Here is a 288358-nt window from a genome sequence, read left to right on the forward strand (position 1 = left end):
AGGTGGCACATGTCCGGTGCAGGAAAATAGTTTCTTGATCGTGGCACGCCAGGAGTGATGCTAGTACAAAGACCACTGCAGCAGAAATAGAATCAGAGTTCCATATCTGAAGAAAGTTCGAGTCAGTGCTACCCTCAGGAAGAAGCCGATCATGGCTACAGTGTATGGGGGACAGCATGAGGCATGTCGGGATGAGGGCAACTGTCAGATGGTGGATGAGATGTCACGTTGCTGGGAATGAGACCTCGAGGACAACAACGCCCCAAGGGCGTCAGGTGTAGGCAACCAATGGGAGTATGGCATGATCCATGGCAGACCCTGGTGAAGGTGACACGAGATGGTCCAGTGAGGTAGGCAGATGGGGGCCAACTGTCATTAAGAGCTTTGAGAGGGTGGCCGTGGGTGCATCCCAAGCCTGCCTAGAATGGAATGGAATGGAAAGAGGAATGTGCTGTGATGTGGTTCTCATCACCAAAGAACTGGGAGAGAGTTCGGGAATGGCAGCAGTGATCAATGAGAAGGTGGAGGAACGCAGAGAACTGTAAGGGAGCTCAGGAAACATATAGACGGATCGATAGCTGACAGGGTGCGTGTGCACCATGGAAGAAGAAAGGGCACACGAGTAAGTGCATGTGCAGTTGTTTGCATTGGGGCACAGCAGTGCATTTTGGAGTGCATTATCGTGCGTGGGAGAGTATTTGCAGCCATTGGTGCATGTTGAGGGAAACAATGATAAACGGTGGTGCACTTTCGTGTGTATTAGAGCGGGCTGGTGCACGTTGGGGAGCTGGAGAAAAGCGAAGAAGAGGAAAACGACAGCGCAGTGCAGGAAAATAGCAAAGAGAGCTGTGGAGGATGGGAACAAGCGACGTAATAATGGAGGTTGCAGGAGGCTGGCGGTGGCTGGGCTGGGGTTGTGAGGGCCGACAGAACCGGTGGCGGAACAGCTTGTGACGCTGGAACCAGTGTCAGAAGGGTCGGTGGTGCAGAAGCCCTTGGGGCAGGAGCCAGTAGCGCATGGGCCAGTGGCACAGGAGCTGGTAGTGCGACTGAACGAGGGCCTGGCAGCGTCGGAAGCGGAGAAAGAGGCGTTTCCACAGGTGCCTGACACGACACCTGCGGGTAGGAAAAGGAGGGAAGTCGGCAGTCTGCCTGCGCAGCATCTGCAGTAGCGCTTGCTGTGAGGTCCGCAGTTGTTCCCAGCCTTGCCATGGTGATCACACAGATGGGAAGAGGGTCTATGAAAGATACGTCACACACATAAGAATGTTCCTTATTGCCACTTTTATAATTATGACTGCAAGGGGAACAACACACTAACTGAAATGCCACTGGTGGTGATGAACAATGCTTTTTTATGTCGCTGAACAAGGAACTCGAATGATCAGAAAATAAGAGCCATAATTGTTGGCAAGAAAATAAGTCCCTTCTTGACCACGAGGAATAAGATAAACACTGTACCTACCAATAAGAAGTTCATTCAGAATCTACACTACTGGCCATTAAAATTGCTACACCACGAAGATGACGTGCTACAGACGCGAAATTTAACCGACAGGAAGAAGTTGCTGTGATATGCAAATGATTAGCTTTTCAGAACATTCACACAACGTGCTCATATGAGAAAAGTTTCCAACTGATTTCTCATACCCAAACAGCATTTAACCGGCGTTCCCTGGTGAAACGTTGTTGTGATGCCTCGTGTAAGGAGGAGAAACGCGTACCATCACGTTTCCGACTTTGGTAAAGGTCGGATTGTAGCCTATCGCGATTGCGGTTTATCGTATCGCGACATTGCTGCTCGCGTTGGTCGAGATCCAATGACTGTTAGCAGAATATGGAATCGGTGGGTTCAGGAGGCGTGCTGGATCCCAACGGCCTCGTATCACTAGCAGTCGAGCTGACAGGCATCTTATCCGCATGGCTGTAATGGATGGTGCAGCCACGTCTCAATCCCTAAGTCAACAGATGGGGGCGTTTGCAAGACAACAACCATCTACACCAACAGTTCGACGACGTTTGCAGCAGCATGGACTATCAGCTCGGAGACCGTGGCTGCGATTACCCTTGACGCTGCATCAGAGACAGGAGCGCCTGCCTTGGTGTTCTCAACGACGAACCTGGGTGCACGAATGGCAAAACGTCATTTTTTCGGATGAATCCAGGCTCTGTTTACAGCATCATGATGGTCGCATCCGTGTTTGGCGACATCGCGGTGAACGCACAATGGAAGCGTGTATGCGCCATCGCCATACTGGCGTATCACCCGGCGTGTGCCATTGGTTACACGTCTCGGTCACCTCTTGTTCGCACTGACGGCACTTTGAACAGTGGACGTTACATTTCAGATGTGTTACGACCCGTGGCTCTACGCTTCATTCGATCCCTGCGAAACCCTACATTTCAGCAGGATAATGCACGACCGCATGTTGCAGGTCCTGTATGGGCCTTTCTGGATACGGAAAATGTTCGACTGCTGTCCTGGCCAGCACATTCTCCAGATCTCTCACCAATTGAAAACGTCTGGTCAATGGTGGCCGAGCAACTGGCTCGTCACAGTACGCCAGTCACTACTCTTGATGAACTGTGGTATCGTGTTGAAGCTGCATGGGCAGCTGTACATGTACACGCCATCCAAGCCTTGTTTGACTCAATGTGCAGGCGTATCAAGGCCGTTATTACGGCAGAGGTGGTTGTTCTGGGTACAGATTTCTCAGGATCTATGCACCCAAATTGCGTGAAAATGTAATCACATGTCAGTTCTAGTATAATATAGTTGTCCAATGAATACCCGTTTATCATCTGCATTTCTTCTTGGTGTAGCAATTTTAATGGCCAGTAGTGTATCTCATTGACCTCGTTCCTCTCGACGAAGTAAAAATATGAGGTGTCCCATTGTGTGTTTCACGCTTAGGAACGCTCCGCAGCTTGAAATTCCATGTTGTGACGTCACAAAACACGATCGGCTGGATACGCACGTCCACTTTTGCATCCCGTGTGAGGGCTGATTTAGCGTCCCAGGGCCTCTGCTATCAGTTCAGTTGTGACCTACGAGACTCGGGCCAGTCTCCACGTGGCAGGCTCTCCCGTCCCGCAGGCTACTTGTCGCGGGGCGACCACAACGTGTGGCTGGTGGACTGGCGGCCGCTGTCGGGGGCGCGCTACCGCTGCTCCGTGGTCGGCGTCCCTGACGCGGCCCGCCACGTGGCTGCCGCCATCCACAGCCTCGGCCTCCCCGAGCGGAAGATCCACCTCGTCGGCCACAGCATGGGCGCGCAGCTGGCCGCCACTGTCGGCAAGCTGTTCCAGGGACGCCTGCACAGGATCACAGGTGAGTCGGCTCCAGTGTTCGATTTGTGCTTTTACCAGTGGGGGGGATGTCTTAGGGGGTTAGTATAATTATATATGTTACTAGCTTGGACCGTGGCGTTACCCATGGTTAAACAGTTACTTATAAATAGATGTTAATGCCGAAACTCACTATTCACGCGTAAGCACTATCAGAAAAGCCATCCCTTGTTAGATCTTTAAAAGTACATTATAGGTAAAGCTTATTTACAAAATCATCTACATACAGATATAAGAGGGGAATTCAAAAAGTAAAGGCACATTTGTGAAAAGTTGTACTTATTCTGATGATAGAAAACTGAAACATGCGTTATTTTTCTACATAACCTCACTGCACTTCAATGCAGTTTTCCCGAAGTTTTACGAGTTTTTTTACTTCATCAGAAAATACGTTTATCGGCTGCATCTGTAACCAATTTTGCACCGCAGCAATGACGTCTTCATCACTTTCAAATCTTCTTCCCTGTAGTGCTTCCGTTAAGGGTCCAAACATGTGAAAATCGCTTGGAGCCAGGTCTGGACTGTATGGTGGATGTTCCAGCACCTCGAATCTCAACTCCTTTGTTGCGTCGGCTGTCCGTTTGGCAGAATGTGGGCGAGCGTTATCTTGCTGCAGGATGACACCTCTCCGCAGTTTTCCACGACGTTTGGATCTGATTGCAGGTTTTAGTTTCGTACGCAACACATCACATCCACCATACAATACATACCTGGCTCTAAAGCCTCGTTTACGCTGGGGCGACGTCTTGCAACATGGTGGCATGCTACGGAAATGTGCCGTGCGTCGTCTTGTCGTTTAGTTCTAAATGTTTCGCAATGCTTACCTACTACATAACACTTTTTCAAAATTAATAAGCATACATATTAATAGTATGACTGTATTAAAAACTTTCAGTGTTCGGCTCCACAAATTTAAATTATATGTGAAGTTTTACTCCAGTGTGTGGAAATAAACATCCCAGGTTGGGATGCATAAACTAAAACCAGTGGAGGCGATGGTCTGATGCAGAGGGGGGAAATCCCCCCCCCCCATCCCCCTCTGCAAATCGCACACTGGTCGGCTCGCTGTGCAACAGATAACGCTCCAGTCCTGTTCTCCAGCGTCTGGTGGCCTGGTCAGACTCTAAAGCAGGCCTGGCCCAACTGCGCTCCGTGAGCACGAGCGCTGCGGCCCCGCTCCTGCCCGTGCATTGGCGAGGGCGGCTGAGGGTTGAGGAGGAACAGGGCGATGAAGGCTGTAGCCGGACCTCACCAGGGCTGGGCGGTCGCCTTGTCAGCCGCCGAGCAGTTTGCCGATAGTACTACTTGTTTTAAACTAGATTTACGTTCTGCATTGGGAGCGCTATGGCATGTACGAACGTGGCTAAAACCGAAAAACTTGAGAAGCCACTTGAAATGACACATTACGACGCAGAGAGATACAATACTTTAAATTCTGCGCCAAAGATTAAATTGAGAGGAATGTAGAAAATAATCTCTGGAATGTCCATATTTGATTCACTCTTGTTTCGTACTCGAAGAAGGAGCTAAACTTTCGCTTGTTAGCTTGTATTAGAGTTGGGCAACACGATTCTTTTTCCCGATTCGATTCCTACGATTCAATCTCACATTGCGAATCGATTCCTACGATTCGTTCACGATTCATTATAGTTTGCGATGGCACGATTCTTACGGAATGCAAAAAGTTCTACATCTTATTCACAGATGGCAGGACAGGTCTAAAATTGTCAATGGGGTTAGAATCGAACTGATAAGATATGCCAGAAATAGTTTATTTATGAGTAAACATGCATATGACGTTACAAGTGTGATTCTCGATTTATACGTGTAATGCCTTAATTGTTGAAAGGTCACGTTTGATTTGATTGCATCTATTGTTTTATTTCAGTATGCCAGGAAAGAGGGGTCGATTTGTGCGGAAGGTGATGCAAAATTACGTGGTATGCCAGTTTGGTTGTGTGGCTTGAACGCGCCTAACTACAGACGTCTGTTTTATAATAACAAAATCTAGCAGTGAGGCAGACGTGGTTTGCCTCAGATCATTCTAAGTTTTTCTGTGCTAAGATGTCTTTCCAAGTCCACATCACCCTTGTAATTCATAACGCAGCTGACAGCCCTCTGTTTGTCTGAGAACTTGCCGCTGTCACTACTATTTACGTGAGAAGACGACATACTTCAAAACAATAGGATTCAATCCTATACGTCGACATTACTTCACTAAAATTTAATACGAATCTGAACAGGATAACATTCGAAAACTCGAACTGGAAATTATTAATTAAAAAGCTTTTGTTTAAAGACGGTATCACACGGGGACCCGCCAAGAAAGGTATTGGTTAGAGTGTCTACATTCTCTCTATATAGGCTCTGTAATATTGGTCTAGTGCGACAGCCATTAAGTGGCAGGACTGGTGGAACTAACAGAATTAGCAAATTAGCAGTGAAGTGATGTCGCTGTATACGATTGTATCCTACACTTTAGAAAAAAAATGGTTCAAATGGCTCTGGGCACTATGGGACTCAACTGCTGAGGTCATTAGTCCCCTAGAACTTAGAACTAGTTAAACCTAACTAACCTAAGGACATCACACACATCCATGCCCGAGGCAGGATTCGAACCTGCGACCGTAGCGGTCTCGCGGTTCCAGACTGCAGCGCCTAGAACCGCACGGCAACTTAGACCGGCTAAACTTTAGAAGTATGTCGTCTTCTCACATAAATAGTAGTGGCAGAAGCAACTTCTCAGACAAATTAAAAGCAAAATACCTATGCTTTGTATTTCGACGAAACAAAAGTTAAGCTAAATTTGCAGTGTGTGAGGGCTGACAGTTGCTTTATAGTGAAATATAAGGGGCTATGGAATTGGAAAGAGCACAGAAAAACGTAGGATGATACGAATCCGCGCATGTGCACTATCAGCTTGGTTTTCACGAGTAATATTACGGCCCACGAACTTCGTTTGTTCGTTCCGAGCTTCCTTTGTTCACAGGCATCCTCCACGTGACTGCCATCTGGCGGTCGTAATCATTCGGCACGACTCTGCATGATTCCGGAAGTTGCCTTCGAAGCATAGCGTACTAAGAATCGATGAATCGTTGGAACTTGGAATCGTCACGACTCGGAAACACGCAATCGTTCTTACGATTCTTTTGAACGACGATTCGTCCGTATCACGATTCGATTCTTACGATTCTTTATTTAGAGTCTGAACGAACGACTCATTCACGAATCGCCACAACTCTAGCTTGTGTGGGATGGACGTAATTTTTGGTGTGTGCTGAAAGGCAGCCATCTTGTTAGTATTTATGATTTGTGCGACGAACATAGCAAGTCGTATTGTATTGTGAATAAAAAAATAGTGAAAAGTATCCAAGTTTTATGAGAATTATTTAAAGCGACATAGCATTGTATTCCCTTGTTTCCACCGTCTTCGGTGAAGGAAACCGATGTCGACTTAGGAAGATGCGCATGGTCAACAAAGAGAAAAACATCGATGGCGACTAATGAATTAATATTGTGGCAGAAGGACTAATTCTACGTTTAAGGTGAGAACTCTGAATAAATCAACAATGACGTAGAATTCAAAAATATTATTAATCGGAATTGTAAATTATATTACAGGCAAATTTCACGCAGCACTGAATTTGTCCGCATTCAAGCCGGTCAATACAGTCCGTAAAAAAGACTTTCAAAAACCAGTTATTTTATCTCGACAACAAAAAATCCCAAAATTAAAATATTATTATTAATAATTTTTAAACTATTTTATTTCGCTGCACACTTGTTCAGTGCCGAATGGGAACTGCCACACTTTCGTACTTATGTACCTGCTTGCACAATAAGAAATTAGCCAAATAATTTTAAGACTGAAACAGAAAATATCTCCAGGATCTGACGGGATCTTTGCCGAAGTAATACAAGCGTTTTCTTACCAACTAAATATATTTATTTGTGCGATCTGTACAATGAGTGCCTCTAGCAAGGGAGAGTCCCTGCACCATAGAAGAACGCTGAAGTGGTAATAATTAATAAAGGACAAGACAAGGATCCAGTGATACCCAAATCCCACATACCAGTTTGACTTTTGAACGTCCTTGGCAAGATATTTGAAAAACTATTATGCAAAAGATTGCAATATCACGGGATGAGCCCTCACCAGTACAGTTTAGAAGTGGCAAGTCAACTGAAGACACAATTAATAAGGTGATCTCGCTAGCAATGGATACTCATTCTATGTATGCTGTAGTGATGATAACTGATATTGCTGGCACTTTGCATAACCTATGTTGGCCATCATAGAAAGGGATTTGGACTGTCCAGAAGCGCTGTGTCACTGCTAGAGAGATTAATGCCACAGGCGACATGCTTATTTAACATGCCCAGGAAAACAGTAACAAAAGTCTGTCCGCAGGGGTCAGTGCATGGTCCAAAGTTTTGGTATGTAGCACTGGAGCCCATACTACAGAAGTTACATGACAGCGGTAACACAAGCAGAGTGGTAGCATTTGCAGGTGACGTGCAGTTCGTTGTAAGTGGTGACATCAGAAGAACTATAGAAGACAAATACAACTCCGTGAACTTGAGGGCTGGTGTCGAAGTGTTAAGTTGTCACTAGCACCATGGGAAACAAGGTACCTCCTGCTGAAAGGGAACCTAATAAGAAATCGTAAAATAAGATTAAATGATGTGACGATTAGGAGAAGCGCAGTAACGAAATGACTAGGGGTACTTCCCGACGAACATCCTAACTTTGCGCATCATGTAGAAGAAGCAGGCAGAAAAGGTACAAATCTGATGAATAAAATTATAACCACTGCAAATAGGCAATTTCGGCGTACCTTGAAGACAATCAGAGTATCTCACCAATCTATATTAGCATTAGTCGTAAGATATGGTGCGTTCGTTTGGGCTCACAGATTGCAGTTAGTGCAGGCAGTCTCAGTAGTAACAAGATGTGTGTTACCCAGTTTAACGGGCGCCTATGGGACTACCCCGACTGATGCTTTGTTAGTAATTCTAGGAATATACCCACTGGACTTGGAAATTAGGAAAAGGGAAGCCTTTCAGTGGTTAAAGAAAGGTAATCAAATGGAAGTACGAAGCATGCTTGGAACTGAGGCCACTTCAACAAAGGCAACAAAAAATCGCATGTTACAACTTTGGCAAAGTGAACGGGACATTTCAGGCACAGCCAGGACTTCCTAACATCAGGGAGAGATTATAAACGAGATTTCTTAACCCATCGAGGGGGTTGATACATTACCTGAATGGCCATGGCCGTTATGCCTTTTATCTGTACAACATCAGAAGACAGATGAATGATAGCTGCACCTGCCGCAGTGTGGGCACATCGGAACACACACTGTGGGACTGCAAGCTCTTTGAAGATGCAGCGGGTAATGGCCGTCGGGTATTAAGGACTCTGGATCCAAAAGCAGCACTAAGGAGTGAGCCGACCTGACGCATCTTGTACGGTACTGCAGCCGCAGTATTCAGGAAGAGAAAGGAAGACTTCATGAGGCATTCAACCATTGGTCATAATGCTGCCATCCAGGCTAGACAACATTCTCTGCAGATGAAGATAACAGAAGTCTGCGGCCAGCGAATGAAATACTGTCCCAAGAATCTACATTGCGTTGGTGGAAGTTGTCATGGAATTGTGGACTTCAAGAAGCAACCGTGATGGATGGAATGACTTTCAATAGTGGAAACGCTGCTGTCGTGCAGCCTGACGCACAAGGAATCCAGCAGACTGTGACTGTTGAGCGGGGTGTTACGAGGGCGGATCCAGTAGTGGAGACAACTGTTTACAAGTTAAATGCGTCAAAATAAATGAAGAAACAGAGAACAAATTCTATAGTGTATGTAGTAGATTAGCAGTTGCTTAAAGGTTTAATGTAGTTTTGCAGTAGTAGAAGTAGTTGTAGTTACACACACACACACATATGGGTTCTCCATCTGAAGTTTCGGATGAGATAATCTCGAAAACTATACATCGGGTAAAAATGGTGGGTAAGACAAATTCGTAAGCTCAAAGGGAGACATCAGATGATACTACACGCGACCCCCAGTCCCCGCAACCTTGGGTGGGATGGGGGGCAACTTTTAAATCTTAAATGGAAACACCCATTTTTATTGCAGCAGATTCGGATTGTCCATAAAAAAAAGTAATCAAGTTTTGTCTGAAACATTTTTTAAACCATTGACAGATGGCGCTGAAATCGAGAAAAATTAAAACTGAGGATGAACTCCGATTTATTGAGAATGATCTAAGAAGGACGCATCAAATCGATACAAAATACGCACCAATTCTTTCATTACGCCAAATTAAGCTATTTTTTTTACAAAATGTATCCTACCCGCCACAGTTTTCGATGGAGGGATGCAGAATGGTATTAAAATCTCGTTAGAAAACTCTTCACAATTGCATTACTCACCTGACTGTGGCGCTACCGTGGCCAAACTGCGAACTATGGCTCAGTATAAAGGTCAATGCAATGCGATCAGATGCCATTTCACTTTCAGATTGTGAACTGTAAACATCAACTGACAAAAGTAAATTATTCTTTAGCGAAACATGGCTCACTATCCTCCTACAGAGGTTGTTGATATGACGTTAATTTTAGGTGAATGCCATAACAATTACGCTGCAGCTTCGCAATTGTATGCGGATCGCTTCTCAAACAGACGACATCCAAGGGAAAACATTATCCGAAACTGCACTCAACGAGCTCCAAATGGATACATGCACTGTGCACCTCGTCATCGGGAATACAATCAAAATGACGCTCGCACCCTTACCGTTCTCGCCTGTGTTCAGCTGGATCCCGAAATGAGTAGTCATATGATTCAGAGACACAGGGGGACACTGCAGGAGCCTCCACGAAGATTGCGTTCACCCTGGAAACGACCTAGTCGGCCAATCCTGCAAACACCGGAGCACCAAAACCAAAGATGACAAAACAACTCTCCGAAGAGACTCAAAAAAGGCCTTTATCAAGACCATCACTAGTGACAACTTCCTGCAATATTGAAGGCTTATCTGTAAATAAAGAAATTTTATTATCTGACATGTGCAAACGAAACAACTGTGATGTTTTAGTGTTACAAGAAACACACAGAGCACCAACTAGCCATAGACCGAAAATACAGGGCATGAAATTAGTTCTTGAGAGACCACACGAAAGGTACGGAAGTGCTATATTTGTGAAACCGAACTTAGACGTATGCTCCTGTGCTCTGACCTGCGAAGAAAATATAGAAATTTTAACTAATGAGCTACATTCATGTACTGTAACATCAGTGTACAAACCACCCAGTGCGAGGTTCAAATTTACGGAGCCTGGAAATTTCCATTCAAATAACATTACAGTTGTACTAGGAGATTTTAACTGTCACGGTCTCGCATGGGGTTATAAAGAGACAAATGCTGGAGATCTGGACAGACCAGGCTAAACTGAAATTGATACATGACCCAAAGTTGCCTGCATCATTTAACAGCGGAAGATGGAAACGAGGATAGAATCCAGATAACATCTTTGTCTCCGAAAAGGTATCCCTGCAAACTGTAAAGCAAATCGAGGACCCAATTCCAAGATCGCAACACAGAGCAATAACTTGCTGCATTACTGCAGTAATCAAATCAGATGTAATGCCCTTCAAGAGACGCTTTAATTTCAAAAAAGCTCATTGGGAACTTTTCACAGAGGACCTTGATAAGGAGATGTTGGAAATTAAACCAGAGATACAATCATATGAAACTTTTATAGACCTTGTCAAGAAAATCTCTCGACGGCGCATACCTAGAGGGTGCCGCACCCAGTATATCGCTGGACTCAATGGTAGCAGCAAGGAAGCTCTGAAAAAGTATGAAGATCTGTACAATAAGGACCCCCTCTCAGAGGAAACGATCCAGGCAGGTGAGGTACTGATGCCTGGTATCACCGAAGCGAGAAAGGAAAAGTGGTGTAACCTCCTACAAGAGACGGACATGAAGCACAGCAGTAGGAAGGCGTGGACACTGGTCAAAAGTCTCAACAACGACCCAACAGAACCACAACCAAATTACAGTGAAGTTACACCTGATCAGATAGCTCACCAACTACTCATGAACGGAAAAACTAAAAGGAAGATCAGGAATGGCAAAATTAAAAGAAAATTGAACGAGGAGATTAGCTTCCTAGCTCGCCCGTTCTTCATTCAGGAGCTACAAGATGCCATCAACGATTTGAAAAACAATAAGGCCGCTGGCCTCGACGATCTGAGATCCGAGCAAATTAAACATTTTGGACCGGGAGTACAAGCATGGATCCTAGAGCTAATGAATAACTGTATCACAACAATGCAAATTCCTAAACTGTGGAGGAAAGCTCGGGTTATTGCGTTATTAAAACCAGGGAAAGACCCAGCTGAAGCTAAAAATTTCCGGCCTGTCTCACTGCTTTGTCATTTATTTAAAGTGCTGGAGCGAATGATCCTCAAACGCATAGCTGATTATGTGGACAAAGCCCTCATTAACGAACAAGCTGGATTCCGACCAGGAAAATCATGCTGTGGCCAAATCCTTAATCTCACACAGTACATCGAAGACGGCTATCAGAGAGGAGAAGTAACTGGGGTCGCATTCCTGGATCTCAGTGCTGCATATGACACAGTTAACCATAAGTTGCTTACCCAGAAAGTGTATAATGTCACTAAGGACTACACCCTTTCTATGTTCGTGCAATGCATGCTACAGAACAGACGCTACTATGTAACCTTACAATCTAAAAACAGCCGATGGAGGACACATAAAAATGGACTTGCACAGGGTAGTGTCTTGGCTCCAATATTATTTAACATCTATACCAATGATCTTCCCATCAGCCACCAGACACGAATGTTCATATATGCTGATGATGCAGCAGTGGCCACTCAGGATAAAACCTTTGAACAAGTGGAGGAGAATCTCACAGGAGCCTTAACAGAACTTACTACCTATTACGACGGCAATAATCTCAAACCAAACCCTAGTAAATCTCAGGTATCCGCCTTCCATCTTAGGAACAAACAAGCCAAACGGAAACTCCGAGTCATGTGGCAAGGGGAAGAGCTGAAACATACAAACAGCCCAAAATACCTGGGAGTAACACTGGACAGAGCACTTACTTTTAAGCAGCACTGTCACAACACTAAAAAAAAGGTCTGTGCCAGGAACAACATACTGCGGAAGCTAACAGGTTCATCGTGGGGAGCTCAACCACACGTTTTGCGCACCACGGGTCTGGTGCTGAGTATCTCAGCAGCGGAATATGCGGCGCCAGTTTGGAGGAACCCTGCTCACACTAAGCAAGTTGACGTCGCCGTAAACGAAACTGTACGTATTGCCACAGGATGCCTCAAACCAACTCCCACAGACATCATTTATCCCATCGTAGGCATAGCACCACCCACCATCCGCAGACAAGTAGCCGCCGAGATCGAAAGATTAAAACAAAGGAATGATCCTCGACACCCGATGCATATGCACCGAAAACAACGTGTCCGGCTGAAATCCCGCAGGAGTTTCATTGAAACTACTGAAGAGATCGCCACCAAGCCCGTCGCAAGGCGGCTATCTCTTTGGGAAGAAACGGTGCCACACTCCACAATGGAACTACTTGAGGAGGGATCTGCAGGATTTCAACTACCTTTTACAACTTGGAGGTCATTAAACCGGCTGCGCACTGGAGTAACTGGGTGCAAATCAAACCTATTTAAATGGGGTTACAGTGATAGCGATAGGTGTGAATGCGGAGCAATACAGGACTTGGACCACCTACTGATTTGCCCAGATATGTCTATAACATGCACTAAAGATGATATTTTGAAAGTCAATGACAAAGCAAGCTACGTTGCTAAGTACTGGGAAGGGAAGATATAATTGGTGCATACGGATACGGAAGAAGAAGAAAATTCAGAGATAAGCTGGAATACCGAAATCAACTGTTTTGAGGATTTTGAAGGCACATAAATATCATGCGTATCATATCACACTGACACAGGCATTAACGCCGAGCCGGCCGCGGTGGCCGAGCGGTTCTAGGCGCTTCAGTCCGGAACCGCGCGACTGCTACGGTCGCAGGTTCAAATCCTGCCTCGGGCATGGATTTGTGTGATGTCCCTAGGTTAGTTAGGTTTAAGTAGTTCTAAGTTCTAGGGGACTGGTGACCTCAGATGTTAAGTCCCATAGTGCTCAGAGCCATTTGAACCATTAACGCCGAAAGATGTGCAAATACGAGTGCATTCTGCCAATGGGCCTTGGAAATGACAAGAGGTGACTATGATTTTTTAGATACGTTATGTTCACCTATGAAGCCACATTCAAAAACAATGGCGAATTAAATCGTCATGATTGTCATTATTGGTCCCCTGTCAATCCACACTGACACAGACCTGTTAACAATTAACACAAATGGTCGTTAATGGTCTGGTGTGGAATTTTAAACGGTCACTTGATAGGACCATATTTTTTTTGACCCCAATGGTACTGGGGAATCTTATTTACAGCCGGCCGCGGTGGTCTAGCGGTTCTAGGCGCTCAGTCCGGAACCGCGCGACTGCTACGGTCGCAGTTTCGAATCCTGCCTCGGGCATGGATGTGTGTGATGTCCTTAGGTTAGTTAGGTTTAAGTAGTTCTAAGTTCTAGGGGACTGACGACCACAGATGTTAAGTCCCATAGTGCTCAGAGCCATTTGAACCATCTTATTTACAACTTCTCCGTGATCATTTGTTGGAGCTAATGGAAGATGTTGATTTAGAAACTAGGCAACGAATGTGGTTCCAACAGGACGGAGCAGCTCCCCATTATGCTAAAATGTGTGGAACGTTTTAAATTTACGGGTCGATGGATAGGACGCGGTGGACCAATTCAGTGGCCTCCACGTTCACCAGACCTAACATATCCTGATTTTTTTCTTGTTGTGTTATTTGAAACATATTGTTTGTGACAGACAGCCCACAACCCGAAACGATATGGAGCAACGCATTCGAAGAGCTTGTGCAGCCATACCACGGGACGTGCTGTTCAAAAGTGTGGACAACTTTCGCAGACGATTGACTTTATGCATTGAAGCAAATTGGGATAATTCTGAACAATTCCTTCGTGGCTAATTTCATTAATTAAGTACCCCAAATTGTAAGAGGCAAGGGGGCTCACACTAATGAAGCACCCCAACATGAGAGAGGCAAGGGGACTCACACTAATGAAGCACCCCAACATGAGAGAGGCAAGGGGGGTCACACTAATGAAGCACCCCAATATGAGAGAGGCAAGGGGACTCACACTAATGAAGCACCCCAACATGAGAGAGGCAAGGGGACTCACACTAATGAAGCACCCCAACATGAGAGAGGCAAGGGGACTCACACTAATGAAGCACCCCAACATGAGAGAGGCAAGGGGACTCACACTAATGAAGCACCCCAACATGAGAGAGGCAAGGGGACTCACACTAATGAAGCACCCCAACATGAGAGAGGCAAGGGGACTCACACTAATGAAGCACCCCAACATGAGAGAGGCAAGGGGACTCACACTAATGAAGCACCCCAACATGAGAGAGGCAAGGGGACTCACACTAATGAAGCACCCCAACATGAGAGAGGCAAGGGGACTCACACTAATGAAGCACCCCAACATGAGAGAGGCAAGGGGGCTCACACTAATGAAGCACCCCAACATGAGAGAGGCAAGGGGACTCACACTAATGAAGCACCCCAACATGAGAGAGGCAAGGGGACTCACACTAATGAAGCACCCCAACATGAGAGAGGCAAGGGGACTCACACTAATGAAGCACCCCAACATGAGAGAGGCAAGGGGACTCACACTAATGAAGCACCCCAACATGAGAGAGGCAAGGGGACTCACACTAATGAAGCACCCCAACATGAGAGAGGCAAGGGGACTCACACTAATGAAGCACCCCAACATGAGAGAGGCAAGGGGACTCACACTAATGAAGCACCCCAACATGAGAGAGGCAAGGGGGCTCACACTAATGAAGCACCCCAACATGAGAGAGGCAAGGGGACTCACACTAATGAAGCACCCCAACATGAGAGAGGCAAGGGGACTCACACTAATGAAGCACCCCAACATGAGAGAGGCAAGGGGACTCACACTAATGAAGCAGCTCATGGGAACACCATTCTGCTACGCCCATGTCGTTGTTCCTGGGTAACGCTAAAAGTAGGATACAGTATATTTTTTACAAAAATAGCTTAATTTGGCGTAACGAAAGAATTGGTGCACATTTTTTTACCGATTTGATGCGTCTTTCTCGGACAATTCTAAATAAATCAGAGTTCTACCCCAATTTTACTTTTTTCTCGATTTCAGCGCCATCAGTCAATGGTTTAAAAAAATGTTTCAGACAAAACTTGATTACTTTTTTACGGAGAATCCGAATCTGCAATAAAAATGGGTGTTTCCATTTAAGATTTATAAGTTGCCTCCCGCCCCACCCAAGGGAGCAGGGGCTGGAGGTCACGTGTAGTATCATTTGATGTCCCCCTTTGAGCTTACGAACTTGTCTTACCCACTACGTTTACCTGATGCATAGTTTTCGAGATAATCTCATCCGAAACTTCAGATGGACCACCCTATTTTAGCTTTTCACCTAATAATGTGTACTTATGAAGAATATCGAAATAGACGACAGAGGGAGAGAGAAATAATTAAAATCGCTCAAAAGAGGAAAGGCCGCTGGACCTGATGGGATACCAGTTCGATTTTACACAGAGTACGCGAAGGAACTTGCCCCCTTCTTGCAGCGGTGTACCGTAGGTCTCTAGAAGAGCGTAGCGTTCCAAAGGATTGGAAAATGGGGTACAGGTCATACCCGTTTTCAAGAAGGGACGTCGAACAGATGTGCAGAACTATAGACCTATATCGCTAACGTAGATCAGTTGTAGAATTTTGGAACACGTATTATGTTCGAGTATAATGACTTTTCTGGAGACTAGAAATCTACTCTGTAGGAATCAGCATGGGTTTCGAAAAAGACGGTCGTGTGAAACCCAGCTCGCGCTATTCGTCCACGAGACTCAGAGGGCCATAGACACGGGTTCACAGGTAGATGCCGTGTTTCTTGACTTTCGCAAGGCGTTCGATACAGTTCCCCACAGTCGTTTAATGAACAAAGTAAGAGCATATGGACTATCAGACCAATTGTGTGATTGGATTGAAGAGTTCCTAGATAACAGAACGCAACATGTCATTCTCAATGGAGAGAAGTCTTCAGAAGTAAGAGTGGTTTCAGGTGTGCCGCAGGGGTGTGTCGTAGGACCGTTGCTATTCACAATATACATAAATGACCTTGTGGATGACATCGGAAGTTCACTGAGGCTTTTTGCGGATGATGCTGTGGCATGTCGAGAGGTTGTAACAATGGAAAATTGTACTGAAATGCAGGAGGATCTGCAGCAAATTGACGCATGGTGCACGGAATGGCAATTGAATCTCAAAGTAGAGAAGAGTAATGTGCTGCGAATACATAGAAAGAAAGATCCTTTATCATTTCGCTACAATTTAGCACGTCAGCAACTGGAAGCAGTTAATTCCATAAATTATCTGGGAGTACGCATTAGGAGTGATTTAAAATGGAATGATCATATAAAGTTGATCGTCGGTAAAGCAGATGCCAGACTGAGATTCATTGGTAGAATCCTAAGGAAATGCAATCCGAAAACAAAGGAATTAGGTTACAGTACGCTTGTTCGCCCGCTGCTTGAATACTGCTCAGCAGTGTGGGATCCGTACCAGATAGGGTTGATAGAAGAGATAGAGAAGATCCAACGGTGAGCAGCGCGCTTCGTTACAGGATCATTTAGTAATCGCGAAAGCGTTACGGAGATGATAGATAAACTCCAGCGGAAGACTCTGCAGGAGAGACGCTCATTAGCTCGGTACGGGCTTTTGTTAAAGTTTCGAGAACATACCTTCACCGAAGAGTCAAGCAATATATTGCTCCCTCCTACGTATATCTCGCGAAGAGACCATGAGGATAAAATCAGAGAGATTAGAGCCCACACAGAGGCATACCGACAAACCTTCTTTGCACGAACAATACGAGACTGGAATAGAGGAGAGAACCGATAGAGGTACTCAAGGTACCCTCCGCCACACACCGTCAGGTGGCTTGCGGAGTATGGATGTGGATGTAGATAAAAATAAATACCCTCAAGAATCTGAATAAACGACTTCAGCCACAAAAGTGCAAAACAACTTCTCCATGACAATGCGAGGCCCCACGTCAATTTTGCACACTCGACAGCAGCTCAGAAAACTCACTGGGATGTACTTCCTCACCCACTCTACAGCCCGGATTCGTACCTGTCTGTGGCCCAATGAAGAATGCACTCCGCAGGAAGCAGTACGTGGGTGATGGAGTGGTTGTTGATGTAGCCAGATGTTGGTTCAACGTCGACCGGTAGAGTGGTACCATGAGATCAAACAGGCCCTCTGAGTAAGATGGCGTAAGACCGTCGTACTGAACGGAGATTATGTTAAAAAAGCGGGTTTTGTAGCTAATAGAGTGAGGAATAAAAAAAGTATCACATTACTTATTGAACGCCCCTAGTATTATCTGCAAATACTCAGCCTGCACTGTGTAACAACATTAACACTACTGATTCAAACATTATTCAACTGAAACTTCCTGGCAGATTAAAACTGTGTGACGGACCGTACCTCGAACTCGGAACCTTTGCCCTTCACGGGCAAGAGCTCTACCATCTGAGCTACCCAAGCACGACTCACGCCCCGTCATCACAGCTTTACTTCTGCCAGTATCTCGTCTCCTACCTTCCAAAGCTGTGATGACGGGGTGTGAGTCGTTCTTGGGTAGCTCACATGTAAGAGCACGTACCCGCGAAAGGCAAAGGTAACGAGTTCGAGTCTCGGTCGGGCACACAGTTTTAATCTGCCAGGAAGTTTCATATCAGCGCACACTCCGCTGCAGAGTGAAAATCTCATTCTGGATTATTCAACTGATTTATAAATTTCGTCTTTGTAAACTCACCATTGACATATTCATGCAGGAGCTGGTATTGTACACTCCTGGAAATTGAAATAAGAACACCGTGAATTCATTGTCCCAGGAAGGGGAAACTTTATTGACACATTCCTGGGGTCAGATACATCACATGATCACACTGACAGAACCACAGGCACATAGACACAGGCAACAGAGCATGCACAATGTCGGCACTAGTACAGTGTATATCCACCTTTCGCAGCAATGCAGGCTGCTATTCTCCCATGGAGACGATCGTAGAGATGCTGGATGTAGTCCTGTGGAACGGCTTGCCATGCCATTTCCACCTGGCGCCTCAGTTGGACCAGCGTTCGTGCCGGACGTGCAGACCGCGTGAGACGACGCTTCATCCAGTCCCAAACATGCTCAATGGGGGACAGATCCGGAGATCTTGCTGGCCAGGGTAGTTGACTTACACCTTCTAGAGCACGTTGGGTGGCACGGGATACATGCGGACGTGCATTGTCCTGTTGGAACAGCAAGTTCCCTTGCCGGTCTAGGAATGGTAGAACGATGAGTTCGATGACGGTTTGGATGTACCGTGCACTATTCAGTGTCCCCTCGACGATCACCAGTGGTGTACGGCCAGTGTAGGAGATCGCTCCCCACACCATGATGCCGGGTGTTGGCCCTCTGTGCCTCGGTCGTATGCAGTCCTGATAGTGGCGCTCACCTGCACGGCGCCAAACACGCATACGACCATCATTGGCACCGAGGCAGAAGCGACTCTCATCGCTGAAGACGACACGTCTCCATTCGTCCCTCCATTCACGCCTGTCGCGATACCACTGGAGGCGGGCTGCACGATGTTGGGGCGTGAGCGGAAGACGGCCTAACGGTGTGCGGGACCGTAGCCCAGCTTCATGGAGACGGTTGCGAATGGTCCTCGCCGATACCCCAGGAGCAACAGTGTCCCTAATTTGCTGGGAAGTGGCGGTGCGGTCCCCTACGGCACTGCGTAGGATCCTACGGTCTTGGCGTGCATCCGTGCGTCGCTGCGGTCCGGTCCCAGGTCGACGGGCACGTGCACCTTCCGCCGACCACTGGCGACAACATCGATGTACTGTGGAGACCTCACGCCCCACGTGTTGAGCAATTCGGCGGTACGTCCACCCGGCCTCCCGCATGCCCACTATACGCCCTCGCTCAAAGTCCGTCAACTGCACATACGGTTCACGTCCACGCTGTCGCGGCATGCTACCAGTGTTAAAGACTGCGATGGAGCTCCGTATGCCACGGCAAACTGGCTGACACTGACGGCGGCGGTGCACAAATGCTGGGCAGCTAGCGCCATTCGACGGCCAACACCGCGGTTCCTGGTGTGTCCGCTGTGCCGTGCGTGTGATCATTGCTTCTACAGCCCTCTCGCAGTGTCCGGAGCAGGTATGGTGGGTCTGACACACCGGTGTCAATGTGTTCTTTTTTCCATTTCCAGGAGTGTATTTCAGGATAGTGTACTTTGGAACACATGATGTTCCCTCGTCGGTGTTTCAATCTAGTAATCGACTTTAGAATCACATGATGGAGTACACACTTCCATAAGCAGTTTCCGGCATTTTATACAGTTTTAGTTGATGTGAGACATGAAGTTGTATTTTGGGCAGCATTTGTAAATATCTTGACGTCTACACATTTACCTCCTTTATTTAGGACAGAATTTGTAAATATTTTGACTTCTACTTATTTAAGATGAGAATAATATAGTACAGCTATTTAGGAGATAAGAGTTAATTCATCGGTTACTGAATATTATGGTGAGTAAAATTCTATAGATTTTTAAAACTAGTGGACAGTTAAACCGTAATTCGTCGGTCATTTACCATCTTGTACGTTGGAAGAAGGCAGGTCTCCTACCTCAGAACTACATTTTACAAACTGAGTCTCTTTAATGTCTTAGAAAATTTACCTGCCTTTAAGATGGAAATCTGTGTTAGCTTCCAATAGCTTCTATTTCCAAACATGTTTAATCTGTTTTCGAAAATACATCTACTTAATTTGGTTCCGCTTAATTGATTATTGATGTCTAAAAGAGTAGTAATCTAACAGATAGTCTATTAAATACAGCACTGACAAGTCTCTCTCTGTTGCAACACTTTTAAATGGGGGATAGAATATGTGTTCCTACGTAGACGACCATGTTGTATCTTGGAACATTTTTGCACAGTTGAAGAAAACCTTAAATTTCTGGAGTAATTTATGCAATTTCGAGAAAAGACTGCAGTACGTAAAAAGTGAATGCTGTCATTTAAAAATAGAATAATAAAATACGCTGAGTTGACGAAAGTCATTGGACGCCGCCTACTATCGCGCTGGACTTTCTTTAGTTCGGCTTAGTACAGCAACTCGACGGGGCATCAACCCAACAAGTCGCTGGTAGCCGCCTGCAGAAATATTGAGCGATGCTGCCTCCTTAGCGGTCCATAATTACGAAAGTGTTGCCTTTTCGGAATTTTGTGAACGAACTGGGTTCGACTGGATTTATTTCAGGCGATCTGGGTGCCCAGATCATTCGCTCGAATTGTCCAGAATTTTCTTCAAACCAATCGCGAACGACTGTGGCTCAGTGAGTGGTTCATTGTCATTCATTAAAATTTCATTGTTGCTTGGGAAGATGAAGTCAATGAATGGCTACAAATGGCCTACAAATAGCCGAACATAACCATTTCCCGTCAGTGATCGGTTCAGTTGGACCAGAAGACACAGTTCATTCCAGTAAGCCCAACCCACACATTATGGAGCTACCACCAGCTTCTACAGTATCTTGTTGGCGATGAACATAAAGAAACAACTAGTCTTGGTTCCAGTGTTGAAATTCTTTTATTATTTCACAGTTGTTGGCAACTCGGATCCATGGCATCGTTGGGTCTGCACCACACTCGAACCCTCAACTCTTACCAACTTAAATCGGGACTCATCTGACGATGTCACGGTATTCCAGTCGTCCATGGTCCAATCGATATGGTCACAAGCCCGAGAGAGTCGCTGCAGCCAATGTCCTACTGTTAGCAAAGGCATTCGCGTCGGTCGTCTGCTGCCATAGACCATCAACACCAAATTTCGCCACACTGTCGACACGGATGTGTTGTCACATGTCCCGCATTGATTACTGAGGTTACTTCATGCAATGTTGCTTGTCTGTTAGCACTGACGACTCTACACGAAAGCTCTCGCTCGTTAACAGGCCATCGGCCACTGCGTTATCCGTGGTGTGAAGTAATGCCTGAAATTTTGTATTCTCGGCGCACTCTTGCACTGTAGATCTTGGAATATTGAATTCGAATGCGTTTAGCTCCGACAACATTCTGTTAATTCTCGTCTTGCAGCGATAATTACGTAGTAAACCTATTCACTTGACTAACCTAAGTACAAATGACAACTCCGCCAATACACTACCCTTTAATACCTTATTTATGCGATACTACCGCCATCTCTATATGTGCATATCGCTATTTCATGAGTTTTGTCACTCAGTGTATATTACGCTTCTATCATAGGTCTTGCTAGCAACGAAAATCTGAAAAGTGTTCTAATGTGCAACTCTCTCCCATTTCAGATTTTCGTTGCTAGCAAGACCTATGATAGAAGTTCAATATATATATATGGTGGTCCATTGATAGTGATCGGGTCAAATATCTCACGAAATAAACATCAAACGAAAAAATTACAAAGAACGAAACTCGTCTAGCTTGAAGGGGGAAAGCAGATGGCGCTATGGTTGGCCCGCTAGATGACGCTGCCATAGGTCAAACGGATGTCAACTGCGTTTTTTTAAATAGGAACCCTCATTTTTTATTACACATTCGTGTAGTACGTAAAGAAATATGAATGTTTTAGTTGGAGCACTTTTTTCACTTTGTGATAGATGGCGCTGTAATAGTCACAAACCCGTGTTAAAATGGACCGTTTACCAATTGCGGAAAAGGTCGATATTGCGCTGATGTATGGCTATTGTGATCAAAATGCCCAACGGGCGTGTGCTATGTATGCTGGTCGGTATCCTGGATGACATCATCCAAGTGTCCGGACCGTTCACCGGATAGTTACGTTATTTAAGGAAACAGGAAGTGTTCAGGCACATGTGAAACGTCAACCACGACCTGCAACAAATGATGATGCCCAAGTAGGTGTTTTAGCTGCTGTCGCGGCTAATCCGCACATCAGTAGCAGACAAACTGCGCGAGAATCGGGAATCTCAAAAACGTCGGTGTTGAGAATGCTACATCAACATCGACTGCACCCGTACCATATTTCTATGCACCAGGAATTGCATGGCGACGACTTTGAACGTCGTATACAGTTCTGCCACTGGGCACAAGAGAAATTACGGGACGATGACAGTTTTTTTGCACGCGTTCTATTTAGCGACGATGCGTCATTCACCAACAGCGATAAGGTAAACCGGCATAATATGCACTATTGGGCAACGGAAATTCCACGATGGCTGCGACAAGTGGAACATCAGCGACCTTGGCAGGTTAATGTATGGTGCGGCATTATGGAAGGAAGGATAATTGGCCCCCATTTTATCGATGGCAATCTAAATGGTGCAATGTTTGCTGATTTCCTACGTAATGTTCTACCGAAGTTACTAGAAGATGTTTCACTGCATGACAGAATGGCGATGCACTTCCAACATGATGGATGTCCGGCACATAGCTCGCGTGCAGTTGAAGCGGTATTGAATAGCATATTTCATGACAGGTGGATTGGTCGTCGAAGCACCATACCATGACCCGCACGTTCACCGGATCTGAAGTCCCCTGAATTCTTTCTATGGGGAAAGTTGAAGGATATTTGCTATCGTGATCCACCGACAACGCCTGCGAACATGCGTCAGCACATTGTCAGTGCATGTGCTAACATTACGGAAGGCGAACTACTCGCTGTAGAGAGGAATGTCGTTACACGTATTGCCAAATGAAGTGAGGTTGACGGACATCATTTTGAGCATTTATTACATTAATGTGGTATTTACAGGTAATCACGCTGTAACAGAATTCGTTCTCAGAAATGATAAGTTCACAAAGGTACATGTATCACTTTGGAACAACCAAAATAAAATGTTCGAACGTACCTACGTTCTGTATTTTAATTAAAAAACCTACCTGTTACCAACTGTTCGTCTAAAATTGTGAGCCATATGTTTGTGAATATTACAGCGCCATCTATCACAAAGTGAAAAAAGTGGTCCAACTAAAACATTCATATTTCTTTACGTCCTACACGAATACGTAATAAAAATGGGGGTTCCTATTTTGAAAAAACGCAGTTGATATCCGTTTGACCTATGGGAGCGCCATCTAGAGGGCCAACTATAGCGCCATCTGGTTTTCCCCTTCAAGCTAGACAAGTTTCGTTCTTTGTAGTTTTTTCGTTTGACGCTTATTTCGTGAGATATTTGGCCCGGTCACGATTAATGGACCACCCTATATATATGGCTTGAACTTTAAACTACACTCCACACAGACAGTTACCACTCAACTAGCATACACTGCGTGGGAAGGGGCCATTGTGGACGAAGGATGGTGACCTTTTCCAGTAAGGCGGTCTCTCAGCTAACAACGCCATACGACTCTTTTTTTTTTTTTTTTTTTTGCCGAATCATTCCAATCCAGTGTCAGCATGATAACATATGATCGACCATGCGTGGTACCTTCCCATTTATCACTGATCATGAAGCTTTGTGAAATGAAGTAAATTCAAATGCTCAATTTTTATTAGTATATCTGTTATTGGCATTGCATATTTCGGTATTTCATTCGATATTGCCATTGCCGATTATTTCTTTACCAGCTGGACTAATGTCCTGTCTTTAATAAACTCGACACAGTGGTAAGCTAAACTCTTTCTTGTTCACAGCGTTGGACCCCGCTCTGCCACTCTTCAGCATCCTGTCGCACGTCACTTCCATCAGCGCTGGAGATGCACAGAACGTTGACGTCATCCACACGGATGGTGGGATATATGGCATCATGGGCCCTGTGGGCACCGTGGACTTTTATCCCAACGCTGGCACTAGGAGGCAGCCGGGATGTTCACCAGAGTTGATCTTGATCAACGGTAGGTGCACCAAAGTGTATCAGTACTACAGCGATACCTGGAAAGAAATATAAATTTTGTTTATTGTTGTTGTCCTCTTCAGTCCAAAATTTGGTTTACTACAGCTTTCCACGTTAGCCTGTCCTCAGCAAGCTTCTAAATCCCCATATAACTATTGGAGTCTAAATTCATTTGACTTTTTTACTGTACAAAAACAGACATAATGTCTGATGGGATAACAGCAATCAGTGATTTTATAATGTTACTTATAATCCGTCTTGATTGTAAATTTTTTTATTCATATGACCGGTTTCGGTTCATTCAGAACCGTCTTCAGATCTGATATTGCAGTTACAGGAGTAACCCGTCCAAATCCAGCAGCTTTCACATCTCTTCAGGATTCTTCTGTAACATCATCTTTGAAAAGCTTGTATTATCTTTTTGTGTGAAATGTCTATTGTCCACGTTTCATTTCCACTAACGCTTCCAGAAAATACATTCTAACATTGAAATTTGTATTTGATTGTTTTTACAACTCAGTCACACGAGCATTTCACAATTCTGTAATTGGATGCGGCCAGCCAGTGGTCATCTTCTCACTAAAAGCACATGCTGCAAGCAGTTTCCATTGTCTTGTCGACTATACATGTCATTTTTTCCTAATTTAAATTTATATTCTAGATCAAAACACTTATCTTTGCCATTGCTATTCAGCATTTTACATCCTCTTTACTTTTTGCTGTCATCTGTTATTTTGCTATAATTACATCTGCTTAAAAGGAAATCCCTCTAACTAAAGAATCTCCTTCAGAGGAGATCGGGTGTCCAAATAGAGAAGGAATTAGTATATTTCATCAAAATGTAAGAGGTATTAGAGATAAAGTTAGTGAACTGCTTATAGATGTTCACTCTGACATTATTGGTATATCGGAGCACCGCTTAAATAATTTGACAATTCAGAGGCCTCCTTTACCAGGATACAGATTAGCTGGCTGTTTCTCAAGGAATTCCTTGCAGAGTGGCCATGCTCGTAAAAAGCAGTATTCCATTTGATTCCATAGATGTATCACGGCACTGCACTGAACAGACATTAGAATGTTGTGCGGGGGCAGTTGAATTTAGTGAAACTTAAGTTCTCATTGTTGTTTATGGGTCCCCTAACTCTGATTTCAGATCATGTCTGCTCAAGTTAGAGAGGGTTCTTGGTTCATTTTATAGGAAGTACCAAAAATTAATTACATTTGGTGACTTCAATATTAATTTTGTATATGATTGTGCAAGAAAAAGGATGTTGGTAGATCTCCTAAACTTACATGATCTGATGCAGACTGTGTTTTTTTCCAACAAGGGTGCAGGGGAACAGTAGCACACCCATAGACAACATTTTTATTCATTCTTAATTATTATACGGGCATTCCGTTAGTAAAAGGTTGAATGGCCTTTCAGACCATGATGCACAAATTTTGACACTAAAAGGCTTTTGTACTCAAACGAATGTCATATATAATTAGAAACTATGTAGAAAGCTAATCCAACGGCAATAGAGAGTTTTTTAAACCTCTTTAAGGAACAAGAGTTCTTTTTCCATTTGTATTGTTGTTGGTATTTATTTGTTATGTCAAGTTGGAGTTAGTATTATTCTGCCTGCTTCACAACTAGAAAATTATGTACACCGTTTACTTATTTATGGTATTTCTCGCAATTATTTTGCCCAAGTAGCTGTTTTTATACCAAAAGACACCACCATCACACAATTATCCAGATACACAACTGTATAATTAATAATTAGCAAAACTTGTCGTAGTTGTCGATGTGCCCAGTAGTTAGCTGCTTACACACCACGATTTATTTTAATTTATTTAAGATTATATTAAGAATTTTTTTTGCGGTTAGCCGGAGCCCTCTTTTAAAAAAAAATTGTAGAAAAAATAAAAAAAATAATTTGTTTTACTTTTGTGAAACTGCAGTGCTGAGGAGAGTCTCGTAATTCTCGTTAAGTGGGGATCGCCGGCCGTGGAGGCCGAGCGGTTCTCGGCGCTACAGTCTGGAACCGCGCGACCGCTATGGACGCAGGTTCGAATCCTGCCTCGGGCATGGATGTGTGTGATGTCCTTAGGTTAGTTAGGTTTAAGTAGTTCTAAGTTCTAGGGGACTGATGACCTCAGAAGTTGAGTCCCATAGTGCTCAGAGCCATTTTTGAAGTGGGGATCAAAAAAATTTACCGAAATCACGTTGTATGAATGTGGTTCAATATTAGTAAAACTGACTACTATTGCTGCTTAAAAAGAAGAACCGCTAACAAAAGAAATCTCCTACGTTTACATTTATTGTTATTATTTGTCAAAATTAGCAAATATTAAAATATTCATTACTACTCTGGGCCGTTATCATTTAGAACAATGGCGTTGACCTCTCCACCAATGTTCCTCTATAAAATTTACATAAATTATTCAAGCCACTTGCGTCTTGAGTATAGGATCTGTTACAGTAAAATATTAGCAGCACTTTTAAGTAATATTTGATTATATTCAGACTAAATATTACATGAAATTACACGTTTTCGTGCCTCGTCACAAAATGGCTTCGTACACAACCAAGAAACAAAAGGTAAGTGTTCGTGATCCTTTATTAAAAGGATCAGATATTATAATAACAGCCACAGATTATATTAGTTGATTACATAGTCTATTCGATTTTTCTGCGATAATATTTATTTCGTTACGACGCCAGTTCTGTTAAATTTGCGAAATTCTTCAATATTATTTTTTCACGTTATGTGGCGTGCCGCCACATGGGTCCCGTAGTCAGGATGTACCCAAATATTTTCAACGTTGGGTCTCACTCACTACCAGACCCGATCATTTCACATGATTTTTAAAGTATTCAGTCACACTTGTCACTGCGCTTTAACTTAACATCTACAGTATTTGTTTACAATGTGTTTTCAGCTTTACTATTATTTTGTTAGGGCTTGTTTCTAACTTACTCTTTGCCTTGTGTCTGCCAGTTCGGAATAATTTATGACGCGATAAAAGGCTTACACTCCACAATTCGGGTTACACTCATATGGGGAAAAACGGGTCGAAAACAACCCCGCTCAGAGTCTTCGAACTGTTTACTTTTCTGTGATATTTAATCATTTTTCGAATGATAGACATTTAAACATACATATATACAATTATGATAAAACAATATTTACATCAACACAAAAGAAAAAATAGTTCATTTAGAAGTTGGTTAAAATGCAAATTATTTTAGAAAGTTTTTCGTATTTGCTGGTTAAGAATGTCCGTGACATGTTTTGTTACGTAAGGTTCAAGTCTGTAACAAGTTATACTAGTTTCACATATAATGCAAAAGTCTTTGTCAGTTTAGCAATTTTGCTTTAACACATCAAGCTCATTGGACTTTACACTCATGAGCAAAATGTTCCATGTTTTCTGAAGTGTTCTTGACAAATCGTCGCGACGGCTGTTGACAACGGTGTCGGCGAGTATTCAACGTAGAGCACCGGCATAAGCAGGAACAAGGCGCTGGGAAAGCAGGTTCGCTGCCCGTGTATGACATCAGCGAACAAGTGAGCGTCGCCCGGCGCGATCATCTGACCGGCCCAGTACTGCTGCGCGCCCGCTCGCCACTCGAGCGACGTGAAAAGTAACCCTCCGAGCATTATATTTCTCACCAATAGTACTACAAAATACACTGGCTGTAAGGGAAACGTTATTAGGACATACGCTCCACTGTCACACGTGTTTTGTAAGTGTCTGTAGTGCGTTGGTCGAGAACAGACAATAACAGTACTTCACTTGGGATTTTGGCTTTTTCAGGTCACTCTCACTTTACGTAAGTAGTGATTCGTACCACACGTGTTCACTATGGTTTTCCTGTACGTCACTCTGGTGGGCATCCATACAAGTTCTATCGTTGTGACACTTCCACACTGTTCCGCTAACACTTGTGCCGCTGAAAGGGTTCACTTGTGATTTTAGCTCGCGGCTGGCTGTTTCTTAACCACACAGTTTTATTCGCGATGTATAGGTTCACTGTCTTGCAATAAACACAACTGTTTCTTCCTATGCACAGTTAAGTGAAACTATAACAACCTTATAGCACTTTACTTATTACAGTTGTGCCCTATGTCACGGGCATTTCCGTTTACTTCATTACTGCTGCTCTATGGTACAGTTTGTCAGTGTTTTGTCTAGCTATAACACGTACAGTCTGTTTCACTCTTACTTTGTTTAAAGTTCGTACCGTGTGATTGGCTTCTTTCCTCATGTCACTGAGTGTCCGGAAAAGTACTTCACATTAAAGGCACATTGAGCACAATTTTATCCTTTTCCTTAAAAGTATATACCTAAAAACTTGTACATTTGATGTTAAATTTTTCGTCGGTTTTACCGACAGTGATTTAATCAGTACTATGGTTTGTCTATTACAAAATTATCACGTTCTTTGCCAAATCCTCTTATTCATGAAGTGTCGGCCATTTGGCCACTCTGATATACTGAGTTCAGTAAATTTTGTACATAATATCATTCAACACAGAATCATTCGCTTAACGTAGATTGCGCGCTTATTGCTGCCTTGGGTGTGAGAGTGCAACCACAAGTACTTCTAGCTGGTATTCGCGCTAAAGCCATAAAGCTGTACTGTAGTTGAAATGAGAAATACAAACGATTCAATGAGGACAAATTTTCGGGCGCACGCACTGTGCTCACTGTTAGTATGTCATTTAAGGACACATACGTCCGATTCATTTGCTAATATTTTAGTTCATGTACCTACACGATGCCCACATTCAATTCAACTCACTCAAAAATACACATACTTACACACTAAACAAGACAAGAAAATGTGTGCACAAAAATGAACAACGCACACATAAATCACAAAAAGTCATGTTCAAACTAACCTAAATTTGTTCAAAGTATGCTTGCTTATCAAGTACGAATCTATTTACAATTTTTCACCGACCAGGGGATGGAATAGGTGGCGCGGCAGAGTGTATCGTGTGTTCGGGCTTGCGTATTGTACTCACACCATGTGATTACACCGGGTCTTTCGGCAAATACCTCGGCAAATTGGTTAAGCAATTGTGTCAGTTCACTTTGTTGCTGGTCAAAAAATTATTCCATCTTTATTCTTTTAAACTCTGTTGACTGAACAGCAGAGCATTGCTCCACTGCCTGTCTACCGTCAGTCCACTGGGACGATGGAATGAAATGACAATAAACAAAAAAACGTCAGTTTCTCATTGATAAATCATATTTGAACATTCTTGTTTGTGAGAAGACCGTGTTCAATCGAATTTTTTATATTGCTGTTTGTTTGTGGGAAGACCATGTTATGCATCGTGTAAGGAGAAACGTCTCCCACGACATGTCACACACTGATTCTGGCAGCACCGACACCTATCGAGACTACAGTTTATCATTCTATCATATTATTGCTCGAGTTGGTCAAGGTCCAATGACTGTCATGCAAATATGGAACTGATGGATCCAGGAAGGCCATACTAGAAGCCAGGGGTGACCAAGATTTTGGCTCGTGGGCCATGCCCTGGCATGCGTGCCATAGCGCTCAGCCCCGCTGCACATTTCCCCCGCCATCTCCCCATGCTGTCTGAGCACTTGGAGAGGGCAGAGGAGAGAATTGCAGTGCAGTCTCATGGCATACAACTTGGATTTATATTTCAAATTTTTCAACAATATAGATCACAAACAAAACAAATTTGCAGTATTAGTTATTTTTGGCGCGCCGAAGACATAAGACGCGGGTTGAATAACAGATAATGATACTGCATGTTTCCTGTAGCTGCTGTGATTGTTTCCTGTCCGTGCGATGAAGACTGCAAAAGAGAGGCTTTTTATCTGTAATGTCCATAGACTGGTGCGCTCTCGTATCGATAGGTTGGTAGTAACGCTATGTTTTGTGACCCGTCTTTGCATGTTGCGTGCCAAACAATGGGGTGCAGCAAAATTCTGTGTTGCTTCAGACCGTGCAGTATCTGAAACTTAACGAAACTCTGCAGCAAGCCTTAGGTGAAGATGCACTGCTTAGTGTAACAATGTTCGGTTGGTTCAATGACTTCGAAGAAGACTGACTTGTGAGTGTTAAACAAAGTGGATCTAATGTTTCGGCTTCCACTGTGACCGAAGTCATCAACACAGCTGCTGTGATCGTTCGTTAGAGTCGGCGGATAACATTACACAACGTCAGTCAAGTGTTGAGGTTTTCATATGAGAGTTTTATGATAATGCCTGGTCACCTCCTTGCGACCCGTGTTTACACCAGCTTCGTGTCACGTCTGTTAGTACGCGAAAAAAGGATGTGCAAATGCAGACAAGCCGTGAGGTGCTGCGTCTCTTTGTTGATGGAGGGGATGTTTCTGCAATCGATTATCACCGGTGATGAGTCACGGCTGCGTCATCATCCTGAAGGTTCTCCAACACTAAAAAAGCCCATATTTACGAAAATTACTAAAGTTTCTGCTCACAGTTATCACCATAACTAAAACAGCCAGAACTTTTACCTTCCTAAATTCCGAAACCAATTACTTGTAACACAGTCAATGATCGGCCAATTACTTCTGCACACGATATTCAGTGGTTGTCTTTAGTTAAAGTTAATGCTCGCCATAAAATACTCAGTAAGAATATACTCAGTACCGCCACGCTATATAATTCAAAGTTCACTCGCCAATTTCGCCGGAACGAATTATCACAACACTCTAAAGTTTTCATAAACAGTTTCTGGTCACTACCAGATACCATTAACACTGGACCATAACGCGGAAGTCATCCCAAGACTTCATCTTACACATAATGCGAAACGTCACATCCAGCATAACCGCCTCCAGTCAAAGCTAGCTCGCGACGCTCCTCTCACTCTCAAAATTATATCTCCTCGCTAGGCGGCCAACCGTCTCGCTTCTCATTGGCTGTCAGCACTTACGACCAATGAGAACTCACTTCTATGGCGCGGCTCGCGCCAAAATCTAGCAAGCACCAACCACTTCTCTAGGCTCATTGACGTCATCAAATTAAGTAACACAAAACTCTCTAATTAAATAAACAAAACAAAATGAACTATAAGCTTTACTATATACTTGAAATTTATTATGTAGTCGCGAATGTTCTGGTTGTCTTATACATAAGCTTACATACTTGGACATCCGACATTCACTAGTAGGGGAACCACTAGTGGATTCGTTCCCACGTTACAGAGTTGGAACACTTGCCAGTTCCTGCAGAGAATTACATGAATGATTTTTAATAACGCCGAACGTCCCACATACTCTCACGCACGCATTCTCATTCACACGCACCCTAACACACAATACACATATTTACTTAGAATTCTTGAAATTATTATTATAGAAAAGTCACAGAGGTTTTCTGAAACTAAAAACTTTCCAAATTTATATATGAACACTGAAAGTGTTATCAGATCATCGTACATAGTCACTGAAGGTGAACTATTACATCACTGTATTTATTTAAATTCTTGACTGTCGGAAAATTACGTTTTTTTTTTTTTTGGAATTTTACTAACTTCCAAAATACAACTATTTTTGATCTCACACTTTGACATATTGTTTGTTTTCACAACAGAAGGTTGTACATCAAATATGACGTTCCTCAGGTTATTCCTTTATTAGTTATCAATATTTTTAGTTTCGTATAATGTAAGTGGCCTGCCAGCGCTACTCCACTGCTTTCACACAACAGCTGCAACAGATGGTCGTGACGTCAGTCTGCAGGACACAACTCGTATGTTACTGACCGTATAATACTCTACCGGCTTACATTGCAGCCCACATACATTCTGAAGTAAAGCTTTTAATAGACAAATGGGCAATCGCACACTAGTTGCGACGCCACAGACCCCTGTTCACGAGTCTGAGTATTTTGACATTGGCCTCTCAATATATATATATTCCTTACTATCATTTCTTGTTAACAATATTTGTTTATTCCCAAGAATAAGCAGCTTTCGCTCAGTTAATACTCGGCAGAAATCAAACCTGCATTTGGTTCGGACTTCCTCAACTCTTGTGCAAAAAGGTGTGCAGTATACTGCTGCATCCATTTTCAATAAGCAACCACAAGAATTCAAAAATCTTAGCAGTAATCCACGCGCTTTCAAATCGAAACTGAAGAGTTTCCTCATGGGTCACTCCTATTCTGTCGAGGAGTTCTTTGAAAAATTAAGCTGATTCTTATTGTATTGTTGACTGCGTTTACTTTAACTTTTGGATTGACTTTTTTGGGTTCATAAACATTTATTTTTCTGTTATTACTTTTATGTTGTTATTTCATGTGCCGGCACGTTCCATAACCTTGGAGATTTGCTCCTTAATTTGGTCCCACAGAACTTGACGTGTAAATAAAAAATAAAATTGCCTTTCGACATCGCCATACAGGCCCAGCACCTGGGCTGATGTTATGGAATGCCACTGGATACAAAAGAAAGTGGCCTCTGGTTTGCATAGCTGGTGACTTGGAAAGCAGCTGTCACATATCTGATGTGTCACGGCTAGTGTCTGTGCCCTGTCTTCGAAGTCTGTGACATTACCTTTCAACAAGGTAATGCAGGACTGTATGTTGTCCATACGGTCCTGATGTACCTCGTTGTTGCAGCGCACACTGTTGAGCTGGGCAGCACGTTCTCTAGCTCTCTCAACCATTGAAAACCTCTGGCCACCTGTTGTTTTGTCTGCGTGGCCGAACGAATAACATATCTCTCTGTAGGCAAACGCTTGAGACCATAGCGTCGAGTAAGGCCGTTAGAACCCCTCGATTCTATAATCTCGTATCAGTCATGAAATTTCGATCTGCACGAGCGACAATATCACGGAACAATAAACTGAAGCCTCAATAGGCCACGATCATGCCGCTGCTGAAACGCATCACATGCTGGTAGACTTTTGTCCTTACATGGGAGCTGACAAAATCTCCTCACAAACAACTAACATTCAAACTCGATTTCTGAATGAGAAACCTACTGCGTAACCTTTCTCTATATTTAGATTGTAGACAGCGTTACTCACACCTATTTCTGTGGTTGCTCTGAAATACTAAGTCTTTCGCACATCCATGTTTGTAATAAACTCCATGCCAGTTTGAGGTTTATGGCATGTCGTCTTCATGGTGTTGTGATTTTATTAGTTAGCAGTGTGCATAACTGGAGGTATATTTTTAGGATATCGAATGTGCGACACTGGCTCACAAGTGCGAGACCAACTAAGTGCTCTGTGTTCTCCCATAAACCAGCCACACCCACAGCTATGACACTGTTGTCCTTTGTGGTCAGATCTATGCAGCCACCATCGATCCTTCATGATGTATGCAGAGTCCCTGATGAGGCCAATGGCATTCCCCGCCGTCTGGTGCACATCCTGGAAAGAGTTTACGAGCGGAAACTGCAACAACACTCAGACTGCCTATATGGGGATCCTTGCGACAACCGAAAGGTAAGCATTTCAAACATCTCTGATGAGATCTTTTCCACTACCACAATGACGCTCCATAGGGGGTAACCATACTCCCTTGCCGTTACACGGCCTCATGTCTGTGGTTAACCCGTTACTTATCACAGAGAAATTCTTGTCTATAAATAAATAAATAGTCTATAAATAAACAGTCATTTACAAACAAGTGTTTGGCCAACAGCATTTACACATACACTCCTGGAAATGGAAAAAAGAACACATTGACACCGGTGTGTCAGACCCACCATACTTGCTCCGGACACTGCGAGAGGGCTGTACAAGCAATGATCACACGCACGGCACAGCGGACACACCAGGAACCGCGGTGTTGGCCGTCGAATGGCGCTAGCTGCGCAGCATTTGTGCACCGCCGCCGTCAGTGTCAGCCAGTTTGCCGTGGCATACGGAGCTCCATCGCAGTCTTTAACACTGGTAGCATGCCGCGACAGCGTGGACGTGAACCGTATGTGCAGTTGACGGACTTTGAGCGAGGGCGTATAGTGGGCATGCGGGAGGCCGGGTGGACGTACCGCCGAATTGCTCAACACGTGGGGCGTGAGGTCTCCACAGTACATCGGTGTTGTCGCCAGTGGTCGACGGAAGGTGCACGTGCCCGTCGACCTGGGACCGGACCGCAGCGACGCACGGATGCACGCCAAGACCGTAGGATCCTACGCAGTGCCGTAGGGGACCGCACCGCCACTTCCCAGCAAATTAGGGACACTGTTGCTCCTGGGGTATCGGCGAGGACCATTAGCAACCGTCTCCATGAAGCTGGACTACGGTCCCGCACACCGTTAGGCCGTCTTCCGCTCACGCCCCAACATCGTGCAGCCCGCCTCCAGTGGTGTCGCGACAGGCGTGAATGGAGGGACGAATGGAGACGTGTCGTCTTCAGCGATGAGAGTCGCTTCTGCCTTGGTGCCAATGATGGTCGTATGCGTGTTTGGCGCCGTGCAGGTGAGCGCCACAATCAGGACTGCATACGACCGAGGCACACAGGGCCAACACCCGGCATCATGGTGTGGGGAGCGATCTCCTACACTGGCCGTACACCACTGGTGATCGTCGAGGGGACACTGAATAGTGCACGGTACATCCAAACCGTCATCGAACCCATCGTTCTACCATTCCTGGACCGGCAAGGGAACTTGCTGTTCCAACAGGACAATGCACGTCCGCATGTATCCCGTGCCACCCAACGTGCTCTAGAAGGTGTAAGTCAACTACCCTGGCCAGCAAGATCTCCGGATCTGTCCCCCATTGAGCATGTTTGGGACTGAATGAAGCGTCGTCTCACGCGGTCTGCACGTCCAGCACGAACGCTGGTCCAACTGAGGCGCCAGGTGGAAATGGCATGGCAAGCCGTTCCACAGGACTACATCCAGCATCTCTACGATCGTCTCCATGGGAGAATAGCAGCCTGCATTGCTGCGAAAGGTGGATATACACTGTACTAGTGCCGACATTGTGCATGCTCTGTTGCCTGTGTCTATGTGCCTGTGGTTCTGTCAGTGTGATCATGTGATGTATCTGACCCCAGGAATGTGTCAATAAAGTTTCCCCTTCCTGGGACAATGAATTCACGGTGTTCTTATTTCAATTTCCAGGAGTGTATAACCGTTTACTTTTTCCGTTCCTAAACCTTCGTTCAAGTAACACGCTTCACATCATAGCTTTATCATGAATATGATGTGCAGAATATGATAATAATTAAATAAATAATTAACCGATTATATATGATCAGTTGAACGGAATGGACAGTGTCTTGAAAGGAGGGTATAAGATGAACATCAACAAAAGCAAAACGAGGATAATGGAATGTACTCGAGTTAACTCGGGTGATGGAGAGGGAATTAGATTAGGAAATGATACACTTAAAGTAGTAAATGAGTTTTGCTGTTTGGGGGGCAAAATAACTAATGATGGCCGAAGTAGAGAGGATATAAAATGTAGATTGGCAATGGCAAGGAAAGCGTTTCTGAAGAAGAGAAATTTGTTAACATCGAGTATAGATTTAAGTGTCAGGAAGTCGTTTCTGAAAGTATTTGTATAGAGTGTAGCCATGTATGGAAGTGAAACATGGACGATAAATAGTTTGGACAAGAAGAGGATAGAAGCTTTCGAAATGTGGTGCTACAGAAGAATGCAGAAGATTAGATGGGCAGATCACATAACTAATGTGGAGGTACTGAATAGAATTGGGGAGAAGAGAAGTTTGTGGCACAACTTGACTAGAAGAAGGAATCGGTTGGTAGGACATGTTCTGAGGCATCAAGGGATCGCCATTTTGGTATTGGAGGGCAGCGTGGAGGGTAAAAGTTGTAGAGAGACGCTAAGAGCTGAATACACTAAGCAGATTCAGAAGGATGTAGGTTGCAGTAGGTACTGGGAGATGAAGAATCTTCCACAAGATAGAATAGCATGGACAGCTGCATCGAACCAGGTTCTGGACTGAAGACCACGACAACAACAATCAGTTTGTCCAGGAATCCTACACTGACTAAAATGAAAAGAGTTAAACTATGGAAACCGTGACTGAACGCTGCCAAACTGATACTCCAGTGTTTCCATGCCCTGACATACAGATTATCCAGTCACATTAATATGCCCACCTGTCAAAAACCGGAATAACTACCTTTCGAAGTGAAGACCGCTGCAAAAAGTGCAGGGATAGAGGTTCTGGAAGGTACTCACAGGGATGTGGAGCCATACTGACTCCAGTGTTGTTGTTAATGAGGATTCATGGTTGAACAAACTGTTCGAGATGGTCCCACAGAGTCTCGACTGGGTTTTAGTCCGGGGAGTTTGGTGGCCAATCCTGGTGATCTCCAAACCACATACGTACACTGCAAGCTGTTTGGAACGTTGCATTGTCCTGCTGGAATTGCCATATCGCCGATGAAAAGCAAACTGCATGTAGGGGTGGACATGGTCCCCAAGGATAGGTGCATACTGTGTTGATCCACTGTGACTTCCAGAATGGTGAGATCACCCAGGGAATGCCACAAAACATTCCCCAAACCACAACACTCCCTCTTTCGGTATCCTTCCAACGATTGTGACTGTGTGTTTGCTTTCAGACGTTTCACACCATAGATGCCAATGGCATCTGTCATCTGAGAAGGCCACCTGTCTCCACTCAGTGGACGTCCCGTTATGGTACTGGCCTGTGAAATCCAGCATTCCTCATCGACGAACATCAGTCAGCGTGAGTGCATGAACCAGGTGCCAGCTGCAGAGGTTCATACGCAGCAACTTTCGCTAAATGATCATTGAGGAGACACTATCGATAGCCCCTTGGTTCATCTAGATGGTTCGTCGCTCAACTGTTGCACATCTATTGGCCCGTAGACATTTCCGCAGCCATTGTTCACACCTGTCATCTAAGGCCCATGGTGCACTATGGTTACCTCAGCATCAGTACTGCATAGTGCCATTTTGCCACACATGGTATACTTTTACCATGTCATCACGTGAACAGTTTACAAACTTAGCCATTTTGAAAATGCTTCTACCTGTGTTCCAAAAGTCAATGATCATGCCCTTTTGGACATTGGATAAATTGACACCATTCCACAGTCAGCAGAGATTCGCATGATGTAAAGCCAGAGTCAGTTGAGATGTAGAGTAACATTCTGTGGGATTCTGTCATGAATCTCATTTGTATTTGTAGCAGTCAGATTGACACCAACATCCTGCTAATGATATGGTGAAAAATCATTGGAATCCTGGTGTGTGGAGCTTACTGGATTGAGAACAGGACTTATCTGGTAACTGCCGAAAGAAGGCTGAATGTTCGTCAGTATATGGTTATGATCATGGAATGGAATATTCCAGTTGGGTAATGCAAGAATCCACATGCCAGGTCATACTACAAATGCTCAGAGGAATACACGGATCTTTGACTGGCCTTCCTGGTCCCCTGATTTGACACTCATGAAAAAGTCTGAGATGTGATGGCAAGACATATACTTTCATATCAATAGATTCAGCCAGCAACCTTCATGAAGTGACACAGAATGTTTTTCAGGTATTACAAGAAATTCCTCAGTATGACATTTGGGGGTTGTTTTCTTCCATACCACAACGAATACAACATTGTATTTCTGCTCATATGGTCACATCCGATATGAGTGGACATCAGCTGATCGTTATGTGATGAATACCAAAAAATTTGATAATATCGAAGTGGTACTTAAAGATATAATACTTTCCATTTATGTCAGTGTAGTTTCACAGCATGTTTCAAATTTGGATAGGAACAGTGAAGAACCATTGATATCTGCATCTACATATGCATCTATTCTTTGCAAATCACTGTGAAATTCATGGAACAATATTTGTCCCTTTGTACCACATATTAGAGTTTCTACCCATTCCATTCACATATGAAGAATAAGGAAGACTGACTGCTTAAAAGCCTCTGTGCATGCTGTAATTGATCTAATACTGTCTTTATGGTTTCTGTGGAAGTGATACATAAAGGGCCATAATATTTTCCTCACTTAACGCTTTTCTTGAAACTTTGTAGATAGGAGTAGTGTAGCTAAGGGGCTTCCAGCCCATTTTGTTTACATTTGTGACATCACACATGGATTTAGTACTACCCCCATGATGTCACAAGCCTCACCCCCTTCTATAATGTTATGGCATATTTGGGTTGCCTACATGCAGGGGACAAGATGCTGTGTCAGCTGTAGTCTAAAACAGAGTGTCATCAGCAAAAATTCTGCCTCACCAGTAAATTTCACCTCTCACTACCTCAGACACCCTCATACGTATTAAAATTCACCAGTCCCAGCCCATTTCTTTACTAGTCATTAAAACAAAATAGGCAGTCCCTATCTTCATTCTCTGTACCTCCCATTTGTCAGCAGACATATTTGATCTTTGTACCACATTTGGTGCTAGGCACGATGGACAATAAAATAACATAATACCACACTAAAATATCTGTGTTACTTATCACAATAATTGCTGGTTAAATTTACAGGTTAAGCTGCACTTGTCAATGAACATAATTCGATCTTTATTCCACACTTAGTGCAAGGCGCAATGGAAACTAAATTAAATATTCCCATGTGTAAATTATCTGTAATATTTACCAAAATACTACTGTTGATCAAATGTACAGCTTAAGCTGCATTTCTCAATGGACATCTTTCTATCATACTTAGTGTAAGGTACAATGGACTCTCAGATTAAATACCTCTGCATCTAAATTGTCTGTATTATTGTTGCAAAACTGTACAAAACATATATTAGCTAAAATAATATGCTTGTCAAGTCTCATAATGTTAATTACACATCTACAAAAATAAGTACACTTCATCAGCAAAACGATGTTTATGTCAATGTAATTTATTAATGTGTGTCAAAAATATGTGATCTTCATCAGCTACACAATATTTATGACAATGTTATTTCCACACCTAAAAACGTCTGTATTATGTTCCATACAATGCATGTTAGCTAAAATAATGTGGCATCTACTGGAAGAGTGAAATTATTATGCAACAAACACTTGATGGCTAAAACATGGCTGTGAACTCTCGGATTAATTTCCACAACGCTATTTTCACAAGTAAATTGTTCTATAACAGTACAAAACACATAAGGCTAAAACAACAGCCAGCAGTAATAGTTAACATTTCATCTTAGGCCTAAATAAGGCTTTGTTACAAAAACAAACCTGCCCAAACACCTTTTATGAAAGGAAGTAGATAATGCATCAAGAAAAATGTAAGTAATGTTATTGACTGGGTAAAATAGCTTTTTTCATTACTTTTGATCGAGAAGCGTACTAAAGTGATGAATTTTGACGAGATCTTCACCCATTGTATCACTTACTCTGCTATATGCAACTGCAAACAGAATCAAATATGAAATGTAAACACAAGAGAGTCAAAGGCAATGTTGGCCAAGGTGCCACACAGAGAGAAAAGTTCGATATTTCAAAAATACGATGTTTGCACCAAAATAAAATTGTCTGTATTATTTATCAAAATAGATATTGATGTTGAGTGCAAAACACACGTCACTACTGTCATAACTTAATTGTTCTATAACAGTGAAAAAAATATATGAAGTTCGCATTTTGGCACAGCTGATGTAACTTACAGATTAAGCAGCACTTCAAGGTGAACATGATTTGACCCTGTACCACACATTAAAGAAATCAAAAACTGCATGGACTATTTATCAAAACTTGAAATATGTGTTCTTTAAGATCACAAAATACACATGGTCCTACTGCTGATCTAACTTAAAGGTTAATGTGCGCTTGTCGATGACAACAGTATCACACTTAAAGAGTCAAGAATTGTGTGTATTATTTATCGAAACACACATGACTTGCTTATTTGTACTACTTATCTAACTTACAGATTAAAGTGCACAGCACTGACTTAACGCTGTCACGTAGATGAAACTACATGACATATCAAAGAAATAGCATACTGAAGAGTGATAATAAGCTTATACATAGATGCCGATCAAAAAGTTTACTTTCCAAGGTCGTACAGTCCAGAATCTGTATGCCAATCAGGTAAAATCTCTGTGACTATTGAGGCAATCATCTCACCACCACACCAGGTTGAAGGTACCCATGGGTAATGAAACGTTGAGTCCTGCTATGTGAAGAAGTCCATTCGACAGGAATCATCGACACTTCAAGGCCTTTTTTAAGGGACTGAAGGCATGATAATCACATGGGGAGTGATCAGGACTACACGGAAAGTGCCTGAACGTCTCCCACTTCTGCATCCTGACACGCATTATCATGAAGCAGCAGAACCCCTTGTTGCACCATTCCACAATGGTGGTTTTTGGCAGACATGCTGCCTCATATACATTCTTCATTCCCCAATGGATGTCTACCAGATTTTGTCCTGTGGCAGCCAAGAAAAGAATAAGAGCATGTTGGTCCTGCATGTACGTGTTTGGTAATAGTGTCACCATAGTTCACATTTCCCCATTTACCGCATGCACATTGGAAGACGCAAAATACCGCACTATACACGCTGGCAGATGACGTTCACCGGGCATTCACCATACCCACACCCTGCCATCGGATCGCCACATTGTGTACCGTGATTCGTCACTCCACACTAAGTTTTTCCACTGTTCAATCGTCCAATGCTTACGCTCCTTACACCAAGCGAGGCGTCGTTTGGCATTTACCAGCGTGATGTGTGGCTTACGAGCAGCCACTCGACCATGAAATCCAAGTTTTCGCACCTCAAGCCTAACTGTCATAGTACTTGCAGTGATTCCTGACGCAGTTTGGAATTCCTGTGTGATGGTCTGGATAGATATCTGCCTATTACACATTACGACCCTCTTCAACTCTCGGAGGTTTCTGTCAGCCAACAGATGAAGTCGGCCTGTATGCTTTTGTGCTGTACGTATCCGTTCACGTTTCCATTTCATAATCACATCAGAAACAGTTGACCTACGGATGTTTAGGGGTGCGGAAATCTCGCGTACAGATGTATGACACAAATGACACCCAATCACCTGACCACGTCCGACGTCCGTGATTTCCGTGGAATGCCCCATTCTGCTCTCTCACACTGTCTAATGACTACTGAGGTCGCTGATATGGAGTACCTGGGAGTAGGTGGCAGCACAGTGCACCTAATATGAAAAATGTATGTTTTTGTGGGTGTCCAGATAATTTTGATAACATAGTGTATTCTGAAGTCGAATATAAAAAGTTTCCTTGAGACCAAAAAGCTTCTGTCCACAAATCAGCACGGATTTAGAAAGCATCGCTCATATAAAACTCAGCTTGCCCTTTTCCCAAATTATAGCTTACAAACAACGGTTGGCGAGCAACAGACAGATTTCGTGTTCCTAGATTTCCGGAAAGCATTTGATGTGGTGTCCTATTGCAGACTTTGACAAAGGAGCGAGCACACGGCTTAGATTCCCAGGTATGTGAGTGGTTTGAAGACTTTTTTAGTAACAGAAGATAGGTATGTTGTCCTCGACAGCGAGTGTTCTTCAGAGTCAAGGGCACCATCAGGAGCGGCTCAGGAATAGCTGATAGGAAAACTCTTATTCTCTGTATACATAAATGATCTGACAGACAGGGTGATCATGACTGTAGGAGTATACAAGATGACTTAGAATTTGTAGTTGGTGTGATGAATTGCAGCCTTCTCTAAATATAGGAAAATATAAGTTAATGCGGACGAGTGCGAGAAACAGCTCTGTAACTTTCGAATATAGCTTTAGTAGGGTGCTGCATGACACAATCACGTCGATTAAATATCTAAGCGCAATGCTGCAAAGTGATGTGTAATGGAATGAGCGTGTCAAGTTGGTAGTAGGGAAGACGAATACTCGACTTCGTTTCTTTGGGAGAATTTTGGAAAATTGTAACTCATCCATAAAGAAAACAGTGTATAGAACAGTAGCGTGATTCGTTCTTGAGTACTGTTCCAATGTTTGGGATCCTAACGAGGTCGGATTTAAGGAAGACGCTGAAGCAATACGGAGGCAGGCTGCCAGATTTGTCACTAGTAGATTCGAACAGAACACAAGTACAGGGTGTACATCAAGTCTGGGAACACTTTCAATTATCCATTGCACAAGATCTAAACATTGTACAGATGTCATACATATTGCATTTTGAAGAAAAACTCTGAAAGTTTTTTTTTTTTTTACAAACATTCGATATGCAAACCATGAGTGACCCGGCAGACGTCAATACGGTAATCGAATGCTTGCCGTACCCGTCTCAGCATGACATCGTCGACTGTGACAGTCGCTTCCCATATTCTCTCCCGGAGCTCTGCTACCTCACGTGGTAGAGGCGGTACATACACCAGATCTTTAATGTCTCCCCACAGAAAAAAGTCACACAGAGTGAGATCTGGTGATCACGGAGGCCATTTTATGAAACAGCTGTCCCCGATCCATCAATGTGGCAGTTCCGTGCTCAGGTACCCATGAACTTCACGATGAAAATGTGGTGGAGCCCCATTCTGCTGAAAGATGAACAGAGAGTCCGATTGCATTTGAGGCATCAGCCATTGCTGCAACATGTCCAAACAGGAATATCCAGTGACAGTGCTCTCGGCGAAGAAGAATGGCCCGTACAGTTTTCGACGTGACAAGGCGCAGAAAACAATTACCTTTGGGGAATCACGGTCAAATTCAGTGCATTTGTGTGGATGCCTTGTACCCCAGATTCGACAATTACGCCTATTCATTTTCCCATTAGTGTGAAAAGCGGTTTCGTCGCGAAAAATTAAGCGATCAACAATGCCATCCCCATCCTCATTCAGTTGTTGCAACTGCGAACAAAACTCAAAACGCTTGTCTTTGTCGTCGTCATTGAGCTTCTGCACTAGCTCCAATTTGGATGGTTTCATAGACAGTTTCAGTCGCAGGACTTTCCACACTGTCATTGGAGCCATTTCCAGTTCAAAGGATGCTCGACGCACCGATTTCTTTGGACTCAGTACACGGAAAGCTCGCTCCGCACCTGAACTCGCCATGTTTGCGACTAGCGCTGACTATCGGCAAATTACCAAACTACACTGTAGCGGAGTACATGGAAAAAAAACTTCCAGGGTTTCTCACGAAAATTACATATGTATGATATCTGTACAATGTTTGGTTCTTGTGCCATAAATAATAGAAAGTGTCCTGGGACTTTATGTCCACCCTGTATTACAGAGACGCTTCGTGAACGCAATTGGGAATCCCTAGAGGTAAGACGATGCTCTTTTCGTGAGGGGCTAATTTACAGAACCAGCATTCAAGGCTGGCTGCAGAACAATTCCGTTGTCACCAACACACTTTTCGTCTAAGGACCACGAAGATATGATACAAAAAATTAAGGCTCGTACAATGACTTTTCGACAGTCGCTTCTCCCTCACTCTATTTGCTAGTGGTACATGAAAAGAAATCACTATTATCCATTTCATAAAGATTGACTCCTGACTTAGAGCTCTTATTATGGAAACATCGTATGATGAACATAGATGTGTTATAACGTGTCGGAATTGTGGAAATGTCTACTTATATTTAGTGTATGAATATTACAATTTAGTTGAAAATGGGTCGACATACGTGGTAATATTTAAGAGAAAGCGTGCTTTTCCGACCATTTTTTGGCGAGTGTCAGATTTGAGGAGTCATAGAAGTCAGACTGCAATTAGGAGAAAAATTTCCTCTGCACAATTTAATGATACAAGCACACTCAATTTCCAGACGAATTGTCGTTGCTTTCCAGTTAGTCATTTTGTACTGATAATGGAGGGCGTATTTTGGTGCAGTTCGCCTAGTTGTGATACGTACTAACAATACGAAAAGTGTAAATGCAAGATTTGTTATTGCCTTGCAGAGCTGTTATGTTTTTATCCACGTTTATCCGTATAAAGGGCTAATATCACATCTTTAATTTATTTGCTTTTCCATTTCCATGCGCCGCGTGCTCGCGTGTGCTATGTCGCCAGACCTCTGAACAGTATTTCCACTTCATTGTTGCGGCGTTACATCGCGGCTAAACCGTCAGACAGGAAAAAATCGTGCTTCCATTGGTTGTCGTGTATTCGTGTGAGACAGCGCTCGTAACATAATTTGTTGCCTTGCACTTATGTAGAACAATGCATCATTTACGGAGCTGTAAAAAGTCTGTGGTGATCAGTGTGTGTGCTTACTTTGAGGCCGAAAAAAGAACAGGGCGCGAGCAGTTCCGTACCACAGCCAATAAAGAGTGCTTCTGAATATCTCGGTATTAGTGAAAGTACAGTGAAGTGAATTTCGAGAGAGAATATAGAGAAAATTCGTGTCTTGCGTCACCAAGAAAGCGTTCTCACAGGCGACAGAAGTTTGTGTTGAGCGAGTTAAACAGGGAGCCGTAAGAAGAATAATGCAGTTTCCAACAGTGGCAGCCGAATTTGAAAATTTGAAGATTTAAGTGGAAGACTTTCCTGATATGACAAACAATCCGTTGGCGTGTTATTCGAAAATTGGGTTTCAGATACAAAAAGTTCAACAAAAAAACCTGTGCTGGTGGAAAACAAACATATGTCAAAAAAGAGACGAGTTCTTGCGACAGATAAGACACTTGCGCTATGCTGGATGGACTATTCATTACACTGATGAGAGCTGGTGTGGTGTAAATCATTCCAGAAAGTTTGGTTAGCAGGAACAAAAAATGCCTTATGCATCAGAATGAATGAATGAATGAATTATCACATAAGAAGTGTTCGGGAGTGAAATGGCTGGAAAGGAGGAATTCAAACACCGCCCGGTTCTGGAAATAAGGATTATAATGTGCCGCTTAGGGAACTGCTGGCTTGTTTTCTATTGGGCAAAAAGAAGGTGCAGATTATCATTCTGAAATGAATGTCAAACACTACGCAGAGTGGTTTAGGAGCGTTCTCGAAAAATTACCAAACAGATCTGCGCGATGATAAATCCAGTATCACGATATCCATCCACGAAATGGAGAAAGCATTCTACTCTTGAATGGATGGGAAGCAATAATGTAGGGCTCCCATCCGTCACATCATACGAGGAACTTAGTAAAGCTGGCCTACTGGAACAGTGCGACCCCACTTCAGGCCACAGGAATACCTTTTGGAAAGTATATTATGATCAGTGGAAAAGGAAATTAAACTTCTGTGGCGCACTGTGAATTGAACGCCATTGAATTAGTTTGGGCAATTGTCAAGAACAAGGTAGCAAAGGAGGACAAGAATTTTAAAATGAATGAAACTTTACAGTTGTGTCGCTCCCCTCTGGAAAGTGTTCCCCAAAGTGCCTGGAGGAATTCAGTGAATCATGTACACAAACTTGAAAACAGTTACGCACAAAGAGTCCACTGTCTTGACATAGGAATAGCACCATGGCTGATCCAGGTAGACGACTGACTGCAATAGCAGCAGCGAGATCGCAGTCAGGAGCAATAAGATTTACTGTTGACATGTACTATACCGACGTTCTTTATTGTGAGCTGCTTGCATATCCAGCATTTGTTTGTAATTTCCCACATTATTTCTTTCTACTCGCAATAAAAACCGAACGCGGCAATGCTGTACTGGAACGCGACTACGAAGTTACCGTTCTTCGCTGATGAACACTGCAACAGAAGCGGCGCGTTAGTTTGACAACTACAGCCTCCCATATATTGCAGCTACTCACACAATGGCTTTACTAACTCTTAACTAACAAACGCGAGGAGTACTCATTAACAAACACATATGACGCAACCAAAAAAAATTCAAGCTTAAACTTGTATCTTCATCGTCGCAATAGTTACAACGGTAATGTCAATAGCAGCGTTTTGCGTTTAATATTACAGCGATGAAACGAGTGATGAGAAAATAACGAAAATCGACATGTAAATAGAACAAAATTGTGCAAAGGAATTTTTTTTCCTAATTAAGATATGATTTTCATACGTCCTTGAAGTTAACATGGCCGAAAAAAAGCTAGAAAACGCACGGTTTCTCTTAAATATTACAGCGTACGTCGCCCCCATTTGAACAAAGATGTAGATTAGATTAGATTAATACTTGTTCCATAGATCATGAATACGACACTTCGTAATGATGTGGAATGTGTCTTTTTTTCCCCCCTTAATTTATATCTAAAAATTCAGCCAATGAGTAGAAGGAGTTGTCATCTAGAAATTCTTTTAACTTATTTTTAAATGTTAGTTGGCTGGCTGTCAGGCTTTTGATGCTGTTTGGTAGGTGACCAAAGACTTTTGTGGCAGCATAATTTACCCCTTTCTGTGCCAAAGTCAGATTTAACCCTGCATAGTGAAGATCATCCTTTCTCCTGGTGTTATAGCTATGCACACTGCTATTACTTTTGAACTGGGCTGGATTATTAACAACAAATTTCATAAGTGAATATATATACTGTGAGGATCCCTAGATCCTTAAATAGATGTCTGCAGGATGATCGTGGGTGGGCTCCAGCAATTATTCTGATTACACGTTTTTGAGCAATGAATACTTTTCTACTCAACGATGAATTACCCCAGAATATGATGCCATACGAAAGCAGTGAATAAAAGTAGGCATAGTAAGCTAATTTACTGAGATTCTTATCACCAAAATTTGCAATAACCCTAATAGCATACGTAGCTGAACTCAGACGTTTCAGCAGACCATCAATGTGTTGCTTCCAGTTTAACCTCTCATCAATGGACACACCTAGAAATTTTGAAAATTCTACCTTAGCTACAGACTTCTGTTCAAAGTCTATATTTATTACTGGAGTTGTGCCATTTACTGTACGGAACTGTATATACTGTGTTTTATCAAAATTTAAAGAGAGTCCGTTTGCTGAGAACCACTGAATAATTTTGTGAAAAACATCATTTACAATTACATCACTTAGTTCTTGGTTTTTGGATGTTATTACTATACTTGTATCATCAGCAAAAACAACTAACTTTGCATCTTCGTCAATGTGGAATGGTAAGTCATTAATGTATATCGAGAACAGTAAAGGACCTAAGACCGAACCCTGTGGGACCCCGTACTTGATAGCCCCCCAGTTTGAGGAATCAGCTGTTGTTTTAACATTACATGACCCACTTATTTCAACTTTCTGCATTCTTCCAGTTAAGTATGAATTAAACCATTTGTGCACTGCCCCCCTCAAACCATAATGATTTAGCTTATCTAAAAGAATTCCATGATTTACACAATCAAAGGCCTTTGAGAGATCACAAAAAATACCAATGGGTGATGTCCGGTTATTCAGAGCTAATATTTGATCAGTGAAAGCGTATATAGCATTTTCTGTTGAAAAGCCTTTCTGAAAACCGAACTGACATTTTGTTAGTACTTTATTTTTACAAATATGGGAGGCTACTCTTGTGAACATTACTTTCTCAAAAATTTTTGATAGAGCTGTCAGAAGAGAGATTGGGCAGTAGTTGTTCACATCCGACGTATCCCCCTTTTTATGCAATGGTTTTACAATGGCATATTTCAGTCTATCGGGGAAAACACCCTGCTCCAAAGAGCTATTACATACGTGGCTGAGAATCCTACTTATCTGTGGGGAACTCGCTTTAAGTACCTTGCTGGAAATGCCATCAATTCCGTAAGAGCTTTTACTTTTCAATGAGTTTATTATTTTACTGATTTCAGAGGGAGAGGTTGGTGGAATTACAGTTGTTTCAAACTGCACAGGTATGGCCTCTTCTATTAGTAGCCTTGCCTCTTCTAGTGAAGATCTAGATCCTATTTTCTCCACAACATTTAAAAAATGATTATTGAAAATATTTTCAATTTCTGATTGTTTGTTAGTGCACTTGTCATTCAGTTTTATGGCACTAAAGTCTTCCTGTGCTCTTGGTTGCCCTGTTTCCCTTTCAATAATATTCCAAATTGCTTTAATTTTATTATCAGAGTTACTGATCTCAGACATGATACACATGCTTCTGCACTTTTTAATAACTTTTCTTAGTACCGCACAATAGTTTTTATAATATTGAACAATTTCGGGGTCAGTACTCCCTCTTGCTGTTAGATACAGTTCTCTTTTACGGTTGCAAGATATTCTTATTCCTTTAGTTAGCCATGGTTTTTTATATGTTTTCTTGGAATTATGTTTAACTATTTTCTTGGGAAAACAATTTTCAAATACCCTTAAAAATGTATCGTGAAATAAGTTATATTTCAAGTTTGCATCAGATTCCTTATACACTTCATCCCAGTCTAGTTGCTGTAGGCTTTCCCTAAAGTTTGCAATATTTATATTGTTAACTGAACGCACTGCTTTGAAAGTCTGATTTGATATACTGCATGGAGCTCTGTCATGTACTGTAACTAGCTGTGCACCATGATCTGAAAGACCATTCTCAACAGGATAAGCATTTATGTCCTTAAACTTATCTTGGTCTATAAAAAAGTTATCTATTACTGTACTGCTGTTCTTTGTTATCCGAGTAGGAAGATCAATGACAGAGCTCAAATTGAAAGAACTGAGTAATACTACAAGGTCATTCTTTTATTACACTCTTTCAGGGAGTCAACATTGAAATCTCCACAAACGATAATTTGCTTCCCCCTGTCTGACAGATAGCACAACAAAGCATCCAAGTTTTCTAGAAATAGCTGGAAGTTCCCTGAGGGGGACCTATACACTGTTACAATTATGAAAGTGCCATCATTTAGTTTAAGTTCAGTGGCACATGCTTCCATATGTTGCTCTACACAAAATTTTTTAGTTTCTAAATTTTTTACACTGTGGAAGCTTTTGACATATATGGCAACTCCTCCTCTCATCATATTATCTCTACTTACATGTGCAGCTAATTTGTACCCATTGATGCTAACCTTTTGCATATCAGTGACAATGTGATGCTCAGACAGGCATAGTACATCTATTACATTCTCAGTTTCTATATCTTCTAAACAAAGCAGAAGCTCATCAATTTTATTCTTCAATCCCCCAATATTTTGATGAAATATACTAACATTATTTTTTACTTTACTTTTGTGAGTATCATGAACTTTTTTTACATCTTTATTACTTGCCTGGCTGAGTTTCCCACTGGACACTGATCTTACACTAAAAAAGAGTATTCATATACTAAACAAAAGTAGACATTTACACGATTCCGACAAGTTAAAATATCAGTGTTCGTAATACAGTCTGACCAGAAAGTCAGGGGTCAATCATTATGAAATGGATAATAGTAGTGGTATGTGATACACTCCGCCATCCACTATATGCGGAATATGTATTGTAAACGTAGATGTTTGACCAGTGGAGCGCTGTGGATCGATCGTTATTTTGCTTTAGATAAATAAACGTTCTTGTATTATTCCATCCTACGCTAACCCTTTCAGACCCTCTGGCATGGTGTACACCAACTTTTACTGTATCATGGTTGCGATAGAAGTATTTTTTCCCATTGGAAATCAGGGTACACATTTGTGAATGTTCAACCTTTCCATCATGCGCAAGTGCTGCCAACTGTTAGGCATCACTATGAAAATATCAGCGGTGCGCAGCGCCTCATGAGCACCAGAATACACAGATGTGGGTAGTTCGCTATATTCCACTGTATAACTCGATATTGTTATTGTTATTTTGTTATTTTGCACGGTGGTTATTGAATGATCAGTTTACTATTTATTGCAATAGAGAATATTTCGTAATTAGTTATTTTAGTCCATAAAATGGAGACACGTACACAAAATATGTTTTGTAAATGGGTACATGTTTTTGTATAAATATTGCATCTAAAATCATTGAAAAATCACCTAAGGACATTACCACATAAAAAATGTTTCTTCCTCCAGCAAAAAAAGGTCTTAAAGAGAAACCCACACAACAGTGATCAGTGATTGGTTAAAAATTAAATTCCCATAGTTATGATTATATACATGCGTCTTTGGATAACGATCTTGAAAAGTAGTTGACTGACATTGAAGGAAGTAGGTGGAAATGGCTAGTTGAATGACCTTGAGAAATAGTTGACACTAGGTAATTGGAAGTATAGCACCCCGTGTTTCGCACTTACATAACGTCATAGGGTGTGCGGTTTTTAACACACCTAACGATGAACTTCGTATGCACCTAATCGATGTTAAGTATTTATTCCCCAGACCCTAGTAATCTGTCAGTTGTTTCAAAATGTAAATTGTTCAAATAATGCACTGTGTTATTTGTTAAACCTTTATTTATGATCTCTGAAATGTATCTTTTTCGAAAAATCTGCCAAATTCTAACAAAAAGCTCCAAAACTGTAGATAGTAGTGGAAGAAGATGGTCATATGTTGCAGAAATGCCATTGGGAATAATACTCTGCTGCAAAAAGCCCAAAATTGCGTAAGGGTTTAAGGCATATGACTGAACATGAGTGAGGAATCTGTCTGATTGTTAGTCATGACCTTCCACTATGGTGTAAAAGTGTCTAATCAGTCAGATGGTTAGTAAGACCAAGGGACTGGTTGGGTCTTTTTGGACTGGTTGTTGAAAATCATTATTTTTAGGTAATAAATTATTATAAAGCACTGCGTCTTCAGGCCACAAGTGGCCCATCGGGACCATCCGACCGCCGTGTCATTCTCAGCTGAGGATGTGGATAGGAGGGTCATGTGGTCAGCACACCACTCTCCTGGTCGCTATGATGGTTTTCTGTGACCGGAGATGCTACTATTCGGTCGAGTAGCTCCTCAATTGGCATCACGAGGCTGAGTTTACCCCAAAAAATGGCAACAGCACATGGCGTCGTGGATGGTCACCCTTCCAAGTGCTGGCCACGCCCGACAGCGCTTAACTTTGGTGATCTGACGGGAACTGGTGTATCCACTGCGGTAAGGCCATTGCCCAATAAATCATTATAATCATATATTAAATAATGATGATGAAAGCAACATGTCATTAATAAGAATGATGAAAGTGATATTTCATTATGACAGGTCATTAATAAAAGTGATAAGGGTAACAGACTGACTTGTAGAGAACAATAGACCCTTTGCCACAGGTAGGACTTTTACCCGTGATCTAGAAGGAGGGCAACTTTGTCAGGACATTGATCCTTTGAGGAGATCTGGCAACAAGTAACACTGACCCTGAGACACCTGACAGCAATGCAAGCTGTCCTGAAGTGTACTTTGCTCCACTACTTATGTTTGATAGTAATAGACTCCTTTCAGTCAAATGCATACTCTTGGCCTGTGCTACTCTGCTTTTTATGCCCTGCTTCCTTCATCCATCACAGGATACTTTGCTTCCAAGGCAGCATAATTCCTTAATTTTGTCTACTTTGTGATCACCAATTTTGATGTTTAGCTTCTTACTGTTATTATTTTTGCTACTTCTATTTACTCTAAACTTTCTATGGTTTACCTTCAATCCATATACTGTAGTCATTAGACTACTCATTCTATTTAATAGATTCTTCTTCACCTTCTTTGAGGGTAGCAGTGCCATCATCGTATCTTACCATCGATATCCCTATGCTCTGAATTTTAATTCTATTCTTCAGTCTTTCTTTTATTTTTCTCATTGCTTTTGTGTGTGTAGAATAAACAGTGGGGCCAGAAGATAGCATCCCTGTCTTACATCCCTTTTAATCCGAGCACTTAGTTCTTGGTCTTTCAATCTTATTTTCCCCCTCTGGCTCTTGTACGAGGGCATGCTGAAAAGTAATGCTCCCGATATAGCCCCCTGCCACTTTTCCATTCATCTGTGTATTGTTTTTGTTAGCAACTTAGATGCATGAGCTGTTAAGCTGAATGTACGATAGTTCTTGCAGTTATATGCTCACGCTACCTGCAGAATTGTGTGGATGATATTTTTCCGTAAGTCTGACGGTATGTTTCCTGTCTTATAGATCCCACATACAAGCTTGAACAGTCATTTGGTTGTGATTTCCCCAAGCAATTTTTAGAAACTCTGATTAAATGCTATCTATCCCTTCCACCTTATGTGATTTAAGTCTTCCAGAGCTCTTTTAAATTCTGACTCTAATACTAGATCCTCTGTCTCTTCCATATCAACTCCAGTTTCTTCTTCTATTGCATCATCAGACAATTCCTCTCCCTCACATAGGCCTTTGGTGTACTCTTTCCATACATCCACTCTTTCCTCTGAATTTAACAGCAGGATTCCCATTACACTCTTAATGTTACCAACCTTACTTGTAATTTCACCAAAGTTTGTTTTGACTTCTCTATACGCTGAAATGATGATCAATTCTCTTTTGATTTCTTCACACTTTTCCTGTAGCCATTTTGCCTAGGCATTTACTATTTATTTCATTTGTAAGTGATTTATGTTTCTGTATTCTGTCTTTCTCTGAACATCTTTGTACTTCCTTCATCCATCAATTGAAGCATTTCTACTGTTACCCAAGTTTCTTCACAGTCATCTTCCTGGTGCCTAAATTTGTCTGCCCAACTTATGTGATTGCTTTTTTTAGGGACCTCAACTCCTCTTCAACTGAACTGCTGCTCTGGTATTCGCTACTGCAATATCCACATCTTTAGCAAACTTCAAAGGTGTTTCATCATTCCTCAGCATACAATTTGCTTCCACAATTGTTCTTCCAGGTGATTCTCTTAAATTTCAATTCACTCTTCATCATTATTAAACTGTGGTCTGACTCTACATCTACTCCTGGGTATGCCTTACAAACCAATATCTAATTTCGGAATCTGATGTACTCCTACTGGAATCACCCAGTGCCTCCAGAGCTTTTCCGTGTACACCCCATCCTCTTGTGATGTCTGAACAGGAGTATTCTCTATTACCAGCTGACATTTATTGCAGAACTCATTTAGTCTTTCTGTCCTCTCATTCCTACTACTATGCCCATATTCTCCCATAACTATTTCTTCTAATCCTTCCCCTGCAACTGCATTCCAGCGTTCCATGACTATTACATTGTAATTTTCTTTTACCTACTGAATTACCCATTCAGTATCCTCATACGTAAACTATTGATGACAGTGTTGGAATGCTGTCAAATCTGATGAGAACTACCCAGTTACAATAAATCCTACCTCCATTATACCATTTTCTGCTGCTGTTGATATTACCCTAAATTCTTCTGATGAGAAATCCTTATCTTCTTTCCAGTTCATTTCATTGACACCCGATATAACTAGATTAAGGCTGTGTTTCCCTTTTCAGATTTTCTAGCTTCCATACCACATTAAAACTTCTGCCATTCACAGTCCAAGTCATCAAGTGTTACCTTTTTATTTGTTATTCCATCTTTTTCTCATGGTCATCTTCCTCTTGCTAATCCCCTCTCAGAGATCTGAATGGAGGCCAGTCCAGAATGTTTTGCCAATGGATAGATCATCATGACAGTTTTTCAGTTACAATGCACATAGCCTGTGAATACACGTTATCTGCCTTTAATACAGTGGTTTCCATTGTCTTATGCATCCTCTTTTCATTGATTACTGTTAATTCTTCCACCTTTTAGGAGTGTCCTGAATCCATGTCCACACCTCTGCTATCTTTGACAAGGCCACTGGAAGTCGATGATGACTTCCTACACCAGAAGTCTTTGCACACCATTGCTGATGATTATTAATCAAAATTTAAGCAGTAGCTAGGTTCGAACGTTGAACCCACGGCGTTTTGATTACTAGTCAAAGATGCTACCCCTAGACCATCAGGGGCTTCTGCCTTGAAGCTGTGCTGCTTTGATGTGAAGAATATTCAGTATGTTTGAACACAAATTGTTGTAGGTATTCCAGTTCCTTTGCAAGGCTGTATCTCTCAGACACAACATGTGCCCCACGTACCAACATTTGAAGGACATCTGTAGTATACGATGGATGATGACTACTAGACGCCTGCAAATATAGGGCCATATGTGTGGACTTATAGTAAACGGACAGTAGACAGCTGTCTTTTTCCATAAATCTGATATTCTCATCGATTGAATTCAGATGCTGCAAAAACATGATTGCTCTTCTTCCTGGTGTGTCAGCACTACAAAAGCATCATCACTGTGTCACCAGAAAGGCCTTTGGCTTAAGTTCCACTGATTCAAGTGTCCTGTCCCCAAAGTATTCCATAAAAATGTTACTTACCATCAGGTAGGGAGGATTATCTTTAGCAACACCAACAGTCAATTCAAAATATTCACTGTTGAATAAAGAGTAAGCTGAGAGAAGGTGTGATGGAAGAGTGCTGCTGTATCAGCTTCAAACTTACACCAATGAGTGACAACAGTTCCATGAGAGAAACCCTAGTGAAGAATGAGATGACAAACTTACTAACAAGTCCAATTCATTGAGTCATACTGAGCTCAATCTATTAATGAAGTCAGCAGAGCTGTGAACACGATGGAAGCATTTTCCCACAAAAAGTCTCCGCAACAAAGTGGCATGTCTAGCTAGTCACACTTTCCTGGGCTGATATTACACACAGTAGGACACAATGGTACATCTTCTTTGTGAATTTTTAGAAGACCACATAAACTTGGTCGAACAGAGCTTGAGGTCTTAATCTTTTCACAGCTTCTTGCCAAAGAGGAGAATAATTCAACACCGCTTACATTATTTCTTTCTACTCTCCGTGTAGTGCCTTTATCAATTTTCCGGTGTACTTTGTTCACTCAGCAGACTGTAAATCTTCTAGTCAAAGACCTACATCACAACAGTACAGTGGTGTTTCACTTATTCATTGGAAGGCAGTGTGTGGGGATCTCATCATAATTTGAGTGGTGCAGCCCTTTCCATGAAAGAAACATTACTTTCCTGAGAAGGAACCCTCATAAGTGCACCACATATTTCATACCTTATTTCTTCTGCTGCACGACTGGGAAGGGTTTTTTAACAGCTTTTCAATAGTACTAATAATACTAGTTAAACACTAGGTTCTAGGCTTAGGAGCAAAGTTCAAGCCATTCCCAAACATTGGCAGCTTCACATTATCCAAACCCATATCTGAGAAATTGACCATGAAGTGCTGAAAAGTAACTTCTTGTGGTTATGATCCTGACATGTGGAAGAAGTTTGAAGATTGTTTTGAAGAAGACTCCTTATGAACCCAGTCTGACTTGCTCAGGTTATACCATCGACAGATTACTCACTCCCAACCACTGATACACTACACCCAGTGTACACATGTTAATTCATAATTCATGCGCTATCAGCTGTCACAAGACCATAGCAACAACGTTCTGTTAGTATGGTAATTGTAGAAGCTTGTTTTGTAGCTCTTTGGATCTTCAATGAAATTTCCAGTCTTTGGATCTTCAGCCACTAAATTTGGATCTTTCAGTCACAAAATTTATTTCACCTATTGTTTTGATATTCATCGTCAGACTGGATGTCTAATGTGCCTCATCAGAAATTCATTTTTCTCCATCTTTTTGGTCCATAGACTGCATTCCAAACAGAAAACTTTAAGTATCTTGTGAATTGTCCAATATCCATTGTAAGGTGTAACAAAAGCCTTGATAATTCCCTCCACAAGGCTAAGGAAGAATGTTGGTCTCTTCGTGTAAGAAATGTTGCTATGTTGCATAGTGCTGTGGAAAGGTTATATGATATTCGCTGAAGTGAACGAGCTCACGTTCTCTGTCACTGGTTGTTTTTCAGTGTGACTACTGCTTAAAGAATTAGAATTGTAATGCAGATTTCTGGTCTTCAGTGAATCTGTTATGTTTTACCTTATCTCTCTGGAATATAGCCTAGAGTGTACTGTTCAGTTGAACATAGTTTTCTACATAGTAAATTATAATCAGCAGGATTCTGACCTTTGGTTGGGCTTCCAGCACAGTATTTGCCATAAATGTAATTATGATGTTTGTAGTCAAAGCAGACATTCACTCTTCATGTTCTTTATCCTAGGGCACAATGAGTCATTATCTGTTTGATATATTGACCTCCGCCCGATGACCATCTTGTTGTGGGCTCAAGACTGGTGTCTGTACACTGGGCATTCTGTCATTATGATATATGCCTAGGTCTTCAATTATTACTTTATTAATTTGGTCTCTCCGAAGATAGAGGAACCAGAGAAGCAATATTTGCTCTAAAACTAATAATAGAGAAACGACTAGATAAGAACCTGAAAACATACTAGCTTTCATAGATGTAGAGAAAGCCTTTGATAATGTTAAATGGGATAAGATGTTTGAGGTACTCAAAAAAGTAGGAATAGACCATAAAGATAGAAAAATGATATGGAACCTGTACAAAAACGAGACAGCAGTTATCCGAGGACGGACAAAACAAGAAGAGGTGCAGATACGGAAAGGTGTCCGACAAGGTTGCGCACTATCCCCTGTTATCTTTAACGTATACATTGAAGATGTGTTAAAAAAAGTAAGGGAAAATTCACAGACAGGTGTAGTAATTCATGGCCAACGAATAGATATGATAAGATATGCCGATGATATAGCTGCCCTGGCTGAAAGTGAAGAAGATCTTTCAGTCCTACTGAATAGAATGGATAAAGTTATGGGTGAAGAATATAATATGAGAATTAATAAAGCAAAAACAAAAGTATGGCATGCGACAAAGAAGATCAAGTGAAAGTCCAAATTCATGTAGGCAATGAACTGCTTGAACAAGTTGATAAATTTACTTATCTGGGCAGTAATATTACCAGGGATGGAAGGAGCAAGGCAGAAGTGAGAAGTAGAATTGCTCAAGCAAAGGCTGCTTTTAACAAGAAGAAAAACATATTAACATCTAAGAGCATCAGCCTTGAAATCAGGAAAAGATTTTTGAAATCATATGTGTGGAGTGTGGCATGCTATGGGTGTGAAACATGGACTCTCAGGACAGAGGAAGACCAGAAGCTAAATTCTTTTGAAATGTGGTGCTATAGACGCATGCTCAAAATAAAATGGATCGACAAGGCCACAAACGAAGTGGTTCTGGAAAGAGCAGGTGAGAAGAGAAGCTTCTGGAGTTGAATTGTTAAAAGAAGAGTGCAATTTACAGGCCATTTATTAACACATAAACGACTCCTGAACACAATCATGGAGGGATATGTCGAGGGAAAAAGACCAAGAGGAAGACCACGACTGAGGTACATGGATCAAATTGTGAAAGATGTGGGATGTAACACCTATAAAGAAATGAAGAGAAAAGCTGAAAGACGCACAGAATGGAGACAAGCTGCCATTGTAGCTGTTGCAAACCAATCCTTGGATTGACCACTACAGAAGAGTTTGGTCTGATGTGGCCACAGTTTGTTGCTGAACAGTAGGTTCACTTCGTTGCTGTTTGTGCCAGCCTCACACTGTTAACTGACATTTTTCTTGCCTGGGATGGTCTCCCTAGTCTTCGGTTTTGGCCTCACTTTTACCAGAAGAACACATGCTTGCTCTGTGGGTAGGACCCTGTTTCCTCAGTGTCTCTTACTCTGTCTATCCCAACAATTCCCGATCACGTTTCTTGCTGCCAGTCTGCCCTATTGGTGATTCAAAAAAACCATGATAAAATTGTGTATCTTGTTTAGTGCTTCGAGAGTTTTGAGGTAAATTCTAGAAACACTTGGCTCTCCACCATCCCGATATTTTAATGATGATGGTGAGAGAGCCTTTTTACTGCGCCACACATATCTGTGTGTGCAGGGGGGACAGCTGTCACAAGAAGCTAGGACCTGCATCAGACGAGCGGCCCCAGCAAGTGGTTACCAGCAGTGCCTTGAGATGTATATCAGAAAGTCAAAGAGTGTTTGTATAATGTTCCATGATTTATGGTGTCATGAGGATTGTTAAAGAGACAAATTAAGTGTGTATTGTATAGAGACTCTTACTTCATGTCCTGGCTCTGCATGAGGCAGCACATATGTAATTGTATGGGTATTTTGTTGATTGTGACATTTATCTTGGAACCAGTTGGCTTACTGGAGCTTGTACAGAATAATTGTTACTTTGGGGATGAGAGTTGAAAATATATTGTTGTTGAACTGCAAAGATTCTACGAGTACATGATTTATTTCAAGAATAGAGAGTTGTTTAATATTATTCCATTTCACCTGATACAGTCTTCAGAGAAGAATGAAATGGTGAGAGTGACATAGCTGATGAACCTAAGAAGAGGATCGGCTGCATGCACAATGTATGAGTCAACTGGTAGAGACATGTGAGTCATGCAACCCAAAACAGCACTGTCTCTTGTTGTCCAAGAAAGCGTTAGACTTGTGCAGCATCACCAACTCTTTGTAACATAGAAACTACTCACCTATTGTCATTTTCAGGTCTCAAACCTGAATATTCATCTCGTTTGCCTATCTTCATGCACCCTCACTATTTTTAGCAAGCTTGCAACTGCATCCCAGCTACTACATGAAAAACCTGATATAATCCAGGACCTCATTGGGTTGCAGTTTTGTTTGAGATTTTTCTACTGCATATGTTAGTCTTCACATCTTTATTGGACTGTATTTACCCTGGCAACTGGAGTTGTTCTTGCAGATAATCTTCCTTACATCACTTGCCTTCCTCTGTGTGGAAGTGTTCAGCTTTTGTGTTACAGTTTTTATTTTTTCTGTTGTCTTGACTCAGGTAGAAAGCTGTTATGCTTTATAGATCTTTCTAGTTTTATTACTTGATATATACACTTCATGACTGGTTTTTGTTTTTTTGTTTTTATTACCTCCATGTGCACATGATACCAGCATGAACTGCAGATGGGCTAGCTGTCAGAACAGTTAGCACAGGGCTGTGAAGATGAATATGATATTCATGGCTCATAAACATGTCTCAGTCTGTGAACTGCCATTGATTTATTTTAGTTGTATATTTCTTATGTGAACGTAGTCTCCATTTCTTCTAAACTCAAACTTTTTCCAAGCCTGCAGTTTTCTCCTTTTTTGGCTTTATAATAGATGAAAGAATGGAACACAGCTGTGCAAATGCTGTATTGTCTTTCTGTCCAACTGCAATAAACAGAATGTATTTGGCATGATACACTTTTTGATTTCTCTAATATTGTTCTGTCAAAGTATGACATCTGACCTTTTCCATTTCAGCAATACACGTGGTTCTTACTTCCTTCGTACTAGTACATCCTTTCCTTTCGGCCTGGGGAAAGAAGGCATCTATGTTCCACAACTTCCAACTACAGCAAGCCCTCTGCCAGAGAATGAAATCAGAGGGCACAGTGGTTGACTTCAACAGTTACATGAGGTGAAAAATACTAAGCAATGTATCAATGCCGCTAACTCATTATAATGCTAGATGTGAGGACTTTTGTGTAAACATAAATGAGACTGTTGATAATAAGCTACATAAAAATTTTCTTATGTATTATTTGGTTATTTAAGATGTTTCAATAAAAATATTAAAGGAGTGAGTAAAAGTTTCCTTTCAAGAGCTGCAAAAGTCAGGTACATGACTGGTTACAACATAAATACTTATCTATTTAAAGTATTTTCCTTTTTCTTCTTATTTGATGATTTGGTCGTAGAAGATATGTGACAAGACACTAGGAATGCTTCTCCCCTCACAGTCTGATTTACCTCAACTAGCCTTCTAATCAGCTTTCAGGTATAACTACTGCTTACAGGTAAAGTATTGCCAACAGGTGAAAGTAATTTGTTGAAAAATTGTTCAAGGTGAAAAGTCAGTGCCATTTCTAGGTATTGAATTTCAATGAGAATGTTCTGAAGAGGAACTTCTTTCCTGTCTTCACATATATATGTTAATAACAAATGAAAAGTTAATATACAGAAAATATTTTACTGGTGAAAATGTGTATTAGATGTTACATAAGTGTGCAAATAACTGTAATGCTCTTGAATTTATCAGTTTGAGATTCTGTGCAAAACATACTAATTACACTCCAGATAATTTACACTGGTGAAGTACATCTGTAAGATAAATGCATGCTATTCTGAACAATTTTATCTGTATTTATGTATTATACAATAGATGGAAACTTTAGTGCAACCAAACCAAAAATATGTATATTTATTTCTGATAATGGTAATATAGACTGGCAATGGCAAGGAAAGCGTTTCTGAAGAAGAGAAATTTGTTGACATCAAGTATAGATTTAAGTGTCAGGAAGTCGTTTCTGAAAGTATTTATATGGAGTGTAGCCTTGTATGGGAGTGAAACATGGATGATAACTAGTTTAGACAAGAGAACAGAAGTTTTTGAAATGTGGTGCTACAGAAGAATGCTGAAGATTGGATGGGTAGGTCACATAACTAATTAGGAGGTACTGATTAGAATTGGGGAGAAGAGAAATTTGTGGCACAACTTGACTAGAAGAAGGGATTGGTTGGTAGGACATGTTCTGAAGCATCAAGGTGTCACCAATTTAGTATTGGAGGGCAGTGTGGAGGGTAAAAATTGTAGAGGGAGACCAAGAGATGAATACACTGAACAGATTCACAAGGATGTAGGTTGCAGTAGGTACTGGGAGATGAAGAAGCTTGCACAGGATAGCATGGAGAGATGCATCAAACCAGTCTCTGGGCTGAAGACCACAACAACAACACTGGCAATACCAATAAAATTGTTTAGTTGTCCTTGCTAATGTACAACCACAATTTTATCCTACTCCTTAAACAGCTATAATGTTTAGGGTAAACAACATCAGTTTCTGACATTATGAAACAGTAGCAAATTTCCATTACCACATCTGCATTATTAGCAATGTGCAGCTACTCACAGGGGTCCAGTGTTGGTTGTAATTATTGCATGGCAATAAAACTTTGTACATATGCTAATGTGTTAATGTGGAACTGATTCACACTAGAAAAAATAGTACCAATTTTGGTCACCATGTACAAATCTGGCACTGTAGAGCATCTCGTCGACATCTCTGTTGCTCATATTGAACAAATTGTGGAAATGGTGGTTAACAGCAACATATATCTTTCTCAGTTGTTTCACCTTTTCTACACACATCCTGTTCCTAATCCATTACATTTGGAGACGTTTCTGGACTGCTTTCCTGCATTCACAGTGCTAGATTTGCACCTGGTGGCCAAAATTGGAACTAATTTGTTTTCCAGTGTACATTGGTTCTGCATTAATGCATTAAGAATATTTACAGGTTTTGCTGCCATGATAATTATAGCCCACACTGGACCTCTGTTAGTTGCTGCACTTTGATTATAACCAACCAGTGTGAGTCATATACCTCTACATCTACATCAATGTTGATTCTCTGCAATCCACCTACGGCGCGTGGTGGAGGGTATCCCGTGCCACTACTAGTCATTTGCTTTCCTGTTCCACTCAAGAATAGAACGAGGCAAAAACAAATATCTACATGCCTCCATATGAGCCCTAATTTCTCATATTTTATCTTAGTGTTCCTTACACACAATGTATGTTGGAGGCAACAGAACCATTCTGCAGTCTGCTTCAAATGCTGGTTCTCTAAATTTTCTCAGTAGTTTTCCTTGACAAGAATGCCACTTTCCCTCCAGGGATTCCCATTTGAGCTCCCAAAGCGTCTCTGTAACACTAGTGTGTTGTTCAAACCTACCAGTAACAAATCTAGCAGCCCGCCTCTGAATATCTGCAATGTCTTCCTTTAATCTGACCTGAGGGTATCATCTGGAGTGCCCCAGGGAAGTGTGGTAGGTCCGCTGTTGTTTTCTATCTACATAAATGATCTTTTGGATAGGGTAGATAGCAATGTGCGGCTGTTTGCTGATGATGCTGTGGTGTACGGGAAGGTGTCGTCGTTGAGTGACTATAGGAGGATACAAGATGACTTGGACAGGATTTGTAATTGGTGTAAAGAATGGCAGCTAACTCTAAATCTAGATAAATGTAAATTAATGCAGATGAATAGGAAAAAGAATCCCGTAATGCTTGAATACTCCATCAGTAGTGTAGCGCTTGACACAGTCACGTTGATTAAATATTTAAGCATAACATTGCAGAGCGATATGAAGTGGGACAAGCATGTAATGGCAGTTGTGGGGAAAGTGGGTAGTCGTCTTTGGTTCATTGTTAGAATTTTGGAAAGATGTGGTTCATCTGTAAAGGAGACCGCTTATAAAATACTAATACGACCTATTCTTGAGTACTGCTCAAGCGTTTGGGATCCCTATCAGGTCGGATTGAGGGAGGACATAGAAGCAATTCAGAGGCGGGCTGCTAGATTTGTTACTGGTAGGTTTGATCATCATGCGAGTGTTATGGAAATGCTTCAGGAACTCGGGTAGGAGTCTGGAGGAAGTGAGACGTTCTTTTCATGAATCGCTACTGAGGAAATTTGGAGAACCAGCATTTGAGGCTGACTGCAGTAAAATTTTACTGCCACCAACTTTTATTTCGCGGAAAAACCACAAAGATAAGATAAGAGAGATTAGGGCTCGTACAGAGGCATATAGGCAGTCATTTTTCCCTCGTTCTGTTTGGGAGTGGAACAGGGAGAGAAGATGCTAGTTGTGGTACGAGGTACCCTCCGCCACGCACCGTATGGTGGATTACGGAGTATGTATGTAGATGTAGATGTACAGATCCCAAACACTCATGAACAGGTTGCACTAACGTCCTATATGTGGTCTCCTTTACAGATGAACCACACTTTCCTAGAATTCTCTCAATACACTGAAGTCAACCATTCACCTTTCATACCACAAACCTCACATGCTCGTTCCATTTCATATCGCTTTGCAATGTTATGTCAGATATTTAAATGATGTGACTGTGTCACTCTGAATGCTGTATCCGAATGTTGCAGGTGTGTTTTTCCTACTCATCCACATTAACTTATATTTTTTTACATTTAAAGCTAGTAGCCGTTCATCACACAAACTATAAATTTTATCTAAATCATCTTGTATCCTCCTATAGTCACTCAACTTGGATATCTTACCATACGCCACATCATCATCAGTGAACAACCACAGAATGTTCCCCACCCTGTCTGCCAAATCATTTATGTATATAGAAAATAATAGCAGTCCTATCACACTTCTCTGGGCTTCTCTTGATGAACCCTTGTCTCTGATGAACACTCACCATTGAGGACAACATACTGGGTTCTGTAACTTAGGAAGTCTCCCCTAAGTTCACACCATCGTTAACAGTGTGGCACCTTGTCAAACACTTTCCCGAAATCTAGTAATACAGAATCTGGCTGTAGCCCTTCATCCGTAGTTTGCAGTGTATCTTGTGAGAAAGGGGCAAGCTGAGTTTCGCCTGAGAGATGCTTTCTAAAGTTGTGCTGATTTATCAGCATAAGCTTCCCACTCTCAAGAAAATTTATCATATTCGAACTCAAAATATGTTCAAGGATTCTGCAGCTAACTGATGTTAGGGACATTGGTTTGTAAATTTGCAGGTCCATTCTTGTGTCCTTTTTGTAAACAAAAGTCACCTGCTCTTTTTTCCCATCATTTGGGACTTTGCACTGGGCTAGAGATTCACAATAAATGCAAGCTAAGTAAGAGGCCAATGCCGCAGAATACTGTTTGAAAAACTGAATTGGTATTCCATGTGGACCTGATGACTCATTTTAGCTGTGAGGATTTCTTTCTTGATATTTCTATTATCTCTCTGCTAATACAAGTAACATGTATTAATTGAAGGATTCATTGAATGGCATTTTGGTTCTCTCCAATCGGATGATATTCACAAGCTGTGTGAAATATTTATCAACTGCATTATAAGATGAAAGAATTGTTAGATATATTATATCTTTGGACCATTTATCAAAAACAGCAATGAACAGTAAACTAACCATTCCAAAAGATATATGATAACCCGTATCATGAAAAGAAAATCTTGAATAAAAATTATTACTAGCAGATACAGAATAATAATACACTGCACTGTTTCCCTTAATCGAAGTCAATGGAATCATTATTTTCCAACATACATATGTAGTTGCAGATAATAGTTTTCGAAGCACTTTCCTTTGTGTGGAGTCACTAGCATTTTGTACTAGCTTCACTTTCCTTTTTTTCTGTTTGAAAGAGAGAGAAGATGTTGCTCATTTTGTGGTATATTCTTTAGGACTCTGATTTTATCTCTAGCACTTCCATGTATCTAGGATGAACTCGGCTCCAGATGGAGTGACTGATAAGAAGAATACAATGTTCTTGGCACAGGGGATCACTGTTACAGTTCCAACAAGTTGTTCAGCACTTACATGTCTATAATGGTGACAATTCATAAATTTAGATGGCCCTACTGTAGTATCACTTATAGAAAATAAATAACAATTTTAATAACAATTACAGTAGTTTTGACAAATGTTTCAGTATATTATGAATTAATTTTCAGTCTGATTTTTGCTGGCCAGAGTTCATGAAGATGGCTCCTGGTGGGTTATGAACAGCAAATAAAGTGTTTGTTTAGCAGTATTTCTGTCTGCAGAATGACATTTTCTTGTAGTATAAGTGTACCTACATATGTACTCTGCAAACCACTACGAGCTGCATGGCAGAGGGCACATCCCACTGTACCAGTTATTAGGGTTTCTTCATGTTCCATTCTTGCATGGAATGTGAGAAGAACGATTGTTTGAATGTCTCTGTACATGCAGTAATTATTCTAATCTTATCCTATCCTGCTTCTCGCAGACAAGGGCTCCAACATTACCATTTTCTTCATGTTCTGCAGTGACTATGTGGTTTAGTATTTCTACCAGCTTTCTGACACATCTTCTTACAGTCTTTACCACAATGAATCCATCTCCTATAACTATTTAAAACTTTAGGTCGATCGCAGCTGAATTCACCTCCCTCCTCACAACAAGAGATCTCTGTACACCCACCTTTTACTTGCTCCCAAAGCCCTAAAAATCCAACTCCACTCATATCCCAATTAGTTGCGCTATTGTGTCTCCTTACAATGCTTTCTCCATTGGAAGTTCCTCTGACCTGGTCAACCAGCATCCCTAAATAATTAGTTGCAGCCTCCTTACCTCTACTCAAACACTTATCACTCTAAATCCCTTGTCTAGTTCAGATTATTGATAATATTTTTAGAGTTTAACCGATGGCAAGAGAACCTCTGTTCTACATCTACATCTATACTCTGCAAACCACTGTGATTTACATGGCAGAGGGTACATCCCATTGTACTACTTTATTAATGTTCTTCCCATTCCATTCACATATGGAGTGCTAGAAGAATGACAGATCAAATGCCTCTGTGTGAATACCTCTAGATACCTATGTGAGTGATATGTAGGGGACTGTAATATATTCATAGAGTTATCATTTAAAGCTAGTTCTTGAAGCTTTGTTAACGGACTTTCTTGAGGCAGTTTATGTCTGTCTTCAAGGGTCTGCCAGTTCAGTTCCTTCAGTGTTTCTGTAACACTCTCCCATGCATTAAGCAAACCTGTGACCATTCGTGCTGTGCCCTTCTCTGTATACTTTCAGTATCTCCTGTTAGTCCTATTTGGTACAGCTCTCATAACTTCAGCAATATTCTAGGATAGGTTGCAAGAGCGATTTGTAAGAAATCTTCTTTGTAGACTGATTGCACTTCCTCAGTATTCCACCAATAAACTGCAGCCTACCAGCTGCTTTACCCACAATTGAGCCTATGTGACCATTCCTCCAAAAGCCCAACGTCTAATCCCATATCAGTTTTATCCAATCCTCAGTTCAATGAATTATCTTCCTGGGCAACTCCTGGATGGCAATGTTACCTACGTTAATCCACATTTTGCAACATCTTTCGAGAATTGTCATCTGTCCTTTATCTCCAAATACTTCTATCTACTCCTTGCCCTGCACATCTTTATGACATTGTCATCTCAGAGATGTGCATATGAATATGTGCTTTCTTTCCCACTGTGGAATTTCATTATCATAATTAACTAATAATAACCTCTTGAACAGACATGGATTCCGTACTAAGAGTTTTCATCGACAATGTTCTCATTCAATATGTCATATGTGATGTGATACAGAAGACATAAGAATGTTGTGTAACATTTCATTAATAATAAATTTTAATAACTGAAATTTTGGGGCAAACTCTCAAGTTCAAAATATGTACTACCTTCCCACCTCTAAACTCATGTTATATAACTACAGACACAGCATGTCAAATGAATTCTCCATTTCCTCCAACTTCCTGCATTTCTCCATTTTCTCCAACTTCCTGCATGACAAGTATTTATCTTCCAAAATGTGACTTAGTTGAACATAAGTATCTGCTGGTTTCCCAACAAATAATGAAGATTTTGTGCTACTTCACATCCGTTAGAGCTTTTTCACACTGATTGTAATTTATGACTGCACAAAACACTTCCACTATTGGTGTCAGCAAAGTGGCATCTGCCAGTTTAAATATCGTGTCTACATTAATAATAGCATACATCAGAATGCAATTCAGTTATTAGTGCTTGTAGTGCAGTTTCACTGCTATCAGCAATTCTTATTATCTTCCAATATCAACAACAAATATCACAGTATTGTTGCTAATGGAATAAACATTACACATTAAGGTGCAATATAGAGCACTTTCCAAAAAATTACATAATTATGTTTAAGTTAATGACTGAAATGCATTTATCAACTACAAGAGGAAGAGAAACTACACTGAGGCCAAAAGTTTATGGATATCCATTGCTGTTAAAAAAAAAAAGGAGGGGGGGGGGGGAGAGGGACTGATATGGTGGGCATTCTGTGCTAATACTATCATCAGGGAATTCAGTTTGGCACACCAAAGGCGTAACTTATTTTTATTCTTTCTGAAACATAGTGAATAAAGGTGTAAGGTTCATGGGAGACTTTATCTGGTACACAATCGACAATTAAACTCACAAAAAAAGTTTTGATGAGGTTCAGGTTGAGGCTTTAAATGAGCCAATCCAGTAAATTCATCCAACTTTCTCTTCTGTATGCCTATGCAGTGAGACTTGTTTTGTTAACAATAGCATCTCACACACGTTTGACAAGAGAACACAGCCCCAGATCACTGCACTACCACTACTGAATTGTCGTTACAAAAATCTCAGTCAAATGCTAATCGCCAGGCATCTGCCAGGTTCACACACGTTAATCAGTGTCACATGATACACAATGACTTAAAGATCCTGGAAACCTCATATTCATCCATGGATCAGGGGCAGTATTATTTCAACCAATTATGTGGTGGTTATTTCATTCTTGTGACTAGTGGTTTCTAGTCATTAGTGATCTACAAAAAGGGTCTTCTTGTCTTTTCCTCTGACCTGTAGGGAAGGTCCTCTGCAACAGACTGCAAAGATGTTGTACAGTTGTTTCCCATAGTACTGCTACAGTTCAGCAGTGCAGGTAGATTTCATTGACCTCTATCAGTTACTATTTTTGGTTTAGTATTTCCTTTTCTTTGCCATAACTGTCAGTCTTGTCCCCCCTCCCACCCCCAATTATGATGCTCTCTTCAGACTCTCATTGATTTACTCTAACAGAGAATATGTTTATACTTTTGACACTCAGTGTCTGCACTTGGGTAACTTTGACTGCACGCTGGCCATCACAAACAGCATGTTCAATGGAGTATCCCTAGACTTTTGACCACACAGTGTATGTGGGGCACAGTAGACAGAATTATACAGTCTTAAAGGAGAAAGGAAATTTAAATAAGACAACAGTTCATCTGTGTAATAATACATTTTTTGCAGAGATACATCTACACTGGAAACTATGTACAATACTGAAGTTAAACATGACTTCACTGTGCATATGGCACAGCGTACAAAGGAAGACCTACCTACAACTAGCTGGCGTTGTTTCGAGCCGCTAAACGGCAGTACAGTGAAATGCTACACCTATACTCTCAAGCCCGAAGCTGGCAACAACACAACTGCTTGGTCCAAATACAATTCTTCATGTGAAGCAGTTAAAAAATATGAGTTCCACAGGTGCAAGAGATTGAGTGCAGGAGTGAGAAAAAACTATTCTGGAGGGGGATTTTTATGTACCACGTGCTGGGAAAAAGTTTCTGTTCTTTACTTTCTTTTACCAAAATTTTGAGTATCTTTCTCACAATACACATTTTAAAGTATTTGAGAAACAAGAATATTTCATATGTTTTTAATATTGCCAAATTCTAGTGGTCCATCTGAAATTCAACATTTGATATGTGCATTAATTAATACAAAAAATAAATAAAAATGTTGCTTTGGAAAGAAGAAAATCTGAACAGGAAAAAAATTTTTCATTTGTGAATACCTATCCCCATTATTGATTGTTTTAACAATGATACAGTTTGAAATCTTCCTGTTTTAAAAAAGCTGTGCACTACTTAGGGGAATTCTATCTTCTAAGGACTTGATTTTTGCAAATGTGACAGCCAGACTAAGACAATCTGGTTTATGAATGATCTGACTTTTGCATTCCCGTGAAAGTCAGAGATGAGTCTGCCTCAACATGAATGCAAATAATTTTGTGAAAAGAAGAAAGGAAGAAGGAAACAATGGCGTGGCACTTAAATAGTGAACTTAAAAATTTTAAGAAGACTATCAGAGGTCAGTATCTTAGTAGTTTGTTATTAAACATAAGTCTTCACATTCCTCTGATATTTTATCACTGTCACAATTTTTCTAAATAGAATACCAATTTATTGCCATCGTCAGTTATGAAGTACATAAAATGACAGCTTCAAAGGAACATATATGCTTGGTGGTATTTGTATACTTTTCTTCTCAGATACTTCTCAATGTAAAATGAAGACAAAAAGAAAAAAATGGGAGGGGAAAATTGATAATTGTGTTTCGTCATCCTTATAAACGATCATCTAATCCCTACAAAGCAAGTTTTTTGAATTGCATGAGAAATTTATATATTGGCAGTATGGTCTTCTAGCAGGTTTCTTATTTAACTCCTTTTAGTTTATTCAAAAATGTTAAGGTCCTTAGATGACAGAAAACATTTTTTCCATAGCAACATACTTTCCTTTTTGCCACTCTCGCTTATATTTTCTCTTTACACAAGTTTCAGAAGAAAGCTTTCAATCATATTACATTCACATTTTAAGTACAAAATAATTTGGCATTCTCAATAACAACATTTTAAAAAGAAGACAGGAAAAGCAAGAATTCTCTCAGTCCACAAACTGGAGCTGCTCAAATAGGAACTGCTTCTGAAACTTGTGCATCACACAGCAGCACATCATTTCCCACACAATTACACAAAATAGTTCCTAAAACAATCTTCATTACATAGTGTCAACTCACATCAGCTTGTTTTTATTTTGCTGCCACAACTGCTTTGTCAAAAAGTTTCCATTTTAACCATAGCTATTAAATATTTACTTTGACATTGTCTTTAATATCTTGTTTTAAAAGTTTTCTGTACTTGTTATACTGCTCATCTACAATTACAATTTTTGTGCTTCTCACAATTAATACTTTAAGGGAAGCTGTACACTAAGAATGCAATATGCAGTCATTCGAGATTTGTCACAGGATACATTTACACACGAAAATGTTTCACGTACACATCCTCACACACTTGGTTCTTGTTTTGGGTAAAATATTTCACTCTCTCCTTGTGTGTTCATATTTTAAAACCATCACACACAAATAATTAACTCACAAATTAAAGGGGCATTACGAGTCACCTGCCACAGCATGGCCACAATGGTCCATGGCTGCCTGAACTAAACTGCTGTAGCAAAATACAGTAAACGAGGAAACACAGTAATTGAAAATCATATTTATGTATGAACAATCAGAACAATTAAAAGGTCATATTATGCAGAAATATGTTCGTAACATCCCTGCACATAACCAGGGGATGTCAGGAAAGCATAAAACTAATGCAACCACTAAACACAAATAATCTTATTTCCAAAAGAGCTGAAACTAAATTTTAAAAAAGGAAAAGACAGAAATAGAGAGAGACATATTACATCATTTCTTACAAAATTTCTCATATTTACAGTAAACCCACAATTTTTCTCGGGTTTAAGAGTTCTTGTTAGAATATTATTTGCTTTCTTGAAGTATTTTAATACACTTCTCATCACTATTTTAGGTCCAGTGCTGTGGCAGGCCAGCCCAGAAATTTTAATTATCAAGGTTCACTGAACTGAAACACTATCTGCTAGACTGGCCAACAATCAATCTACTTCAAATTCACCTTCAGTACATTCGATTATGTACAATAAATTACACAATATCACACATTTGCACACGTACAGCAAACACAGCACACTTTGTTGCATGTTCATTCAAACAAAGCAAGAATATCGTCACTTGTGGTGGCACCACCAGGAGTTCCACCGCCAGCTCCACCATTGCTGCTCGCACCACTCGATGGCGGAGTTGCCAGGTCCGGCGGTTCCAGGTACGACAACAGCTCTATAGGATCCACACCGTTGTCAGGAAGCAACTGAGGGAAGAACAATCCAAATATAGAAATATATTTATAAACCAACATAGATACATATATCAATATGGTGGAAAGCAAAGTTGGTACTCACCATATAGTGGAGGTGCTGAGTTGCAGATAGGCACAACAAAAAGACTGTTACAAATATAGCTTTCAGCCAGTAAGGCCTTCGTCAAAATTAGGTTACAAACACACATGTACACACACACACACACACACAAACACAACCCACACACACAAATGACTGCAGTCTCAGGCAACTGGGGCCTCAGTTGCCTAAGACTGCAGTCGTGTGTGTGTGTGTTACTTTTGCATGAGTACATATGTGTGTGTTTGTCATCTAATTTTGACGAAGACCTTACTGGCTGAAAGCTGTATTTGTGACAGTCTTTTTGTTGTGCCTATCTACGACTCAACATCTCCACTATACAATGAGTAGCAACTTTCCTTTTCACAACACTGTTACATTCCATCGTGGATTTTCCATTGTTTGGTAGATACATATATTTCATACATGAAAAATATAATACACCAATATTTACAATATTATGAAAAGGATAGATTGCTACTCACCATAAAGATGACACACTGAGTTGCAGACAGGCACAAAGAAAAGGCTGTTACCTATTGAGCTTTCGTCCAAAGACTTCTTCAGAAAAGAAAAAAAAACACGCACATTCATACAAGCAAGCATACCTCATACACACATGAAAGCTATCTTTGGCTGCTGGCAGCCAGATGTAGTGATTATGTGTGCATGAAGTGTGCTTGCTTAGTGAATGTGTGTGAACTTTCTTTTCTGAAGAAGGCTTTTGCCAAAAGATAAGTGTGTAAAAGCCTTTTCATTGTGTGTGCCTGCAACTCAATGTGTCATCTTTGGGGTGAACAGCAATCTATCTTTGTATAATATTGCTGATATTCCAACCTGGAATTTCCATTGTTCATTAATCCAATAATTTAGACTTTCTGCTTTTTCTAATAACAATTACAGAAAAAAACTGTTCATGAAAATTTTATGTCTAGAATACAAACACTGATGAGCCAAAAAATTATTCTAGACTCAATACAAAATCCACTGACATAAGCAGTTTGACAAAGGGCAGATTGTTGCTGCCCACCACCTGGGAATGGTGGACGGTGAAACCATGAGTAGGTGACAAGGTATCGGACATCCACACCTCATCACAGAATGAGGTGGTTCGAGGCTTGCCCACTCTGTAAAGCAGCATAGGGTGCGATCTGTAGCAGATATGACGACAGGGTGCAGTGCTGGTGCAGGAACAAGGATTCAGAGCACGCTGTTCAGCACACATTGTTGAACATGGGGCAGACAATCTCTATGTTTCTATGCTGACCCAAGGACATCTTCAGTTACGATAGCAATGAGCACAGGATCATCAAGACTGAACTGTAAACCATTGGAAACAGGTCACCTGGTTGGATGAATCATGTTTGTTATTACACTAGGTCAATGGTTATGTCTGGATACACAGTCGTTCGGGCAACGGATGCTCAAAATATACACTACATGACAGACGCAGGCCAGTAGAGACAATATTGTGCTATGGGGGCATTCACCTGGGCTTTTTTGCAACCTATGGTAGTAATGTAGGCACCATGATGGCTGTCAACTGCATGAACATTACTGCAGACACGTACACCCCTTCATGAACGACATCTTCCCTTACGTCAATGGCTTTTTCCAGCAGCATAACTGTCGGTTTCGCAGGGACAGAACCGTCTTACAATGGCTTGAAGAGTCAACTCACATTGCTGTCTTGGCTTGCCTGATCCGAACCTGACAGAACACATCTACGACACCATTAGACATCAGCTTCACACTCATAAATCACCAACCTGAAACCTATGGGAAATATGTGCATGTGCCACATACTTCTGGAAATCTAACCAAGGTCTTGTCAAATCCAAGCCATACACAATAATTATTGTATTGCATTCCAAAGTAGACCAAGATGCTATTAACATGTTGAGTGTTGTGTGGCCACCACTGGCCACAGCAGTCGTATGCGTGACGCCATTTGCCTGGCCTGGCGGTGAAGCATCATTACACTTGAGGCAGTCAACACATGTTAACCAGATGGTCATAATTTCCTGTCTCATTAATGTATAATTAGAGGTACATATGGAAAACAGAAATGCTGTCCACATCTACAAGTTTTTTACAGCATGGGCAGGTACTGAAATTTTGGAAATCACTTTTATGCATTTGGCACACTGTAGCTCTGACAGTAGGCTTGCCCATGGCCTGAATTTGCGTGTGCTGAAATGGAACCCCATAAGTTACATTCCATTGACTAAAGATGTAGAGGCTGATCACAGCCACATTTTAATTCAACACAGCCTGTCACATTCTTGATATGTTCCATAAGCTACGATTTCCTGACAAAATTACTGCAACCAATTATCAACAAAAAATTATGGACATTCTGAGGTGTTATATTTTGCATTTAAGAAATGTAAATTCTGAACTGCAGAAATTGCAACATGTTCCAAACGATAAAACAAGAAAGTCGCAGAATGGGAAGTTAGAGAGTTATGAGAAGTGAAAGGAAATGCCAAACAAGTGTCAACCTTAGAAAATGAAATTAAATATAAAAAAACAGGTACAGCGTCCTGTGGACAAGTAGTGATGATTGTGGTGATTGTGGGAAGGATAATGAACTTTGTGAACAGCATGTGAATAGAAAAACAGAATGGTCCATTAAATAAGAATACAACAGAAACTGATCTCCAGTGACTAAAAGTAGTGGACAGAGAAAGGAAAGAGGAGGAAATGAGAAGAGAAAGGGGGCAGCAGCAGATGGACAGAGAGAGAGGGGCAAGAGGAGATGACCTCAAAGTGGGAGGTGGAAGTGGTCGACAGAGAGAAGGGGCACAAAGAAGTGGACAGATAGGGGGGAGTTGGGGGGAAGGAGGAGATGGACTAATAGAATTGAAATAAGTACAGATCAATGCAATGCCAGGTGCTTGCAAGTTAAGAATAAATACCTCACTGTATATGCACTACTACCCAAGAAGTACAACTATTACAGACAAAGAACCAAATTAAAGGTAAAAGATAACAGTTCATGTATCAGTGGCTCAGTGTGGTACAACAAATTGCCAGAATCCATAGCAGCAAATACCGAGGATCCATTTGAAACAAAAACTAAAATCTTTCCTGTAAATAAATATCTGTACTCACTGAAATACTTCTAAGTTTTATATATTATATATGAAACACTGTAGATGAATATTTTCCTTCTGTGGATATTGTTACGTATTTCATATGATTTTGGCCAGAGTGGTTGGAGACAGTGGCCACATATGTGTGAGGTGTGCTGTCTTTTGTGAATGTGCGTGGATATGTGTGTGTGTGTGTGTGTGTGTGTGTGTGTGTGTGTGTGTGTGTGTGATAGAGAGAGAGAGAGAGAGAGAGAGAGAGAGAGAGAGAGAGAGAGATTTCTTTTCTGAAGAAGGCTCTGGCCAAAAGCTAAATGTCTAACCATCTTTTGGTTATGCCTGTCTGCAACTCAACATGTCGTCTTTACAGTGAGTAGCAATCTATCCTTTTTATAATATTGTTGAAAAACCTATCTGGACTTTGTTACGTATTAAACCTTTGTATACAAATATGATATGTACTACAATTTTGTAAACAATATGATTTTTACCAAAGTCATCATGTGATGACTACAAGCATACAGAAAAGTAAATAAATGTTAATTTTTCTGTGGAACATTTCTGCAACACTAAGAAGTCATTACCAGTTGTCACCACATATTGTATGCTGTTTGTGATGTAATTAATTTATCAAATGTACATTAATTCCCCATAATATTAAATCATGTTTTGCTACATTTCTCAATTTACTATGTGCTGCAGTGTGTAACTGTACACGTATTTAATTCAAAAGTTGAGAGGTTCACTAATTTTATAGCAAATATTATTTCTGCTGTATATGGAACATACATTCCCATAACCCTCCTGGCCTCAACCTTCAGTAGTCACTGACCTCACCCATCCAGCCCCCTCCCTGTTCTCATTCCAGCACTACATAGCCGTCATTTCACCGCCACACCCGGACTTTTAATTTATTTTTATTTCTCTCCTTTCCACTACTTACCCCTCCCCCCTCTGCACCTTCTCTCCTATCCTCTGTCTAAACTGCAACACGATGCTGTCCGCCACTCCCACCATACTATCCCTCCCCATCTCCATTCCAGCCTCTTCCTTACCCCCACCCAGTCCCCACTCCCATCATGCATTGGTGCTGCTGCTCGCAGTGTGGTTTCAGTTCTCTGAGACTGTAGATGTGTGTGCAAGTTGCGTTTGCACGAGTGTGTGTGTGTGTGTGTGTGTGTGTGTGTGTGTGTGTGTGTGTGTGTGGTGTGTGTGTGTGTACTGCTGACAAAGGCCTTAATGGCCGAAAGCTATAATTGTGTGAATCTTTTTGTTGTGCCTATCGCGACTCAGCATCTCCGCTATATGGTGAGTAGCAACTTTCCTTCTCAGAAATAAATAGGTTTTACACAAGAAATAATTACAGAGCTAACTGTTGACTTGTGAGATATACTGTCATTTGAAACATTTTGTTTACTCATTTTATTCTGTGCCTTAATATCAAGACTACAGTACTACAAATAGTTTTCTTGAGCACTCCCAAATTTAACACACTTCTCAAAAAACAAGGAAGATTATGGTTTCATGTTTTGATGATTACAAGGTCATTAGTGACACAACACAAGCTTGGATTGTTAAATGAAACTGGCGATGTCCTTTTCAAACGAATCAACCCAACACTTGCCTTAAATAATTTGGGGAAACTTAAATTTGTGTAGCCAGACAGGGACTTCAACTGCCATCCATATAAAAGGGAATTCAGTCTCACCACTACTCTCATCACTTGGTACATTTCCACATAATATGAAAAGCTGGGTTGTAGTTCAATTTCAGAACTTCCCCCCCCCCATCTTATATCATACCTGAGATTTCCTTTCTTCCAATGACTGGAACTGTGTCCTCATAATCTATTTCATGTCTCCAACTTGTGAGTACACAACGTTTACATGATTTGCTTGCCTGTGTTCCATTTCCTGAATGCTTTGTCTAAGGTATTTCTCAGAGATACTTTTTCTTAAATAAATATCCAACTCATTTTACCTCAACACAATATGCCACATTTCACCTCATCTAAAGATGATTCAAGAACACTTAGTTTCACTTACATTCAAAGCCTCTTGGCCTTGTCCTTCACCATCTATGACAGCAGCTGGATCAAAGTTGAGGTCAGATGGTATGTCTGCTGCAGACGGTGCAGCCGAAGACGCCGATGTCGTGTCAGCTGTTCCCGGTACAGCACCCGCACTCGCACTCACAGTTGCCGACGTCACTGATGTCGCAGTTCCCGACCCTGAGGTTGCTCCCGAAGTGTCAGCTGGTGGTACACTGGGCGGTCCCGAGTTTCCACCACCTGCACCTCCTGGGGTATGTGGCGTGTGAGGAGTATGTGGCGTATGTGGCATCTGTAACAGGATTACTTAATAATGCTAAATGGGTCTCACTTTAGTAATATTAAATATCTTTGAAGAAAATGATACACTACTATTTCACTTTCTTTTTATTTGTTTTTTAGTACTATTGTCTGTTCTGTTTATAAAAAGGTCATTCAGATGATTTTGTCTTCCTGCCCTGTCCTATTGTTCTGTTGTTCTAGTTCTGTCTCTATTATTGCCATAAGCTAAGAAGAGAAACAATTAGGACATCTCTCCAGTTATTAGTCTTTTAAAAGTGTGACTGGTATCTCACTGGGTATGAGTTCCAGAGTGTGACTAATACTTTGACCGGGTACGAGATTCAGAGAGTGACAATACTTTCTAAATGGAGAAATGTATTATCTACCACTGGTGGTGAAGCAATGAAACCAGTGGAAGTTTGTGGTGCTTTCAAATGACCATTGTTTTACTTCTTTTAACAAAAATTTCTTAACTTTACGGATACGAAACACAATTTACCCACATGTGTAAAACCAGAGTTGCGAGTGGTGCTTTGTTCGATATACTGAATTATGATCTGTTATGCCTCTATAATGTCAAATACATTGATTAGCTGTAACAGTTCTGATCACATTACTGCTATAAATTTAACTGGTGGTAGCCACGCTAACATTATCATCTCTTCAGTAACAATTTACCTTATTTATCAGGACACTCATACAAACTGTGCATAATTTTTACCACTTTAAACTGTCCCTAGAGCTAAGAAAATTATATCTAAACGATGTCTCAAAAGGATTTCCATTATCACATAGAAAGTAGTTGCCTATCAACGTACCTGTTCACTTAACGTCTTCTCCACAGAGTTAAGTGGGTCTAAGGAGTTGACAGAATCACTGAGGTGAGTCAGAGGTCCTGTCCCGGCAGCATAATCACCCGTTGCCCCCACTCCTGCTCCTGGCACTTGCGTGCCAACAGGCCCATTGCTTCCAAAGTCAAACGGGCTAGGCCGCGCTCCTGCTGTTCCTGGTGTTGTGCCTCCGTACGGAGGAGGGCCACCACCCATCATCGAGCCACTTGCAATACCTAAAGGAAGTTCAAACATCTTAAAGTCTCCATAACACTACAAAAACATAGTAATTTTACTTTAGAAACTATGCTCTCTTAATTTATCGCTATCAGTTTTTGTTTCTGTGGTCAACACATTTTCACAATTATTGTCTACGTATATCTTAACACAATGAAAAAAAGTAAATTTAACATTCAATGTACACAGACAAAATTATGAGAACAAAGCTGAGACACAAAAGGGAATAACACATACCCCCTCCCCGAATTCATAAACTGTACACGCATATGTAATTCACTGCATCTCCACAGAATAAAAATAAACATTTCAAAATTTTTGATTTCTTACTCTGTTAATATTTACTGTTTTCTTTTTCCATTTGCACCACCATTCTCTCTCATTTTTCACATTCAGAATACTGAAAGAACTGATTATGCAGTGCAGAACAGCACAATCAAAACATAACCATTTTTCCAAATCGGCTCAATACTTAAAAATATTTTGTCAATTGCAATTAAAGTACAATCTTTTCCCACAGAATGCAAGCTGAAGTGTCACAATAGCTCTTCTCTTCAACTCTAATTTTTAGTATGAATATAATGTACTAAGCTCACATTAAGTACAACTTTTGACTTACTGTTCATATCTGGAGGAATGTAAGGAGACATCGCATGGTTGACATCCCAACTATTCATAGTTGGTAGTGTCATGCTACCTGGAGACATTGCTTTCCCAAGGCGTTTAGCACCACACGTTTCATTCTCCTCCTCCGTCTGAAAGAAAATGAAAAATAAAAATTTCTCGAACATAATTTCTAATTAAACATGTATCTTATATAAATTGCAGATGGAGAGGGGAGACAGGAAAGGGAAGGGATGGAACTGATGATATCAGCTGCATTAAGATTATGCGGAATCAGCAGCGACAAGTGAAAATGTGTGCCGGACTTGGACTCAAACCCGAGATTGCTTATCATCAGGACACAGTGTTTATCACAAATGCACGGACTCTTGGCTAACTCCCACGCCAACCTAGTGCCACCTATTCACAGTCCCCAACCGTGTCCACTGATTTTAGATTACCACCAGAGGCTAAAAAAAATTGTGTACCCACACGGAAGGTTGTGGATTCATAGCCCGTTGACGCAAATAATAAAAGGAGATGCAAGAACAGACATCACATATTCATATAAACAGCTATCTGCTGGAGTTAAAGACTCATAATTCCTTTGGTGTTATATCTTTTAACAGTTTCTCATTATTCATTTAAAAACAGTACAATTTCTTTTCAACATTACTTACTTCATTTACAATTCTGTCACATAAAAATATAAATGCACATGAGACACACATTTTCATCCAAGTGTGACTGGTTCAACAACTTTCATATACATATGTTTCTTTACAACTCTTTTTTTCAATCCCACAACAGCTACTCAGCTTTAATACAAAGTGCTGGATGGCATAAGGTTAATTCTGATCTGCCCACTCAACTACTATTTACATTCCAGTTTTGGTTTTGGTTGTGCTAAAATCACACTTTTTGAACAATCCAACCTGTTTAATGTCAGCAGTTGACATTTGTCACTGCTGTCCTTTGAAACACAATGTGTAAGACCTGCTAGTTCATTTATGCCTGGTTTTTAATTAACTTGTACCCCACTGACCTTTATTCCTGGTACACTTTTGGCCGGTTTCCAGTTAGCAGCAGAATCAATGGTGACTTCCTCCATGTCACTATTACTGATTGTGTTCAGAATTCCCCACATGTACTGATCCACCTCAAGTCCTTCAAGCTGTGCAGGTTTGCTGTAACACAATACATGGCTCTTTTAGTGTGGCACAATAAATTTTTCCTGCCTCTCTACATCTCATTACATTACACATACCACAAATTAATTAATCATTACTATTTATATAATGCAGACTGTTGGCTTCTTGAAGAATTATTAGATACAAACATTTAAATAGCAGCTGGATCGGATGAGAGTGTTAAGAAGGAAAACGTTCTTGCTAGTGTCTGTAAAGCTCTACAAGGAATTTGTAGCTGAATTATTTCTCTTATTGATGATTATTTACTGGAAGCAGATGTTTGTGCTGAGTGACAAAAAGAACTCAAGTTTGTAACTATCTGTCAGACGTCCAACAAAATGTAATGCAAAACTGCCACCCTATATTGTAAGAGCTTCCTGTTGCAGAATCTATACAAACTTAGATACAATTTGCTTTCTTCAGTATACTTGTACTCTCATGGCAATCAGCATGAATCCATAAACATTGATCATGTAAAACTAATGCTTATGCTACTGACACATAATGCCTTAAAAGCTATGAATTAACTGTGTTTCTTGTTTTAGGTAACACTGCTAACGCATTAACACCCAACTATAAATCAAGGCAATCCTGGAAGTTTTGCAGATCTTGAATTTCCAAAGTTCTTTTAACTGGTACTACCGTCTGATAAATAAAATGTGTTCAGATGGAATTAGTGACTGGGTTGACAATGCAGTATATATTATCCCAGACAGAGTTCAAAGACAGATGTATATATAGCTTCAGATATAAAACACCAGATGGACTAACAACAATATGAAAATGATAAATTGTTACTCATCACATAGAGGAGATGCTGAGTCACAGACTGGCACAATTGTGTCTGTATGCAACTCAACACCTATTCTATTTGTAACTGAAGGTTTGCATCGGGTAACTGCAGTAATGGAGATGGTCACACACAAGAGGTAACAAGGTTCAACAAAGAAGAAAACCATTGATGGTCATAAGTATTGTTTGATTCACACAAGATTGTTATCAACTATTGAAAACTCTGAATAGTAAAACTTCGCATATGTTTCCTTTTCTTGCTCTCCATAGAATCAGCCACATACACTCTATTTTATTTGCTTCCATTTATCATTTTACCAATTATGGCCACAATTTATTTTTAAAAATAGACTCCGGTATTTCAGTACAATTTTTACTATTGTATTTAACATTCTGTGAATTTAAAAAATAAAATTCCTGCTAAATATACTACAATTTAGAAGATGGAGAAATTATTATGACAGTTTACTACAGTGTACTGTATTGTAATATATCACATTACAATTTTTACACTGATCAATTAAAAAATAATAAAATCACCAAGCAGCTAACACATATTACAAATTAAGATGCTTTGCATTTAAACACCAAAAAACGAAATGGATCTTTCGTAGTAAATAATTACTCACTTGCAGACAGGGCATCGCCAAGAACCCCGCTCACAGTTCAACTGTAGGTAAGATTCCAGATCAAAGCACTGGATATGCTTGCAGTCGTGACCGCGGGCGGGTAAGGTGATACGTTTAAAGGTTATGGGGCATTTCAAGGAGACCTGAAATAAAAGTGAACTGTATTAGAACTGAAATGATATACAGTCTTATTCACTCTGTTATTAGTATAGAGATGGAGTTCCACAATAGCTCTACAGGCAAAAGAGCTATCTAAAGAAACTGTTAAATATATCTAAACTGTTAAATATCTAAACTGTTAAATATATATTTTACATTATTTCATACAATACACATTTGAGATGACATCCTCCCACTAGATGTATTCAGTAGTAAATTTAAAATGCATGAATGTGGACTTTACGTCTCATTAAAAGCATGAGGGCTCTTTGAATTTTTCTTGGGAGTAGGATTGGCTAAATTATTATTTTTGTGGATTGTGTACATAGTATAAGTCATTAGATAGTAAAAAATATCTCAGCAAAAGTGACAAGGGGAGCTACACATGCTTAGTACATTACACCTGAAAACCAATGTTATATGCCTTTCTTATTTATTTCAGTTTTTTTCCTCCTTTTTTAATTCTCACAACTATTACTTCATTCTCTGTTACTGTAACAGCTTGTCCTATGATGTCCATATTTTTCAGTTCATTCAGTACCGTTGAGGTCTTGTGCTCTTCACCGGTTTGACTCCAAAATTAAATCGCTTGAAGAGTGTGCACAAAATAACTTGGCCCAAAGTGGCAGAGACAGTGTTTTGTGTGTGTGTGTGTGTGTGTGTGTGTGTGTGTGTGTGTGTGTGTGTGTGTGTGTGTGCACGGGGGGGGGGGGGGGGGGGCAATGATTGTGTTGGGGACTTCATTGTGAAAGAGCACTATAGGGTGGAGCAGTTCGGCAGCTGCGGCCTGCACACAAATTTATGCAAGATATAACTTGTAAACTAATCTAGTGAGTCTATAAATCACTAGATTTCAAGGTTATGTCAGTACAATAAAAAATTCAACAAATATAGACATTTGAAGTCAATAAGTACTACTAAAGTCCTGATGAAAACTGGACAAACAAATAATCCATCAAAGCAAAACAAGATCAAAGTGTACTGCCAGAAGGAAATTCCATAAAACAAAAAGGGTTAACACATACAGCCTAAAAGACAGCGTTGCTTACTATGATACTGACAAAGTAAAACAAAGAACATGTCTCACATGGAAATTATGTTTCAGTTCCCTGATAATAAAATGTTCTTCTCCTTCTACCAAGTCATTCCACAGTAGTGAAGCTTTGGGAATTTCCTGTAGCTGTGCTTCCTCCCAGCTTTATTCTGTTTATTCAGTGACTGGAATAACTATCTATTTCTGTAACTCTCTGAAATATAGTTCTGAATGAGATTTTTGCTTCCTCATTTGCCCCACCTGACAACAATTTAATGGTATTGTAGGACCTAAATAGGAAATAACTTTCCCTGCACCTGCACTTATGATGCACGAAGACTGTGGTATCTATTAAAGAGACAGCAACAAGAAAGCTTGAATTGTGCATGTCGACAGGCTACAGCTGACTGAAGTGGACGCTCCTTCGGAACGACGGGATGGAATCCCCCAGCACTCAAGACGCTATTGTGTTTCTATGCCATTCCCACATGATTTTTGAAAGATTTACATGATACAGATGTTTTAAATCAATGTATTCAACTTGGCAATACTCAGTAACAACAGAGAAGAAGTGCAAGAAGCCCTGGAATATTTAAATGAAGTCTCTGCTAAAAGAGGTTACAGATAGCATACAAGAAAACACAATATATAGAAAGAAAGAACAATAATACACAATTCATGAACACAAAATATGGATTGGTCAACAGAGTGGAAAAATTCAAGAACCTTGGAGGATACATACAAATAGGAGGCTCAAACAAGGCATCCACTACAGAACGAACAGAAAAACTTCAGAAAGCGTACAAACTTACATGGATTCACTACAATAAAAGAAGCATCTCAAGACAAGCGAAACTCAGGCACTACAATACAGTTGGACTACCAGGAGCCCTCTATGCATCAGAAACAACCACATCAGGCATCACAAAGACAGAAAAGATAGAACATAAATCCTTCCAAAAAAAATTTGGAGCAATATATAGAGATGGTGTATGGATGAAGAGGCCAACCAAAGAACTGTCTGAACACACAGACAGACTCACAGACATAATGAGAAAACATTGGTTAACATTCTTTGGGCACATACACAGAATGAGCAACACCAGACTCAGGGGGGGGGGGGGGGGGAAGAGAGAGAGAGAGAGAGAGAGAGAGAGAGAGAGAGACAAGACATGACAAATTCAGAAACAAAATTATGAACATGAAATTTGAAGTAAAATAAAGAAAGAGACCAGGAAAAATATAAACAGAACAAAGGAAATATGAACACAGTCAAAGAATGAAGAGATTCGGGAAGAGAAAAAGAAGAAAACATAAAAAGGGGAAAATTGAATAATCATGTAATATTCAAGTTTAGTTACTGTCTTAAGGGCAAAAATGTACAATAATAATGTATTCCCAGAGATACAGTTTTATATGCTCACATTCTAAAAGCAGCTTTATGAACTGTAAATACCTTCAGTGCTGTCTGCTCAACACCATCACGATCACGGTCTCCTCCTAAACCTCCACCTGCTGAAGCAGTACTGCTGAAATTGCGCTTAATTTTGGATATGCAATGTTCAGCAGTCAGCAATCGTTTTCTCAGGAGACCCTGGAGCACACTGCGCACACTGGGACGATGCACCAATTGCAACACAAACAAGTGAGACTGGAATAAAGAAACATACAAGAAATGTAACTCATGCATGGAGCCATGATACTGTAGGAAACTTAGTTCAAATCAATACTTTGCTGAAATTATAAAATTGCACAGTTATTTTAGAAATTATAAAAATGTACAGCTATTTCTGAAATGATAACATTACACTTTGCAGTAACAGTTGTTGCAATTTCAGGCCATCACTTTAGTATTTAATTAGATTTAATGAAGAAACTAATTTTAAAGCGTTCTAGACAATTTCCTAAAATGGAACAATAATAAATAACATACTGAGAGGGTAAAGCCTTTGGTAAGAATGGTACAGCAATGTCTTCTCAACAAAAAAGCTGAACCAGCTCTTGTGACTTGGGATTGTGTGGGTTTCCATTTTTAATCACATAACATAAATTCTCATAGTTATAGATTACTGACAACAGCTATAGTGTAGTGATCAAGGTTTCCATCTGCATCATCTCTTTTGTGTGCAACCTTCTTGTATGGCAAAATAGTACACAGTAACACATTATTCTTATAAAGTGACAGTTCTGCCCACACGTAAAGCTTCTCTGAAATTGCTTTTCTAACATGATATTTTCCTTCTGTGTTGTGTTATATGTAGATATTTTTCCACAGCATGAGAGGATTGTATTTCGTGTACCAGCCTGGCTCAATATTGCAACATGTGAAATTAAGTAATTCGGGCAGATGATACCTAGCCTTTACAGAAATAGGTTTATAAAATTAATATTTCAACAACATATCATAAGTTCCCCCCCATGAACCATGGACCTTGCCGTTGGTGGGGAGGCTTGCGTGCCTCAGCGATACAGATAGCCGTACCGTAGGTGCAACCGCAACGGAGGGGTATCTGTTGAGAGGCCAGACAAACGTGTGGTTCCTGAAGAGGGGCAGCAGCCTTTTCAGTAGTTGCAGGGGCAACAGTCTGGATGATTGACTGATCTTGCCTTGTAACACTAACTGAAACGGCCTTGCTGTGCTAGTACTGCGAACGGCTGAAAGCAAGGGGAAACTACAGCCGTAATTTTTCCCGAGGGCATGCAGCTTTACTGTATGGTTAAATGATGATGGTGTCCTCTTGGGTAAAATATTCCGGAGGTAAAATAGTCCCCCATTCGGATCTCCGGGCGGGGACTACTCAGGAGGACGTCGTTATCAGGAGAAAGAAAACTGGCGTTCTATGGATCGGAGCGTGGAATGTCAGATCCCTTAATCGGGCAGGTAGGTTAGAAAATTTAAAAAGGGAAATGGATAGGTTAAAGTTAGATATAGTGGGAATTAGTGAAGTTCGGTGGCAGGAGGAACAAGACTTTTGGTCAGGCGAATACAGGGTTATAAATACAAAATCAAAACGGGGGAATGCAGGAGTAGGTTTAATAATGAATAAAAAAATAGGAGTGCAGGTAAGCTACTACAAACAGCATAGTGAACGCATTATTGTGGCCAAGATAGACACGAAGCCCACGCCTACCACAGTAGTAGAAGTTTATATGCCAACTAGCTCTGCAGATGACGAAGAAATTGAAGAAGTGTATGATGAAATAAAAGAAATTATTCAGATAGTGAAGGGAGACGGAAATTTAATAGTCATGGGTGACTGGAATTCGGTAGTAGGAAAAGGAAGAGAAGGAAACGTAGTAGGTGAATATGGATTGGGGGGAAGAAATGAAAGAGGAAGCCGCCTGGTAGAATTTTGCACAGAGCACAACATAATCATAGCTAACACTTGGTTCAAGAATCATAAAAGAAGGTTGTATACATGGAAGAAGCATGGAGATACTGACAGGTTTCAGATAGATTATATAATGGTAAGACAGAGATTTAGGAACCAGGTATTAAATTGTAAGACGTTTCCAGGAGCAGATGTGGACTCTGACCACAATCTATTGGTTATGAACTGTAGATTAAAACTGACGAAACTGCAAAAAGGTGGGAATTTAAGGAGATGGGACCTGGATAAACTGAAAGAACCAGAGGTTGTACAGAGTTTCAAGGAGAGCATAAGGGAACAATTGACAGGAATGGGGGAAAGAAATACAGTAGAAGAAGAATGGGTAGCTTTGAGGGATGAAGTAGTGAAGGCAGCAGAGGATAAAGTAGGTAAAAAGGCGAGGGCTAGTAGAAATCCTTGGGTAACAGAAGAAATATTGAACTTAATTGATCAAAGGAGAAAATATAAAAATGCAGTAAATGAAGCAGGCAAAAAGGAATACAAACGTCTCAAAAATGAGATCGACAGGAAGTGCAAAATGGCTAAGCAGGGATGGCTAGAGGACAAATGTAAGGATGTAGAGGCCTATCTCACTAGGGATAAGATAGATACTGCATACAGGAAAATTAAAGAGACCTTTGGAGAAAAGAGAACCACTTGTATGAATATCAAGAGCTCAGATGGAAACCCAGTTCTAAGCAAAGAAGGGAAAGCAGAAAGGTGGAAGGAGTATATAGAGGGTCTATACAAGGGCAATGTACTTGAGGACAATATTATGGAAATGGAAGAGGATGTAGATGAAGATGAAATGGGAGATACGATACTGCGTGAAGAGTTTGACAGAGCACTGAGAGACCTAAGTCGAAACAAGGTCCCGGGAGTAGACAACATTCCATTAGAACTACTGATGGCCTTGGGAGAGCCAGTCCTGACAAAACTCTACCATCTGGTGAGAAAGATATATGAGACAGGTGAAATACCCTCAGACTTCAAGAAGAATATAATAATTCCAATCCCAAAGAAAGCAGTTGTTGACAGATGTGAAAATTACCGAACTATCAGTTTAATAAGTCATGGCTGCAAAATACTAACACGAATTCTTTTGAGACGAATGGAAAAACTAGTAGAAGCCGACCTCGGGGAAGATCAGTTTGGATTCCGTAGAAATACTGCAACACGTGAGGCAATATTGACCCTACGACTTACCTTAGAAGCTAGATTAAGGAAAGGCAAACCTACGTTTCTAGCATTTGTGGACTTAGAGAAAGCTTTTGACAATGTTGACTGGAATACTCTCTTTCAAATTCTGAAGGTGGCAGGGGTAAAATACAGGGAGCGAAAGGCTATTTACAATTTGTACAGAAACCAGATGGCAGTTATACGAGTCGAGGGACATGAAAGGAAAGCAGTGATTGGGAAGGGAGTGAGACAGGGTTGTAGCCTCTCCCCGATGTTATTCAATCTGTATATTGAGCAAGCAGTGAAGGAAACAAAAGAAAAATTCGGAGTAGGTATTAAAATCCATGGAGAAGAAATAAAGACGTTGAGGTTTGCCGATGACATTGTAATTCTGGCAGAGACAGCAAAGGACTTGGAAGAGCAGTTGAACGGAATGGATAGTGTCTTGAAAGGAGGATATAAGATGAACATCAACAAAAGTAAAACGAGGATAATGGAATGTAGTCGAATTAAGTCGGGTGATGCTGAGGGAATTAGATTACGAAATGAGACACTTAAAGTAGTGAAGGAGTTTTGCTATTTGGGGAGCAAAATAACTGATGATGGTCGAAGTAGAGAGGATATAAAATGTAGACTGGCAATGGCAAGGAAAGCGTTTCTGAAGAAGAGAAATTTGTTAACATCGAGTATAGATTTAAATGTCAGGAAGTCGTTTCTGAAAGTATTTGTATGGAGTGTAGCCATGTATGGAAGTGAAACATGGACGATAAATAGTTTGGACAAGAAGAGAATAGAAGCTTTTGAAATGTGGTGCTACAGAAGAATGCTGAAGATTAGATGGGTAGATCACATAACTAATTAGGAGGAATAGGATTGGGGAGAGGAGAAATTTTTGGCACAACTTGACTAGTAGAAGGGATCGGTTGGTAGGACATGTTCTGAGGCATCAAGGGATCACCAATTTAGTATTGGAGGGCAGCGTGGAGGGTAAAAATCGTAGAGGGAGACCAAGAGATGAATACACTAAGCAGATTCAGCAGGTTGCAGTAGTTACTGGGAGATGAAGCAGCTTGCACAGGATAGAGTAGCATGGGGAGCTGCATCAAACCAGTCTCAGGACTGAAGACCACAACAACAAAAACATAAGTTATTATTCATTTCATAGGGGAGTGTACGTATGTTAACAACTAGCAGTCCTTTATGCCTAAGAGGATGCTTAATTATTCAGTAACGGAGTGACAAACTCAAATCTAATGAAAATATACGGTTTGACAGAGCTTATCAAGCGTCAAACATTTATGGTGTATATATGCAGTCTGAAGTGATGAATGAAAATTTGTACGAAGGCCAGGATTCAAACCTAGGTCTCCTACTAGCAGGCAGATGCACTAACCATTATACCACCCTGGCACATTGACTTTGTACAACTGTACAGACTACCCTAACACACTTCCCTCCCTACCTGGTCTATACAGTCATTCCTCACTGTTGTTGCCAAACATCAACTGTATTGCAGAATGGCACCATCCCTAGGAGGGAGGTACTAAATCGCATTTAATCGTTGTCATAAATATTTGATATTTTAATGCTTTTTGACAAGTACACAAAGGAGATTTCTGGAAGCAAATTAATTACAGTAAGCATTGTTATTCCCCAAGTAACCATTCTTGAAAACGCATTTAAAAAATCTATTCTATGCATAGTGGACCGAAAGTCCTACCTCAAATGCTTCTAAGCAGCCTTAAAGACAGAAATTCAAAAGTATTACTACACTTTGCTGTGCAGTTCTACACTATCTGATCCACAGCTTAAAAAAATGTACACGAACACATTCATTTCCAGTAAAGCCATCAGCTATTTGACCCAAGAAGTAAATAAGTACTTGGACAAAATCAGTAAACATTCGCCTTGGGAGAAGGTCAGAACAACTGCAAACCCTCTTTGGCCATCACGTGACCAGCCAAGAGTGAGCTAGTGGAGCCTGAAATTTTGTTTCCTAGTGAAATACAGCTTTACTTTCAGTGCTCTTTACACCCCAGAAGCAGTGTTACTCCCATTTTTTGGGAGCTAAGTAGAAGGCTTATCATTTGTAGACTAAAAAATATTTATCTTTGGTAGGAAGTTCTGTGGCTTACAAAAGCTTAATATCACCCTTGATATTGTTTTTGACAAAAGGACTCACAGATTAACTAATACATTGAGTATTTATGAATAAATATTGGCCAATAAATTAATCCAGTATTGAAATTTTAGCTATTGTCTCATAATTGTTCCTTGTACATGTTATATTCTGCCATGTTTCTAAATTGTTAATTAGAATTTTTTGAAAGCATATTTTTATTTTCATCAGCAAAAGACTTCCGTAGGCCTATTCAAATTCCTGTTCAAAAGTAAATAAATATGACTACAAAACAGGTTTAGTAATAATTAAAGAATAAACAAGGCTACAAATTTTACATGAAAGCTTATTATTTCTCTATCATTTCTACAATATAAGTAATGAGAAAGGAAATTATGGCAACAGTAATAAATAAAACTTTAACAATTCATTCAAAGTTAATAATAAAAATTGGAAGTAATTGATCTGCTGTCTGCATCCACATAATGTTACTTTATATGCTTGTAACCCTCGAAAACTGGCAACATAACATGAAAGATAGAGCCCCCAACCACAATTTTCACTCTTTGCCACTGAATAATTTCAAAGCCCAAATAGTAGTATGATCCTCAATTACAGCACGAATTTTGAGCAGAGCTTCAAAAAATTAGAACCAGTAGGAGAATACTGGCAATTTTTTGCTGTATTCATCCCCTCGTTATTTTTCCAGAAAAGCAGTGATCAGACTAAGTTTTCTTTGAACTAACTGTTTTGCTTGAAATTTTGATTCTACATGTCTTCAAAAGTATAGTGTAAACGTCCATGGAAGTCTTAGAATTTTTCAGTCTTTGATCGACGTCCTTGTTTATTACTGGAAAAACCAGCAACACAAAACTGAAAATGAGTTATTTTGATCAGTTTTTACAGTCAGGTTAAATTGGCAATGAAAAAAAAAGAATGGTAAACAGAAAACCAGTTTGTCCCTACTTAGAAATGTTCTTCAGTTCATCCTTTAACTAACTTAAAAATTACATTAGCACCCCTCCATTTTAAATAAACATGGTAATTAACTTTTGAGCCAGAAAAATACTTACACAGCAACAGGCAGAGACAGTGATTTGTATTGTGTTCCTTCCTGGCTGGCAAACTTCTTTTAGGTAAAGTGGCTTGTGCGAGGTTTTATTTTCCCCACGGTCGATGCTCAGTGGGGTTGCATTCACTGAAACCTGCACACTTGCAGGCCAATTGGTATTCATTTGTCTATCTTCATGGTGGAAGCACTTGAGCTGCAACTCCAAATCTGACCTGTACAATAAAAAAAATGAATGTAAGAACACTAAACTGATTTTAGCTTGCTGTAAATATTACGTAGAAATTTAGCCACTGAGTCAGAATTTTGAATGAATAAATTTGGTAAGAAATGGTATCATCTCTTACAGTGGTACCATAATATTACCAGCAAACTTGAATGTACAAAACATTTTATAAAACTTGTAAATATTTTCCATGTTCTTGCTTTTTGTATGTTAGAGAGTGAGGCTAAAATTTCTTTGCCTGGCAGTGAAAAACTGCTTTACAGAACAAAAACAGTCTTGGTTGCAAGATTATTTAGTGTCAATTATATGTTTCACCCTTTTGGGACATCATCAGATTGTGTAAAAGTAGAAGGATATGTGGTCCATCAGTCATGAAACTACAAATAACGTAAAATAGACACCAAGGTAACTGGATATATAATCCATCCACCATGAAACATCTAAACCCTGCAGTGGACCTTGAGCACACCAGCCGGTTCCACTACGACAGAACAAGATAGGGCCACGCTTACAAAACCATGGTACAATTCGCACATGGCACAATGTCTGTATTGGTGTGCACACAAACGTTACTGCGACTGCTCTTTTTCTGAAACACTTTTAAACCGGTTGCTATAACAGCCTGCCACTGTGGAATGGTAAAATTTTTAAAATTGTTTTAGTTCAAAGATCTACTTTTTTGGTGTAGTCCTGTGGACAGGTTATGTACCACAAACGTGATTCTGGATGGTCTGAAAAATACCCATCAATACATCTTCACTGGTCTCTAAACATTTTCCAATGCAAATTTCTGTAAGTATGGGAATAGGTGGAAGCTACATGGAGACTACTCTAGTTAAAAGTTGGGTGTTCCAAATCCTCAGTCTTCTAATCGCTCAAGTGCAGTACCCTGAAGAATTTTTTTCCCATCTAATAGTCAGGCCTTCTCTCAAGATTATTTCACCAGGAATACTTTCACAGAATTTGCATGCTATTTTTTTATCCTTTTAAACATAATTAAGAAGAAGAAGAATAATCATTTCTGCATGCCTGAAAATACTGGCCAAAGCAATTTGTAGATCATAACAAAATATATTAACTTCAAGCAATACTGCACATACACCAATTTAACAAGTAATTGGACACTTCTCTTCTGTCTTAGTATAAGAATTGCTTTTTACTTTTATTTGTAATTTAAAAAAATATTGTTGTGTTGACAATTTCACATTGTTTTATTCCAGGTACAACCAAATGCAAATAGAAAAAACTTTACTTATCAGACAGCAATGGAGACAAGCACAAGAATAAAACAATAAACATACTGGATTTCAGAGCTGGAAAGCCCTTTGTCTAATAAAGAAAAAGAGTGTTGCAGACTTAGCATGACGTATACAGTTTGTTTATTCACCTCTCATAGTAGCCCACTGTCTCTCTCAGACATGCATTACTTTATGTCCTTCTTAATTAATCTTGGTTCTTCCAACCTTTCTTTCTGGTTTCAAAAGCTACCAGCTTTGTGACTTCCTGCTCAAGGCTGTCTCCGTTGCAGCTTAGTAAGTAAAATTTTTTCAACCTGTGCCATTTTGTAGCAATTCTCATTGCAGATGATTAAACTAAACATAATGTTTCTATTTCTTACCGCCACATGAGTGTCTGATGGACAGTTGGTTTGAGTTGGAAGACATGGTTGCTGACAGCCAGGTTGTGCTCAAGCCGGAATGGAGGCAAGATGATGCCATCTCTAACAGGAAATGTCAGCCTTAATTCATCATCCTCTGCAAAGAACAAAAATTAAAACTACATAAGATTTTTGTTTATTAGCATAAATATTTGAAAGCAGTGAAACAGACTCACTCAAAAGCTCATTGCACAACTTGTGCTTTCTTTTGGCATTGATTTTAGACGCAAAAGAAGAGAAGTTGGTCCATTTCATGCAAAATTAACATTTTCTTTAAGCCATTAGCCTAGTTACATCCAAATGACTCATTTCAATTCAAATTATTTCATTTATATAGTAGCACAAATAAAATGAGCTGTTGGAAATGCTTGGAAATTTGACTTTGTACATGACAGGTTCCCCTTCCAGTTTCTTTCATCAGAAAACAGGCAAACATTTTGTAAAAGAAAGCAATGATAAAAGCACAAACCCTCCAGCACTTCTGTAGATTATTTTGGGTTATTTAAAACAAAGAGTTGGAATGCAAAACATATAGCTTCAGGCAGAAATGAAAACTAACACCAAATTGAAATATCTATACTCAACTTTTTTTTTCATGTGAAGAACAAATTATCATGGTTGTTATTTATTGAAATATGCTCAGTGATAATAATGTTCCTCTATTTCTGCTTTACAGAATACATTTCATGAAAACTACAGTCTGTTAAAAGCTTTTTTCTTTACTTCCTCAGTATTTTATCTACTTTTTTCAGGTGCTTACACAGTGTTTTTCAGCATTACAAATTCACTGCACATAGAGAGACAGAATTTCAGCACAAGAAGAAATGACTCATTAATCCCAAAAGAAACAGGTAAAATTTTGAAGAAAACAAGTGTAATCCTAAATTTGTGTGTGTCTTTCATCAGCTATCAGTATGAGCAACATGAACCAAGAAGTTATGCCAAAAAATAGTTATTTTAAGGTCATGAATCAGACGTTAAAACTGCTTTCAGAAGAAGAAAAAATGGAAATACAAAACTTAAGTCTTTTTGCCTCCAGGACAAAATACTATCTTCACTTTAACCTTCATTTCTGCTGTGTTCTGTAATTAATTTTTTGGAATTTAAGATTTATTCACTGAATCTTTGTTCTTTTTCCTTTCTATTTATTTTCACTAATTTGATGGTGGAAATTTGAATCTGTCCTGACAACTGAGTACAACATTTAGAATTGCACATGCAGTGTACAGACCACAAATACACACAGAAGCTGTTGTACACACCATACTTAAAAAGTGAACGCAGATACAAAACGTGTCACAATTAAAATGTGTCACTTACGCAAAAATTTGGACACCTTGTCACATGAGTGATGAAACACTGGTTGCTCACACCAGCACGGCTGGTTTGTCATGTAGGCAGCTGAAAGGGACATTAAAAAGAAAACATAACCTTTACTAACACAAAAATTAACCGATTTCTTCAAATTACAAAAAAATCATAAAATGAAACAATGTTCCTGTTATGCAGGCAGCACACACTGTATTTATTTATTTTTGCCAAGAAACAGTTGCTGCCAAAATTGTCTTTGTTATTTTCAGTACGTACTATGGCGTGAGAAAATAATTATTTTGATTAGCCGTGCTTATGGGTATTTCTCATTTCCATGAATGACTGAGCAGTGTTGAACAGTACACACATGTAAGTGTGTATTTCAGTTTGAGCAACCAAGCAGCTTTTTCACATATGTATGAAATGAGATAAAAACTGCAACTGGATCTTTAAAGATGTAAAAAAGTAGGTAGTATATTCTGCAAGTCTGATTTCAAATCTACTTCTTAAGAGATTCAAAATGAAAGTCTTACGTCATCATTCTCAATTTTACAGCATACTTCCCTGGACAGTTGGTGTAATAAGCTGCAGATCACTTTATAGATAATTCTGGGCTGGGTGCTACATCTTTCAATATGAGATACTATACTTTTTTTATAAAAATATAGACAAAGAATACTTTGGTCCATATTGTTTTATACCAAATGAAAAGAATAACTAGTTGGACAACAGTAAAATATAGATCCCTCACTCTTTAACCTGACTGTTCACAAATAAAATATCACTCTGTGATTCAGATATACCATAGCAACAACTAAGTTTCAATACCAACTGAATACTATTACTGAAACAGAAAATAGGCTGAATACTACTACTGAAACAGAAAATAGTAGGCAGAAGAAAAGATTTTGTTTAGAATAGCACCATTAACTAACAGTAAAATATTTGACTTTATAGTAAATAATAATGCAAAATAAACCTCATTATGTAAAGAGAATAATTTTTCTACATAAAATAAAACTATAATATGTATTGCTTTTCTGTTGAGCACTATGTGAATTAGTTCAAGTATTTTAATTAATTAATTTAACCAGTCAAGAAACATTAGTAATGGCAAACCAAGTTTCAACCCACATGAGCCAACAAAACAAATCTCTACAATATAACTTATCATGACACCTGACCCCTAAACTTTTGTCACTAAAAAAATACTCATCAACTGAAGACATTTCACATATTCACTATCAATGTTATGACAAAACTATATAGTTCAGATAGAAACCATTAAATATTTATACACAGTGGCCATTCACTGGTTTCTTGTGTTTATTAGATCAAGTATTAACGAATCACACACTATTCAATTCAGTTCCATTTTACAAGAAGTTACCTATTGGTACTGAATTTCTTAAATGTACTTAACACAACCTATTACTACAGAATACAATTATGGTAATGAAAAGCAGAAAGGTTAAGTCTGTCAGAAGTGCAGCATCAGTGTTCTTCCAAACTGCAGACATAAAAAAGCTTATTCTTTTCTGTCTTTAAACACCACTTGTTCTTAAAATAGTCTTCTATACTACTCCTTCCCAGTCATTCCTGAAAATTTCCCAAATGAGGGCCAACAAGGTTTCAAAGTTTATGTTTTATAGTGAATATGAACTCTGTTATACGAATATAGCCATCAAATGCCACATTTGCAATGAGACTTTTGGGATATCACTCATGCTGCACCACTGACAGCCAGCCACTGTGTTACTTCACTCACTCTGCAACGGCATCGGCGGTCTGACGTCTGGGAAGCTGGGCTTCACGTCAGCTCCGGAACCGGGCGAAGCGTAAGGTGGAGCACTGGCTGCTGGTGTGAGAGGTGGTGTGGGGTTGCCAGGTACAGGGCTGTGCTGGTAAGCACCTGTACCAGCCCCGTAACTCGGCGAAAAGGGTGCGCCAACTCCACAGAAGAACGGCCCGCCTCCCGGACCGGCAGCCCCTCCGGCCCCAGGCATCGGAGAAGCATACGGCGGAGTGGGCTGGCGTGCAGCACCCCGCACGGTACCGAATTGGCTGGCTCCGACACCAACTTGTTGCTGTTGCTGCTGCTGGTGTTGGTGCTGCTGCTGTTGTTGTTGCTGTTGCTGCTGCTGCTGTTGGTGCTGCTGTTGCTGCTGCTGCTGGGTTTGTGGGGGGCCATACTGCTGGAATCCCGGCACGGGGCCAGGACCGGGGCCGGGTCCAGCCCGACCTCCGTAAGCCCCGCCACTCCCGTACTGCGTGAAACAGATTATGGTGTCACTTACGTATTCACCATACAATGTGCTCGAATGGGAGCATGTTTGTGAGCTTCCCCAACTGTGAACTCAGCCTTTATAAAACAAAATTATATCTATTCAAAATGAAAATAAAGAATGAACAGTATTTACAGCCAGCATCCACTTAGAACACACTGAAACAGGAACAACTGAATCTTGACTGATAGGCGTGCAATTTTAAAAATACAATTTAGTTTAGAATTTATCAAAGCATTTTATAAAAACCAACAAAAATGAAAGGATACGTGTAGAGATTCTGAAATGAAAGGAAGGTGACTGAAAACCTTTGATCAGAAAAATTTGATGAACAGTTCATAAAACTCAAGTACTGTTGAAAATATGGAGCTCTGAATCTTAGTCCAGTGTGATTTATTCATTTACTATGCACTGTCTCTCCCCTCTCCAGGGTTTTGAGTCACTGTTCTTCCAGCTGGCATCTGTCTATATACACATTCATTTCTGTTTTTGTAATCCTGATGAAACTTAGCAGAGTGTGCAATGATTATTAAATACTATTATTTAAAACAAACATGAAAGTTACTCAGAACTGCAGGGTTAAGAGGGACATTCCAATACGATGGGAAAGAAAATGTAATCAGTTCTGAAAAAAGAAATTGAGTGTGGCCATTGCTTCTATCAATTTGGAATGTTGCTGCATGCCTATCTCCTACCTCCATCACCCCCCCCCCCTCCCCCAATCCTGTCCACCCTCCACACACACACACACACACACACACACACACTTCAGGCAGCACCTGTAACACAATTTCTTTCCTTCACTGCATCTTTAAATGAAAGGCAGACAGAGAGTGATTTTTCATTGCATTTGGTTCTGCTACTGCTACACTCCAAATTTTTTTCTAGGATGTAATTAGTTGATGTTTCATTAATTAAAAAATATTGAATATAACTAAAACATAACAAGCCTATATGCAGTAAAAAAGATTCTTAAATTACGAGGGGCATTCAATAAGTAATTTAACACATTTTTTTTATGGAAGCAGGTTGGTTTTATTCAGGATTCCTATACACCACATTATTCCTCACCCTTTTGGCTACAAAACCCTATTTTTCAACATGATCTCCAATGATATTAGGTGTTGCCCATGACAATGATGGGGCTACAAAACACTATTTTTTAAAAAGATCTCCAATGATACTAGGTGTTGTCCATGACAATGATGGAACCTTCTTCACATAAATTCAAAAAACTGGTTTCAAACTAATTTTTGAACTTAGTTATGTTCATTTCTGAATGATAATCTTCTGATTTGTTTGTTCTGCTACATCTGTGTTAAGGCCCCCTTCCCAACAGGTTCTGTAAGGCTCCTATTGGTTCAAATTCTGTCAGATCTACTTTATTGAATGGTTATGAGTAACCAAAGTTTCATCCAGATAGAATATAGGTCAAATATCACCTGAAGTACAGAGTACGTCATTGTCCACAAAAATTTACACTATATCAGTACATCCAAGTAAAAATTGTCTACCATCATGCTAATGCTTGTATTTAGATCCTGCACTGTTTAATATGCATCTCACAGATCTAGCAGATGGAGTAAAATTTATTTTTCACCGCTATCATAACACTCAGACAACATCTTTATCAAAGTTGTTTAGTTTGGTTAAACAACTGTGTTTTCTACTATTTCTCCTGGCAGATTCAAATGTTGTGGACCTTCCCTCGCGGTACACATGCTGGATAGTTCTCAAATCACTGCCACAAGCTGCAGCACAAATAGCCTGTACACCAGCGAGGTTTTCTCTTACAATGGTTGGTTTTTTTCAGTCACATATTACTGCATTCCTTGATACAATAGCTATTGATTACGTCTACCTTCTGGAAATTTTTCTTAACGAGTGTGCATACAGATGCTACTACTTCACCATAATCCTCTACAAGATGTATTTCTATACATTGTGGATTATGCATTTGCTCCAGTGCCAAAACTCGACTGTCTTTTTCAGCCACATTGTTCTTGCTGTGTTGTCTTGTTGGAGTTGTATGTATACCCAATCTACATTGTAAAGGGGAAATTTCACTTCCTTCCTGCTTTCCTATTTTCATCTTACAAACAACACATTCACTCATCAAATAAATTGCACGAAAAATACCACAAAATGCACTTTTTTACTGCAACTCAAATTGCTGAAACTAATAACTAAATAAGGAATGGAAAACAAGAACTGTGTGGAAATCTACACACTACTCTCTACTGACACTTGATCTATGTGGCTAAGAATGCCAAGCATTGTCAATTTCTCATTTTCGAAATGTTAAAGGGGGGGGGGGGGGGAGGGGAAGAGGGAGGGAGATAGATAGATAATAGATAGATAGATAGAGAGAGAGAGAGAGAGAGGGAGAGAGAGAGAGAGAGGGGGGGGGGGGGCTGTGGGAGACCAGGGCACAAGTGTGGCATCAGCATGCTAGCAGACACCCACTAGTACACCTGATCAAAGCTCTAGTAACTGGATTATAATAATGACTCTTTTTAACAATTACATAAACAATACAATTTCTAGTCACTAATCATGATCTTCCTCCCTCATGTTCAATTTTGACAATTTTTGTTTGTTCCTTATTATTTTCATTTGTTTTTGTTAGTTTCTTAAAATGTGTTTCCTTCGCTTACAATTTGATATTTCCTTCCACAGTAACACTACAGTGTCTGCAATGGGAGGAGGGGGGAGGGAAGGGTCCACAGGGAACTAGAATAAGCAGTAAGTACTCTTTGACCTGAAGCTGGAAAAAAATCTGGAAACACTAGACAAACAGATATGTATGTGGGCATCGGGGTCAGTTGAAGTCATCAGAACACATGTCTTATTATTATACAGTGGGCATAATTGGGGTGTTGGATTCTATAAACATCGAGCTGCCATGTCTGAACCAACTTTCTGTGATCATGATCACAGTTATTCATAATTTTATTTAACCTATATAGTAGCATATTACTCTTGTGCAACAGTTCATAAACAAGTGCTGCAAGAGGGGAGACTTACCAGGTTTTCAAAGAGGGCAGATTGTTGGTGCACGTTTAGTTGGACCATCTGGAACAAAGACTGCCACTTTAATAGATGTAAAGAGGGTAACCTGGTTCTAAGGTTATGATGAAACACAAATATCATGGAAAGACATCATCCGTTATGAGGTGTAATGATTTGATAGCAGCTCAGAGAGAAAAGAGAGAGAGAGAGAGAGAGAGAGAGAGATTGGGAAGACAGAGAGAGAAAGAATGAGAAATAGTTCCTTCACTTCAGACAAACTTCTCGAAAGCCTGAACAGTTAACAAAAGAAATGACAGAAGAAATCAGCAGCGAAAACCTCAGAGGCTATCCCTTAATACTAATGAGAAGATGATGAAACCTTCTTGAGCAAAAGAAGGACATATGGGAGAGCAAAAGATGATTTTGCAAGTCACCTTCCCTATTAACAATAGCTCAAATTTGTATACGCAGAATGAAAACTGCGGATATTTTGTTTGAACATCTAATTTCCAATGCAAATATTTCTGTCATGATGAAGTGCCTTTTTCTTAGTTTTTGTAGTATGATTAAACAAAAATTTAGTTGCAAAGTTATTTCAGAGAATAAAGAGCATACTTTGTCATAGATTACGCCATATAAGAAGGGTGATGTGACAAAACACACAAATTATTTAGTACGTAATGAGGAAAATGTTGAATTCATTATCTACACAGGCCATGCAGTAATGAATATTAGAGAATATCTGATAAATTGCAGAAACTACAGAAGAAACAGATGTTCTCCTTCCATCTGAAAAACAAACAGATGACACTTCATGTACAAGCGTGAAAGACCTGTCTAAGCTAATTCAAATATTGTGCAAATCCATTTTGTAACAAATTTTGTATTGAAGGCAATCATAATAAGTCTGAAAGATGGTCCAGTGCCTTTATGTATCTTTTTCTCCAATGTTTCCAGTTTTTGTCCAGGCCATACATTTGAGCATGATACAAATGAAATGTAATTCATTAAGGTACAATATTTGTGGGTAATGTTCCAAATGTGTTTACTGTAAAGGAGCAGAGCATAACAATGTATTTTGGATACTGAGTCCACAGTTTTCTTGACAAAGTTAATATAAAATTTATAGACTTATTAAAACTAAGTGTAGGGCATGAATTGAAACCTGGACCTTGCAGGCAAGGCTGAGATCTGGGTTTGTGTCCTGGTCTGGTACACAGCTTTAACTTGTGTGTAGGTTTCACAAGAGCACACACTCCACTTAGAAAGATCTTCTTATCAACTGAAATACACTTTTTCTCCTTTTGTTAAAAAGCACATGACCAATGCTGTTAATCTGTTATTACTCATTTCTGATTTGTATAAAGTAGAGATTCTTTCACACTGGCACAAATGAATTTGAGCATACTTATTTTATTGTACGCTCTGCTCTGGCGACATTCTCTGTTTCCCTACCATTTGTTTGATTACTTGATGTCAGATGGCATTTAACGTTTTCACTTATGCACAGTAATTGTTAACTGACCTGTGGTGCAGTAGTGCTAGCAGGAGAAAATGCAGGTGAAACGGGCTGCGCTTGCTGCTGTGTGAAATGTGGCTGCCGTTTGTGAGCAGCGTGCATTGTAGGGCTCGGGTAAGGAGCCACCCTCCGTGGGTACATCTGACCTTGTCCCTGCAAACACATTGCTCTCACTCTCTACATAGTTTCATTGTTCTTAATATGGTTTTACGGCTAAAGAAATTAGCTAAAAACTGTTTTAAAATTCCACAATATGGGTTTATATAAAGCACAGTCAATACATACTTATTATCACTATTATTTTCATCTTTCTTTTTGCCTTTTTAACTTTATCTGAAATTGGTAAAATGCACAATTTTGATAGCAATACGTGACATACCTGCACTGTTGCCATCTTGCCAACTGGTACACCTCCCATCATTTGGGTCGCGTGCTGACCCATGACTCCCATACCTCCCATGGGACCAACTCCCGGACCCATACCCATGCTGGCTGGTGGTGCTCCCCCCATTGTCATAGGTGCATGCCCCCTCTGCCCTCCCTGACTTGCATAACCATACTGCTGAGGCATTCCCTGCATCTGAAAGAGGATGCAAAATTTGGTACATGAACCAGTCGCAGGACAATTCAAAACAATAAAATTATTGTCTTGTGAAACTTCATTAACATCTAATTATATTAAGCACTGCAGTGACAGTTTACACTACATTAAAATTCAGTGTTACATATTTCTTCATTTACTAGAATAATGAGGGCATGCTGAAACACAATGCCTATAATTTTTTATGTGTAAACATTAAAGCTTTTTAAATAAAACTAACTTTATTAACATTCTACATCTTTATTTCTCAACACAGTCACCCTAGCGATGAACACATTTCTCCCATCGAGAGACCAGTTTGTCGATACCGTGACTGTAGAATGTCTGATGTTGGCAGAGCCACCAACTCACCTCTGCTTGCACTGCTTCATCAATAACAAACCGAAGTTCTTGAAGGTGTTCTTTGATTATTGGTAACAGATGAAAAACGGGCGGGGCCAAGTTCAGACTGTACGGAGAATGATTGATGACGGTGAACCTAAGGTGGCAGATTGTTGCACATGTTGCAGTGCTTGTGTAAGGTCTGGCATGTCCTGCTGAAGGAGAAGGTGCTCCATTTGTAGATGAACTCTCCATATTTGAAACTCAATTACAGCACACTGTTTCTCATGCACTGACATAGTTGTGTTAAGGACTGTTATATTACACTATACAATTCAGAGCCTTCCAACAGGAGAGGGTTGAAACTTGTGTCAGCTAAGTGGGGCAGAATGCATGACATATAATACCACAGTCCATATTGAGAACAGAATAAAAACTTGAGGCATTACTTTTCAGCACACCCTTTTATATTGTATAAATCAAATGATGTAGAGAACATGATGATGATGATGATGATGATGATGATGATGATAGGGAGGCAGAAGAGGAGAGTAGAATGTGGGAAAGAATTTGGTATCTATGTTCAATGTACTAAATGGAGAGCTACTGTTAGCCACAACAATCATGTACAAATGATTATGATGATGCTGTCACTAGAAGCAGGTACCTTAGGATGAGAAAACTGTGTGTACCTGCGGTGGAAACTGCCCCTGGGCGGCAGCAGCAGCCTGTTCGTGCAGAGCGACGACACTGGCGGTGGCAGTCGCTGTGGCTGTGGCAGCAGCCACCATCGCAGCTGCACTCAGCGCACTCGCACCGCCTCCGCCGTGGAACTGCGCGTGACTGGCCTCCTGGACGGGCCCCCCTGCTGTCCCGTAAGCAGTCCTGAGGACAAATGGTGGATTCGGCCTTCCTGTTCTGTGTCTCACACAAACACAGAAACCAGAGCAGCAAATGCATTGGCAACAACTGGATTAATATGCCGAGTGGACCATTCGTCCCAAAAAGGGTTACCAACTGTTTGGCTTTTTCCATATATGTCTGGTTTTTCAATGTCATTTTTTTAGAAAATGTCTGGCTATTTGGTAATGGAAGTTGCATTTCATCATCCAACAGATTTCACTGCAGTATAACTGGAATGAACTATAAACTGCACACACCTGGCTATATAGTCTTCAAAGTATCGCAACCAATGGTTTAATTGTTTGGAGAAATGTTGAATTTATAGTTGACATATACAATATCTCTGAAACGAAATATTAGTTAATCATATGAAGTTTGTGTTTTCGTATGTTATTGTGTTTAGAGGTGGTGGTTCATTAAAAATTTTAGTGAAGTACTGTCACTTTATACATTTGCATTCTACTAATTACTTGTGTGTTGTCAACTAATGAGAAAAGTAGAGACAGCAGAAAAAAGCAGAGCAAGTTCCCATACAAAATACTCCTTCAAAAGAAACACTCTTGGAAAAGACTAAAAATTTCTTCAAGATAATTGCATTGTATATCTAAGAAGTAAATACCATTGTTTAATAATATAGCAAATTAATTATATATTGTTTTCTGTTCATACTGAGATTAGAGCAAGTTTATTATCCCACTGAGTACAATACAAACAATTTATTGACTCTAAAACAAATTGCCAGGATTTTTAAAATAATGTCCTCCATTTTTTGAAGCACTGTCTTGCTTTTGGCAATTCTGAATTGTCCTGTTGTGTACTCGCCATGCTCATGGAACAGCATCATCTATGGCAACATCCAGAAAGTTTCTCAGTCCTGACTAGAACTTTACTCTAGCATTAAATCACTAAGTAGCTGCCTGGTAATCTCAACACACTGAAGCTTAGGTAAAAACTACTAAAAGGACCAGATCAAAATTTATAATTTTCTGTATGGAAGTGGTGACAATAAGGGAAAAGGCAAGTAAAATGGAGTTAACCTTGCTGGATTATTTTCCAAAAAAGTGTATGTTTACTATTTTCCATATGAAAGGTTTGTATACATTGTGGAAGGTTTTGCCTAGCAGGCTAAAATATACGATAATGGAAGCAACAAAGAACGTACAACAAGCAGTTGCAGATTCTGTGGAGATGTTTTGCATTCACTGATCTCATCCAGTAGATGTAAAATTGCACATCCATTCCAGTAGTTGAATGTTCTGTGTTATGAAAAATGTTGGGACTGCGTCTTGGAAAATTAATTACCTGTCTTGGATGTGTGTCATCATTGAATCATCACTAGATCAATGTAATTTGTTAATTTCCACTTTTAGTCTCGGTAAGCAACTGCTTCAGTTGTTCTATAATGAATACACTCAAGTAACAATGATTTGTAATGCTAGTGTTGTCATCTAAAGTGCAGTGTGAGCACTTTTTCTCAATCAAATGTAGAGGGCAGGGATAGCTCTGCCCACCCACAAAGGCTGCCTTGGGGAGGGGAATGACGTGCGGAGGGTTAACTTCACCTTCTTCATGTAGTTAAATAGCAAGATAAATATTATTTAAGGTTTGTGTTTGACACAGAGCACCACCCAAAAAAGTAAAAGTGACAAGAAGAGATGTAAAAACCAAATTGTGAGGTTTAATCAAAACTAAAATTGGATTATATATTCTTGTATTGAATTATAGTTTATACTGCTGCATTGACGGGGGATGGGTTTGTGTGTGTGTGTGTGGGGGGGGGGGGGGGGGGGGAATTGGCAGCATGACTACCATTAAAGTCTTCGAACTTCTTCCGATGGAGGATCAGATGCCATGTGGTCATGAAGAAGTCTGCTTACTGTAAGCTGTCAAAAATTACATTACACTAATTCGACCAACACATGGGACAGAGTGAAGTGTCACATTGGTAAAACTGCTGAGTTTGCATTTGGTAGGGCTGATGTGCAAAACCCTGACCACTCACCCAGTATTAGGTTACAGCTACAGTAAATGCCACAATGCCGCCTTTGAAAAGGATTCCTTCTCCGATCTGTGCTTGTGTTCTGTCTCTAATACTCCTGTTGTCTTAAGAGAAATTGTTAAAGAATATTCCAGCACATTCGTATGTGATGCCGCTGAATGCAGTGATGCACCACGCAATCTGTGGCCAGCTCTTAAAACTGCTGGTGACAGCTCAGACTGTTGCCTGAGGCTGGCCAGACCCAGTCTGTAATGGGCAAGCTGCTCTTTGCCTGCTGAATTATTGGAGGAAGTTATTACTCCAGACGTGACCTAAATACGGTTGCTCACACGGAGAACTGGAGAGAAGGAAAAAGCGAGGGGGATAAAAAGAAAAAAAGTGGGTGAAAAATGGTTGGACAGCAGACATGTGGACAGTCTCAGTCCAAGGCTGTGCTCTGCTAATATTCACACTTGGCCTTCAAAGGACTGCATGCTTGAAAATAGCCAGACACTAAGAGTTGCAAGTTACAGAAGCAGCTTAGGGCACCCAAGAGTGAGTTACATCATTTGGAATCGTGGTCTCTAAAATTTCCAGATGAGTGCGTGGCTGGTTCTACCAATAAGTATACAGCCAACTCACTGCCCTATCCTTCTCCAACAGAGTGAGTGCTTCAGTCTGTAAATAACTCAATAATAACAAGTGTTTGCAACTCTTTAACAATAAAGTTAGTATTTATGCAACAGAAATACGGAATTTTGTATTGATAGATGTTGCCATGTCAGAGCCTCTTCAGTTCCAACTCTCTCTCTCCCCCTCCCCCCCTCTCCTCATTCTCATGTATATAATCAGTGGTATAGGGTGGGGCAAATAAAAGTGGCCTCGACATTTTGAAAGCATTTCTGAAGGACCTACAGTTACTTCCAACAGGAAGGAGCAACTGCCCAAACATCCAGCCAAACTTTGGAGCACATTTACACAATCATCACTCCTGACAGAGTTGTTAGCAGACGTCACAGTCTGTTCGTGGCCCCAGCTGACAACCCAAGTCACCTGATCTGTCAGTGTGCAATTGTTTTGTGTGGGAAGCCTCAAGCCTAATGTGTATCGCAGAAAACCTAATAGTCTTCAAAAACTAGAGCAGAACATTTCAGATGAGACAGCAGCAATTCGAGCAGTCCAGCTTCAGCAACTTGCTGACCAGAGCCCAAAAGTGCAAAGAGATGAATGTTGGTCACTTTCACCAACTGCTACAGTCAGGTTAGTACTGTATTTCCTTCCCTCTGCTGTGTTTGTTTGTGCCCTGGAACTCTGTTGTCCAAAGCACTTTCATTTGCCGTGGATATGCCTCTGCACTGGACTCTGTATCTAGGCACGCTGGAGTAAGTCCAGCATGAAATTGGCTAGAGAGAGAGAGAGAGAGAGAGAATTTTCCCCTCATGCTAATCAAGAGTGGAATAGTCAAGAAATAGTCTGCAAGTGGTTTGATGTACCCTCTGACAAACACTTAAGTGTGAATTTCAGGTGAAGATGTAGAATGATGGGAAATAGCTTACAACATTGTAGTGCAACATTTTCTTGTCTGGAGTACTGCACAATTTGAGGTTAATTTGGAATACAGAGGTGTTTGATTAGATCTGTAAGATGTTTCTTCAATTGGTGCAAGTGTCCTAAAGAGAGGCTCGTGGAATTTACACATAGAGCTCCAGAAGAAAGACTGCACTGTTTGTGCGAAACACTACTGTGCAATTTTTAAGGATGAGTATTCGAAATAGACTGTACCATAATTACATGACTGCTTGGTACATATTGCTGAAAGACAATATGAAATGGCTCTGAGCACTATGGGACTTAACAGCTATGGTCATCAGTTCCCTAGAACTTAGAACTACTTAAACCTAACTAACCTAAGGACATCACACAACACCCAGTCATCACGAGGCAGAGAAAATCCCTGACCCCGCCGGGAATCGAACCCGGGAACCCGGGCGTGGGAAGCGAGAACGCTACCGCACGACCACGAGCTGCGGACAAAGACAATATGAACCAAATAGATGATTACTATTGGGTTCGGGAGGCTTGTTCGTCAGCTCCTATACTTATCAGTTCCCTGAATGTAGACATCTGCATGACTGACATTCTGAATCATTTCATTTTCCATATTTATGTAGAAAACAACACACAAAGAAATGCTGTGTTTAAAACCTCCGCCCATTTTCCAAGAGTATAGTTTTACCAGGACAACGTCTTAAAGCATAGGTCAGCATAACCGATTAGGTTGCCAAAGAGTCATTCATTCCCAAATGATACAGTAAAGGGGGACCATATAACTGTACGAAGCGTTTCTGTTGTGCCCCTTATATCGCTCACCGCTCACTAGCAATGTATATCTGCAGAGAGAGAGAGAGAGAGAGAGAGAGAGAGAGAGAGGTGGTGGTGGTGGTGAAGGTGGTGGTGGAAGGGGGAGAGGGCTAATGGAAAAACTGCGAACTACACTGAAACCACGTTGAGGGTACACACACTCACACACACACACACACACACACACACACACACACACACACACACTACGCGAACAAAAAAGCACGTAAGTGCATGCTCCAGAGAGCGAAGCAACGAAGAAATCAGCTGCGGAGTGGTTGGAAGTTTGGTGTATAGACTGGCAGTAATCTTCTAAACGAAATGCGGGGATCAGCGACGCCATATTCCCCTTTCAGCTTACTAAAGCATCATCAAACCTGGGATATGGCTGGCTTTCGGAAGCACAGAAGGATCCTTTATAACGAACAGATTAGTGAAGCTTCCCTGTGTGGCAAGGCCTCCCGCCCCGTGTGCTACCGCTAGCGGCGCCGTCTCAAGGAACCGAAGGCAGGACTTCCGGAATGCAAGGACGCGGCTGTGCCGCTCACACGCTCGCCACACGGTCAAGTTCGCCGGCCTCGCACAGGTACCGGGGCCTGCACTTCCGCGTTGGGCTCAGCCAGCAATGACTCGTTTTTCATGTAAAGTGCCAAAAAATGTACCAACAGAAACAGCAGAAGATACCGATCAGAACGCTCCCGTTAATAGCCTTCAACTTTACCACCTAAGATCCCAGGCAAGGCAAACGTACCGTAACCTCAGAGGACGGTTACAGAACACAATGGTGCAATGGATAAGGTATGGGTCCAAGTGAAAGTAACGATGTAGTCCAGTATACATGTAAAACACCGTGAAAAACCGCCGAAAAATTACAACCAATCTAGTCGTTGAAGCTGACCAGTTATGGCAAAATACGAGTCTTGATACCACCCTGTCCCTCCGGCCAGAGAGGCCGAGCGGTTCTAGGCGCTACAGTCTAGAACCGCGCGACCGGTACGGTCGCAGGTTCGAATCCTGCCTCAGGCATGGATGTGTGTGATGTCCTTAGGTTAATTAGGTTTAAGTAGTTCTAAGTCTAGGGGACTGATAACCTCAGAAGTTGAGTCCCACAGTGCTCAGAGCCATTTGAACCATTTTTTGAACCACCCTGTCCCGGCTTATATCCCCGTCTTTAAGCAAGAATTTGAACGCCCCCCCCCCCCCCCCACACACACACACCTACAGTCTGAAAGCACCTCAATGTAAAAACTTGGGTCCACAAGCAAATCGCCTTAAGTTACGAACGAAAAGGGTCAGCTTCTGTCATGGCATGACTATAAACCTGTTACAGGACACCCCAGGCGGAGGCAGCAGCAAGTTGGGGCTCTATCTGCTGACAGACGCCGTCAAACTGTAACTGCAGAGCACTTACAAAATCCTCCGCAAATCATTTATATAATGTCATTTCTCTTATTACTGCTTCCGTTTAGTCGACATCATTAAACGCATTCTACGCTGAATACCACACAGAGTAGAGTATCTTCTTATGTGATTAGCTCAACTGATATTTGACTAATAGGGCCCAGTACGTACTGGACGGCGAATGTTGTATAGAAATTAGAGAAACATCGGGTATGCCCGAAGTAACCGTAAGAGAATCTCTAAAGTTCGCAATATACAATTTTTATCAGACAGGGTCAGCAGAACAATTAGATTTTTCTCTAATGGTGATGTACTGTATACGAAAGCACTGTAGTTGCATGAAAAGCAACTCGTGGCTTGGAAATCCGTGATTGTTTTCTTCACAGCAACGCTTGTCACAGGACCTTCACGCATTCGAATAGCCTTCTTCTAGAGGTAGGCTCATAAAGCTGGAAAAGCGGGTCCTCCTTACTGAAGGCTTCACTTACGGTGTCTTTTCTGATGAAGTCAACATGCCGTGATTACCGAAGCGTCTCAATCCATCTCTCACTCCAGCCCATTTTGTGCGTGATTCTGCCCGCAGCTCGTGGTCGTGCAGTAGCGTTCTCGCTTCCCACGCCCGGGTTCCCGGGTTCGATTCCCGGCGGGGTCAGGGATTTTCTCTGCCTCGTGATGGCTGGGTGTTGTGTGATGTCCTTAGGTTAGTTAGGTTTAAGTAGTTCTAAGTTCTAGGGGACTGATGACCACAGACGTTGAGTCCCACAGTGCTCAGAGCCATTTGAACCATTTTTTTTATGCGTGATTCTCGTACGCCGTCACTGACGTGTTGCTGTCCAACGCCATACGTTGGCCGGTTTTTGTACTTCTTTTTGGTTTCAATAAAATCCCACGTCATTTCAGGCATATGTGTCAAGTTTCACCTCTGTCTATATTATCCGTGAATTAGTGCATTCCCAAATGTTAACGGACTTTTGGGTCACCCTGTAGTAACTGAACGTGTCCATAATGTCATATGGTATAATATTTTGGGGTAACTCTTCAAGTCAAACAAAAGTTTTCAGAGTCCAAAAGCGTGTAATACGTATTATTTGTGGAGTAAATTCACGGACGTCCTGTAGAAACCTCTTCAAAGAACTAGGTATACTAACTACTGCCTCTCAGTATATTTACTCATTAATGAAATTTGCCCTAAATAATATATCTCTTTTTCCAACAAACAGCTCAGTTCATACATACAATACCAGGAACAAAAATGATCTGCACAAGGACTTAAAAGCACTTACTTTAGTTCAAAAAGGGGTCCACTACTCAGGAACACTCATCTTCAATAATTTGCCAGTAAACATAAAAAAATTAGTTACAAATAAAGATCAGTTTAAACGGAGCCTGAAAGACTTACTAGTGGCCAACTCCTTCTACTCCATTGACGAATTTTTTAATAGAAACAAATGATGTATTGTATATATTCATACTATTAGTATTGTTATTTCAGCCTAAAAAAAAAAAAGAGACATGTTCCACATCCACGAGGATCTCCTCAGCACGGATCTATGGAACGAAAACTAATCTAATCTAATCTAACGTACATGGAGCTGGTAAACAAATCTTCATCAGCCTCCTACGCCGGCCGTTGGGGCCGTGCGGTTCTAGCCGCTTCAGTCTGGAACCGCGAGACCGCTACGGTCGCAGGTTCGAATCCTGCCTCGGGCATGGATGTGTGTGATGTCCTTAGGTTAGTTAGGTTTAAGTAGTTCTAAGTTCAAGGGGACTGATGACCACAGATGTTAAGTCACATAGAGCTCAGAGCCGTTTGAACCATTTGAACCTCCTTTCTTTTGTGTGCGCCCTCGTACATGATGATATTCTCCGACTGAGCTTTAAAACACGTCTGTATGAACTACGTGTCCACTGCCACTAAGTTGGTCGATTCTTAATTAAACTTGCTACAGCGAAAAGACGCACTCCAGAGCCGACAAACAGTCGCACGATAATATTAATGCAACAAGTAGGGCCGTTTCTTGGTGTCGACGCAATGACCGGATGCCTGTTACCTGCTGCTCACTTGGTAATTAAGACGCAGTTCGAACAGCAGTGGTCTCCGTGTAGTGCCGCGAGGTAGCGCAGCAGCAGAACAGCGAGTACGGCGCGCGCGTTATGGAAACTAGTCGCTGAGGCTAGGCCAAGGTTGGCGGGCGCTCTCCTTGCAGTATTAATCCACAGCTGCACAATACCGTGGCCTGGTGGCGGTACCATTCCGGTAGGCACGCAGCAAGGGACAGTCCTGCCGACTCAACGCAAGGCTGGCTGGCGAAACGGAAACTAGGTTAGAATTCAGCGTCTCGTCGACGTCGATGTCATTCGACACTGAGTGCTAGAGTGGAGAAAGACACCACCCATGGTCTCGCGAAGTATTAACCACGTGATTTACAGAAACTTCAATAATTTTTAGGTGTCATTACTGAAGTTCTGCCATGAGAAGCTCGGTTCACAGTGGAGGAGATAAAAAAGGCTTCTAAATAAAACATTGTGACACAGTGTTAGGAGTTTTCGTGGGACACTTCGAAATATTCCTTACACAGTGTAATACGCAGGAACGCCTGTCTGTAGAAGAGACAAAAGAAACTATGCACAAATTACAGATCTGAATCTGAGGACTTCGTGCATATATAAGGACACCACCACTCCGTCTACAGGCCACAAGTGGCCCATCGGGACCATCCGACCGCCGTGTCATCCTCCGAGGAGGATGCGGATAGGAGGTGCATGGGGTCAGCACACCGCTCTCCCGGCCGGTATGATGGTATTCTTGACCGAAGCCGCTACTATTCGGTCGAGCAGCTCCTCAATTGGCATCACGAGGCTGAGTGCACCCCGAAAAATGGCAACAGCGCATGGCAGCCTGGATGGTCACCCATCCAAGTGCCGACCACGCCCGACAGCGCTTAACTTCGGTGATCTCAAGGGAACCGGTGTATCCACTGTGGCAAGGCCGTTGACCATCTTTCCTTATTCAGATAAATAAATACAAAGGTGACAAAAGTCAGGGGATAGCGATAGGCACATATACAGATGGCGGTAGTATCACGTACGCAAGGCATAAAAGGGCGAACCTGTCCTTTGTTCTTACGTGATTCATGTGAAAAGATTTCCGACGTGATTACGATCGAACGATGGACTCTGAACACGGAATGGCAGTTGGAGGCAGACGCTTGGGACTTTCCATTTCGGAAATCGTTAGTGAATTCAATATTCTGCGAGCCACAGTGTGCCGAGAATATCAAGTTTCAGGTATTACCTCTCACCGTGGACAAGGCAGTGGCCTACGGCCTTCATTCAGCGACCGAGAGCATCGATTTTCTCGAGTTGTCAGTCCTGACAGACAAGCGAAACCGCATAATTCAATGTGCGACGTACTACGAACGGATCCGTTAGGACAGTGCGACGATCTTGGCGGTAATGGGTTGTGGCAGTAAACGACCTATGCGAGTGCCTTTGCTGACAGCACGACATCACCTGCAGCGCCTCTCCTGGGCTCGTGACCATGTAGGTTGGGCCCTGGACGACTGGAAAACTGTGGCCTTGTCAGCTGAGTCCCGAACTGGTACGGACTGATGTCAGGATTCGATTGTGGCGTAGACCCCACGAAGCCATGGAGCCAAGTCGTCAAAAAAACGTGTGTGAAATCTTACGGGACTTAACTGCTAAGGTCATCAGTCCCTAAGCTTACACACTACTTAACCCAAAGTATCCTAAGGACAAACACACACACCCAGGCCCGAGGGAGGACTCGAACCTCCGCCGGGACCAGCCGCACAGTCCATGACTGCAGCGCCAATTTGTCGACAAGGCACTGTGCAAGCTGTTGGTGGCTCCCACAATGCTGCGGGCTGTGTCGAGATGGAATCGACCGGGTCCTCTGGTCCAACTGGACCGATCACTGGCTGGAAATGGTTGTGTTCGGCTACTTTCAGACCATTTGCAACCATTCATGGATTACATACTCCGGGCCAGCCAGTGTGGCCGTGCGGTTCTAGGCGCTTCAGTCTGGAACCGCGTGACCGCTACGGTCGCAGGTTCGAATCCTGCCTGGGGCATGGATGTGTGTGATGTCCTTAGGTTAGTTAGGTTTAAGTAGTTCTAAGTTCTAGAGGACTGATGACCACGGATGTTAAGTCCCATAGTGCTCAGAGCCATTTGATTACATACTCCTTTGACAACGTCACATGTCACTGGACCACAACTGGCTCTGAGCACTATGGGACTCAACTGCTGAGGTCATTAGTCCCCTAGAACTTAGAACTAGTTAAACCTAACTAACCTAAGGACATCACAAACATCCATGCCCGAGGCAGGATTCGAACCTGCGACCGTAGCGGTCTTGCGGTTCCAGACTGCAGCGCCTTTAACCGCACGGCCACTTCGGCCGGCGGACCACAACTGTTCGCGATTGGTTTGAAGCACATTCTGCACAATTCGAGTGAACGATGTGGCCACCCGGATCACCCGACATGAATCTCGCTGAACAATTATGGGACGTAATTGACAGGTCAGTTCGTGCAGAACATCCTGCGCTAGCAACACTTCCGCCGTTATGGACGGCCATAAAGTGAGCAAGGCTCAGTATGTGTACAGCGGACTTGCAACGACTTGTTGATTACATGCCACGTCGAGTTACAAAAGGAGGTCCTACGCGACATTTGGAGGTATCCCATGGCTTCTGCCTGTCACCTCGGTGCAAAAAACATAGCTCTCCCTTTTCATTCGGGTAATTTGGAAACCACGGACAATGACGAATGAATAAATGTGGCATCCAAGATTTCTGAAGATTCTCTAGCACATAAGGAAGACCTTTCATTCTGTGTCGTCAGCTCGTCCGCAGTGTTCGCTAATGATGCAGTAATCAAGTGGAATGTGCCGTCCTGATAAAACCTCTTTCATCGTTATCGGTAACAGAAACGTAACATTAAACAATAACATAATAACAGCGCACAGACACTCTCCATACGTAATTAAGAAAAAACACTCGTGCTCTTGAAGGAAAAATGGGTATGTGCCCGAAGAAAGATAACCATTCGAATTACGCCGTCTTCCCCAGCCAAAAATGCCATTTGACTTTAATAACGAAGTTTTAGCACGAATTAGACGTGTGAAGTAAATTGCAGCTCCTTTTAAGAGTCGAATTGTGTAACACAGTCGCCCTCACGGGAGAGGAAACAATTACACGCATTTTAAGACAGTACTCGTGATAAACGCCTCTAAACAAATGGCTGTCACGTGAGACATATGCTTATTAAAGACCTCTATTCATGTGTACTAGTCATAACAGTCTGCACAGAATAAACCTGGAGCAACTAAATAAAAGTTTCAACAATATGTTGTACCTATTTCTCACAACGGTGCACCGTAGATGAGCTTTACAGAACTCACTGTCCTCGTAGCGTGTTGGGCAATATGTGCAAAACTATAGAGGCATCTGCTCCAGAAAATGTGCTGAAATTAACAGTAGATATGGAGCGCATGGAACGGCGCACTCACATTATTATCAGATCAGCGTTTTATTCAGTATACTCAGTGCTTCACTGATTGATCGGTGACTTCCCACTTGGGCTAGTCGCAGAAAAAAGTGGATCGCTAAATGTGAAATAACTATTCCGTATTCTCGAACACGGAACTGCCAACAGAGATGCTTCTGTAAGTTCATGTTTCAAGATGTGACAGGTTGATTTTAGAGCTAAACAGTTCATAATAATGTAGGAATGTCTTCCCAGCGCCACGTACAGTGCGAAACAAAAGCCGTGCGAGGTGCCTAAACATGCCCCTGTAGTTTGTGGTTCAAATGGTTCAAATGGCTCTGAGCACTATGGGACTCAACTGCTTTGGTCATTAGTCCCCTAGAACTTAGAACTACTTAAACCTAACTAACCTAAGGACATCACACACATCCATGCCCGAGGCAGGATTCGAACCTGCGACCGTAGCAGTCGCACGGTTCCGGACTGCGCGCCTAGAACGGCGAGACCACCGCGGCCGGCTGTAGTTTGTGCAATTCTCGAAACAGTAACTTGGGTGTACATCGCAAAGGTTTGTCATAATAAGGATTTTGAATGTGCAGTTAGTATCGTGGACTGTGCCAAACTAAAATAACGCTCACTGTGATTATAGGAACAGAAAATGAACAGTGTTATCTCTTATAGTTACTTACTGTGGTTCAAAATGGTTCAAATGGCTCTGAGCACTATGGGACTCAACTGCTGTGGTCATAAGTCCCCTAGAACTTAGAACTACTTAAACCTAACTAACCTAAGGACAGCACACAACACCCAGCCATCACGAGGCAGAGAAAATCCCTGACCCCGCCGGGAATCGAACCCGGGAACCCGGGCGTGGGAAGCGAGAACGCTACCGCACGACCACGAGATGCGGGCTTACTTACTGTGCACATCGTTACATCATTTTCGATATGATTGATAGATTTCAAGGACAGTGTTTTAAACAAGTCATTCAGTGACTGTGTTAAATATATATGTTTGGCACACATGAATTTTTGTAAAGAGTTACGTCTATGTTAGGCTACTGCACTCGAACAATCATTCTAATATGAAAACAACACAATGGCGAGTTTAAAGCTAAAGAATTTCTGTTCGAAAAACAGGATCATTATACGAGAATAGATATTTTGACAGTATTCACGCCGTATTTTTCGACGTTGTGTACGATCTCATGCGTAAGGCCTCTGCCCTTTTCACCTCATACGTGAATACAATGCGTTAATGCACAATTGATGCGTTTGCTCTGCTCAAGAGACGGGCAAAGTATTCAACAAAATTTGTCCAATTTTGCGACCGTGTTGTTGCGTTGTTGTATCGAAACAGGTTTCGACCATGTGAAACAGTAGCCACAAAGTTGCTTACACGTCAACATCATGGCGTGGGCACATACTGAGGATGACAACGGTTTAGGAAAAATACGTTCGCACATACATAAAGTTTGTTGTCTAGATGAATACATTCGGGACAAATTGCTCGAACGGATGCCACGAAATATCATAAAATATTACCAGACATTTACTTCTCATAAATGATATTTGTGGAGCTTCTAAAGAGCCTGCAGACGTGTGTACAAACCAACACAATCATCATCATCATCATGTACGCATTTCAACTCCTCGAAATGACGGACAATTTTGTGGCTTAGTGCGTAATTTTGCTGATTATTTGCTCAAGTAATTCCTCATTCGGCCTCATTAGTTGAAATGAATGGAGTTACAGAGCTTCCAGCTACAGAAAATAATTTGGATTCGAATCTGGGGCTTCGACATAAGTAGCCAGTAACGCTAAGCCTTACACGACGCAGACGGTTCCGTAAATGGCTAATCTCTCAACTAATAAAATCTTTTAAACACGCCTACGGATACTTTTCATCTACGTAGTTTCACAAGGTAGTAAATGGTTACACTTAAGAGGAGAGTACTCGAAGAAGGGCAAAATACAAGGATACTGACAATAATGGATTCGCCGTGCTCTCGAGTGCGAGCATTTAGTACGGGGAACGGGATCTCGAGCGGGCAGCGGGGTCAGATTATCCGTGGAAAGTGCGGCGTTGCGAGAGTCAAGTTTTCTTGCGCCAACAGGTCTGCCCCCACCCCTCCTCTCATTCCATCTGACTGTAGAGGGGAGGGGCACGGAGGGGCGGGAGGGGAGGGGAGGCGGCTAGTGGGCGCCGTGGGAACACTCGCCTTTTGTTCATGCCAAGCTTGCTAAACCGAGCGCGTCTGCCGCCGCCGTTTGTCCGCGGCTGACCGCTATGCGCCGCCGTCGCTAACGAGTTGCCGCGCGCTGCAGCGGCAGGTAGAAGTCGCCCGGTGTGCCCCTAACAGACAGGGAAATAAAGCGAGCGAGCCGAGTCACCCCAGCGCCCGGCTTTTCTGACTCAGTTCTCGCAACGTCTACCAGCTATCGGATTCGGCGCAGATTTAACCCCACGAGTTTCGCTTGGAACGGAGCTAAGTCTCCAACACGCTCCATGACTGAGTAAATTTTGGTTCGCGAGTGTTTTTCTTGGTCTAACATCCAGTGACTGGCACAGCCTTCACACACATGGTTGCGTGTAAACTGAATGAAGGGCTGTACACTGTAACAAAACAGGATGATTCATTCCTCCTTCGAAGTTTTATTCTCTGTTGTTACAAATATCATCGACATGATTACTTATATGGTATGTGCAACAGAACCAAAAACCTTGGATATTAACTCTGGCCTTGATCAATTTAACTTTATTACCCCTTGCATTCATTTAGTTAATTAGAAACCACTGGTGTGACTAGTTTACCTAAAAACTGCAGTCACCAGTAATTTTAGAATTTCGTTATCATTTGAACTTAATGTCAGATTAAAACTGTGTGACAGACAGACTTGAACTTGGGACCTTTGCCTTTTGCGGGCAACTGCTACATGTCTGAGCAATATTCTTTCTTACAGGAGTGCTCCTCTTGCAAGGTTCGCAGGAAAACTGTGAAGTTGGGAGGTAGGAGACGAGATACTGCCCGAAGTACAGCTGTGAGGAGGGGTCGTGAGTCGTGCTTGGATAGCCCAGTCGATAGAACATTTGTCCGCGAAAGGCAAAAGTTACGAGTTCGAGTCTCTGTCTGGCACTCAGTTTTATTCTGCCCGGCACTCAGTTTTATTCTGCCAGGAAGTTTCACATCAGCACTCACTCTGTTGCAGAGTGAATATTTCATTCTATTGATTAAAATTCTTCATATGTAATCAGATACCCAATAACTAACTACCTGATAAAGTAGATGAAAAACATATATTAATGTGTGACGTATCCGTACAGCTGCTGTTAAAATACGTTAGCACATCTTCCACTTATTTAATTCTGGAGTAATTAGCGTTCTGGGTTAAAACATTGATAGTGAAACTGAGACCCATATTTAGGCAACAAGCACGCGCAACTCAATAGAAATGATTGTTATAGCTTTGTACTGTAATTTTACAAACTTATAAAAGAGGGTCCTCAGAAGCCACTGGTTGGCAGTCTGCAGAAAGTTATGAAGCAAGTAAGTTCTGTGTCCAAAAATATACCGCAAAAGAGTTTGCACAAATCACGAGTCGTAAAATATGCCGAGTTTAATCTAAACTTCACATCCGGGAAATCGTTCTGCAATTTTTTGCCTCTTTGAAATAGATTGGACAGTGAATGTGTGATTAGTGTCGTGGAATGTGGCAACTACAATATTGCTCACTGTGATAACAGGAACGGAATATGAACTGTATTACTTCCTGTAGTTACTGACTGTGCACATCGTTTTCGTATTGATATGACTGACAGGTTTCAACGACGGTGTTTAAAAAATTTCACAGAGTGACTGTGTTAATTACATATGTTTGCCACAAGTGAACTTTTGTGAACATTTACGTCTAATTTAGGTTACTGCACTCGAACAATCATATTATAGGACATCAATCGAGTGTAGTATGTGCCTAACAATTCATTCGTGCATAAATTATGATAGATCAGACACGATCTGTCTGTGAACAGTAGGTTACCCAACATCAAAGTGCAATTAAAGTGAACTGCAAACCTAGTGTAGACTACACTATATAAAACAGCCTTCTTTCGACGATCACTTATCAGTAAGTTCGACGGAGGCGCTGCTACTGGGGGCATATTGGCACAGGTAAATGCGTTTACGTTATAAAGTCATACATCGTAGATATTTTCTTTAGTGTGATAGACGCCAACGATTTTCGGGGAGAGGGTTACCAGGTCCAAAAATAGAAAGCCGGTTCTTTTGCCTTACAAGTAGGGCTACTATTTTAAACAGAAATCGAGTCGTTTGGATATTTTCAATCGTTTATTAATAATCAGTCAGGTTTTTGCGAAATAAATCTTATACTAAAAAAATCAGTAACAGCCTTAAAATTTGTCATTTATGATAGCAACTGAGAGCTCAGTCATCTTAATTGCTCAGTCTTCTTCTGAAGATATTGCTATCACAAAATACACTAAAAGTTCTTCACCGAACAAAATAAACCGCTACGGTCGCAGGTTCGAATCCTGTCTCGGCACGGATGTGTGTGACGTCTTTAGGTTAGTTAGGTTTAAGTAGTTCTAAGTTCTAGGGGACTGATGACCTCAGAAGTTAAGTCCCATAGTGCTCAGAGCCATTTGAACAAAATAAAGAGTTATTTGGTTTTCTGGGAGGGAGACGAAAAGATATTGAAAACTTGGCTTATTTCTTTTAGAGTTATTGAGAAACAACAATAATCTCCTGTTACTTATCAACATTTCTAATTTGATCCCTCCTTATCAAAAACACTCTTAAAAATCATGTCGTGAACTTTCTACAGGAAAACTTTAAATTACACATCATCATCATCACTACCATCACCACCACCAGCATCTTAGTTATCGTGTCGGTTTGCAATTTATTGATTTCATTGTCCATTGGGCGTTTATGACGGATACCATGCTTTCAACGTTGGCTTTATGGGCAGGAACTGCAAAGTAATATTCTGGCAATTTCAACAGCGTGTGCGACACGCTTTCCTAGCGACGGAGCAGTGCAGACACTAGTCTCGTTAGCACACACGTGTCTCAACAGGAGTAGTAGCGAGGCGCAAGAGTGGCAGGGGGGAGGGAGGAGGGACGTGCTGGCACCGACTGATGGCACATACTACTTTGCCTCGCATGCTCTGCGAGTAGTGTGCTTATAACATTTGACTGTTACGCTCTCTTTGCTTGTAACATTGATACTCACTTAGCCTACGACAAAAAAAATACGGACAAAGACATAAGAATAGTACTGGTTGGCGTATCTGCATGTCCTTATGGGTTGTTCCCCTCCTCGCGCTTGTGTCTTCAGCTTGGATCGGGCTTTACTTGTGTGTTCGCTGTATCACCGCTACAAAGCCTGACAAAGGACGGACAGCGCTGACTAAGCCTTCATAAAATACGTGAAATGTATTTGCAGTTGCGAGTATGGACAACCATCAGCTGTGTAATGGAGCGACGACAATGAAAATTTGTGCCTCATTGGGACTCGAATCCGCATTTCCCGCACCTTACACTCAGGTTATCCGAGCACGCTTCACGGTCATACCCAGCCCTCCACATGCCGTCAACCATGTGTCTACAACCGGCACCGCATGTTCGTTGCAATTCCGACGCTCAGTCCGACCCCTGGGGTAATGGTTGCCACCGTTAACTCGCCTGTCTTCAATAATGAGGGCATCCACCTGCTGGTCAACGGTATCGGTAATGCGGTATGTCGTTCCAGATGGCGTTTCGTCGGCCAACGGCATCTGTCATTCCTTCATTCGCTTTTGCCAAGCATCGTCTCTCGCACTGCACATGCAATATAGGCTTCGTGCAATCTTTGATGAGTTTCCTTTACCGCACTCCTCCCGTTGTATGGAAACATAGTACACTCCTATGCTCTTCGTTTGAATCCTCCGTTTCTGTGTTCACCACGAGTGGGTGCAGTAACGGTCGAAGTGTGCACCCTGTCGTGAAGTGAGTGTGCACCCGTGTTCGTCTAGCGGCGAGTTTGGAACCTCGGCGCTCTTACAGGGACCACCCCTTCTTCCGTAGGCAATGGAATTACGAGCCCTTCAACTGTTTTCATTTTACAACCGCTGGCTCACAACTACACTCCTGGAAATGGAAAAAAGAACACATTGACACCGGTGTGTCAGACCCACCATACTTGCTCCGGACACTGCGAGAGGGCTCTACAAGCAATGATCACACGCACGGCACAGCGGACACACCAGGAACCGCGGTGTTGGCCGTCGAATGGCGCTAGCTGCGCAGCATTTGTGCACCGCCGCCGTCAGTGTCAGCCAGTTTGCCGTGGCATACGGAGCTCCATCGCAGTCTTTAACACTGGTAGCATGCCGCGACAGCGTGGACGTGAACCGTATCTGCAGTTGACGGACTTTGAGCGAGGGCGTATAGTGGGCATGCGGGAGGCCGGGTGGACGTACCGCCGAATTGCTCAACACGTGGGGCGTGAGGTCTCCACAGTACATCGATGTTGTCGCCAGTGGTCGGCGGAAGGTGCACGTGCCCGTCGACCTGGGACCGGACCGCAGCGACGCACGGATGCACGCCAAGACCGTAGGATCCTACGCAGTGCCGTAGGGGACCGCACCGCCACTTCCCAGCAAATTAGGGACACTGTTGCTCCTGGGGTATCGGCGAGGACCATTCGCAACCGTCTCCATGAAGCTGGGCTACGGTCCCGCACACCGTTAGGCCGTCTTCCGCTCACGCCCCAACATCGTGCAGCCCGCCTCCAGTGGTGTCGCGACAGGCGTGAATGGAGGGACGAATGGAGACGTGTCGTCTTCAGCGATGAGAGTCGCTTCTGCCTTGGTGCCAATGATGGTCGTATGCGTGTTTGGCGCCGTGCAGGTGAGCGCCACAATCAGGACTGCATACGACCGAGGCACACAGGGCCAACACCCGGCATCATGGTGTGGGGAGCGATCTCCTACACTGGCCGTACACCACTGGTGATCGTCGAGGGGACACTGAATAGTGCACGGCACATCCAAACCGTCATCGAACCCATCGTTCTACCATTCCTAGACCGGCAAGGGAACTTGCTGTTCCAACAGGACAATGCACGTCCGCATGTATCCCGTGCCACCCAACGTGCTCTAGAAGGTGTAAGTCAACTACCCTGGCCAGCAAGATCTCCGGATCTGTCCCCCATTGAGCATGTTTGGGACTGGATGAAGCGTCGTCTCACGCGGTCTGCACGTCCAGCACGAACGCTGGTCCAACTGAGGCGCCAGGTGGAAATGGCATGGCAAGCCGTTCCACAGGACTACATCCAGCATCTCTACGATCGTCTCCATGGGAGAAAAGCAGCCTGCATTGCTGCGAAAGGTGGATATACACTGTACTAGTGCCGACATTGTGCATGCTCTGTTGCCTGTGTCTATGTGCCTGTGGTTCTGTCAGTGTGATCATGTGATGTATCTGACCCCAGGAATGTGTCAATAAAGTTGCCCCTTCCTGGGACAATGAATTCACGGTGTTCTTATTTCAATTTCCAGGAGTGTATTTGAATGTACCTTATATACGCGAATCCCAGATTTTTTTACGTAATTACTGTACATTTTACAAGAGATTTTCTAAACCCAGGAGAGACCGCTATGGTAGGTGCCCGCAGAGACATATGTCGCGACAGCATTGCAACATTGGACCTTGAAGTCAGATGCCAGCTAATTTAAATCAGACACTAATGAAGAAGTAACCGCGGCCCTGCGGCAGCGCCTGGAATGTATACCTGCCTGCAGGTAACTGCCGTCTCCTCTCTTCCAGCCGCCGCCAATGGAGAAGGTTGGTGCGGGGAGCATGTAGCAGGCGCTCTTCATCATATCGCTCCCCATCCCATTCCAGCGCCGGCTAGCGCTTCTCTTCCCTTCGGAATTTGACCTCTGTGTGCGCCGCGCCGCGCCCACACACACACACACACACACACACACACAACGCCTGTCTCCGCTCTCTTAACACGTGGCTCCAACACTTGGACGCAGCACACTACTCGCTCTTACGTACAGTATGTTTATTGATACGCGTTCATGTTACGTGGTGTGAACAAACATCAGCACAACCATGTTGCGTAGTCTGAACGAACATCAGAAACACTGTATGACAGGTAACTGTTCACCGGATTAGGGGGCGGCTCTATTTACCTATAGTCTTAATTACACCAAACAGTGATTAAGCTAACGTGATGACGAGCAGCCGATTTAGTGCAATGCATTCCAAGTACCTAAGTAATGCCACAAGGGTTCCCAATGAAAGGATACGTTTGTGGCAGCTGTTCTGTCCTAGAAATCTAATTCGGTTCGTAATGTTTATCGAGAACAATGATGGCACAACGCACAGTACGGCAGTGAAGCTGACCGTCCGCCGCGAAGCAGCAGTCGCGGGACAACTGGGAAGTGCAAACGCGTTTTGAACGCCACTTGCCGTCAGCCTGCCACGGATGCAGCCGGTCTGCACGTGGCATTTTTAATTGAAGATGTGAAGAAATAAGCTGAAATACGGCACTAATCTCGCAGGGAGGACCATGATAATATTAAAAAGAGAGCCGCATGGTTTGAAGGCTGTAAATTGTTTTGTGAGGGTCTTGCTGCTAAGCCAGATCAGGAGAAAAATGATACACACAAATATAAATTAAAATATTATGTTTTTGTATTGTAGTGGGGCGTTTAAATACCAATAAATAGGTTACGCTTTAATGCCTCACTCAATGGCGAGAGCTCTTTCTTCCTGCCCGCATCTCGTGGTCGTGCGGTAGCGTTCTCGCTTCCCACGCCCGGGTTCCCGGGTTCGATTCCCGGCGGGGTCAGGGATTTTCTCTGCCTCGTGATGGCTGGGTGTTGTGTGCTGTCCTTAGGTTAGTTAGGTTTAAGTAGTTCTAAGTTCTAGGGGACTTATGACCACAGCAGTTGAGTCCCATAGTGCTCAGAGCCATTTGAACCAAGCTCTTTCTTCCGAATGTCCGAATCTCCAGAGAATAACAACAAATTAAAACATATTCTCAGAATGAAATTTTCACTCTGCATCGGGGTGTGCGCTGTTATGAAACTTCATGGCAGATTGAAACCGCGTGCCAGACCGAGACTCCAACTGTGGACCTTTGCCTTTCGCTGGCAAGTGCTCTAACGACTAAGCTACCCAAGCACAACTGGTGACCCGTTCACGCAGATTTACTTCTCCTACCTTCCAAACTGCACAGAAGCTCTCCTGCGAAACTTGCAAGACTTAGCACTCCTACACGAAAGGATACTGCGGGGACATGGCTTAGCAACAGTCTGGGGGATGTTGCCAGAGTGAAATTTTTACTCTGCATCGGAGCGTGCGTGCACTGTTATGAAACTTCCAGGCAGATTAAAACTGTGTGCCTGAACGAGACTCGAACTCGGGATCTTTTTAAAACATACTCTGTTATTTCTGCAGGTTCAGTGTAACGACTGCTTTATGATACAAGAGCCACACTGCCTGAGTTGTTATTGTCTACACAGATACTACTGGTCGCATTCCAACCTAGTACGGCTCCGCGATTGTCACCGTATGAACTGAAACGATTGTCGGCGCTGCGAGCACGCGAGGCTGTTATCGCTCGAGTGTATTGATCGTAACGGAAGTCACAGACTTTGGGAGCGAAAAAAGAGAATTTGTCGTTCGATACTGGATCGAGTACGAGGGTAGATGGCGAACCTTTTGTCAATAATGATATAGTGACACCACCACTTGAATGAGTCTGCAATGACACCGAACACTGAAGACCGGTAGGTTCCTTACAAAAATCGGGATGGCGATAGATGTGACGACAAGGGAATTGGTTACATTAAAATTTTCCACTAAATGCAGTCCAATTTTTTTCGTAGCCTGAAGGGCAACATTATAGACGACGCCACTCTTTGACTGACATCTGCTCGTGGCCACTCGAATCGATCGCGGAAGGTGGCTAAAGCGTCACGGAGACGGCTGCCCGTCTGACCCCGCTCGCACGCACTGCCGGCTTCCTTCCCACTGCGACGGCGCGGCTGGAGGTGTTTCCCATCAGCGACTGGGAACGCATTTCAGCGTTCGGGGAAGCGGCGCAGCCCGCTGGTGGTCCCGTTTGAGCGGCGGGGCGGACAGAAGTGGAACAGATAACAGGCCAGCAGCGCCGGCCGCTATGCTTCTCCGCAGCCGCCTCGCCGCTGCACGAGAACAACATTACTGGGCGGTGTGACGCACATCGGGAGCCTTCCAGTTCGATTCCCCGTCCGGCCACCCATATTAGGCTTTCCGTTGATGCCCCACATCGCTTAACGTTGGATTCCCCAGATCGCTTATGGTGAATACCGGGATGCTTGCTCTGAAAAGTACACGATCGATTTCCTAACCCATCCCTGTCCCGTTTGATCTTGTGTTACTTCCCTAATTACCTTGTCGTCAATGGGACGTTAATTCCCAATTATCTGAATGGAGTCCTTTCTAGTCCAGACATCCACGTTGGCAAATATTTACTATCAAAAACAGTCTTGATCACAATTTATTTATTACGGTGACCGATTTCGACCACTACTGTGGTCATCTTCAGACCAATGAGTAAGGACCTCCTTCTGCTGGAGAATCACTACTAGTAAATATTTGTAACACTTTGATCACTGTTCAGTCCCACAATGTATTCAAAAGTAATTAATCCGCTTTGGCGTTTTCCAAATGTTTAATTTATTCCAGGGACGTTGTTAATTTCTTCTTCCGGTTATGACACACAATTTATATTGATAGTCAGTCACTGTAAACTCGTATTGAAGATCTCGTTTCCATTTAGCTAGACCAGCTCTTATAACTGTTCATCCACAAGCGAAATAAAAAATGTACGTATCTAGCAATTATTATTTCGTTACCAGGGGGAAGTTAACCAGCACGACCGCCTTTCTTGCAACTTTATTCATTACGGAGTCATGATGTTTATTTTCATTTTTATTTATTTATTTATTTGCAACATGTTGCACTACAATATTTGTAATACTACATGTGCGTGAGGTTTGGTATTTAAACCAGGACATTGATGCGAAGTCTGGTGTTGAGGAACTTTACGCCACCACTTCTCTTCCCCTCGCAGGGCAAATAGCGGCAGGTGAAGATACGAAGTGGCGTGCAGCATATTAAAATAGTATCCTATATGTCTTACTCGGTAATTAACTTGCTCTACTCAAGACCTATTCATAAACTTATCACAGTGTACTATTCGCGTAAAGGTAACATACTAAAAACAGAACGCCAAACTGATTTACTCTCGCCGGCCGGGGTGGCCGAGCGGTTCTAGGCGCTACAGTCTGGAACCGCGCGACCGCTACGGTCGCAGGTTCGAATCCTGTCTCGGGCATGGATGTGTGTGATGTCCTTATGTTCGTTAGGTTTAAGTAGTGCTAGCTTCTAGGGGACTGATGACCTCAGCTGTTAAGTCCCATACTGCTCAGAGCCATTTGAACCATTTGAGAGAAGCTAGGAAAACTTTGAGTGATAATAGATGCAAGATAGCCCATGCACACAAAGTTCATCTCTTAGACAAATTGTTTTAGTAATGAAAGTATCATACATAAATACTATTCCTAATACTTCTTTACCTAATGCCACTGAGTGCTGAAATAAAACCTCAATGCTCAAAGTGGTATAGCACAAGAGTAATACTCTAGTGCGATGAAAATGCTACTTGTTGAAGTCCAGGTCCCCATGTGATTGGAACGAAATTCATACCAAAGTGATCACAACACAACGGAAATATCTCTTTCCATATTTAAAATGTTCGCCTTTTGGCTCTCGAAGTCGCGACACTCAGCAAGAACCTCGATGCTAACCTTAGCGCGCCGTCTTCCGCAGTGAAGGTCCTGATCCGTACCGAATTTTAGTTTCCTGGGGTGTTTCAAGAAACCTCGAAGATTGAGAAGTTAATTATCCGGATTGGGGGTCTCGCCATTTCCTTGTCAACACTGTGCTGGAGCTGCTGAGACTCGCCTGGCGCGTCGTTAAGGTCGCCCACGGGCCGCTTCATTCAGGAGGTGCCCGCGCAGGGCCAGGTGGCAGGGACACGGTGTGGCGGGCGCAGGCAGAGACAAAGGAGGGCGCCGCCGGGTTGACGACCAGCGGCGCATCTCGCCTTACTAACTGTACCGCCACAGCCGCCGCCAACGTCAGAGAACCCGGCCGTCCCCCGTCAGGCCGCTAAATGGGGACTCCGCGTCGCCGCACTCGCCAAACCACGCACACGCACGCACACACACACACACACACACACACACACACACACACACACACACTGGGCTGCATCTCGCCTCTCCATATCACACAACGCGGCGAGTCTTCTAATACCAGAAACCACCGTGCGTGGGTACCGCGATATTCCTAGAAACGGCGGGAAGTATTGAAAAAACCATCTCCGGAGCTGAGCGGTCAACTTCGTGGGACTGCTACGCGGAGAATGCGGGTCCGATTCACCGTGCAGCGGGCAGTGAATTCATTCACTGGTGATTCCTGGAGCGACATGGAGGTTTGTTGACACAAGTAGTAATAGTAGTAGTGGCCCCGGTTTGGGAAAGATGCAGCTGGTCCCGGCGGAGGTTCGAGTCCTCCCTCGGGCATGGGTGTGTGTGTGTTTGTCCTTAGGATAATTTAGGTTAAGTAGTGTGTAAGCTTAGGGACTGATGACCTTAGCAGTTAAGTCCCATAAGATTTCACACACGTTTGAACATTTTTGGGGGGAAAGATGACGTTAATGGCAGGAAGACTACTGTGCTTAACAGAATATGTACAGTAAAGGGAACCAAGGAAAAATTTGGACAAGAAATTGAAACGTTGAGGTTTGATGATGACATTGTAATTCTGTTGGAAGAACAGTTGAACGAAACAGATGGTACCCTGAAAACAGATTCTAAGAAGAACATAAACGGAAGTAAAACAAGCGTTACGAGATTTAGTCGGATTAAATAAGACGATTCTGAGGGAATTGGATTAGGAAATGAGAAACTAGAAGTAATAGATGAGTTTTACTGTTTTGGGCAGCAAAATAACTACTGACGCAGAAGTATGGAGGATATGAAATGCAGAAAGGCTTAGCAAGAAATGTGTTTATGAAAAAGAAGTTTGTTAACCTCTACTATAAGCTTTAAGTGTTAGCAGACCCCCAGCCAGGGTGGCCGAGCGGTTCTAGGCGCTACAGTCTGGAACCGCGCGACCGCTACGATTGCAGGTTCGAATCCTGCCTCGGGCATGGATGTGTGTGATGTCATTAGGTTAGTTAGGTTTCGGTAGTTCTAAGTTCTAGGGGACTGATGACCTCAGATGTTAAGTCCCTTAGTGCTCGGGGCCATTTGAACCATTTTTGCTCAACAGAATTGGGGAAAAAAGAAATTTACGGCACAACCCGACTAAAAGAAGGGATCGGTTGATAGAGCACTTCCTGTGGCATCAAAGTATCGTAGTTTTGGTAATAGGGGGAATAACTGTGTGTGGTGCAGGGGGGAGAAGAAACTGCAGAAGGAGACCAAGTCTCAAATTAAGCAATCGGTTTGGATAGCTGCATCAAACCAGTCTTTGGACAGCAAACAAAAACAACAACAACAAACGCCCGTCCATAGTGCCGACAATGACAGCTCTGCGACTCCTGAAACGTACGCACTTGCTACCACTATATCGACATAAAAGAAGCGGTACTATTCCAGTAACTAAGGGACTAGTTACTCTGCGGTACTAGTGCAACAATGCTTTTCGAACTTGAATTATCCTTACGCCGTGGCGACTTCCAATCGATGATTGTGTTACGTCTCTATTGCTGTCGTCGCCGATGGGACGTTAAACCTAATTTACTTTCCTTTTAAGAAGAATATTAATGCTATCTACAGTCGACGCATGATCACTACCGTCGCTATATAACTGTCGCCCAACTGCTTATGAACTTAGTGGCACTGGACAAGCAGTTTACTTGAGACGTGTTCTTAGGCTCTGCCGAAGACAGGCAAAGCGTAACGGAAAACGACATCCACAAATATCGTCAGCAATAGAATGAATATATGCAAATTGTGTGTACTGAAATGACAACCACTAAATAAAGGCTTTGGTAAGTACATAAACTTGCAACAAGAGCATCGTTTTATTATCTGACCTCAAAGAATTACATTTTCGCCGAAGCGTAACAATATGTCTATTGTGAATTAAGGTAAACTGTAATTCAGATGATTTACTGAGATGAAACTAGTCGCTGCACAAGGACACACGTCCGGATCGACAACCAGTTGCGTACTAAACCGCCACGAGTAATAGTTAGCTCGAAAAGCAAGCAGTCATTTTTTGTGTTGACGTAGCAGCGTTACTATGCCAACAGTGAATGTAACGTTCTGAGAGTAGTTGACACCTCCAACAAACTCGTTTGGTGGTGTTGCGAACGCTACTACGCTTTACACGGAATCGTCTTGTTGCGTTCATCGGGCACAACTCCCAGGGTCGTCTCCCCTCCTCCCCTCCCTCCAACAATCCCGCGCCCTCCACCCCCCTCTCTCTCTCTCACTCTCTGTCTCAAAATTCTTTTTGACTGGGCAACCATGCAACCTGACTACAGTGTTTCGCGAAGTCGCATATGTCATGTTTCCGTCGTTGCTTCAGTAGAGAGGTACAACCACAGCAACTGTATATTTACAACCCACACTCAAGTCCGGGGTGATATTCGAGATGGTCATCTTCAAATTAGGATCCATTTGATTTCATTTGCCTCTAGATTTATTCATCGTAATGCTTAAAACATTCCTGTGTTATTTTTCGTGAAGCTACGCAGATGCTCCATCTATAGCTGGGGCGCAACAACACATCCGTATTGAACTGCTTGTTCGGTGTCACTCAGATTACCCAGTAGCTTGAAGCTTTTGCTTTACGAGCGATGTCACATTACGTCCACGCTGGTTAGCCACAATTTGTCGCGAGTCGACAGCCTACAGTCCATCAGGACGTGCAAATCACCGTGCGACGAATATGTTTCAACATCAGACCATATTGCGAGAGGAGGAATTCGCTGTAATTGCCAGTCAAAATATCTACTCAGTCGAACCTCCGAACCTGCATCTCACCTGGCTGTCATTTATCCAGCTGATCTACAGTGCAGTTTGGAAGTGTCTCATTTCCCAGCCACACTACACACCTAGCGTACTCGCATAGCTATTACAATCGGGCGTATACAAACATGGTCCCTTCGCCTTTTACTCCGTCGTACAGAGTACGTATTATTGTATAACAGCGGCCGTGGACGAGAGCGCGCCAAGGCGCTACGTCACCACTCGCGGTGCAAGCTACGACGGAGTCCAATTCTGCACGTGCATCCCTGCCCGCCGGGCTATTTATAGCGCAGGCGACGCGTCAGAATAGCTTCGAGGTGACGCATGGCCATCTGGCGTGGGAAATCACGCCAAAACCCCGCTGCGACCCTAGTCCCTGCGCACCGGCCAGCACGAGTGTTTTCCTGGCCGACTATTCCGTGCAAACAGGGTTATTGTGCGGTTCGGCCCCCAATGCCGCCCCCCCCCCCTTACCGCCGCGAACGTCTCATACCAGACGAATGTAACCCCAAATGCTTGCATGGTAAGAGTAATGATGGTGTATGCGTACATGGAGACAGTGTTTGCGCAACCGACATAGTGTAACTGAGACGAAATAAGGGGAACCAGCCCGCATTCGCCGAGATAGATGGAAAACAGCCTTTAAGGCTGTCCGGCACACCGGACCTCGACACTAATGCACCGGGCGGATTCGTGCTAGGGGCCGGCACGCCTTCCTACTCGGGAAGCAGCGCGTTAGTCCGCACGGCTAACCGGGCGGGCTACTTGTATTTGTTGGGCTCGTACTGTGTGGCGTAGTACGTGGGCTACTTGGAAAGTAAAGTCTGATCGGTCGCGAAATGGAAACTATAAATCATAAACGTTGTATTTGCAAAAGTTAGCTACATATTCCAACTACTTCTCTACATGGTCGCCGATCCGACTGCGATATTTGTCGTAGCATTGTACTGACTTTCAAATACCCTCGTCATAGAAGGGAGCTGCTTGTACTTTCTGCCAATTTTCTACGCTGATCTGCAGCTTGTTGTCGGTGCCAAATTGTTGTCTTCTCAGCGAGGAGAGATGAAAATCAGAGGGAGACACATCCGGGCTGTGTGGTGGGTGATCAAACACTTCCCATCGCAAACGCTGCAGGACGTCCTCATTTTTCCTGCAGTGTGCGGCCGAGAATTGTCACGAACAAGGAAATGCTTGACAATTCCGTTGTGTGGGCTGCATGGAATCAGGGGCGAATCTCTCACAGGTACTCACACTTGGCGGGAGACAGTATCTTCTAAGCATCTTTACGTGCTCACTGTGCGCTCAGAATTGGAATGAACGACGTGACGCGCTCGACGGGCGTACTAGACACTGTCCAACATACACGCTAAGCTTCACCGGTATTCCACTGTGGTTTCCATTTCAATGTCGATCGGACCTTACTTTCCGAATAGCTATCGTATCTTTACAGATACTGTTAAGTTTCTCTTGAGGAGTTGTAACAGCAACTTTTGTTTGAGAGCAAGGAAAACGATTATTATTATAAACGCTTAGCTCCTACAATACGCTCGCAAGGACGGAAGATCAGGTTATAACGACGAGGTTTTTAAATACAAGCACAAGCTCTGACTGGACAAGGAGGGGAAAGGAACCAGTAATGTCATGCATAGGAACCATCCCGGGATTCGCCTTAAAGAGGTTTGGGTAATCAGCTCGGTTCTGGAGGGAATTCGAGCAATGTTCAGCGTTCTAGCATGTAAAAAAGTACACACCAAAAGGAAGGAGGGGGGGGGGGGAGTTAAATTATGTCCTGCTCAACCTATCCAATGTTTACCAGAGTCCACGCTGAATGGAGAGCGTCAAAAGTAAACAACTTAGGTTTACGTGCAGAACTAAATAAAATGCCGTGTGGCTAGGGCCTCCGTCGGGTAGACAGTTCGCCTGGTGCAAGTCTTTTGAGTTGACGCCACTTCGGCGACTTGCGTGTCGATGGGGATGAAATGATAATGATGATGATAAGGACAACACCCAGTCCCTGAGCGGAGAAAATCTCCGAACCAGCCGGGAATCGACCCGTGGTCGTTAGGCATGACATTCCGTCGCGATGACCACTTTTTTTTTTTTAAATCTCATTTTGTTCGATATCGTTCGTCGCATTTGTTCGGGGCGGACGTCCTATGACACCCGTTCAAGTTCACTATTGATCCTTTCACTCAGTTTTTTTTTTTAATTACAGACGGCAGCTAACTCTCTGACAGAACACGGTGAGCTACCTTGCCGGCACCACTCAACTACCAGGGGCGGACACCTGCAGAAGTATCAGCTCTCTGTCTATGGTTCGATGCGTTCACCAAGACCAATCACGGCACTTACGAGCAACACTGAAACGACGGGTTAAGACGGATACGTTTCTTTAACAGCAACAAGAAGTTTGCCACTGAGGTCTCGTACACCATGTTTTTTTTCTCCTACGTGTAGTTCTACATCGGTCCTTTAAAGCGGCACGTACTTGCCATTCTTTCACAGTTAGAACTGAGCTGCAGCAGCAGTAGCAAGTGCTATGTAGATGTTTCAGGTAGAAAACTACAAAAAGGGTCAACGTTTCGTCGATCTACGACGCATAAGCTGCGAGCTGCAACAGTTGCAGGCGAGCAGTCTTTCTGCAGCGGCTACGAGAAACCTAGTCCCGTCCAAACGGAACTACTGCGACTGGGTTGCGAAACGGTAGGCAGGGAACCTTCAGCAGCCCGCGAGGCGGCCCGAGCTGTGCTGTGCTGACGCACACGAGTTGCTGTGCGCACGTCAGCTGAATCGCCTCGCACCATCTCCGGCGCAAACAAGTGTGCCGTCGTCGACGCCTTTATGCACGATCCGGGAACGAATCAAGGCGCGGCTCTGCCTTGTTGGAGGTTTACGCTCTTTGGCCAATTCACACAACAGGTGTAGAGTAGGTGGGTCATGGAATTGGATGGAATTTCATACAGATGGTCGTCGTTGAAAATAATATCGACATCTGTTTCCGATTCTGGTTCAACATGTCGTAGTTTTTTTAGAAAAATTTCCTATGATAACATAATTAGTTGGTTAGATGGTTTAGTGTGCGACTGGTCACAGACTCGACATAGTATTTCGGTGCCAGATCTGCACACCACTGTCACGTATTAACATACGGCGTGTCACTGCATAACATTAGTTCAGAACAACTAGACTGTTCGTACAGCTCAGTGTTCAGCGCGCTAGCTTCCGAGACATGGAAACGAGACAGACGGATCGAATCTTTGCTCCGGTTAACTCCCAACGTGAATGTGGATTTTACAAGGTTTTCCACGCTCGTCTGGCTAAAACTTAAACATAACTAACCTAAGGACGTCACACACAGCAAAGACATCCGGTCACAAAGTTAACACGAATCTGCCAAATCAGGAGAAACATCGGCCTCCGTACGACAGGGTAGACGCTGTGACAGAGATTCGTTAAAGCAACTACAGTCTTACTTCCAACATCATCAACAGTCATTTGGAATTCGCTGTTTGGTAAAGGTCGGCTCGACGTCTTGCAGTATGCGCTTCAGCGACATCCGACAACAACGAGAAAATCTAAGAAACTAAGAGGCTAATACAGAAACCTACTGACAGTCACTCTTCCCAAGCGCCATTTCCGAACGGAACACGGAAGGAGGGATGAGTACCCGAAGTACCCTCCGCCATCAGGTGGCTTGCGGAGTATTGATGTGCACTACGTGATCAAAAGTATCCGGACACCACCAAAAACATATGTTTTCCATATTAGGTGGATTGTGCTCCCACCTACTGGCAGATACTCCATATCAGTGACCTTAGTAGTCATTAGACATCGTGAGAGAGCAGAATGGAACACTCCGCGAAACTCACGGACTTTGAACGTGTCACTGGTGTCATACGTCTGTACGCGAGAGTTCCACACTCCTAAACATCCCTAGGTCCACTGTTGCCGATGTGATAGTGAAGTGGAAACGTGGAGGGAAACGTACAGCACAAAAGAGTGCAGGCCGACCTCGTCTGTTGACAGACAGAGACCGCCGACAGCTGAAGAGGGTCGTAATGTGTAATAGGCAGACATCTATCGAGACCATCACACAGGAAATCCAAACTGCATCAGGAACCACTGCAAGTACTGCGACAGTTAGACGGGAGGTGAGAAAGCTTGGATTTCATGGTCGAGCGGCTGCTCATAAGCCACACATCACGCCGGTAAATGCCAAACGACGCCTCGCTTGGTGTAAGGAGCGTGAACATTGGACGATTGAACAGTGGAAAACGTTGTGTGGAGTGACGAATCACGGTACACAATGTGGCGATCCGATGGCAGGGTGTGGGTATGGCGAATGCCCGGTGAACGTCATCTGCCCGCGTGTATAGTGCCAACAGTAAAATTCGGAGGCGGTGGTGTCATGATGTGGTCGTGTTTTTCATGGAGGGGGCTAGCATCCCTTGTTACTTTGCGTTGCACTATCTCACCACAGCCTTACATTGATGTTTTAAGCACCTTCTTGCTTCCCATTGTTGAAGAGCAATTCGGGGATGGCGATTGCGTCTTACAACACGATCGAGCACCTATTCATAATGCATTGCCTTTGGCGGAGTGGTTACACGAGAATATCATCGCTGTAATGGACTGGCCTGCACAGAGTCCTGACCTGAATTCTATAAAACACCTTTGGGACGTTTTGGAACGCCGACTTCGTGTCAGGCCTCGCCGACCTACATCGATACCTCTCCTCAGTGCAGCACTCCGTGAAGAATGGACTGCCATTCCTCAAGAAAGCTTCCAGCACCTGATTGAACGTATGCCTGAGAGAGTGGAAGCTGTCATCAAGGCTAAGTGTGGGCCAGCACCATATTGAATTCCGATGGAGGGCGCCACGAAGTTGTAAGTCATTTTCAGGCAGGTGTCCGGATACTTTCGATGACGTAGTGTAGATGTAGCAACCGCACAGTAGACGGCTCTCGCACCACACGCAGTTTTGGCGCCATAGTGTACAGACAGGCGAGCTCGGCAGGGGAACAAAACGCCAGGGGCTGCTTGGACTTACTTGTGACGAGTAGGCGACCGAGACAAGGGAGTCGGTAGGGAAGGAGGGCGCGGCGCCGAGCTGCTTTCCTGGCTGCGGAATGTTCCAGATGCGCGCACGGGCCGTCGCTTCCGCGTCCGCTCTCACCGCACGCACGCACACGGCAGACCTATCTGCCAGCAGGCCGCGGCAGTGCCAGTGGCAAAGACGACGGAGTTGCATTGGGGAGAACTGGGGTCAAACTGCAGTCCAGCCATCCGCGGTTTCCCTAAATCGCTTAAGGCGAATTCTGGGATGCTTCTTTCCGAAGGGACGCGGCACGTGTAATCCATTGTTGACTTTTCAAGCTGGTGTTCCGTGTCTTACGTTCCTGGTCGTAGACGGACGTCGGACCGAAATCTTCCTTTGCATCCCTCCCTTTGCTAATCTCATTTCCAAATTAGCAGCAATTACAGCGGTGACTGAGTGTGTTAGGTACTACTGTGCCCAACGGCGAAAACTTATTTTAAAATGTTACCGGCGCTTTTATGTTCCAAAGCCTAGAAGAGTTCGCGGTGCATTCTTTGATATCGAGGAGAGGTTAAAACTGAAACGCTTTATCCCAGGTCAGGCCATGGCACGTATCACTAGCGATACTCAGAAACGGCACTCACGAATGTGTAATGTTGGACACGTCCACACTACTTGGTTTGTCCGCTCATGGAATATGTTAGGGCTTACGTTTCTTCCGAAGATTTGTACAGCCTTTTAAGAGATGCAGAACATGTCCGTCAGAGGACAACTGCACACAGTTTCGAAGACACGGCTCCATAACTTGCTTGCTTGACTCCTTGCCAGTAATGTTAGGTTAATTTCTATTTAAACATTTACCGGTACGCGTTTGGTAGTTCTGAACAGCTTTATAGAAGCAGAATTGGAATTAGCAGTATTGCAATTAGAACAGTGGTAACCTGCAAGATATCAACAAAGGCCAGGAGATACAACAGCCGGCCGGATGCCAAGAAGATATGTTAAGATGCACGAAAAGGGATTTGTAAAAGTCGAACTCTCTCCGAGTCAGTCATGAAGCCTTAACCGTGTGCAGAATAGGAACAAAATAGCCGTGCATAGATGGGTTTAGTTTTTAGTTCATGATCGTTTCGTACCATTTTCATTGTATTGTACTCATTCAACATGTGAAATGTTTTGTTTTGCTACAAATAACCTTATGATTGTAATATGAAAGATAATGGATTGAATTTTAGTGCCACTTGCGTGTCAAATGAACTGCAATAAATAAGTAAAATGTAGTGTTGTGACGAACTGGAGGTGACTTGCTGCACAGTGATACGTTCTTTCCTTTGGTAAAAAACACGAGTTAGTGGATTTCCAGAACTACGAAACTTGATCCTGGCGACACCAGTGTATTTTACAAGACACTAGTCTTTCAAGATGGAAGGAAGGGAAAAGACTGGAGTTTAACGTACCGTCGACAGCGAGATCATGAGGGACGGGAGCACAAGCTCGGATTACATCAGAGGAACCATCCCGGCATTTGCCTGGAACGATTTAGGGAAATCACGCAAAACGTTACTGTGGCCAGCCGAACCGGGATCTGAATCGTCATCCTGCCGAATTCGAGTCCAGTGTGTTAACCAGTGCGCCGCCTCGCTCGCTCGCTCGTCCCAAGATTGCCCCTGCCACAGTGGAAGCCCAGACAGAGAGGGGATGACCTGTGTGCCGATAATCTGGCCACGATCGAGCTCCTGGTACATCACGAATCGTGTGCATGACTGTCCCACTGAGAGCCAAAACAAACAAAATCTTACTTCATGTCCACGTGGACCTATTCCAACTCAGCCACGTCACAAAGACGTTGTCTCTTGAAGATGGCCGATGTAAGACAGGGACTGACGGCCCTAATCAGATCGCGTTAAAAAGAATATTGCTCCAGTTCACTTCCTCGTCACTTTATTAGATTCGAATGCTGTCAAGAGTATTTCATTCGAGTTACCATGAAGCTGAGCTTCCGTGCTGTTACGAATCCGGCGAACCGTCTGCTCAGACAGCAGTTGTCCTCGCCTGTTGGTCGCAACCTTGGATTTTGGAAATTCCGATCACGGCACGGAGCAGCTCGCGAATCTTTTTTCCCGCGCAGCAGCAGCTTGGCCCGCACCTTCCCCCACCCCACCACCCCTCCTCCGCCACCACCTCCGCCCAACCGACAGAACACGTGCGCAGCCACTACACACGGACTCACCGGCCGTCGTGGCCTGATTGCTCTTCATCGTCCTCCCACATTCGCGGGGCTTTCGCCATCTTATTCCACCCCTCTTCGGCCACGTGCGACTATAGCTGGCACATTCCAAGAAACGGCCAAATGCTCTGGGTGGTACTCCAACTTTATAGAACTGCCCTGCAAGGTTGCTCTGTGTTCGAGACACTCATGCGACGTACTTTGGGAGGAGTGGTGTTGAAATATCCGGACAGCCATCTAATTTACGTTGTTCGGGATTTCCGTTACTTCTATAAGCTTGCACGAAGTCCCAACATATCAACAATAAAACCCGGTCAAGAGTTCATCCCTCGTTTTGCGGTGTGACACGGAAATTAAGTCAAATTCACGTTAGTGGGAAACATTTTGCTTGATAAAGCACTTCCTTGTTCACTCTTGTCCCACAGTGCCGTTTTTAACGACGGCCAAATCGGCAAATATTAGGTTATAATCCAATTTTCTTGCTGTTCTTTTCTGATCGCTGAACGCCAGTGAGTCAGTTCAGACTCATTCATAAACGCTGTTTCACGGTGCCTCACGTCTCATCAACAAGCTCTCCCTATTTGAAGAAAGAATGGTCATTACCATAGCACATGTTCGTTAATGATGTAAATTCTTAGGAATTACTTCACTAAAGTCTGTCTCCGTCGTTTAAGTGTTGGACTAAAGATCCAGAGGCCCGAGGTGCAAATCTCAGTCAGTCCCAAGATTTTTCTCACTTATCGTACCTTTCAACTCTGGCTTTGGCTGGGTAAATCAGCTCGAAGTTGGGAAGGAAATCAAGGGTTTACTATCTGCAGTAATGATTCCGTGTCACTCTAAAACGGCCTGGTGCAGTGTTGCAATTGGACGTTGCTTCGGTCACTTGTACCTCCCTAACGTACCCAGGCGATCCTGCCGGGGAAAGTGGACCTACAGTTTAATCTGTCGTTCCTGAGGAGCTTGACACCTCTAATTGGTGAATAATAGGTTAAAGGCAGAGTAAAATATTGCATGGCCCGACAATGATTCGATCCTGCAACTTTTCGGTTTACAAGCACTGGGTACCGCTAGACCAAAAGCAGGGACTACGGTCACTAACATGACCATGGCTAGTATACTGTTGCGGTGCTCTATAACCAACCTCTGCTTTGAAGACAGCCTTAAAAGAAACAGAATAATTTCACTCGTTGCATGAAATACGTGAAAGAGACAGGAGGTACAGAAGCCTGTGTACGTACAAACATCGGAATGTGTCGGCATTAAGTGTATGCATCGTATGTCATGATGAGTAACTGGTATGGTGTTATCGCCCACTTACACCTTTAGGCCTGAACTTTTTTTTAATAGGAAGGAACACTTATTGATGTGGTAATGTTCTTAGGTGATTTTTAATGCTTTTACATGCAATATTTATACAAAAATATGTACCTATTTTCAAAAATTACTTCGTACACTTGGTTTCAGTTTATGGACTAAAATAACGAAGTACGAATAATTATCGTAGAAAATAACAATAATGTTATTCAGTTATACAGTGGAATATAGTGAACCAACCAGATTCGTGTATTCTGGTGGTCGCAAGTTCCTGCGCGCTGCTACACTGACTTGCTGATATTGTCGTAGTGATGCCCAACAGTTGGCAGCACTTGCTATGATGATAAAGCTGAACATTCACAAATAATTCCTCAGGTCTTCATTAGGAAGAAATACATCTATATACTAAGATGGTATCTGTTCTTTCGGACGTGTCCGAAAGAACGGATACCATCTTAGTGTATAAATATAGTTAAGGCTCACCGGGGGGGGGGGGGGGGGGGGGCACTACGAATGTGGTGCGGGACAATATGTTGAGAATGTGGGTTTCGCGGGAGGCGTGCCAGAGATAAATCCTGCAGTCGGGCTAACCTGTGTCCTCGGTGGCACAGATGGATGCCGGCACGGTAGCTCAGCGTGTTCGGTCAGAGAGCCGGTTGGCCTCTGTAATAAAAAAAACTGAGTGGAAGGATCAACCACCGAACTTGAACAGGATGTCTTGCGACGTCCCCAACGACCAAACACAACGATCAGTACAATATAAAAAAAAAATAAAAAAAGATGGATAGAGCGTCTGCCATGTAAGCAGGAGATCCCGGGTTCGAGTCCCGGTCGGGGCACACATTTTCATCTGTCCCCGTTAACGTATGTCAACGCCTGTAAGCAGCTAAGGGTGTTAATTTCATTGTAAAAATACATCTGTTGCAGCTAAGACACAGTAAAATTTAATGTATACAATTGTAGCCAGAAAGTCTGAAGGCGTTAAATAAATGGTTTAAAGAAAGTAATATGGGACTGTTGCTGCCTGCCTTTTTTTCTCCCTGTACTAGTCATACGAGCAATCTGGTAAGACTGTTGAAATGAGTCCATTGTGCACGAGCACGACTCCCTCCCTCTCAGAGGAGGGGCTGGGGGCGGGCCTGTCGACTGCGACGCAGCTCGGGCCGCGCGCCCCATTCATTCGGCGGCGGTGCGACACCCTCGCCGCGCGCTGCGGCTGCGGCGCGGTCTATTTCTAACCCCCTCCTCGCTCCGGATCGCCCCGTGGCTGTGGCCGCGGGCAGACGGGCGCGTATCGGTCATTGGAACGACGCGGCGGAGCGGACGTGGCAACGCCGGGCGGCGGCCGGCTGGGCGCATGCGCGCGGCGCTCGGCTGCGCTCGGCAGGCGTCGGCGCTCACCGGCCGGCCTTGGCGCGCGGCCGCGCAGCCGGACACGGCACGACGCCACTCACCAACACATAAACCACCTCTCCTCTCCTCATACCGCAGAGGCGCGCCACCACCTCGGCTCGCGTTTTGCGGGCGGCTTTCAGCTGCGGAGAACCGGATTTGTGGACGAGCGATCGCTGACCGGATGCCACCGTGCGCGCGCCGCTGCAAATGGCGCAGTCTTCCCCACACCGACCGCGCGGCCAATTTAGTGTTCTGGCGCAGAGCGCATCCAGCTCGTCGGATGGGGCGGGAGAGGATAAACAAAAACTCTAAGCTGCCAATTCCGTAACATTAGAAAGTGACAGACCAAAGAGAAATTTTTAGAATAAATACTGCTCTGTAATACCATCCTCAACGAAACTTACCATTTCCCGTACAGCCCCGTAGTGGCTTAAGAAATGGTGTTGCATTCGAGAGAACCACGTTCTGGCTACACACATTCAGGTTCCCCCTGGTTTTCCTACGGAGCTTAAGGTGAATGGCAGGTTGGTTTCATTCAGAAGACCACTGCCAATATGCCTCCTCCACTTGTCCTGTGCGCGCCTGTTTGTCTTCAATGACATTGCTGTCGATGAGCAGTTTAACCCCAATGTTTCCTGTGATAGTACCAGCAGCAACATAATTTCCTGGCATCAAATAAGGAATATGCAAATTAGTCGCCACCCAATACATATGTGTAACATTAAAATAATTTTTATGCCACAGCCGGCCGGAGTGGCCGTGCGGTTAAAGGCGCTGCAGTCTGGAACCGCAAGACCGCTACGGTCGCAGGTTCGAATCCTGCCTCGGGCATGGATGTTTGTGATGTCCTTAGGTTAGTTAGGTTTAACTAGTTCTAAGTTCTAGGGGACTAATAACCTCAGCAGTTGAGTCCCATAGTGCTCAGAGCCATTTGAACCATTTTTTATGCCACGCTCATAACTTACACAAAAAAGATTGGAGCAGCATATGATTTTACAATTTCAGTCGAATAAGACAATGGCAATAAAGGATACCATCGACTAAAAACAATATTAAGACTAAGTGATGAAGAAAGTGAAGTATTTTGGGATAAAAAGCTGAACAAATTTATTACAGGTATATGCGGAAGAATTTGGGACATGGGACGCGACAGAATTTTTTCCCAAAGCAGATATCGTCCCAGTTCCTACGTATAGAAGCGAAGTTAGACTAGACACAAAAAACCCGACCTAGGACGGCAGAAATTTATTTTTATGAGGCATTTTGTTATGCATGAAGATAAGTTTTTATATTAACAAAAAAATTGGGGAACCCGACACCTATGGCAGCATAGGTGTCTGGAAAATACATAAGCGACAGTAACCATTATTTATGCCCTAGGAGAAGAAGTGGGAATCAGAACAGCCTTTGTTCTAGCCTAACCCTTATAGAGAGGGTGCCATGATGAGTTTCGCATTTTCGTCAAGACCTGCTCAAAGAACTTTCGTATGCGTTTAAGGGACGCGTCAGTTAATAAAATAAATTTATGCTTCCAACAGATAAAGGAAGGGAAGGAGTGGAGAGTGTTGTTGGGGAGAGGAGAGGAGGGGATTAGAAAATTCATCTCGGCCACGAGAGAAATGAAATTCGCGTTTAGACTCTCACACTGATCATTTCTCACCTACCTCACGCAATCGGGGTTGAAATTGCCTCGTTTGGCATTCACATGCGAGATGGCTCTGCGGTAAAACAACGAACACGTTTTCGGGAGCATGGCTCGAACCCGCATCCGGCGATCTAGATTTTGAGGTGTCTGTGATTTCTGTTAACTGTTTAAGACAAATTCCGGGATGATTCATCTCAAAGAAGAAGGCCGACTGCCTTCTCCGTTTCATGAATTCGTAATCGACGGGTCGTTCCAATCTAAATTTCCCCTCCTTCCTTCCTTTCGTTTAGCGTTGTTGGTTGTGAGACCGATGAGGGGGGGGGGGGTTTCACCCGCAATGATGCCTTTTTCTTCGTGGAGTGTGTGTGTTATGTCTTAAGCGCCTGTGAATAATGAGCTGGTGTCGAGTTCTGCGTCATCTCTGTGTTGTGCATTAAGATGGGAAGAGGACGAAACCCAGTACCGACACGTAGACCCGAGACCGCTCCTCTTGAACAACACGAAGCCTCCGCGTTTAACGTCCAGATTCGACGGATCGATCATCATCGTCATCAATCAGTGGTGGCACACGCCTTCACTGCATGGGACAAGACGGAGAGGTACTGCAAGAGATACTGAAACTGTTTGGTAATGTAATATATCCAGGAATGCGGACCCTGTATAACCTGTAAAACACACGAATATACGTTCGTTCATTCGAGTGCAGTGGTTCGAAAGATTGGATTTACAGTTTCTATTAGCATATGACTGTAACCACATCTATATCTATACTCCGCAAGTCACTTCGCACAGTTTCGCGGAGAGCACTTTGTGTATTATTGGAATTTCCCCGCGTAGGCTCGAATCTCTCCAAGGCCCGTGTTATACTATCAAATTTCTTTGTTCAGTATCTTTGTCAAATATCTTTCTCAAAGAAATTTGATGGTGTAATAGGGAACTTTGTCAAATGTCGTCAAATATTTGATCAAATCTAGGGCCTCGCTGTAGAGTTGATCAAACAAGTCGCTTGTCTTCTGTTCACTGCAATGTGACATGTTACCACGTGGAGCGCCAGCATCGCTGCAGCGTTCTGTCGTCTGCAGTGATTTTATAAACATTGCCGGTAAATACAATTGGTGTGTGCCGACAACTACAAAATTAATAGAGACGTATGAAGCTGATGAGGCGCTTTACAACGCGAGGCACCCTGAATACAAAAACAGATTACGAAGATTGGAGACCAGACGTCACCTAACCTAAGTTACAGTGAACTTGTCTTCTGCAGATATAGCAGTTCTTAAGTGAGTATTGTGCTTTGTGACAGGATACACTTCACTGAGCACATACAGAAATGTATGCTCATCCGTTCTTAAGTAATTCATGTACGACTTGACGTCCTCAACTATAAACTCACGTAACGAGTTTTGTTGAATGCTTGTATCGTGTCGTCGTAAACCCCACGGCTTCACCCAGGTAAGTTTCCTTTTTTTCCCTCGCTTCTCTTCCGCATATGCACACAGTGTAATTGAGATACATACAACTGCTGCGGTTAATAACAAGTTGTTGTTGTTAGCCATCTTGAAATCTGACGAAAAATATGACGACAGTGTAATGCACCTTTTTAGCGCCACGTCAAAGATCTTTGCAAATACATTTGACGAATATTTGATAACATCTTTGATCAAATCTTTGACAAAGAAATTTGATAGTGTAATACCGGCCTTTGCGCGAAATTCACGTAGGAAGAATCAATATACACTACTGGCCATTAAAATTGCTACACCACGAAGATGAGGTGCTACAGACGCGAAATTTAACCGACAGGAAGAAGATGCTGTGATATGCAAATGATTAGCCTTTCAGAGCATTCATACAAGGTTGGCGCCGGTGGCGACACCTACAACGTGCTGACATGAGGAAAGTTTCCAACCGATTTCTCATATACAAACAGCGGTTGACCGGCGTTGCCTGGTGAAACGTTGTTGTGATGCTTCATGTAAGGAGGAGAAATGCGTACGATCACGTTTACGACTTTGATATAGGTCGGATTGTAGCCTATCGCGATTGCGGTTTATCGTATCGCGACATTGCTGCTCGCGTTGGTCGAGATCCAATGACTGTTAGCAGAATATGGAATCGGTGGGTTCAGGAGGGTAATACGGAACGCCGTGCTGGATCCCAACGGCCTCGTATCACTAGCAGTCGAGATGATAGGCATCTTATCCGCATGGCTGTAACGGATCGTGCAGCCACGTCTCGATCCCTGAGTCAACAGATGGGGACGTTTGCAAGACAACAACCATCTGCACGAACAGTTCGACGACGTCTGCAACAGCATGGACTATCAGACCATGGCTGCGGTTACCCTTGACGCTGCATCTCAGACAGGAGCGCCTGCGATGGTGTACTCAACGATGACCCTGGGTGCACGAATGGCAAAACGTCGAGTTTTCGGATGAATCCAGGTTCTGTTTACAGCATCATGATGGTCGCATCCGTGTTTGGCGACATCGCGGTGAACGCATTTTGCACGTTGGAAGCGTGTATTCGTCATCGTCATACTGGCTTATCAACCGGCGTGATGGTATGGGATGCCATTGGTTACACGTCTCGGTCACCTCTTGTTCGCACTGACGGGCACTTTGAACAGTGGACGTTACATTTCAGACGTGTTACGACCCGTAGCTCTACCCTTCATTCGATCCCTGCGAAACACTACATTTCAGCAGGATAATGCACGACCTCATGTTGCAAGTCATGTACGGGCCTTTCTGGATACAGAAAATGTTCGACTGCTGCCATGGCCAGCACATTCTCCAGATCTCTCACCAATTGAAAACGTCTAGTCAATGGTGGCCGAGCAACTGGCTCGTCACAATACGCCAGTCACTACTCTTGATGAACTGTAGTATCGTGTTGAAGCTACCTGTACACGCCATCCAAGCTCTGTTTGACTCAATGCCCAGGCGTATCAAGGGCGTTATTACGGCCAGAGGTGGTTGTTCTGGGTACTTATATCTCAGGATCTATGCACCCAAATTGCGTGAAAATGTAATCACATGTCAGTTCTAGTATAATATATTTGTCCAATGGATACCCGTTTATCATCTGCATTTCTTCTTGGTGTAGTAATTTTAATGGCCAGTAGTGTATTTGTTGACTCTTAAAAGGAACGTACGCTCGGAACTTCAGTAGTAAACCACACCGTGATGCGAAACGCCTAGGTTAGGTTAGGTTGGGTTAGGTCTTGCAGCGTCTGCCGCTGGAGTTAGTTGCTCATCTCCGTGACGCGCACGTGGTTTCTAGGCGAACCTGTAACGAAACGCGCTGCTCTTCTTTGGACCGCAAGCCACAGTGCATCTGTGTGTGTGTTTTTTTTAAGTTCAACTCCGCTCTGCGTGAAGAACAACAAAATCGCGGAGGGCTGGCTGTAGCGAAGATTTGCCTCACATCGACATTTTCTCACGCGGCTGTCAGGAGGCCGGGGAAGGAAGGACGACCCGAGCCGGAGACAAAGAGGGGAGCGGGAAGGCAAGGCGCAGGCGGCGGCCGCAGCTCCCATTGTGTGCGGGCCTCCGCCTCTGTCCGTGCCGGAGGTCGCTTCGGTCCCACGGGCGGGTCGCGCCCCGAACGCGCTGCTTCCGCTTTGGCCACAACCAGTAGCGAAGCCTCGGTCTTCAGCTTCAGTCGAATGCGAGGTATTTATGGGCAGATGCGCATGCAGAGAGAGGAGGTGGGCGTATAACACACCCTACCCTACCCCCAAATAAATCACTTTAGCAGAAGCGTGTATACAGGGTGAGTCAGGAGGTTGGTTGGTTGGTTTTGGGGAAGGAGACCAGACAGCGTGGTCATCGGTCTCATTGGATTAGGGAAGGACGGGGAAGGAAGTCGGCCGTGCCCTTTCAGAGGAACCATCCCGGCATTTGCCTGGAGTGATTTAGGGAAATCACGGAAAACCTAAATCAGGATGGCCGGACGCGGGATTGAACCGTCGTCCTCCCGAATGCGAGTCCAGTGTCTTACCACTGCGCCACCTCGCTCGGTGAGTCAGGAGGAAAGGCACACACTTTGAAGGGTGGTAGTATTAGTGACTCTGAACAAAAAAAACTTCATATGGACGTATGCTCTATTCCGAATGGTTTCCGAGATACAACACATTTAATATCACTTTTATAATTTTTTTCTTGACTAGCTCGAAAACCGCACCCTCCAGCTAAAACGTGTCGCAGTACAAAATTAATCCATATTAAATTTGCTACAAAAAAGGTCCTATTCATTTTTTCTCTAGAACTATTGGTTTGTGCGAAGACAGAGCGAGAATGATAAAAAACTCGCTCGACGCGCATGCGCTGTAGCTTGCGTAGTTTTTGTAGGCCAATTTGAGGTCGTTTCCCGACTTGATAGACCACAAGGATCCCGCATCAAACTGTTCGTCTCAACTTGCTACCTCAACTTGCTACCTCAAATTGGCCTGCAAAAACTAAGTAAGCTACAAAGCATGCGCGTCGAGCGAGTTTTTCATCATTCTCGCGCTGTCTTCGCACAAACGAATAGTTCTAGAGAAAAAATGAATAGGACCTTTTTTCTAGCAAATTTAATATAGTTAATGTTGTACTGCGACACGTTTTCCCTGGAGGGTGCGGTTTTCGAGTTATTCAAGAAAAACGTACAAAAGTGATATTAAGTGTGTTCTATCTCTGAAACCATTCGGAATAGGGCATACGTCCATATGAAGTTTTTTGTTCAGAATCACTAATACTACCACCTCTAGCATGTACCTTTCCTCCTGATTTACCCTGTATTTATGAATATACATCAATTTCCATATTTCACAGTCAACTTTCAGAGCATGAAGTAGCATCAAAACCATGACTCTCGAAAATAGCACGCTACGTTTAAAGCAGGGTGACTTCCACTCGTTTCCGTTGCCCTTCGCACATGGATGGTCTGGCGGCCTGACACGTAACATTCCGACCAGGTACAGGCGTATACTCAAAAGCTATCTACATGACTATTCTGAAATTCACATTCAGGTGCCTAGCAGAGGGTTCATACAACCACTTTCTGACTAATTCTCGACCGCTCCACTCTGTAATAGCACGTGCGACAAATGAACATCTAATTTATCACGATTCTCATTTCTCATTGCGTAGGTGGCACTCACATTCGGAGCAGAAAGTTAGCGATTGATTCCCACCGCAACGGAAAACGCCTTTGTTTTAATGACCGGCACCCCCAACTCGCATATTGCAACCGTGACACTCTCTCCCCTGCTTAAAGACAATACAAAACTAGCTACCCTTCTGTGAACCTTTTCAATATCCTTCGACAATCCTATCTGGTAACGATTCCATAACGCGCCGCAGTACTCTAGAACAGGACGGACATGTGTAGAGTTGGCAGTCTCTTCACTATAAATTTCTCACGTCTTCTAAGTATTCTGTGAATAAAACGCAGTCTTTGCTTCGCCTTCTGCACACCATTTTCTACGTGATAGTTCCAATTTAACTTGTCAACAAGAAATGCGACACAGTGTTATAAACAGGCGCCCCTACCGATGTGTTATGCAACCCACAATGCCTTCAAATACCACGTGCAAGATTTTCATATTCTCCCGTGCGCGGACCTTTTTCTAGGAAATTTAATGCAGTTAAATTTTGTATCGGGATACGTATTCGCCAGAGGCTGTAGCTGTCGAATTATTCAAGAAAAACGTACAAAAGTGACCCTCAAAGGCGTTTTTCTTGAATAACTCGAAAACCGTGGCCTCCAGTGACAGCTTGCCACAGAACGAAATTTAATTACATTAAATGTCTTACAAAAAGGTCCTGTATATACGAAAAATTTCGCGTGTGAATTTTGAAGGCGTTGCGGGTTGCATAAAACCTATTAGTAGGGGCGCAGAATATATATATATATATATATATATATATATATATATATATATATAGAGAGAGAGAGAGAGAGAGAGAGAGAGAGAGAGAGAGAGAAATTAGGTTTCGCGACGTGCCCATACAGCCATCCCAACAGGAATATTCTTCAGGGTCAAGCTGTACCGCAGTACGAATTTATTTTTTCGATGTGATAGACTACCTTTCGCTTATGGCAACTAATATAAAATTAAATTTGAATGGGCGGACGAGATTCGAACTTGACCGTCCCGAATACGCAGCCAGTACTCGAACCACTGCATCACTTCACGCCACTCTGAGACGTGCGAAGGGAAGTACACCGCCTCCCTCGGCGTCCCGCCGCTTTCCTCCCCAACCACAGAGGTTTCAGGTATTTGCTTGTCGAAATTTGTTAGAATTTACACCTCGGCAGAGGTACGGCAAATATTTGTCTTTTTCTCCCATACCGGTCGAAACCTTATCATCTGAAGCGGCTTCGCGGAGTCGTGTGTCAAGTGTCACTGTTTGTGTAACTCAACAGCTGAATGGCCCCAGGGAGATCAAAGAGAGGTCTCCGCGAATCGAACCCAGGACCACGTTGTCCGTAGCCAGAAATGTGGAGACGGTCTGTTCGTAGGTTGGAATTATTTCCAGGTTTAATTTGTTTATTTAATCTAATCTACAGACTTCATACAACCAGAAAAAATGACAACCATTTTTAAAGTAATTGTTTTGTTGTGTGAGAGAGTGGTATCTCTGCTTCTAGCCTGATCGATGCAATCCTTAAGTATTAATTGTCGGATTGACAGAATCCGAAAATATGGAAAATAGTGCGCAGCTAATGATTGAATTCCTTAGCTCGAGTAAGAGTTATAAAGAAACGAGAGCTTGTCCTCCGCTAGGATTCTGAACAGAAATCTAGGAGCACACGCAGAATGAGCAGATAAAATTATTTTCTTGTACTTCATTAATTTTTATAGATGGAATAAGAAGGAAAACAATCTTTCGCGATTAGGTTTAAATGTAACACAACTGGATGCTGAATTATCTGGAGCATAAATCAGCCATTTTCAGCGATTAGTGCGCGACAGTTGGTAACATGCGATGAGCGCTGGTGAGATCAGCTGTTCATTAAGGCCGTGAATAACCCAGTTCATGACGTCACCTATTCCTTAGGACTGTGTGTGGCACTGTTCCTGTCGCGACGCGTGGTCATTACGAAGAAGCGCTGACTTCGCAGTAGTCGAAACTAGGAAGCAGGAAGCGCGAGGCGCCATGGCAACGTCATCGCGGGCGCTGATTGGTGCAGCCCCTAAACGATGCGGGGCGGCCGGCTTCTTCCCCGACGTGCAACGTTTTACTGGAAATCTGCGGACGCGAAATGTCAACATTCGCCACACTTCAAGGATTCCTGCGTATTCACACCAGTTGCCGCGCGGGATTAGCCGAGCGGTATCACCCGCTGCAGTCATGGACTGTGCGGCTGGTCCCGGCGGAGGTTCGAGTCCTCCCTCGGGCATGGGTGTGTGTGTTTGTCCTTAGGATAATTTAGGTTAAGTAGTGTGTAAGCTTAGGGACTGATGACCTTAGCAGTAAAGTCCCATAAGATTTCACACACATTTGAAGAATTTTTTTTTCACACCAGTACAGAAGGAAACAACGGAATGACCCTCCCAAAAGCGTGCACACCACAGACGCGCAGAGTGCGGCGAGATGGGAATGAAATAATATCAGGTAGACTCCCCAATATGAACCACAGTCTCAGCATTTTATTATAGTTAAAACAATAGCAGTGGTGTTATCTTGGATTTCGTTATCCATAGTTATAACAGATACGACATAAATATTTAAAATCTTTTACGGGCGTACACGACTGGGATGCTAACCTGAAATTCCTAGACAGACCCAAGCCGGCCGCGGTGGCCGAGCGGTTCTAGGTGCTTCAGCCCGGAACCGCGCAACTGCTACGGTCGCAGGTTCGAATCCTGCCTCGGGCATGGATGTGTGTGATGTCCTTAGGTTAGTTAGGTTTAAGTAGTTCTAAGTTCTAGGCGACTGATGACCTCAGATGTTTAATCTCATAGTGCTCAGAGCCATCTGAACCATTTGACAGACCCAAATTCCCAGTGTCACCCTAGCTCCGTTCCCAGAGGGCAGTGATGCTATTCCCGTGGTTTGAGAGCCCCCACGTATAAGTCTTCGGCAGTATAGAAAGAAATGTCTCACTAAAAACGAGATGTACGTTCCGCAACGACTGTGGCAGCTCACGTCTAATGAACACAAGATAACATGCACCCTTCGAATGAGATACCGCCAAACAACGAACTATTACTTGATGTTTTACAACCAGGAAAAAAATTAGTAAGGGACGATGATGATGATGATGATGATGATGATGATGTCCCATACTCCAAGGAGCGTAGGGGATAGTTACTGTTAAATAAATATCGAGTGAGTTCCAGCATAGTGCAAGCCTATCAGACGCCACTTCGGTGTCTAGCGTTTCAATTTCGCTGATAATTTCATCAAATGACTTCTCATTTGGCCTCATGAGGATGATTGGACCCACTCCAGTACAGACCTTTTCACCAGAGGAGAAGCCGAGGTAATCACCGAGAATCAAACCCGGGACACTCGTGTTAACAAAAAATGGCTCTGAGCACTGTGGGACTTAATATCTGAGGTTATCAGTCCCCCAGGGTTTAGAACTACTTAAACCTAACTAACCTAAGGAGATCACACACATCCATGCCCGAGGCAGGATTCGAACCTGCGACCGTTGCGGTCGCGCGGTTCCAGACTGAAGCGCCTAGAACCGCTCGGCCACACCGGCCGGCCCGGGACACTGTATAGCAGCGGAAGCCTACGTTCGCATATGGTCGTGTCATTCCTAAATTAAACTAGAGCACAATGTTTCAACAAGTTAGGTTCCACAAAGCGGTGTTGTAGGGTCAATTGATAAGGAAACAGAAGGGGACGGAGAAGGCGTATTCGGCGCATGCGACCTGAAGAGACGTACAGAAATGTCAGGACAAACTTTCGCCGTTCATTGGGATACGACAGCGGGCACGGGCAGCACGACTGTAATATTCCGCTCGCCGTTTTACTGGCTCAAGGATGTTTCCCAATAAACTGTTGTGCCGGGGCGTTACGAAAGCCGCACAGCTCGGCGTGCCGGTTTCCCGAAACGGCGGAATCCGTCTAATAACTGTATCGCTCGGCGAACGTCGGCTGTGAAAGTGAAAGCGTCAGTGGTACTCGCCGTTTCTTGTGGCTAGAGGTGCCTACAGCCGCTCGCTAGCTCTGCTGTCCAGCAACGAGTCTGTCAGGGTGAGCGACACGGCATCGCTCAACTTACGGGCCACTATAGACGCCAGCTACCGGTAGTACATCTGGCGCGTAAGCTGCCCAACAGGAGCGCATGTTGGCCTGTTTTGACCCTGAAATGCTACCCAGATGTTCTCTGACCTGTTCGTGTAGCTTAGCTTAACGCGCAGACCGCTATTAGAGAGGTACGTCGGGCTCTAATAGAACCCGACCGGCGCACCAGCCAGCCAATGTGTGATTGTTCGCTCGCTCGCTTAGGAAAATGCTTAGCTCGTCCACAATTTTCGGCTCTTAAAATATAACTCTCACAACAAAGTTTACACGGTTCACAGGCATAAGACGTATCGACTTCCTTCCCTTCACCTGACGTCTACAAAGTCAAAATAAAAGAAAAAAGATCCACTTCCCTGAGTATCCCCTACAATCGTTCACTCTTACGCGCATGGTGTACAAACGTTTTCGCAGGAAGCACGAGAGAGCGAGGTTAAAATTGAGCACTGCACTAGCAAACAACATTTGGTGTGCTTATTCAGTACTTAACAAGTTAATATAGAACCCCAGATATTAACTATGGTCCATCTGGATGAAAGATCTCTCCCCCTTTCGCTTACCACTGTAAGAAGTCAAATCAGTACTTACATTTTACCGCGAAGTGACCTCTTTGTGACGTTCGGTAATTCAGATGGTGAAGTATCAGCTGAATATTGTGTGTTCGGTCATCAGTTCCTATGATGTCATGTGCACCGATACTTTCAAATGGTTACAGTGTATTTGAGAACGGATTCCGAGATCCAACTATTAGTTACACCCCGTCTTGAAAGGGGACACTGGAGGCAGAGTACAAATTCGAATTGGTGGAAGGAAATCGGGCGTGTTCTTTTCGAAGAAACCATTCTAGAACTTGCCTAAGCGATTTAGGAAAACCATGGAAACCATAAATCTGGATGGTAAGACGGGGAATGGCACCGCCATGAACTCGAAAGCGAGTCCAGTGTACTAACCATTGCGCCCAACTCGTTCGCTTGCACTCAGTTATACGCACTCATAATTATCTATTAAAAAAATCTGACCATTCTGTCAGCTGATTTCATCGAATACAGACTTCCTCGGAGAACTGCAGTAACGAATTCCTCTCTTCTCTTCTCAAGAAGTGAAAATGACAAGTAAGAAACTTGTCGGACATATTACTCTAGTGATTTCTCTAGAGGAATTGCACTGACAATCGTTGGGCCCGAAGCAGAGACACAAAGTTTCGAGAAAAATATTATTAATGTTCATTCACAAAATTTCTGTATATAGGCAAGTTACATAGTGTCTTTTGACATATGTAAAGTTTGTAATTATTGTGAAACTGGAACCGGATCCGATACTAAATGCACCAGACACACAGTTATAACCTATGTTCCTCGTTATTATAATACTCATTAAGCACATTCTGTGGCCTGAGGTTCACATAGGACTGTCGAGTCGCGCGGGGTGGCCGCGAGGTCTTAGGCGCCTTGCCACGGTTCGCACGGCTCCCTCCGTCGGAGATTCGAGTCCTCCCTCGGGCATGGGTGTGTGTGTTTTCCTTAGTGTAATTTAGTTTAAGTTACATTAAGTAGTGTATACGCCTAGGGACCAATGACCTCAGGAGTTTGGTCCCATAGTACCTTACCACAAATTTCCAATTTCCAAAAACTGTCGACATATCCCCGACTACGAATTACTACTATTACGCACGTGATGTAGGCGTTAAATTATGTTCCCAACCGTAGATAACAACTGAGCAGTGTAGAGAGACATACGCACGTGATGTAGGCGTTAAATTATGTTCCCAACCGTAGGTGACAACTGAGCAGTGTAGAGAGACAAAATGTCTCTCTGCTCTAGGCCCGTGTGGAAATGAATATTCGAGAAATCGCCGCGCGATCTGAGGCGCCTTTCACGGTTCGCGCGGCTCCTCCTGTCGGAGGTTCGTCTCCTCTCTCGGGCATGGGTGTGTGTGTTGTCCTTAGTGCAAGTTAGATTATGTAGTGTGTAAGCTTAGGGACCGATGACTTCAGCAGTTTTGTCCCACAGAACTTACAAAAAAAATTTTATCCGAGGAATAGATGAGACAGTTTTTCAAGGATGTTCACTTATACAGTGTGGCCCTACAGATAGAGATATAGCTGGTTCACCATAACATCAACGGATGTCAGTAGAACGCACATGCCAAAATCTCAAAATCGATGACGCTTTGCGGTAGGCAATAATGGTTCTCAGCGCCTCAATTCATCATCATTTATTTACTGAAAGAATAGTGGTGATGCTAGTGGTAAACTGGTGTTTTAACTTTAATAGCTTAATCTGTACATCACAAAATCCATCGTATAACGAGATCATGTGTCGCAATATCGCTCCAGAAAAAATAGCATACTTTTGATAGTATTTACTCTCCCTCCCCCCCAAATAGTCTTATTGTATTGTTGTGCCCTTAGTATAACGTATTACTATGTTTGTTATCAGCTACTACATGCTCTGTTCGAACCACATGTACCACTTTTGTGAAATACGGTGGCTTCATGGTATATATGCCTTCCGTCGACTTTTCTTTTTATTTTAAAGTCAGAAGCAAAATTTGTTAAACTTTCAGTATGACTAGATGCCATCGACAAATTTCAAAGGCAGATGACACAACCATGGCAGGCATGTTCGCGCACAAATGATGAGGAGTCACTAGCATGTTTGGGCAAAGGCGTGTTCGATAGCCCATCAGCACAGAGTTCATTACTGGCATAATCCAAAAAATAGGGTTCAAGTGAAGTCGTCTATTTCAACAAATGTTATCTTCAGGTTGTCAGAACGCGAGAAGAATCGAGTGGAACATGCGAAGGCTTGCAGACATTGCTTCTGCCAATATGATTGCTCCGGTACAAAGTCTCCCCGTTCGCGATGCGCATCTCTGGAAAGTGCGGGTGTGCACTGTGCAGGCCCCGAATGCAGCCAAGGATGCAGGCGCAGCGCAGCCAAGTGCGACTGAGCTGACATTCTGGCGGATTGGAAAGCAGAGCGGCAGCTGGTGAGGTGAAATCACGACGCGACGCCGCTACCACGCAGGCATTTCACTCCAATCTGCCCGTACCCAGACTCCGTTGCAAAAGACACCCTGTCACTCACCACGAATTAACACGTCTCGGACCGCTGCAGGAGCACGGCTAGACACGTCAACTTGTTTGAGTGAAAACTACGTACTTCAAAAGTAAGTACCGTAAACAATGGAAACTATTGGAGACAGTTGGATATTTATTTTAAGTTTATAGCGGAGCGCGCTTGTTATCGTCGCAGTAGCCGTTAACGTACTATACAACTCTTCCTAATACGTACCAGTATCACTATATCAGTACAGCTGGCTGAAGGGATGGGAATCAAACCTGGAACCGTCGAACTGGCCGATTACGTAGGCGATGTGAACATAATATCACTGCGGACGAAAGCCTCCTGTGGAGTGAAGCCCAAAAGCATGACCCATCAGAAGAACTGATAAAGTGGCAGTAAGATCGTATACATCAATCTGTCATATTGTTTACCCACTCTTCTACTTAATGGCACACCTAAACACCCCACGCAAGTTACGAATTTGGTATTAACATTAGCAAAGAAGTGTTCAGATAAACGCCAAAGCATTAGTATTATCGTGATGATAAATGTTTAATACGTTGCGAGAGATCAACATTACCACAGTGCTTTTTAATATGGTTTCGTGCAGTATGTGGTCACAAACTGTCAATCTCCCTGTATCTCAATTACAAATAACGTGACGCTATTAAGGATGAATCATGCCGGAAACAGACAAGTACCTTTGCATTACAAGCTGCATCTACCAAAAATCCTTTTACAGAACATAAAACACTGAGTCCAGAACTTCAGCTTGCAGCTAAATCGCGTCTGCACATAGCACGCAACTCTGCCAGGAAATCACTGCACTTCAAGTCTCACACTAACCAATGTTACATTAGATTTTTTTTGCGAACATTTCGGTTCCGCTGGGAAATAATCTCAGGTGTCCAGTTCTTCCGAGGATGAAATACTCGAAAAGTGAGTGGGTCTGTTAACATATCAACAAACCGAAATTGCAATACGATATCTTCAGCCTCCTCAATTAGTCGCAAAGGTAATAATTGTTTAGTAAAGTGTAGGAAAAGACGTTATTTATAGTGAAAGAAGTTTATGCTTCCACTCAACCAATGTACCTCCCATTCTTCCAAGATACACTTTTATGGTAAAATAATTTAACGTTATAGAATGTTACTACACCGAGTAATTGGTGTGTTGAAAATATTGAACGTTTTAATTAACAGCGCACAATTTTTTAACACAGGTAAACATACGCATACACTTACAAAACTGACGATTTTGCTCAGAATCTGTAATTAACAAGAAATGACTTGTGACAATACCTGCATTGAGTGCACCAATTTGAGAAACCTTCAGAGATACTGTTGGCTATGTTCAACATTCTTTGGTGTGCAATTCCTGCACACAATCTTTGGCATGTTGTGTATAACTGAAGTTCCTTATGCGTGCGATCCGTCGTGTCTACTAACTCTATTGTAAGTACACGTATTTGTTCAGTACGTTAATTAAAACAGTTCGCTCTCTTCAAAAATCATTCATTCATTGTCGTAATAACAATATTTTTGATGTGGTATTTGCAAGCGCAGTTTCAAACGTCGATCTTCCGGTTCAGTGGCCTGCGAACGTTGATAAAATGGCGTCTTGAACTATTGCAGTTAACAACGAAATTATGTTTAATTTCGTCCGACAGCCCCTAATCACAATCGGTAAGAAATACAGTTCGTGGTGCATCTTACTTACGCACGAGTTTTTTTATGTTTAATTTCGTCCTACAGCCCGTAATCACAATCGGTAAGAAATACAGTTCGAGGTGCATCTTACTTACGCACGAGTTTTTTGTTGTTTAAAGAAATATTTCAGCAATGCACGTACAAAAAAAGGTTTAAAGCCTTAACAGTTCTAGCGTCTCGCTACGCTGTTAGTGTTTAACAATGAGCGAGAAATCAGTCGTAACCTTTCGAACGTGTGCTGACTACAGTCCGCAACGTGCTGCCATCTATCGGCGACGCTAGCAACTTGCAACAGGCGCACAGCCACAATAATTTGCCCGGTCCGTGTTTGCTTCCTATGGGATGGGAATTATTTGATGGTATTATGCGTATACACACACTGGAACGCGCAGTCCAACGCTCTGTGTTGTAAATAATTTCTGACTGTAAAATGCACTTCGAGTCATTCGCGGAGAAGCTTCCCAGCTTCAAGTAGGCCCCTATGTTCCACGTGAACAAACGATTGTTCAAGCTATTTTCTATCTATAGTTATTTGTTGCGTTTCGTGTTCTGCATTGCTTTGTATTTCTGCGCAACATACAGTTGGGCGAATACATTATTCTCATCTACATCGTTGTTTAATGTCTATAGTGGATATATTTGGAGGTTGCGTTGTATTAATGCATTCTTCTGTGGTATGCTGGAATAGTGTACGAATCTGCAGACATAATTGGGTTTATATTCCATACCTTGCACTAATTAATGTTATTAGAACCCAAATGTGTGGAAATTCAAGAACTTACCTTCACATAATTACGTTCAGAGCCCAGGCGTTCAGCATTTTGCAATACAAGCGCGCTTACATACCAACAAAGTTTGTCAAATATAACCTTACTTTTGAAGGAACTGTAGTGAAGTGTTACAAAATGGCTACCAATGCAGAAAATGCATTTCGTGCGTTGACTATAGCACTGTATAAAGAAGAGAAAGGAAACAAGATGCTGGTCCACAGAATCGTTGCAAGTGAGAGAAAAATATACCCATGAAAATCTAATGAACCGGAGACTTACTTCCTCTAGTGCACTCATGCTTGTATGTTGGGCTTAGAATGTTGATGACTTCTTACGTCTTCCTGCGTAATACATGACTCGGAAAGACGCAACAGCTCTACGATTTTGGTGCCGCACAGTTTCAAGTATTTGACAAAACTATTGAAATTTGACAAACTGCGCTTACAGGAGCCTTTACACTTCATTCAGAATCATTAATTTGCTGAACTCTTAATTTCTTGTATTTCAGTATGCACTGTAAATAGCCACAGATCATGATACATGAATAAGACACATCCTGTCGTCACTGTGGCGAATACAAAAAATTCGAAGTTTTGAATCAGAAGATCGTTCTTCACTAAGATTCGCAATTCAGTGGTTTCAGTTCTAGCGAGCTGGTTGCTACTATAATCCGCCATCTGAAACATAAAATTAGAAATTTAGCAGTGAACCATTCATATATTCAAAGGCCTGTCTATGGAAAATGTATTTCGTATGAACATCACCAGTATTCTGCCTATATGCGCGTTACGGAGGGTATTATACAACCTTATCCATCAGTAACCTATTGAAATGAGATGAGCCCGACGTACGAATTTAATGCTTTAGTGAAAATTCTTATGATTTCCATTCGGATGCTGTTTCAAAATAAAACACTGAAACATACAGTTCTCCTCAGTCTAATAATTGTAATCGTAAAGATACCTGTGATAATCTGATGGTAAAAAATTACACTTGTCGAAATGAACTCTCCGAAGCATTGCAGTGTGCTGCATTTTATTTCCAAGTCAAATGAGAGTAGCTACTTGTATCGATCTGTGGTCTGCCGATTCATTTTTGGAGTAATTCCGAAAAGTTACATAATTTCCTTTGTCACAGCCCGTGAAGGTTAGGCTGTTAGCCTGAAGGCCACTGCCATGCAACTATATAACCAGCTCCCAATTAGCTTGCCCCTGAAAGCAGAGATCATGGAACAGCCATCACGTATATTGCGTCATTTTTAACGTATGAAATGCATTGAGCATACTGACAAACTTCTGTGGGTGGACAGTATTTATCGAGTAACACGTAAGAACGTCACACATTTAAGAGCGTTGTATGTAACGTATTCGAGGTACAGCAATTTAGTGATTTGTGAAAGGTGTTCCATACGCAACAATGCATAATAATTTTCGGGTTAATTTGTTGGAAATGGAAGGTCTTATAATCGTTATAAATAAACTCGAAGCCTCTACTATGGCGATATATGTTAATGAGTAGGCTAACGACTTTATGTACAGTGTGTAGGACATCCGTGGCGTGTCTAAGGTGCGGTGGCGCTATTCCGCATTGATTGACTGAGTCCTGGAGCTGACAAAAAAATATTGTTAAGATTTGATTAACGAGAAAAAAATGAAGGGTTTCATAACATTATCGTTTCCCTGATCACCATCACCTTTCGTTAAATATTACACATTTCCGATTTGTTTTACGCAGTGATGACAACTGCTGAAAATTCCGGACACCATGGTGCACCGCTTCACTATCGTGCGTTTGCGGCCTAAGAAAAAAAGAATTAATCTCAATACTGACGAGTGGTTTGTTACAGTCACTTTCGCTGAAATATGCCCTTTTTATACCAACCAGTTTCAGTGGTAAACATGTCATCACAGGGAAGCAAAGTAGTTACTTAGTGGTCGTGTGTCAGCCTGAATCAAGCAGAGGTTCGTTGCCAAATGAAGTACAGCATTTAAAAATAAAAAGGCTTACAAACGTCTAGCAAGATTAACAGCAGATTCAGCGCGTCAAGATTCTAGGTACGACGATGCTGCATGTAGCTAATATGATATCGTCAAATGTTCGTGAGCGCGGTTATGGCGAATCGAGAGAATGGGAAGAAAGGCGAGGGGGCAGTGCGCGAGAGGCGAATGTTTGTCTTTGCGCGACCGGAGCGCTGCGGAGCGGTTGAATTGTGAAGCGCGGGCTGCTACATTTCACGCGGCCAACTTGCTTACTTGAGCGCGGGCCATTACGACGAAGCGCGCCTGTCTTCCCTGAGCGCCACGCCGTTCGCGAGGAAACAGCGAAATGCTACTGAAACAGATTTAGGTTCGGCTATTTCTGAGGATATGCTCTGCCCAGGGCAGAGGATGTGACGGCCCGTGAACGCTTGTCTAAGAATAGGCCCGCGAATTCCACAAACCAGTTGCTCCTCGGCCGACCGTGCGAGGTGGTTTTATCGTAATAAACAGGCGCAAAAGTAGCGCCAGTTTAGATTTCGGCAGCTGTGCGCATGCTGGGCGGGCGCTCTTGAAGGATGACCGACAACGCTCCTCACTACGTCTGCTCATTTGCCATGTTCCAGTTTGTAGACGTCTTTGAACTGGTTCTCTGATTCATTTGTTTCCTATTTAAAGACTGATAGCCAATGAACCGCGACTTCAGCAACGTTCCGCTGAAGAATATCCTCTTCTAAGTAATACTCATTCCAATGGCGTGTGCAAAATGCACCTCATCAGTAAATGGGCTCGATTCGTTCTGAACATTTCCGTTTGCCACATTGAACTTTTATGGATGGCATCGTTGTAGTGATTACACCGTTAAGAGGTATATCACACTACGTTATTGTTACCACTTAACTATCATACGGGGTAGAGTTTGGCATAGACTTTTTCATACATGAACTAGACAAATAAACGTCTGTGTTTAAACTGTTTCCGTGTGTATATGTACCAAAAGCAAAAAACCGTTTTTTTTTCTTTTATAAAAAAAGGATTGGCTGATTTAGAAGAGATTTTGCTTTTGATTACGTAGCTTGGTGACTTTAGGGGCACATTTGATTTTACAAGCCTAGTGCTTCTGTAAGATTCTAATCTCTGTCACGCTAGTTCTGCCTTTAACAATATCTTACCAACGCTTCTTGTCGACTCTTTTCCGAGCTAGCTGTCTCCTTGTAAAGGAGAGAGGTGTTCTAACCAACCTTCGGCTTCAAGACAGCTTTACTTCGAATTCTCAGCGATATTTGGTTCACAAAGTACTAACTCAGTATGATATGAGGAAAGGAATCATTCGTAGACTTGCTGTATGAAGTGACCTGGCCTTCACACGATGTGATCGTGGTAAGCAATGTAACCATTAATCGGCCGTCCCCATCCGTTTCCCTCGCTAGAAGGTGAACGGAGACGACATGCTTTCTGCCTAAATTAGAAAGGAAACTGTCACCCGACGAGGCGCTCCAGTAACTGGAGAGGGGCAGTTTTTTCCTCGCTTGGCGGAAGGTTCGACCAGCGCGCCGAGTCGTTCGGACACTGGAGATGAACGTAACGCTTCAGGGATATAGGGCAGTGCTAATTACATGCAAGGCTTCTGGGAAGCCGACTCGCTGCCTTTTCCCCTTTTAGGGGCAAGTCGTAGCTAAAAGCTCAACCGGCGCAGCAAAACGAGGCACGGTGAACGTACTCGAAGGCTTTCGAAATTCTTACCGTCTTGTGTAAAAAGGCCACAGACGGCAAAAGCGAGCTGATTTGTCCAATATTTTCATTTACCATGTGTCTTTGCTAATTGAAACGATAAGAGTTTCTACATACATACTCTGCTAGCGAATGTATAAACGAATGGCGGAAGATAACTTGTGCTACTTTGACAGATAAGGGATCCACACATTTTGATTACCGTGAGCATTGTCACCTATCATTAACTGTATTTTTGAGATTCTTTCGAACATCTGACGCACTAAAAACAGCGAGTTCGTCACAAACGGATAATATTCTCGATCGACACGCCTGTAAACATGTAAAATTGTACCGTGTACGCTCCGTTAGCCGTCCTTATTACAGCAGGCAACAAGTCGGCATCTCGAGCCTTCTGGTGTCTTACCTTAGTAACGATAAATATTTGTGATACTATGGAAAGGCTGAAAATAATCGTACCTGATAGCGCTGTTCTATGTGAAGGAAATATCTGCATTAGTCTCAACAATCGAAGTATCTCTAGGGTCAAACTAGGTATAAAATCCATCCATGACGACGGATTATTGGGTCTTTTAATAAGGCGTCCAAGTGTCCATCCCATACTGTCTCTTACCTATGAACGATCAATTCGCACATGTCACAGGCGTGGATTTTGGTATTCCCTGACGTTCGGGTGCCAGCGTGGTACTTCACAGGAGAAAACCACTTCCAAACTGCCATAGTGGCAGTCGTTTCCTAAGAACACTACACTACTATCGCCACCAAAAGCAACAGCCCACTATGTAGTACAAGAAATGATAAGACAACGTTAAGATCTTTGAAATTGCAATTATCAGCAGCCATGTGACGTCAACTGATAGTAAAGGACTCCACTAGACTACCCATATGTAAAGCTTTTCAGCTACACGCACGAACGCTGCTTCGGCGTACTTTCAAACGTCGTATGCCAACTTTCCTTTAGGTCGTCTTTTGGTCTTTTCCTATTCCGTCGCATCCATCTACATCTACATGATTACTCTGCAATTCACATTTAAGTGCTTGGCAGAGGGTTCATCGATCCACAATCATACTATCTCCCTACCATTCCACTCCCGAACAGCGCGCGGGAAAAACGAACACCTAAACCTTTCTGTTCGAGCTCTGATTTCTCTTATTTTATTTTGATGATCATTCCTGCCTATGTAGGTTGGGCTCAACAAAATATTTTCGCATTCGGAAGAGAAAGTTGGTGACTGAAATTTCGTAAACAGATCTCGCCGCGACGAAAAACGTCTTTGCTTTAATGACTTCCATCCCAAGTCGTGTATCATATCTGCCACACACTCTCCCCTATTACGTGATAATACAAAACGAGCTGCCCTTTTTTGCACCCTTTCGATGTCCTCCGTCAATCCCACCTGGTAAGGATCCCACACCGCGCAGCAATATTCTAACAGAGGACGAACGAGTGTATTGTAAGCTGTCTCTTTATTGGACTTGTTGCATCTTGTAAGTGTCCTGCCAATGAAACGCAACCTTTGGCTCGCCTTCCCCACAATATTATCTATGTGGTCTTTCCAACTGAAGTTGTTCGTAATTTTAACTCCCAGGTACTTAGTTGAATTGACAGCCTTGAGAATTGTACTATTTATCGAGTAATCGAATTCCAACGGATTTCTTTTGGAACTCATGTGGATCACCTCACAATTTTCGTTATATAGGGTCAACTGCCATCTGCCACACCATACAGCAATCTTTTCTAAATCGCTTTGCAACTGATACTGGTCTTCGGATGACCTTAGTAGACGGTAAATTACAGCATCATCTGCGAACAACCTAAGAGAACTGCTCAGATTGTCACCCAGGTCATTTATATAGATCAGGAACAGCAGAGGTCCCAGGACGCTTCCCTGGGGAAGATTTCCATTCGACCGCTACATGTTGCTCAGTCTGCATTTAATTTTCCTTGCAGATATCATACTCTTTCCCCTCAAGGCCTCGGTAACAAGAGTTCTCTTGGCCATTCTCTTCTCTTTATTTTCTTTTGCTGTCCATCAACTTTTCGTCTTCGACTGCCCCAAAAGCAAAAACCTGTTCTGTGACTTCATTGTTAATTTGAGTAATTTTATTTTCCCTGTGCTCATTAAACCTTTTTTTCCTTACTGTGATTGCATGTGTGGTATAGTGAAGGTATGAATCAGTGAAATGTTATTGGGAATCCAATTGCGGTAAGTGAATAAATATCCGTGAGACACCCCCACAGTTCTCCTTAGAACCTGCCATAACGCCTGCCACAGAACTACGTGGCCACTAACTGGTGAACATTTAACTGCCTTCCGTAACATTTACAAACGTTATCACGTATATGGCTTGCGTGAACGCAGGTGTAGGACAGCAATGTCTCAGATATAACTGGCAGGTCAGGGAACTCTGCGCAGGCACGCAGGCGACGTGCGCGCGTGCTTCAGAGAGCGGTGGGCGTGTGCAGACAGCCAGCGGGAGAAATCACCCGGTTACGCCGCGCGGACTGCATCCTTCTCGCTAACCCACTTTTCCGGACGAAAGGCAGCCTTATGTCATTGTTTCCCGACGTGCCGGCCCTCCTCCAGCTTTCGAAACCGTTACTGCTATGTTAATGAGACTTTGTAATGGCACTGCTTCACAAAAGGAAGCGACGGCGATTCCCACGCACGAAATTTTTCGAAGCACCGCTATTCGAAAGGCCGAGATCCCAGCTTCCGATTACCTTCGTATACAGCTTGTAACAGTACCACCTGCATTCATTTTTTAAAGGTGTAAGATGCAAGTAACGTAGTCCATCAACGTGAAGTAATTCGAGTGCGACCGAAATTTCGTACAAGTTTTTGAAATAGGACAGTGAACGTAGTCACGAAATTTGGAGGAAAGAGGAATGTATACAAATCAATTAATGTGTCACGGCAGATAGACAGCCTGGTACAATGGTTGGGTAACTGTCACAAGAGAACTAATAATCCCAGTTTCTGTGTTAACCAAGGTATCTCGAACAGGATTCGAACCGAGGGAAGTGGTGCAGTGTTCAGCTCGCTGGGAGTGCATTCGGCAAAAACGTGATTCGCTTCCCGTCCGGCCACCTGGGTGACTCCGGCTTCTGTGATTTCCCTAAATCGGCCACTGCGAATGGTGGGATGGTCCATTCGGCGATCTGAATTTTTGCTCCGCCTCTAATGAACTCGTCGTTGGAAACCTAATCTCACTTCCTGATTTTCAACAGATGTACGTCTCATTGCAAACAGTTGGACTCACAATGGTGGTGGAGACCGATCGCTATCAAATTCCTTCAGTTCGTCTATCTGTTGTACACAGGTGAAAACTGCTGTTATGCCTAAAGATTAGCTTGTGGCCATAGTACCCAGATGCAGCAACGTGTGTCTGCTCTGGACAGACAAGGTTTGTGCATCTCTAGGGAGCGTTCAAATAGAAGATTAAGTTTCTCATGGAGCATAATGTCGTTATTTCTTGTATGAGTTACAGTTGGTTGCACCCAGGATGGTTTGCAAAGAAGCCAGTGAATGTTGGTGGAGCCAAGAGGTGATCCTTAGAAACGCAAATTTATCTATTTACTACGTATGGCCCCGAACGATTCAAGGAGGAAAAACATCCTAGCTAGCTGGGTGCCGGCGCAAGAGAGAACTTGCGTCTCCGGCCGACGTTTTTTGCTGACAGCCAGCTTCCGCTACGTTGCCCATTGACCATACAAGTTGAGCACATACAGGATAGATCCGTTGTCAGCAGCTCAGGAAAACGAACAACCCCTGCCGAGGTGACCAAGTTACTTTGCACGGGGGCCACAGTGAATCATGAGATAATATAAGGGGCGATCAAAAAGTTTCCGTTTGAAGGCCGTATAGTTCAGCATCGGTATGCTAATCGGGCACTGTCTTGAACGCTGGAGCAATCAGCCCACTGACGCACCAGGTTGATAGGTTGATATTACCCGTTCGATATAACACCGTGTCCTCCTGCGTGAAGAATCCGTAACTGCCTGACGCACATCCTCGTTCGACAGGAATCGTCGACAATTCAAGACTTTTTTAAGGAACTGAAGGCGTGATAATCGCAGGGAAGAGATCAGGATTACACAATGGGCGCTAGGTTGTTTCCCACTTGAGTTGGCGCAACTTCTGCGTTACAACATTGACCGGCGTCTTGTATCAAATAGCGACCAGCGTAGATCTTGGCGCACCATTCCTCAACCGTGGTATTCAACAGACATGGTGCCACATACAAGTTGTTGTTCTCCGATGGATGTCTTCCGGAGTTCGACCATCGGCAGCCAAGGTCTTGTTTGGATGCTTTTGGTAATAATTTAACTCCTAGGTTACGTTTACGCTTTTACCGCACGCAGATACAAATGCCACACTAATCCCTTGCCTGTTTGTCGGTGCTTATATACCCGCATTGGAGTCGCGCTGCGTTGCATATGTGTTGCACCATGACCCTCAAAAGGAAACTTTTTGGTCGCCCCTTTATTTCTAAAGGAAAATTCGAGATAATAATTATATTGATTGGGAGGCTAGTGCAATAGCACCGTGTTCAACATGTCTCCGAGGTCTTTTCAGTTTATATCTTTGTAGCAGTCCGAGATTAGGGGACGGGTTTGGTATAGAAGAAAGTGTGTGTGTGTGTGTGTGTGTGTGTGTGTGTGTGTGTGTGTGTGTGAAAGAGAGAGAGAGAGAGAGAGTGAGAGGGGAGAAGGAGAGAGAGATCAAGCCTGTTGGTAGAGGCAAGAAGAGAAGAGAAGAGCCCTCACGCAACGTGTGACGCACCGCCACCGCCGCTTCATTTAAGACTGGTTGCGGCAGTAGGGGGCGGGCTTTTGTTTCTGCGGCGCAACATCCGCCCAGCCACGCCATTGATCACTCCCGCGAGCGGCAACAAAAGCTGCCAGCACAAAGACGCCGGTCAGCTGCGAGGGGAGGAAATGGCCGGCAATAGCGCAAGAGGAAGCCACGGGGAGGTGACGAGAGACAGGAGAACTGTGGCCCACGCCAGACACGTCGTAAGCTCTCCTCTGTGTTTCAGGGCAAATACCAATAGGATCAAATAGCGAATGTCCAGCCTGGTTGCAGATTAAATTTTCCTACACTGTATTTGGACTCACCTTATCGGCTTTTACGGTTGGAGACAAAGTAATGATAACGTCTAGTAGCGTTGTACGAAGCAGTAGAGTCACGGGTAGAAGAATGAACTTATCAACGTTTATAGATTCCTGGTGTCCACCGATCACACTAGTAGATCTCAGGAGCCTTTTGGTACCTTGAGCGTGACGAGCAAAAGCGCGATTCCATTCACAAAGCATTCGAGGTGGCACAGTAATTAATGCATTTCCTGTGCTGTAGGACTGCAGATTATGCGATTGAAAATTAATCCCTGAAAACAGTCTAATGTCGGGAGCGACTGTAAGTTCAGTATACGTGGATGTTGTTGTAGGAAAAGTAGAGTCCATGCATAAGAAGCTCTCGGTTTACTCGCGTATCAAATTCGGATAAAATTCCAAGGTTTCGATGATTGCCTTCAGCATCATCATCAGGGTCTAAAACTGACTGTCATCAACTGGCGAGACTCCTTCTTTTATACACGCAGGAAGGCGTCTGATTGGCTGCATTACGCGCGTACTGACGTGACATCCTCTATGTCATAGATTGCGTTTGTGCTCTATCCAGCGTTGCTTCCAGCGGCGTCCCTCGCATCAGGAGGTAACTACGACAAGTCTTCATCTGTGCCTTTTGTTTGTCAATTGCTTGCTTCCGTGCATTCGTAAATGCATAGGCAGTGTCTCTATTGAAGTTTAATTTCAACTGCTTCCCTGATCACATAGTCCCAATAGGTAGATGCGTGAGCAAGTATCCTCCTTAGTTAAAATAAAATCTTGTTCTTATTTAACAGGCTGTGCTGTGCAACCGCCGATTTATCCAAATACCCGTATTTACGGTGACGCCGATGCTCGACACAGCTGCACCGCAACATTCCTACCCTCCTAACCAGCCAACCTTTTCCTCTTCATCTACTGACTCCCCGTCACATGGCAGGACCTTCAAGTTTCTTGTGACAGGAAAGTGCTTCTTTTAATTATCAGTGTTTCGGCAACATGATTTTAAAATGTGCACTAATTGTGTTTCATTTTACCTTTTATTATTACTGTTTTAAACTACCATTGCAAGAGGTCATGAGTCATACATCTGAAACCTTCCATTTTATTTTTCACCTTTATATTCAATATAAATATCTCCACTCTGTCTCTCACATGTATGGGCGCGACACAGCGATCGGCAGCGGTCCGTACAGACTGGCCCACATAACTTTTTCCCCGGTCGTAAAGAATGTTATAAATTCCCGGCACTCTCAGGCCTAGATTATTCTTGACTAGTCGTAACATTTCTTAAATTTTTCTGGGTGGAAGACTGGTCTGATTCCTTGCCAATTCAGGACTCTGCCTATCATGCTAGTTGTTGCAACGCAGCATGAAGCCGCGCTATGTGTTGGTCCCCTTGGCTTGTTTCAACGGACAGAACACCCGTTGCTTCTGAATACCGTCGTCAAATGATTGATCTCGAAGCACGTGTGGTCGTCATTTACTAAATGCGAGCGCGTTACGGAAGCGCTCTTCGGACTCTAGTGCCAGACGCTTGAGGAGAGGCATTGTGCACCACGGAGATGCTTATATTGGAGAACGTATGTTCCAAGAGAAATGTTTTAATCGGAAATGTGGGTGGTCAGTAATGCCTGAAATACCACGGTGAGGATTATATTCTAGAGCGCCTGTTCTCTCAGAAGATGCTTTTTCAGATCAGAAGATGGTCAATATGGACCGAAATCGATATTCTTACGACGGTTTGTTCGCGATAATTAACTGGGATTGAAATTCTCCTACGTCCTGGATTACTGTCTTTATTCCCTACTACCTCACAGCCTGCAAAACTAACTGATGTACATTGTGTGTATCAGGAAAGTGCCTCGGCAATCTAAAAGAAATGAAAATTCTTCCGAAACTCTTCGATGTCACAGAGTTGATATTTACAGGACGGAAGGAGTTCCTCGAATTTGGAGGACGCTGTAGGAGTTGAAGCACTGCCGCTCGCAGGTCACGCTATCCAGTCCGAAACCTTAAAATCGACCGCGGTACCCTCGTCGATGTAGGATTTCCCATCATGGGCGCTACAATCGATTCCGGCGCGCACGCAACTCTCGCCGGCTCGTCCCTGTGTGCTCGCTGGCCGCCGCCTCTTGTGTAATACTCAGGCGTTACATAAAAATTACGCCGCCTGCTCGTGACAGCGCGGGCATTACACTTCCGAGGAACCCCCATTCTCTATCTTTTCCCCACCAAGCCCATTTCAAGTGAATTTTTCCACAACAAAATGCTCGTTTCCAGAAGAAACAGAGCAGTAAAATTTCTGTTCCCCACTACAGTTTTCCGGAAATTATTTTAACAGCCCATTAAATTCGTAAGAAGAGAGCTTGTGATAACGACCCCCAGTTTTACCTTCGGATCGGGAACCACCAAATCTGTAAATTTGACTTACATGAAATGTTCCGTCAAATTTTCCGGACGCTTCCTTTTGCCGTTGGTTTTATTTAAGTGAAGCAAGCCAGTGTGCCCTATTGTGTGGACGGGAAGTTGTTAATGTGGCGAGACGAAACCAACCTGACAGCTGGCCGTCGTGGCCGAGCGGTTCTAGGCGCTCAGTCCGGAACCGCGCTACTGCTACGGTCGCAGGTTCGAATCCTGCCTCGGGATGGATGTGTGTGATGTCCTTAGGTTAGTTAGGTTTAAGTAGTTCTAAGTGCTAGGGGACTGATGACCACAGATGATAAGTCCCATAGTGCTCAGAGCCATTTGAACCCAACCTGACATCGATACCATGACAGTGAAATATAGGACAGTAAGTGGAATACTCAGCGCCATTTGTGCACGCGAAATGGTTCAAATGGTTCTGAGCACTATGGGACTCAACTGCTGAGGTCATTAGTCCCCTAGAACTTAGAACTAGTTAAACCTAACTAACCTAAGGACATCACAAACATCCATGCCCGAGGCAGGATTCGAACCTGCGACGGTAGCGGTCTTGCGGTTCCAGACTGCAGCGCCTTTAACCGCACGGCCACTTCGGCCGGCTGCACGCGAAAACAGTGGCGACAGCTGAAAGGGGAAGGGAATAAATGAAGAGCAACTTGAAAGCTGGTTTACCACCACTGTAGTGACTTCTGTTCTGAAATGAGGACCAGCTCCATTTGCTAGTGTTTCTACGCCTTCCAAGTAGCTCTCTGCTTGGTGCAAGAGAGCTTGTAAAGACCTATTTCCTTTCAGCGTGAGAAAAAACCAGTACTGGGGTGTCACCCTTCCAAGTCCACTTGCGCACGGAGTTTAACATCCCCCATTTGACGGGCGAATCGCCAGCAACTGTGTGTCACGTGCCATTGCTTCCAATGGTTCAAATGGCTCTAAGCACTATGGGACTTAACATCTGAGGTCATCAGTCCCCTAGAACTTAGAATTACTTAAACCTAACCAACCTAAGGATGTCACACACATCCATGCCCAAGGCAGGATTCGAACCTGCGACCGTAGCAGCAGCGCGGTTCCGGACTGAAGCGCCTAGAACCGCTCGGCCACAAGGTCGGCTGTGCCATTGCTCCTTTAGATACTGGAGACATTTTAATATAGTACATATCTGCAAAGACTGGTGATCCGGTACCACCTGACCTTCCCTTGCCAGTGAAGGTTATGAAAATTTTTCCACAACCAGAATCGAAATGGACTACCTACGAGTTGAATGTCATGAAATTTTTAAGGGATTACAACGATGTTGCGACTTGGCATTTTTTTTTTTCATACTGAAAGTCTGGTAGAATCGCGTCACAGTTCTACGATTAACAATCTAGTACATTACTGAGCTACCATGCCATAAGTATGAGGGGGATAGAGTTTAGATGACTCATGGAAATGACAAGAGACGTCTCTGCGTATCTCTAAGTGAATTTATGCGATTTTCGAAACTCATTACACACTCCGCAACAGAATTAAAGGATCACTTTTTCGAAACTCCCTAATTGTGCCCCAGGACTATTTCGCAGTTTTTTTTCGTAAAGACCCATTTTTAAAATACTCAGTAAACGTGAGCATGTGCCAGCGAGTGTTCGTCGAACTGGGGATCTTAGAGGCACCTTTTGGAGTTTAATTCACACATGTCTATTCGCACCCTTCCGTGGTCGCGCCACAGGAGCACTGTAAAAACATAAGGAACTTTTGCTGCTTCGGATCGTATTTAGATTTCATCGAAAGTTCCACACCGTACGCCAGAGCAAAAATGATTGTCGCACTGCACTCGAAAGGGATCTTGTTCATCTGGGTTGCAACCTCATGATGTCCGTCGAGAAGGGTTGAATTCCCCAGAAGTTGTCAACAGTGCCAAAGGATCTCAAGAACGTCGTACTTTCGCTCTCCGCACTGGGAGATGCCATTTTGGACCGCGAAATGTGTGGGAATCAACGTCCCAAAGAAAGAGGAATTTTCTTTGACGCCTTTGTGCCACCTCCTGAGGCATTTTCGTTTCGATTCTAAGAGGCTTTGTGTCTAAACTGTTTCCCTGGGCCATTCATAAGCAAACTGCGTGATTTCAACGCTGGACGTCGCATTTCTGACCCCCATAGCAAAGGCATTAAAAGAAGGGGTGAAATGTGGGTAAATGCTATCGTGTGACTCGTAGACGGTGGCGTTGGGCAGAACTGTGGTGAAATTTGGCGTCCATGTGACACCGTTAACCCACTTCACAATTCACATGAAATTCGGAGCTGTGGCCTTTACCCCAGGTGTATCGACACTTTGCTGTCTGAAGCGTCGACGTCGCAGTGCGCCATGGTTTTGCACCATTACAGCGGAAGGTGGGAGGTACTTTCGAGTCAAATTTCAAACTTATACGTTGGAATGGGAGAGAGTTATTGGTTTTCGAAATAGAGATCCTTCAATTCTGTTGCAGAGGGTAGAAGAATGCTGAGCTGGCGTGCATGATTTCTTGTTCTACGCTTACGACCCCCCAAGTATAATTCTATTTTCTAGGGGCTAAATATATTTTTTCAACATATGATAACGCTGCTTTTCTGTCACAGGCATAGGAGCACAGGCTATTGAAGGAATTTTAATCTCTTCTTATAGAGATTAAAACGGAAAATGAAATCGGTCTCTAACGTGGCGTGAAACCTGTATTCGGGACATCGAGTATGATCCGCAAAGTGAAAAACAGTAATTTCACGCACAAGCTTCGCATCTCTGAAAGTCATGAACGTATCGGGGGTCACGCAGCAACCTGCTGAACGTCGATACTGCGATACTGGCTCGGCTCTCATTAAGGTTCAGCAAGTGGTCGATTACCCGCGGCGACGTTGGCGGCTGCGCGTAACCTCAAAGCGCTAGCATTACAGGTTGTTATTTTCATTTCCTTTCCTTTGTTTCGTGCTTTTTTTTACACTCACAGTGTAAGGACGGCTCTACCAGCGAGCAACCAATTGTTTAAAGAATCCTTCCATAAAATATTTACTAGGTTCTATTGTTCCTTCTTCCTGTGTTTGAGTTTATATTTGTACTTATTACCGCTAAAGGTGACCTGCAGGCAATAAGGAAGGATTGTCACCATGTCAGCAGCGATTGAGAGGACGCCGTCACACGGAAAACATTTCGGATGTCAGTGTTACACGAGCAACAGGATCGCTGATGGGCAAAAATCGAATATCGCCTGAAACAGATAAGCTGGTGATCAAAAGAGTATCATTCACACCGACTAATTTTCGACGGTCAGATACTCTTTTTCACAGCAGCAAATCAAGACTGCAATTACAACATATCCACAGATAAAGACTTTAGAAGTTCCGACAGCGAAAGCAATAACTAATACGGGGTCAGTGAGAGGCTGGCCTTCGTAGCAAAATGTACTCTTACCCAGTAATTAAATGTCACTAAAACCAGAGGTGGAAGGTTGAAATCCTGGTGGTGACGGAAACCGGCATAGCCAGAATCTTCGTACTTTCCTTATTCAACGGGTAGATGTTTCCACAAGCGAAAGTAGCGCTGGGTGTGCCTAAAAAGAAGTGTAACGGGAACTACATTCACAAAATGTATATAAACGACCTCTTAGAGACTGCACTTTTGAGGCTATTCGGAGACGATACAAAGATGACGTTATTGCAAAATTGTGTGAAATGCAGGAAGATTTGGAGATTGTTAGCGCCCAGTACACTGAGTGGCAACTGATCATCAAATAGAGAAATTATTTATTGTAATGGACGTAGACGGGCGAGAAAAAAGCAACATTCTTTGATTACAATTACTGGGATCACTATAAGATATCCAGATGATGCTCTCAGTGCAAATTAAAGTACGAAAATTAAACGTGGTATAAACTATTCTTGACGTTCTTCTCATGTCAAATTAGATTAAAAATTCGACCATTCGATGGTAACTCCCATGGAATCGTCAAGAAAAACTGCCGGTCTCTGTTGCTGCTCTGAAGATCTTATAATCGCCGCGTGATTGTTCCATTACGTCTCCCTGATGTCATTCTGAAGTGGATGTTCCAAAATGAATCTAATAGGAGATGCCCCAATCACAGGAAGATTCCTAAGGAAGGTCACTGGCCATAGAGGTCGCACACGGCCGGTTTTTTAGTTTTGCAGTTCTGTCTGGAACGCTTGCCAAGGTGGGTTAACGAAAGTTACAGGTAAATTTGAAGAAAATCTACACGATTTGTTACATCAGTGGGAAAGCACCCATGAAACACTCAACCAGCGCTGGTGGAAGGCGGTACAAGAAACTCGTTACCATTAAGGCACACTGCAGACGAGAAAGTAAGAGAATTTCATAATTACAAAAAGGAGCTTTCTCCAAATACCATCCGTAGATGGAACAGAAAGGTGGGAAATGAGACTGGTAGAATACATTTGGTGTAGATGGTGCTACTGCGGCTCGTAAAAATTTGAAGAAAGTAATATTTACCAAGCGCTACTGGTAAACAACTCTATTATTTGGAATGTTAACTGTTTCGATGGAAACTAGTAGCTCACAACTATTATTAGCTGTTCTTGGTGTTATATTGCTTTCTTTAGATACTACTACACTTTTTACCCGCCAGCATACACCGTATTGTAAGCGCATATGTAACAAAGACACTGCTTTACGTTACATATAGATTAATAACGTTATCGCGATACAGTTACAGATTTTGGACAAGTTTCGTACGTCGATGAAGTCAATTGACGGCTGCCGCCGCCGCAGCAACCACCATCAATACCACGTTGAAGCAGAAAAGAATGCGAGACTTCCTTATTATTCACACACGTCTTTAGTGAGAATGGGATCGCCTGTGGTGACCCAATTGTTTCGCTCCGATTTATCAATAACTTTCTTCAATAAGTAGGTGCTTAGTGATTATGGTGGGTATTTAGTTTAGTGGTTGTATTGTTAAGATTCTAAAGGAATCAAAGAAATGATGAGGAGGAAACACTGTTCCAAACCATATCGTCGTCCTCACTGTGATGGGCTATTAACACGTTGGAAAATGATAAACAGCATTTTAAGACTTCACACGATATTACGAAAATCTAAAGACAAGAGGGCTGTACTCTTCTTTTGCCAAATTCAGGCTTCCTATAACTCAATGGACAAGCGCTTTTAGGGCAGAATGCGGACGTGAATGTGCACCGCCTGCTTGCGTGCAGGATCTACAATTTATACGTCGGTTCAGTTAGCATCGAGAGAAATCTGCGGCGGTGTGTATCTAAGATTACAACAGAGACGTAAGGAACAATATTTTCCTGTTTCAAGGAATTTACACATAATTTTATACAATAACTTGGTGACAAGTCTATTGCTGAGTCTGGAGTGAGCTGGTGTTGGTTGACACTGAAATGGTACGGGCTGCAGGTGCGATCCGTGACACTGAAATGGTACGGGCTGCAGGAGCGATCCGATTTGAAACCTTATTAGTACTTGCTGAAATATCAGAGTAAATATCGTTTCCTGGCACATTATTAGCAACAACATACTGATTACAACAATCCTTCAAATTAACACTGCACTGACTGCGTATTGCATTACAGTTCAGATGTGACACGTCGATCCGCATAACTTTTACAGGCAATATATAATGCATACATCTCTTTGCTCGTGACCACCCTGGGTAAAGATATGTCTTTCCGAGTCAACACGCTGTGGAGACAGCGTATATGGAATATCAGCCGCATCACTACGGACGACAGCCCTGTGCGTGGGCGCTGACTTGGATTCCCGGAAGCGAGCTGATTACCGGAAGCAGGTAATAAGTAGCTGCAATTATGCATGCCAAACGGACCACTGCCAACTATGAACCCTCTCCGCTCTCATCTGTTCCCAGTGTCTACATTTGTCGGCCACTCCACACGACGATCGCGTGTAGTAGGTCTTATTATCCAGCGTATGCCCAGTATTCTTTCTGTACTGAAGCAACTAAGATCGCTTCTGGGTTCCTGATATCGGTTCGAGAGCGAACTGCTTCGAGAGCATACACGTTTGGTTTACTGTTAACTGCGTGCCAGGAAAATTTATGTAAGATCTGCACTTAAGTTCGAGATGGGTAGATCTACATCTACGTCGGTACTAGGCAAACCATATTACGATGTGTGGCGAAGGGTACTATCTTTCCCCGCCTTCACTGTTCCATTCGCGAATGGTTCGTAGGAAGAACGATTGTTGATAAATCTCCTTATGAGCTCTAAGTGCCCTGATTTTCTCATCGTGATCACTTCGCGAAACATATGTGGGAGGAACTAATGCAGTGCCCGCCCCTTCCTGGAAAACACGTTTTTGAAATTTTAACAGTAAATCTCTCCCCGATGAACAACGCCTGTAGCAGCGTCCGCAACTGTAGTTTGTTGTGCATTAACGCTCTAGACCCGACTAAACGGTCACGTGACGGAACGCCCCGCTCTTCGTTGAATATTCTCTCTCCCTCTTTTCTATTAATCCAACCTGGTAAGTCTTCCAAACTAATCAACAAAACTCAAGAATCTGTCTAACAATTGTTTTCTAGGCCCTTTCTTTCGTGGATGGACAGCATATCCTTAGGATTCTGCCAATGAAACTGGTATCTGCATGTCTTACCATTTTATTTTGTGGTTAATTCATTATTGATTTGTCGCAATAATGTAATCGAACATTAGTGGACCTCTCGCCCATTTATGAATGATGCGTTACATTTATTTACGTTCAGGACAAGTACTAATCCCTCTAACAATCGTCGATCCTCTGTTGTCTGCTCGCATTTCGTTACAATTACTTGGTGCTGCTATCTTCCTCTAGACAACTCCGTATTTGCCTATAGCTCATGGAGCTCCCAAACGCATCCACCAGAACATTTGTCTGACAGTAATAGTATGCTTTCAGAAACGTGACATAATCGTTTCTGGGGGTGAAGTCATAGACTTTCACTATCTCCCTCTCTCTCCGAAACACCATTTGCTGCCACCTGCTGCTACAGATGCCTAGGATTTTAATCATAACAAAAATATAATTTTTTTAAATAAAATCACAATCATTTGTTTACATAGTTTCCCCCTTTGAATCTGCGCCTGGCGTAGTTTCGCCTCTGGTCCGGAGTTGGGTCCATGAAAAATATCCCATCACCTCCCAACCTGAATTACCTAATGTGCTTGGTCCACAATCGGTAGAAGATTAGGATTATACCACTACGACTGTGCCTATTAGAATACCAGCCATCGGACGGCATTAGTGTTGTAATGTCATTAGTTTTGTTACTAATTGTGGCAACTCTGCTTAAATTTCTCTGCACGTTTGTCGACATCAACCATAGTTAAGTGCTAGGCTTAGTCGGCAATAGGGCGAAATTAATTATCAGGCAGTAGTAAATGGCGTTACAACTGTTATAACCTAGCTAATAAATAGTTGATTGTAGGGGTTGTGGTATCGTATATAGGTCAGTGACAGGGGCCAAGATAACGAAGCAACAGGGGGTAACTGTGTTCAGTCGCACTTGCTCACGCAGCGTTTATCTGCGAAATACGGCACCGATAATTTGCGCTGAATCGGAGCGGAGGGTAACGTCGTGGACGTGGCCGCGTGCAGCCGCGCTAAGCGCCGGCCGGTCGAAGTCCACGGCGAGGCGCGGAAGTTAACAGGCTTCCGAAAAGCCTCACAAACGCAGGTCACAGCCGATCGCTCAAAGCGCCGCTGCAGCACACAAAAGGGGAGGGATAGGGTTGCGCCCCTGACGCCGCTTTTCAGCCCGTCGCTTAATGTGTAAGAAATTATCAGAATTTCACTTTTGTGTGTAAGTACCTTTCATAAGCCGAGCCGCTGCGCCCCCTAACCGCGTTTAGCGTCGACAATACGTCCCCTCTCGCAGCCCAGCGACCCCATCCGACTGACGCGTCACACCCCCTCCTGCAAGACTCCCCACCTGCGGGCCTAATTAATGGCGCCGTAACGGTTACTCTCGGCTTGTTCGACAGATCGCGACTTCCTCTACCGCCACCGAGCGACATAGCGCAGTGCTTAGCAAACTGGACTCGCATTCGGGAGGACGACGGTTCAAACCCGCTTCCGGCCGTCCAGATTTAGGTTTTCCGTGACGTCCCTAAATCGCTGCAGGCGAATGCCGGGATTGATCCTTTGAAAGGGAATGGCCGGTTTCCTTTTCCGGCCTTCCCTAATCCGAGCTTGTGCTCGTCTCTAATGAGATAGTTATAGACGGGACATTGAACACTAATCATCTCCTCCTCTATCGCCTCCTGAATGTTTCCTGCGATATCTTACCGCACGAGCCAGTGTGATCAGTATTTTCTATTTCATTACTACTGCACTAGGAACAACAACAATCTTCATATTCGTATTTGATTCCTTTGATACCGGTACAATTGTGACAAAAAGACTTAATTCCAGTTAATTTGAAAGACACGGCATAGTCGAATGTGATGACCTATGGCATTCTTTGAAACAGTTCTTTAATCGTTATCGCCGGCCGCGGTGGTCTAGCGGTTCTAGGCGCGCAGTCCGGAACCGCGCGACTGCTACGGTCGCAGGTTCGAATCCTGCCTCGGGCATGGATGTGTGTGATGTCATTAGGTTAGTTAGGTTTAAGTAGTTCTAAGTTCTAGGGGACTGATGACCACAGATGTTAAGTCCCATAGTGCTCAGAACCATTTGAACCATTTTTTTAATCGTTATCCCTCCAGTGAATTACTCTTCCGCTGTATTGCGAAAGCGATAATTCTGGGCCGGCCGGAGTGGCCGTGCGGTTCTAGGCGCTACAGTCTGGAGCCCGGGGACCGCTACGGTTGCAGGTTCGAATCCTGCCTCGGGCATTGTGATGTCCTTAGGTTAGTTACGTTTAATTAGTTCTAAGTTCTAGGCGACTGATGACCTCGGAAGTTAAGTCGCATAGTGCTCAGAGCCATTTGAACCATTTTTGATAATTCTGGCACTGAAGTTATATAGATTTAAAAAAGTATGCATTTACCTGGACGCCTAACTAAAACAAATAGCTGCCGGCGATTGTAGTTCTGAGGTATCTCACGAGAACATAATGATTCTCCTTGTACTTTTTTTGTGGATGGATTGTTGCAGAGAATGGGGGTCATGAGGCGTTGACGATCTGTCATGGTGGGCGGCGTACCTTCATTCCAGCTGCGTAGATAAATTACTAAACTTTCCGTGAACCGTCAGTCAGCTGTTCAAACACGGAAGTCATTTAACAGGCTAAGGATCAATGCTCATAAAAAATATGGTGTCCGAGTTTCGGAAGTGTTCTGTCGATAGCACAGGGCCACGAAACCAGGCAGTTTGAGAACGCGCGCTCTCTCTCTCTCTCTCTCTCTCTCTCTGAGGCGCGCGGGCGCGCGCGCGGTCGCTAAGCTTACACACTACTTAATCCAACATTAAACTAACGGGAAGGTCAACACACACACACACACACCCATGCCCGAGGGAGGACTCGAACCTCCGACGACGGGGAGAGCAGCGCGAATCTTAGCAGAGAGCGCTAGACCGAACGGCTACCCCGCGCGGCTCTCTTCGCACATAAACGCTGCACGGCAAAGAAGGGATGATTGTTCTCAGTTACAATCAACTTCGTTGTCTGTTACACCGTAACTGTGTCCAACGTTCGCAGCTTTCTAATTAGATTACTTGTGATCGTAGTAGATACTACGGTCTAAGGACATTATCTTCCGGAAGTAAGACAGAGAGAAAAATTTAATTCCACTTAGAACATTTTGGGCATTCTGAACTTTCACTAGTGAAAACTGGCTTTATTAAGTAAAAGGTTTTCTGCGACAGTCGCAGTTTTCTTTCTGTGCTTTTCTTTTTGGCTGAAACGGAAAATACTGATTTGATATGTAACTAAGCACGTGAAATCTTTTCTCGCGTACAATACCAGCAATGCTGTAGTATTGTCATACAATTCTTCAAGTAGTTATGTAACGCAAATTTTCCCACTAGTTTTCCTTCTGAAAATTATTATCTATATTTAAAATTATGTACACGCTCTGTACAGGAGACTACTAAATGTATAAAATTTATTTTAAACCGCTATGCTCGTGGAACAACAGTTTTTTCCATTTACTTTTCGTCGTTGTACAAGCTGAAAGACAGGACGACTTTACTGGGGTGTGGGGAGGGAGGAGCGAGAGGGGAGAGAGAGCAGGCAGCAAACATACGAACCTTTTAGCAATATATGCAATTATGTGCATTTGCATTGCGAGGCGCATTTTACATACAGCATTTACGCCTGATTAGTAGGTCTAACCGACAAATTGCTCGCTTGCAGTAAACTGTATTATGATTTGCGGTACTTGAGACACAAAGTGATTTGCGGCACTTGAGACACAAAGTGCCTGCATTATTGCGTCTTCAAAATGATGTCACCTCTTATAGGTGACAGTATTACGTAGCAGACGGAGTTTTAATACTACTTTCTAGAGCGGGCCCTATACCGGGCGACAAGGTGTAGCAGTCTGATGGCGCATTAGTAATCACGGGATTTCTAGAAGCCTGAGAAAGAATTCGTAAGCGAAATCACGGCCGATTGCTGTCCCAAACCTCATTAAAAACTGCATCTTAAAATAGCGTTGGGCTGATGTTGGCTACTCCCAGATATCTGCACTCTGTACTAACTTCACGTAAGATAATTAATTCTGTTGATAATCTAATACACTTTCAAAGCTTTCCTAGAGGCACGCGTGTTACTTTGCAGAAACGTTGGTTTCTCCAAATGACCCGTGGAAACTACGGGCGACGCGAATGAGCGATAGCTGTGACGCGGCGAGGAATGCAGACGCAGCTAGTTGTGGTGGCTTTGTGAAACGGGCGGAGTGAGGGGAAGGCTCGGTGGCGAGTCGACAAGACGAGCTAAGCTAAGCTGTAGGCGCAGTGGCTGCCCGCCTCGGGCGGAAACGACTCGTAGCGGCGAGAAGTGAAGCGAGTGCATGAAATAATTATCCGTGCGCCTGCGCCGCCGTGCGGCAGGCCTTGGCGAAGGCAAGCCAGGCAAGACGGCCGGCAGGAGAGAATGGTGGGGAGGGGGGGAGGGAAGGGAGAGGAGAGCAGAGCAGAAGAGACGACGCGAGACGTGGCAGCGCCGCCACGGTGGCGGCACCTTTGACCCGCGCGCCAGGCCACCTGTACCGCGCCACCATAAATCTAGAAAACTCACTTTTTCTTATTCTCCGCGTACAAAAAACGCGGACGCTCCTCCCTCCGGCCGAAGCTTCCGAATCCCAAGGCTGAATGCCAACCTTCCAAATTCCCTGTATAACGCTCGAAGGGTTAGGCCGGGCGTGTACTGCGGCTCAGGGCAGGGCAGCTTGTAGTGTTCTGTGGCGCAGCGTACACGGAAGCGCAAGCGTACCTCCTGCCATGGCTACCTGTGTCTGTCTGGCTGCGCGGGGCCTGTGACGGTGGCGCCCCTTCCTGCCTCCCGCGCGTCGCGGTCGATTATCTCTACAGCTAGCTGCTTCGATATCACGAGAACTGATAGAACTAGTGCTGTCCGAGAAGTCACCCAAGAGCTTCTTTGATTTTCAAAGCTTCCCCCACTACTCTAAAGCGACTTGCCAACAGTCCAAAAACATCGTCAACCATTTTTTGGCACAGAAACCATAAAACCTGGACTAAATTCTGTAATTCCACCTACTACAGTGTTCTTCATCGCGACCTGATGAGGGCAAAACCGAATGTACTCTGCGTGGTCAACTTCCGCACAACCAATGTATAAACTGGTGACAACGATCGATTTCCTTGTGTGGATTCTATACTTTGTGCTTCTGACACAATAATAAATAAATAGTCTACAATTCGAGATTGTTGCCATACTAATTACAAAGCGCTACGGAAGAATTTAAAGTATTCTCAAAAAATGTAAATGCCTCATCCCCCACTATAACATACGACATTACTGCCCTTAGACGGTGTATTTGATTTGGAACAGGATATTCAGCTGTTTCGTTACTAGTTTTTGCCTCTAACAAGCTATTTCCCAGTACAATTTAATCATGAAATCAACCCATTGAGCCTACATCAACTTCGACTACTGCTAAAAGTGCAACTGAAATATAACTTTTGGTAGTTGTTACAAGAGGAGGCAGTGTTAGCTGATTTAGTTACGGTTATATATTTTCCATGTGTTGAACACGATTATATATTTGCCTCCTAAAGCAGCACAGAAAGGTGGAAAATCCACTTAGTTCCGAACACGGAAACAATTTTTTTCATGTTTCTATGAGTCCGCTACTATTTAGGTTGCTTATCTTCACGCATAGCAAATTTTACTTTACTATCAAGTCGCGAGACAGTTCTACCATTGTCTGTATGTATAACCAGTACTTCAGTAGGACTCGGTGGAGGCGCAGTACTTTGAAAGAAAAAGATACTTTATATGTTTGTCTGTCAAAGCTGCATGGCTGAACTACGCAATTGTCACTGAAATACATTTCAAAACAAAATCTGTAATAGTTGTTCTGTAGACAGTATTTACATATTATGGAGATATGAAAAACAACGCAGTGTTGAAGTTCGCCGGCCGAAGTGGCCGTGAGGTTAAAGGCGCTGCAGTCTGGAACCGCAAGACCGCTACGGTCGCAGGTTCGAATCCTGCCTCGGGCATGGATGTTTGTGATGTCCTTAGGTTAGTTAGGTTTAACTAGTTCTAAGTTCTAGGGGACTAATGACCTCAGCTGTTGAGTCCCATAGTGCTCAGAGCCATTTTTTGAAGTTCACGAGGAAAAGTTAACAAAACGGTTCAAATGGCTCTGAGCACTATGCGACTTAACTTCTGAGGTCATCAGTCGCCTAGAACTTAGATCTAATTAAACCTAACTAACCTAAGGACATCACACACATCCATGCCCGAGGCAGGATTCGAACCTGCGGGCCACAGGTTTTGTATTTGGTGACGTGGAAAGAATGTGACAGTTCCATCTGACATCATTTTCAGTTGAATTCCGTTGCAGGAGCCAAAGATTATTTCACCTGTATTACTCTTGCTGATATAACCGCCTAAATAATCGTCACATTTTGTTTAATATTAACATTCTTCACTACGAGGAAACGATTACTAGCAGGACGTACGACAAGTGTGAAGGAGAAGTTCGGGGGGCGGGAAGAAGGCCGCATCTGTGCGAGAAATGTATCATCAGACTGACAGCTGTGATCTTTGACCCGAACAAGCTCGATCCATCACGGTTTCTGTCGGCACCCGACACAAGGAGGACCCAAAAGGGCACGCCGCACGAACACAACAGTGTAAGCACAGTGGAGACTTTGGTCTGGATTATCATCTGAGTCACGCGTACATACTTACGCCAGTACACTGTGCCGCTGCCCTGCGGCGGTGTGGCAACCAGACTGGCTGACACGAGCCAACACCAATTATAAGGAATAGTTTTGGCCGAAACTTGGAGGCAGCACTGGCCGGAACATCTCGTCGAAGTAATCATCATTTCCGTCAAGTAAGACTTTATACGGATTGTATACTGTCTGTATGTCGATATGTAGCCAAATACTTGGTGTGGTGTATGATTTTCAGTGATTTTCTATTCAATACAAAACAAATGCGATATGCCTCAATGAACATTATTATCTGCAGCAGATAAAATTATTGTAATGGTAGTTTAACGCTTTTTCACGGGAACAGCATTGGAGAGGAGCTGAGTTCGCATCTAGGGTTGGACAGTTGGCTGTTCATTTTCCGCTTGTTCTGCGCCAAAGCTTTTAGGATGCCTACAACATCGGCAGCCTGTGTTTTTAGGTTTATCTATACCGAAATTGTAGAAATGCTGTTACAAAAAGAATGTGCATGAAATAAGTCGAAATACGTGCTGGAACGATATAATTCAGCTGAAGATACACAGTTAAGTGCGCACCGTATATCTTCACTATTTCCACGTAATACGCATTCCATTGTACTTGCCGATTTCACTTCGCAAAGAGCAGAAGTAACGAATCGGAACTCTCTCTTGAGCAGAACAGTTTGATTACAAGGAAATACCGCCCACGACAAACAACGTACATTTTCTTCTATATAATTTTCTTCTATAAACTGTTTAGATTTTAAGAGGGATTATCAAATTATTGAGTTTGGTGCCTACTAGTTATGCATCAGTCGTTCATTGTTATCGTTTCTCGTGGTGTTTAAAGTTTATGGAAACGTCGACATCAATTTCCTGAGGGGCACGAATTGTTTCACCTGAAGCGAATTTACGGAAATCTCTGATTGCCTTTGGAATGTTGAATGCTGTAAGAGTATTCCAGTGCTTTTGTAGCAAGGGATACTTCTACGTAAGGTAGGTGTTAAAATTTTAGTATGAAGTGATTAACTGGCGTGCGTCTCATCCCATGTCCCCCCCCCCCCCTTTCAATAGAAATAAGACCAATACACAATTAAGAAAGTGACCAAGCTGCCCATCTTCAGACCATTTGTTACAGTCAAAAGTAACCTGTCGAATGCGGAACTTTCGGGTTACTCTGGTGTTACAAACAATCGCGGCAACTCCATGACGTCGAATACGTCTAGTTTTGACAGTATACAACTCCAGTAACTTTGATTGTATTGAGCGGTAGACGTTTTAGGCCTCACAATACTATTGCAGTAGTTAAGAAATAATAAAAACTGTCTTTAACAAATTTTGTTAAAGGCTGGTGGAAACTAATGATGGCATCTAGTGTCGAAACGTCTACTGCTGGTTTACCACGTAATAAAATATTCTAGACGCGGGTCCTCGGTACAGATGAATGACACCATTCATTGAGTTGTCTCGATTAGATACTGTTAATTTTGTGACTTCTGAAATTTTCCCGGCGTATTTCTTCTTCTAATAATTTCCGGGTATGCAGCCGGATCCCGTCGACATTCTGCCACAATATTTCGGCCCAGAGACATCCGGCCATCATCAGGTGAGTACACAACTACTGAAGAGCCCAGGTGCAGTTGCGGTATTTATGCAGTCTCGCGCATGCGGAATGTACTGGCATCCTACAGCGCATGTGTCAGGTGTTGACATGCGCGGCATAGCCGAGTTGTACGTGCAGCCCTCTGTGGTGAAAATAAAAGATCATCTAGTCATTGAGTATCGAACAACGCTGTCGATTCCGCTGTGATTGTATAATTTTAATAACAGGATTCAAATTTTTATGCAGCTGAAAGCCGTTGTCACGATTTATAAGATTATCGGCAAGACGTATTTCCACTGATTCTTTGATTACGGAATCCCAAAAATCCGGAAACCGGAGCTAAAATTTTTGTTCCATTGTATTCCATTGAATGAATGTACCAATGAAATACAGTGCTCTGCTACTGCCGATTTTGACAGTTGCCGCAGACGGGTGTATCTTTCATGTTCTGTACATCGTTCATGGACAGTTCTTGTCGTCTGTCCAATATATGCAGAGCCACATTCACAGGGAATTTTGTAGACGCCTGCTTTCTTCAGTTTTAAATCGTCTTTAACGGATCCAACCGGGGCCCGGTTCTTTGCTGGTGGACGGAAGATAACCTTGATTTTATTTTTCTTCAGTAATCGGCCTATTTTCGACAACACATGCCCGGCGTATGGAAGGAACGCAGTTGATTTAAAGTCGTCATCAGCGTCCTCAGTGCGTTGCTTCTTGTTAATTTTTCCGATCAACACGAACTGTTATAAAGTGATGGGGCAGTTAAACGGCAGATACCGTCAGAATTCCGCACAGAGCAGACTTCATCGTGTCACCGTACGGCCCGCGTGGAACGCAGAAGGTCGACAGTCGCGCTGCGGAAAGAGTCCGCGCGACCGAAACTAGACCTTAAGAAGAGGCGGACGGTGAGGCGCGGCGTGAGAGAGAGCTGGCTGACACACATCGATCGGTCGCCGTCTGAAGAGAATATGGTTGACGAGTGTGCACGCCGAATGGAACGGTTTGTTGCTGGGCCAGTGAGCAGACAAAGGCGTGGGACGCCGTGGGGAGGCGAGCAACGGAAGCCCGGCCGGGCCGAGCGGGGGGCGCCCGGGTCGGGCCTGCGTGGGAACCCGCGCCCCTCGCGGCTCACGCCGCACCCCGCGGGAGAGCTGCGCGCGCCCGCCGCCGCGCGGCGCTGCCGGCGCCCGCTGATTCATCCCCCGCCTCGCCAATTACAGCGCCAATTGACGGACCGCTTCCAATATGCGGCTGCATACTGGCGCCAGCGCTAATCCCTACCCTCACGATGACATTAAGCTCTTAACCCTGCGTCTCTCGCGCTCAACCCATCTCTCCTTTCATACAATAAAACCTCTGCTCCTAGTACAGGCACACTGACAGCGATATCGGTACAATGCAGATCTGAAGTCGTCGATTTTACTTGCTGTATATTTTCACATACACTTGAGTTTCGATCATTTTTGTCTGGGATGTATTGTCCCAGGATTAAACTGTAAATTATTCTCATCCTAGACTTTTTACAGATTTTCCTTGGTTGTAAGGCAAATGCCCGGAACTCAGAATCCCCTCCCAAATATTGTCAATTCGGATACCTTCTGCCCAACAACCAGTTCGCCAGGAATTGGGGGAAAAGTCTCTGACTGTACAAAATTGTTAAGGCTTTCGTGGCCACTTGCTGACAAACTGCCTATTGGCTTTTGTCTCGTGTTCTTCGGCCGACGTTCGTCAGATGATTTTACTGACGTTTCGCCAGCACGAGTGGTTGGCATATTCAAAGTTTCACCCCCCATTGCTGGTGGTGAGCTACAATGGAGAGTGAAGCTTTGACGATGCCAATCACTCGTGCTGGCGAAACGTCAGTAAAATCATCTGACGAACGTCGGGCGAAGAACCCGAGACAGAAAAAAATCGTTCAAATGGCTCTGAGCACTATGGGACTTAACTTCTGAGGTCATCAGTCCCCTAGAACTTAGAACTACTTAAACCTGTCTAACCTAAGGACGTCACACACATCCATGCCCGAGGCAGGAGTCGGACCTGCGACCGTAGTGGTCGCGCGGTTCCAGACTGTAGCGCCTAGAACCGCTCCGCCACCTCGGCCGGCCCCGAGACAGAAGCTAATAGGCAGTTTGTCGCTGACTGTAATAGTCCACTCCAGTTAGGGAACTGAATAAAATGTAGAGCAAACATTTCTATGTGAGTCTGTTAAATTAGCCTAAGCTAACGAAGTGAGGGGATAGTACAGCTCAGAAAAAATTACAAGGAAAACAGTAGTGCAGACCGTTCGTAAACATTAATGACAATGAGAGGTTGAGTCACCCGGTGTCGTATTCATACCGTCTCACAACTAAGGCAAGAAGATGGAAATCTGGGTTCGAGCCCCAATTTGTCACGAATGTTCCTTACACCACAGGTTCAGCATATCTGAACGGTTTACAATGATATCGTTTCATGTCATTCCATCTCCAATGACCTAGTAGCTTTCTAAACATCAATTTTATTTCGGTACATTTAATTCATATCGAACAAGGAACTACCCGACTTTCTTTTTTAATTTCCACAAACCGCTATTCTCGGTGATGAGATGAAGAAAACTGGAAACTTGCTGGGTCAGATGTGCAACAGTCAACGGACCGTCTGTCTCCGTACAGATCTGAACGCGGGCGGGATAAAAAGACACCACAGCGCGGCCGCCTGCAGAGGCAAGAAGCGGCGGCGGCTGCTGGGGCCGCGCTGTCTGGCGTCTGGCGGATGTCGCGTCACTGGATGCCGGCGCGCTGACTCGCCTCACTAAAAGCCCCGCCTGCCCTGCCCACCACAGCCACAGCCACGGCGCAGGACGCACCCACCACCAGGGTGCCTGAGCAATTCTGTAATCAACAATATAACAACGCCAGTGTCGGGAAATTGGCAATGCTTCGCACTATGAACGTTACGTGTGTGTGTCCTCGAAATATGACTACAGATGACTAGTTTCGCTCGATGGCGGTTCTCTGAACCGCTGGACAGCGTGCTTCTGCTGCCGTTTTGGAAAAACCGTGGTTCTGCTCGCGCGTTTAGTACTCTTATTTAGCGATTCTGATCTGCTCGACACGCTCTAAAAATACCTACACGGCGTGTCTTGTCCATTTACGTACCAACTCCCCGGTGACGTCCTGCGTGCCTGTCCGTGTGTATCATCTGGGCCGACCCGTGACGTACTTTCGGAAGGGCAAACCCCGACTCGCCTTTTCCAAATAGCCGCGTTAACTCATCGCTCTGTGAGTCATCGCTTTCCCGCTGGCACAGGAGCCGCCCCGTTGTCACACATCAAGCACTAATCCCTACTCTCGCGTCGGTTGGCAAACATGGAATTTTTTGTCACTTGTCGCTGCAACAGAATTCTATAAACTACTATTATTTACCTCCCACAGCAGTTTCTCCACTATACATTAGGTCGGTGTCAACAATGTCACACAGGCACTCTTCGCATTTCCAGTTACGTCCTGCGACTACCCGTTATAGCAGAAGTCTCTGTGTGATCGTGTGATAGTCACCAAAAGAATGTACAATAACATAAAAATGCTACAAAAAGACCAGTTGAGTTCAGTTACCTCCGATTATATATATCTGACGGATCTCGCAAGCTTTTATTAACTCCAGATACGGAAAAACATGAAGAATTTCTCATTCTGTATCTACATATTATACCGGTAGCCACCTTACCGCGTGAGGCCGCGCGTAGATCTGGAACCACTATTCTCCACCCCCACCCAACGCTCTTTTTCCCTGCTCCATTAGCGAATAGCTTGTGAGAATAACGACTCGATAAACGTCAGTGTGGACTTCAATTACGCTGAATTGGTGGTGGTGCGAGTGCGGAAAATGTCCACACTGTACTTCACAACTTTTGCTTCATCTTGTTAAGAATAGTTAATCTGCTGCCGGGATACGAGAGCATGGATAAAGGTTTCCATATTAATATACGAGGGTTGAAACTTAAGTAGTGGCAACTATATATTCACAACCGATACACAAGAGTCCCATGTTTGCACCTATTACTGTCCTTCAAAGTAGTCACCAGCGTTGTGTAGAACCCGATGCCAGCGATGTGGAAGGCGTAGTATACCGTTAGCAGAGCCTGTTATGTTGATGGTGCGAATGGAGCGGTCTACTGCCTGTCGAATCCTTGGAACAGTTCTGAAGCGAATGCCACGAAGTGGTTCCTTTACCATCGGAATCAAATCAAAGTCACAAGGACTTAAGTCCGGGGAGTATGGTGGATGGTACAGTACTTCCCGGTCCCACCGACCGCACAGAGCAGCCACAGGTTGCTCTGTATGCGCCCGCGCATTGTCGGGCAAAATGATGGGTGGGTTGCGCAGAGTGTCGCCGCTTCTTTCACAAAGCTGGTCGCAGGTGATGCTCCAAAAACGACCAGTAATACTGTGCATTGACGGTCTGCCGTGGAGGAACGTAATGCGTTAGGATAACACCATCACAGTCGTACACGAGAATCACCATAACTTTAGACCGCTCCATTCGCACCCATCAACAGAACAGGATCTGCTAACGGTATACTATGCCTTCCACATGGCTGGCAACGGGTTCTACACAACAATGGTGACTACTTTGAAGGGCAGTAACAGGTGCAAACATGTAACTCTTTTGTATCGGTTGTGAATAAATAGTTGCCACTATTTAAATTCCAACCCTCCTATTTCTGTGTTATCCGACAGGGCATGGAGTCAAAAACACACGCACCAATATTTTGAGCAGTGGAACGAGAAAATCATACGTATGTGACCTTATGTTGAAGGAGACCACCAATACTTGAACACATTTGGAAAGACATACTTTCCGGCAGAATTAATCTATTTTGGCGAGACTTGTCGAGATGTAACGATACACAGTTTTAAGTCGACGTACAATTTCGCTCTATTAAGCAAAGACAAGTAAGTCGTCGACATTAGTAGCAATTTTGTTTTTTTCGCGGTAGCAGGAAACAGCACTGGACGTGGACAAATGGGTAGGCACGTTTTGGACGGAACTATGGCAGCTGGCGTCCCAGGCGCAGAGCAGGTCGTTTTCGGCCACGCAACAGTGGCAGCGGGGGTGGCCGGGCGGGGCGTCCGATAGCACGGTTGCCGCCAGATGCGGCGGGCTGGGGCTGGGGACCCACAGCACGTGGTGCGTGTGGGACGCGGGGGCGGCTGCTGGTCGCTGCTGTGCTCTGGTTAACGCTGTACGCCATATTCAAGCCATTAGTGCAGGACTTGAGGAAGAATCTGAGGAACAGGTCCATACGTATGACGGAAATGAATCGAGTCAATAAATGTTGCGCTCCACTGCAATAACGTCAACCAGTCATCCCCTTTCGATTACCAACGGGACGTGTGTGTCCCACGATAGGTTATTAGACAACCAATTGGAATTTGTTGCCTGTTATTGCTATGTATTAATTTTCCATTGGTAAAGGGAAGCCTAATAATGGTTAGCAGAATTCTTATAGATTCAGCTTGCTCCTGTGGGTCATGCTATCTCCATGTTTCATTAGTTCGCACCTGCAGATAGGCAACCCAATTACCAGATTCGCAAAGCGGGCTGCCTTCATGCTTTCACGGACACATCGCGTCAACGACTTGCACTCACGAATTGATGCTTGCCGCATCTCAGACGAAGACAATATTTAGCATCTATAGTGTGAGTTACAAACTCTGTTCACTGATGTGTGTCTGTAGGTTTTGCGCAGTCGTCTTCCAAAATCCTTGGGGATACTTACGAATAATCTTGTATGTCCAACTCTCACGCCCGCAATCCCCTTGGAAAAGAAAACGGCGAGAAATATTCTTTTCATACTGTTACTTTGACTGGGACACTTATTTGAAACTATACATTAACGTTTCTGAAATAAAATTGATAGTCAAATGGTTAAGCAAACGCAGGCTTTGCGCCTACAGGGGATACAGAGGTAGTTGTAATTAATGTTGAGGTAAACAGGCAAAGGACGTACATCATCTGAGTTATTTGACCAGTTTCGCTCGGGAAGTGTGTTGACGATAATGTTTTAAATCTCTATCGTGTTGCCATCAGGGCAATGAATATCTGAGAATGCTCGGGCAATGAATATCTGAGAATGGTCGCGCCTGAAAAATTAAACTAGACAAATAAATCAAAAAACAATCGATCTGTGACACTGTATCTATTCAGTAACTATCATTTTTAAAATGGCGTTAGATGTACCATGCAGCCAACACCATGCATTAGCGGTACAACTGATGATTAAAAAAGGCTGTGGTAGAGTGTACAGAACATACGGTACAGTAAATGTCCGTTGAAATTACGCGCGAGCTAGAATCTATTGAAGATATTTTGATTTTATAATTTCCCTTGTTTTATTATTCGAGTATACTGACGATAATATGAATTCGTGTTCCAAATTGTTTAGTATGCTGAACATAGAACTTGCCGACGATATACCCTCTGCACGAGTAAGTTGGAGAGTGGCAGTTCAGGATTTAACGTCCCGTCGACGACGAGGTCATTAGAGACGGAGCGCAAATATGGAATGGAGAAAATTTAAATGGCTCTGAGCACTATGGGACTTAACATCTTAGGTCATCAGTCCCCTAGGACTTAGAACTACTTAAACCTAACTAACCTAAGGACATCACACACATCCATACCCGAGGCAGGATTCGAACCTGCGACCGTAGCAGCCCCGCGGCTCCGGACTGCAGCGCTAGAACCGCACGGCCACCGCGGCCGGCTGGAATGGAGTAGTTGGGGGAGGAAATCACCCATGCCCTTTCAAAGCAATCATCCTGGCATTCGCTTTAAGCGATTTAGGGAAACCACCGAAAATCCGAATCTGTATGGCCAGACAGGGATCTAAACCGGAGCCATCTCGAATACCATTCACGTGTCTGACTATGCGATCGCGCTCTGTCAGTGGCAGTGGCTTGGGATACTTATTCGATTGTATGCAGCGCATCCTTGCGATGGATGTTACGTGCTACCTACCGAATGTCCACCTGGGCAACAGTTGGCGGAAAGTAGCAATTTACAATGACGTTCGAAATCTATCTCAAAATGATTACCGCGCGGGGTAGCCGAGCGGTCTAGGGCGCCTTGTCACGGTCCGCGCGGCTTCCCCCCGTCGGAGGTTCGAGTTCTCCCTCGGGCACGGATGTGTGTGTGTTGTCCTTAGCGAAAGTTAGATTGAGTAGTGTGTAAGCTTAGGGACCGATGACCTCAGCAGTTTGGTACCGTAAGACATTACCACAAATTTCCAATTTCAAAATGATTGGGCGGGTTTATTCTCAGATCTAAGGCAAACAATTACATCTGACACGGCCATGACTTGGGCCTGGATTGTGCTGGTAATACAAACTTTCGGGTAATGTCATTCTCACCCTTTCACAGACTAAGCAAAACCGGGACTAGAACCAGGAACCCTCCCTTCTGCGGCCAATCTTACCGACTGAGCCATTCGGGAACGATACACCCTAACAGATTCGTTTCTGCCAGTGCCCCTCTGCTGCTTTCCAAATTTCACAGAAGCTCTCCTGCGCGCAAAAAGTAGTTTCAGACCAGCGCTTACTCCGCCGCAGAGTGAAATATTCATGCTGGAGTCAAGTAAATATTGAATTATAAACTGAATGTGTTAACGGTACGAACGAAGATACTGGTGTATGGGGACGGTAAAAATGGACTTCCGAGCCTAACTGCAGAGTGCTGCAGGATGAGGTGCTATTCGCGACGCGGGCGGAGGGCGTTGGCCCTTCTTGGTAATAATATATCAAAAATCGCCGGCAGCGCTTTTTCGTCCCCGCAGCCTGGCGAGGCGCCAGCGGAAGCGACGACTGCGAGACGCCGGAGGGGAGGGCAATGGCTCGCGGACTGACGTAGGGTGTGGCAGGGAGCAAGTGGCCAGGGCCAGAGCGCGGAATCTTCCTGGCCACCATTTGGGGCGGGCTACGATTCTGCCAAAAGAGAAATGGCTGCCGCGTGAATCTGCCAACACTGCAGTATTTTGACAGCAGATTAACTCTAATTTTTATTAATTTTCGTGATCAAAGCTCCCTTGGTGATTATCTCCAGTTTTCTTCATGTTTCAACGCTAAAGGTTCCGGAGAAAAACCTTGATATTTATGCATCACTTTGGCTGTACTTCGTGCATAGGTGGCTTTGAATTTACGCTTGAGGGAATATTAACGTCCGGATGTTCACAATTTGACCCACGGCGTTCTTTCCAATTCTGTTAATCTGAGCCCAGCAGCATGTTACACCGGTTCTACTCTATACATTTAAATGTTAATAGAGGCTTGTGACTTAAGTTATTACTTAATATTCTGCATATTTACACTGACGGAAAAGAAAACGAACACCACAAGAATCGTTAATGTATAGTAATGAAAAGTCGTGAATACATTTGCCGGCCAGGGTGGCCGAGCGGTTCTAGGCGCTACAGTCTGGAACTGCGCGACCGCTACGGTCGCAGGTTCGAATCCTGTCTCGGGCATGGATGTGCGTTATGTACTTAGGTTATTTAGGTTTAAGTAGTTCTAAGTTCTAGGGGCTGATGACCTTAGAAGTTCAGTCCCACAGTGCTCAGAGCGATTTGAACCATTTCGAGAATACATTTGTCTAGGTACCATATTTAAGTGATTAACATTGCAAGATCACAGGTTAGTGTAAGCGCGAGATAATCCGCTGCAAATGTGAAATGCTGGTATATTCCTAACAGATGTAATAGCCAGAATGTTGAATGCACGCATGCAAATGTGCAAGCATTGTGTTGCTGAGGTGCCGGATGTCAGTTTGTGGGATGGAGTTCCATGCCTTTTGCACCTGGTCGGTCAATAAATGGACGGATAATGCTGGCTGCGGACGGATGACACTGGTGTTATCGTCCGATGATGCTGTTCGATTGGAGACAGATCTGGTGATCGAGTAGGCCAAAGCAACATGTCGACACCCTGTACAGCAAGTTGGGTTACAACAACGGTATGTGGGTGAGTGTTATCCTGTTAGAAAACGTCCCCTGTAATGCTGTTTTTGAATGGCAGCACAACAGGGCGAATCATTAGATTGCTGTACAGATTTGCGTTCAGAGTGTGTGGGATAACCACGAGTGCGCTCCTGCTATCTTACGAAATCCCACTCCAGACCAGAACTCCAAGTGTAGGTCCATTGTGTCTAGCACGCACACAGGTTGGTTGCAGACTCTCAACTGGCCTCCTCCTAACCAACACGCGGCCATCACTGGCACCGAGGCAGAACCCACTTTCATCAGGAAACATAACAGATTTCCACACTACCCTCCGGTGAGCTCTCGCTTGACGCGACTGAAGTCCGAAATGGTGGTGGTTTGATGTCAGTGGATTGTACGCTACATGGCGCCTGGCTCGACACTGTCCTCAAAGAATACGATTTGTAACAGTTGGTTGTATCACAGTGCTGCCAACTGGAGTTCAAATCAGTTGGTTGTATCACTGTGCTACCAACTGCTGCTCAAATAGTTGCTGCAGGTGCAGTACGATGCGCCAGAGCCATACGCCGAACACGATAGTCTTCCCTATCGGTAGTGTCCTGCGGCCGTCGGGAGCCCGGTTCTCATATGACCGTAGATTCTCGTGACCGCTGCTGCCTGCAGTCATGTACAGTGGCTACATTCGGGCCAAGTCATTCTGCAATGTCGCAGGAGGAAAATCCAGCTTCTCGTAGCCTTATCAAACGACCTCTTTCAAACTCAGTGAGGTTTGGATAATGACGTCTTTGTCGCCTTAAAGGCATCCTTGACTAGCATCAACTCATCACATTCAACCTCAAAGGTAACTACCGCTGACGACCATTACAGTGTGTATTTGAAGCAAACCTGATGTGCATCCTAATAGTAGCGCGACTAGCACCTCTCTGATGCGACTGACGCGAAATTTGAATACACATTTTCTTTCAGATGTACAAACACGCCTACCAACTTTCTTTTATGTTGCGTAACTCCTTCTTGGTGCAGCAATTTCTTTTCCGTCAGCGTATAATTTTCTTTTTTAAACAGAGGTTGGGTTTTCGCATGAAGAGCACAGTCCCCAGCAACTGTGAACAATTACTCGGATGACAGCACAACAGTTAAGTTCGGATGATGAACATCTATAGTGATGGACTGTAACAGCTTGGATTTGTTTTTCTTTTCTTTTTTGTCTTCCTCGTGAGGAGTAACACTTTGAGTTAAATTCTAGACCCGAAAATTCTAACAGGCCTCTTTAACCCGGAGAAAAGTTATTTCTATGAGACAAGTTATTTAAGTGACAGACTAATCTTATCAACTATTTCCCTGAGAATGTAGTCCGAGCCCTACGCGTTTCAGGGGATCTAGAGAAGGATAATCGTTTTCTTTTAGGTTTTGTTGAAGTACACGCTGGTTTGAACAGGGGTATTGAACCAGGGCACTAAACTTAGTCGGTCGCGTTTCGCTTTTAATACTCTTCCGTGTTGACCTATCCGAGCAGACCTAGTGCTTCAACAAGCTGCTGTCCATGGCGGAAGACGAGTTCGACACACTCTCTCTCTCTCTCTCTCTCTCTCTCTCTCTCTCTCTCTCTCCCCCCCCCTTCTCATACTATCTCTCTCTGAGCCAGTAAAGTTGCAGGAATTGTGGCAGGCCGGCGATGGCTTGCGAACTGGTGAAGGGTGAGGGCACCCAGCAGCAGCAGAAGGCAGGTAGCGAGCGGTGGCAGGAAGTCGGCCGGAGCATCCGCCCTGATAGCGGCACGCCGCTTCCGCCCGGCGCCTCGCGACAACGGCCGCCACTGCCAGGAGCTCCGCGGCCCATCTGGGATTCACTGGCTGTCCATTAGTCCCATTACGTGCCGCGTTCCGCAGATAAATGCTGCAGCGACCTGCCAGCAAAGGGGGTAAGGAGCTAAGCCGTTGCCACGTGTCTACCAAGTGCTACCGGGTAGTCAGTATGCCCAGTGTGAGCACGTTATTGTCCATTAGACCTACCGAGTGAAGTGACGTAATGGTAACACACTGGACTCGCTTGCCGGAAGACGGCGTTTCAAATCCCTGTCCGATCGTCCAAATATCAGTATCTTTACGTATCTTTACAGGGGCGTGAACGGGGGAGGTTCAAATACACTTCCGAAATCAATTTCCCAATACCGCTTTATGTAAAGGCTCCATCTATTACAGAAATGCGGTTCCAGCTGCAGGATTTTCTCTTCCACTTGTTCTTGGAAATGGCAACTGATAAGGAGTGACTTTTTATGCAGCGAGGAAAAAGAAGAGATATCGGACAGCAAATAAGTTATCTACCTGCTGTATTTACTTTAAATGGCCATCGTGCTGACTAGACCGGAAAGAGAAAACAGCAGATTTCGAGAATCCATTCGTATAAAATAACTGAAGATCGGAACCGGATATCGATTTCAGTCTAAACAGCTCGTCAGCGGAAAAAGGTTCAAAAGGTTCGAATGGCTCTGAGCACTATGCGACTTAACCGCAGTGGTCATCAGTCCCCTAGAACTTAGAACTACTTAAACCTAACTAACCTAAGGGCATCACACACGTCCATGCCCGAGGCAGGATTCGAACCTGCGACCATAGCGGAAACAGGTTTCCGATATATAGTTTACGACTTCCGGAAGTAGTGTTGCTTGTAAATGTAGAGCATCTCTTCTTGCGTGGTTAATCTCGTTAAGTACAAGCACTGAACTAGTAGCGTGACTGAAAACTTCGAATTAAAGCGATTCAAAATGAATGGCAAGCAGAAAATAAAGGATATCGCTGACGTCAGTCTCATCGCACTGTGAATTACCTCATTAGGCAACAAACGAGCAACTTGTACTGTTCCAAATTGAAATGTCTCATTTCTGAAAATGCGCTGCGAGAAAAAGCTATGTATCTGATTTTTCTGGCGGAAAATGAAGACTATTTATTTCCTTTTTATATCTGTATCCTACCAGTAGGGTTATCACCTCAGCATGAAGCAGTTCATCCATCCATCTCATACCTGACGATGTGTGGATGAACTGTCTCTTGTTCACATGTATTCTACGTCGTTTTCCACATTACATACATGAAGATGGAGCCATGCGGCTTGAAAATCAATTGCAGTTTAAGTGGGAAGCAACAAATAGAGCAGTTTGGATTGAGAATGTATTTATTTTCCACTCCAGAAACGTTAGTCGCTCACGTTCCAAACTTCCACCACCACGGAAGTTGGAAAACATACAGGGTGAGCCAAAAAGGACTTTACAACTTTGTAATACTACAGAAATCTATCGAGATAACTTACAGAATCAGTAGAGGTGTCATTTTGTAGCAAATAACCTCAAATTTGATTCAAGTCTGTGGACCACCCCATTTGCTCGCGGAGGTTCGAGATTTTACGGCAGTCGCTTCCCAGGTCGGTGGACAGGCCGTGAAGGGCCAATCGCACTTGACACCACAGGATTTCTGGGATGTCTGCCGCATCACAAATGAGTCACATCGAACTGAAATGACACTTGACACTTTTATGTGAAATCTGAGGTTGTTTGCTACCGATTCCGTAAGTTCTCAATAAATTTCTACATCATTCCAAAGCTGTAAGTCCTTTTTGATTCAGCTTGTACTACACCCCTTTATTTCTCACAAACTGATTGTGTTCCACTTTTCATTCTCTAAATGAGGTGAAAAGGACATCATTAGAGAGCGGGGTTCTTTTGAGTCTGCTGCAAGCAATAATACAGTATCAATCAATTTTGTCCATTCCCCCAGATTAAATCTGATTAACATATATATCGCGAAACTGCGGGAAGCTTCCGAGAAGCGGAAGCGCTAGCCATTTCGTCGTAGCGCTCGATCCACTTCCCTTTTTTCTCTAGCTTTAGCTACCACATACAACAGCCGGTGACCGCTCGCGACGCAGTGCCATAATTCTAGAGCCGTCGCAATGACTGCGTGGTGTGGCGAGCAGCCGGCAACCAGTTTTGTCATCGCCACCTCCCGCTTCCTCTCTGGCCGTTCGTTGCTCGCTGCCCTCCGTTGCCAGACGTCCTCCTTTCCGTGTCCCTCGATGCCTGTCTATACGGCACGGCACGGGGCGGCCGATCGATTGAATGGCGTCAGGGCGGGTGCCGGCGACGGCAACTGTGCGGTTCGGCTCGGCGTGGAAACCAGGCCAGCAAAACACACACACACACACACACACAATGGCCGGCTGCTGCCTGTTGGCCCCAGCGATTTTCTCGTCAAACTCTCCCCATCCTCCGCCACTCGACCCGCGCCCTGCTCCCTCCCTCTTTCGCTCTATACAGTCATCCCCTCGCTGCGATGTCAAAGCCCTCACAAAGCTTACCGTTCCGAGCCGAGGGCGCGATTGCTGTCGCGGTCGTATCGTAATCGTTTAGCTGTTTGCTGATTAACCTTTCCCAAAGTGACTAAACTATTGGCACCTAGCCTGTCTCTCACTTTCTACCTGTGTGTGTGTGTGTGAGCGCTCACACGCCCCATCATCTTCCTCCCTATGGCTAAAACGAGCTAAGCTCTCTCATCAGCCCACTCTCTCCCTTCAATAGCGAGAATGAAGGAAAAAACGGGTCCCTTCTTTTTTCTTTTCTCTCCACTAAGACCTGCCTTATAAAAGCGGCAGCCCCGCTTCTGGAAACTCGCATTTTATTTCCGATTCGCCGCGACCGTTATTACTTTCTCAGTGATGGTCAGCCTTCCGGCAAGCTTCTCCCAGTGTGAATAAAAGTCCTCCGCATACGATGTACTCGATCGCGACCCACGGCGAGTGAAGCGACACCCTTCCTCGTAGTCTCTCGAGCGCGACTATAATGATTTATATTACACGAGAATTATCGAGTTACAGGTCACTTGTCAGCCCGTCCTTAAAATCCTTCCAAGGAGAAACCAGTGGTGTCAAACATCGCTAAAAATTTTCTAGGTAGTGAAGACTCTAGTAATAGCCTTCACTCGTGAATCCCACATGGACCACAAAGACAAGATTTGACCAATTGTATCGTGCACAGAGGCATTGAGCTCCATACAAAATTGGAACGGGAAGAAACCTTAATGTGCGGCACAATCCTAAGAATGCCCTGTCATACGTGACAGTGGTTTGCCGAGTGTACACAGATGGACAGCTACAATATTTCAATATTCTCAGTTACACTGCTAATAACCCTGCAGTTTTAACCTCTGTTCATGATATTTGTATCGCTGTGCGATACTCACTCCAGCTCAGAAGGCAGCATTATTTAACCATCTAAAAATATGAATAGCATAATATAATGTAACTTTCATTACTTAGGCCTAATATTTGTTATAAATATTGAGAGACAGGACTGCCTGTAACACCTTTTATAGCAGTAAAATTTTTCTAAGAGTCAACATTACCTCTGAAGTCTAAAGGAGATAGGTGGATACATTTTGTCACTTTCTAACACCATTGCTACTTCTAGCAACCCCCCCCCCCCCCCACACTGTCTCTTCTGCTGCTGTATAGAATATTCCTCCCTTTCTACATCAAAAGACCAGATCAAGGCCTCAGTATGAAAAACCAAAGACTTTTGCTGCATCTGTACAACATTGCAAGAGTGTTTACAGTAAATGTACCTAATGGAATCCCATGACAAAGGAATAATAGCAGAAGCAGTACTCCTGTAAACGTAAGAGCACCTGCATTTATGGTTGGTTGGTTGGTTTGGGGAAGGAGACCAGACAGCGTGGTCATCAGTCTCATCGGATTAGGGGAGGACGGGGAAGAAAGTCGGCCGTGCCCTTTCAGAGGAACCATCCCGGCATTTGCCTGGAGTGATTTAGGGAAATCACGGAAAACCTAAATCAGGATGGCTGGGACGCGGGATTGAACCGTCGTCCTCCCGAATGCGAGTCCAGTGTCTAACCACTGCGCCACCTCGCTCGGTCCTGCATTTATGCCCAGAGTCCAGTTCAGCAAAATCTTTCTGAGTGTTTGACCTCATCATATGTGATAAAACTATTAGCATTTCAGCAACTATCGCAGGCAGCCACAAAGTTGGTGGTTTTGACACACAGGCTGCACTCACACTCCTGGAGGAATTTTACTGAAACCCCGATAAATAGTTCCACAACTGTCACCTCTCTGAATATGGTACACATAAGATCTTTATTCCATGAACACCATGTAAAAGCATCATAAATCACTGATGCACAACAACTCAAATTTACAGTTATATAATACTAGTATTAAATTTCCTTGCATGTAGCATATCCTTTCTATATACTCTTTTCATGGGTTTGATGAGAAGAGGAAATATGGAAAGAATGTTAATGAATGTCAGTCATACACCAAAATCTGTCATTTTCTGCTGTCAAAGACAGTTTAAAAAATCCTCACCAACATGCAGACGTCAGTGATCAGCTGGAGGAACATTGTACCTATAAGCTTAGCTTCTGCTTTTAAAAATAAAAATTAATAAAAAAAAGAAAAAAAAAAGAAAATAGTATGATCTGAACCAACAAAAAATTAAGCACAGCAGATGGCATTATGTACATATGATAGCATCTGAAAGTTATTCAGATATTCCATTGAAAGGTGTTAGAACTGTAATATTTGTGGCATGCCAGTGCTGTATTTGGACAATATTATGAGTATTACTTACTTCTCCTGCTGCAAGTGAGCTGCACACCACACATACGATGATATCAAATCATTATCTATCAGACATTAGTGATCTTAATATTAATGTTTCACTTGTTATTGTTATTAAAGCTTTTTCCATTGTTGCACCCAGAAAGACAATTTAGATTTTGAAACACTCTATAGCCTTTCCTAGCTACTACGTCTAATTTCAGGCAATTTCATATTATCATATTATAAGTTCAAACTATGCACTAATACTCAGGCTCAGTCTGACTTAGTTACTTAATTCACTTTTGATTTCTCAATGGTAGTCAATTTTTTCAAATAGATGATGAATTGTGGATGATACAGCATTCACAATACATTCATAAGGATGTAATCCAATCTATCTTGTCTATTTCTTACTAAAGTGAGTGTAATGTTGACTGAATGGTGAAGAGTACACTGAATTAAAATTCTTATATGCTTGCACCAAAGTGATAAGGTCTCAGATATAGATAATATGTAATATCAGAAACTAAAGCTTTTGGAACTTGATATTCTGAATTTTGGGTTATGTCTCTGTTATAGGTTTCATTGGAGTGTATTCATGGTAATGATAACATCTTTTTGGGGAGGGTTCAAGACCTTTCATTAAATTCATTTTTATACATCTTAGTAACAACTAACTAACACTGATTGACAATATCTCTGTAAGCTCCAATACAAATATTGTGGCACAGGTGCTGCTGTTACCCAAGATGTCTAATCCTTTGATGAAACCAAAATGTGTATCTCCAGAATCCACAGTTACATTTAAAGTACAGATTTTATAAATGTTAAAGACATTGTTGATGGGGTCTTTAGTACAAAGATTATTCTGATGCACCTCTCCGTGCTAATCTGTCCTATGTTACTCTCTTCACCTGTGCATAACTACTACATCTTACAAAGATTTGAGCCTGCTTACTGTAGTGTCACCTATTTTTCTGTCCAAATAAACTCATCGACAAATTTCTGTATTTCATTTCCTAATCTAATTTGCTCAGCACGCACCTGATTTAATTCAACTACAATCCATTACTATTATTTTACTTTTATCGACATTCATCTTATAATCTCTTAATAGTAAACAACTGCGGTCAGCAATTCTAAAACTCATTTGTCTGTAAGCTGACACTTTGTAGTTACTCTCTCGAGTGTAGACTACGTCAATCTGATCTCGGGAAACGAGTAGTAGAGAGAACAGCCGGTTTGACGTGCACACACGTACGTAGGTAAGATGTGGTACTCACGGTGGTTGCTGGCGTGGGTAGCCGGAGGCAGCGAAGGCGGGCGGCGGCTTCCCCTGGCCGTATCCGCCCATCACGCCGACCCCCACGCCGCCCTGCTGCTGCGCAGGGCCCGACTGCGTCGACGTCGTCACGCCCCACACCGTCGTGACCACAGATAGCTGCTGCTGGTGCTGACCTGCGGCACCAGTTGTGCCGCCTCCGCCTCCAGGTGACCACTCCCTGCAACGTGAGGAGGGGCGACACCTGGAACCTGCCCAATGCTTCAGGTACGGGAGTTACCGAGTCGGAGTATATGCTTCTGCCACTGTTCCTTCTCGTAACTCGAAAGCCAAGTATACAGTGGTCGTTCATTCACTTGTAACCCCCCCACCCCCGGGTGATGATAAGGCTGAGCGATCGGAAGCAATAATACAGGATTCGTCACATCTCTAAATTCATATATCCAAATTATAATCTTTAGAAAATAATGTCTAAAACACAGTGCTCCTCCAACAAATTGTTTGAGCAAATTAAGTTTTAGAAAATAAACCTTACGAAGTTGTAAGTACAGTTATCCATTTTTCCTACAACCTCCGCTGTATAAAATTTACTATTCTGGACAGGATGATTACTGGTATAACATTCACAGTCTTGTTGGCAAAAATCTACTAATTTGTATCTACAAATTAGTATATTATTTCAGTGATAAAGACTGTTTGAGCTATTTAATAATTTGCTTGTAATTCTGATGCTGTACATCAACTTACATCAACCTTTTCGTCTTGTGCTTACAAAATCTCAAAGTCTGTGCGAAACAACTCAAACTCTTCATTGTTACAGCTGATTTTTAGTTAATGTGTCACTGTTTTAAAAGACCATTATTTCATCTAAAGTTAGCATACATGTCGAGTTCAAATTTGACACACAAATAGATATTCCGTTAATAAAGAACAGTACAGAGGTCATACTAAAAGAAACCGTACGATTTATACCATAAAGTGTTATTGAAAATATTTTAAAAAATGGTTTATTTCCTTTTACAATCCTCAAATTAAGTAGCAAATAGCAATTCTTTTGTGAGAACATTTAAGTCTTCAATGCCACATTATAATTTCTCATTACACTAATGTTGTGGGTACAATAATAATGTGAATATCAGCAGGTGAGCTCAGAAGTCACCAAAAATAAATATTTAGAAATGTTTTCACAGGCTACAAACCGTAGTTTACCCAGTATTTACTTTATAAACTGGTAATATAATCATAACAGTGAACATTTCAGTGTATCTCGTCAATGGAAAAGAAGATTTAGGATTAACTATGAATGAAGAAGGTGGTAGGTGTTAGGTGAACGGTTGTGTTGTATGGGAATCTTTTAGGTAGAATGTAATTTAAGAGTCTGTGTTTTATATCACAAATGAAACATTCTGAAAACATGCAGTTGCATTATAAGTCAGTGAAAACTTAAAACTTAAACTCACATTGACTTTCTGAAACTAACACAAATTCTGTGAAATACGGAAATACTCTTTGTGGTAATAGCAAAACCCGTACCTATGTCAAATGAGTGGTCACGAGCTGCCTTGAATCCTGCAGAATCCAATACGTCAATTTTGTATATTCTCTCATGGTCGTGATGCAATTTTGTGTTGGGGACTATTTCACACAAGCAGGGAGTGTGTTCAGTGCCATTCATGTGGCAAGAAACACTGCTTTACTGCAACAGCACCTGCTGAGCTGCTTGTTGAACATTCAGGGCTTCAGCAATATTGCATTCCTGAAAATCAACTGGTTTTAATTTGCTTGGTCATAATTAACAAATGGGAATTTTATAATGTATAAAAAACTCTGTCCAGAAAATGCACTAACTAAGGCATGCATCACATATCAAAGCAAATAAAATCTTGTGTAATTGCACCATCATCGCATAAAATTATATATCAGTTTCTCAGTGACTAATGTCTCAACTATGAAAGCACAGCCAGCTGCTGCTATAATGAAAAGGGTCTAACATTTTGCAGATAGTGTGCATTATTTCAGTTCTGAGAAATATTAAGGCTACTCATCAACAAACAAGTCATAGCTGAATAAATGAGTATGTGTCCAATTTGTTTACAGAAAAATATATCTATTCTCCAGAAAAGAGAGAAAACTGAAGGACACTGCCATTTTCCTAAGCAAAAATTAGAAAATTCTAAAGTTCCATTGAAACTGAAGTGCAAAGAATAGATACAACTGTGAGAAAATAAAGTCATGTAAATGCTTTCGTTCACTAATTTGATGTAAGGTATTATGTGACCAGAAATCAAACATGATATAAACTGTTTGAGTATTATGCCTATGTAGAGTAACATGATTCAAAGAGTGTCTTTTTAATAAATGATATTGTTTCAGGTATGTGCAATGAAATGGGTGCGGAATGAAAGCCCACACAAACAAAATAAGAATGCTACAAATCACAGTAAATAAATGATTTTTTGTATATGAGGGCACATTATTCACTACTAGATGTACAAATTTATTCTCAGAACTACTTCAAAATATTGCTTTATACCATGCACATAGGAATATGTCATACACATTGTACTATATATGGCACATGAATATTATAACAACACTCTAAAAATGGCTGTGTTGCCAAAAAAATATGCTGTGATTGCGCACTAAATTGTGTCGCGAGAACCTACTTCTCCAATGTTGACAACAAATACGTATACTGAGACGACACTGCCAAATAGAGATAACTCAGTACACCATTAGAGCAACTAAAACTTTGAAGCTGAATCTCAGTCATCACACTGAAAATATATAGTGCCAATCTCAGTTTCCAATGTTACTGTGGTGTGTGCATTGCAGTACACATATCACTGTCACATTTGAACAAAAACTGCAAAGTTCTCGAAGCATATACTATATAGCAAAACGCTGCTTGATGATTTTTTTTATATTATTGTCCACAGAAACAAAGTAATTGCGTGATCTTTGGTTGTAGTGTTTAACTGTAAAGGTTTGTTGCCTGACAATTGAGACTACTGTGTTAACATTATTTGCCCAAAGATTGGATTATTTTGATGTAAGCACTGTGACAGTTTGATGTATTGAAAGGTGTGTCAAGTTTTTATTTGGTGGATATTTTGTTTCACTTATGTGTCGTGACCCCCCCCCCCCCCCCCCATCTACCACCCTCATTCTCTCTCTCTCTCAAACTGTTGTTTGTGCAATAATTAGTTTGTGGTTTCAAATGTAGATAAGAACATTACAGGTGATGTTCTTATCGTTGAAATTATTCAGTCGAATGCTGGGATCTTTTATTAGAGATTTAAAGCACAGTTACTTTCGGCAGAAATCCTCAGACTACAGCGACGTTACTATCAGCGGAACGGCATAGTAGGAAGAAGGAAATGATTTAAATAAAATCCTTATTCTGAAAGCGTTCAAATATCCGTGTAACTTTCAAGGCGTAGAATAATTTGCGACCAAAAATTGCATGTAATATTACTAGATTGAAATCAAAAATTTTAAAAGCGATTTACACTATCTGCAGTTTCCATCTGGGCCACACAAGCCGCACGGGCTCCGAATATAATGGGCGGGCGTAATATTGGCAGGGCGACAGTTTGAAATATTCCTGCGTGGGGCTTTATATATAGCGCAACTTGTATTTGGTAGCGGTCTATTTTGCTCATTCTGAGCGGAGAGGAGAGGAGCGGTGCAGGGCCGTGGCTGGCCACCCGCCAGGTTACGCGCCGGGGGGGGGGGGGGGGCGTCAGGGGGAGGGGGAGGCGTCGGTGGGGAGGGCAGGGCAGGCGAGAGCAGAAGCAGAAGCAGGAGCAGCAGCAGCAGCTCGCGGCTGCTTGCGCCGCCCTCAGCCGTGACAGCTGCAGCCGCCGCGTGGCGTCGCTCTGTGTGTGTGTGTGTGTGTGTGTGTGTGTGGACTACTCGCTTCCTGCACTAGGGCCAACGCTCACCACCAAATACACACACGCCTCGTACACAGTTCTATAAATGGGAAGAGTTTGTATCAACAACAAATACTTTCTACAGATTAGGTCGCGTGACTGGTACATAGAGGTACAAATACTTGATACAGATCAGGTAACTGGAGTACTGAATCGTATCGAGGCACAACCTGAATAAAAGTATGCTGAGACATCAAAGGAATAGTTAATTTGGTAAAGGGACGTGTATACAGGGTGTTACAAAAAGGTACGGCCAAACTTTCAGGAAACTTTTCTCACACACAAATAAAGAAAAGGTGTTATGTGGACATGTGTCCGGAAACGCTTAATTTCCATGTTAGAGCTAATTTTAGTTTCGTCAGTATGTACTGTACTTCCTCGATTCAGCGCCACATGTGTGGGCTGACGAGAATCCGCACGCAATTGTGCAATCACGTCAACACAGATTTTATGTGAACATTTGGGCAGGGATTGTTGGTGATGTCTTGATTGGGCCCCATGTTCTTCCACCTACGCTCAATGGAGCACGTTATCATGATTTCATACGGGATACATTACCTGTGCTGCTAGAACATGTGCCTTTACAAGTACGACACAACATGTGGTTCATGCACGATGGAGCTCCTGCACATTTCAGTCGAAGTGTTCGTACGCTTCTCAACAACAGATTCGGTGACCGATGGATTGGTAGAGGCGGACCAATTCCATGGCCTCCACGCTCTCCTGACCTCAACCCTTCTCGTCTACGCAACCCCGGTACCAAATGTAGAGACTCTTCGTGCTCGTATTGTGGACGGCTGTGATACAATACGCCATTCTCCAGGGCTGCATCAGCGCATCAGGGATTCCATGCGACGGAGGGTGGATGCTTGTATCCTCGCTAACTGAGGACATTTTGAACATTTCCTGTAACAAAGTGTTTGAAGTCACGCTGGTACGTTCTGTTGCTGTGTGTTTCCATTCCATGATTAATATGATTTGAAGAGAAGTAATAAAATGAGCTCTAACATGGAAAGTAAGTGTTTCCGGACACGTGTCCGCATAACATATTTTCTTTCTTTGTGTGTGAGGAATGTTTCCTGAAAGTTTGGCCGTACCTTTTTGTAACACCCTGTATATGTGTGTGAGGGTGGTGGGGAGGGAGGGGGGGGGGCGGGCGGGCGGGCATGTGTAATCTTAGTGGAGTGCTTGATTGGAGAAACGAGGTATGCTGCACTGGCGAAGCCTTACTTCACGAATTACTGCTACGATTCGGGGTTCAGCATTTGGGCGACCTAATATTTTTTTTCTTTTTTTTCCCCTGGTGACTTGGCTTCGCATTAGTTAACTCGTAACGCTGAGTCGCACCGTGGTTCCGATACCACGAGACATATAATGAGTCTCTAAAATCTGACCGTGTGAGTTTTGCGGAAAGGAAGGGGTGACCATTTCCATTTTGACTGTCATTTACGATATTCTGGCTAACCTACGGAAAAGGCGTATTATGGATCTGTGGGCGAGGGGGACAATTATATGGAAAGAAATTGGGTGCGTCGTTTTTAGATTAGAGCCCCTGCATTCCTCTTTTTTTGTGGACAAAAACTGTACTGGGTTAAAAATTATTGTGTGTTTACACACTTGCACAGAGAAGACTGCGATTTGGATTTGTTTTTGAGTGGACAGAAGCTGCTACTCTCTATGTGTTCTGAGACGATCCAAGTCGCGGTAATATTTGTGTACTGAGGGTATAACTTATACTGTATGTGCAGGAGGAGGGAAGTCCAAGCCCGCATTGGGCAGAGAGGGAAATGAATCGCTTCTAATCTTATTAAAGGAAAATATCGTAGAAATTCACTTAAATTTTGGTGACTGGTAACATCTCATTAGAATTAAAATAATACGCGCCCACCTAAACCTTCTTTCCTTCCAAATAAAAGTCCATTCCACAAAACTATACCACATCATTCGGGCAGGGCATGAAATATAAACAAAAATTCGATCAAATCGAAATATCGTTCAACTGGTAGAGCACCCAAGAATCTCAAACAAATAAATCGTCAAAAATATCCCTAAGGACATCAAGGCAAATGCCGGGACGGTTTCTTTGAAAAGAACACGGCCGATATCCTCCCCAGTCCGGCAGCCTCTAATGACATGGTCACTGACGGGACGTTAAACCCAAGGTTCCTTTAACAGGAATACAGATGTTTGCGCACGCTTCTGGCACATGGAATCAATAAGAAGATAGTGTCTTAACTTCTGCTTCAGTCACACCGCAGAAAAATCTGTAACTTAATGTACCTAATGCATAATGTGTTAATCGAGAATCGTGCGTATTTAGTTTCACTACACTGCCCCCCCCCCCCCCCAGGTTCTGAAGCTCAAAATTCGTGTTTCTAATAGGATTAGAACTTGGAAAAATTGGAAATCATGCGTAACCGTATCACAGAAATGTAGTCGCTTTAGCTGCGGAGAATTGAATTCAAGTTTATGCAAAACAGGAGAAATATAGATCTTGAGAGGTCTCTAGGGACAATAGCCTCTGACGCCAACAGCCCCACGTACAATGTTCTGAAGAGCTGACACCTATACAAATGACGTTTGACGGAGCAAGGCCACTGAGCTCATATTGGTGCGGAACCAGATTCTGCTTCTGAACCAGTCGTTCTGGTACAGGTTTTTTGCGTGTTTCTTAATTCAGTCTACAGAGAGTGAGAGTGGATGCTTGTTCTCCGTCTTTGTGCAACTGATCTCGGTGCTCGTGATGCTTCGGAATGATGTTCATTTAAATGCCGCCGGCCGGTGTGGCCCAGCGGCTCTAGGCGCTTCAGTCTGGAACCGCGCGATCGCTACGGTCGCAGGTTCGAATCCTGCCTCGGGCATGGATGTCTGTGATGTCCTTAGGTTAGTTAGGTTTAAGTAGTTCTAAGTTCTAGGGGACTGATGACCTCAGATGTTAAGTCCCATAGTGCTTAGAGCCTCTTTTCTTTCTTTTTTTTTTTAATGACAAACATCTAAAAACGGATCTAAACGGAGGCGCGTCGAAATTCATCACAAGTGGGCTACTTTTCCAGTTTGTCCATAAAAATGTTGCAGAACTAAACACATTACCAGCAACAGTGAAACCCTGAAATTCTAAAGCAACTAGTTTTATGTGACTAAGGTGAGTATGGATGATATACTGCGAAATATTTGCATTACCTTTGGTTTTCATTAAATAAACGTGGGGCTCGCCCCTGAACAGCGAACTATTTGTTACACGGCTTCCATATGCTAGAAAATAAGAGTATTTTCCAGCAATTCAAATATGTTCCATTTCTCAAAGGCACCATTTATGAATTTGTTATTTTATTTTCCAGCGAGCTCGATGATTCGTAGGGTGGATGACCAGAAATATGAATGTGACATGAGTTGGAACACAGAAATCTTCGTTCGTAAAGTGACTTTTTTGCTGTCTGTTATAAAACTGGGGGCCGGGTTTGACCTCAAGACATTACCTGCTCGCGAATGGAAGCACGATGTAAGAATTCGCGGTAAGGTAGTTTCTCGGGAGTCGACTTCAAACACGTAGCACGCGGACCGATATAGGTTTTGCGTGTTTTCTGTAAGCCAAATGTAGGGACGGCAACTTCGAAAACGGCTGCCGAGTTCCTGGTCCAACCATCCACTAATTTAGACGTAAAAGCCTAACCTTCCGCCCTTCAGAGTTCTTCATAGTGACCACAGCGAATAAGCCTCACGAACCGACTGAAATTCTTAGCTGTCTCTCAGAATGCTATGTGCATCGAAGCGCCTTCACTCACGACAGTCAGATTCGCAGCTCATTCGGGACTGTGACCTTGCCGCAAAGTAGCCAGCTCTGCCAGTTTGCATTCTTCGAGTGAGAGCTGAAAAAGAGATTGAAAATTACGCGCCCAGCTGCCTCTCGCAGCGCGGATGCGACCAGCATTCCGTGTAAAAGGGGCGACTGCGATAGTGCCGGCGGAGGAGGAGCAGCCGTGGAGTGGGGGAGGTGGGGTTCCGGGCAGGTAACGCGCCTGCGCGCTCGGGGATCCCCTCCGCCCGCACCGCGGCCGCCTCTGGAAGGTGGGTGGCCGCGGCGGCGGCGGCTGCGTTCCCCGAAACTGGTTCCGGGCCTCCGGCCGCGGCGGGGCACACGCGCTGCGCTCACACACAATGAGGCGCGAGCTTTGATCGCCGCCGCCGGGCGCGCCACCGTCGCGCCGGGCCACGCGCGCTGTCTCCGGCGCAGTTCACTAACTGATCTCAGCCAACCGGGGATGCTCGCGGAACAGCTCGAGCACGCACAAGTGGGCTGGCTGCGAGCATCGGCTACTCCGCGCAGGTGACTAGCCTCGAGGGCGACGGCGACACAGAGCGCGTGCTCGCACATCTTTCGTAAACGTCACAATAGCACGAGAGGGAAACGGGGGGCACACTTCGCGAGGCACTCTACGACCAGCCCTTCTCCTTCAAGGGAGTTCAGGAGGGCTTTCCGGTAACTGTTGGTATAGTTATCCTCAGTCGTCAACATTAACTAGGTACACTGATGAGTTGCTTCTTCTTGCTCCAATTTTTGTAGTAAAATTTTAATGAACACCATAGACAGAGACGTAAATAGCAATTACAGGAGACCAGTCAACCAGGGTTGGAAAGCAGTTGCTGACATTCTGTAGAACATAAGCAAAAATAAAAGTAAACAAATAAGATGGAGAAAAACATTACCTGCAATTAACACGGAAAAAGGGAGCATCGTAGACCAGATGGAAAAATCGAGAGTTATTAGTATAAGAAAAGTAATAACAAACAACAATTGCGACAAGCTTCTATAGTCGACCTACACTAACACGTATAGCTGCCTTACACGGGCAGCACTATATCAATTTATTGGGGCAGTGTCCACGAAAAGCATTTTCCAGGTTCTAATCGTGGTGCGACAGTACTGTAATTTATCACAAATGGTATCGTCCCGCCATCAATCCCCTTTCGTTTTTGCCTTTCCGGGATAATTTTCGTGATAATTGTTTACACGTATCTACCTCAGACTCTTAAAGTGCGCAGTTTACCAGTGAATGGTCAATTATTCTTAAAATGTTACAGTGCTACAGACGCTAACTGCACCCAAAAGCAGCAAAGTGTTGTGGGCCTCAAAACATCGTTGGGACAGGTAGGAAAAAATACTGAACGCTCGGTAGTACATGGGTTTATGCGAAAGAAAAAAATTCGTCCACGAGTTCCGAGGTCGCTCAAGAAATAAACTAGTCAGTAGTAGACCAACTCATCCTTTTAACATTACATCTACAAAGTGGCAATGGCACAGCGAATAAAGAGCAGTTATAACGTTTCACTATCCTTTAAGGGGTTAATTTTGCTGTCACTCGCTACAGTATGCCGCTTGTTGGAGCAACTTCATTACTGGCACATTTATAACCTCTTACAGATAATAGGAGACCTTCAGCATTATGGCGTGAACATTCCAGCAGATATAGGTGCATTAGCGGCGTTCTCTTATCGCAGGCTGCCCACAGCATGCAGCGGAATCAAACAGCTACAACTAAAAGGATGCATGTTTCCGACAGCTAACGAAGATATATCTTTTAAAGGCACGAGCCTAGACTTCCCGAAAACAATATACTTCTGGCCAGTAACATTTCCTGTAGCAGCAAATGAGGGCATAATTCTTACACGTTAACGTTAATGACAAGATAAATCTGTGAAACTAATTTACAATATCCTGAATACAGAAAAGACACCCACGGTTCCCAATCTCAAGGAAACGCCACAGCAGTGATTCTTAAAGCTTTGCAAACTGCAGCCTGCAGCTCCAGATTGCGGTCTTGTCACCTCGTTTATTCTGTATCTTGGATAGTTCGCAGTATTTTTCGTTAAAGTTTTACTTTTTGCTTAGTACTAGGTGTTAGATATCCGCTAGCATGTCAACAGAGTCCTTACAGAATACACAGAGGAGAGAAACGATAGACGTTGTAGGCAAATGCAGTAACCATTCCGCCTCAGGTACACAGTATGCACACGAGCAAAAAGCCCAAAAGTGCGAACGCAGTTTTCGCCATCTACAAAAGATAATATTCCTTCAAGCTGCAGTAAGGCCAACATGCTAATAACAAATAATTTTATGAAAAGACTAGCTGAATGAGCCTCAGCTGTACTTGGGCTGCGGAAGTTTGTCATACTTGTCTTAAAGTAAAAAGAAAGCAGCACTCCCCACCCAGTACGCCGTTCTCACGTACGCCGGACATTAGAATTTTAAACCCTCACAAGTCACACAGGTGTACATTTTACCAAGAGAGACTCCCGTGTCCGTGGGCTCGTAATTTTCGTCGTGTCCGTGTGCTAGTGACTGCTGTCGCTGGCATGTAACACATAAGCCATTTGTTCGATTTCCATTAACTGAGTTAAATTCAGATTTGTCTGTTGAGGAAATGTCTGGAATGGGGTCCACTCAGCGTTTTGAGGCCGAACTAAAAGCAGTGACATCGATACGCAAGCTGTCGAAGTGATGTCAAATAGAAACGCTTGAAAGTACTAGGATAGCCGTTCCGTGACACAGGGAGGCGAGCCTGACGCGGATCAAATCGATTAGGGCTGGTGAGCCCGTCAGCAGTCTAGCCTTGTGCGGGTTTTAGGCGGTTTCCACATATCGCTAGGTAAATACCGGGCTGGTACCCACGACCCGCCACAGACACACGCATCGCAAACATTTAGGAAACGTTCGCACCCTTTCACACGAGATATACTCTAGATGGCGTACACAGATTCCGTCCTTGGGGGGTGAATAAACGACTGAGACCGTAGATGTTTACTCTCTTTAAATTTATAATAATTAGCATCATCAGAAAGGCTCAAGCCAAACGAAAATAATGTTCAAATGGCTCTGAGCACTATGGGACTTAACATCTGTGGTCATCAGTCCCCTAGAACTTAGAACTACTTAAACCTAGCTAACCTAAGGACATCACACACATCCATGCCCGAGGCAGGATTCGAACCTGCGACCGTAGCAGTCGCGCGGTTCCGGACTGCGCGCCTAGAACCGCTAGACCACCGCGGCCGGCCAAACGAACATAATTTCATGGATATACAAATGAGAGACTTAACATAATCACTGGTACCCTTCGTGTCGACCCAAAACCCTATTCCGTGAAAAAAAAAATCATGTTTTGCTGTAAACTTAATTCTCTCAGGTATCCGAATACTTTGTTATACATATACGCTTTGAAGTGCTGTAGTGTAACGGGTAGTGATAATGGATTACGTCCCTCCCACCTCCCTCCCAACAAGGACGGAATACGAGATCGCCAACGCTGAAAACTAGTACGCGACGAGGAGCATCACCGCGTGGCAATAGCGGGCCGGGTGAAACAGAGCCGTGCGTGAGAAAACGCGGCGGGCAACAAAAGCGCAGAGAAACTGGCGCGCATGCGCAGTGAAAGACGGACGCGCGATGACCTGCGGGACCCGGCGTGGCGTTTCACTTGGAATCCCTGCCGTTGCCGGCCCGGATACCTACCGCGCGGAACCGTACCACATCTGCGCCCGCAACGGCAGGAGGCACAAAGACCTTCAGGACAGCACAGGCAAAGCGATTTGCTTCCACTCTGATGAAGCTTTCCGACAACGGAAAGGCTAACATTCCACAAATGAATTGTCAGAAGATATTCAAATGCGCTGCGTGCGAGGTCAGACGCAAGGCGCTAGAGGCTGACACGTCGTGTACCGAACGCGTCCGACATAAATTTTATTGAAAGCTATTGTACATAAAGCAAAAACTGTAGGTAATACGATCAAGTGGAGTTACAGGCGCCAAAGATAGGAGTGGTATTTGGAGCCAGAACAGGAAGCTTCAATAACACAGAATTCTGAGAGTGGTGGAATGCTTTTTGGAGCTGAAGCTGGTTTTCAGAAACAACCGAAGATGTTTCCCAAGAGTGAATACATACATTTCGCTTGAACAAGGTGTACATCGCGATTCAAATGTCAAAATTTTTTAAGGTGTCGGAAGATCTGTACAGGAATGCGCTGTGTAAACACGAAGGCTCCCACGCTTATTAACACTCCGTATACATTACCGAGTGAGGTAGCGCCACGGTTAAGACATTGGTCTCGTAATCGGAACGGTTCGGCAGATGAACACACGGATGTTTGGTTCGATAAGGTGGCAGCTCATTCCATCCTTGTCGTTGCCCAAGTGTTCAGTCACTGGCCGTTAAAATGTGACTTTTACTTTCCACGGGTCGTGTACGCAGCAAACCTTTAATGACTGAAGTTCGAGCAAAAAGTAAGTCATGAAATTCTTTCCAAGTTATTTGTTGGGTAAAGAGCATGAAATTGGAATCCAGTGTATTCTGTACGCTGTATTCAAAAGTATTCGGAGGACATCTACATTAAACGAACATTTAAACCAACCACGCTTACCCAAAACAGACTTCAAACTTGCAACTTCCGCTCCACGTAAAGAACGATTATACCCCTAAAGTCAGAAAGATTCTTGAGCCTCCGTTCTCAGTCCATAACCCTAGCATTAACTTAGGTGTCCATTAGCATAGCTTTCACAATTAAATCATAGTTTCACGAATGTAGGCGGTACGGTTCACAATAAACATGTTTACGCGCGCGCACACACACACACACACACACACACACACACACACACACACACACACTTCAAACAAAAATAACTCACTGCAAAAGTTACAAGTAGTCGTATCCACCAATCTACGATCTTTGCTTTGTAGAAGGCTGCGATAACGTCTATGGGTCACTCTTCGCCACTGCCGTTTGTATGACAACCACACTCGAAACGCAACTGCGCACCATACCATAAGCAATCTCATCTTTAGTTTCTGCCAGGTTTCGCAAATACATTGCTGCTTTTTGCTTATTCAATTAACTTGTACAGGCAGCCGCGTTCTTTGTGAAAATGCATTTAGGAGTCCGTAAAATCCTATTTTGAGGTGCCGTCTTGAGGGCAACAATTATCGAGCTAATAATAACGTAAGAACTCAGCCGTAAGGATAAGCGAACTTAATAAACGGAAGCCAACTATTAGATCTAAGCTGCTCCCTTTCCAGCTTGCCATGCGATCTGCAACAAATTCGTACTCTGTCAGCTGCCACTGAAAGTTTGAAAATCGGCATCGCTGTGACATTATGTAATGTATCTCAAGTTGCCATCATCAGTTATAAGATAACCAGTTTTGGCAGAAACTAACAGAAGCATTGTACTTAACTACGGTGAGACGGGAGGAAAAGAACGTTGGCTGCGGCTAATCCGTTGAGCAGCCAGCTAAGTGCGCAATAATAATAATAATAATAATAATAACAATAAAGGGAATGTTTGCATACACTGAAGCATACATTTGAGTATTTAGCATAACAAGCACATTTTTGATCGAATTTATAAAGTATAGAATCATCGATACAGCTGTTTTATATTTCTGAAACTCCAGGAAAACTATGTGCAATCGTAACCATAATCTCTAAGTCATCCATAGGTTATTAAAAAATTATCATTGGCCCAGTATTCGTGTGTATTAGCACTGTCACCATTTAGGTTTAGTTGTGAGCGGCCATAAGTGCGCATACAGAGAGAAATAACATGCACTGCCCCCCACAACGGACGGGACACAATGGCCGAGCTTGCGGAGGGTTGGCGAAGCGCGACAAAGGGATCACCTCAGCTCCATCTGCTTGCTGCCGACTCCCCACCAGACATCGGTGTGTTGCGGGATAGCCTGCTTGCCAGGCGACGTCTGTAATCTGCTGCGTGAGCTTCATCAGCAGCCACTACGATTCTACCGAGTCAAGAGGTTACCGAAAATGTTTGCCCACTGTAGATCAGTATGCGCACACTGTTCCAGACTGCTAAGAAATATGCTCTGATATTGCAATTACTTATTAACGGGAACTGCTTTAGTTTCAGTCATTATGAAGACGACATAAAAAGACTTTTCGACATGATAATCGAACAGTCTGAACAACTGTGCATTCTCTATAAAGAAACATTTGCAGTAGATAGCATGCTCAAGTCAATGTTGCACCCGTATCATTCTATAACTAGTGCTACTTTAGATCAGAACCACGCAGAGCGTACGAAAACAGCCAACAGTCGTTCTCTCGCGTATGGAGAACACACAAGTTGAAATGTATTCAGTCTACGACCAGCAATCGTAACTATCAGTATTAGTGTTCTAACAAATGACACAGAGTAAATAATTCGGAGCACTTCTTGCACAGTACGTTCACTATGTTGTTGTTGTTGTGGTCTTCAGTCCTGAGACTGGTTTGATGCAGCTCTCCATGCTACTCTATCCTGTGCAAGCTTCTTCATCTCCCAGTACCTACTGCAACCTACATCCTTCTGAATCTGCTTAGTGTATTGATCTCTTCGTCTCCCTCTACGATTTTTACCCTCCACGCTGCCCTCCAATGCTAAATTTGTGATGCCTTGATGCCTCAAAACATGTCCTACCAACCGATCCCTTCTTCTAGTCAAGTTGTGCCACAAACTTCTCTTCTCCCCAATCCTATTCAATACCTCCTCATTAGTTACGTGATCTACCCACCTTATCTTCAGCATTCTTCTGTAGCACCACATTTCGAAAGCTTCTATTCTCTTCTTGTCCAAACTAGTTATCGTCCATGTCTCACTTCCATACATGGCTACACTCCATACAAATACTTTCAGAAACGACTTCCTGACACCTAAATCTATACTCGATGTTAACAAATTTCTCTTCTTGAGAAACGCTTTCCTTGCCATTGCCAGTCTACATTTTATATCCTCTCTACTTCGACCATCGTCGGTTATTTTACTCCCTAAATAGCAAAACTCCTTTACTACTTTAAGTGTCTCATTTCCTAATCTAATTCCCTCAGCATCACCCGACTTAATTCGACCACATTCCATTATCCTTGTTTTGCTTTTGTTGATGTTCATCTTATATCCTCCTTTCAAGACACTGTCCATTCCGTTCAACTGCTCTTCCAAGTCCTTTGCTGTCTCTGACAGAATTACAATGTCATCGGCGAACCTCAAAGTTTTTACTTCTTCTCCATGAATTTTAATACCTACTCCGAATTTTTCTTTTGTTTCCTTTACTGCTTGCTCAATATACAGATTGAATAACATCGGGGAGAGGCTACAACCCTGTCTCACTCCTTTCCCAATCACTGCTTCCCTTTCATGTCCTTCGACTCTTATAACTGCCATCTGGTTTCTGTACAAATTGTAAATAGCCTTTCGCTCCCTGTATTTTACCCCTGCCACCTTCAGAATTTGAAAGAGAGTATTCCAGTCGACATTGTCAAAAGCTTTCTCTAAGTCTACAAATGCTAGAAACGTAGGTTTATATCTTAGTTAAAAGTAACTTCAGTTTGTTGACTTACCACAACCACGGCGATCTTTGTCATCGTATTAGGCACAAGTGACAGTGATGGGGTCTTGCAATTAAACGTGAGAACATTACACTTCTGTTCTCAACTAGTTAAAGGACTGTACGGGAGTGCATATAAGATGCTTCCAAAGTACACAGGATAACAGATCTATTACGCGAGACCAGAGATTGATCAGATAGTGACGTACTGACAACACGCTTGACGCAGCAGATAACACTTGCTGTTTGAAACACGTCGCATTCAACCAGACCGTGCTATACTATATGAAAACTGTAACGCGTTGTGTGAGATTTTGACTGAGATACAGTTGACAGATTTTTACTAATTTAGCGTTTTGTAGGTAGGTGCATTAGAGCAGGGTGGAACTATGTGCAGGGAGGGCAGATGTTAGTGCTGGTTTTGTGCTCATTCTTAATACGTTGCAACTCGAGTATCACACATTCTTGTATGGGAATTGTCATACAATTCTTTTTGTTAGTTTCAAATGCTGTGGGTGAATAGTTATAACGCAGATGAGACGATGGTCATTTCAGGACGTCAGTCCAGCCTGTTGCCACTCAGCAACGAATGAATGAAAGGGCTTCAAGCAAAATCTCCCTACACTCGCCCTAGCGTAGAAGTGAAACGACTCGACGCAGAGTTTATCTCGCTACGACGGTCTCTGTCGCTAGTACGTGAAAACCTGCGAGACAGCGGCCGAATTTTGCACTGATAACGTATCTGCTAAGGGGGTAAGCGGAGGAGGCCGCGCGTATTTATGTGCGTGTCGTCCGCAGACGGCGCTCGATAAGTTGCAGCGATATCTCCGCGCCGCTGCGCCACCTTGACGAAAGCGTTGCACCAGCTGCCCGGCAAGTAGGTAAAGGTTACGTAGGCTCGCGGCGCACCGCACGCCTCGCCACGGCGGCGAGCGCGCGGCGCGGCCTTGCTGCGGAGCTTCGCTCTGCCGCGGACGGGGACCCCTCACCGCCGCGTCGCAAGTCCAGTCCACTCCGGTCCGGTCAGACGGCAAGGTCGCCGCTGTGTTCACGGTATAGCACGGGCAACCGGGCTTAGCGCGGAAACTTACATCTGTACTACTCTGTTAAAGCTGAGTAACAAATCTGTTATAAGAGCTCCAAGTTCCATAACGTCAAAAATAGCTGACAAAGATATTTTATAATGTAAAGGGCGCCGTAACGAACCTGTCCCTCTCTCACGAAAAACAGTTAATATTCACCCACAAAACAATCCGTTAAGGACTGCAACTTTCGCACGAGATTTTGATAACCACACACGTTTCCCGCTCCAGTCCATTCTGTTACTAAAATAGTTTGAGAGTATACAGCTACCCCTATGAAAGTAATACGTTATGCTAGGCAGTACACACTACTCCCAAATGTTCTGTCAAGTGTACCGAGCAAAAGCGTCGCGCCGAAGAAAGTGTACGCCCGCAATATGTAATGTATCAACTATTTATGGGCATTTAAACACTGAACGGCACTAGTGACACGGGTTGTGGCGAACTATTTCCGGGAGGAATGTAAAGAAATCAGAAAAAGTGCGCAATTTTTTAAAAATGTATATAATAAGACAGTCTCAGAGTCTGACTCAGCACTAGCTTCCAACAAAACCAACTAATACTTTACTCATTGCCATACACCAAGTTTCACTGATCTGGCCGTGTTTCACAACACCTACATTTGGGATGTGATATAACAACACGACTACACAATTCTGACCACACATGCAGTAGAACTATAAATGTTATGTTTCCCAGTTCATGTTCGGTTACCCTCATTCTTTGCACGTTTCGTGGCAACAATAAAAAATGGTTCGACCCTAACGATTCACCATCACAAATCACTCGAGGCTAATAGCTCAGTGCTAAATAAGTACCACTTACTTGAACGTCTTCAACTTGCACAGGACGGAGGATCAATCAAAACAGAGAGCACTTCACTAACGTCGCACAATTCACTGTATATCTCACGAAGACAGACCACAAAGTATACCTTTTGTAGGTCTCCACTGACGGATCAATCAAGAACAATGGTTGTCATTCACAACTGTCTGTAGAAATTTGGAAAGGAAAGAAACGTCTTTCCGACGGCAAGATTTTTTTTTATCTTTTCATGTCGATTTAATTATTACGATGCGTCTGAACGACAACTGGGTCACGTAACGCCAGCAGTGTCGACTGCTTCGGCTTTCGTCCGTTTACCATCTGTAAGAGCGGCTGGATCGAAAGACAACGTTTAGTCTCTTGTTATGTTTCACGTTTGCAAGTTGAAAGACTCCAAACCGATTAACAGCAGGCGAATCACGAAATATATCTCCATCGGCGTCGATTTTCCTCACGCTTCTGTGCAAAGAAAAGAGGCGACGAGACAAGGGAAGCACGAAAAATGGTACGGTGACGCAGTCCGTCAAGTCATTGGTATTTTATTCGGCTCTTTTCGCAAATACATATTCTAAATGAAATCAGTTCGCCGTTTACACGCCGACGGTTCCCACGCGATTTTCTTGCTCTCGCTGACCTTCCGGCAAAAGCCGACGTACAGAGTTGCGGCCAGGGAGTGCAGAAGCGCTGACCGCTTAGCGCGTGGGTCGCGCCGCCACCCCGCGAGCGGTCAGCTGTTCGCGGCGTCGCTGCGGCCTTCAGATTAGCCGCCCGGCGCGCCACGCCGCCCAAAACGCTCACGCTCTAGGCAGGCACACGGCCTTCGGCCCGGGACGGGGCCCCCACGGTCGTCGGCACTGTGGCCCACACACTGGTACACAACTGCGAACGCGACCCAACAATGCTTACAGCCGACGGACAGCAAACGGCGTAACTTTGTACACTCTGCCGGGAAATCTACATAAAGCACGTCAGTGGGGCAAAATTTCATTGGGTTGTTGTCAGTTTCCTACCGCATTACAGAAGTATACACGAAACAAATCTATTTTCAAGAAATACAGAAGGTGAAAAATGTTGAAAATAATTCTTCAGTCACCTTCGTGGCACAGTTTCACCTTTGCCGACATTTACGTTAAACCGACAGGTATCAGGTACTATCGGAACTAGTACGAAACGCGCACGAAACTTGTTATTCGCATTTCTGATACAAGAAACACTCGCAGAAATTGTCACCTGCAGGGTCATTGACTCGTTTATTCCGATTCTAATCTCCCAGAACTAAATGCGAAGTAAGACAAACAACACGTCACGGTGTTCGTTCGACAGGTCGCACTGATTCGTCGAACACACGTCTATCACCTCTGTACCGCAAAATACACTTTCTCAAAATTCAACAGCTGCAGTATCGAACCGCAGCAGGTAAAGACAGATGCATCGTGGGCTCGTATCACTGGAGGGAAGGTCAAGGCGCGGCGGCTGTACTAGGGATCTGTCAAACCGGCACGTCGACGTTAATGCCAGCTGGAACGAGAGGTGTCGGTGTACGGCGCGAGCAGTGAGCGTCCTGCGTTCGTCCCCGAGAGGCGGCCGCCCGCGTGTGCGTAAAAGGCGCTCGTACGCAAGGCGCACGCGGCGTGTCGCGTCGTGTCGCCGGGGAGTACGCCCCCGCGGGAAGGAGCAGGCGGCGCCGGACGTTACCGCGGCGACCACACATACACACAGCAATCACAACACAAACACAGCGAACGAGAGAAAAAGTGCGAGTTGGAGGGTTGGCTTACATGCCAGACGGAACCACTTCACTGTGTCACACCGCTAATAATTTCTCTTCGTCACTGAAGCACTAGAGCACTCATTGGCGGCGCTGCGCTGAGTGGTGGCTGCTGGAGGTGCTAGCTACCTGTAAGCTGTGTAGCCGAGCATGTAGCTTGCCCCGCTTCTCGTACGGCTGACCCGCTCGCGATCACGGCCGCAAGGCAACTGACTGGCCGCGGCCGCTCGGCGGACTGGCGCGGCCGGCGAGGCGCGGCGTTGCCGCGGTGCGCGCGCCGAGCGAGAGCGCCGGCCCGCGGCGTTGCCACACCGGCGCCGCCGCTGCCTGCGCCTGTGTATGTGTGGAAGGTGGGCGGAGCCGACGAGACGGACACGGCTGGCTTTAAATGGCTCATCCGCCGCGCCGCGGCGCCCGCGCCGCTCCGCTCCTCGCCTGCCTGTCAAAACAAGCGGCGGCCGCGGCGGCTGCTCCTTACTCGGCAACCGCGACCGGGGCCAGGCGCTCGCGAACCCACGCCGGCTCCGCCAATTACGTTGTGCGGCTGCCACAGGTGCGGCGTCTCCGTGCCCACCGGCCCTCGCCGCAGTTCAAAAATGGCTCTGAACACTATGGAACTTAACATCTGAGGTCCCCTAGAACTTAGAACTACTTAAACCTAACTAACATAAGGACATCACACACATCCATGCCCGAGGCAAGATTCGAACCTGCGACCGTAGCGGTCGCGCTGCTCCAGACTGACTCGCTGCAGTCGTGTCGCACATTGTGGTCCATTTCCTCTGAAACCTCCGCACCGCCCTCATTTAACCCCACCACGGCCCTTTCGTGTCCTCTCAAACCTTACAACCAACGTTGCTCCCCATAATTTCCGCATGTCAACCTATCACTGCAAAATACGTTTATCCCAATCGGCATTCATTGTACTGTACGCAGTCCTGGTTGGTCTGTCTCTGCGGGAAAAAAAAGCGATATGGGACTTGTGGGTTCGTTTTGTTGATCCACTTTATTTGTTATCCCCGAACCATCGATTGAAACTGTATGTCGGACCGGGCCTCAAAATCGGAACCTTGCCGTTGAGAGTAATGTCTATCGAATCATGCTATAGCTCAGTTGGTAAGAGCACTACCAACGAAAGGCGAGGCTCCGTGTTTGATACCTGATCCGGCATATCGTTTAAATCTACAAGAACGTTTCAACAGAGCGCACACTCCCCACGTCAAGGTCAAGGATTCGTCCTAGAAACGACCCCTTGACAGTTATAGTCCAACGGAGTTCCTCTGACGCCGGCCGCTGTGGCCGGGCGGGTCTAGGCGCTTTAGTCCGGAACCGCGCTGCTGCTACGGTCGCAGGTTCGAATCCTGCCTCGGGAATGGATGTGTGGGATGTCCTTAGGTTAATTAAGTTTAAGTAGTCTAGGGGACTGATGACCTCAGATGTTAAGTCCCATAGTGCTTAGAGCCATTTGAACCAAGTTTCTCTGACGTTTGGATATCAGGAAAGAGGTACTGGCAGAATTGAAGATGCGAGGCGGTTGGGAGGGGAGAGAGGACATGAGTCGTCCTTGCATAGTTCAGTGGATAAGAAATTTGCAAGTGAAAAGCAAGGTTTCAGGCTCGAGCCCTGGTTTGGCTCATAATTTTTATTTTCCAAACCAGTGTACCCTCCATTGCAGAGTGAAAGAATCATTCTGGAATTTAAAACCATTAAATGAAAAATGAACTACTTGTTGGCAAAAAGTCACAACACTCTTTTCACCACTATAAAGGCAGGCCACGGTGGTCTCGCGGTTCTAGGCGCGCAGTCCGGAACCGTGCGACCGCTACAATCGCAGGTTCGAATTCTGCCTCGGGCATGGATGTGTGTGATGTCCTTAGGTTAGTTAGGTTTAAGTAGTTCTAAGTTCAAGGGGACTGATGACCTCAGAAGTTAAGTCCCATAGTGCTCAGACCCATTTGAACCATTTTGCTAAGTGCTATACCACCTATTGCACTCCCCTGACTTAAGCCCTCGTAAGTTCAACTCGATTTCTAAACTGAAGGAAATACTTCACGGCATTCGCTTCAGAACTGCTACAAATTCGTCGGGCAATAAATAGACCGCGCCGCTCGAACTGTCAAAACAAAGTGGCACTGCTAAGAGTATCCTACGACTTCCACATCGCTGGCAACGGGTTGTACACAATGCTAGTGACTATTTTGAAGGTCAGTAAAACTTTGAAACGTGTATCTATTTTGTACGAGTTGGAAATAAGTAGTTGCCACTATTAAAGTTCCAACCCTCGTAACTAGCGAGTAGGTGGTGCCAGGCCAACATAACTGCAGAGGGTGGCAAACTTCGTTGTTTATACATACTGACACAGCTTCTAAACTGGTCACCTAATAAACCGGTATTATAACTCGAATAACACACATTTTACTAATATAAGGTTCGCCAGAACATCACATCAGTGTCCTAAATTGGCAGTTTCTTTGACATAAAATATATTTTATGTCAAAAGCAACTTTCAGTAACAATAGGTGCTCACGGTGTAGATGACATGCTGTAAGAAGGAAAACCACAGTTTAAAAATATTGTGACATGTGGATAATGAAAAGAAAAAAAAAAACACCGTATTGAAGCTCATCGGCATGCAACTTGTTACAACAGCGATGGAAATTAATTTAAATTTTCTATGTATCAATTTACATTTCATGTATTTCTTAAAACAAAAAGTCATTGATGTAGACGGAATTACCGCCGAAATCGGTTTTTGGGTAACAAAGTGCTTATACACACATAAAAAAAAGTTTTGCATCACCTCGGTCCCCCCCCCCCTCCCCGCACACACACACACACACACACACACACACACACACACACACACACACACACACATTGCATGTTGCACCACCCTACAGTGGGACTTTCACAGGTGGTGGTCCACACTGCTGTACACACCGGTACCTCTAATAACCCGTAGCACGTCCTCTTGCATTGATGCATGCTTGTATTCGTCGTGGCATACTATCCACGACTCCATTAAGGCACTGTTGGTCGAGATTGTCCCACTCCTCAACGGCGATTCGGCGTAGATCCCTCAGAGTGGTTGGCGGGTCATGTCGTCCATAAACAGTCCTTTTCAGTCTATCTCAGGCTTGTTCGATAGGGTTCATGTCTGGAGAACATGCTGGCCACTCTAGTCTAGCGATGTTGTTATCCTGAAGGAAGTCATTCACAAGATGTGCACGATGGGGGCGCGAATTGTTGTCCATGAAAGACGACTGCCTCGGCAATATGTTGCCGATATGGTTGCACTATCGGTCGTAGGATGGCATTCGTGTATCTTACAGCCGTTACGGCGCCTTCCATGACTACCAGCGCCTTACGTCAGCCCCACATAATGCCACTTCAAAACAGAAGGGAACCTCCGCGTTGCTGCACTCGATGGACGGTGTGTCTAAGGCGTTCTGGCCTGACCGAGTTGCCTCCAAACACGTCTCCAACGATCGTCTGGTTAAAGGCATATCCGACACTCATCGGTGAAGAGAACGTGACACCAATCCTGAGCAGTCCATTCGGCATGTTGATGGGCCCATCTGAACTCCGCTGCATGGTGTCGTGGTTGCAAAGATGGACCTCGCCATGGACGTCGAGAGTGAAATTGCGGACCAAGCGGCCTATTGCGAACAGTTTGAGTCCTAACACGACGTTCTGTGGCTGCACCAAAAACATTATTCAACATGGTGGCGTTGCTGTCAGGGTTCCTCCGAGCCATAATCCGTAGGTAGCGGTCATCCACTGCAGTAGTAGCCCTTGGGCGGCCTGAGCGAGGCGTGTCCTCGACAGTTCATGTCTCTCTGTATCTTCTCCATGGCCGAACAACATCGCTTTGGTTCTCTCCGAGACGCCTGGACACTTCTCTTGTTGGGAGGCCTTCCTGGCACAATGTAACAATGCGGACGCGTTCGAACCGCGGTATTGACCGTCTAGCATGGTTGAACTACAGACAACACGAGCCTTGCACCTACTTACTGGTGGAATGACTGGAACTGGTCGGCTGTCGGACCCTCTCTGTCTAATGGGCCATGTTGATGCGTGGTTGTTTACATCTTTGGGCGGGTTTAATTACATTTCTGAACAGTTAAATCGACTCTGTTAAAAATGGTTCAAATGGTTCTGAGCACTATGGGACTTAACATCTGAGGTCATGAGTCCCTAGGACTTAGAACTACTTAAACCTAACTAACCTAAGGACATCACACACATCCTTGCCCGAGGCAGGATTCGAACCTGCGACCGTAGCGGTCGCGCGGTTCCAGACTGAAGCGCCTAGTTCCTCTCGGTCACAGCGGCCGGCAAAGGGACTGTGTCTGTGATACAATATCCGCAGTCAACGTCTGTCTTCAGGAGTTCTGGGAACCGGGGTGATGCAAGACTTTTTTTGAAGTGTGTATCAAGATGAATCCACAAAACGCATTAAGGTCCGAAAGGCTGTGTCACGAAGGTTAGCATGTCTATCCTTTGCTAGCAAGTTTTAAATGGTCCATGTAACGTTTCTGTATAATTTTGTAACTTAAGCTAATAATTAAATGTCAGCGCACTTAGCTGGAAGGGAGTGTTGTTCCCTTCTGCGGCAGGAGGCGATCTGCTGGGCAGAGAAAATACGAGTAAATGTGGCCCGGAAATTGAGCACCGAACACGATCTTAAAATTGCCCGACGACTATACAACATACGGAAGAAATTTTTCTGATACATAATGCTTGTGCTCTGTGGGTTCACATACTCACGCTGCACCAGACTTGGTATCAAGAAGCGAAAAATTGACGCTTGAAATGTCCCGAAAAGTGTAACAAATCCGAAAGCAGGGCCGTCAATGAAACACGTAGTACTGAAAACACTTTATAACAAACACCAATATACAGCCAGAATGGAACTTAACTCCTGGATGGAGAGTGCTGCTATTCATACAAACATGGGATATTTCAGAATACACAAACATTACAAAAGTTATATTTTGAGAATATTCCAGAAATGATAAACACTAAAAAACAAATAGTAGTTGGTGGTCAAGTTTTAACCCACGACCCGCAGCGGGGCAGGTAGTGTGCTATAAGTTGCGGTTTAATCAAGAAATGACAACAGTGACGAAGAAATAGTCTGTAATACATGATGCAAAGGACAACGCAAGTGGAAAATAACGATTAAAAAAGTTGCCAGTGACGCGAACGAAAGTAGTTACATTACGTCATCATCACCACACTCTACGCAACAATAAAAAGGTTGGTCGGCCACTTATGCAAGAAACGTTATAAAACCATTTGAATCTCTTTCATCCCAGACGTTTTCGTGCCCTTGTTTTCCGAATGCAGAGTATTGTTCACAGAGATGACTAAGGTGTGCTGATACTGTCCCGATGACGTGCAAGGAAATGCAGCTATAGAAACAGTCAACTACTCTCTGTTGGCATCTAGCGTTATCAGATGTTTTCCTAACACATCACCGCAAGAACAGTTAGCTTCTGAACAACCAGGGAAATACAGGAAGAGTAAGGGCATCTCCATTTGGAAAGACTTTCAGACCCTGCCATAGAAGAGGCTGTAATCAAGAAGACCAGCAATTGAGGAAGATACTCAACAATTAAACGAAGTCCATCTGAACTGTAGAGGACAAGATGTGTGTGAAACTGGATTTTAGACAAAACAGCCTAACCTGACTGTGGAGCTGTGCAGACAACCTACCACTTTGTAAAAGAGTACTTCTTTGAAAACTTTTGTAGCATGTACTTTAAGTACTCCATGCAGCCGATGAACAGGGAGTTCCCACGATCGATTATGTAACCACTTCATTTTATGACGAAGGACGCTTGTTGCTTTTTATGAAAATTTTCATCAGTATCAGCCATTTGGCATCCACTGCTGAATACAGGGCTTCTCAAACCTTTAGACTAAAAATTATACAGGTGGTGGAGGATCCTTATAGTGATATGAGATATATCACTTGTGACATATATGGTAATAATAATAACTAGTGTGCTACGTAGCTTGATATGAACGTTCTTTAGAAGATACTTATAATAACAACTGCCAGTACGTAAGCTCACCAGACAACATGTTGGTGGGCCCTATTAAAAGAACTCGCTGGACGCCTTGAAGCTCTGGAGACAGACGGCCATGTGACCCTCCACCGCTGCCCTAAGTCACGACAGTAAACGGATGCAAGGCATAGTGTGAACTGAAGACCCAGTGTGGGGCTTAACCCCCATCGCGTGGAAGGTTTAGTCCAGGCCAGGAGTGGTTCTCTGATGTTTGGAGGGGTGTTTCTCGTACAATTACTTGGACCCATTAATTCAGTTTAATGTGTACATGAGCCGGGGTATTTATTACAAAAACTCGGAAACGAAGTGTTCACCTTTCTTCTACAGGGTGTCCCAAACGTCGGGAGCGGGCTGAATATCTCGAAAATGGTAAGAGACAGGGACGGGATGGATACGGATGTACGAGCAAAGGGGGCGGGGCCGCACTTTATGGGTGACTTCCGAGAGCTGTTCGCCATCTTGGTATCCGCAAAATTCAGTTCAGCTCACATTTCTTAAATGAGAGGGGTGTCATGTGATACATGTTTTAAGAGTAGAGTTTGACGAGAAACACAATGGTGAAGTATCTCTGACAGGTAAAAAGTTATGACTCATTTGTTGTGAAATGTGTTCTCATGAATCACGATGGTACGCAACACATTGCAGAACAATGTGCGCTTTACAGTATGTATTTCACATGCTGTCCACGTACGAGAAGATATTTCCGTATCAGTTGGGGAAAGTTTGGACACGACGCAGCACAGCAAGTGTGATAGTATCACAGGCCTCGGTAATCCTCAGTTTCAGGTGCTGCTCATGACGAATATTCACGGACAATACGACGGACTTCTGTTATCCCCCCCCCCCCCCCCCCCCGAGGCAGAATTCTAGTGTGGTCAGATGAGGCGAATGTGGCGGCCACTCGACGGGACCACGACGCCCATGTCTAACAAAGGTGGAACTGTGTGTCAAGGCATTCCCAAAGACAGACACCATAATGGGGTCGCGCCTCATCCTGCTGAAGATACGAAAGTTGAGAACCATGACCACCTCATCCAGCACTGCAGATAGATTGCAGCATTGATGATTTCCCTTAGAGAGATAGGGCCAATGGCACGCATTCCTCAGATGCCACACCATACCATGACTTTGCCACTTCCTTGAGCTCTGCAGGGAGACGCCCACCTTGGGTTGTCCAGTGATCAGTATCATATGTTGTGCTTGTAAATTGACGTAAAAATTCGTTTCATCACTGAAGAGTATGTTATAAGCAATATCGTGATCGGTGGCGTGATGTGGTAACACCCACTCACGAAATTGCATCCTCCGATCAGAGTCGTCTTGTTGCGTTTCGAATGGATGCTGTTTCTGTCACTGCTGAAGGATTTGTTCGATACTGCTCCGAGGCACGCCATGCCATTAAGAGAGTCTCCTGATACCTTGGACGGGACTCACGGCCTCTGTTGCTAACACTGCCGCTGTCGTAGCTTCGTCACATGCTGTGTGGGGACGGCTGGTATGGAGCATATCTGCCACCGATCCCGTTTCTTGTAACTTTCCTATCAGTTTCGTGGCCTCACTTTCCGTGACGGGTTCCCTACCAGGGTATCGCTGGTTGTAGTCCCTGGTATTTGCCTTAGAACTCTGGCCATCGTCTATTCTTTGGTCAGTGAGATGACCTTCACATCAGCGGCACACATATAACGACAAGGACAAAACGTGGTCAGGTTTGAGCACGCTGCACGACGAATTACACATATTATAACAAACGATGCACAGCTTATTACCTATCAAAGATACTGCGAAGTGGACTTCACCATTGTGTTTCTCGTCAAATTCTACCCTTAAAACATGTATCACACCATCCGCTCCCCCACCCATTGAAAGGATACGAGCTGTATCCAATATGGCGGATACCAAGATGGCAGACTGCCCTCGCTGATCACAAAAAAGTCCCCCCCCCCCCCCCCCCACACACACACACCTTTTGGTTATAACCATATCCAACGCGTCCCTGCTGAGCCGTGGCGGCTCATTAAACCTTCCCAGTATCGATAGCTCCTAGCTGACGTCTCATAAGATGGCGCTTACTACTCCCTTGTGTGGCTGTCGCTGCCCCGGCTGGGCTTGAAAAGCGCCCACTAGAGCGGCGTCGAGAGAGGCCTTCGAATGCGTGTGGTCTTCGCGCAGTGTGGAGCTGGGGCCAGCGGCGCTGCTTGGAACAACGGACACGCGGTGCAGATCAGCACGTCTTTTCCGGGTCGTCGTTCACTATTCTTCTCCAGGACTGGGTAGAAGGCGAAAGGTTCTGTTCGCCTATGCCCTGCGTATCTGGTCATTCACCTCTGTGCACCGATTTCCCGCTCCGCAAAATCTTTGAACAGATGTCCGTGCTCGTATGCATCGAGTCGTCATGCACGCCTTTGTTAATTTATTCTATGTCATTATAGGACAGATTTGTTGCCCTGTCGCCCGCAGCTCGTGGTCGTGCGGTAGCGTTCTCGCTTCCCACGCCCGGGTTCCCGGGTTCGATTCCCGGCGGGGTCAGGGATTTTCTCTGCCTCGTGATGGCTGGGTGTTGTGTGATGTCCTTAGGTTAGTTAGGTTTAAGTAGTTCTAAGTTCTAGGGGACTGATGACCATAGATGTTACGTCCCATAGTGCTCAGAGCCATTTTGTTGCCCTGTCTTCTCTTTGTGGTTTTTGAAGTGACTGGTGTTGATCTGCTGGCCAGGGATCTCTTTAAAATTTTGCCGTGGTTAATGTTGTTATGTCTATTTGTGTTAATATGTAAGGCGCCCAGCTTACACGCATAATTATATCAGGGGACTATGAGTTATCTAGTTTTTTTTTCAAATTTCGCGTTTGTTTTTAAACTGTTTCAAATGAGAGAACAAGCTATTTCCGAATTTTAATATTCGTTTTCACTATGTTTTAGAAGCAGCTATGCTCTCTGGTACTTTTATTATCCAAACCTTTAAGTTTTGTGTGTTATGATTTACAGCTAATGGTAAGATCTTAGCGAGTCGTTATTTATATTTCTTCCTGGAAGAATTTACAGTTCCCTTTGAGTAGTTCTCTTTTACACCTTACATTTTTAGCGAAGCTTATTTCCTAGGGAGTATGACCTTATTGGAAAGGTTCTATAAGCGCAATCGTTGTTAAACAATAACTTTCAGTTATAGTGTAATTTCGTGAGACATATATGTTCGGTGTTTGTTAACAGTACCAACTACGTTACTGGGAGAGAGTTCCGTGTAGACGGCTTCTTGCCGCTCGCGGCCATGTGGACTGCTCTCGAGCATTTCCTAGCGCTGCTTCCTACTTGTTTGCAATAGCGTGTCCTGACTGTCCGTGCTCAAGCTGAGTGCCTTGTGTTATCTGACTTGCACTGTAAATGAACTTTGGCTGTCGGTCAGTAGGCCTTTATCTGATGAATCGGCATCGCGCAAGGAGTTTTCTCTTTACTGTTGTTGTTCTATTTAATACATATTGTAACCTTGTTCTAAATTTTAAACCCTTTTAAACCCTTTGGGTAAGCCGTAAATGCGAAATGTTGTGTCATGTGAACTAATTAATATTGATCTTTTGGGGGTCTGCCTAATGTCTTGGTTTTGAGCTCGCTTGCAGAAATTTATCTAGAGCTCAGTTTTAATTGTTTGCCGGTTTATTTAATTTTTTTTAATTTAAAATTTTTTAAAAGGCCAGTATTGTTAAAGCTTTATCTTCTTGCATCTCGTCTAGGGCCATTAAAAGGGTAACTTTGTTGTTCTCCATTTTGAATGCTTTCCAAGTGTGTAAATTTAACATGGCAAATTCACTTGGAATTTTCCTACCTGTTCTTCTTAAAGGGAACCTGTCGTTACTTTGAAAAATAAATGTTTGTTGTCAAAAGGATAAATGTTAGTTAAAGGGGCCTAGACCTCCCATGGCATTTCCTAATTCCTGATCACACCTATCTCTTGCTATTTTGACGATATTTAGGCCGGTCCCGACTTTTGGGACACCAGTGATGAGCGTGCTGTAGACACTCTTGTCTTCCAGTATGACAGCAGGCCAGCCACAACGTGCCTGCTTTGAAGAACACAAGTGCACACTACTGCACCTCGCTAAATCATCCGATCTTAATCACACAGAAAAGTCTGTGGTTATTTGCAACTGCTTGTGAAACCGAACAATCAACATCCCCGCAAATTAGTAACTCTGTAGGATCACATCGTTAAGGTGTGGCTTCAGCACTATATAGCTTGTGGTCTGTCTTCCGCACCGAACTGAGGCCATTTTCAATGCTAGAGGCGGTTTTGACGGAGCATTAGCGTGAAATTTCCTGGGTTGACTAATTTTTTGTCCAGTGTACTTGCTTTGAATTCGTGTGTTTCTGTTTTGTTGTATTATATATCTCTTCCACGAAATATTTTGAAAGTCGCGAGTTTTATTTTAGTACAATTTTAGTTAAGCACAATTGGAATTAATCAATTTAAGTACTACCAAAACACTTGACGAACTTCCATCTTCCTGGAGTAATTGCAGGTCAGCAACCTGTGTTAAAGAAAACAACAGAAAAACAGCCAAAGTTGCAAATTTGACTTTTATTTACTGGAAGACTAGTTTCGAGTTGGGACCCATTTTCAAATCATCCAGACAGTCAAAATCGCATTTCCTAAAATATAAGAACTATGTCAAGATAGCAAACATATATGTGTAACGAAGTGCAAATGAGCGCTTCGGGCATGCATACGAGTTATCTAGACGCTCTGCTACTGTTCATTTTGCACTTTGTTGTACATATATGTTTGTTATCTTGACATGATTCGTATATCTTCGGAAATACCAGTTTTACTATCTGGATGATCTGAAACTGCGTCTCGATCTGAAACTTGTGATCAGGTACGCAAAAGTGAAACTCGTAACTTTGGTTGTTTTTCCGTTGTGTCACTATATCTTAGTTTGTGCATATTAATGTCAGAACGAAAGTGAGTGCAGTAATTTTTAAATAAACTGAATTAAGGCCAGAGGACACGAAATTTACGACGAATTCGTTGTAAGTGGAACACTTTTGAGTCCACAACGACCAATCAGGACAAATCCTACTTCCCAGTCAGCACTGTGGGGCGCACTTTGGTCACATGATAGTGTCGACAAACAGTTGCACACGATGCGAGTCTTACCGAAATTCTACTCGTGAGCTGACACCGAGAAACTACAGCTCCAGGAAAGCTCAATGCGTTGAGGTCACGGTGTATCATTTTCGCATCCTTTTCCGTCACCACAGTTGCGGAGGAGAGCTTCTTTTGTGCCCTGTCACAGTCGTGTCAGTATGCCTCTGCTATGCGGTTGAGCCAGATTCAGCTCCCAGTATTGCCAAAGATTTTTCCTTCGTGGGAGGACTCGAGAAGGTAGGCAAGGAGAGACTTTGCCCAACAAAGGATACCTCCCTCTCCCCTATGAAGTCATCGATGAATCACAGTGTAGAATTCTGGCGTATTGGCCCAGACTTGAAGTGATGGATTCACATGCTGGCTGACTTGCAATATTGGCACTGCCTCTATGATGTCAAAATCCAGCTCAGGTGTGTGAAGCTATTTATAACGGTGTCGAATTCTGGTATACCAGCACAGATTTGAGATACTGGAACGAGTTCTGTCACGTCAGAATCATAGTTCTGGAATACTGGCACTAAAGTCTGTGCAGGAATTTTGCGCTGAAAACAGTGAATACCAATTGAATTATCACATTAAGGTGCACCCACACAATACAGTATCATTTCTGGATGGTTTAATATGTCTTCACGCAAAGTGTAATGTCACAAAGATGTTGGACACCAGCTAGGAGCATCACGACACATACGACCATCGATCACTGGGCTGTAGTATGGAATCGGATAGGAACGTTTATTTATCTAAACAAACACTATGTGTTGAGAACGTCACACAACGCACCCTGTATTTAACACCGAACAGAAGTCAGAAGCTTTAATTTTATGCTCGAACAAATACTTAACAATATAATCGAAAATTAGTTTAAGATAGGTCATCCACAGATTTTCTCCATATTGCACCGATTCACCACACTTGAACACTCAAAGTTACTTGACAGAGATACATATTCGTTCCCCCACTGCTCCATAAGCAAATGGAATAACAAAAGACAACGACTAACTGTGATATTAGATATTTTCCGCAATATTTTGTATGCTGGCTTACTACACAAAAATATATCGAAGGAAGGCAGCATTGATATATTTAACACCGAACGCGGCACACACAAGAAACCGCACATCACATCTCTCATTTCTGATCAATTGTAAGGAAGTTTGTAAAGGAAAATATGCTGTAATAGGTGCATTGCAGCGGCAGACTGCTTACCAGCTTCTCGGTGCAGAATGTGGTCTTCCCGTAACCCCGCGGAACATTTTATAACACTGTTACACACAGTATATCACACAAAGTTTGTAGCATAGGTTCTGGTATTTAGTGTGAAAAAATACCTAACAGCACCGTGGAACTGCAAATAGCAACTTAATAATATATTCCTTTAGTCATGGAACTTAAGAAATTCACAGTGACCACTTAGCCTGAAGTCAGGCGACAACACAGGGTCCGATGTTACTGCTATGAGACCTATTTCCAGCAATACACCTCTTGCTAACGCTATTTACAGTGCACAAATCTTCCATTGCCATAACCGTCAGACCTGCTTTCACATTTGGTGTTTGATGGCAATGATGGAGCGGGCAGGAGTACAATCGCAGAAAGATTCTATGGAAATACATATAACCAGGGATAAAATGTGTGATAATGGTTATAACACGACTCCAATGGAAGAAAACGTGAAAGACATTGCGTGGGATTGCTATCTGTGTAGTTCTGGCCCTACGTTGTGACATGACTTCAGCCGAGGTGATCGCGGTTTATAGGTGAATTTATAAAGCTCCATGACTAGAGAATATATTAGTGAGCTGCTATTTGCAACTCCACTATGCTGTTAGGTATTTTTTCACACTAAGAACCAGAACCAATGTCATATGCTTTGGGTGATGTGAAATGTGTAGCAATGTTTTCCGATGTGCCTAAGGAGTTATAAAATTACCCATAGTCCAACTAGAAACAGTCTGGGAAACAGGCCGCCGCTTCTGTGGACCTATTGTAGCACATGTTCCTGTACAAACACTCTTACAGTTCATCAGAAATGAGAGGTGTGATATGTGGCTTCTTGTGAGTGTTGTGTTTGGTGTTAGACTTTGATGCTGCCTTGCTCTGATAAATTCTTGATGTGTAGTAAGCCAGCATACAAAATATTGTGCAGAATGTCTAATATCACCGCTAATCGCTCTCTTTTGTTGTTCCATTCACATGTGGTACAATGAGAGGATGAAAATGTACCTCTGTCAAGTAACTTCAAACGTTCAAGCGTGGTGACTCTGTGCGGCTTGTACTCTGCAGCATGGAGACAGTCAGTCTGTATAAGACGTTATCTTACCTTACACTTTGATTATGTTGTCAAGTATTTTTTGAAACAAAAAGTTAGCTTTCTTGACTTCTGTTCGGTGTTAAATACAAGGTACGCTTTGTGGCGATCTCAACAAGCAGTGTTTGTTTGGATAAATAAAAGTTCCTCCCCTTTTCTATCCTACAATATACCGACTGATGGTCCATAAAAACGACAAGCCATAAGTTCATGTAAACGCAAATAACAATATAACCACGAGTCAGCTTAATTTTTCAATGAACTCCTCGACAGTATAGAAGGAGTGACCCATCAGGCAACTCTTCAGTGCAGATTTAAAGCGCGTGGAATACTACTAAGATTTTTGGATTCTAGTGGTAGCTTATTGAAAATGGATGCAGTAATATACTTCACGCCTTTCTCCACAAGAGTCAAGGAAGAGCGATCCAAAGGCAGATTGGACTTCTGCCTAGTATCAGTTGAGTGAAATGTGCTAATTCTTGGGAATAAGCTGATATTGTTAACAAGAAAGGATAGCAAAGTATATTGAGAAGCCAATGTCAGAATACCCAGACTAATGAACAAGGGGCGACGAAACGTTCGCTAACTTATGCCCCTTATTCCCCGGACTGCTTGTTTCTGAACCAAAGGTATCAATTGAGAATGGGAAGAGTTACCCCAAAATAAAATACCATACGCTGTAAGTGAATGAATATAAGCAAAGTAGACTACTTTTCGTGTCGAAAAGTCACTTACTTCAGATACCGTTCGAATTACTGTTCGAAGTATCTGAAGTAAATGGCACAGCATAAAGTCTTTGGACAAGATCTTGAACGTGGGCGTTTAATATCTATCTGAACACCTAGAAATTTGAACTGTTCAGTTTCACTAATCATACGCCCATTCTCTGAAATTAAAAAGTAAGATTTTGTTGAATTGTGTTAGAAACTATAAAAACTTAGTTTTACTGTGATTGATCGTTAGTTTATGTACTACAAGGCGTGAACTTATGTCTTTACTGCACTATCTGAAACAGTGCCAACGTTGCACACAACGTCCTTTACTGCCAAAGTAGTGTCATCAGCAAAAGGGAATGTTTTAGAACCACCTGTAATACTAGAAGATATATCATTTATATAAATGAGGACCAGGTGTGGCCCCAACACTGATCTCTGGGGCAACCCGCCCCCCCCCCCCCCCCCCACTTGCCTGTGCCCTGTATCCCCGCGGACCTCACTTTATAGCTTTTCTCAATACAGTGGAGAACGATCTTTTGCTGTCTATTCTTAAAATAAGAGATGAAGCACTCTCCGTATTCCGTAATGATCCAAATTCTGGAGCAATATTTTGTGATCAACACAATCAAACGCCTTAGTTAAAGCAAAAATAAATAAATAAATAAATAAATAAAAATGCATAGCGTTCGAAATCTTTTGCTTAATCCATCCAGTACATCGCAGAGAGAAGAGAATATAGCATTTTCAGTTGTTAAACCACTTCTAAAACCGAACTGTACATTTGATAGCAAATTATGTGAAGTAGAATGATCAATTATCGTTACATACGCAGACTTTTCAATAACTTTAGCAAACAGTGGTGGTGTAGAAATAGGTTCAAATGGTTCAAATGGCTCCGAGCTCTATGGGACTTAACATCTGAGGTCATCAGTCCCCTAGAACGTAGAACTACTTAGACCTAATTAACCTGAGGACATCACACACATCCGTGCCCGAGGCAGGATTCGAACCTGCGACCGTAGTGGTCGCGCGGTTCGAGACTTAAGCGCCTAGAACCGCTCGGTCACAACGGCCGGCGTCGAAATAGGTCTAAATTGTCTACATTAGCCTTTTTCCCTTTTTATAAAGCGGCTTTGCTACTGAGCACTTTAATTGTTCAGGAAACTGACCATTTTTAAAGGGGAAAGCTACTAATACGGCTAAGTACAGGGCTAACACGTGCAACCCAGTACTTTAATATTCTACTAGGTACTCCATCATAACCATGAGAGTCCTTAGTCTTCAGTGATTTAATTAATGACTCAATCTCCCCCATGCCAGTATCACAGACGAGTACTTCAGACATTAGTCTCGGAAAGGCATTTTCCAAGAGAGTTGTACAATTCCCTGTAGAAACTAAGTTTTTATTTAATTCGTCAGCAATGCTCAGAAAGTGATTGTTAAATACTGTACATATATCTGACTTACCAGTAACAGAAGCCCGCCCGGTTAGCCGTGCAGTCTAACTCACGGCTTTCCGGATTGGGAAGATGCGCCTGGTCCCCGGCACGAATCCGCCTGGCAGACTTGTGTCGAGGTCCGGTGAGCCGGCCAGTCTGTGGATGGATTTTAGGCGGTTTTCCATCTGCCTCGGCGAATGCGGGCTGGTTCCCCTTATTTCGCCTCAGCTACACCATGTCGTAGAGGACGTAGAGGCCTGTCTCACTAGGGGTAAGATAGATACTGTCTACAGGAAAATTAAAGAGACCTTTGGAGAGAAGAGAACCACTTGTATGAATATCAAGAGCTCAGATGGCAACCCAGTTCTAAGCAAAGAAGGGAAGGCAGAAAAGTGGAAGGAGTATATAGAGGGTTTATACAAGGGCGATGTACTTGAGGACAATATTGTGGAAATGGAAGAGGATGTAGATGAAGACGAAATGGGAGATAAGATACTGCGTGAAGAGTTTGACAGAGCACTGAAAGACCTGAGTCGAAACAAGGCCCCGGGAGTAGACAACATTCCATTAGAACTACTGATGGCCTTGGGAGAGCCAGTCATGACAAAACTCTACCATCTGGTGAGCAAGATGTATGAGACAGGCGAAATACCCTCAGACTTCAAGAAGAATATAATAATTCCAATCCCAAAGAAATCAGGTGTTGACAGATGTGAAAATTACCGAACTATCAGTTTAATAAGTCACAGCTGCAAAATACTGACGCGAATTCTTTACAGACGAATGGAAAAACTGGTAGAAGCGGACCTCGGGGAAGATCAGTTTGGATTCCGTAGAAATGTTGGAACACGTGAGGCAATACTAACCTTACGACTTATCTTAGAAGAAAGATTAAGAGAAGGCAAACCTACGTTTCTAGCATTTGTAGACTTAGAGAAAGCTTTTGACAATGTTAACTGGAATACTCTCTTTCAAATTCTGAAGGTGGCAGGGGTAAATTACAGGGAGCGAAAGGCTATTTACAATTTGTACAGAAACCAGATGGCAGTTATAAGAGTCGAGGGGCATGAAAGGGAAGCAGTGGTTGGGAAAGGAGTGAGACAGGGTTGTAGCCTCTCCCCGATGTTATTCAATCTGTATATCGAGCAAGCAGTAAAGGAAACAAAAGAAAAATTCGGAGTAGGTATTAAAATTCATGGAGAAGAAGTAAAAACTTTGAGGTTCGCCGATGACATTGTAATTCTGTCAGAGAAAGCAAAGGACTTGGAAGAGCTGTTGAACGGAATGGACAGTGTCTTGAAAGAAGGATATAAGATGAACATCAACAAAAGCAAAACGAGGGTAATGGAGTGTAGTCGAATTAAGTCGGGTGATGCTGAGGGAATTAGATTAGGAAATGAGACACTTAAAGTAGTAAAGGAGTTTTGCTATTTAGGGAGTAAAATAACTGATGATGGTCGAAGTAGAGAGGATATAAAATGTAGACTGGCAATGACAAGGAAAGCGTTTCTGAAGAAGAGAAATTTGTTAACATCGAGTATAGATTTAAGTGTCAGGAAGTCGTTTCTGAAAGTATTTGTATGGAGTGTAGCCATGTATGGAAGTGAAACATGGACGATAACTAGTTTGGACAAGAAGAGAATAGAAGCTTTCGAAATGTGGTGCTACAGAAGAATGCTGAAGATTAGATGGGTAGATCACATAACTAATGAGGAGGTACTGAATAGGATTGGGGAGAAGAGAAGTTTGTGGCACAACTTGACTAGAAGAAGGGATCGGTTGGTAGGACATGTTTTGAGGCATCAAGGGATCACAAATTTAGCATTGGAGGGCAGCGTGGAGGGTAAAAATCGTAGGGGGAGACCAAGAGACGAATACACTAAGCAGATTCAGAAGGATGTAGGTTGCAGTAGGTACTGGGAGATGAAGAAGCTTGCACATGATAGAGTAGCATGGAGAGCTGCATCAAACCAGTCTCAGGACTGAAGACCACAACAACAACAACACCATGTCGACGATTGCTGCGCAAGCAAGTTCTCCACGTACGCGTACGCCACCATTACTCTACCAAGCAAACACAGGGGGTACACTAGTCTGGTGTGTGACGTACCCTGGGGTGGGGGGAGGGGTGTCCACCGGGGGCCGAATCGCACAATAATCCTTGGTTCGGTGTGGGGCGGCGGAGGGGTGACGTGGACTGCGGTAGTCGTCGTGGAGTTACGGACCACTGCGGCTGCGGCGGGGACGGAGCCTCTCCGTAGTTTCTAGGCCCCCGGTTAACATACAATACCAGTAACAGAAACATTTTTACTACGTACTGACCTTATATTGTCGACGATGTGCTGCTGACCAAACACTTCCTTTACGGCTGACCATGAGGTTTTAATTTTATCCTGTGAGTCAGCTATTCTGTTTGCGTATTGCAGACTCTTTGCCTTTCTAATAACATTTTATGCTCCTTACAGTACTCTTTGTAATAGGCTACTGTGGCTCGATAGTGACTACTTGTAACATGTTAACATAATTCCCCTTTGTTGTATACGATATCCTTATCTCATTAGTCAGCCACCGAGACTGCCTTTTACTGCTAGTGCCTTGTTTAGAACGCTCTAATGGAAAGGAGCATTCACAGAGCATGAGAAATGTATTAAGCAAAGCATTATGTTTGTCATCTATTTTATCGGCACTATAAACATACTGCCACTCTTTTTCCTTAACGAGATTTCAAAAACCCTCTATTGCCGTTAGATTATGTTTTCTACATAGTTTGTAATTATGTGTAACATTTTTTAGTACAAAAACATTTTACTTTTAAGATTTGTGCACTATGGTCTGAAAGGCCGTTTACCCTTTTAGTGACAAAATGCCAATCTAGTAATGGAGAGTGAATAAAAATATTGTCTTTGGCTGTGCTGCAATTCCCCTGCACGCTGGTTGGAAAAAATACAGTCTGTATCTGATTAAGCGAATTTAGGAGATCTTCAAACATCCCTTTTCTTACACAATCACTTACAAAATTAATATGGAAGTGACGACATACAAATAATTTTTGATACTTCCTATAAAGTGAGCCAAGAACACCCTATATCTTGAGCAGAAATGCACTAAAGTCAGAATTGGGGGACCTATAAACAATAACAATTAAAAATTTAGTTGCATTTAAATGCAGCTGCCCCTGCACAACATTCAAGTACCTGTTCAGTGCAGTGCCATGATACGTCTACGGACGCAAATAGAATAAGCCTACTGTTTTTTTACGTACAAAGCCACTCCCCCAATCCACAAAGAACTCCCTGAAAAGCAACGAGCTAATCTGTGTCCTGGTAAAGGGAGCCTCTGAATTGTCAAACTATTTAGGTGGTGTTCCGATATACAAATAATGTCATTAACTTTATCTCTAATACCTCTTATATTTTGATGAAATATGCTAACTCCTTCACTACTTGGATACCTGACTTCCTTTGAAGGTGATTCCTTTATTAGCGGGACTTCCTTTAAGCTGGGATACCTCTCAGCTGACTTCAATCTAAGAAAGGTGCCCCTCTAACATTAACTGCTACAGGAGATTCCCCTCTACACTGTCACCTATAAGCTTTGTCAGCCTCCCTTTCCCACACCTACTGAGGTGCGCTCTTTGCCTGGTGGAACCCTACCTATTGACAGACTCAACTGGCACCACTGCCATATGAGCCACGCCCTCCGCCATCAGTGCCTTATCCAGCCCCGTGTTAACACGCCGAACAGCAGCATTAAGATGAGGCCGATCATGATACTGAAACAGTTGCACGAAGTGCACATTTGTGCCACCAGTTTGAGCAGCTATCTTTTGCAGGTCACCACCTACAACACACTCCCTGTCCCTATCAAGACTATTCCCAGCTCCGCCCACAATCACTACCTGATCCTCTGTCGTAAAATTCCTACATAAATCCCCTATGTTAACAGTCACCTGAGCCAACACTGCACTAGGCTTCACAGTGCTGGTGACCTGGTACTCACTTCCCAACACTTCCTGCAACTGCTTGCCAACACCTCTGCCACAGCGAACTATCTAGCAGCCGGACCTTCTACACTCCTGTAAATTGAAATAAGAACACCGTGAATTCATTGTCCCAGGAAGGGGCAACTTTATTGACACATTCCTGGGGTCAGATACATCACATGATCACACTGACAGAACCACAGGCACATAGACACAGGCAACAGAGCATGCACAATGTCGGCACTAGTACAGTGTATATCCACCTTTCGCAGCAATGCAGGCTGCTATTCTCCCATGGAGACGATCGTAGAGATGCTGGATGTAGTCCTGTGGAACGGCTTACCATGCCATTTCCACCTGGCGCCTCAGTTGGACCAGCGTTCGTGCTGGACGTGCAGACCGCGTGAGACGACGCTTCATCCAGTCCCAAACATGCTCAATGGGGGACAGATCCGGAGATCTTGCTGGCCAGGGTAGTTGACTTACACCTTCTAGAGCACGTTGGGTGGCACGGGATACATGCGGACGTGCATTGTCCTGTTGGAACAGCAAGTTCCCTTGCCGGTCTAGGAATGGTAGAACGATGGGTTCGATGACGGTTTGGATGTACCGACGATCACCAGTGGTGTACGGCCAGTGTAGGAGATCGCTCCCAACACCATGATGCCGGGTGTTGGCCCTGTGTGCCTCGGTCGTATGCAGTCCTGATTGTGGCGCTCACCTGCACGGCGCCAAACACGCATACGACCATCATTGGCACCAAGGCAGAAGCGACTCTCATCGCTGAAGACGACACGTCTCCATTCGTCCCTCCATTCACGCCTGTCGCGACACCACTGGAGGCGGGCTGCACGATGTTGGGGCGTGAGCGGAAGACGGCCTAACGGTGTGCGGGACCGTAGCCCAGCTTCATGGAGACGGTTGCGAATGGTCCTCGCCGATACCCCAGGAGCAACAGTGTCCCTAATTTGCTGGGAAGTGGCGGTGCGGTCCCCTACGGCACTGCGTAGGATCCTACGGTCTTGGCGTGCATCCGTGCGTCGCTGCGGTCCGGTCCCAGGTCGTCGAGCACGTGCACCTTCCGCCGACCACTGGCGACAACATCGATGTACTGTGGAGACCTCACGCCCCACGTGTTGAGCAATTCGGCGGTACGTCCACCCGGCCTCCCGCATGCCCACTATACGCCTCCGTCAACTGCACATACGGTTCACGTCCACGCTGTCGCGGCATGCTACCAGTGTTAAAGACTGCGATGGAGCTCCGTATGCCACGGCAAACTGGCTGACACTGACGGCGGCGGTGCACAAATGCTGCGCAGCTAGCGCCATTCGACGGCCAACACCGCGGTTCCTGGTGTGTCCGCTGTGCCGTGCGTGTGATCATTGCTTGTACAGCCCTCTCGTAGTGTCCGGAGCAAGTATGGTGGGTCTGACACACCGGTGTCAATGTGTTCTTTTTTCCATTTCCAGGAGTGTAGTTTCTATTAGAATTTGCAACTGACTTAAGCTCCCTAACTGCCGAGGACTGCTGCACGTTCCCTAATCCTATAGCTACAAGAGGCTCCTCTCTACTAACAGTCGGTCAGATGCATTGGTTATACGTAAAGTACAACTGTCTGAATATCTCCTCCTCATAGCTGCCTTCTTATCAACTGCCAGTCCCCATTCCCCAGCGCCCTTCACCATTCTCATCCTATCTACACTACTGGCCATTAAAATGCTACACCACGAAAATGACGTGCTACAGACGCGAAATTTAACCGACAGGAAGAAGATGCTGTGATGTGCAAATGATTAGCTTTTCAGAGCATTCACACAAGGTTGGCGCCGGTGGCGACACCTACAACGTGCTGACATGAGGAAAGTTTCCAACCGATTTCTCATACACAAACAGCAGTTGACTGGCGTTGCCTGGTGAGACGTTGTTGTGATGCCTCGTGTAAAGAGGAGAAATGCGTACCATCACGTTTCCGACTTTGATAAAGATCGAATTGTAGCCTATCGCGACTGCGGTTTATCGTATCGCGACATTGCTGCTCGCGTTGGTCGAGATCCAATGACCGTTAGCAGAATGTGGAATAGGTGGGTTTAGGAGGGTAATACGGAACGCCGTGCTGGATCCCAACGGCCTCGTATCACTAGCGGTCGAGATGACAGGCATCTTATCCGCATGGCTGTAACGGATCTTGCAGCCACGTCTCGATCCCTGAGTCAACAGATGGAGACGTTTGCAAGACAACAACCATCTGCACGAACAGTTCGACGAAGTTTGCAGCAGCATGGACTATCAGCTCGGAGACCATGGCTGCGGTTACCCTTGACGCTGCATCACAGACAGGAGCGCCTGCGATGGTGTACTCAATGACGAACCTGGGTGCACGAATGGCAAAACGTCATTTTTTCGGATGAATCCAGGTTCTGTTTACAGCATCATCATGCTCGCATCTGTGCTTGGCGACATCGCGGTAAACGCACGTTGGAAGCGTGTATTCGTCATCGCCATAGTGGCGTATCACCCGACGTGAGGGCATGGGGTGCCATTGGTTACACGTCTCGGTCACCTCTTGTTCGCATTGACGGCGCTTTGAATAGTGGACGTTACATTCAGATGTGTTACGACCCGTGGCTCTACCCTTTTTTCGATCCTTGCGAAAACCTACATTTCAGCAGGATAATGTACGACCGCATGTTGCAGGTCCTGTACGGGCCTTTCTGGATACAGAAAATGTTCGACTGCTGCCCTGGCCAGCACATTCTCCAGATCTATCACCAACTGAAAACGTCTGGTCAATGGTGGCCGAGCAACTGGCTCGTCACAATATGCCAGTCACTACTCTTGATGAACTGTAGTATCGTGTTGAAGCTACCTGTACACGCCATCCAAGCTCTGTTTGACTCAATGCCCAGGCGTATCAAGGCCGTTATTACGGTCAGAGGTGGTTGTTCTGGGTACTGATTTCTCAGGATCTATGCACCCAAATTGCGTGAAAATGTAATCACATGTCAGTTCTAGTATAATATATTGGTCCAATGAATACCCGTTTATTATCTGCATTTCTTCTTGGATTAGCAATTTCAATGGCCAGTATTGTAGTTCCTCCTTTGTGTTTTGTAACTGCCTCCTCCTAGTACAGCCAGTGTCTATTATCTTTGTGTCATTACACTTTGCGTGAAGACATATCACATGATCAAGTAACGGGACTTTAGTATATGAGTACATCTTAACACGATATTCAGTTGGTATCCACTGTTTTCAACGCAAAATTCACTGTTTTCGTGTTAAAGGCATAAGACCACACCTGGAAAGGGTACAAATTTAACTGGTTTCGGTACGTTAATCGCTGATTTCACCATAAAATCGATTTGAAAATTCGGTGAGTTCTTGTATGTATGTCGTCTGTCGTCGTTTAGAAGTCCTATATAGTGCGCGTCGACTTTAGTGAGGCACAGAGCCCATATCGGGTCAAAGGCGCGAAATGTCCATTTGCATTCCCCACACACTGTATGAAATGGCGCCGAACAGTCCACATGGCCGCGCGGGATTAGCAGCGGTCTAGGGCACTGCAGTCATGCTCTGTGCGGCTGGTCCCGGCGGAGGTTCGAGTCCTCCCTCGGGCATGGGTGTGTGTGTTTGTCGTTGGGATAATTTAGGTTAAGTAGTGTGTAAGCTTAGGGACTGATGACCTTAGCAGTTAAGTCCCATAAGATTTCACACACATACTCCATATGCATAACCATTGCAGGTGGAAGCAGCCTCTAACTTGAGGTGCGTTCCGGGCAGTGCTGCTGCCGGCCTCCGGTGTGGTGTACACGCAGCGAGGTGCGGCATAGTTGATGTGAGCCGCGTACAACAGTATGGGGCTGTTCAGTTTCAAAGTTAGGACGAGTGCTCTATAGTTTGACAACCCTACAGAGTTCCCATCATTTTAAATTTGGCTTCAGTGGATGTTCTCACCATAAAGTGGGTACGCTGCCTTAGAGGACAATAGTCGTGAGGTTGGCATATGTACGTAGAATGTGGATCTCTTGCCGTGCGTCTTGGTGGTGGTGGTTACAATGCAGTGACGCCCGGATTATTGGCGCAACGGGAATCTCTCGCCGAGTCGGGGTGCTAGTGCTCGGCTGCGTTCTGGGCGACGCGAAGCGGTTCCAGTATCCAGCAGGCGTCCGGCAAGTGTTAGCGCAGGATGGCGGTGCTGTGCTGTTCGTTTAAATAAAGACGCAAGTGGAGAGATCAAAACTTAGAGTTAGCAGAAACAGTGACCATACACCTCTGCTGCGGAAAGCGTGTCGAGGACAGCAGACAGGTCTGGACGTGCTCATACATCTTTTGTGTTAGACACTGTAGTGCTAGTATTACAGAAGTTGGATGTTGATGTGAAAGAACCTGTCCCAGTATCCCACGCACGGGCCAGTACAGCAGGATTCGATACCGTAATAGCCGGCCGAAGTGGCCGTGCGGTTAAAGGCGCTGCAGTCTGGAACCGCGAGACCGCTACGGTCGCAGGTTCGAATCCTGCCTCGGGCATGGATGTTTGTGATGTCCTTAGGTTAGTTAGGTTTAACTAGTTCTAAGTTCTAGGGGACTAATGACCTCAGCAGTTGAGTCCCATAGTGCTCAGAGCCATTTGAACCATTTGATACCGTAATAAATAAGTCGACAGGTCTGTGCTGGATTGTGACATGACAGAGCTGCGCCAGTGTGACCTGGTCGCCATGTTCGATCACCATCTTGTATTCCAAGTCAGCCATTTGGATTCTGTTGTCATAGTTAGGCAGGTGCGTGTACTCCAAGTCTCGTATTTTGACGTTACAAAGTCAGGGCCGTTATTCCAACTCAGCCACCATGACAATGCGCCATCTTGCATTTCTGACCGATTTGTACAACAGCCCTGCTTCCGTAGGAAAGACTAGCACAGTTGGGCTCTTTTTTGAACTTCCCATCAAAATTTGATTTTCCCGCCAAAATTTGAATCTCCTGCCATTTACATTTAGGACAACTGGCTTTGTCAGCGGGGAGAGGGTATGTGAGTGGGGAAAACCAATGAATCATCGATGACGGTATAGAGGGCGGCATCCTTTGTTGGGTCCAATTTTTCCTTGCCTACCTAATGACTCGAACAGGGTGCACTCAATCATAAGGCGCTACTTGATTGAGAAGCAGCTGCTACGAAGTTAAGAGAGCTGACAATGATGGGAGAGTGGTATGCTGACCCCATGCCCATCCATAACGCATCCAAATAACTACATTGGCAGAGGATGACACGATGGTCGGTTAGACCATCTGCCTGGACCAGAATGCGTAGATTTGCATTGCTGTGCTTCGCAGTCGTATCACCACATCAAAAAAAAAAAAAAGCCGTTATCATCGTTTCATTAACTGGAAGCAGCGTGTGCTATGCTATGAGTAATCGTGCAGTGACACATCGCCTGGTATGAGAAACGTCTGAAAATCTTGGGACATTACAACACAACATGTGACGGACTGTCAGGATATGTTCGCAGGAGATCGCAAATATGCAAGAGGTTTATAAGAAATGCTTTGGTTATAGCTATGAAGTCAGAGGTTCGAGTCCTCTCGCGAGCATGGGTGTGTGTGAATGTTGTTCGCCGGCCAAAGTGGCCGTGCGGTTAAAGGCGCTGCAGTCTGGAACCGCAAGACCGCTACGGTCGCAGGTTCGAATCCTGCCTCGGACATGGATGTTTGTGATGTCCTTAGGTTAGTTAGGTTTAACTAGTTCTAAGTTCTAGGGGACTAATGACCTCAGCAGTTGAGTCCCATAGTGCTCAGAGCCATTTGAACCATTTGAATGTTGTTCTTAGCATAAGTTAGTTTAAGCAGTGTGTGAGGCTAGGGACCGATGACCTCAGCAGTTTGGTCCCTTAGGAATCCACACACATTTGAACATTGTTGTTATCCCACTCACACCGCCACTCCCCAATGCAGCCGGACTACTTCCTTGTGCCACCTACACTTACTTGCTTCACCATTGAGAGGGAAATGCTGGATGTGATGAAAGCTCGCAAAGCTCTTCAAACAGCGAAAGTAAAATTATGTTTCTACTACATTTCAAATATTTACTGGAAATTGCGAAAAAAATTTCATATAAAATAAAAATATCGGCAATCTATATTGCCATTTCGCTATGACGCATCGGTATATTTGTGAAGAAAGTGTCGCCGGTATTTATCTATATATTTTTTGGAGAAGCCATCGATATTTAACCAACAACCCTAATCCAAATATTTCCTAGTATGCTGAATGTTGGTGCATAGAGCGAGGTCCGTGCAACTGCTGGACGAAGGAAGGAATGATATGTGGGTCGTTATACAGCATTTGTAGATTCTTTAAAGGTTTTGATCACGTGAAAATGGATCTCCCGTGGTGGATAGTTAAAGTGCACGGATATCCTAAATGTATCATGAAATATTATAACATGATAGTAGTGAAATAGATATTGACTTAGAAATGTCAACTAATCATAAAACAGCTACGAATCAAAGCGCCATATACGGCAATGCAGCCTATCTCCTGCGCTTTCAGACATTGTAGTATATCTTCCCAAAGAGGCAGGAAACATGTTTGAACCAGATTTTTTTCTGATGGAAACCTTAGTAGTGTTACGCAGCAGAAACGTCTTTTGGGCTAATGTAAAATTTTCTCCAAGTCCTCTGCAGCTAGCACGAAGTCAAGGCAAGCCAGACCAATGCCTCATGTCACAATCAGAATGACAAACAGGGAGAAAGCCGACATTGCGAATAGCAGACCATACCCGGAAGATATCCCCTCCCTCGCACGAGTAAAAGCCCTGAATCGCAAGTAGGGCCTACTTAAAAAAAAATGTAGACGTTAGACGAATGTAATTGATTTCTCGTTCACTTGTTCACACTGGAATCCTTTTTGTTACTGGCACAAGAGTACGAAGGTAAGTGTACGAAGTTTTTGGAGAAAATAGGCACTCGTACTGAGGCAGAAGAAGTGAAATTTCTCGTATCAGTTTGTGGGCAACCGGTGTGGGATGAGGTAGAAAAGAAAGAAAAAAAAAAAGATTTCAATAATTAAGTATTCGTGAAAAAAGTAAAATTTGAGACAAATAGGTATGTATATGCTGCAAGATGAAAAAGAAGCACATCGAAAATAGTATTCCTGCTTTAGCCAACTAGTCAAAGGTGTAGTGGAAGGTAGTGAAAGAGGTGAAAATAAAAAACAGTGTTCATTATGAGTCGGTTGTCAGGTTCACAATAAATGAGACCATCAACCCTTCTTTGCTGATGACGAGCAGCCACGAAGCTATTGACTATAAAAGCTTTACTGCACGCAAATAAAATCACAAGATCATTTTATAATGTACTAAGTGCATTAGAAGTGATAGCTTACAGACATTTGTGTAACTAAAGTCACTTTTGGAAATTGGATGTTAGGCATAATCTACGAGAGCAGTTCAATATGTAATGCAACACTTTTTTTTCTGAAAGCAGTTTGGTTTTATTCGGGATTTCAGTGCGTCGTTTTATCCTCTGTCTTTTGGCTACAAGCCCTATATTTCAACGTAATCTCTGTACAATGCGACGGCTTTTCGCCAGCTTACTGGGACGGCCTGTATGCATGCATGGTATCACTCTACGTCGGGGGCAACCTCTTGCTGCAGTCCACATGCTGTTTCCCGCGGTGTACATCCTTTAGGACCAAACAAATGGAGGTCGGAAGGTGCGAGATCCAGGCTGTAGGGTGGGTGAGAAAGAACTGACCAGTGAATTGTTGTCAGCTCCTCTCGGGTGTGCAGACTTGTCTGAGGTCTTGTGTTGTCGAGGAGAAGTTAGTTTGCATATTTATGGCGATGAACATGCTGAAGTTTTCCTGTTTCCTGAGGAGAGTAGCACAATACACTTCAGAACTGATCGTTGCACCGTGAGGGAGAACATCAAACAGAACAACCCCTTCAGAGTCCTAGAAGAGCGTCGCCATGACTTTGCGACTGAGGATCCAGCTTTGAACCTTGTCTTCGGAGGAGAGATGGTGTGGCGACACTCCGTTGGACTACCGTTTTGTTTCCGGTTCGAATTGATGATGCAACCTTTCATCACCAGTGACGATGTTCGTCAAAAAATTGTCGCTATCAGTCTCATAATGCGGAAACAGTTCCTCACAGATGGTCCTTGGCTGCTTTTTACGGTCTTCCATGAAGCGGTGAGGAAGCCAGTCGGCACATCCCTTAGAGTACGCCAAGTGGTGGACGAGTGTGTCAGCAATACCAACAGAGACGTCCAGTTGAGCAGCGAGGCGTCTGATTGTGATCCGTCAGTCACCTCGAATGAGAGTGTCCGCACGTTCCAACACTGCAGGGGTCGCTGGGGTGCAGCCGGCCGGTACGCTGTAGATCGGACAGGTATGGTTCAATATGGTTCAAATGGCTCTGAGCACTATGGGACTTTACTTCTGAGGTCAACAGTCCCCTAGAACTTATAACTACTGAAACCCAACCCAAGGACATCATACACATCCATACCCGAGGCAGGACTCGAACCTGCGACCGTAGCAGCAGCGCAGTTCCGGACTGCAGCGCCCAGAACCTCTCGGCCACCCCGCCGGCTCGGACAGGTATGCGCGACCTTGTTGCGATGATGACAGACGTCTCGCGCAGTGCTTTTGTTCACTGCCAGGCCTCCGTAAGCATTCTGCAAGCGCCTCTGAATATATGCGATGCTCTGGTTTTCTGCCAAAAGAAACTCAATGACAGCTCTCTTCTTGGAACGCATCTCCATTACGGACGCCATTTTGAAGCCTACGTATAGCGCTGCCACGTGTCGGAAATTCATGAAATTATGTGGGCTGAAGCATGAATATTCCACTAGTTCCACAACAAGTTCCACAGAACTTTTCCTAGAAAAAGTGTGTTGTATTACTTATTGAACGCCCCTCGTCTGTTATTCGCATTCGTGATTTGACAGTTTAATGCAGTACCTGTCAAACTTTTTTTACTCGAGAGCCCATATTGACATGGGGGGTAGCACGTCGGGGCGCATCTGTACCGATCTTATAATTAACTGGTAACCTAAATAAATTAGTGCCTTAAGAGACCCCAGTAGATTAGCTATAGTGAGAGCGCGATAAGTGTGTCGCAGACTTCCAAGTACTGGTTGTTACAAGTTGGTACCATTCGAATCATTTCGTGTTCGACTGTTGCCTGTTCAGACTGCTGCCACCCTTAGCGAGCCGGCCGAGGGGGCCGAGCGATTCTAGGCGCTACTATTTGCTACTATCTGAAAGGCTCGGACTGAAAATTTGGTACCGGCTGCCTCATTCTAACTTCCTCAGCACCTTTAAAAATCTTCCCAAAAATATTGGTATACGAACATATTCGCTCCCTTTTTAACATGCAGCTAACCTCTCCCTCCCACAAGCTCCCCTACCTGTATCTTGCTGACACCCAATAGCCCATCATTTTAAGATGCACATACCCAACCACTACCACTTGCTCGTTCTCACCCAGCTACTCAGTGTAGCTCATTGTTATTATCTCTTTAGGTCTCTCTGACTGTCGCTGTCTGCTCTCTCCTTCGCTCTGTGCCACTACTATTGACTCATCTCGCTGTCACTGCCTTCCCTTACTGCTGCTATCTCATTCATTCCTTCTCACTGTTAGTACCTCGTTCTCCGTCGTTGTCGATTTCATAAACTGTGTATCTCATTATCACTGGCTCTCACCCGCTTCTACTTTCTTTTTTTCCTCCCCATTGGCACTGTCTCCTTCGTTCTTTTCCTAGCACTGTGTCCCCATCTTTCTCTCATACTCCCATTGTTACTTTCTATACCACAACCACTGTCTACTGTCTTCCAGTATTTATTACTTTTCGGTCTCTTTCCCGCCGCCATTGTCTCCTCTCTCAGCACAAAAACCGCGATTATGTTCCCAAGCCAAACTTTTTGGAATTTTTTTTAAAGATACTGAAGGAGGTAAAATGAGGCAGCTGGTACCCAATTTTTCAATCAGCGCCTTTTAAACAGGAGCACATTCGCCTTTTTTGTGCTCAGATAAGAGCATTAGTCCGCTGGTTCCTTTCTTTTCTCTGCCACAGCATAACCTGTCACTCATACGAAAAGAACTTCATGTGTCAGTAAAATTTTGACAGTTTACTAATGTAAATCGAAATAACGCAAAACTAATTTTATACCTCAGACCGGATTTCATGTGCACAAAAATTTTGCATGTACTTCAGTACTACAGCATGGGATCCCAGAACCCTTCTGATAATATCGGAGACACTTTACAGCATATTTCTCCGTGCTACATCACTTTATATTCTGTGTTTTCCTCTCACATCGGATTTTACGTGCATATTTTACGTGTATTTGTAGGACAAATTTGAACCTCTGTATCTCAGAAATGGATAAAAATGTCAATAAAATTTTCAAGATCGTTCGAGATAGGAATCGTATGGATTATATCGTAAACATTTCAACCTTGCTTGGCCGTCCTGGAATCTGCGGCTCAGTTTAGGTATGAAAGAGGCTTTTTTGTGGTTTTCTAAGGAACCATCATTTACTAATAAATGTTTTTGACATCGGGAAGATGGTACTTGTAGATAATTTCCTAGAGCATATACCGTAAATATTTGAAAAATTTTCCGCTGTTATTTATTATTTAGATTTCGCGTGATACCGGATATTCAAAAATGTTCAAATGTGTGTGAAATCTTATGGGACTTAACTGCTAAGGTCATCAGTCCCTAAGCTTACACACTACTTAACCTAAATTATCCTAATGACAAACACACACACACACACACACACACACACACACACACACACCCATGCCCGAGGGAGGACTCGAACCTCCGCCGGGATCAGCTGCAGAGTCCGTGACTGCAGCGCTCGAGACCGCTCGGCTAATCCCGCACGGTGATACCGGATATTACTTGGGTATTTTACGTACAGAAGTAGGGTAATTCTGAACCTCTGTATCTCGGAAATGGATAAAGATATCAAGAAAATTTTCCAGGTTGTTAGAGATCGGGCTATATATATATATATATATATATATATATATATATATATATATATGTTGTTGTGGTCTTCAGTCCTGAGACTGGTTTGATATAGCTCTCCATGCATATATATATATTCAAAATTTCGCTGTTACCAGTCACCGTTTTATTTCCACGACGCGTTTCGAAGGTTTAAACCTCCATCATCGGGTGGATTTACATTAGTAAGTATTACATTTGTGTGTGTGTTGTGTTACGACAATTGGAGGAACTTGTGGCACTGCCTAGTGGAGAAACAAGACACTATTTCAGAATATGGTTTAGAATTACTTTTGACAAAAAATTAAACTGATATCTAATGGTAAACATTAAATAAGTAAATGTTTGCTCTCATATAATCACTCTTTCCTCTCTTCTCCGTCTGCCTCCAGCCCCTCACATCTGTTTATTAATCCTAATCAAAGAGTGTCATCTATGTATGATTTTACTGCTGTAGCCAATATGATCATTGTAATTTAAGTCTGTAACATTTCACCTATTTGTTATCAACAAGTATGAAGTTTAAGCCATTTTAACATTTCACCTGATTGTATGAACGAGTACGAATGTTTAGCTGTTTGAACTTGTCAAAATTGGATTTATATACCACCTGAACACACACACATATATTCGACACCTCAAAACAAACACCTCCAAATGCTTAAAACAATTATTCTGTAATAATATTGTTACGATGTATATTCTTTGCACTTTGCGATTATGTCTTTCCATCTTCTATACGAACCTTGCACCCAGCTGATTCCAGACGCCATATTTGTTTACAAATGTGGCAGTATACATGTGATGTGTTACGACAGCAAAAAGGAACCTGTGACCACTGAAGGTACTCTAGTTTACTTATTTAATGTTTACCATTAGATATCAGTTTAATTTTTTGTCAAAAGTAATTCTAAACCATATTCTGAAATAGTGTCTTGTTTCTCCACTAGGCAGTGCCACAAGTTCCTCCAAATGTCGTAACACAACACACACACAAATGTAATACTTACGAATGTAAATCCACCCGATGATGGAGGTATAAACCTTCGAAACGCGTCGTGGAAATAAATAAAACGGTGACTGGTAACAGTGAACTTGTTTTATTTAATGTCAGTAACAGTCACAGTAAAGCCTAACCTAAAAATGTTCGCATTCAAAATTTCATTAGTTTACTTGTTGTTTTATTTAATGTCAGTAACAGTCACAGTAAAGCCTAACCTAAAAATGTTCGCATTCAAAATTTCATTAGTTTGCTGTGTCTAACTGTCTTGGAATCCGCAGCTCGGGTTTGGTACGAAAAAATGGTAAAAATGCGTTTTTGGGTTTTCTAAGGAACCGCCCGTATACTAACGGTGCCTCCATATGTCCCCTAAGACCCTCCGCTAACCACATCAAATGCAAAAAGTACCATCCAATTTGCTCCATTTGCGTTATGAGGTACATGACGGTTGTTGCTAGTGTAATTGCCGTTCCAAACAGCATCTCATACGAGCAAACCAGTTGCGTCTTTACCTGCGGTTACGTGTCCTTTAGGTACTTGGGCTACGCATGGCTGTGCTTAAAAAGAATAACTCCATGTAGCCATAGGGTCGGGCCGCGTGCCTACTTTCATGGCCAGCAACTAATTCACTGCAAACAACTTATAGTTGTGATCCTGCAGTCAAATAATCGGTGCATTCGCTAGAAATGCGAGTTAATAAAATACACAGAAACACAAAATAAAAAGTAAATGAATAATTTAACAAGAAGGAATCTATTCTAACGTCTGTAATTGATGTAGACGACACAGAATTATGTTCAATAATGTTTGTTCAAGAAAGGACATCCCAAATAAACGAGAAGTGGTCCTACGATATTCAGTTAAAATACAAACAGAAAATACTTTTTCTAAATGCAGTAAAGTAACGTTGAGAGCGTTACGAGAATAGTTAGCAAAATCCCCAGACTAAATTGTAATCAAAGGTACGCAGTAACTATTTCGTGATCGCAATACACGAAATTTCCACGAACTCAAAATAGTTCAGAGTTCAGAATGACGATTCACAAACTAATACACATGGTGCAATGAATGGCAACTCATACTCTGTCTATCCTCAGTTACGTAATACAAACAGAAAACTTTTTAGTCCTACTCTGGAGCACATAAAGTCTCTTTAGAAGTTAAAAGTATGATGGCGGCCTTTCACCACCCACAATCAACCACCTAGATGACCGAATCACGCACGTCACTGCAGACAGGTCTGTCTTCTTCCAGAACTTGCGTGAAAATGTCCAGAATCTCTCCCCTGTGCTCTTCACCCGCAAAGTCTGTCTCTCGCTGACTCGCATAGTGTTCCGCTACTGTCTGCTTTTCCATCGTCTGAAGGCCATCTCCACCAAAAATACATCGTTTTTAAGCTCTGCAGGCATGATATGACTCAACTTGACCACTTCCCAGACTAAACTAATATATTACAACAATATTCAAATAAAGAAATGTCATTAGTATTCGGTTACATTCAGATCATTTATAATTAATATAAGTAATAAAGCTGGTTCATAAATAAATAAGGCACAATAAATGATAAGATTGTCGTTAAATATTGTTTAAACAAGTATTTATGCCTTCTTGACAGAAGCGTCTTTTGGTTCTCTTTTGCATTGTGGTGTCTGCTAACACATGCGACTGATCACTTCTAAATTAGCACAGTTTTTTTAATAGCACTTAGAATCGACATTTAAATAAAGTTCCTGGTAAATTAGTAAACTGTTCATCAAATAACTACACAAGTACGAGAGTATGTGAAGTATTTACGCTGTAATCATTTTCTGTGTAATTGTGGATGAAAGAGAGTTCTGACAAACATTTGCGTAATGAAAAGATATAAAAGAAGTCACAAATCAATAAATACAATAGATACAGATATGTAGCTTTCAGGGATGATAGCAATGATGCTGTGCTGTCATCTGAAACGTCGTTTACTAAAATCACACGAGGTGATTAAAAGTTGTTGATTTAGAGGTTCATTGTGTAAATGTTTATTGACTGTGAAATATTCATGTCTGTAGTTTTAAAGATATTGAAAATACTGTTGTGTCATTGTGTGGGCCTCATTTTTCAGAGATTGCAGACGTATTCAGATTTACTTTAATAGTAGGCTGTGCATTATTATAGATTCTTAAAGAGCTGCGAGAAGCCATCTTTCAGCTTTTTCTTGTGTATGTCCATTCTTGTGATTGATGGTCCATGGGACATCGGCTGTTCACTTGGGTAATAAAATCAGATACCTGCAGTGGTTGGCCGGCCGGAGTGGCCGAGCGGTTCTAGGCGCTACAGTCTGGAACCGCACGACCTTACAAACCACGCAGATACAAAGATAGATAAAAAACAAAATAGGAATCAAGGACAATACTCTACAAGTGAATTTACAGTAATCATTTGATAAAACAGGATTACATAATCCTGTTTTCAGTATGAGACAATGGATGTACACTCCTGGAAATGGAAAAAAGAACACATTGACACCGGTGTGTCAGACCCACCATACTTGCTCCGGACACTGCGAGAGGGCTGTACAAGCAATGATCACACGCACGGCACAGCGGACACACCAGGAACCGCGGTGTTGGCCGTCGAATGGCGCTAGCTGCGCAGCATTTGTGCACCGCCGCCGTCAGTGTCAGCCAGTTTGCCGTGGCATACGGAGCTCCATCGCAGTCTTTAACACTGGTAGCATGCCGCGACAGCGTGGACGTGAACCGTATGTGCAGTTGACGGACTTTGAGCGAGGGCGTATAGTGGGCATGCGGGAGGCCGGGTGGACGTACCGCCGAATTGCTCAACACGTGGGGCGTGAGGTCTCCACAGTACATCGATGTTGTCGCCAGTGGTCGGCGGAAGGTGCACGTGCCCGTCGACCTGGGACCGGACCGCAGCGACGCACGGATGCACGCCAAGACCGTAGGATCCTACGCAGTGCCGTAGGGGACCGCACCGCTACTTCCCAGCAAATTAAGGACACTGTTGCTCCTGGGGTATCGGCGAGGACCATTCGCAACCGTCTCCATGAAGCTGGGCTACGGTCCCGCACACCGTTAGGCCGTCTTCCGCTCACGCCCCAACATCGTGCAGCCCGCCTCCAGTGGTGTCGCGACAGGCGTGAATGGAGGGACGAATGGAGACGTGTCGTCTTCAGCGATGAGAGTCGCTTCTGCCTTGGTGCCAATGATGGTCGTATGCGTGTTTGGCGCCGTGCAGGTGAGCGCCACAATCAGGACTGCATACGACCGAGGCACACAGGGCCAACACCCGGCATCATGGTGTGGGGAGCGATCTCCTACACTGGCCGTACACCACTGGTGATCGTCGAGGGGACACTGAATAGTGCACGGTACATCCAAACCGTCATCGAACCCATCGTTCTACCATTCCTAGACTGGCAAGGGAACTTGCTGTTCCAACAGGACAATGCACGTCCGCATGTATCCCGTGCCACCCAACGTGCTCTAGAAGGTGTAAGTCAACTACCCTGGCCAGCAAGATCTCCGGATCTGTCCCCCATTGAGCATGTTTGGGACTGGATGAAGCGTCGTCTCACGCGGTCTGCACGTCCAGCACGAACGCTGGTCCAACTGAGGCGCCAGGTGGAAATGGCATGGCAAGCCGTTCCACAGGACTACATCCAGCATCTCTACGATCGTCTCCATGGGAGAATAGCAGCCTGCATTGCTGCGAAAGGTGGATATACACTGTACTAGTGCCGACATTGTGCATGCTCCGTTGCCTGTGCCTATGTGCCTGTGGTTCTGTCAGTGTGATCATGTGATGTATCTGACCCCAGGAATGTGTCAATAAAGTTTCCCCTTCCTGGGACAATGAATTCACGGTGTTCTTATTTCAATTTCCAGGAGTGTATCTGTTGGTTCTTATCAAATGATTACTGTAAATTCACTTGTAGAGTATTGTCCTTGATTCCTATTTTGTTTTTTATAGTAACCCATAACAATTTCCACTCTATACGTTGTATACATTTATTATTTATTAAGAAAGTAATTAATTACATATTCCATGATAAGAACATAAGGGTGATATACTAAACTGCAAAATCCTGAAGTAACCATCCAATCCACAAAAATATCTATAGAAAATGGTAGGTATATGAAAGTAAACTGCTGCATCAGAACTAAGTAGACCAAGGAAATATGCATAGATGTACAACTAGCGTTTGCAAAAGAACAACATCAACAACATCTAAATGTCAGTACAGGTAAAGTTATCACAATGACAGAATAAATATCTCCATATGTCTCGTCAAAGCTATAAAATGTAGAGGAAAGGCGTTATATGGGCTTATTTATGTCATATGCGTAAAACAAATGTCCAAAAACACGTCAAAAATGTTCAAATGTGTGTGAATTCCTGAGGGACCAAACTGCTGAGGTCATCGGTCCCTAGCGTTACACACTGCTTAAAGTAACTTATGCTAAGAACAACACACACACCCATGCCCGAGGGAGGACTCGAACCTCCGGCTGGAGGGGCCACGCAATCCGTTTCATGGCGCCTCAAACCACGCGGCCTCTCCGCGCGGCCCAAGAACACGTCATAAGACCAAATGTAGAGAACCACATACGTCATACAATAGCAGAATATACAAAACCCGAGGTAATGTTTCAGGATGAACAACATATACACATCTGTGTGCAAAGAGCCCCTGTCAAAGGACAGCATCAATAAAATCTGAGTGTTAATGTAGGTAAAGCTATGAAAAAGACAATATAGATATGTCTATATGGCATTTCAAAGCGAAATCATGCTGAGGTGCAAACTGTAGAGGGGCACTTACGTCGTCTGCATAAAATGAGAGTCCAAAACGTGTCAAAAGGACCAGCTTGTCTGACACCACAATTTTTGGTGCATCTCCTGCACAAAGGCCATACAAGCGACAACCGTCCAAATTTCAAGACTTGGGATTTACCCATTTCCGGCGCTGTACTGTAGGATAGCGACACTAAGATGATCCATCTGTGGGGTGCTAAAGTGGTCCGTAGCCCAAGGACCATCCAAAACACTTGACGCTATTTTTCCATCATCAAAAAAACACGAAGTATGAGCTGTGGAAGAATCCTTTTTTATGCACGACCATTTGGAACACGTGTACCACCACGCTCTCACATCTTCTAACCCCACATTCGCCACGCTACCTACCCGTCTTCCCCACGTGGTGAGCGGCCCATTTACGTAGCTCGATGCTGAATTAAGCACATTAAAATTAAGCATATCTTACAATATTACTGGCTCTTTAAGTATTTTTTTTTTAGTTACTGATCAGGGAAACCACACACTTAAGAAGCTCTCGATGTTAGTTGACGTTTCATATTCGTCTGATAGTTGTTAGATGCATCCCGAGCATGCGGCTGTGTATCACGGGCCGCACGAGTACTTGATTCGAGCCGCATGCGGCCTGCGGGCTGCAGTTTGATGACCACAGGTTGGATGAACACTATGTCCTCAAAAGTATTCGGACACCCCCAAAAACATACGTTTTACAAATTAGTTGCATTATGCTGCCACCTAATGCCTGGCGCTCCGCCGAACTCACAGACTTCGAGTGTGGTCAGGTGATTGGATGTCACTTGTCTCATACGTCTGTACGCGAGGTTTCCACACTCGTAAACATCCCAACGTCCACTGTTTCCGATGTGTTAGTGAAGTGGAAACGTGAAGGGACACGTACAGCACAAAAGATTACAGGCCGACTTCGTCTGTTGACTGTCAGAGGACGCCGATAGTTGAAGAGGGTCGTAATGTGTACTAGGCAGACGTCTAGCCAGACCACCACACAGGAATTCCAAACTGCATCAGCATCCACTGCAAGTACTATGACAGTTTGACGGGAGGTAAGAAAACTTGGATTTCATGGTCGAGCGGCTGTTCATGAGCCACACATCACGTCGGTAAATGCCAAACGACGCCTCGTTTGACGTAAGGAACGTAAACATTGGACTATTGAACAGTGGAAAAACGTTGTGTGGACCGACGAATCACGGTACACAGTCTGGCGATCCGATGGCAGGGGGTGGATGTGGGGAAAGCCCGGTGAACGTCATCTGCCAGCGCGTGTAGTGCCAACAGTATGGCGACGGTGTTATGGTGTGGTTGTGTTTTACATGGAGGGGCTTATACCCCTTGTTGTTTTGCGTGGCACTATCACATCACAAGCCTACATTAATGTTTCAAGCACCTTCTGGCTTCCCACTGTTGAAGAGCAATTCGGGGATGTCGATTGCATCTTTCAACACGATGGAGCACCTGTTCAAAATGCACGGCCTGTGGCGGAGTGGTTACACGACAATAGCATCCATGTAATGGACTGGCCTGCACAGAGTCCTGACCTGAATCCTGCAGAATACCTTTGAGATGTTTTGAAACGCCGACTTGGTGTCAGGCCTTACCGACTGACATCGATACGTCTCCTCAGTGCAGCACTCCGTCAAGAATGGGCTGCCATTCCCCAAGAAACCTTCCAGCACCTGATTGAACGTATGCTTGCGAGACTGGAAGCTGTCATCAAGGCTAAAGGTGGGCCAACACCATATTGAATTCCAACATCACCGAGGGAGGGTGCCACGAACTTGTAATTCTTCATCTACATCTACATATATACTCCGCAATCCACCATACGGTGCGTGGCGGAGGGTACATCGTACCACAACTAGCATCTTCTCTCCCTGTTCCAATCTCAAACAGAACGAGGGAAAAATGACTGCCTATATGCCTCTGTACGAGCCCTAATCTGGGATTGGTTCCCAAATATGTGAGTGGCTCTCTGGTCTTTTCGCGAAATGTAAGTTGGCGGCAGTAAATTGTACTGCAGTCAGCCTCAAATGCTGGTTCTCTAAATTTCCTCAGTAGCGATTCACGAAAAGAACGCCTCCTTTCCTCTAGAGACTCCCACCCGAGTTCCTGAAGCATTTCCGTAAGACTCGCGTGATGATCATACCTACCAGTAACAAATCTAGCAGCCCGCCTCTGAATTGCTTCTATGTCCTCCCTCAATCCGACCTGATAGGGATCCCAAACGCTCGAGCAGTACTCAAGAATAGGTCGCACCAGCGTTCTATAAGCGGTCTCCTTTACAGATGAAGCACATCTTCCCAAAATTCTACCAATGAACCGAAGACGACTATCCGCCAACCCCACAACTGCCATTACATGTTTGTCCCACTTCATATCGCTCTGCAATGTTACGCCCAAATATTTAATCGACGTGACCGTGTCAAGTGCTACACTACTAATGGAGTATTCAAACATTACGGGATTCTTCTTCCTATGCATCTGCATTAATTTACATTTATCTATATTTAGAGTTAGCTGCCATTCTTTACACCAATCACAAATCCTGTCCAGGTCATCTTGTATCCTCCTACAGTCACTCAACGACGACACCTTCCCGTACACCACAGCATCATCAGGAAACAGCCGCACATTGCTATGCACCCTATCCAAAAGATCATTTACGTAGATAGAAAACAACAGCGGACCTACCACACTTTCTTGGGGCACTCCAGATGATACCCTCACCTCCCATGATCACTCACCATCGAGGACAACGTACTGGGTTCTATTACTTAAGAAGTCTTCGATCCACTCACATACTTGGGAACCAATCTCATATGCTCGTACCTTAGTTAGGAGTCTGCAGTGGGGCACCGAGTCAAACGCTTTCCGGAAGTCAAGGAATATGCCATCCATCTGATACCCTTCATCCATGGTTCGCAAGATATCATGTGAAAAAAGGGCGAGTTGCGTTTCGCAGGAGCGATGCTTTCTAAAGCCGTGCTTATGCATGGACAGCAACTTCTCTGTCTCAACGAAATTCATTATATTCGAACTGAGAATATGTTCGAGAATCCTGCAACAAACCGATGTTAAGGATATTGGTCTGTAATTTTGAGGATCCGTCCTACCCTTCTTATATACAGGCGTCACCTGCGCTTTTTTCCCGTTGCTCGGGACTTTACGTTGGCCAAGAGATTCGCGATAAATGCAAGCTAAGTAAGGAGCCAATGCAGTAGAGTACTCTCTGTAAAACCGAATTGGAATCCCATCAGGACCTGGCGATTTATTTATTTTCAACCCATTCAGCTGCTCCACAACCTCAGGGATGTCTATCACTATGTCCTCCACACGGGAATCTGTACGAGACTCAAATGGTGGTATGTTTGTACGATCCTCCTGCGTGAAAGATTTCTCAAATGCTAAATTTAAAATTTCAGCTTTCGTTTGCTGTCTTCCGTTGGCAGGCCAGACTGATCAGTGAGTGACTGGATGGAAGCCTTCTACCCGCCTACCGATTTTACGTAAGACCAGAATTTCCTTGGGTTTTCAGCAAGATCTTTTGCTAAGGTATGACCGTAGTAGTGGTTGAATGCTTTGCGTATCGCTCTGTTTACAGCAGCACGAATCTCTACTAACTTTTGCCTGTCCTCATTCTCCCGATCTTTCTTATACCGCGTGTCAAACTGCCTTTGCTTCCTGAACATTCTCCGAATTGCGCTGTTAAACCACAGTGGGTCTTTTCCGTCCGTAACCCACTTTTTCGGCACATACTTGTCCAATGCGTGATTTACAATGTGTTTAAAATTTGCCCATAATTCTTCCACGTCCATCGTACCGGAAGTAAATGAAGTCGATTCATTTACTAAGTGGGATGCTAACAACTGCTTATCTGCTCTTTCTAGTAAGAATACTCTTCTAGCCTTCTTGACCGACTTTTTAACATTAGTAACCATAGTCGTAATGACAACACCATGATCACTAATCCCTGTCTCAACACTGACACCATCGATGAGGTCTGGTCTGTTCGTGGCTACCAGATCTAAAATATTTCCATTACGCGTTGGCTGTCGATTTAGCTGCTCAAGACAGTTTTCGGATAATGTGTTCAAAAGTAATTCACACGACGGCTTGTCTGTACCACCTGTGATGAATCCATAGACATCCCAGTCTATACTAAGTAGGTTCAAGTCGCCTCCTACTAATATAGCATGATCTGGGTACTTCTGCGATACTGAATGTTGACTCCCTTTGAATGATTCTAGAACTGTCACGGTGGAACCTGGTGGCCGGTAATAACACCCCACAATTAACTTTAAATCCCCTAGCCCTGTTAAACGTGTCCAGATAACTTCACAATCACACTCTACTTCGACCTCAGTAGACACAATATTTTTGTCAACTGCAATGAAGACACCACCTCCTACGGTTGTCTAATCTGTCTTTCTGATACACGTTCCAACCCTCACTAAATATTTCAGAACTTCCTATCTCATGGAATAATTTGCGCGCCACACGCTTCCTGGAGGGCAGTAAATTCAGGAACTTCATTCCGAACACTCTGAAAATTTACTGCTAATATCGTGATAGCTGACGTGTCTTTAGACTGAGCGCGTCCTGATTTCCCTGCCTGCACGTCGACTGGTGAGTGTTCATCAGGACCCTAGCACTACTGCCTAGCCTAAAAAAAACCCATGTGCACGCCACAAGTACTCTGCTACCCGAGTAGCCGCTTCCTTTCGCTTTCAGCCAGGTGTCCGGATACTTTTGATCACATTCACGGTAACCGTTCCCGATCTTTTCTTTTTCTCAAGTAATGTTATGTTTGACGTCGTCTAACTATGAATCGTTTGATCAAATGGCTGCTCGAAGTTTCTCCTCGTTCGTATAAATCACCAAGGTGCAGGATTTCTCGAAGACTTACGTCTCTCCGGTTCTCAGAATTGTTGTTTAATTTTATTTTCCAGAACCCATCGTATCTCGAGCAGCCAGATGTCCATCATTTTCAAGTGCGGTGGAAGGCTTTAGTACGCACGTATGTGCGATCAGTGTTTTCAGTCACACTTGACGATGATGTACGGCCACTTCGGCGAAATATCGTGGACTTCGCAAAACGAAATTTGATGTAAAATCTCAGAACCTCGAATAGGTTTGTTATGTCGTGGAAGCCTAAAATACCAAATGGTGCCAGTTTTTATTAGCAGATGATCCTTTCCTACAAGGTACTCGTATGAGGCAGTCCGATACACGCGGACACCAATAATGTGACACATATTTTAAAATGGAGACTACATATCATTCCTTAAGTGTCGTATGATCCACTGATTAACTCCCTGTTATCATACTACAGAAAACATAAATGTTTCAGAGACGTCGATTGTAATTTGTCAGTACTGAATGTATACGTGACAGCGCCTCCTAAAGCCGATCTGTATACAACTAACAGAAAGACATGAAGGTTAATTGCAATCGAATCCCGTTTGATATCTTATCAAGCATCGTGTGACGCTGGTGTATCTGGAATGCACAGATAGCGCCTAGCGTGGCGTCACTCACCGCTTCTTCTGTTTACAAAGAACAAAGCAGTATCTGCTATCACACTGCACGCGGCACATAAATGAGTTAGCCAAAATGAAATGAGTTTTACGTTATTACAGTGCCAAGTTGCAGTCACTGAATAACGAGACGAAATATATATAACAGAAACAGTTGCAAATTCTAATAATTAAAGTGTCACGTTACTGCAGATTAGTGGACGATTCATGAGATTTATTTCTTCGTATACTGGAAGTAAATCATGTGTTTCCTCATCATCGAAAAGAGGAAAGATTTAGGTTTCACAGCTTGACTATATATGCCACCTAGCGGTAAACGTGTATAGTCTTGTTGGAGAACAAGCGGCTTTAACAACTGATCGAAGGTGATATGTGCAGAAAGACTTGCAAGGAATCAGTTACACTGAACTTCGAAGGACAAATTGGCTTCTCTCTCGAAATTAACCGAAATGTTACAGTATTAACATCGGCATCACCTTAGGGTTTGTGGTGGATGTTAACCACTGTCTCTGCCCCTCCCACCTCTCCCATCCCCGAATCGACCCTACCCTAGACTTAAAAAAAATCCTCTCACTTGTCTCTAAAGCAAAGTTGGTGAATCAATGTCCCAGCCTTCAGTCCTTCAGTCACCGTCCCTGTGTACTACTCGCAACCAGTTCCATCCAGACTGCTCGTATAAATATACGGTCAGCTCTCCTCCCACCAAACAAATTAATCGCCCCATGAGCCATATCGATTCACCCCTTCAATCCAGTATTTCCTTATGCCTGCCCCCACCACCGAAGATGGAATCCATTTTGTAGCCACAGCTCTCCAAAATATGCACTCCCGTCACCGACCTCATGTCCTCCAACAAATGCCACATTCCCACTCCACCTTGCGCACTATTTCCAGTCGACCAGCTACCAACACCACCACAAGCACAGCCTGAGACGACACGGTTGTGTCAAGAAACTAACATACACTTAAAGTCACTCACTTGCGAAGCATAGAAGCGCAGCATAATTTTATTTGTGTGTTTATTAATTTCAATTCATAATATGATAGAAATACGAAAGAAATACAGTAGAAGAAGAATGGGTAGCTTTGAGGGATGAAGTAGTGAAGGCAGCAAAGGATCAAATAAGTAAAAGACAAGGGCTAGTAGAAATACTTGGGTAACAGAAGAAATATTGAATTTAATTGATGAAAGGACATAATATAAAAATACAGTAAATGAAGCAGGCAAAAAGGAATACAAATGTCTCACAAATGAGATCGACAGGAAGTGCAAAATGGCTAAGCAGGGACGGCTAGAGGACAAATATCAGCATGTAGAGGCTTATCTCACTAGGGGTAAGATAGATACTGCCTACAGGAAAATTAAAGAGACCTTTGGAGTAAAGAGAACCACTTGCATGAATATCAAGAGCTCAGATGGAAACCCAGTTCTAAGGAAAGAAGGGAAAGCAGAAAGGTGGAAGGAGTATATAGAGGGTCTATACAAGGGCGATGTTCTTGAGGACAATATTATGGAAATGGAATAAGATGTAGATGAAGATGAAATGGGAGATATGATACTGCGTGAAGATTTTGACAGAGCACTGAAAGATCTAAACGAAACAATGCCCCAGGAGTAGACAACATTCCATTAGAACTAGTGACAGCCTTGTGAGAGCCAGTCCTGACAAAACTCTACCATCTGGTGAGCAAGATGTATGAGACAGGCGAAATACCTTCAGACTTCAAGAAGAATATAATAAATTACATCCCAAAGAAAGCAGGTTTGACAGATGTGAAAATTACCGAACTATCAGTTTAGTAGGTCACAGCTGCAAAAATACTAACGCTAATTCTTTACAGACGAATTGAAAAACTGGTAGAAGCCGACCTCAGGGAAGATCAGTTTGGATTCCGTAGAAATATTGGAACACGTGAGGCAATACTGACCCTACGACTTATCTTAGAAGAAAGATTAAGGAAAGGCAAACCTACATTTCTAGCATTTGTAGACTTAGAGAAATCTTTTGACATTGTTGACTGGAATACTCTCTTTCAAATTCTGAAGGTGGCAGGGGTAAAATGCAGGGAGCGAAAGACTATTTACAATTTGTACAGTAACCAGAAGGCAGTTATAAGAGTCGAGGGGCATGAAAGGGAAGCAGTAGTTGGGAAGGGAGTGAGACAGGGTTGTACCCTATCCCCGATGTTATTCAATCTGTATACTGAGCAAGCAGTAAAGGAAACAATAGAAAAATTCGGAGTAGGTATTAAAATCCGTGGAGAAGAAATAAAAACTTTGAGGTTCGCCAATGACATTGTAATTCTATCAGAGACAGCAAAGGACATGGAAGAGCAGTTGAAAGGAATGGACAGTGTCCTGAAAGGAGGATATAAGATAAACATCAACAAAAGCAAAACGTGGATAATGGAATGTAGTCGAATTAAATCGGGTGATGCGAGGAAATTAGATTAGGAAATGAGACACTTAAAGTAGTAAAAGATTTCTGCTATTTGGGGAGCAAAATAACTGATTATGGCCGAAGTAGAGAGGATATAAAATGTAGACTGGCAATGGCAAGGAAAGCGTTTCTGAAGAATAGAAATTTGTTAACATCGAGTATAGATTTGTGTCAGGAAGTCGTTTCTGAAAGTATTTGTATGGAGTGTACCCATGTATGGAAGTGAAACATGGACGGTAAATAGTTAGGACAAGAAGAGAATAGAAGCTTTCGAAATGTGGTGCTACAGAAGAATGCTGAAGATTAGATGGGTAGATCACATAACTAATGACGAGGTATTGAATAGAATTTGGGAGAAGAGGGGTTTGTGGCACAACTTGACTAGAAGGAGGGATCGGTTGGTAGGACATGTTCTGAGGCATCAAGGGATCACCAATTTAGTATTGGAGGGCAGCGTGGTGGGTAATAATCGTAGAAGGAGACCAAGAGATGAATACACTAAGCAAATTCTGAAGGATGCAGGTTGCAGTAGCTACTGGGAGATGAAGAGGCTTGCACAGGATAGAGTAGCATGGAGAGCTGCATCAAACCAGTCCCAGGACTGAAGACTACTACAACAACAATACGATCTGGAATATTTCAAAGTATGCGCCATTGTTTGGAAATTGTAATCATTAATGTCATCTGCCAGTAGCACTTAAGTATTTGCGAATAATGTTGTTCGTGTAATCAATTATTTCAAAAGTTAAACTGTACTGAAAAATAGAATGTGCTAAGAAGAAACAAACTACATAAAACGTTTATTGTCCTTTTACTAGAGCTGCACTATTTAAGCAACAACTTTCTTTATTGTAACAACTCTGAGAGTAAGAGTCAGGGGCAGTCCTTTCGTCGTGGTAATGGCACTGCTCCGAGTGCAGTTGTGAGCACTTTGTGATTATTGATGAAATTCATATGTAGGAACATTTATAACGTGGCACTGAACGGTGATAATGCAAGAAGAGATATGCCACATTTAATAATTAATGTAACACGGAGGAAGGATATGCAGATTATTTAACTGCTTCTGAACAGCGACGTCACGGCAAAAAATCCAGCTAAGAAATTTTTACTTGTGAAATATAGTTTGTGACTAACGTTTTGCGTTCACATTCTGAAGTTAAAGGGAATAAGTACAGTGTAAACAACTGATTTCCGGTTTAACTACGAGGTTTGGAACGTTAACAGTAGCAACTATTTATTTACAGCTCGTACAAAATAGATACGTGTTTCAAAGCTTTACTGACCTTCAACGTAGTCACCAGCATCGTGTATAATCCATTCCCAGCGATGTGGAAGTCGTACGATACTCTTAGCTGTGCCAGTTGTGTTGACAGTTCGAGCGGCGGGCTCTATTGCCCGACGAATTTGTAGCAGTTCTGAAGCGAATGCTGTGAAGTGTCTCCTTCATTTGTGGAACACAACCTACGACCAGCTTAGAGACAAAAGTGATGAGACTTTCTGCAGGACCTGACCATGATTTTGCAGGACAATGCTCAAGCACGTACAGTGCAAGCTGTTACCGATTTGTTTGACTGATGGGGCTGCTAAGTGCTATACCACTTTCTGCACTCCAGTGACTTAAGCCCTCGTAAGTTCAACTCGATTTCTAAACGGAAGGAAACACTTCACGGCATTCGCTTCTGAAATGCTACAAATTCGTCGGGCAATAGTCAGGGTCGAGGCAATGGCAGACATTAGGCCAGGTAATGTGTATGAGCCAACTTCTTAATTTCTTCCCAAATTCCAGCTTCTTCCCAGTGCGCTATGAAGTTCTCAAGGGCTTCCATAGCCGATAGGGCTTTCGTTTCCGATTCCGATCATGTCGCGCTCTCTCTCTGTCTCTCTCTCTCTCTCTCTCTCTCTCTCTCTCTCTCTCACACACACACACACACACACACACACACACACATATATATATATATATATATATATATATATATATATATATATATATATATATATATCCGATATTACACCTCACTTCCATCAACACAGAGCTCTGAAACACATACATACCTCCAATTGCTGTCTCCATAACCAAAATTTACTTGCAAATCCTCAGTGCCATCAAAGAAAACATGGTTGGATCTTTCACAACAAAAACCGCCAAGGAAAACGTTTCTTTTCACTTCAGGTAGGAATAGGACTTTCACCTGCTCCATACCCTTTTTCTTCAGAATGAAAATATCCCGTTTTACGCTCACGAATTAAATCATGAAAAACAGCTCAAGGTCGTGATCAAAAAAATGCTGGTTGACATGGAACCAGAATTTATTAAAGGATGTCTTTTGGCCCTTAATATTCTAGAGCACAGCGACGTGCAAAAGTCCCAACCAGGGGAAAATGGATCAGGAAAAATTTGCAACCTAATTTCCGTGTGGCGTTGGACAACACAGAAGAAGGCTTACGAATTTACAATATCCACACTCTCCTCTACCTTTGTCTCAGTGGAAACATACTGACCACCACGAGGACCCACTCAATGTCACAACTGCCAACAATTCTTTCAAGACGCCAATAACTGCAACTTACCACCAAAATGTTTAAAGTATGGGCAATTCCACAAAACAGTGGAATGCAGCATAGCTCCAAATATGGCGCCAACCTACCCAAATTCCAAAGGCAACCAGACTGCTAACTACAGGAAATATCCTTTTCAGTGGAAATACTCCGTGACTACAACGGGCGGAAAGCCAAGACGAGAAAGATTAGAAAAACAAGCGCCACCTGCCGATCCGAAGCAGTTTCCAGCCTTGCGACCCAAAAGTACAGTGGTGAACAACGCCACGAGTCCGCAGCCAAACCAGCAACCAGCCACTACTTATACAAATGCGTGGAATCGCCAAGCACTTCCAGCGAATACCCAGCTTCATACTCCGACTTTTGCCAACATTCCTACAAACGTCATGCCAGATATCCAACTCATCTTTGGCATCATCTCTTCTAAATTCAACTTACCAAAAATCATTGCCACCATTCAAGCCACTGCTGGGCCACTCCAACAAACAACAGACACCGTCGTTCAACGATCATTTGTAATATAGCCTTCAGTTTCTTCAATGGAGTAGCTGAATAAAGGAATAAATAGCATGAACTGAAATGTCAACGACTTACTGCTCCAACGTCAGCAGATTTTAATTTTCTGTGAGAACTTTAATAAAGCTGTTGCGAATAGTTTGTAGCTTTAGTTCGTAACTCGTTGGATACGTTGGATGTTACGTATGAGACTGTAATTTTAGATCTTTAGACCAAGGTGGGATCTGTATTCATATTAGTAGCATAAAAAGATGTACTTTGCATATGCTGCTGAAATAAGCTGACCGTTCAGGTAACAAAGCAATCTGCATTACTTAGTGGATAACCATCAATCGTTGGAAATAATAAAAATTTTGTGTACGTGATTTAGCTATTGGGACAGAACATGTTTTCAAACACAAATTTACAACTACCCCTCGCACATAGGCGACTACCGCCCCCCCCCCTCCCGCACATAGCCGTGGAGGGGGAAAAGTTCTAAAATTGCCTATTTTTATATAATTGGAAGCCGACATGTGGGTGTTTCTGCTCCCTATCAACGCTCCAGCTCCTTCTGCGACACAGTCACTCGTGCTGATTATCGGGGCTACTAAATTTTGCCCCACCTCTTTCCTCGGATGGAGAAACCATTGCTTGGTAGGCATTTCCAGAATGGCTACGATGTGATTTTCGAGGTCTGAAGGCTGACTAATACAATCAACGTTTTCGCCAAGTCATCCATCATTGGGAAGTTGTGTTACATGAAGAAAGAGTACGTAAAGAAATAGCAGCTAAATTACCACCTTTCATACACTCAGCTGGATTTTTTTTTTGAAGTGATGATACAGTCGTTATGACTATTCCTTGTATATGCAATTTTAAGTACCTTCTTTCGAAAGAGCAGCCAGTACAAGCAATGTAAGTAAATATATGTATCTTGAAATTGGTGTATCATTTTTATAGGTCATTTTACAAATATTCTCTTCAGGTCCTGGTGTGCAGGCTTAAAGCACTGACTGCACACCGACCAGCGCAGCACCGCCAAACGGCATCAAGAAGGCGCTGACCGGCGCGCCAAAGGAAAGAGCGGGCACCGCCACACCTCCAGGAGGTCAGAGTTCAGCGACCCCTGTCAACGCTGACTTAGTCAGCCGACCATCTTTCACAGACTTCGGGAGCATCAGTACTGAGTAACAGGAATAACATACTTAATCTGCATCCTGTGAGTAGTAATAGTGCGTAAAAGTACTTGCATATAGGAAGCACAGGAAACCACTTCGTAACAAGAAGTTATGTTTCTTTCCTTTTTAGAAATAAAATGTTCTCTTAATTTAAAACTGTTATGTACGGACCAGTTTGGACTCCTGCCATCGGCCATCGCAACTTGTCTCCTCCCTTGTTTTTGTCGGTGCTGACTCCCACAGCAGCCGACACAACACCTGCGTTCTTAACATTGTCATGTAAACACTGATATTAAATTTATATATACAGAAATAAAAACTTCAACAGCCAAGCTCGTAAAGTATGATTTTATTTATGATGATCGGTTTCGGCATATCGAAGTTGCAATCATCAGATCTTTAAAGCATATAGATCGAAATTACTGGCATAATCAAGTCTGATATAAGAGCGTGGGGTACATATTTACAAAACATGAATATATATAACATGGAAATGGAAAAGAAGTCCCATGCTTTTTGACAGAGCTTAGGGGAACGATGCTTTAGACCCGGCCCGCCGTATTAGTCAAGGTCCTAATAGATGTGGTTTACCATTGCCTTCCTCCGACCGTTATGGGGATGAATGATGATGAAGACGACACAACAACACCCAGTCATCTCGGGGTAGGTGAAAATCCCTGACCCCGCCTGGAATCGAACCCGGGATCCCGTGCTTGGGAAGCGAGAACGCAACCGCGAGAGCACGAACTGCTGTCATGTGTAACATACCTTATGAAAATACACCTCAGTACATCTCCATCACGTGTGCGATATATATAGTGTAAAAGGCGTAACATGTCAGTCCAAATACTTGAAGAGAACGATACATCGGCATGTCAACAATGCATCAAGATTTACATAAAATATCATGCATGTTTGCACCGACAGCACAAGATCATATTCACACAAAAGCTGAAAGACGACAGAGAATCAAAAGTCAAAAGCAAAGATGTTATGAAATACCATCAGGTGGCACTGGATTAGAAAACATGCAGAAATACAATGGCAATTTATAAAGCGTATGGAAGAAGTTACATCCAAGGAGAATATAAAACAATGTAATGTACACAATTTTGTATGTAATTATATAAATCACTCAATCTAAACCAGAGTGTACTGCAATAACAAAATTCCTTTGCTTTTAAACTGAAAGAAAATTAGAGTTACAATTCTTACAGCAATGTAAAAGAAAGCATTGTATGTCAACTGTACCAACCAACTGCGTATATAGTGAAAACTGTTATCAGGCAAGTACAATGTGAAAAATATATCGCCATTGAATAAGCTTACAGAAGATCACTCTAGGCTTGGGTGACAGACTTTCAGGAATGGTCATGGACTCCACGTGCCCATGTCACTGGACCACAGTTGTTCGCGATTGGTTTGAAGAACATTCTGGACAATTCGAGCGAATGATATGGCTACCCAGATCGCCCGACACGAATCAAACCCTTCCGTATTAGCTATGACAACACATTTGGGAGGAAACAAAGATACGGACACCCAATAAGAATGTCGAAAGAAAGGAGAAACATTCGCCGAAAGATCAAATGCGTTTCGTAGATGGCAAGCTCGGAAACAACTTGGCACAAGTATGAAAATTCGAAGTACAGTACTGGTAAATGTCGAATTATCCTTTATAGTCTCCTTGAGGAAGAAATGCTATTCGCTTCTGTGAAAACCCGTAAAACGCAAAACAGCTGCTGGCGTGTGCAACAATGGAACAACATTGCACGGTGGGGGATGATTTGATTGCATACGAAAAGGGTTAATGGCAGTTTTCAGAGAGGTACTGCATGTATAAGAGACGGCCTACGACATCATCGGCAAGGGAGATCCAACTGTGGTTGATAAAACCATTGCGCGGCGGGGGATTACGTTCGATTCAGTTTTGGAGGTAACCTACGAAAAGACTTACTGGTGATGATGTAGTACACAGTTGCCGAAGATAAGATTAAATATTCCAGAGATATCTAGACAAAGCAGCTGATAAGTCCATAATCAGCTCTCCTCCTCCTAAAGAGGATAGACTCTAGAAAATTTGCCTTTCAATTGGAAATACGCCACAAACAGATGTGGTTTCTTTGTTTTTTTGTGTTCATTTGACTGATTTTATGCGACCAATCACGACTTTCTTTCCTTTGTCTTCTATCTTATCAGTCCGCCTAATTTTCAACACCCTTGTATAGCACCACGTCTCAAACGATTCGATCCTGTTCCTTTCCGGTTTCCCCACAGTGCATAACCCACTTCCACACAATGCAGTCTCCAGACGTATATTCTCAGAACTTTCTTCCTCAAATTAAGACCAACGTTAAATACTAGCAGACTTCTTTTACCGTGGAATGCCCTCTTTGCCTCCGCTAGTCTGCTTTTTTCATCTTCCTTGCTCTGTCATACGTTATTTTGCTCCCAGTGTAACTGAATTCCTTCACTTCGTCTACTCGATGATCCTCAATTTTGATGTTAAATTATCACTAGTCTCATTTCTGCTGCTCTTTATTTCCTTGGTCTTTGTTCGGTTTATTCTCAACTCCTATTCAGTGCTCAGTGTACCGTTCATTGCATTAAGTGTGTCCTGTAATTCTTTCTCGCTTTCACTTAGGCTCTTATCGTCGATTCTTTCACCCTGAATTTTAATCCCACTCCTGAAGCTACCTTTTATTTCCATCTGTGCTTCGTGGCTGCACAGACTGAACAGAAGGGAAGAAAGGGTGCATCTCTGTCTTACACCCTTTTCAGTTCTGGCATTTGTTTCTTGGTCTTCCACTCTTATTGTTCGTTCTTGGTTCTTATACATAATGTATATTACCCATCTTTTCCTGTAATTTATACTTATATTTCTGAGAGTTTCGAAAATCTTGCCCCATTTTTCTAGGTCGACAAATCCTTTGAAAGTGTGTTTTCTGAAACCTTGCTCCGGTTATCACGCGGAACGTCAGAACTACTTCTCTGGCGACCTTATCTTTCGTAACTCCAAACTAATCGTCATATAGAAGACCCTCATTTTTCTTGTCCATGCTTCAGCAGTTTCCATGAACTAAGCTGGTTGTATGAATATTTTCGCACTTGCTCCACGCCTGATATCTTCGGAACTGTGTGGATGATTTTTATCAGAAAGCCTGATGTTATGTCTCCAGTCTGATATATTCTAAACACTAATTTGAATAGTCCATTGTTTGCGACTTTCCCCAATGATTTCAGGAATTCCGAAGGCATGTTCTCCATGCCTTCCACCTTATTTGATTGCAAGTCTTCTAAAACTCAGTTAAACTCTGACTGCACTACTGAATCTGCCACGATTTGTATTTTTACCACGTGAGTTCCTCCTCGTCGTAGAGGTTTTCAGTGTATTCTTAACCTATTAGCTCTCTCCTCTGCGTTTAGCAGTGGATTTTCACTTGTAGTCTTAATGTTGACTACTTCGCTTTTAATTTCGCTGAAGGTTGTTTTGACTTTTCTGTGTGCTGAATCTGTCGTTTCGATGACAGTTTGTCTTTCTGTTTCTCCACGTTTTTTTCCTGCAGGCTTGCATCTTAGCTTCCCTGCATGTCCTGTTCACGTCATCCCTAAAAATTTATATTGCTGTATTCATGCCCTTTCCCATACGTTTTTAGTTCCTTCTTTCGTCGCTCAATAAAAGTATTTCTTCTGATACCCAAGGTTCTGTCTCAGTTATCTTCCTTGCACCTATATTTGTCTGTCCAATTTCTGTGATTGCCCTTTTTAGTGACCGCCATTCCTCTTCAAGTGAACTGCCTACTGTGGTATTCATTATCATAGTACGTTCTGCCTTAGAGAACTTCTAACATACCTCACCGTTCCTCAGTACTTCTACAAATCTTTCCACGTTCCAGTCTGCCCTACAATTATCTTACACTTCAGTGTCGTTCTCATTATTACTGAATTGTGGTCTATCTCAGCTCCTGGCTACAATGTCGGAATCTCTGTAGGACCATGATGTGATCCAGCTGCTATCCTCCCGTGCCTCCAGTCTTTTTCCGAGTATACCTCCTCCTTTTCTCATTTTTGAAAAACAAAAAGATGTGTCTAGAAATGACGACGAACAGAGTTTCGAAAATTAATTTCGAGAGACTACTATCGTTTCAGATAAATTGGTACCAAGTAATACTGGACCTTCTACATATTACAGCCGCACTGCACGACATTAAAGGGCGGCTTAGTGAGATGTAAACGATTTCACATCCCAACCTGTTTTCTTGTCCATTCTGAAATCTGTTGCGTTATTGAGAACTATTCCATCATCTGATATAACATTTTTCCTGAAATAAGCGGGATTAACTAATTCTGATTTTGCCGTTTGTATTGCCGGTTGGTCCATGATCTGACATCGGCAGTGTTGTTACGTCCAACCGTGACTTGCTACAGTTAGTGTTGCTCTTTGGTTTCAGTTTTTTGTGGACACTGAAGAGCTGTTGTAACAGTTTCAGTTGACAGCTGGTTGTACCAGGGGAAGGCTTCCCGTTATTCCTACTTCTTGCTGTGGGTCTGTCAGGAAAGGTGATTCATAAAAAAGAAATTAGTACAGCACAAGGAACCTTAAGGGGATTTCGAACAAAGTATTATACCGAGGACTCATGCCCACGCTGTTATGTTGCCATCGAATGAACGAAATAACATGAAGCAGAATTAATGCAACAGGGTGGAATGACCAGTTCCAAGCGCTTACTTAACGGATATAAATTTGTTCGATAAAATTATAAACCAGTGCTTGGAAAACAGTGGAAACATTTGTCTTTTAGAAGTAGATACAGTAAACTGAACAAAATTATAAATCTAAGCAAAGAGGATGAATTGCCACTTGTTTGTTGTTGTGGTCTTCAGTCCTGAGACTGGTTTGATGCAGCTCTCCATGCTACTGTATCCTGTGCAAGCTTCTTCATCTCCCAGTACCTACTGCAACCTACATCCTTCTGAATCTGCTTAGTGTATTCACCTCTTGGTCTCCCTCTACGATTTTTACCCTCCACGCTGCCCTCCAATGCTAAATTTGTGATCCCTTGATGCCTACTTAGCTTGTGGTTAATACATTTTGAAGAAACTTTTCATTAAATTTCAACTAACTTTGTCACATATTCCCGAATAACGGCCGTTTGGAAGAGAGACCAACATATTCAGAAAAAAAAGTGTTTGTTTTCAAATGGTTCAAATGGCTCTGAGCACTATGGGACTTAACACCTGAGGTCATCAGTCCCCTAGAACTTAGAACTACTTAAACCTAACTAACCTTAAGGACATCGCACAAACACATGCCCGAGGCAGGATTCGAACCTGCGACCGTAGCGGTCGCGTTTGTTTTAGTCTATAATTGCAATTTCTTTTTATTTTACCTGAGATCGTCCTAAGATAAAAAAATCGCAGCACATAGTTAAACTAATAATCTGAGAAACATTTGCATGGCATTTTCTCTCTGTAATAGCAAACATTTGGTGTGAAGTGCATCCTTAAAAAATATAGGTAGCCCTTACGCCTCGCACGCAGTCGCCACGGTGACTTCCCAGCTAGGTGTGTAAACAGTAAAAGTAAACGTCAATGCTAAGCTCTAAATAGATGCAGATTGCTGCCAGCAGAGACAAGAGTGGTCCATATGTAGAGAGAGTTTCTTTGTTTTTCTTCTTAAAAAAGAGTAACACTGGAAAAAATATCTAAACAATAAAAATAACATAAAATATGAATTTACGAAATCACGTAGTAAAACAAAGAAAACAGTCCGTACTGTAACAAAATACTAAAAGGCAACGCCGAGATCCCAGTCTACACCAGGACACTGCTGGGATAAACAGGAAACTGGAAATGCGACCAAAGATCATTAACTGTCAGTTGCAGAGTAATACTTTCCCACACTGCACTGCTATTTCTTCTGGATGGTAAGATATCTTTCCAGTAAAAATAATTGAAGCTCATTTTTTCTCCGTATTCGCTTTCAAATAAATAGTGTATGGAAAGGAATTTGCCTTGAGCAAAGCGCGGCTGCCGCCGTCGGAGGTTCGAGTCCTCCCTCCTGCGTGGGTGTGTGTGTGTCGTCCTTAGCGTAAGTTCAAGTTAGGTTAAATAGTGTGTAAGCTTAGGGACCGATGAGCTCAGCGGCTTGGTCGCATAAGACCTTACCACAAATTTCCAAATTTTCCTTGAGCAAACACACTTTTTCACCCATATAAGTTTCAGTGAAGTTTCACAATCGTAGTGGGGTAATGTCATTTTCTTAACCGTACATATTGTTTTCCATGTAGCTGCCTAGCGTCTGCAGTACAGCTGTGTATCTGTAGCAGCGTGTATGTAAATGATCAGAGTTGCAGTTCTGTGTGCAGGTAGAACGGCCTCCAGAGTTATTTATTTTTAATATTGTTCCAAGAGATGGTAGGGTATGTAAGGGGCGTAACTGCTTCAAATGCTGAGTGGTCACCGTGAAGGAGATGGAGATGACACACACTCGTGTGAGGCAGCGTTATCTGCACCTGACAGAGCGTGAGAGGGGCCTCATTGTGAGTCTCCATTTGGCCGGCTGGTCGTGTCGTGCAATATTCAGATTTGTAGGGCATTCGGATATGACAGTGGGTCCGATGCTGGACTGCATGGGAAAGTGATGGTGGGCATAGTTGTCATGAAGGATCTGGTCGACCACGTCTGACTATAACAAGCAAGGAACGCCGTATTTTGCATCAAGCGTATCGTCTGCCCTTTACATCAGCGCCTGCCATCAGAGAACAAGCAATGGACTCCCTGCAACGTTCAGTGCCGTCGGGCGCCATTGGTCGGAGACTGGTAGCGGCCTAGCTAAGGAATTGCCGTCCCAGGTGAAGGCTTGACCTGGAAGCATGGACTACTGACGAATGGCGTAGCACTGTATTGAGGAATGAATCGCGGCTCTGCACTGCACTAGGTGGCCACCGACGGCGGATATGGATGCGACCTGAGGGCAGATCTCATTCTTCCAATATTTTGCAGAGGTACTGCGATGTTACTCGTGGCATTATCATGTGGTGAGCCATCGGATACGAATTCAGGTCACGGATGGAAATGATTGGGGGCACCCTGACGGCACAGACATCCTGGGTCCTCGTGTGTTAACTCTGCTGCGACAGAATCGTGATGGTGCCATTTTGCAACAAGTCAATGCCCGTCCACACATGGCACGAGTCTCTATGAGCTGTCCACGTGATGTTCACATAGTCCCGTGGCCGGAAAGATCCATAGAACTGTCCGCAATGGAACGTGTGTGGAACCACTTGGACGTCAACCTGCACAGTGCCAGTATTCGGAATATCGAGGACAAATTACAACAGTTGAGCGCCGGCCAGTCTCAGGAGAGGCTTTATTAAACCCGTCCCAACTGAATACGTGCGTACATCCAGGCCAGAGGGACTGCATCGTGATACTGATAAGTGGGCTTAAACTACCAGGTTCTTTGGAAATTCGAGTCTGTTTCGTAATCACCAAATTAACGTTACATACCCTCGCACCACTTGATGTTTCATTTCGTTTCCTCCTCCCATCTTTGGTGCTTCGATTTTGTTTGTCAGGGAGTGTATATGAACAAGAAATCAACATAACTTCTTAACTCTATAGTTTCTGGCCACCTCTGCATTTAAAATGCACTGATGGCCATCAGAATTGCAACAACATGAAAACAACAAGCGACAAACTCAGGATGGCGTGAAATGTACTACATGCTTGATTACACCAATGATTAACTTTTCTGTGCAACTGCACAAAGTGCGTGTGTATACAAGGAATGTGGGTTTTTCATTCAGACATCGCATTTGACTGTTGGTCGTTCAACGTAAGATCGTGTTATGTCTCGAGTAAGGACGAGAAAAGTCCAAAAGTCCGCTAGCACTTGTCGGTATTCCACGATCGTGGCCTACCGAGACTGCAGTTTATCGTTCTGCAATATTGCTGCTCGCAGTGCTGTGGTGTCAATATGAACTCGGTGGGTTCTGGAGGGTCATACGCAACGCCATCGAGGATCTTAACGGCCACACGGCCCCTCAGTGGGCTTGTTTGCAGCAGGACTGTTAGTATGCGCACAGACAATACGGCGACGTCTGCAGCACCACCAAGTGTCAGCACTGCGATCACTGTTGTGGCTTCCCACGACGCGACAGTGGCGCTCCCAGCTACAACACTGCGCGGCACCACATCCATCGTCTTCTCAGACGAGTCCTGGCTTTGCATACAGCAACGCGATGGTCGTATATGTGTACGTCGAGGCTACGAGGGCAACGAACAGCAGGATATCGTGTTTATGATCGTCATGCGCGTCCAGCCTGTGTTATGTTGGTATGGGGTGCTATTGGGTATTGACGCGTTCTCCTCTGGTCCGCATAGCCGATACTTTGAACAGCACGCCTAGTGTTTCTGACATGTTAATTTCAGCGACTCTGCCCTATCTCCGACGTCTCCGTGACGTTATCTTAACGCGTGTTGCCTGCGCTATCCTGACCTACCCCGATACGGGGGTTTCTCCACTGTTGCCTACGCCATCATGTTCTCCACGTCTCTCACCTATTAAAACATCTGATCACGGTCTGCCGAGAGGCTGGGACGTCACTACTCGCCAGCGACTACTATTGAGGAATTTTGGCACAGAATTGAAGCAACATGGAATGAGGTACCCGTTGTCATCCAAGCTCAGTTTGACTCCATGTTCAGGAGAGATAGAGGCACTGTTACTGCCCCAGAGGTGACAGATTTATGTACTAACCCTAAATACGAACGTTATCTGCTGTCCAATCTAGTGTTGAAATATTAATGGAAAGCAGTATATTACCTGTCTCACGTACAAACTGTTTGTATTAACAGAAGAATTGCATCTGCTCAGTAATTGCTGTTACATCGAGAATGTTGGACTATAGAAATAAGTATAGCTACTACCATTGTAAGAAGCTCGTTCCAAAGGTTGCGATCGATATTTATAAGCGGAAATGCCATGAAGTGGATATATGTAACGTCGTTTGACGTTGTTACATCTGGAGAACATTTCCAACCTGTATAATGCAATTGATCCACGGTTCTGAGGGCTCGAAAATACATTGCCTGTGCGAACTCAACTGATGCCCCACAGAGTGTCGGATGATCCTTAAGTAAACTGCCGGCTGACTTCTGTCTCGGGTTGTTAGGTCGACGTTTGTCCGATGATTTTTGTGACGTGTCACCAGCACCAGTGGCTGGCGTCGTTAAATGTTCAGCCTCCATTGCTGGTGGTGGACTGGGTCGAGACCCCTCCTTTTTTTTCCCCCATCCCTGAAATGGATGGGCAGGCTCTCTGAGGGCTTGCATGATCCTTTTCAGCCTTTTGTTGTACAAACACATTTCATTTATTTATTATTTCAATTTTTTTTGCAAAAGTGCATTTGATCATATTTACAGTATAGAGTATAAAAAATATAAAGGAAAATAAAATAAAATAAAATTTTAGGTCATATTGAAATACAGTATAAGTGTTGTACATTATAGAATATTTTTCATCATGATTACTCCATAAATCCTATTTGAATACATTAGAATACAATAAAGTTAGTAGCATACGACAAAAGCACAGTACAATAAGATACAGTGCGTAAAATGCTTAAAATACAATACAGTAATTTGCGGTTTATGCTTTGAGGCGACTGTTGTATGTACTTTTATTTAGGTTTTGTGGTCTTGCTTCATTTTATGTGTGTTAGTGGTGGTGGTTTATTTATTTTCATATATATATATATATGAAAATAAATAAACCACCACCACTAACACACAATGTATATATATATATATATATATATATGAAAATAAATAAACCACCACCACTAACACACAATGTATATATATATATATATATATATATATATATATATATATATATATATATATATAAACAGTGCCACTTGTCTTTATATTGTCCGCTATAGGTGGGAGGCGATGATAATTTGATGATATACAATTGATTTGATTGTACAATTGAATTTAGAGAGCAATTGTCAATTTGGTGTTTAGGTTGCTCTCCTGTTTACATCAGGTCCTCCAATCACCTTAGGGAGATGACTTTCGTGGTAGTGGTGAACAATTACATAATTTTTATGTCTATGCTACGTTTTATGTCTAACTTAGTTCGATTGTTCATGTGTGTGTTTGTGCGTGTGCGTGTGCGTGCGTGTGTGTGTGTGTGTGTGTGTGTGTGTGTGTGTGTGTGTGTGTGTGTATGTTATGGGGTTAGTTTCTCTGTCTCTGGTTCAGGTGTGGGGGAAGTGGGATGTCTTGGGTTAGGGGTTCCATGATGGGTGCGAGAACTGGGTATTCTTGGCTGGTGTTGCGTGCTACGGTACGCGCCGGTTGGATGTATTTGAATTGTGGTCGCCTGTTCACTCGTGGTCTTGTTGTCAGGATGTCTTCCATGTCTGGGCGTTTCGTTAATATATGTCTTCCATAGTTTGCTCTGAGTCTAGTCAGTCTGCTCTGTAGCGGCTCCACGCCTCTGATGTCATATACGGTCGAGCCCGCGGCCGCAGACTTTATAGACCTGGCGCGCCAACGTCCAAGGGCTTCTCCGCGGTCATTTCCGGTGGGGTTCTCTTGCTACCTGCGACGGTCGTTCGCTGCGGTATTGCAATGCAGCATCCTCTCACCTTCAGACTTTCTTCTTTCTTTTTGAAGCTATTATAATGCCTCTGTACTTCTACAGCTTCTCTGAACAAACGGGTGTGAAGGCTCTTCTCCACAGCCAGAACTTCCGTGTCGGTGAATTTTACTATGTGGTCGGCCTCACACAGCGCGCGCTCTGCCGCGGCCGACGTATCCATTTGCCCCAAATTTGCCGGCACCCTGCTTTTTCAGAGAAGCTATAGAAATGCACAAATATGAGGACAAGAAAGAAGAAAGCCTGAAGATGAACGGATCCTGGATTCTCGTGCTGCAGCGAACGACCGTTGTAGGTAGCAAGAGGAGAACCGCACCGGAAACGACCACAGAAAAGCCCTTGGGCATCGGCGCGCCAGGTATGTAGTATACGTCCGCGGGCCCGACTCCAGTCCACCACATACAATGGAGAGTGAATGTCACACGTACTGGCAAAATGTGAGAAAAACTGTCAAACAAACGTCGGCCTAAGAACGCGAGACAGAAGTCCACAGGCAGTTTGCCAACAAGTGGCCACGAAAGCCTTAACAATTTTGATCCTCAAGTACCTCGTCTGATTCCTTCAATGACCCTCGCTCTCTTCCAGCTCTTGATAAAGTCAAATAGTGTCTAGAAAGATCTAAGTATGGACAGAAGGGAAAAAAGAACGTAGTTTCTGAACCATATAAGCCTATTATTCCTGTGTATGCTGTGTATAAAGTGCAGTACGGGGTTGGACATTTTCATTTTAAAGAATAATATTATTCGTTCCTGCGTGTTAAACTTTTAATGCAGGATGTAATTTTTGAAGCCTTTGGATGTTACGCTGTGCAGTGACGATATTAACATCCATTCCAGTTTCCTGTCCATGCAGCGAACGAGGAAGAAATCTTCGAGGCAGGTCTGCAGTGTCAGTTTTGTTACTTTTAAAATATTTTACTCTCCTCCTTACGCCGCTAGTAGTCGTGTGCTTATCATCATACGCGTTCTTTCATCAGTTATGAGTCACTGTCATTGAAACACCTTTCTGTGAACTAAATTGATTCACTCTAGTTTCCTCGAAATATCATTGTGAGTCATTTTGTTAACAATGCCAATTGTCCCCTACTGCGCAAATCATACCACAAAGATTTCAACGCGTCGCCTTTAGAAGACACGACCTTTGAAATCGAGCAATTTCACTGGAATCACACATGACGTAGGAACGTTGGGTTGTTCACGACATTGAGTAAGAGCCTTGTGTATGACGTTTCCGTTGCGAAATTTTAGCCGTACATTTAATTCTGTGCAGTCATACAGTGGTAACTAAGGTGAAATCCCGCGAGTTGCATATATTAAAGAACTAAGGATACTGTTTATGCAGGGACTGGTCGAACGTTTGATCAGTATAAGGAAAGATCTTTCCGGTGCGTGCACAGCTGGTTCTGCGTCAAGCAAGTCGTATGAATACGTCAGCAGAGTGACTGCACAGTCCTCACTAGAAGCTGTTGGCATGTCGTGACCGTTATCATCTTAGATAACACAAGCCACTTCAGCACGTTTATCATTTCACGAACAACAAAGCTTACTAACGCGTGACTTTGCTCCTATAGCGTAATCACTGCAGAAGGCGGTTTCGTCTTCATTTAGTCTTGCTTGTCCGTCTGGTTATAAATATGACGAAAAGTATAGATGGGAGCAGATGGAAATGTAAATAAGTCGTGGTCTTTGACTTAATGGTGAAAGATTCACAATTGCAGTCTTTCAGGTACAAAATGCCTATGCAGGAAATGAACCGATCACAGAGGTCAATTGATATTTAAAGTACGTGGCAGATCTCAAGTAGTGCAAAATCGACGCTTGTAGAACTTATAATGGGATACTCCTCGTGTCGGAAATCGCAGGGAACATTAAATCATGGACGCATACAAAAGAAGACAACGCCGATGTTAGTAGTCTTGCTTCGCTATACGACGAGTATTGCAGAAATTACGGAACCTCGCGAGCTATAGAGGCACTCAAATAAACAGGGCTTTTTAAAAAGCGGAGAAAGAAAGATGTCCCTTCCAGTGACAAATTAAGCCCAAGATACCAAACCGAGTCCTTGTTGTCGTCTTACAGTTCGGGTATTGGATTAACTGTTACTGACAGACTCAGATTCGCTCCCCGCTGCAGACGATGGACTGTTTATTGGCCCAGATACATGCTAGAACTGTAAAGTTACGAAGGCAATCTGAGTTTAATTCAGTATGAAATATTTCACTTGTTAGAGCTGTGGATTATGATGAAAACTTTAGTGACGCATTAAATTGGCAGACTTCATTAGAAAAGCGTTGTGAAAAAAAGCGTGATATCGGATTCGACTTAAAGATTGGAGCACAGTTTAAACTCTCACTACGGTTCATTTGTCATCGAGATTTGTTAATAATCTGAGCTGAACAAAGTTTCAATTTACCTATTGTCCAATAGAAAAAGGTTCTTTTCTCTGTATGCGTTTCACCTCCGACGACTTTTCAATAGGCGATACCGTAATCAATTTTATAAAATACTCTGGTATCTCCTCCGGTGATTACATTTTATATCAGCAGAATTTCATAGAAAAGATGAAAAATTATAACTGTCCAATATTCGAAGAAAACCACCTAATGTCACTGCTAAACCTGCTTACAAAGTAACTAGAAAGCGGTATCCAAGACGGAAAATATGACGATCATTACAGGCGGGCTCCGTGCGTGAGAAAAATTTAAAAAAATAAACATAATACCAAGCCTGGAGGTCCCAAACTAGTGTCTGCTTACAACACGGCGAGAGGGTTGCTTCAATCGAAAATGCAGTCGACACGATTTCGGAAAGAGCGGGGTTCAAATCCCCGTCCAGTCATCCGTTATGTTTTTGCGTGGTTTCCTTACACTGCAGGAGGCAAATATAATCACTTGACTCAGTACCACACCAACGGTAACAATAGTGGGATCCTATGGTATATCAAACGAAATTCGTGGCTGGATTGAAGAGTTCCTGGTAGCGAGAATGCAGCATTGGATGAATAGTAATCGACAAATGTAGACGTACCTTGAGGTGTGTTCCAGAGAAGTGAGTTGGAACGCCTGCTGTTCATGTTGTATATTGATGTCCTGGCAGACAATGTATGTAATAACCTCCGATTTTTGCAGATGACGCAGTTATATGAAAAACAATGTACTATTGTTCAGGTAGCTCGTGATAAGATTTCAGATTGGTGCAAAGACTGGTAACTTTTTGCACTTAACAGAACTCAGAAACGTATTATCCTATGACTACAACACCGGTGAATCACAATATTTGCTGTGTGATGTCCTTAGGTTAGTTAGGTTTAAGTAGTTCTAAGTCCTAGAGGACTGATGACCATAGATGTTAAGTCCCATAGTGCTCAGAGCCATTTGAACCATTTTTTTGAATCACAATATTGGAAGTAGTCGATTCATACGAACACCATAGTACAACAATTTGTGGGGTCATGAAACAAAGTACGGACATAGTGTCGCCTCAATCGCGGGTAAAGCAAGTTGCGTACTTCGGTTCATTGGTAGGGTACTGATAAATTCTGTCAGTCTAGAGACATGACTGTTTAAAAAAATTCTCCTGCGACCTGTCCTATAAAACAGCTAAAGCGCATGGACCCATATTAAATAGGAATATCAGGGGATGCTGAACGACTGAAAAAAAAGAGAATAGAAGCGTGGTGTTTCAGATGGTTACAGAAAATTTCTGAAAATTAACTGATAATAAATGAGCGGGTCCCCCGTGAAATCGGCTTGGAAATGAATGTACGGAAAACACTCGTTAGAAGAATGAGCAGAGTGATGGCACATTTGTTAGTACATCAAGGAAGCCGGCCGGTGTGGCCGAGCGGTTCTAGGCGCTTCAGTCTGGAACCGCGCGACCGCAACGGACGCAGGTTCGAATCCTGGCTCGGGCATGGATGTGTGTAATGTCCTTATGTTAGTTAGGTTTAAGTAGTTCTAAGTCTAACACGGATTATGTTGTTTTGTTTGTTCTTAAACTGTAATACCATGACCATTTAATACCCCTGTCAAAGTTATCCATGCAGTAAAATACTTCTACTACTACTGCTACCACTACAACTATTAGTACGTCTAAATTCGTATTCGACACGAGGAACTTAACGAACGTCATATAGCATCTTAGTTTTTCCCGACACGACCACGGATGTGGTGTAACAAGAAACAAGTTCCCAGTGATACTCGGCGCTATTCGATAATCCCCTCCTCACTGCAATCGTACACTACTGGCCATTAAAATTGCTACACCAAGAAGAAATGCAGATGATACACGGGTATTCATTGGACAAACATATTATACTAACGCAATTTGGGTGCATAGATCCTGAGAAATAAGTACCCAGAAGAACCACATTTGGCCGTAATAACGGCCTTGATACGCCTGAGCATTGAGTCAAACAGAGCTTGGATGGCGTGTACAGGTACAGTTGCCCATGCAGCTTCAACACGATACCACAGTTCATCAAGAGTAGTGACTGGCGTATTGTGACGAGCCAGTTGCTCGGTCACCATTGACCAGACGTTTTCAATTGGTGATAGGTCTGGAGAATGTGCTGGCCAGGGCAGCAGTCGAACATTTTCTGTATCCAGAAAGGATCGTACAGGACCTGCAACATGCGGCGTCCATTATCCTGCTGAAATGTAGGGTTTCGCAGGGATGGAATGAAGGGTAGAGCCACGGGTCGTAACACATCTGAAATGTAACGTCCACTGTTCAAAGTGCCGTCAATGCGAACAAGAGGTGACCGAGACGTGTAACCAATGGCACCCCATACCATCACGCCGGGTGATACGCCAGTATGGCGATGACGAATACACGCTTCCAATGTGCGTTCACCTCGATGTCACCAAACACGGATGCGACCATCATGATGCTGTAAACAGAACCTGGATTCATCCGAAAAAATGACGTTTTGCCATTCGTGCACCCAGGTTCGTCATTGAGTACACCATCGCAGGCGCTCCTGTCTGTGATGCAGCGTCAAGGGTAACCGCAGCCATGGTCTCCGAGCTGATAGTCCATGCTGCTGCAAACGTCGTCGAACTGCTCGTGCAGATTGTTGTTGTCTTGCAAACGTCCCCATCTGTTGACTCAGGGATCGAGACGTGGCTGCACGACCCGTTACAGCCATGCGGATAAGATGCCTGTCATCTCGCCTGCTAGTGGTACGAGGCCATTGGGATCCAGCACGGCGTTCCGTATTACCCTCCTGAACCCACCGATTCCATATTCTGCTAACAGTCATTGTATCTCGACCAACGCGAGCAGCAATGTCGCGATACGATAAACCGCAATCGCGTTAGGCTACTATCCGACCTTTATCAAAGTCGGAAACGTGACGGTAAGCATTTCTCCTCCTTACACGAGGCGTCACAACAACGTTTCACCAGGCAACGCCAGTCAACTGCTGTTTGTGTATGAGAAATCGGTTGGAAACTTTCCTCATGTCAGCACGCTGTAGGTGTCGCCACCGGCACCAACCTTGTGTGAATGCTCTGAAAAGCTAATCATTTGCATATCACAGCATCTTCATCCTGTCGGTTAAATTTCGCGTCTGTAGCACGTCATCTTCGTGGTGTAGCAATTTTAATGGCCAGTAGTGGAATTGGGGATGTTGCCGTTCAACAAAGGAACTCTGCTGCGGAGTCAGCAATGTGCGCTGAACTGTCTCCGAAACGTTCTGTGATGAGGCGTCGACGTCCAACGCCTTGTCTTCTACACCTGGTTTCACCGTACCCCAACCAGTTTGGATAGTTTCTGACAATAGAAGCAGACGAACAGCAGACCATCTTCGCCTTTTGCGATATGCTCATTTCCAAGCGCCAAAGTGTAACAATCTGCTGATTGCCAAAATCACATATATGAGCGAATTTCCCCATTTGCGGCCCGTATCGTGGCTAGAATGTCTCCCCATTCGTCTCTGCTCTGCTTACATATGACGGGCAGTCAAATGAAAACCGAACACCCGCGAGAGTGGGCCCATGGAATGGCTCCAGTCAAAAGTAATCAACATACGTTTTAAGACGTTTATCCCACAGGGAGACGAGAAAATCAATTCCTGTTACGTAGAACGCGGTCGGCCGTTGACGGATCCACAGCCTCACCCGCTCTTGCACTTTCTCACCTAACTGAGACCGACGCCCATGCACGCTGTTCTTGAGGTCGCCAACACGGGGAATGGTGCCGGCTGTAGGGAGGATGTTGCAGTGTTTCCCAACCAAATCGCTGAAGTGTAGCCTTCGTCCGACTGGCAGCGTGCGGGCGAGCGTTACCGTGGAGCAGCATGATTCCGTGCGACACCATTCCTGGGCGTTTTGAATATATTGCACGTTGCAGTTTGTGCGAAGTGTCTTCATAGTGCTGCGCATTGATTGCAGAAACTCTTGGCGCAGAGACACCAGCAGTCGAAGAAGTAGGTCGTCCTGACCTTACGTGGTGCCACTATTTCGAGCCCGCGGGCAAACGGCAAAGCCAACAGTGGTAACATCTGACATTTCTGCCGCCAAAGAAATGCATAACTGTTCACACACTGTGCAACAAACCACTCCTTGTATCACTCAATGAACTATACAAAGGTGTCTCCTTACAAAAAACATAACAGAAAGATAACAAAAAAGAAAAAACCCGCCAGTTTTCTTGGTTCTCTCCCCACCCATCTTTCCATTTCTCTCTCTCACACACACACACACACACACACACACACACACACACATACACACACACACATTCAAAATCAGCGCCATAACAAACAGAAGACCAACGATGAACAAGTGAGCAACGACAATAACAGACACATCTCACTGAGTGTGTTGTCAGAAGTGTTGCTCAGATCTCATTTCGCCACATTTTGTGTAAGTGCATGTGAGGTGAAGCAGTGAGTGGAAATTTATGAAAAAACTGAGTGAAAGCAATGCACTAAATAGTAGCTGATTGAGACGCCAACCAGGGACACGAAACAGGACGGAAAATGTAAGTGCAGAAACTTACATAACCTCTACCCTCGAAACAGCTCTCAACAAATATGCAATAATTTTCTTCATGGCTAGTTTGCAGATGACATGGCGTCAAAAAAACGACGAAAATGAGCACTAAAATCGATGTACAATAATACAATTCAATTAGTGATGTAATTTTAATGTGAGTGTACAGACGAAACGAAGAAAATTGCAAATATTGTATTTCTTAGGCCTACAGTAGTTAAATTATTACAAATGTGATATTGTACTGTACAGAAATAAAAATTTAAGCCACAGAAGATGACAGATTGGTGTCGAAACATGTGTGGGGAAATAAAAAAATAAACTAATTGTTTGCATAAGGCTGATTTCCAAAACAACCCAGTGTTCACACAAGTTACGGTGAGTCGCGCACTGCCAATCGGACGAAGGCTGCACTTCAACGATTTGGTTGGGAAACACTGCAACATCGTCTATACCAGATGGATCGCTCACAGTGCGATTTTCACGTCTCTGGTGACCTGACGAGGAAGTGCAAGTGTGGGTGCGGTTGTGGATCCGACAGCGGCCGACCGCGTTCGTTCTACGAAACAGGAACTGACCGTCTTGTCTCCCAGTGGGATAAATGTCTTATCGCTGTATTGATTAGCTTTGGATGGAACTACTGAAGCGTCGCTTACATCCGTACCTCGCAGCTTGCGTGCTGTTGTGCAAAAACGCTCCCGCGGTCGTGGCCGGAATCGACACACTCGCGAGGTAATCTGCGCAACGTACTGCTCCGCAGATTAATCGGAAACTTTTATTGACAGACCTGCATTGATTCCTTACTTTGCTACAAACGCAAAATCAGCGAGCATGTTGACGCAGTGGTTAACACATTAGACTCGCATTCGCGAGGACGACGGTTCAAATCCGTATTCGACCATCCAGATTTAGGTTTTAGGTTATTTGCCTAAATCGCTTCAGACACAACCGATATCCTTCCAGATCCTTAAAACAGCTCGATCTCGTACTCCGTCTCACGTAAAATCAGTCTAAATAAGGGTCACAACTCGAAGTTTAAGCATTGGAGGCCCTATAACTATCCAACCACTTTCAGATAAGATTTCGATATCCGACCACTGGACTGGAATATCATGAGTGTTAACATTTCAGTGCACCGCCTCCAGATAGTTACTAGCAAACTTCCGCCGATAATCACAACAACAAAACGGGAACACCGTTCGAAGCCAGTAGGGAAGGAGTCTCACAAAAAACATCACTCTCAAATTTGCACGGAAAACAGTGAAATTTATGGACACGAATTAACCTTAGCCAAGTTCATCTCGTTCACTAAAACTCATCTCGTTCACTAAAACTCGAAAGCCCAGGTAGTTACTGGTTCCACCCTAGGCTCTGAGGTCTCCGCTCATGTCACGCAACGCTCTCCGAGATGAACAGAAAGGTGCTTGAGCAGAATATCGAGCCCGAGCGCGTGAACTCACTTCGATTTCTCACTGTCTTCCGTGCTGAACTCTGTAACTTGGTTGTTCGGAAACGATCACCTGCTCGCGGCTTCAGAAGTACACAACTAAAACCGCGACCCCACCCCAGAGAGGCCATCAGACGCAGTAGCTGCGTGCAGGCGCTTCTGTGAGATGTTTGTTTCGATCGAGTAACGGTAGCAACCTTTCGAACGACACGATTACGTTCGGCGCAGGCATTCTTCAAGTTCCTGTGGTTTCTGACTGGTCGAAAGCTGTTAGAGTGGTTGCCAATAGACGGTCAGGCTAGGTTCGACTGACCACAGGAAATTCTTCTGACTGGCTCCGAAGTGCTTAATGACTTTTCTCCAAAGAGATAAGACCACGCATGCACAAAGCTTTTTGTGTTCCGTAATGTAGCCTTCTCCTTGAGGAAAATAAATATTACGTTCCTGATAGCCTTTTAAAGGGATGGTACACCTTAACCATGTGAAAATTTAACGCATACTTGTGTAATTTCATTCCTTTGAGGGTTTTTACTGCAGAAATGTGTTGCACATATGAATCCTGGGGTATCAGAAGCAAAAGAACACGATGTGATCAAAAGTATCCCGACACCTGGCTGAAAGTGAATGACATGTTCGTGGCGCCTTCCATCGTTAATACTGGAATTCAATATGGTGTTGATGACAGCTTCCACTCTCGCAGGCATACGTTCAGTCAGGTGCTGGAAGGTTTCTTGGGGAATGGCAGCCCATTCTTCACGGAGAGCTGTACTGAGGAGAAGTAGCGATGAGGGTCGGTGAGGCCTGGCACGAAGTCGGCGTTCCAAAACATCCCAAAGGTATTCTATAGGATTCAGGTCAGGACTCTGTGCAGGGCAGTCCATTACGGGGATGTTATTGTCGTGTAAATACTCCGCCAAAGGCCGTGCATTATGAACAGGTGCTCGATCATGTTGAAAGATGCAGTCGCCATGCCCGAATTTCTCTTCAACAGTGGGAAGCAAGAACATGCTTAAAACATCAATATAGACCTGTGCTGTGATAGCGCCGCACAAGACAACAAGGAATGCAAGCGCCCTCCATGGAAAACACCACCGCCTCCTAATTTTACTATTGGCACTACACACGCTGGCAGAAGACGTACATCGGGCATTCGCCATACCCACACCCTGCCATTAGATCCCCACATTGTGTATCGTGACTCGTCACTCCACACAACGTTTTTCCACTCTTCAATCGTCCTGAGTTTATGCTCCTTACACCAAGCGAGGCGTCGTTTGGCATTTAACGGCGTGATGTGTGGCTTATGAGCAGCTGCTCGAACATCAAATCAAAGTTTTCTCACCTCTCGCTTTAACTGTCATAGTACTTGCAGTGGACCTTGATGCAATTTTGAATTCCTTGTGTGATGGTCTGGATAGACGTCTGCCTATTACACATTACGACCCTCTTCAACTGTCGGCTGTCTCTGTCAGTCAGCAGACGAGGTCGGCCTGTACGCTTTTGTGCTGTACGTGTCCTTTCGCGTTTCCGCTTCACTATTATCGGAAACAATGGACTTAGGGATGTTTAGGAGTGTGGAAATCTCACATACAGACGTATGACACAAGTGACGCCCAATAACCTGATCACTTTCGAAGTCCCTGAGTTTTGCAGAGCGCCCCATTCTGCTCTCTCACGATGCCTAATAACTACTGAGGTCGTTGATATGGAGTACCTGGCAGTAGGTGGCAGCACAATTTACCAATATGAAAAACGTATGTTTTTGGGGATGTCCGGATACTTTTGATCACATAGTGTATCTCACTATCTTCTGTTGACGTCACTTTCAAAATGAATAACTTTTCCTCTCTTCCATACGAGAAACGGATCATAAGAGCCGATAATTCTTGCCACAAACTATACTCATTGCAATAAATGACATTGATGCATTACGTTGGCTCGCTTTAGAGAGGAGTTGGCATAGGTAGAGATGTGCGTGCTATGCTGTTACACATGTTGTTGTTGTGGTCTTCAGTCCAAAGACTGGTTTGATGCAGCTCTCCATGCTACTCTATCCTGTGCAAGCCTCTTCGTCTCTGAGTAATTACTGCAACCTACATCCCTCTGAATCTGCTTACTGTATTCATATCTTGCTCTCCCTCTGTGATTTTCAACCCTCTCACTCCAGCACTAAATTGGTGATCCCTTGATGCCTCAGAACATGTCCTACCAACCGATCCGTTCTTCTAGTCAAGTTGTGCCACAAGCTCCTCTTCTCCCCAATCCTATTCAACACCTCCTCATTAGTTATATGATCTACCCATCTAATCTTCAGCATTCTTCTGTAGCACCACATTTCAAATGCTTCTACTCTCTTCTTGTCTAAACTGTGTATCGTCCATGTTTCACTTCCATACATGGCTACACCCCATAGAAATACTTTCAGAAAGGCCTTCCTCACACTTAAATCTATGCTTGCTGTTAACAAATTTCTCTTCTTCAGAAACGCTTTCCTTGCCATTGCCAGTCTGTATTTTGTATCCCCCCTACTTCGACCATCATCAGTTATCTTGCTTCCCAAAAAGCACAATTCATTCACTACTTTAAGTGTCTCATTTCCTAATATAATTTCCTCAGCATCACCTGATTCAATTCGGGTACATTTCATTATCCTCGTTTTGCTTTTTTTGATGTTCATCTTATATCGTCCTTTCGAGACACTGTCCATTCCGTTCAACTGCTCTTCCAAGTCCTTTGCTGTCTCTGACAGAATTACAATGTCATCGGCAAAGAACAAGGTTTATATTTCTTCTCCCTGGTCTTTAATCCCTACGCCGAAAATGTTTTCACCTTAGTTATCATAACCATGTAATCAGAGGATGTAAAAGGAAACACGGTGTTGATGAGAAAAGCGGTATCAGGAGTAATTCAGAACTTCTTTAGTTAACATTTTGTATCACTGCTTTTCCAAGAAGTGCCGATCACAGGTGGGAAGCGCAAACTCAATTTCACTCATCATAATCGATGTTTTCTGAAAGCCCGAAACTGTGTCATTCATTGTTTACATAATCAAACACTGCACTACTTGTATATTTTTTGTGCATAGCCCGACGTGTTTAGACAATTTCTCATTGTCATCATCAAATATTTACATTAGTAGGCTGTTTTATGTGCTGTACTGCCTCTCTTGTAGTGATAGTCTTTTTGACGTTATTAGGTACTGTGGCTTCTCCATTACGCAGAACACCAGATACACGCAAACAACCACTCATAGTGTTTGTGGAATTTAATACTGTGTGTGGTTTTCTGCATTATGGAGGAGGCACAGTATCTTATAACCTCAAAGAGACTCCACAGTGCAGTGCAAGATGGGCACAACACGCATATAAATATCACACAAAATACTTATGTTAATATTTGCACGTGACAATGAGAAATTCTCGAAATGCGTAGTGCTAAGCATGAAAAACATATACAGTGTTCCATTATTGAAATCCTAAACGTTTGAGCAACAGCAAAGTTGCCAACTAACGCTGCAAGCGGCCAAACAATGAAACACTCGAAATATTCGTTCGAGTAAACGCAAATTGTCCTGACGGTTGAAATTACCGCGAAACTGCGCATGCGCAGCAGAGACAGTTTGAAAGCCGTTGCACTCGTTTGTCATAACTTTACTCGAACGAACCTGTTGCCTCCTGGCAAGACGTCAAGATCATATTCTGCAACGGATGTTGGAAATACCACCCGTCATGGGGAAAACGCTCTCCAGGTAAACTCCAGCCGACCCATTTAGGGGAATTAGTGGGAAATCCCGCCCATCAGCTCCAGCCTGAAGCACGCCTCGTTCCCCCGAAGTGCGCCCCTGTGGTGGACAAGGGCAAAGGGAGGACACACAGGCGAGGCCAGGAATACGATATTCCAGCATTCTTCACTACTGCGTAACGTGTCTGCAACGCTACCAGGCGGCATTACGTCTTGGGGTGGGCGGTGGTCATGATGTTTCGGATCGTCAATACGTGTCGAATCCCATACTATGCGAAGCTACACTAAGCAAAATACTTAAAGCCTACGGGCAAGGGTTTCGTAAGCCACTTCTTTCGTAGATGAATTTCACCGATATCTGGATTTAAGAGGTCATTCTGGCTTAGGTACTTTGGACGGCTGCTCCTAGGTATTTCACAGTTGTTGCTACCAGTACACTGTCGATCAAAAAGGACTTTACAACTTTGGAATGACATACAGATTTATTGAAATAACTTACACAATAGGCAGATGTGTCATTGTGTAGCAAACAACTTCAAGTTTCACATAAAAGTGTCCAAGTGTCATTTTGGTTCGATGTGACTACCGTTTGAAACGCGGCAGACATTCCATTTCTTCCCACAATGGTTGCAGCAAAGCGGGCGTAACTTGTGCAACGGCAGCAGAGATTCGATTTTTCAGGTCGGCTGGATTGTTTTGGTACGGGAGGAA

At 43.5% G+C, this 288358-nt stretch overlaps 2 protein-coding genes and 2 pseudogenes across 6 annotated transcripts; 1 reads left to right on the forward strand and 3 right to left on the reverse strand.

Moving 5' to 3' along the window:
* The first annotated feature begins 237 nt into the window (after positions 1-237).
* LOC126240636 (pancreatic triacylglycerol lipase-like) lies at positions 238-59547 on the forward strand. Its single transcript, XM_049948352.1, has 6 exons — positions 238-345; positions 948-1122; positions 3098-3331; positions 24268-24468; positions 33766-33925; positions 59409-59547. Exons 1-6 carry the CDS (start codon positions 238-240, stop codon positions 59545-59547), a joined length of 1017 nt encoding a protein of 338 aa, XP_049804309.1.
* On the reverse strand, positions 51159-51276 carry LOC126210167 (5S ribosomal RNA; annotated as a pseudogene).
* An 8404-nt stretch (positions 59548-67951) lies between the features above and the next one.
* LOC126240979 (zinc finger MIZ domain-containing protein 1) lies at positions 67952-216273 on the reverse strand. 5 transcript variants are annotated; one of them, XM_049947972.1, is made up of 18 exons: positions 216179-216273; positions 198599-198821; positions 197067-197285; positions 101045-101237; positions 99810-100010; positions 99437-99583; positions 97927-97974; positions 94383-94881; positions 92624-92704; positions 91265-91400; positions 89425-89635; positions 83139-83333; positions 80491-80633; positions 78925-79066; positions 77896-78031; positions 77028-77275; positions 75923-76219; positions 67952-70694 (listed from the first exon to the last, which is right to left on the reverse strand). In XM_049947972.1, the coding sequence occupies exons 3-18, from the start codon at positions 197135-197137 to the stop codon at positions 70530-70532; spliced, it is 2913 nt and encodes a 970-aa protein (XP_049803929.1). In that variant the 5' UTR covers positions 197138-197285; positions 198599-198821; positions 216179-216273; the 3' UTR covers positions 67952-70529. The 5 variants fall into 5 exon arrangements, with proteins under 5 accessions (XP_049803929.1, XP_049803924.1, XP_049803925.1 ...); XM_049947967.1 differs by lacking the exon at positions 198599-198821; XM_049947968.1 differs by lacking the exon at positions 198599-198821 and having other exon boundaries at positions 216060-216189.
* On the reverse strand, positions 109875-109992 carry LOC126211676 (5S ribosomal RNA; annotated as a pseudogene).
* Positions 216274-288358: the final 72085 nt, after the last annotated feature.

This window comes from Schistocerca nitens, chromosome 1, assembly GCF_023898315.1.
Source record: "Schistocerca nitens isolate TAMUIC-IGC-003100 chromosome 1, iqSchNite1.1, whole genome shotgun sequence".
NCBI lineage: Eukaryota > Metazoa > Arthropoda > Insecta > Orthoptera > Acrididae > Schistocerca > Schistocerca nitens.

Bases quoted from the DNA above. Each gene is read 5' to 3' on its own strand.
- LOC126240636 (XM_049948352.1), top strand. From the start codon at position 238: ATGAGACCTCGAGGACAACAACGCCCCAAGGGCGTCAGGTGTAGGCAA. The intron at 1,123-3,097 runs GTAGGAAAAGGA...CCCGTCCCGCAG, and splicing joins GCCTGACACGACACCTGCGG to GCTACTTGTCGCGGGGCGAC. The intron at 33,926-59,408 runs GTAAGCATTTCA...TTTCCATTTCAG, and splicing joins ATCCTTGCGACAACCGAAAG to CAATACACGTGGTTCTTACT.
- LOC126240979 (XM_049947967.1), bottom strand. From the start codon at position 216,201: ATGCTCGGCTACACAGCTTACAG. The intron at 99,584-99,809 runs GTATGTCACGTA...ATGTGTTTGCAG, and splicing joins GCAAGATGGCAACAGTGCAG to GGACAAGGTCAGATGTACCC. The intron at 83,334-89,424 runs GTAAGTATTTTT...TCTTTATTCCAG, and splicing joins CTGTCTCTGCCTGTTGCTGT to TCTCACTTGTTTGTGTTGCA.